The following is a 232,685-nucleotide window of genomic DNA, read 5'->3' as shown; positions in this document are numbered from 1 at the left end:
TTTAGTCAGCTGCAGCTGCCAACGTGGCCTCGCACCAAGTCTGGCAGTTGCTGGAGCGTTACAGTCCTGAGAAGAATTAATGTCACACTTTGCTGAGGTGATTGTGCTACTTTCCCATAAAAGTTATGGTGCAGTGAACAAAGAAAAGCAAAAGCAAAGGGAGCACAGGCTTTATGTCCCCATTGTATTCAGGGAGGGCCTTGCAGTGAAAAGCAGCATTTGGAGGGTGAAGGCTCAGAACATTCCTCCCTTTAAAGGAATAGGGAAATAAAGTGAACCCTCTCCGTTGAAACAAACTGCTTTATACGGCTATGCTGGGGAGAGGTGAAGGTAGGCTTGCCAACCCTCCAGGGTAGGCCTGGGATCTTCAGGAAGTGAAGATCAATCTTCAGGATACCACCGTGTGTAAAGATAAAAGCAAAATGCTGCAGGTGCTGGAAATCAGAAATCAAAACAGAAAATGCTGGAAATCTGAAATAAAAACAGAAAACGCTGGAAAAACTCAGTAGGTCTGACAGCATCTGTGGAGAGAGAAACAAAGTTAACGTTTTGAGACTGGATGATCCTTCTTCAGAGCTAAAGAGAGGTAGAAATGCGATGAAATTTATACTGTTTAAGGGGGTGGAGCGGGTGAAGCTGGATAGAAAGCTGCTAAAGAAGGATTGACAAAGATGCCAAGAGCAAAAAGACAAAGGGAGTGTTAATGCTAGTGGTAAGGGCTAAAAAAGGTGCTGATAATGGATAAAGGTAAGAAAGCAGAACGTGCTACTAGCAGGACAAGGGTAAGCACTCTGGAAGAACAACATGGAACTAGTAACAGATGGTCCTGTAGGGATATGGGGTGGGAGTGGCGGATGGAAAAAGGGATAAAAAGGGGATGAAAAAGGGGACAAAACAATGAATAAATGAATAAAAATAAAAATAAGTGGATAAAAAATAAAAATAAGTTTTAAAAAAAGGGAATTAAAAAAGGGGTGAAGATAGAGGGGAGAGTTCATGGCCTGAAGTCTTTGAACACAATATTCAGTCCGGAAGGCTGTAAAGTGCCAAGTCGGAAGATGAGGTGTTGTTCCTCTAGTTTGCGTTGGGCTTCACAGGAACATTGCAGCAGGCCAAGGATGGACATGTGGACATGAGAGCAGGGTGGCGTGTTGAAGTGGCAAGCGACAGGGAAGTCTGGGTCATGTTTGCGGACAGAACGAAGGTGTTCCGCAAAGCGGTCACCCAGGCTGCATTTAGTTTCTCCAATGTAGAGGATACTGCATTGGGAGCAGTGAATGCCTTAGACCAAATTGAAGGAGGTGCAAGTGAAATGCTGCTTCACCTAAGAGGAATGTTTGAGCCCTTGGACGGTGAGTAGAGAGGAGGTAAAGGGCAGGTGTTGCACCTTTTGCGATTGCATGGGAAGGTGCTGTGGGAAGAGGATGATTCATTGGAGGTGATGGAGGAGTTGACTGGGATGTCACAGAGGAAACGATCCCTGCGGAATGCCGACAGAGTTGGTGAGGGGAAGATGTGTTTCGTGGTGGCATCATGCTGGAGTTCATGGAAATGGCGGAGGATGATCCTTTGAATGCGGAGGTTGGTGGGGTGAAAAGTGAGGACAAGGGGACCTTATCATGACTCTGGGAGGGAGGGGAATGTGTGAGGGCGGATGCACGGGAGATGGACCGGACACGGTTGAGGGCCCTGTCAACCACAGCGGTGGGAAACCTCAGTTAAGGAAGAGGGAAGACATGTCAGAAGCACCTTTCTGGAAAGTGGCATCACTGGAACAAATTTAACGGGGGCAAAGGAACTGAGAGAATGGGATGGAGTCCTTACAGGAAGCAGGGTGTGAGGAGCTGTAGTTGAAGTAGCTGTGGGAGTTGGTGGGCTTGTAATGAATATTGGAGGACAGTCTATCACCAGAAATGGAGGCAGAGAGGTCAAGGAAGGGAAAGGAAGTGACAGAGATGGGCTATGTGAAGGTGATAGAGGGGTAGAAATTAGAAGCAAAATTGATCAATTTTTCCAGCTCCTGATGAGAGCATGAAGTGGCACCAAAACAGTCACTGATGTATTGAAAAAAAGAGTTGTAGGAGGGGGCCTGAGTAGGACTGGAACAAGGAATATTCCACATACCCTATAAAGAGACAGGCATAACTGGGGCCCACGTGGGTACCCATAACCACACCTTTTAATTGGAGGAAGTGAGAGGAGTTCAAGGAGAAATTGTTCAGTAAGAGAACAAGTTCAGCCAGACGGAGAAGAGTAGTGGTGGATGGGGATTGTTCGGGCCTCTGTTCGAGGAAGAAGCAGAGAGCCCTCAGACCACCCTGGTGGGGGATGGAGGTGTAGAGGGATTGGGTGTCCATGGTGAAGAGGAGGCAGTTAAGGCCAGGAAACTGGAACTTGTTGATACGACATAGGGCATCAGAGGAATCGCGGATGTCGGTGGGAAGAGACTGGACAAGGGGAGAGAGAATGAAGTCAAGATGGGAAGAAATGAGTTCTGTGGGGTAGGAACAGGCTGACACAATGGGTCTACCGGGGCAGTCCTGTTTGTGGGTTTTGGGAAGGAGATAGAAGCGGGCTGTCCGGGGTTGGGAGACTATGTGGTTGGAAGCTGTGGAGGGAAGATATCCAGAGGAGATGAGGTCAGTGACAGTCCTGGAAACAATGGCTGGATGTTCGGTGGTGGGGTCATGGTCCAAGGGGGGTTAGGAGGAAGTGTTTGAGAGTTGGAGCTCAGCCTCTGTGAGGTAGAGGTCAGTGCGCCAGACAACAACAGTACCGCTCTTGCCAGCAGGTTTGATAACAAAGCCAGGGTTGGACCTGAGGGGACAGAATGCGGCAAGTTCAGTAGGAGAGAGGTTAGAGTGGGTGAGAGGAGCAGAGAAATTGAAATGGCCAATATCAAGCTGACAGTTCTCAATGAAAAGATCGAGACCAGGTAAGAGGCCAGAGGGAGGGGTCCAGGTGGAGGGAGAATACTGAGGTAGGTGAAAGGATCCATTGAACAAGGGGAGGACTCCTGCCCAAAGAAGTGAGCACGGAGACAGAGGCAGCAGAAGAAGAGTTTAGCATTGTGTCAAGCCTGAAATTCATTGAGGGTGTAAGGGTATGAAACGGAGTCTCAGTACTGAACGCTCAGGATCAGAGAGGGGAAGGTCAGGGGGTATGGTGAATACACTGCAAGGGCTGGGGTTAGAAGAAGGGATGGGGTCAGAGGGATGGGAAGGGGTGGAGGGTCCTGGTGGTTGGCATTAAATGTTGAGAGAAAAATCATTGAGACATTAAAAAGGATTGGGTTTTTTTTTGCTATTTTCTTCTCTATCAGATATAAAAGAATTGAAAATGGGGGGAGAAAGATGTTTTTGGCTAAAAGCCAAGCATCATCCAACTGGGTCATGAGTCTTTTTGGTTTCCAATTGGTGTAGGAAGGCAGTGCGTCATAAGGATGGATGTGTTGGCCGACTAATGGCTAGAGCATGGTGGCTAAGTCATGTGATGAAACCTCCAGGAATACATTTAATCGCCATTGAAAACCCTAGATGGAGCCAATACGGCCATTATCAGGATTTCCGCTTTTGCCTGAACCTCCCTTCAACTGGCTTCAGTAGGCCTTACCTCAGTTCAGACAAGAAACTCCTTTTACAGCTCCAAATCCACAAACATGCTACACAGTTACATCGCACACACATGGCTAGAGGTTAATCACTGAGGAAAGTTAGAGATTGATTATAGATTCTGGCCTCCAGCTGAGAAAATGAAAGAAAGAGAGGCCTTGCGTTGATGAAACGTTTCTCAGGAATCCCAAAGCAATTTGCAGCCAAATAAGTATTTTCGTAGGAAACACAGTAGCCAATTTGCAGACAGTAAGTTCCTGAAAACAGCAGCAATTGTCTTTCTCTCTTTTTTAATAAAAAATCAATTATTTTTCAATCCTTTTTAATTTGAAATGAAGGAGTGTACTTTTTTTTTTCAATACGTGCATGGGGGTGAACATCACTGGCTAGGGCAATATTTATTGCTCATCCCTAATTGCCCTTGAAAAGGTGGCAGTGAGCCAACTTCTTGAAACATTGCAGTGGTGGTGTAGGAACATCCACAGTGCTGTTACGGAGGGAGTTCCAGGATTTTGACCCAGTTCCAAGTCAGGATGGTGTGTGGTTTGGAGGGGAACTTGCAGGTGGTGGTGTTCCCATCTATCTACTGCCCTTGTTCTTCTAGATGCTAGAGGTCACAGGTTTCGAAGGTGCTGGCAAAGGAGCCTAGGTGAGTTGCTGCAGTGAATCTTGTGGATGGCGCACACTGTTGTCAGTGATAGAGGGAGTAAATTTTTAAGGTGGAGGATGAGGTGCCAATCAAGCGGGCTGCTTTGTCCTGGATGGTGTCAAGCTTCTTGAGTGTTGTTAGAGCCGCACTTATCCCAGGGAAGTGAGAAGTATTCCATCATACCCACTACTTGTAGATGGTGGACAGGCTTTGGCGAGTCAGGAGGTATGTTTCTCACCACAGGATTTCCAGCCTCTGACCTAGATACAAGACTTTAATTTGAATAGACATATTCTGGAACTGCATAGAGATAGAACAGTGAAAGTGAGAAGCGGTTGGACATTCTGGGGAAAGGGAGCCTGTCCAACACAGGCCCTAAGCCAACAGCAAGAAACAGGGAGATCCAAAATTGATGTTGAAGACAGAATGTCGTCTCTCTTATTTCTCTCCCCCGCATTAAACAAAAGTGATTTTGTAAACCTGATAAACTGAATGATCAATAGAGCCACTTCTTTCAGTGAAACACAGGCTCCATTGTGTAACAGGATGGGATGCTCCAGCAAGTACTAACAGCCCTGGCCATGGGCCATATTGGTTATTAGAGGCACTCGAAATACACTGTGATCATTTACACTTATGAAACAATTGAATTGTACCTTATGTTGATGTTGTGATGGTAGAATCAAAGGGATGGAGGAAAGGACGATGAGGAACATAGATAGAGGGAGTGAGGAAGAGGGGAAAGAAAATAAGAGCAACAAAGCAGAAAGAGAGATAGGAAATGGATTGAAAGAGAAGGGGTCAAAAGAGTGGAAGAGAATGTGGGAAAGTAATTGAGCAAAGGAGAGGGAAAAGAGAGGGAAGAAAAGTGAGAGAGGAAGTGACGAGAAAGGAGGAGGAAAGAAAAAAAGAATGAGAAAAAGTGAGGGGGAGATAATGAGAAAGCGGGAATGAGGAACAGGAGGGTGAAATACAACTGGTTAGAAAGAGGATTGAAAAGAGATAGATAGAATGTGACAGTGAGGATGAGGTGAACAAGAGCCAGTGACAGTGAGTAGAGAGGGAGACAGAGATAAAGAGAGTGAGCACCATTGAGCAGAGAGAGAGAGAGAGAGAGAGAGAGAGAAATAGAGGATGAGTAAAGAAAGAGTGAAGAAAGACAGATAGTGATGGAGCAGAGGGAAAAACAGAATGAACAGAGGGTGAGAAAAGAGAGATAGTGAGCAGAGAGAGGGGAGAGACAGAAACAGGAGGACAGATAGACAGCAAGCAGAGAGAGAGAGAGAGAGAGATAGAAAACCAAAAAGTTAGACAGAAAAAGAGCAAGGAAAGAGGAAGGAGGCAGAAAGGGGGAGGAAGGAGAGAAGTGACAATGTTTGCAAATGGCATTGAACTTACTCTTTTGTGGCAGGATTTCAGACATTTGTCGTTTGAGTTTGTTTTTAAGTTGAAGCGTATCGAGGGAGGGATGGCCACCGTCTGTCTCTGTGTCAGCCCAATCCAGCTTTACGCTGCAGCCGTGAACATGAGAAGCAGTCTGCGATCTGCTGCCATCGAACAAGTGGTAGAAATTATTACTGCCCAAAAGCCAGCCACCCGCAGACTGCTGACCTCCCTCGGTGCTCTTTACAAAGCAGGTTTTCTTCAGGGGCAAGTTCAGACTGGACTGAAGAATGGCTGTGGAAAACAAGAGGGTTAGTGAAGTCCTCAGCACGCCCTGCTCTGAAGGAGCAAAAGTCCTATCAGTAAACACTCAAAAGAATTCCCATCAACTTTCATAGGAAACAAAATGCTGGCAACACTTGGCAGGGCAGGCAGTGTTGTGGAGAGAGAGAGCAACATCATCAACCTGAAAAGTTAACTCTGTTTTTCTTTTTCTAAGACACATTCAAAGCCATGAAGAGTTTTGATAGAGTAAATAAGGAGAAACTGTTTCCACTGGCAAGAGGGGTTATAACCAGCGGACACAATTTTATGGCATTTGGCAAAAGAACCAGAGGGGATGATAAGGAGAAAATTTGTTTGCAGTGATTCTAATTCTACTAATTCTGGCCTCTTGAGCATCTCCATTGTCGATTGTCATAAAAACCCATCCGATTCAGTAATGCCCTTTAGGGTAGGGAATCTGCTGTCCCTACCTGGTCTGGCCCACATGTGACTCCAGGCCCACAGTAATGTGATTGACTCTTAAGTGCCCTCTGAAATGGCCTAGCGAGCCACTCGGTTCTCAAGGGCAATTAGGGATGGGCAATAAAAGATGGGCCAGCCAGCGACGCCCACAGCCCATGAACGAATTTAAAAATATTTTAACTGCTCACCCAGTGGTGGCCAAGTCTTCAATTACCTAGGCCCCAAGCTCTGGAATACCCTCCCTATGCCTCTCCATCTCTCACTAGCTCTCTTTCTTCCTTTAAGACACTCCTTCAAACCAACCTTTTTGACAAAACCAGACTGATTATCTCCATTAGTATAGCCATTAGTGCACTCAGGATTGTTCAGAAAGCGCTGTCCAATTGTGGAATTATATCTAACAGTACACATTTTGTTGACTGCATTCAGCCAGACCATACTTGCAATACCTAGAAAACACTGAATATTAAAAGTGATTCCACGATTGGCCAGCACTTGCTGAACAATCCTGAATGCACTAATAGCTACACAAGCAAACAATTTATGATAATCAGTGGAGCTCATAATGTGGCTCATTTAGTCTGCTAGGAACGACATTCATTCATGCACAGGGAGCCATTCTCTGCAAACAAAAGGAATATGTTCAAGCCTTGCGCCTATTGTTCCCCACTGCTTTCTCCATGGCAATGCTTCTGCCAATCAGAGTCAACTTGCTAACCAATCATCACTTTTTTTTCCTGTTGTATAAATTGCTGTGATTATTTGAAATTTGGCATTCTGGCGTTTGTCATGATGAGTGCAAGATGAAAAATTTTGGCAACATCTCTCTTTTCAGCAATATTCAAGATCTATACTGCCAAATGATTATGGTAGAAATCTGGACCTCACTCCCTAAAAAGGCTGTGGTTACTGGACCAATGGACCTGTCAAAGATTGCAATTAATAGACTAAGGTTAAGGCATTACGCAAGGAGGAGCAAAGTATAAGGTTGAATTACTGATTAGCTACGGTCCAATTGAATGGCAGAGCAGTCTTGAGGGGCTGAATGGCCAACTCCTTTTCCAAATGTTCCTACATTCCTGGTAAAGGAGGCCTTTACCACAGGGCTGCATTAAACCCAGGTCTTAGAAGTGATGGAGAGTGTCTAACCCACAGCACTACCTAATCCCACACACATACACATTGTTACCTTTCCCTTTGGGCAGCCAGCCTCCTGTCTGCAAATGGAGATTGGAATCCACACTGTTGCTGCGAATGAGTTTGAATGCTGCTTCATTATTTCGTATCGGTCCACAGTACACAGTCATAGGCATGCCGTACTTGCCTGATTTGTGGTGAGAATATAACAGTGAAAGTTAGTCACTGCAAAATGTAAAAACAACATTTCACATACCTCTCTTATTATAGAGTCAGCTCTGTAATGTGACCAGCTTAATCTTTCCGTCAGATTTTTTTATTCATACATGCATACATAAGATATACAACGCAGAAACAGGCCATTCAGCTCAATCAGTCCATGCTGTGTTTATGCTCCACTCGAGCCTCCTCCCATCTTTCCTCATCTATATCTACCATCATAATCTTCTGTTCTCTTCTCCCTCATGTGCTTGTCTCACTTCCCCTAAATGCATCTATACTATTTGCTTCAACCACTCCCTAAAGTGGTGAGTTCCACATTCTCACCACACATTGGGTGAAGAAGTTTCTTCTGAATTCCCTATTGGATTTCTTGGTGACTATCTTAAATTGATGGCCTCTTGTTATGCTCCTCCCCACAAGAGGAAACATTCTCATAATCCACCCTATCAAAACAATTCGTAATTTTAAAGACCTGTATTAGATCACCCCTCAGCATTCATTTTCAAGAGAAAAGAAACCCAGCCTGTGAATTCTTTCCTGATACGTAACGCACACATTTCTGACATCATCCTTGTGAGTCCTCTCTACATTCTCCTCAATGTTCTTTTTGTAACCTGGTGACTAGAACTACAACACAGTGTGATCTGACTAAGCTTTGATGTAGGCTTAGCATAATTTCCCTACTTTTCAATTCTATCCCTCGAGAAATAAAGCTGAGTGCTCAGCTTATTTATTTTTTATGGCTATGCTATTTGTTCTTGGGCTATCGTTGCCACTAGCAACGCCCATCCATACCCACCCCTAAGATGATGCTGTTGGGTCTTTCCCATGCACTGCTGCAGGCCACATAGGCATTGGGTAAGGAATTCTAAGATCACTTGAAGATCAAGTGACCCAGTGACCATGAAGAATGGTGATGTACGTTCTAGTCAGGGTGGTGAGTGACTCAGAGAGGAAATTGATAGTGCTCCCATGACATTGAAAAGAGGGACAGACTCGTATTTATATAGCACTTTTAATGATCACTGTATGTCCCAAGGTATTTTATAGCCAATTAAGTATTTTTGAACTGTAGCGACTGTTGTACTGTAGGAAAGGTGGCAGCCAGCCCCCACAAACAGCATTGTGATATTGCCAGATAATCTGTTTTCATGGTGCTGGTTTACTTTAAGGGATAAATATTAGCCAAGGCACCAGGACGCTGCACTTCTTTAAAATAGTGATGAGGAATCTTTTACATCCACCTGAGGGGGCAGACAGGATTTCGGTTTAACGTCTCATCTGAAAGACAGCAGCCTCAACAGTGACGCATTCTCCCAGTACTGAACTGTAGTAGATCATTTTTGTATTCAGGTCTCTGGAATGGGACTTGAATCCACAACCTTCTGATTCAGCTACTGTTATGGTGAAGGCTGCAGGGAGCAAAGCATTATAAACATTGGGCTTTATTAATAGAGGTAGTGAGTACAAAAACAGGAAAGCTTTGCTGAAGCTTTGTAAAGCTCCAGTTAGGCCACAATTATCATGTCCAGTTTAATCACATTTTAAGGAAGATGCAAGAGTCTTTTACCAGGATATTTACCAGAATGATTCCAGGAATGGGGGATTTTAGCTGCAAGGTTAGGTTGGAAAAGCTGGGGTTGTTCTCCTTGGAGTAAGGGAGATTGAGGGGAAACTTGATAAAGTTATAAAATATCATGACAGAAAATGAAGGAAAGTTGTTCCATTAGCTGATGGTGCACAGATTTAAGGTTTTGGGCAAGAGTTTATAGGGGGGGGATGTGAGGAAGAACTATTTTACACCATGAGTAGTAGGAACTCACTACCCACGAGTGTGGTAGAAGTGAAGACAATCAATCATTTCGAAAGGAAACTGGACGAGCACTTGAGGGAAAGAAACCTGCAGGGCTATAGGGAGAAATCGTGGAAATGAAAGTGACTGAATTGTTCCAAAGACAACCTGAAAGACTTGATGGGCTGAATGGCCTACTTCTGTGCCCTTAAGACTTTCCAAGTGAAGTGCTGTTCAAGTAGTCTTCTGCAGATAGAAAACTCTCCTAAAACCTGACATCAATACTTATGTAACTAGTCCCCTGATCTATTTATCCCCTTCATTATTTCAAAGACCTCAATCAAATCTTTCCAAAGCCTGCATTTTTCTAGAGTAAAAAGACTTAACTCTCTATCTGATAAATAAGATCATTTAAGCTAGTTTTCAACTTAGGTGTTCCTCTTAACCCATATCATGATTTTATGAGTTGTAACCAAGCTTTTGTACAAGGGCACCACAGTGCTTTTTATATCATCTAGACTCATCCTAACAATACACCCTAGTACTGTAATAACGGTCACTTTAGTCTCTCAACACTGGTCTTAGAATGGGCAATCTCTACCCTCTTGGCAGGCAGATGGTGAGGAATGTGGGAAAAACAGCAACTGACAAAATAGGTTTTAACAGCCAGTCCGATGCTATGGCCACCATGTGAACCAGGCTCCTGTACTCCTGACACTTGATGACTCTTACCTTCTGTAAAGTCCCCGCTCATGCCCGTGATCTGCTTGATGCCACTTTTCTCAAAAGATTGCGGGCTGTTCTGAATCTGGCTCTGCCACTGCTCGGGGCTTGAGCTCTCCTCAATATTTTCAGAAGACTAGGGGACAACAAAAAACTGCTTTACAGACTGTAATGACTTGACAGAGCAGACAGGTTTCAACAAGAAACAGATAAACTTTATTACAGAGAGCTTTTCAGGTACTTAATGCTCAACCACGACTCTCATCAGGAAGCCCCAACCCCCAGATTACTAGCGCTTAGGGCTCATTGGTTGGAGCCTCGCAGAACATTATGTGACCCCTGATACAGCAGGAGAAGCTATAACTTGAATTACTACATTTCCTCCTCCTTTAGTTTTTTTTTTACAATTTCTATTTACAGGAAAACTTTTGAATATCCAACAACATATAAATATATACAACTTCAGGTGATTAAAGATCAAGTTTCTGAGGTGCCCTCCTTATACAACAAGAACGGCGTAGTTCTACCACTTGAGGTTCCTCAACAGGATTGACAGGGTTAGGAACTGCAGCATGAGACACATCATTAGAAGTGGCAGCTCTGGGTTTGGCAAATCTAGAGACATCGGGCATGTCTATTCTAGGTCGATCTGTCACCTCATGAATTGACAGTTCGACGTTAATAGCAGGCAGATTAGTTGATTGTTGGAATGTCTCTCTAGCATGAATATGATCTACATGCTTATGAATGATTCTATCTTCAACTTGTACTTGGAAAGATAATGGATTAGTCTCTGAGACAGTGGTTCCAGGAACCCAACATGGTCCACTTGCGAAGTTTCACATGAATACCATGTCATCTACACTGAATGTGCAAGCTTCACTGTGTATATCGTGGTTCAATTTTTGATTACATTGATTCCACTCTACCTTCCCCTCTAAATTTGGAAACACCAGGCGGCGTTTCATCAATAATTCAGACGGTGGTGAACCCGTAGTCAAATGTGGAATTGTACGGTAACTGAGAAAAAAGTGGGAAAGTCAAGATACTAGAGTACCTTCTGATAATCTTTTCATACCAGACTTTGTACATCTCTCTAGACTAAACCATTCATTGAAGATTGGTAAGGGGTTGTTTGAAAATGTCTGATTCCATTCAGAATCATGAATTTCTGAAACTCTGTGCTGGTAAAGGCTGTACCCATTATTAGAAATGACAATTTCAGGTAGGTCATGTACACTAAAACAGCTTCTCGATAATTGTGCTCGATGCTGACGATTTGACTTCGTATATATCCATTTAGAATGTGCATCTACAATAATAAAATCATGGTACCTAAGAATGGTCCTACATAATCGATATGTAATCTAACCCAGGGTCAACCAGACCACTGCCACGGATGCAGGGGAGCTGAAACAGGCAACTTCTGTTATTGCTGACAGTGGAGGCAGTGTTTGAAATGCTTTCATTGTCATCGTCAATACTTGGCCACCAGACATAGTTTTTCCCAAGCATTTTCATCTTCGATATGCCTGGATGCGCTGTGAAGCTCTGTCAAGAGTGGTTCTCTACCTTGTGATGGGTCGAAAACTTTTGATCCCAACAACAAAATTCCATCTTGACAGCTTAACTCTGTGTTCCTGGCATGGAATGGTCACAGATCTTCAGATACAGGCGAATTTGACCATCCTTGCAAAACAAAGTTTTGTTCAAAGTCAAAACAAGACTTTTGACAATATTGGATCTCTGTTCATCCAATTTCTAATTTGCTTCATACACCCAGATGAGGAATCCAAGAAATTCAGTAGGAGCACAACTTCTTGCAGAACTAGGTACAATGCTATCTGGTAATGAGAGATGACTGAGCGCATCCACATTTGCAATATGTAAGCCAGGGCAGTACATAAAAGTATACTCACACTCAGATAATATCAGAGCCCAACATTGTATTCTTGCTGATGCTATGGGTGGACTGGCCTTATCTTCACAAATAAACCACACAAATAAAATCCTCACAAATAATCCTTCATTGTCGCTGGGTCAAAATCCTGGAACTCCCTTTCCTAACAGCACTGTGGGTGTACCTACATCACATGGACTGCAGCGGTTCAAGAAGGCAGCTCACCACCACCTTCTCAAGGGCAACTAGGGATGGGCAATAAATGCTGGCCCAGCCAGCAAAGCCCACATTCCATGAATAAATTTTTTAAAAATCCACCCCCCACCCCCCCCCTCCCCAACCCACCGAATTGCCCATGCTTAGGGCTCATTGGCGGAGCCGCCCAGGACATCATGTGACCCCTGATAGGCATCAGGAGAGGCTATACCTTCAGCTACTAAACCCACATAGGGAAATGATGACAGGAAAAGATTAACCCAGAGCCATATAATCTGCTAGGAGAGGCAAATAACAGTGGAAATTAAAACATATGTGGTGGTGGAGGGGAGGGGAACTGGAATATTCCTTTCTAATTCCTTTAAATAATTAAAAGTAGCTGGAGACTACATTGACCTGCTTCACATTACAGGATTCTTGCCTCTCGCATGAGGTGATCTCTGCCCCGTCCTGACACTGGCCCAGCTCTCCCTCAGAAGCACAGTGAGGTCCCATATTCTTTCTCCTTATGCCCCTCCTCTATTGCTAGGTTACAGCTCCACAGGTTCCTAATGGCCAGTCCACTTGGTGAGAGGGGGCAGGCTAATTTCACTGCAGTGAGCAGCGAGGCTCAGCTCTATCCTGTTCTCAGCCTTTACCATCCACTTGCACTGAGCCGCTTTAGGGATAAGGAGCAGAAAATGCTCAAAGTCTCCCTCGCAGAAGAGGGTAAAGTGGTGGGGAGGTCCCTCGATAGTGATCAGCAGTGGGAATCTTTGCTCATTTTCTCTTCCGTAACCCGTATGTTCCTCGGTTAATTGCAGCACACTCTCAGCTCTGGTTCAGTGATACAGTTTCACCTCTGAGCCAGAAGGTTCAAGCCCCATTCCACAGGCTTGAGAATAATCTAGCCTGAGGCTTGGGATGTTTCCTTGGAACAGAAGGGGTCGAGGGGAGACCAAATTGAAGAGTATAAAATTATGAGGGGGCAAGGGGCAGTGGATGGGACGGCCCTATTCACTTTGGTTCGAGGGATCTAGAACCAGGAGGCATTGATTTAGGGTAGGAGATAGGAGATTTAGAGGGGATTTAAGAGGGATTTGTTTCACCCAGGGGTTGGTGAGGATCTGGAACTCACTGCCTGAGAGGGTGGTAAAGGCAGAAACCCTCATAACAGTCAAAAAGTACTTGGATATGCCCTTGAAGTTCTGAAACCTACAAGGCTACAGTCCAAGAGCCGGAAACTGGGATTGGGTTCGATGGTTACCTGTTGGCCGGCACAAACACAATGGGCTGAATGGCCTCCTTCCATGCTGTAAATTTCTATGATTCTATGCTGAGAGAGATGTTAACCCAAGGCCCTGTCTACATCCTCAGGTAAAAGAGATAAAAACAAAAAAACTGCGGATGCTGGAAATCTAAAACAAAAACAGAATTACCTGGAAAAACTCAGCAGGTCTGGCAGCACCCCACTAGAGCTATACCTTGAGTGCCCTACCATCCATTCTTAATTAGCACATTCGTTTAGATAATATCACCAACTTTAACACCCATGTGTTCTTTTGTTCTATTGTTGGTGACATCTTTTGATGATCTGCTTCTATCACTGCTTGTTTGTCCCTACAACCACACCAACCCCCTCCACTTCTCTCTCTCCGCCCTCCCCACACACCTTAAACCAGCTTATATTTCAACTCTTTCTTGGACTCGAACTCAAGTTCTGTCGAAGGGTCATGAGGACTCGAAACGTCAACTCTTTTCTTCTCCGCCGATGCTGCCAGACCTGCTGAGTTTTTCCAGGTAATTCTGTTTTTGCTCAGGTAAAACAGATTTACCTGGTTTTTATCACATTGCTAAGTGTGGGAGCTTGCTGTGCTCAAATTGGCTTCCATGTTTCCTACATTACAACAGTGGCTACACTTAAAAGGTGCTTCATTGACTGTAAGTGTCTTTTGGGCCTTCCTGAGGTTGAGGAGTTTTTTAACTGTAGCATTTAAGACTAGATAAAGTACTGGACACATCTATCCAACAGAGGGAGTGTCATAGAAATAATGTCAGCATATCCATGGGGTTAGTTCCTAGCTGTGATACATGGTCAGAAAGTAATGAGAATAAAACACCCTTTGATAAAGACAGTTCAATTTAACATTGTTTTAAAGATGTAAACAGTCCAATTGATAACCAGTTTAGGGAGGCCCCAATCTGCAAGGACATTTGAACCACCCCTGAATCAGTCAGGCATCCTTTCTTGGCTTCTCACAAGCCTCATATTATCTGATTGAGGCTCTGTGTCCGTTTCCCATCTGAATTATTAAACTCAATTAGACTGTACTTCATATGTATTGATGTGAGGACTGTTGTCTACATAAACTATACATAGGTGAACAATACAGCCTTGTCTTTCACGATCACACCATTCTCTCCCAAAGCCTTTCCACTGTCATCCAGCTGGGTGGAACTGCCCTCACCTGGTTTTATTCTTATTTACCCAATTATACCCTGAGCATCACTGTCAATGATCTCTCTTCCTGCTCCTGCACCATTGGTTTCTGGTTTCCCCGAAGGATTGATCCTTGACCCCCTCCTAATTCTCATCTACATGCTAGCTCTACCAACATCATCAAAAGGTTTGGCATTAGTTTTCACATATACACTGGTGACACCCAGCACCACCAACTCTCTTGACTGTTGTTAAATTATCAGACTGCTTATCTGACATCCAGTACTAGATGGGAAGAAATTTTCTCCAACTAGGTATTGGGGAGGCCAAAGTCATTGTCTTTGGCTCCCCACTCCAAACTTCCTCCTCTAGCTACCGACTCCATCCCTCTCCCTGGCAACAATATGAGCCTGAACCACCTGGTTTGCAACGTTAGTGTCATATTCAACTCCGAGATGAGCTTTCAACCACATATCTTCACCATCTCTAAGACTGTCAATTTCCACCTCCGTAACATCCCGACTCTGCTCCTTCTTCAGTTCATCGCTTCCTGAAACCTTCATCCATGCCTTTGTTACCCCTAGACTTCACTATTCCAATGCACTCCCGCCGACCTCCCATATTCTGCCCTCCGTCATCCCAGGACTGTGCTGTTATATTTATGATGAGAGTCCTAATAAACTGGGACATATGCAATGGTGCAGAGAAAGCTGTAATAGAAATGTTCACGGTTCTGAAAGGGTTAGTGGTGCATTATTACAGTGCCTTTAGGTGACCTCAAAGGGGATGCGCTGGCATTGTGCTATTGTCACTGGACTGACAATCCAGAGACCAAGGATGATGCTCTGGGGACTTGGGTTCAAATCCTACCATGCCAGATGGGGGAATTTGAATTCAATAAATAACCTGGAATTAAAAGTCTAATGATGACCATAAAATCATTGTCGATTGTTTTAAAAGCCCATCTGTTTCACGAATGCCCTTTAGGGAAGGAAATCTGTCATCCTCACCTGGTCTGGCCTACATGTGACTCCAGATATGCAGTAATGTTCTTGACTCTTGAATGGCTTAGCAAGCCACTCAGTTGTATCAAACCACTAACAAGTCAATAAAAAGGATTGAAACTGGACGGACCACCCGGCATCGACCAAGGCACTGGAAATGATAATGGCAAACCCAGCCCTGTCGATCCAGCAAATTCCTCCTAATTAACAACTGGGTGACTGTGCCAAAATTGGGAGAGTTGTCTCACTGACTAGTCAAGCAACATAATTATACTCATGGATTCACACCTTTCAGACAATGTCCCAGACACCACCATCACCATCCCTGCCTATGTCTTGTCCCACCGGCAGGACAGACCCAGCAGAGCGGGCGGCACTGTCGTATACAGTCAGGAGGGAATTGCCCTGGGAGCCCTTAACATTGAATCTGGCCACCATCAGGTCAAACATGGGCAAGGGAACCTCCTACTGATTATCACCTACTGCCCTCCCTCAGCTGATGAATCAGTGCTCCTCCATGTTGAACATTGCTTGGAGGAAGCACTGAGGGTGGCAAGGGCACATAATGTACTCTTGGTGGGGGACTTCAATGTCCATCACCTTGGTATCACAACTATAGACTGAGCTGGCTGAGTCCTAAAGGACGTAGCTGCTAGACTGGGTCTGCGGCAGGTAGTGAGGAAACCAACAGGAGGGAAAAATATACTTGACCTCATCCTATATCAAAAAATGGCTGTAGGCACTGGATACTGCAAAGGCTATGAGCCCTGACAACATCTCGACAATAGTATTGAAGACTTGTGCTCCAGAACTTGTTGCACCCCTAGCCAAGCTGTTCCAGTACAGCTATAACACTGGCACCTACCCGGCCATGTGGAAAATTGCCCAGGTATGTCCTGTACACAAAAAGCAGGACAAATCCAACCCAGCCAATTACGGCCCCATCAGTCTACTCTCGATCATCAGTAAAGTAATTGAAGGAGTCATCAACAGTGCTACGAAGCAGCATTTCCTTAGCAATAACTTGCTCACTGACGCTCAGTTTGGGTTCTGCCAGGGTCACTCAGTTTCTGACCTCATTACAGCCTTGGTTCAAACATGGACAAAATAGGTAAACTCCAGAGATGAGGTGAGAGTGACTGCCATTGACATCAAGGTCACATTTGACCAAGTGTGGCATCAAAGAGCCCTAGCAAAACTAAAGTCAATGGGAATCAGGGGGAAACTCTCCACTAGTTGGAGGCATACCTAGCACAAAGGAAGATGGTTGTGGTTACTGGAGCTCAATCATCTCATTTCCAGGACATCACTGCAGGAGTTCCTCAGGGTAGTATCCTAGGCCAAATCATCTTCAGCTACTTCATCAATGACCTTCCTTCCATCATAAGGTCAGAAGTGGGGATGTTTGCTGATGCACAATGTTCAGCACCATTCGTGACTCCTCAGATACCAAAGCAGTCCATGTCCAAATGCAGCAAGACCTGGACAATATCCAGGCTTGGGTGACAAGCGGCAAGTAATATTCGTGCCACCCAAGTCTCAGGAAATGACCATTGCCAACAAGAGAGAATCTAACCATAGCTCCTTGACATTAAATGGCATTACTTTACAGCACTGTCAACATCCTGAGGGTTACCATTGACCAGAAACTGAACTGGGCTGGCCATATAAATACTGTGGCTACAGGAGCAGGTCAGAGGCTAGGAATCGTGCGATGAGTAACTCACCTCCTGATTCCCCAAAGCCTGTCCACCATCTACAATACACAAGTCAGGAGTGTGATGGAATACTCCCCACTTGCCTGGATGAGTGCAGCTCCAACAACACTCAAGAAGCTTGACACCATCCAGGACAAAGCAGCCCACTTGATTGACACCCCATCCATAAACATTCACTCACTCCACCACCAATGCACAGTAGTAGCAGTGTGTACCATCTACAAGAGGCGTTACAGGAACTCACCCAGGTTCCTTAGACAGCATCTTCTAAACCCATGACCACTACCATCTAGAAAGACAAGGGCCACAGACAAATGGGAACACCACCACCTGGAAGTTCCCCTTGAAGCCACTCACCATCCTGACTTGGGAATATATCACCGTTCCTTCACTGTCGCTGGGTCAACATCCTGGAACTCCCTTCCTAACTGCACTCTGGGTGTACCTACATCACATGGACTGCAGTAGCTCAAGAAAGCAGCTCACCACCACCTTCTCAAGGGTTATTAGGGATGGGCAATAAATGCTGGCCCAGCCAGCGATGCCCACATCCCATAAATGAATAATTAGAAAAACCTTTACAGCTAATCAATTACTTTAAAGTGTAGTCACTGTAATAATATATGGGAATGTAGCCATCATTTTACACACAGCAAGTTGGTTGAGAGTGAAATATTAGTCAGAACATCAGGGAGCACTTCCCTGCTCATCTTCAAAGTGTGATGGGACAATTTACAACCATCCAAAACGGCAGACAGAACCTCAGATGTATTTCTGACAGTGCAGCACTTCCTCAGCATTGCATGGAGTACCAACCTAGCTTGAACCCGTGGTATGGGAGGGGAACTCCTGACTCCGAGATAAGAATGCAAGAGTGCCACTGAGTCACAGCGACTACCTAAATAGCGAAAGAGTTTTTCTATTGGTGGGTGAATCAGTAGCAGTGAGGCGCACATTTAGGAATGTGTGCAAAATCAGAAAGGGAGAGGTTAGAAGTTGTTGTTCTAGGTGAAGGACTTTTGGGATTTCCAGCTGCCACTGTGCCCTGGGGTTGATCCTGTCCTAACTGATAGAGACAGACTCATCTCCACAGCTCAGACGGCTAGGCCGGACCTGTAGAAACTAAATGGAGCTGCTAGAGGTCAACATGGCAACTGCCACTCCAAAAGGCAGGGGCCAGGATCCAGGAATGGTCAAAGATAAAAGACAAGCTACTTATTTACCCTGTTTTTGAGGGAACGAAGGGCTATAATTTCAAAGGTCATCAGTCCCCTCAAAAAATGAGGCCCTTATTTTGAGGCGGATTTGGAGCCTTCCTGATGTCCAGTACGGGACCCAGAATTGTTCTCCACAAGCGTGAGCTCTATTGGTTCTATCACAGAGCCTGGATGGCCAGAATTCCTAGGATAGCCAGGGACATATCAACATATCACCCTGTACCCCCTCGAATATGCCCACAAGGGTGGCTGCAGGCAACTAATTGGCATGAACACACCCACTCCCGCTACCCCTGCCCTCCTCCACAGTCAACTGAAATTTCAGGTGGAATCGGCCAGCAGATCTAGGTTCAGCTACTTGCCCTTGGGGTCTTCCACCTTCTTTGTCTATCCTCCTCTCAGGAATCTCCACTGATGAAAATTATTAAAGTTCACTTGGGAAAACTGCAAGAAAATGGGGTGAGAGTAAGTGGCTCTGATGTGGAGCTGGCAGCAAGGCAGGCACATTGTGCCAAAATGACCCTTAAATGCCCCTTGATTTTTTTTTTGCAGCTTCCTGTTATTTGCTGCTCAGTGTTACTGCTGCTGGGGATGACTCAGGTGTAGTTTATGTGAAAGTAATGCTCTATTGCTGTGCAAAGTTCTCCCCTTCCAACATGTCATTCAGCAATCGTTTCAAGGTCCATAAACATAGCCTGGTCTAGACAGTTGCCAGCTGTTCTCAAAGGGCAGAAATGGGTGTAAACATGGGCACTGTCACATGGGACGTGGTGCAGCCAAGTTTCAGGAGCTCTGAAAGAGCCACCAATCACCAGCTTAGCTGCACCCACTTTTGACCACATATGAAATAATGAATAACCGTGCAGAGCTGTGTAAAAACAGGCTTGGCAGCTCACTGATTTCCAAGGATTGAATCACCAGAGCATATTTACTTTAAACTGTGAACAGTGTCCAGTAACAATTATTGAAACTGAAATATATCCAAAGAAGAATTTATTGCTATTGTGTGAGAGAGCTTGTGTGTATAGACAGTGTGTGCACATGGGTATATATTAATGTACGTGTGTTTATCTCTCCGTGTTTGTGATTATACCTATGTATGTACATGTGCATATGGGAGTAAGATTGTGTGAGTGATTGTTGCATGAATCCATAACTATGCAGGTGCGCGCTTCTTTCTGCACAAGTGCACATGTTTGTATGAATTCAAGGGCATGCATGTCATATGCAATTCTGTGAATCTGTGTACTTACTCTAGTGTATATTTATGTATGAATGTGCACACGTGTATCTGTGCGCACAGCACATGCCTTCATAGGGCTGCTAGGGATGGGCAACAAAGACTGGCCTAATGCCCAATTCCTGTGAAAGAATACAAACGTTTTTTTTCTCTGTTTATCCACGCTTATCCAGTCTCTGTTATGTTCATCTGTGTGTGCAAATCTGTATGTGTATGCACCAGTGTGTCCTTGTGTTTGCATGTGTGTGTGTGAATGTGTATGTGTACCTCTCTGGATGTGTGTAAGTGTGTATATATGTGTGTGTGCATTGATGAAAATATAACATCTGCACATGTACATCCATGAGTTTATGTGTTTCTGTATGTGTGCCCTAGTCTTCAAAATCTTTTACCTCAACCTACCTCCCACCCTTTTCTTCAACAGCCTCAAACACCTTCTCAACTATTTGGAGTTCATCTCCTCCATTGTAACCTTTCTGCTCATCTCAGCAGAAAGTGTTCTGAAACCTTTACTGTACATGAGGTACACACCATAAATGTGAGTTATTGTAGTTTGTGTATGTGTTCATACATCATGTGCGTTTGTGGATTTATACATGTGCCAGTTGTGGCTCAGTGGGTAGTATTCTTGCCTCTGGTCAGAAAGTTGTAGGTCCAGGGACCACTGCAGAAACTGGAGCACTGAATTCTAGGCTGACGCTCCAGTACAGTGCTAAGGGAGTTGGAGATGTCATCTTCCAGATGAGACATTAAACCAAGGTCCCATCTGCTGTCTCAGGTGGATGTAAAAGATCCCATGGCACCATTTTGAAGGTCAACAAGGGAGTTACCTCCATATCCTGGCCAATATTTATCCCTCAATCAACATCACTAAAAATAAAATAGATTATCCAGTCATGGGGCCAAGAGTTCAAATCCCACCATGGCAGCTAGTGGAATTTAAATTCAATGAATAAATCTGACATAAAATTTGCCTAACAAATTTGATTGAATTTTTTGAGGAGGTGACCAGGTGTGTAGGTGAGGGTAGTGCAGTTGATGTAGTTTATATAGATTTCAGCAAAGCCTTTAACAAGGTCCCACATGGGAGACTTATAAAGAAGGGAAATGCACATGGGATACAGGGTAATTTGATAAGGTGGATTCAAAATTGGCTTAGTTGTAGGAGACAGAGGGTGATGACAGAAGGATGCTTTAGCGACTGGAAGCCAGTGTCCAGTGGCGTACCACAAGGATCTGTGCTCAGTCCCCTATTATTTGTCATTTATATAAACGACATAGAAGACTATGTGGAGGGTAGGATTTGTAAGTTTGTGGATGACACAAAGATTGGCCGGGTGGTTAATAGTGAGGCTGAGCATCTTAGGCTACAGATAGATATAGACGGGATGGTCAAATGGGCAGATAAGTGGCAGGTGGAATTTAACCCTGAAAAGTGAAGGGTGATACACTTTGGAAGGAGTAATTTGACAAGGAAGTATTCAATGATCGGCATGGCACTAGGAAGTTCTGAGGAACAAAGGGACCATGGTGTGTGTGTCCACAGATCTTTGAAGATGGAGGAGCATGTTAGTGGGGTGGTGAAAAAGGCATATGGGACACTTGCCTTTATCAATTGAGGCATAGATTACAAAAGTAGGGAGGTCATGTTGGAGTTGTATAGAACCTTGGTGAGGCCACAGCTGGAGTACTGTGTGCAGTTCTGGTCACCACATTATAGGAAGGATGTGATTTCACTGGAGGGGGTGCAGAGGAGATTCACCAGGATGCTGCCTGGATGAAACATTTAAGTTATGAAGAGAGGTTGAATTAACTTGGGTTGTTTTTGTTGGAGAAGAGAAGACTGAGGGGTGGTGTACAAGGTTATGAGGAGCATGGACAGGATGGATAGGAAGCAGCTGTTCCCCTTAGTTGAAGGGTCAGTCACAAGGAGACATAAATTCAAGATGAGGGGCAGGAGGTTTGGGGAGGATGTGAGGAAAAACTTTTTTACCCAGAGGATGGTGACAGTCTGGAATACGCTGCCTGGGCAGGTGGTGGAGGCGGGTTGCCTCACATCCTTTAAAATGTACCTGGATGAGCACTTGGTACATCATAACATTCAAGGTTATGGACCAGGTGCTGGTAAATGGGGTTAGGTAGATAGGTCAGTTGTTTCTCACGTGACGGTGCAGACTCGATGGGCCGAAGGGCCTCTTCTGCACTGAGAGATTCTGTGATAAAGCCAGCCTTAGTAATGGTGACCATGAAAACATCATCATTCACTAATGTCCTTTAGGGAAGGAAATCAGCCATCCTTATCTGGTCTGGCCTACATGTAACTCCAGATCCACAGCAATGTGGTTGACTCTTAACTGCCCTCAGTTCTAGGGCAATCAGGCTTGGGCAACAAATCCTGGCCTTGCCAGCGACACCCACATCCCATGAAAGAATGAAGAAAACATTATCACATTGTTAAAAACAAAAAAACTGCGGATGCTGGAAATCCAAAACAAAAACAGAATTATCTGGAAAAACTCAGCAGGTCTGGCAGCATCGGCGGAGAAGAAAAGAGTTGACGTTTCGAGTCCTCATGACCCTTCGACAGAACTTGAGTTCGAGTCCAAGAAAGAGTTGAAATATAAGCTGGTTTAAGGTGTGTGTGTGGGGGGCGGAGAGATAGAGAGAGAGAGAGAGGTGGAGGGGGGGGTGTGGTTGTAGGGACAAACAAGCAGTGATAGAAGCAGATCATCAAAAGATGTCAACGACAATAGTACAATAGAACACATAGGTGTTAAAGTTAAAGTTGGTGATATTATCTAAACGAATGTGCTAATTAAGAATGGATGGTAGGGCACTCAAGGTATAGCTCTAGTGGGGTTTTTTTTTAAATAATGGAAATAGGTGGGAAAAGGAAAATCTTTATAATTTATTGGAAAAAAAAGGAAGGGGGAAACAGAAAGGAGGTGGGGATGGGGGATGGAGCTCACGACCTAAAGTTGTTGAATTCAATATTCAGTCCGGAAGGCTGTAAAGTGCCTAGTCGGAAGATGAGGTGTTGTTCCTCCAGTTTGCGTTGGGCTTCACTGGAACAATGCAGCAAGCCAAGGACAGACATGTGGGCAAGAGAGCAGGGTGGAGTGTTAAAATGGCAAGCGACAGGGAGGTTTGGGTCATTCTTGCGGACAGACCGCAGGTGTTCTGCAAAGCGGTCGCCCAGTTTACGTTTGGTCTCTCCAATGTAGAGGAGACCACATTGGGAGCAACGAATGCAGTAGATTAAGTTGGGGGAAATGCAAATGAAATGCTGCTTCACTTGAAAGGAGTGCTTGGGTCCTTGGACGGTGAGGAGAGAGGAAGTGAAGGGGCAGGTGTTGCATCTTTTGCGTGGGCATGGGGTGGTGCCATAGGAGGGGGTTGAGGAGTAGGGGGTGATGGAGGAGTGGACCAGGGTGTCCCGGAGGGAGCGATCCCTACGGAATGCCGATAAGGGGGGTGAAGGGAAGATGTGTTTGGTGGTGGCATCATGCTGGAGTTGGCAGAAATGGCGGAGGATGATCCTTTGAATGCGGAGGCTGGTGGGGTGATAAGTGAGGACAAGGGGGACCCTATCATGTTTCTGGGAGGGAGGAGAAGGCGTGAGGGCGGATGCACGGGAGATGGGCCGGACACGGTTGAGGGCCCTGTCAACGACCGTGGGTGGAAAACCTCGGTTAAGGAAGAAGGAGGACATGTCAGAGGAACTGTTTTTGAATGTGGCATCATCGGAACAGATGCGACGGAGGCGAAGGAACCGAGAGAATGGGATGGAGTCCTTACAGGAAGCAGGGTGTGAGGAGCTGTAGTCGAGATAGCTGTGGGAGTCGGTGGGTTTGTAATGGATATTGGTGGACAGTCTATCACCAGAGATTGAGACAGAGAGGTCAAGGAAGGGAAGGGAAGTGTCAGAGATGGACCACGTGAAAATGATGGAGGGGTGGAGATTGGAAGCAAAATTAATAAATTTTTCCAAGTCCCGACGAGAGCATGAAGCGGCACCGAAGTAATCATCGATGTACCGGAGAAAGAGTTGTGGAAGGGGGCCGGAGTAGGACTGCAACAAGGAATGTTCCACATACCCCATAAAGAGACAGGCATAGCTGGGGCCCATGCGGGTACCCATAGCCACACCTTTTATTTGGAGGAAGTGAGAGGAGTTGAAGGAGAAATTGTTCAGCGTGAGAACAAGTTCATCACATTGTTGTTTGTGGAAATTTGCTGTGCACACATTGGCTGCTGCATTTCCTACTTTGACTACATTTCAAAAATATTTCATGGGTTGTAAAGCACTTTGGGGTGTCCTGAGTCATAAAAGGAGCTTATTAAACGCCAATCTTTCTTTCTTTCATACCGATGTATTTTTGTCATTACATGAGCATTTGTATTTTTACAGGTCTTTCATGATAGCTAAACATTGTAACTAATCTTCAGGCAGTAACATGGTAACACCTTGTATACTGAATGTGATCATTACTTTACACTGGTATTTACTTTCACTTTGTGGTGTAATCATTTCTTTAGCTACCTTAATGAGGCATAAATCTTATGGAATTGCACTTGCAGGGACGATACTGACGGAATGTTTGAATTTCCCACACGTGCATCCACAAAGGAAAACTTTGTGCCAACAGTGGGGATTGTAAAATTTACCCCATAGTACAGGAAGCCACATGGTCTCCTATCAGACAGTCAGCATGGGAACAAGCCACCTGTGGGACTTTTGTCAATCTGAGAACAAACTTTGGACATGTGGGGAAAAGGTGGCGTAGTGGTGATGTCGCTAGACTCAGACTAATGTTCTGGGAACATATGTTCAAATCCCAGCATGGCAGCTGATGGAATTTAAATTTAATTAATAAAATCTGGAATTGGAAACTAGTCTCAATCGTGATGACCATGACAACTGTTGTTGTTAAAATCCCATCTGGTTCACTAATGTCCCTATAGGGAAGAGAATCTGCAGTCCTTGCCTACATATGTGGTGGTTGACTTAACTGCCCTCTGGAATGGCCTAGCAAGTCACTCCGTTCAAGGGCAAGTGGGGGTGGGCTTGCAACACCCACATCCCATTAAAAAATTGAAGTACCAAGAGGTCTTCAGCCCAAGGAGAAAGCTCTGGATTCACATCCTCACAGAATTGTCACAGCACAGAAGGAGGCCATTCGGCCCATTGCGTCGGCACATGCACAATTTACTTAGTGCCATTCTCCCACCTTCTCCTCGTAACTCTGCAGATTGTCCCTTGTCAAATAACAGTTGAATTGTCTTTTGACTACCATGATTGGACCTGCCAGCACCACACATTTAGGCTGTGCATTCCAGACCTTAACCGCTCCCTTTGTGAAGAAGTTTCTTCTTGCACCTATTTTGCTTCTTTTGCAAATTACTTTAAATCTGTGCCCCCTCATTCTTGACCCTTTCAGGAATGGGAACAGTTTCTTCCTATCTACTTTGTCCAGACCCCTCATGACTTTGCAACGCTCCTGACAGCGAAGCTGCCATTACTCCGTTGCTTAGGCCACGGGTAAAAACGGAAGTCAGGCCCTGATCGAAGCCTGATATTTAAAGAAGGATCCTGTTGGCTTCAAACAGGTGTCCTTGCGCCTGCAGTTTTACATTGCTGAGAGATTAAGGTTGGTGGGTGACTTGTCCCTTCACTTTAACAGCCCCCCCCTGCCTATTCCTTTGCTGATGGACAATGTGGATTAATACATGCCCCTCAGTAAGATTGAAGCTAAAAGCAAATTACCGCGGATGCTGGAAATCTGAAACAAAAGAAGCAAATGCTGGAAAAACTCATCAGGTCTAACAACATCTGTGGAGAGAAAAACAGAGTTAATGTTTCGAGTCAGTATGATCCTTCTTCAGAGCTAGACCTGCTGAGTTTTTCCAGCATTTTCTGTTTTTGTTTCACTTTCCAGCATCCGCAGTATTTTGCTTTTATCTTAGTGGTAAAACAAAGACACTGACTTAAGATGGCTGCCAGAAGTCACCTGACATGACTGCAACTGTAAATTGGTCAAGTTTCTTGACGTTTCCAATGTGGATTATAACAAATTGTCCGGGCAGTCCTCCTATCAAATTTCATGTCTCCTGATGTTAATGATTACTTCCAAGATAGACTGGAACATAAAATGGCTGCCACCATTTGTATTCAGACAATTGCCACCTTGGAAGTGTTAATATTCTTCTTCCTAGCTCATCACATTGAAAAATGGGTCACTCAGAAGTGATGGCCTGGACATTAAAAATTAATCACCTGGGCCATAACAATAGCCAAGATCTGTCCAGACATCAGCTAAAACACATAACCTTCTGTGGAATACACACCATGGAGAGAGAGAGAGAGAGAGAGAGAGATCGATCATGTGATCAGGATTGCCATTTTGAAATTTCTTTTTATTCCAAAACCCTGCTTACTTTGGAGCAGCCTGAGGAAGGAATATCCACGCTGCTTGCCTCTCTCCCACAACTAAAAACTGAACGCTGTGTTTACTTATCTCAGGCTATGGGCAGCAGACAAAGAAACCCCAGAGCAAACATTAACTTCCACAGCAGCATTTCCATGAGAAAACCAAGGACTACAGCTTAAGAACTGCCTCAGCCATGGACAACAGTAAAGGACTTTACGGTGAACTCTTTATATATTTGCCTTTTCTCATTGAATCTTAATTTGATCAAACTTGTATTTCTACATGCTTGTGTGCATGTATTGTGATAGTCAGGATACGTTTTTACCTTTTTAAGCGTTTCAATATCTTTACCTGGTTGGGTTTTTAGGCACAATTAAAACTAACTCCTTGCTTGTTTAAACTCAAGAAAGCCTGTCTGACTCAGTTCTTTGCAATCAGCGTGTAAACAGTTCAATACCTACACTGAATTGGCACCATTCATCCTTATCAATTTTTTAAAACCATGTTACGATCAACCAAGGAGTGGGGAAGAAAAGAGTCTTGCATCCTTCCTCACCTGATAGTGACAGAGGAGAGGCAGCATAAAGGTTACAATTCGCAAGGGATTCTGGAAAAGCTGCAGTCCAGATGGTGAAGGTACTCCCACAGTGCTTTAGGAAGGAAGTTCCAGGATTTTGACCCAGTGACAGCAAACGAATAGCGATACAGTTCCAAGTCAGGATAACATTTGGCTTGGAGGGGGACTGGTAAGTGGTGGTATTCCCATGCACCTGCTGCCATTCTGATTAATAATGAAAAATCTGAAATTGACCATGAAATTGTCGTTTGGTATTAAAATCTATCAGGTTTACCAATATCTTTTAGGGAAGGAAATCTGCTGTCCTTACCTGGTCTGGCCTATATGTGACTCCAGGCCTACAAACAACAATGTGGATGGCTCTTAGCTGCCCTCTGAAATGGCGTAGCAAACCATTCAGTTGTACCGAACTACTACAGAATGGTCTACAATGGTTCAAGAAGGCAGCTCACCACCTCCTTCTCAAGTGCAATTAGGGATGGACAGGAAATGCTACTCCTGCTAGTGATGCCCATATCCCATGAAAAGAAAAACTCTTGCTGCATGCAGTCATGTACTACTTCAGCATCTGAGCTGTGAATGGTGCTGAGTGCTATGCAATCATCAGTAAACATCCCCATTTCTGACCTTAAGTTAGAGGGAAGGTCAGTGATGAAGCAGCCGAAGATGAGCGGGCCTAGGACACTATCCTGAGGACCCTCTGCAGTGATATCCAGGAGCTGAGCTGATTGGCTTCTAACAACCACAACTGTAGAGGCGTACTACCAAGAGGCTTCTTTAGTTGGACAACAAACCTTATTTAGAGCTGGTGGATTAGCTGCAGGCCTCTAGCAAGGCTACAATACACAATCCCAACTAGGAAAACTCCACCCCTTTGTAAGATTCACCACGCTCGGTGTTGATTGGCTGTTCTGACCATGGTACACTTACTCAGTAAGGCTGGCCTTAAAGCAACAATCACCACATCCCTCTGCCTTTAATTCCTTGTTTTACATTCCTTACACAAATGTCATGAAGCGATATTAATATCTATAATGTTATTGGAAATTATTTTTTAAATTGATTTATAGTAGGGTCTGTGTCTATGCGCTTGACTGTGTGTGCCTTAATTGGATTAAAGCCAGCTAGTCTGGGTGCTTTGATGTATAGTAGTTTTAGGTGTTAATTAGGTAAAAGTAAGGAGGAGAAGGTAAAGTGTACATTTGCATTTGTTGAATAAACCATTTAAAAGAATGGGTAAAATCTTGCACCTAGCTGGGAGACGCCAAACAATGTGTTTATGTTACTACTCAAGTTGCTGGAATGAAAGGATATTATTGTTCGGAGGGATAAAATTAAAAACAATGGAAAATTTACATTCAAAGAAAAAGCTAGGTATAAACAGAAAGGAGTTTGTGTGTGTAATGCGGAGGAATTTAAGATCTAACCAGCCTATGAGCCTGCAACTGTGTCTGCAAAGGAACCTCATTTTGAATTTGTATGGTCAAATGTGCTTTGCCTGGTGTCTGTTTAAAGTCTGTGGGTTATTGTTGTCTTGGTGGAGATTTACCTGGGAGTGATTAATTAAGGGATTTGTTTAAAAGTAATTATGGTAGTAATTTGTAGACATGTAACTGTTTATTTTGTTGTATAATTAATAAATTTTTAATTTCGTTTTAGATTTAAAAACTTTTGAGGTTTGGTGGTTTTATTCCTGACTTCAGGGCTGCATCTCAAACATGCCAATTGAACATATAGATTATGACAGTTGTTCAAGTTTCCCCTCTGGAATTTAAACAACTCAGCCTTTACCAACTGCAGTGTCATAGCACAAATTACTTTACACAGGTGAATAGAAAAGAATATCAAAAATCTTAGAAACAATCACACTTGCACTTTGTCACGAACTCAGATTCTACACTTACATACATCAGCCCAGCAATTGAAAATCAAGTCGTTGAGGGGGTTTTTTGTTTCGGGTAGAACGGCGTAACTCTATAGCCTGAGGCTCGCCTATGGGATCGACTCCAACAGGAAATGTGATAACGGATTTTGGCACAGGCAGCTCCTTACTATTTGATTCAGTAGACATATCAGTTATGTCTATAACAGGTCAATCAGGTACTTGGGTGCTTATGGGTTCGATAACATTGCTAGGTGGCAACACTGACTGTGGAAGCGTCTCCCTGCTCCTCAGGTGATCCATGTGTTTATAAATGATCCGGCCTTCCATGTGTCCTGTCTCACAGACAATAATTCCTGGGATCCAGCTTGGACAGCTACCGAGGTTTCTCACATGCACGGCTTCATCTATCATAAATTTACAGGCTCTACTATGCAAATCATGGCTTGTTTTCTGATTACCTTGGTTCTTCCCTGCCTCCCTGGTAAATTTGAAAATACAAGGCTGAGTCACGTTCTGAGACAATGCTTCCTAAGCGGTTCTGCTGGTGGAGCTCCCATTGTTGCATGTGAGAATTTGGTTTCCAAGGTTCCTCCCGACAACTTGAAAGTTTGGACGGTCCTCTCGGCTAGTCTGTTTGATGCTGGGTGGTGAGGCGCCGTTCGGATGTGTTTAATGCCGTTTAGGCTGGTGAGGTGCTGAAATCAGCACTTGCAAATACGGCTCCGTTGTCTGATACAATAACTTTGGGCAATCTGGGAGCCGAAAAGCATTGACGTGACCTTTCGATGGAAGCATGTGACGTAGGTGGTTTCACCTCAAAAATCTCCCTCCATTCTGAGTGTGTGCTGATTATGAGCAAAGACATTGTGCCGAGGAGTGGACCCACATAGTCTATATGGATCCGCACCCCATGGCCGGCCAAGCCATTCCCAAGGATGTCGGTGGGGGGCTGCAGTTAGCAACTCTTGGCAGTGCCTGACTAACTTCTCTAGATTTGCATCTATACTCCAGGCCACCACACATAACTCCTGCCGACCATTTTCATCTTAGAAGTGCCAGGATGAGTTTTGTGTAATTAGGTTAGGAGCAGTTCTCTGCCTGGTACAGGAACGACTACTCTTGCTCCCCAGAGTATGATGCCATCGTGACAACTCAATTCATATTTGCGGGTAAAAAATGGGTTCATTTCCTCGGAGGCTGGCTCGATTAACCAGCCTGTAGGTATCTGGTGTCTCACTTTGGACAGAACAGATCTCAATTGGTCCAGTTCCTGATCTGCTTCATGCAGATGGCCGATGTGTCTAAGAAATTCATTGCAAGGACAATTTCTTGGGGTACACACAATGGTTTCATGCAAGGACAGGCAGCTAAAAGCATCCACATTCGCTCTGTGTATCCCAGGTCGGTGCTTGAAAGTGTATTCATAGGCAGACAGAATTAATGCCCATAGCTGAATTCTTGCCGAGGCTATTAGTGGAATAGCCTTGTCTTCTTTGAAAAGGCCCAAAAGCTGCTTATCATCAGAGACGATAGATAAGTGCCCGCCATGTAAGTACTGGTGGAATTTTCTAACTCAGAAGACTATTGACAGTTCTTCCTTCTCAATCTGCAAACAATCTTTACCGGCCACTGAGAAGGTTCTTGATACGTAACCTATTGGCCTCTCAGAGCCGTCATCTATCGCGTGGGACAACACTGCACCAACGCCATATGGAGAGGCATGGCAGGTCAATATCATTTCTTTAAATGGGCCAAAGTGCACTAACAAGGAGTGCAGCAGTTGTTTTACTCTTTTGAAGGCTACCTCCTGTGGAACCTTCCAGGACCAACGATGGTGTTTCTTCAAAAGTATATGCAAGGGACCAGTACACTCGATAAGTTGAGTAAAAATCACCCGTTGTAGTTTACCATCCCCAAAAATGATTTGAGTTCGGTGTGATATTTGTGGGGGAAGGCGCCTCTTTTATCACCTTAACCTTTTCTTCCACAGGGTGTGAACCTTGTGCATCTACACGGTACCCCAAATAGGTAACCTCAGTGGTTTGGAAAGTGCATTTCTCCTCTTTTAGATGAGCTCCCGCTTCCAGAAATCTACCTCCTCTAAACTTGCTAAATGTTCAGCCTCTGTCAATCCAGTTGAGGACATCAAGGTTTACTACAACCCATGGTAATCCCCATAGCAAACTCTCCATCGGCCTTTGAAATATTGCACATGCCGAAGACACTTTAAAAGGGAGAGGCATATACTGGAATAGGTCTTTGTGTGTGTTTATTGTGACACATCCCCAGGGTACTTTATCTAACACGAGCTGCTGGTACATGTGGCTCATATCCAACTTAGTGTAGGATTTACCTCCTGCCAGTTTTGCGCACCAGTCTTCAATTCTTGGAATTGGATATTTATCCAACTTGGTGGCCTGATTAACTGTTCGATTATAATTGCCACAAATGTGGACAGTCTTATCAGGTTTCAGTACAGGGATGATAGGTGCTGCCCATTCCTAAAATGGAACAGGCTGTATGATAAAAACAAAAAAACTGCGGATGCTGGAAATCCAAAACAAAAACAGAATTACCTGGAAAAACTCAGCAGGTCTGGCAGCATCGGCGGAGAAGAAAAGAGTTGACGTTTCGAGTCCTCATGACCCTTCGACAGAACTTGAGTTCGAGTCCAGGAAAGAGCTGAAATATAAGCTGGTTTAAGGTGTGTGTGTGGGGGGCGGAGAGATAGAGAGACAGAGAGGTGGAGGGGGTTGGTGTGGTTGTAGCGACAAACAAGCAGTGATAGAAGCAGATCATCAAAAGATGTCAACAACAATAGTACAATAGAACACATAGGTGTTAAAGATAAAGTTGGTGATATTATCTAAACGAATGTGCTAATTAAGAATGGATGGTAGGGCACTCAAGGTATAGCTCTAGTGGGTTTTTTTTTTATTTTATATAATGGAAATAGGTGGGAAAAGGAAAATCTTTATAATTTATTGGGAAAAAAAAAAGAGAAGGGGGAAACAGAAAGGGGGTGGGGATGGGGGAGGGGACTCACGACCTAAAGTTGTTGAATTCAATATTCAGTCCGGAAGGCTGTAAAGTCCCTAGTCGGAAGATGAGGTGTTGTTCCTCCAGTTTGCGTTGGGCTTCACTGGAACAATGCAGCAAGCCAAGGACAGACATGTGGGCAAGAGAGCAGGGTGGAGTGTTAAAATGGCAAGCGACAGGGAGGTTTGGGTCATTCTTGCGGACAGACCGCAGGTGTTCTGCAAAGCGGTCGCCCAGTTTACGTTTGGTCTCTCCAATGTAGAGGAGACCACATTGGGAGCAACGAATGCAGTAGACTAAGTTGGGGGAAATGCAAGTGAAATGCTGCTTCACTTGAAAGGAGTGTTTGGGTCCTTGGACGGTGAGGAGAGAGGAAGTGAAGGGGCAGGTGTTGCATCTTTTGCGTGGGCAAGGGGTTGTGCCATAGGAGGGGGTTGAGGAGTAGGGGGTGATGGAGGAGTGGACCAGGGTGTCCCGGAGGGAGCGATCCCTACGGAATGCCGATAAGGGGGGTGAAGGGAAGATGTGTTTGGTAGTGGCATCATGCTGGAGTTGGCGGAAATGGCGGAGGATGATCCTTTGAATGCGGAGGCTGGTGGGGTGATAAGTGAGGACAAGGGGGACCCTATCATGTTTCTGGGAGGGAGGAGAAGGAGTGAGGGCGGATGCGCGGGAGATGGGCCGGACACGGTTGAGGGCCCTGTCAACGACCGTGGGTGGAAAACCTCGGTTAAGGAAGAAGGAGGACATGTCAGAGGAACTGTTTTTGAATGTAGCATCATCGGAACAGATGCGACGGAGGCGAAGGAACTGAGAGAATGGGATGGAGTCCTTACAGGAAGTGGGGTGTGAGGAGCTGTAGTCGAGATAGCTGTGGGTGTCGGTGGGTTTCTAATGGATATTGGTGGACAGTCTATCACCAGAGATTGAGACAGAGAGGTCAAGGAAGGGAAGGGAAGTGTCAGAGATGGACCACGTGAAAATGATGGAGGGGTGGAGATTGGAAGCAAAATTAATAAATTTTTCCAAGTCCTGACGAGAGCATGAAGCAGCACCGAAATAATCATCGATGTACCGGAGAAAGAGTTGTGGAAGGGGGCCGGAGTAGGACTGCAACAAGGAATGTTCCACATACCCCATAAAGAGACAGGCATAGCTGGGGCCCATGCGGGTACCCATAGCCACACCTTTTATTTGGAGGAAGTGAGAGGAGTTGAAGGAGAAATTGTTCAGCGTGAGAACAAGTTCAGCCAGACGGAGGAGAGTAGTGGTGGACGGGGATTGTTCGGGCCTCTGTTCGAGGAAGAAGCTAAGGGCCCTCAGACCATCCTGGTGGGGGATGGAGGTGTAGAGGGATTGGACGTCCATGGTGAAGAGGAAGCGGTAGGGGCCAGGGAACTGGAAATTGTTGATGTGACGTAAGGTGTCAGAGGAATCACGGATGTAGGTGGGAAGGGACTGGACAAGGGGAGAGAGAAGGGAGTCAAGATAACGAGAAATGAGTTCTGTGGGGCAGGAGCAAGCTGAGACGATCGGTCTACCGGGGCAGTTCTGTTTGTGGATTTTGGGTAGGAGATAGAAGCGGGCCGTCCGAGGTTGGGCAACTATCAGGTTGGAAGCTGTGGGAGGGAGATCCCCAGAGGAGATGAGGTCAGTGACAGTCCTGGAAACAATGGCTTGATGTTCAGTGGTGGGGTCATGGTCCAGGGAGAGGTAGGAGGAAGTGTCTGCGAGTTGACGCTCAGCCTCCGCGTGGTAGAGGTCAGTGCGCCAGACAACAACAGCACCACCCTTGTCAGCGGGTTTGATGACAATGTCAGGGTTGGACCTGAGAGAATGGAGTGCAGTAAGTTCAGAGAGAGACAGGTTAGAATGGGTGAGAGGAGCAGAGAAATTGAGACGACTAATGTCGCGCCGACAGTTCTCAATGAAAAGATCGAGAGAAGGTAAGAATCCAGAGGGAGGGGTCCAGGTGGAGGGAGAATATTGAAGATGGGTAAAAGGATCCGTTGAACTGGGAGAGGACTCCTGCCCAAAGAAGTGAGCCCGGAGACGAAGACGGCGGAAGAAGAGTTCAGTATCATGCCGAGCCCGAAATTCATTGAGGTGAGGGCGTAAGGGTATGAAACTAAGTCCTTTGCTGAGCACTGAACGTTCAGCATCGGAGAGGGGAAGGTCAGGGGGTATAGTGAATACACGGCTGGGGTTGGGATTGGAAGATGGGGTGGGGACGGAGGGACAGGCAGGGGTGGAGGGTCCTAGATGGGTGTTGGTGTCGATGAGTTGTTGGAGCTTGCGTTCCTTAGCACTTGAGAGAAAGAGAAAAAGTTTCTTGTTGAGGCGTCGGATGAGCCGAAGGATAAAATGAAACTGGGGGCACGCGCAGCTTTGAAAAAGGGTACGGCGGTGCTGCTGGAGGGAGAGGTCGAGTGTGTTCATATGGCGGCGCATGGCACTGAGAGTGGATTTCAGAATGTGACGGGAACAGCAGTCCGAGAAACGTTTTATGTCCCGGAGATACCTATAATCCTGGGTGGGTTCGAAACATGAGGGGTGGAATTTCAGTTGAAATCCATGTGGGGTAAGTCGGAGACGGAGACAGTCACTGAGAAAGGAGATATGGCTGTGAAAGCGGGTTTTAGTAAACACCTTGTCAAACACTAGGAGAGAAATGGAAAGCAATGAAGGTGAACAAGGCAACAGGGAAATCTGTATGATGCCTAGTTCCACCAACCTGTTTAACTCAGCATCCGCTTTTGCTCTTAAGGCATATGGTACAGGCCTTGCCTTAAAAAATCGGGGAGCTGCCTCTGGATCAACATAAATCTTGGCTTGCAAGCCTTTGATTTTACCTAAAAAGACGCAGTCGTATTTTTTAAAATATATCTAGCAGTCCTCCTGCCCGCACTTGAAACATCTCGGACCAGTTTAATTTGATTTCTTTTGGCCAATCACAGTCCAGAAGGTTTGATCCTTCCTCAGTCACTATTATTACTGGGAGCTGGGCTGGCTGCTGCCAATAGCTCACAGGTACCCCATCTTCTCCTGTGTAAGTCTTCAACTGTGCAGAAGTTCTCTCCAGGCTCAAGGGTTGGGCACCTTCTCTCCAGTACTGAAATGTGTGCTCACCTACACTGTGGCTGATGCCCCTGTATCCACCTCCATAACTAGAGGCTTCCCATTCACGTGCAGTGTGACAGTAATAGGGTTTGCCTTGACTGCTTTAAGATTAAAAAGAGAGTGAATCGGTTATTTCAGGCTCTTTCACGTTATGGACTTCTAATATCTATGCCGGCTGGATACTTGGCAGCCTGGACTTAGCTCTGCATTGCTGTATCAAATGTCCTCTTTTTCAATAGTAATACCACTTGGCCTCCTTAAACCTACATGTTTCAGGGGTGTGGTTACCCCACATCGGTAACAATTTGACTTCAGGATCGCTGTCTGAATGCCTCAGGTATATTTTTTTGATTTCTGGGTGATTGGGAACAATTCCCACTTCACGGCTACTTCAGCGGTTTTGGTGCCGCGCCCTGCTGCAGCTTCCCGCCCTAACTGGTTAACGGCGCCATTTTGCAAGCCCTGTAGCTCCTGGGAATCTTTTTCAGTGCCTTCCACAGCCAGCGCTATCTCCACTGCTCGATTAAAATTTATACTGACTTCTGCAAAAAATCGACGCTGAATGGTGTCATTGCGCACGCCACAAACCAACCAAACCCGTAGCTTATCCTTCAAGGTCGTTCGGAAATCACAATGCTCTGACAATTGCTTCAATTTAGCAACTTAATCTGCAATCGATTCACCTGGGCCCCTCATCCCTTAAATTTGAATCTTTACATAATGACCAATGGTTTGGGCTGAAAATTACCCTTCACTAAGTCCACGAGCTCACTGAACAATTTGGAGTCAGGCACGCTTGAGACTGAGAGACTGCGAATAAGGTTGTAGGTTTGACTCTTATAGACACTCAAGAGAATTATTTTGCACTTTGCTGCCTCCTCATTTCTGTTGGCCTAGAAATAAAAGCTAAGGCGCTCGATGTATTGACTCCAGTCCTCTGTGGAGGAGCCAAATGGGTCAATCCTACCGAAGTGTGGCATCCTGGTGAGTATATACTTTTTCTTTCTTTCCTTCTTTAAAACTAGATATGCAGTTGTAGGGCAAAAGGTAGCACCAGGATCATTTAGCCTTGTCGCCAGATGTAGAGATGTACTACCGGGAGGCTTCTTTAGTTGAACAACAAACTTTATTTACAGAGCTGTTGGATGAGCTGCCTGCTTCTACCAAGGCTACAATACGCTCCCCAGGCCAAGAAAACTCCAGCCCCTTATGAGATTTCCTGCACTCGTCGTTGATTGGCTGTTCTGACCACGTGACCCTTACTCAGCAAGGATGGCCTTAAAGCAATAATCATCACAACAACAATCTCCCTTTGTGCTCAATATGACTCCAACCAGTGGAGAGCTTTCCCCCTGATTGCCTGATTACTGTGGGTACAGAATGCATTGTGTCACTTCACAACCTACACAACCCATTACATAAGTCATCTCAATAATGATACCAAATAATGCTCCCAGCAACAGACTGGCTAATGCAGGGGGTGAACATTGTGCTTTCACATCGGGGGTGAATATGTCCTCCTTTACTGCCTCCAGTAAGGGTTGATTTTGACCATTGCCGGTGGTGAAGGGTTGGCAGTGATTTTGAGGCCACAGCCTCCTTTACAATGGGCCAATGAGCTGAGAGGTGACAAATCTTTTGAGGGATTGAATTGGTCAAAGGCGAACTCCCCATTGCGCCCCACCCATTCCTCCCCGATAGCAAGGTAAATGTGTGTGTTGGGGGGCGGAGAAGGGGCGTTGAGGCATGATGTGAGGGTGTGAGGGGGTGGGGGTGGGGGTTTGGGCGTGGGTGGAATGGGCTTGGTCACCCAGGATGGAAGCGGCCTAGATTGTTTTTATGAGGCCCTAGAAAGCTTTTGCTCCTAATGACCCTGCAAAGATAATTTCAAACCCTTGTTTCCTGAGCCTCTGTGTCTCTATCACCAATGGACTATGTCAGAGAGAAAACACACCCCAACCAGTTCTCTCTCAAAATTCCAATCCATGTTTTGTTCAAAAACAAATTGCAGCGGACGCTGGAAATCACAAACAAAAACAAAAAAGCTGAAAATACTCAGCAGGTCTGGCAGCATCTGTGGAGAGAGAAACAGAGTTAACGCTTCGATGAAAAATCATCGACCTCAAATGTTAACTCTGTTTCTCTCTCTCCACAGATGCTGCCAGACTTGCTGAGTATTTCCAGTGTTTTCTGTTTTTAATCTAGGTCCCATGACCATCGTAGAACTGATGTGAATATTAAAAGAGGCCTACCGCCTGAAGTAGGCAGACACCTGGACACCCAACACACACAACCCTTTCAAAACGACTGAACCATCATTTTAATCGTGTAATCGCCCCATTAGGTTGTTTTAATGTGCAGTGGGTAGCGTTCCTGCCTCTAAGCCAAAAGCTGCAGGTTCAAGTCCCACCCCTGGCCTTGATGGCCAAGGAAGGCATGTTCATAATACAACCAAAAAGGTTGAGTATCAATTTGCAAATCCTTCCAACACATGCCAATGGCAAGTAGAAAGAGTGGGAGAGATTCCTGGTCAGCCATGTGATGGAAAGAAAGTTGGAGCCTCCACCATCACTGCCCCTAGGTCCAGACTACCACATGTGTGTAGAAGTGCGTGTTACCACAGTAACTCAGACTCAAGTGGTCTGTAACACACCACTACCAATCGCCACATTTACACCAATCAAGAGAGGTTAAAAGACACAGGCAAGAAGCTGAAGGTGGTAATATAATCATAATAATACTTACAAAGCACAAGTCAGGAGTGTGGTGGAGTACTTCCCGCTTGCCTACATGAGGACAACACTCAAAAAGCTCAACGCCATCCAGAGAAAGCAGCCCACTTGACTGGTACCCATCCACCACCTTAAACATTCACTCCCTCCACCACCAACGCAGAGTAGCAGCAGTGTGTACCATCTACAAGATATACTGCAGTGACTCACCAAGGCTCCTTAGACAGCGCCTTCCAAACCCATGACCTCTACTACCTAGAAGGACAAGGGCAGCAGATAGATGGGAACACCACCACCTGGAAGTTCCCCTCCAAGCCACACAGCATCTTGATTTGGAAATATATCGCCATTCCTTCACTATCACTAGGTCAGCATCCTGGAATTCCCTTCCTAACAGCACTCTGGGCGTACCCACCACATGGACTGCAGCAGGTCAAGAAGGTGGCTCGCCACCACCTTCTGAAGGGCAATTAGGGATGGGCAATAAATGTTGGCCTTGTCAGCTACACTCATCCCATGAATGAATAAATAATCTTGAAGTTTAGATTTACACAGAGAACTTGTCATATGTTGGACTTGTGTCATACATTCAGGTAACCATTTACTTTGGTGTATAATACAGTTCGAATATAACTGGCAATGGATTGTGCATTGGAATGTGGACCTCCTGCTGAACAGATTAGAGTCCAGGAATTTGTCGGATTGCTCCATATATGCATGACACACAAGAGAGCAACTATTCACTAACCAACTGAAAAACTGAGGTTGAGACACATTTCGGTATTGCTTTGATCAAATACTGACAGGTCTAAAAGCAGACTCAAATACACCTCCAGTGCTGCTCTGTGCAAGGAGCCATTATATGAGTAAAATGGTGGTGCAGTCAATTTTGAAGAAAACTAGATTTCATGCTGTTAAATCTAGCAGGACCTCCGAGTTGCTCTATGCCATGGCCCCTTTGCTCAGAGATAAGGTGGATGAGCACCTTGTGACCTACCTGACCAGATCCCAGCTTGGGAAACCCTTCCACAAAATGGAGGTAGGAGCTGTCAGCTCCGGGAGACAAGTGCTTTTTACAACGCTCGAGAGTCATGCGGTGCAGGAGTCCTCTCCCAACCCAGCACCTCAAATTAACCTTCAGCCTCCACTGTCAATTGTGACTCCTCTCTTCCCATTTACTCTGATCAACAAGACTTCCCTCACCCAACCCCTAGCACCCTCAAACCCCAATCTCTCACTCCCTCCCTCTCAATTCAAGGGGTTATGACCAACAGCTCCAGCTGCCAGGTTTTCCCACCTACCGGGCAGCCGGCCTGTCCATTTGGCTGGTTCTAGGGTAGAAAAATGGAATAAAACAACTGGAATGGGTTCCTGCTGTTAAATTCAGGTATGATTTAACAAAGGAAGTAAATGATTTGGAGGCAGTTCAAAGGAGGTTTACTAGATTGATACTTGGAATGAGTGGGTTGTCTTATGAGGAAAGGTTGGACAGACTGGGCTTGTTTCCACTGGAGTTTGGAAGAGTGAGGGGTGATTTGATTGAAGTATACAAGATCCTGAACAGCCTTGACAAGGTGGACGTGGAAAGGATGTTTCCTCTTGTGGGTGAGTCCAGAACTAGGGGGCACTGTGTTAAAATTAGGGGTCATCTTTTTAGGACAGAGATAAGGAGAAATTTTTTCTCTCAGAGGGTTGTGCAGCTTTGGAACTCTCTGCCTCAGAAGGTGGTGGAGGCAGGCGGGGTCATTGAATATTTTTAAGGCAGAGGTAGATAGATTCTTCTTAGGCAAAGGAATCAAAGGATATTGGGGTTAAATGGGAACATGGAAATCGAAACACAAGATGATCAGCCATGATCTTGTCGAATGGTGGAGCAGGCTCGAGGGGCCAAATGGTCTACTCGTTTCTATTTATGTTCTTTTGATTTCCATGTCCCCACTGTGCTGGAGGTTTCCCGCTCTCCCTGTTGTAACCAGCCCTGTAGAACAATAAAAAAGTTACAGCGCAGAAAGAGTCCATTCAGCCCATCATGTCTGTGCCAGCCAGGAAAAGATGGAAAAGAAACTAGCCATTCATTTTAATCCCATTTTCCAGCACTGGTCTGTAGCCTTGCAGTTTACAGCGCTTCAGATGCAGATCCAGGTACCTTTTAAATGAGTTCACCGTTTCAACCTCAACCACCAATTTAGGCAGTGAATTCCAGACACCCGCCACCCTGTGGGTGAGAAAGTTTTTCCTCACATCCCCTCTAATCCTTCTACCAATCACCTTAAACCTATGCCCCCTGGTAACTGACCCCCCAGCTTGGGGAAACGAGTCTTTCCTGTCTATCCTATCTCGGCCTCTCAATTTTGTACACCTCAATTAGGTCACCCCTCAGCCTCCTCTGTTCTAAGGAAAACAACCCTAGACTACCAATCTTCTCATAGCTGCAATTTTCAAGCCCTGGCAGCATTCTTGTAAATCTCCTCTGCACTCTCTCCAGAGCAACTATGTCCTCCCTGTAATGTGGTGACCCAGAACTAGACACAAAATTCCAGCTGTGGCCTAACCAGTGTTTTATACAGATCCATCAATACATCCCTGCTTTTGTATTCAATACCTCGTCCAATAAAGGAAAGCATTCTATATGCTTTCTTAACCACCTTATCCACCTGTCCTGTCACCTTCAGAGTGGACATGCACTCCAAGGTGTCTCACTTCCTCAACCCCTCTCGATATCTTTCTGTTTATTGAGTATTCCCTTGCTTTTTTTGTCCTCCCCAAATGCTTTTCCTGATTGAATTCCATTTGCCACTTCTCCGCCCAGTCAACCAAACCATTGATATCATTCTGGAAACAACAGCTATTTTCTTCACTATCAACTACACGGCTAATTTTTGTGCCATCTGCAAATTTCCCAATCATACCTCCCAATTTTATGTCCAAATCATTAATATATACAATAAACAGCAAGGGCCCCAACACTGAGCCCTGTGGAAAATGAAGGGGAGAAGTTACACTCTCTGATCCTGCAATGACCACAGAGACTCAGGCTTCCCTTTAATTGGTTTTATTCAAACATATGCAAGGGAGCCACAATCATTCCGAAGAATGAAGACCCAGCTCCCTGACTGATTACATTTCACTACTTTTGTACTTCTTATCATAACACATTTGAACACATCCAATCGGTAACCGACACACCAGTTCCATACTATTCTATTCTATCCTATTGAGTGCATAAACATGTGATTTTGCTAACCAATTATTCTAAAGGTTGTATACTTAATTATATTATCCAATCAGAATTAAAACACATACACAAAGACCTTGGTTCTTACAACTCAAGACTGTTTGATTTTCATCAAAGCTCCCTCTTTGTCCATTGTTCATCTCCCCATATCTAAGCTAAAACCACCTGCCCCTTCCCTATCTGAGAGGGGAGTACACTTAATCTAATTTATGTCATACTTTTATCTCCAGTCTAACTCTCAAGGCTGTGCAATGTTCATCTGGTAATCTTCAACTCTTAATATGTTTAGCAGCCTTGCCTGCCTGCCTGGAGATTTTAAGTATGTTCAGAAAATTCTTACTGTGTTTTTTTAAAAAATATATATATTTAATTCACCCCTAACAAACACCACTGGAAATCGTTTTCCATTCGCAGAAACACCCATCAGCCATTGCCCTTTGTTTCCTGTCACTGAACCAATTTTGGATCCAACTTGCCACCTTCCCCGTATCCAGTCTTTGATAAGGGACCTTATCAAATGCCTGACTAAAATCCATGTAGACAACATCCACTACACTACTCTCATCAATCCTCCTTGTTAACTTCCTCAAAAAATTCAATTAAGTAAGACACAATCTTCCCCGAATAAAACCAGGCTAACTGTCCCTGATAAACCCATGTCTTTCTAAGTGACAGTTTATCCTGTCTCTCAGAATTGATTCCAATAATTTGCCCACCACTGGAGTCAGACTGACCAGCCTATAATTTTCTGCCTATCCTCACATCCTTTTTAAATAATGGTACAACATTCGCAGACATCCAATCCTCTGGTACCTTGCCTGTATCTAATGAGGATCCATTATTTCCTCTCTGACTTCCTTTAACAGCCTGGGATACAATCCATCTGGCCCTGGTGCTTATCCACCTTCAAGGATGCCAGTCCCTCCAGTACTTCCCCTCTCATTATGCTTATTGTATCTAATATTTCACACTCCTCCTCCTTAACTGGATGTCTGCATCATTTCTCTCTTTAGTGAAGACAGAGACAAAGTGCTCATCGAGAACCCTACCCACATCTTCAGCATCAACGCACAAGTTACCTTGTACATCACTGATAGGTCCTATTCTTTCCTTAGTTACGCTCTTGCTGTTAATGTGCTGGTAAAACACCTTTGGGTTTTTTTTGATTTTACCTGCCAATATTTTTTTGTATCCTCTCTTTGCTTTCCTTATTTCCATTTTTACTTCAGCCCTGTACTTTCTATACTTCTCTAGGCTTTCTACAGTACCAAGTCTTTTGTAAGCGTCAGAAGCTTTATTTTTCTGCTTTATCTTGGCCAGTAAGCTTCTGGATAGCCAGGGGACTCTAGATTTGGCAGTACCCCATGTCTACACTGTGCTCATAGAATCTTTCTTTTGAATGGCTCCCACTGATTTGACACAGTTTTTCCTTCTAATAGCTGCATCCAGTCCACTCTCACCAGCTCACCTCTCAGCTTCATAAAATTTGTCTTCCCCCATATTAGAACTTTCGCTCCTGTTCTATCTTTGTCCTTTTCCATAATGATGCTAAAACTAACTGTACGATGGTCACTATCTCCAAAATCATCCTGCACTGCTACTTCATCCACTTGCCCAGCTTCATTTCCTAAAACTAAATCTAGAATTGCACCCCCTCTCATTGGGCTCGTTATGTCCTAGCTAAAAAAGTTCTCTTGAATGCAGTTCAAGAATTTTACACCCACTGTGCCCTTCACACTGTTCCTATCTCAATTGATATTAGTGTAGGTGAAGTCCCGAGCTATTATTGCCCTATTGTTTATGCACTTAGATATCTGCCAAAATATTTGCCCTTCTAACTCCCTTCCACTATTTGAGTTCTCTCATGCACTCCTAGCAGTGTGGCTGCCCCTTTTTATTTCTGAGCTCAACCCATATGGCCTCATTTGATGCTTCATTTAGTCTACCATCCCTCATCACAGCTGTAATTGATTCTTTAACCAATAATGCTACACCCTCACCTTTTTTTTTGCCCCTCCCTATCCTGTCTGAAAACTCTATATCCAGACACATTGAGCTGCCATTTTTGCTGCTCCTTAAGCCACGTTTCCATTATAGCAACAATATCATGTTGCTACGTGACTGTGTGCACCCTTCGGCACATTGGTTCATTGGCTTTATTTGCTATACTCTTTGTATTTACATATATACCTTTTAACACTGCCAAATTCCTGCACTGCACACTTTTTAACCTGTGCTTCTTCTGTCTTCCAGAGTCACTCACTAATTCTCCATCTCCCATACCCTGCTCTGATGTTTTCCTCAGGTTCCCACTCTGTACGCTGGGACTCCACAGTCACTCCCCCTACTGTACCCAGCCTTGTAGTCTGGGACTCCACAGTCACTACCCCTGCTGTACCCAGCCCTGTACTCTGGGACTCCGCAGTCACCCCCCTGCTGCACCTAGTCCAGTATTCTGGGACTCTGCAATTACTCCTCCTGCTGTACCCAATCTGGTATTCTGGGACTCTGCAGTCACTCTCTCCTGCTGTACCCAGCCCTGTATTCAGTCTTTCTGCAGCTACACTAGCCTGACTGTTGAAAGTGCTGTTGAAACTCCCATTTTCCCTCTTCCGTATGGCCTACTGCTCCTGCATTCCCGAGCGGTGCCAGTTCACTCTGCTCTGTTCTCACACCCACTGCTGGGCATTGCCTGTTTGAACCTGGTGAGATCCAGAGACAAAGGGTGAACACGGTCTCAGTACTACTCCCTTACTGCTTATAGCTGCCACTATCACCAGCCTTGACTCCAGAGACAGGGTTGATAAGTAAACCATCTGTCAGTTCTGTGCTTGAAAGGTTGTGTCCCTCCTGGAGATATCAATCCTCACTGTTCTCTCTGGTGGCTGTAATGAATGGGCACTTGTGGTAAATAAACTTCCAGGGGAATGGAAGTGACAGGGTTGCTCTCCAGAGAGCCAGCTGAATGGGCTCCTTCTGTGCCCTAATGACTCACTGACTGTCAAGAACAGCAACTAGCATTTAGACACCTTGAATGTAGTAAAAATGTCCCAAGACACATCATAACAGTGCTACTGGACAAATTATCAACAAGTCACATATGGAGATTACTAGGAAAGCGGTCAAAGAGATAGTTTAAGGAGCACCAAAAAGGAGGAGAAACGTAGAGAGGTTTACACAGGCTGTGCCAGAGCTGATAGCTGAGGGAACTATCACCTGAAACAAGTGGCAACATCTTTTCTTGCCAGTGTACAGGACGAACATCTCTAAACACTGCACACAATTAATTACTATTTGAACGATATGTTCAAAATGCCATGCACTCTGAAGCCAAGGGAATCAGGTGGAGGTGCAATGGAAGAGCCATGATTGGCAGGGTTGGGTGGAGGATGGAGAAAATATACAGAGAGTTTACTTTGAACTACTTGGTGTAGAAGGTGATAAAGGTGTGGATTGTACTGGCCAAGCTGTGGGGTGGTGCTGGGGACAGTGTAAACAATTTCAAGGAGAAAGTGAATAGATGAATGGGGGAGTGGGGAATTGAGAGGTATTGTTTTTAAGGATGAACCACAGAATCTTTTCCAGCCTTGTCACACTCAATGTTCCTAAGTGAACTGACTGTTTAATGCTGTCATTCTGCAGCAGCATCATCCTACAAACAGTGATGAGACAAATGACCAATTCATCTAATGTTGACTGCACTTTTTGGGGAAAGAATGTCAAACAGGACATCAGGAGAATCCCTGCTTAACTAATTAGTACCATAGATCTTCTCTGTTCTACAAACTCACTGGGTCACCAAATAGGACTTTGGCTACAAGCCTGATCTGAAAGAAGGTACCTCCTGCAATGATGCCTTCCCCCAACTCCAGGCATGAAGTAAACTGTCAGCCTAGACTTTTACCTACAACCTTCTCATCCAGATGCAAGAGGATTGTGCTGAGATGAAAAGAGGAGAAACTTCATTTACATATTTAAAAAATTTAAACAGCAGCATGCGATAGGCAGAGCTAGACGATCCCACAACCAATGTTTTAGGTCAAAGCTCCTGCCACATCCGGTCGTGAATGGCGGTGGACAATTGAACAACTAACGGGAGGAGGAGGAGACAGCTCCACAAACATCCCCATCATCAATGATGGGGGAGCCCAGCACATCAGTTCAAAAGACAAGGCTGAAGCATTTGCAACCATCATCAGCTAGAAGTGCCAAGTGTATAATCCACCTTGCCCTCCTCCCAAGGTCCCCAGCATCACAGACACCAGTCTTCAATTCGATACACGGCATGTGACATCAAGAAACAGCTGAAGACACTGGATACAGCAAAGGCTATGGGCCCTGACAACACTGCAGTAAAAAGGAGGACTTGCACTTATAGGTGTCACTAAACAAATGGGGATATACAACCAGCTCGACAACTTGTGAATGTGGAACTGAGCCACAGACTATGCAACATCTCCTGCAATGCCTATCGCTAGAGGAACCCTGCACTGTTGCAGATCTTGCCGAATTCAACAAGGCGCAAAAGTGCGTCCAATTCTGGCTGGGCCATGTATAGACTGTCCGTGGACACGATAAGAAGACTTATATAGTGTTTCACAACGATTGGACATCTTAAAGTGCTTTACAGCAGTGAAGTACTTTTGAAATACTGTATTGCCATTCCTTCAGTGTCACTGGGTCAAAATCTTGCTCCCTAACAACACTACTGGTGTAGCTATACCGCATGGACTACAGTGGTTCAAGAAGGTGGCCCTAAACCATCTTCTCAAGGGCAATTTGGGATGGGCAACAAATGCTGGCCTAGCCAACAATACCTACACCTCAAGAATGAATAGAAGAAAGGTCTGAAGAGGTCCCAAAGTGCCTTTTAGTCGATGAAATATTTTTGAATTTTAGTCACTGTAGTAATGAAACATGGTGGCCAATTTGCTCATGGCAAGACCCCACAAACAAGACCAAATTAGCAGTTTGAGAAGATGGATGAGGAATAAATATCAGCTGGGAAACTAAGGAGAGTGTCCTGTTCCTCCTCGGAAAAATGCTGTGGGATGTTTTATGTCCACCCGAAAGGACAGACAGGGTCTCAGTTTAACGTCTTATTTGAAAGAGAAAAAAAAAGTTGCTTGTTGAGATGGTCAAGGGGGCACCTCAGACAAGTAACCAGTAAAGTTTCACAGCATGTGTGCTATAACTCACAGGCCATTAGAACCAATTATTCCCACACTCCATTAATTACTTTAAACACATCATTCACACTGACCTCTGCGACTCCCTGCTTCACAATCATTTGTTCTTGTTGTCTGCAAACTTCACTCCCCTCACTTCCCTCTTTCATCTCATTTCAGAAAGGAAGAGCTCAGCAGCTCGACACACCGAACTCAATCTCTCGCCGCATGCCACTGGTGTGTGGCTGAAAAGAACCTTTTGCAAAATGCAGCCAGATGATCAGTAAAGGTAAAGTAAACAGGAACAGGTACAGAACAAACAGCGTTGCATAGCAACGATGTTTCAAAGTAAGCTCTCAGAATGCAGCAGGGATTAGGTATGAGAGGACAACAGATCATACAATTATTAAACAACGGTAGTTAACAGTGTGTAACAGACGACTAATGGGACAGCATTTATTCTGCTATTTTCCTTTGCTATGTAGAGAATCATTGACCAGAATATTCCAAATATTTCACAAATGAAACTTTGCCCTCTGGGATTCAGGAGTCAATCCAGAGTCAAACATATCAATGGAACTGGGCTGTGTGTGAGACAGAAAGAGAGAACATTTTATTGAAAAGCCACATTACATTTAAAATTGATCAGATGTTGAGAATTAAGGGAATTAATCTCAGAATGGTTACAGCTCAGGAGGGCATTCGGTCCATTGTGTCTGTGCTGAAGGAGCAATGCACCCAGGGCCAGGGAAAGAAATCATGAGAAACAAAAACAAAAATACCTGGAAAAATTCAGCAGGTCTGACAGCATCTGCGGAGAGGAACACAGTTAACGTTTCGAGTCCGTATGACTCTTCAATCATAAGCCCTGGTGCTTCTGTTTCCAGTCCCTTATGCCCCCTCCACCCACCCTCCAACACCCTCAATCATGCATTTCTTTTTCTCCTTGCAAGATTCACCAAACAATCACAGAAAGGTCCTAATAAAATGACAATGCCCATTGTTGACATTTGGTTACAAATATCACCCGATGTATATGCAGCATGGGTCATTAATACTAAGAGCAGCAACGATATAACACAGTGTTAATTTCCTGTGCACCCTATAGGTGATCCCACCACCACTGTTAAATAAACCAGAGAATACAAATTTTATTTCAACATCGTTAATTTGACAGGAAAATATCCCATCAGTTACTTATAACATTGTGCAGATGATAACACTGATTTCGGTGACTGCCTCATTAACATGCTCTGCACATTGCTCCATATACACAGTGACAGTAAATTCGTATTTGGAGGAAAGATTCAATTAGTATAACTCAGATAGCAAGAAAACCTTTCAGGTATTATTTTAAATATTTCAACTCCCTGTGCTGCATAGAAAAGAAAGACCGTCACCTTGCTGAGCTCACATTGTTTAATTGTTGAGCGTTGTAGAAGGGAAAGAGGAAGGAGGGGAGGAGAGGGGATGGTGCCATTCACTTGCTGTTGCCTAAGCTCCCTCCTTACACACTCTGACACAGCGTTCACTGACCTCGCTCAAGATAACAGCATCACTAGAAGCGAAGTTCCAGTTGCCTGGGAGTGGCTAGTGCTGCGGGTGAGAACAGCAGCCGGATTCAGCCTGGCACAAGGCTGACTGACACCTCCCCAGGCCTTCTCCATCTTCATTACCAGCAGAGACGCCCTCCTGTTCTTTCATTTTCTTTTTCTTCTCCTTGGCCTCCTGGAAGATCATTCAGTGCACCTGAAAGAGTCCTGTGTGGTGGTGAGCGGGACCGGCCAGAATAACTGCTCCAGCTCCTCCAAGCACAGGCTCCCTCTCTCCCACCCTTGCTGCTCCTCCAATGATGACACTCCTGCAGAGACAGAGTCTAAGTTAGCATTGACTAATTTGAGTGCCAAATGCAGCCTTGTCTGAACTCATTGGTTTCCCCAATAGATTGCATTCAACAGGTCTTAGCAACTTCGTGGGAAGATAACATGAGAGCTTCAAAAGAAAGCCCTCAGCTACTGACCTTTGGGCAACATTGTGGTCTTGCAGCGGGCTCTTCAAAAAAAATATCGGAACAACAAGGCTACCCGAAGGCCAGAAGCAGCAGTTCCTACTTACAATAACTGTCAGTGCAACTGAAAGCCGGCCTTTCAGGTCTGGATGCTCAGTCTGGAGAATGACAAGAAGTCCATTTATGATCCCATGATCCCCTAGCCCTCAGGCCCCAGTGTTTTGCACCTTGTGCGCACCCTCACCTCGGCCTCGAGTTCCCCAGTGTAATTCCCCTGTTTTCTCCCCATAGCCCTACATATTCTTCCTTTTCAAATAATAATCCAATTCCCTCTTGACTACCTCGATCGAACCTGCCTCCACCACACTCGGCCAGTGCATTCCAGATCTTAACCACTTGCTATGTGAAAAATATTTACCTCATGCCACTTACCTTACATCAGTGCCTCTAGTTCTTGATCCTTTCATGAGTGAGAACAGTTTCTCCCTATCCACACTGCCCAGACCCTTCATGATTTAGATTACCTCTATAAAATCTTCCCTCAACCTTCTCTTCCCCAAGGGAAACAGTCCCAACTTCTCCAATCTATCTCAGAAACTGAAGTTCCTCATTAATGGAACCATTCTCGTGAATCATTTCTGCACTCTAATGCCTTCACATCTTCCCTAAAGTACGGTGTCCAGACTGGATGCAATGTTCCAGTTGAGGCTGAATCAGTGTTCTGCACAGGTTTAATGTAACTTCCATGCTTTTGCACTCTTACGCCCTTTATTAATAAAGCCTAGAATGCTGTATGCTTAATTAATTCACTGCTCTCTCAACTTCTCCTGTCACTTTCAATGACTTTTGCACATAGGCACCCAGGTCCTGCTGCTCTTGCACCCCATTTAGAACTGTACCTTTTATTTTATATTGTCTCTTCGTGTGCTTTCTACCAAAATGAATCACTTCACACTTCTCTGCATTAAATTTCATCTACTGATCCATCAACCTGTCTATATTCTTGTCTATACTATCCTCCTCACAGTTGACTTCCAAGTTTTGTATCGTCCGCAAATTTTGAAAATTGTGCCCTGCGCACTAAGGTCTAAGTCATTAATATATATCAGGAAAAGCAGGGGCTCTAACACTGGCCCGTGGGAAACTTGCCTCCAGTCCGAGAAACATCCATTAACCATTACTCTGTTTCGTATCATTCAGCCAATTTCATATCCATGTTGCTTTTATTCCATGAATTCTAACTTTTCTCATAAGTCTATTGTGCAACACTTTATCAAATGTCCTTTGAAAGTTCATGTATAACTTATCAACAGCATTACCCTCATCAATCCTGTCTGTCACCTCATTAGAAGGCTCAAACAAGTTGGTTAAATGCAATTTTACCTTAACAAATGCTGGGTTTTTTTGATGGTTGAGGATAGGTATTGGCCAGAACACCGGGGAAAACTCACCTGCACTTCTTTAAAAAGCGCCACGAATCTTTTACATCCACTTGAACGCACAGACAAGACTTTGGTTTGTTATGTCATCCAAAAGACAAGTGTCTCTGACAGTGCAGCACTCCCTCAGTACTGCAACGAAGTGTCAATCCTGTTTTTGTGCTCAGGTGTCTGGAGCAGGACTTGAACCCACAACCTACTGAGCTAAGACATGGCTGACACCTAAATCTTACCACATTCCCTCTTTCCGAAGAGCAGTGCTGATATTGCCTGATATATTGATGGCATTGCGTGGCCTGGTACACCATTCCCCAGTGCATGCCCACTCATATCCATTTTATGTTAATGGGGTTAAAATGCCAGGAATTGCCACCCAATCCTGATTTTCCATTTTAAAACCAACAAAGACGGGCAGTGTATGGAAAACAAAGGAACCAAATTGGAGTAAAAATTTGTAATTAAACTAATCGGAGACGTCAGTTAAAACTCACAGTTGCTTAATATTCAAAATTATTAAAAGCCTGTTTTTGTGTTGAAGGTGCTAATCCTGAATGGTAAGTCCAGCTAGGGTTAGCAAATAAATAGGAAGGCAAAAAAATTATTTGACCACTGAAGCTTGGAAACATTTCCTAAATGATTGCCTAAAAGCTGCAAGGAAACCTGTTTGACAACAATAGGCGAAAGCAGAACCTCTCCACATGTCTAATATTACAACAATTGCTAGTGAATGATGAATCCAAGTACATCACGACATAGCCCCTTATCCAGACCCATGTAAAGTCCTTTTGTCTATCTACAGAAGCTGATGAATCTCCTCTGAACCTGCCATCTTTTCTATTTTTGTTCTGTGCTTTTCAGGTCACCAGGCAAAATAAGGCAGTCACAAGCAGAATTCATTAAATGGGCGACTTCTTGGCTGAGGAGTTAAGGCTTGGAGATGTGGTGGGTCCCACCTATCCATGGTCCAGACTGTATCTCAGTCTTCACCCTACCCAAGGCAAGCTGCAGCTAGAAACATCAGGAGAGGAGTAGGCCATTTAGCACCTCAAGCCTATTCTTCCATTCATTCAATTAGATCGTGGCTAATCTGTACCTTTATTCCATCTATCTGCTTTGGTCCCATAACCTTTATGCAACAGAAATCTACTGATCTCAGATTTAGCATTTTTAATTGACCTGCCGGTCTCAACAGCTTTTGGGGAAGATTTCAAGGTTTCCATGAGCTTGTGTGTGAAGTGCTTCCTGTCATCACCCGCCAAAGACCTAGCTTTAAATATTGACGTAACTTCCCCTAATTCTGGGCTCCCCGCCAGACAAAATAGTTTCTTGAGAGGCTCTACTTCTTAGGTTGTAATTAAGCCAGCAGCTATAACAGACCTTTATAAAAAGTTGACAACTTACCTTTTATATAGAATAAAGGTTGTATTACAAAAAGTTACACAATCGAAATGGCCTAGCTAATAATCAGTGAACCTCAGGAACTGTATTTATATTTTCTTAATATTCACCTGTCCCCACAAGATGGAATTTACATGTCTGATGCATAAAAGTTACGGCCTAGAAATTGGATGTCATCATAGCCATTATTTGGGCAATAATCAGACAGCTAAGCCTCCAATATGGCGAGCAAGAAGCTCATGCTCATTACAAACTGGATACAAAAAGCCTGCCAAATTGACAAAATAGTAGACAACTGCTATTCACCACTCGATCACCCATTTTCCAGTCCTCTTTATGGACTTACTACACAGCCGTTGCTGGAATCACAGCAGCCCAATCTTCAAGGATGCAGACTGGAACAATCATAGGTGACCAGTTTGATAACAATATGGCTCACAAACTAATATTAGGGGCACTTTGGGCCTATCCAGTTAGAGGGATCAATCCCTGTTCCGAAATTTCCAGGCATTAGTATATTTGTAATACTTACGAGCTTTTATTGGTTATTTATTGAGAGACTGAACCGCAGGACTGACCCATCTCCAGAACACCAAATGCGAAGACAGGTTTATCAGGAAGCAGCTGTCAAATAAACCAGAAAGGTGAGAGGTGAGGGGACAAGACAGAGATCATATGGATTGGGGAGCAGGTAAGAATGTAAAAGGAGGAGTTGGTGGCCATACAGGTCATGCTTGTAGAACTCAGCATTGTCTATCAGCTCCAAGGGGGGCAATATCCCAAGCACTTGATTCATTCCAAGGTAAACAACTGGTTGGTGATCGCCCCAAGGGAAGAATTGTTAGCTCAAGTGACATCAGAAATCATGACAAAAAGGCAAGGAAGAGGGCCAACAATTCTTTGTTAACATTTAAGCCAATGGTATGTTGTTCTACATCCCTGCCTGCTCCACCAGCCTCAGGCAAAGTCTTACCTTATGTATAGCTCAGCCCCAAACTCATCTTCTATCCCCTTACCCAATCCATTGCTTTCAGCTTCAATATCTTGTAAATTGGTTTGATTCCAGGATATATAGAGTTCTTTACAGTATGTCAATACTAGAATAAAAACTACTCTTCAATAGAAGCTGGATTGAAATTATATCACACATATGCTAGGAAATGTTCTTGATCCAATTACTAGATATTCAAGCCCTTGGAGCCATCCCAGATAAGAGGATCTTCTTATCATTCCCATTTAGAAACTGGTTAGCTTTCCCCTTTGTGATGTCTACAGTTCTCATATTAAACAGTTAAAACATTCCTGTCCGGATCTGATTACCTGCATTATCCTAATTGAAGGAAATTCCACCTTCCAGAGACCCTGATTCTGCATATATATATTTTTTTTAAATCGCCCACTATCCTTGACAATTTAATTTGTGCAAGTCTTGTGGAGATTACTGTTCACAACAGATATATTACAAACTCCTTTTATACAGAGTTAGAGCAGAGCTGGAGTGAGACTAAAAATAAACTTTAGCTAAGCAACTAGAATATTACAGTAACATCAACTATCACTTACTGTGAAACCAGTAGACGGATCTGTATATATACACACAGTCAGTAACAAGAGAACCCCATTAGCTCCATTGACCCATTCCAGCATTTTGTTCACCATGACAGGTCTTATCTTTTAATTTCCTGTTCCATTAATGTCCTTACTTACCAAGAAAGACCAGGATTTTCAGCTTTAGCAGAATCTTGGTATATCTTGGTCAGGATAGGAGTTGTAACGACCAATCTGGACACAGCCATGGCCACCATCATTTTTTGAGAAACTCCCAGTGGGATTCCTGCCTCCATTGGGCCGCTTGTCAATGGAGTTGAGAATGCCTATGTCCTTCTGAAGTTCTACACTGTCCTCCTCAGTTTACAATGCTTCCAAGTTTCATATCATCCACAAACTTTGAAATTGTCCCCTGCACACCAAGACCTAGATCATTAACATATATCAGGAAAAGCAAGGGTCCCAACACTGACCACTGGGGAACTCCACTACAAACCTTACTCCAGCCTGAAAAATAGCCATGTTTCCTTTTACTCAGTCAATTTTGTATCTACATTACTACTGTCCCTTTTATTCCATGAACTATAACTTTCTCACAAGTCTATTTTGTGGCACTGTATTAAATGCCTTTTGAAAGTCCATGTACACCACACCAACAGCATTACCCTCATCAACACTCTCCGTTACCTCTTCAAAAACTCCACCAAGACAGATAAACAGGATTTCCCCTTTAGAAATTCATGCTGGCTCTTCCTAAGTAAGTCACATTTTTCCATGTGACTACTAATTCTATCCCGCATAATTGTTTCTAGAAGCTTCCCCACCACTGAAGTTAAACTGACTGGTCTGAGATTGTTGGGCTTATCCTCACAACCTTCTTTGAACAAGGGCGTAATGTTTGTAATTCTCCAGTCCTCTGGCACCTCCCCTGAGTCTAAGGAAGACTGGAAGATTATGATTAGGGCCCCTGAAATTTCCTCTTACTTCTTTCATTATCCTTAGGTGCATCTCATTTGGTCCTGGTACCTTGTCAACTTTAAGTACTGGAAATTTATACAGCACTTCCTCCTTATCAAGTTGAAACCCTTCCAGTGACAGCCTGGGTAGCATCTACTTCCTTGGTAAAGACAGATGCAAAGTATTCATTTAACACCTGTAGCAAGACCTGGACAATATCCAGGCTTGGAATGAAAATGGCAAGTAACATTTGCCCCACACAAGTGTCAGGCTCTAACCATCTCCAACAAGAGAGAATCCAACCATCGACCCTTGATGTTCAATGGCATTACCATCACTGAGTCCCTCATTATCAGCATCCTGGGGGTTACCATTGACCAGAAGCTGAACTGGACTAGCCATATAAATACTGTGGCTACAAGAGCAGGTCAGAGGCTAGAAATTGTGCAACGAGTAACTCACTCCTGACTCCTCAAAGCCTGTCCACCACCTACCACGCACAAGTCAGGAGTGTGATGGAATACTCCCCACTTGCCTGGGTGAGTGCAACTTCCACAACACTCAAGAAGCTTGACACTGTCCAGGACAAAGCAGCCCCCTTGATTGCACCATATCCACAAACATTTACTCCTTCCACTACTGATGCACAGTAGCAGTAGTGTGTACCGTCTACAAGATGGACTGCAGGAATTCCCAAGGCTTCCTCAATAGCACTTTCCAAACCCACTACCATCTGAAAGGGCAAGGGCAGCAGGGCCACCACCTGCAAGTTCCCCTTCAAGTCACTCACCATCTTAACTTGGAAATGTATCACCGTTCCTTCACTGTCACTGGTTCAAAATCCTGGAACTCCCTCCCTAACAGCACCGTGGGAGTACCTACACCACATGGGCTGCAGCAGCTCAAGAAGGTAGCTCACCACCTCCTTCTCAAGGGCAACTAGGGATGGGCAATAAATGCTGGCCCAGCCAGCGAAGCCCACATCCCGTGAATGAATAAAAAGACCTCTGCCATGGTCCCTGCCTCCACGTGTAAATCCCCTTTTTGGTCCCTAATCTGCTCTCTTCCTCCTTTTACCACCATCTTACTATTTATGTGCCGATAGAAGACTTTTGGATTCCCCTTTATGTTGGCTGCCAGTCTTTTCTCATAAGAGAAGCAAAGAGGGATTATTTGTTTTTTCACCTCCCCTCTGAACCTTTTGTATTCAGCTTGGTTCTCAATTGTATTTTCTACCTGACAACTGTCATAAGCAAGCTTTTACTTCTTCATCATTTCTATCGCCTTTTTCATCCAGAGAGCTCTGAATTTGTTTGCCCTACCTTTTGAGGGAATATACCTTGACTGGGCTTGAACCATTTCTGTGAAGGTAGCTCATGGTTCAGCTACAGCTTTTCTTGACAACTTTTGGTTCAAATCTATCAGGCCCAGCTCCATTCTTGCCCCATTGAAGTCGGCTCTCCCCCAGTTAATTATTCTTACTCTGGATTTCATATTGTCCTTTTATACGGCCATCCTAAACCTTATGATCCAATGATCACTGTCTCCTAAATGTTCCCTCACTGACACTTGATCTATTTGGCCAACCTCATTTCCAAGAACCAGGTCCAACAGTGCATATTTTCTTGTTGGACTGGACACATACTGCTGTAGAAAATCCTCCTTAACACAATCTACTCTGATTGGCCTCCCTCTGCCCTTTAGACTACGACTGTCCCAGTCTATATTCGGGAAATTAAAATCCCCATTACGCAATAATACCTGCAACTCTCTAATTTCCCTCTACATCCTTCTCACTAATTGGTGGTCTATAGACTAGACTAAATAATGTAATTGCACTTTTTTTTCCTCAGCTCTAGCCAAATCATTTCTGTCCTTGAACCCTCTGGGACATCCTCTTTCTCTAGCACTGCAATGCTCTCCTTAACCAATACAGTCATTCCTCCTCCTTTCCTTCCTTTCCTATCTTTTCTGAACACCTGGTACACCCAGGAATATTCAGCACCCAGTCCTGCGCTTCCTTGAGCCAGGTCTCTGTTATCGCCACATCATATTTCCACATGGCAACCTGCTCCTGTAGCACCCCAATCTTCGTGTATTCACATACATACACAATAATCCTGATTTAGAGTTCATGACTTTCTTCCTTACTCCGACTCCACCTATTAACTTACTATTCTCTATGCTAGCACTATCTGTTCCTCCCAGTATGTTGTGCTGCCTGGTATTCCTCTCTAATATTCTCTTCCCACACCGCTGCTGAGTTAGTTTAAGGCCCTTACCAACAGCACTAGCAAAATGCCCAAAAAGGAACTCAGTCCCAGCTTTGTTCAGATGTGACCCGTCCGACATGTACAGGTGCAACCTTCCCCAGAGCCAGTCCCAGTGTCCCAGCAATCTAAAGCCCTCCCTCCTACACCATCTTTCCAGCCATGTATTCATCTGCCTTATCTTCCTATTTTTGTACTTGCTTGCACATGGCACTGGGAGTAATCCGGAGATTACTTACATTTGAGGCTCTGCTTGCTAATTTTCGACCTAGCTCCCTAAATTCTGATCACAGGACCACATCCCCCTTCCTACCTAAAACATTGGTACCAATGTGGACCACGACATCTGGCTGATCACCCACCCCATAAGAACATCCTGCAGCCGCTCAGTGACATCCTTGACCCTGGCACCAGGGAGGCAACATACTATCCTGAAGTCACATCTACAGCCACAGAAACTCCTGTCTGTACCCCTAACTAATGAATCCCCTATCACTATAGCTCCTCCTTTCTGCTTCCTCCCCTCTTATACAGCCGAGCTGCCCGTGGTGCCACAAACTTGACTCTGACTGCTCTCCTCTGAGGAACCAGTGCTCTCACCAGCTTCCAAATGGAAAAGCAGTTTGTGAGCAGGACCCCAGTGGACTGCTGCACTACTTGCCTCTTTTTCTTAGACTGCCTAGCAGTCACCAATTCCCTTTCTGCCTCCAGGCTCCCAAGCTGCGGTGTGACCATCTCTCTGAATGTGCTATCCACATATCTCTCAGCCTCACGGATGTGCCATAGTGACTCCAGCCGCTGGTCAAGCCCCGAAACCCGGAGCTCAAGGGTCTGCAGCTGGCAGCACTTCCTGCACATGTGGTCATCTAGGACACCAGTAGCATCCATGACTCCTCACATATTACAGGACATGCATTCCACTCAATTGTGCTTCCCTGCCATGTTTTAAATAAACCAAAGTAAAATAAAGTTACATTACTTTATCATACTGGTCCTGACTTTCCCTTATACTTGGTGTTCCTCATTTAAATCCAAGGTAGCTACTTCTTTAAAAAAACGCGCTTTTCTAATTACAGAAATTTAAAGACAGTCCCTAACAGCAGTTTCTTACCAACTAATGAACTTATGGTTTTCCTGTGATGTCACCATGTGTTTTTTTTTTCTCACTCTCCTTTTGAACTCAGTGCAGGCCAATTCCAAACAGCTGACTGGTCTCACCGCCTCCCAGATAAGTGATGTAGGCCTGAAGCCTTGGTCCTGATTTATATTCTCCCACTCTGGGTTGCATCCTCACAGGTCCCCCACCTCTTTGACTTCCAGGTAATTATGGTGTGGCAAGCCAATCAGTTCAAGGGCAATTAGGGATGGGCAGTAAATGCTGGCCTTGCCAATGATGCCCGCATCCCAGAAAAGAATTAAAACCTGCCTCAGCTTATACAACCAAATCACCGTGGACAGCCAAAAGTGGTTCCTTGTTAAGCTCTTTACTGGGGTATGAAAGTCAAGAAATACTCATTTACGGTCTTAAGTACCCATCGTTTACAATCCATTACATAATGTCCGTTCATATCTGAGCAGACATTTAAACTTCAACATTAATTCCAAAATCATACAACCAGAAAAATGAACAAAGGCCCACCTGTAACATTCCCTGATGGCCCATCGAGGATAGGAAATCTTAGGTGACGTATCAATTTTTCCTTTTGAACACCTGGACTGATATCTTCCAGGGTAGCGCATTCTACATTCCTGCAGCTCTTCCTGCAAATCTCGTAGCTGAATCAATCCTGTAGTATTAGTTCCATTAATCGATATGCACTGAACACACAGTGGCACTACTGATATTCAGTGTCTGCTGCTTAGTGTGCAGTACCGTACAGTACAACAAATGCAAGACTTTATAAACAGCTATCTCAAGATATTATTGACACTCTAGCTAATCTTCATAGTATTGCTGAAAAAAGATTTTGTCGAAGATTTTCATCTTGCACTCATCAAGACAATCGCAAGAATACTAATGTCACGGGAAGCAACAACTCTATACTGTATGAGAAGAGAGGAGTGATTGGTTGGCAAGCGGAATCCGATTGCTAGAGGCATTGCCATGGAGAACGTACCAGCTATTGGTGACCTACAGTTAAGTGCCAAACATTGTTTGAAATTTAAACCAGGTATCTTGACTCTGATTGGTCAAGATGTAGCCCTGAGGAATGAACCAGCAAATGGGCTGTTACTTACTTTGTTTCGCTGAAACAGGCGCAACGTGTGCACATTCTTTCTGTCTGCAAAGAACAGGGCCCTGTGTATTCATACATGCAGCTTCCAGTACACGCAAATGCACCACACTGCAAACCCAACTGACAACCTTAAATTGAATGCCAGCACAATTTTTAGCACGCTGAGGATTATTAAGCAAATGTTGTCCAATCGTGGAGTCATATCGAATGTTGGGCATTGTGTTTTGAGTTTTGCAAGCGCAGGCTGGTTGGGTACGGTCCGTACCTTGCCCGTTGTGACAGTGGGACATGCCATGGTATCCATTGGAACTGTCGTTCAACAGAACAGGAGTATTGCTTGAAAATAAGCTAGGCCAGCATTTGTTGCCCATCCCTAACTGCCCTTGAGAAGGTGGTGGTGAACTCCCTTCTTGAACCACTGCAGTCCATGTGGTATAGGTACACCCACAGTGCTGTTAGGGAGGGGGTTCCAGGATTTTGACTCAGCGACAGTAAAGGAACGACAATATATTTCCAAGTCAGGGCGGTGAGTGGCTTGGAGGGGGACTTCCAGGTGGTGGTGCTCCCATCTGTCTGCTGCCCTTGTCCTTTTAGATGATAGTGGTTGTGGATTTGGAAAATGCTTCCTAAGAAGACTTGGTGGGTTTCTGCAGTGCATCTTCTAGATGGTACACACTGCTGCTACTGTGTGTCAGTGGTGGAGGGAGTGAATGTTTGTGGAAGGGGTGCCAAGTAAGTGGGCTGCTTTGTCCTAGATGGTGTCAAGCTTCTTGAGTGTTGTTGGAGCTGCAAGTGGAGAGTATTCCATCATACTCCTGACTTGTGCCTTGTAGATGGTGAACAGGCTTTGGTGAGTCAGGTGGTGAGTTACTTGCCACAGGATTCCTAGCCTCCGACCTGCTCTTGTAGCTACAGTACTTAGTGGCTAGTCCAAGTCTGTGTCTGGTCAATGGTAACCCCCAGGATGTTGATAGTGGGGAATTCAGCGATGGTAATGCCATTGAAAACGAACATACAAACATATGAACCATTATGGCACAGCTGATGGTAAATGCTGAGCTGCCCAAATCCCAAAGGGAAACTTGAAAGAACTGAAACAACTGTTTTGCAGTTTGTATAAGTTCCGAGATGCATTCAGTAGTAATAAGATCACTGAGTCTTATTGGTTTCTTACAAAACTAAATTAAACCTTTATTAATAGAAGAAATTATTTTAAGTACCCACATAGATCTACAAATTACTATGATAACTTCCAAATCCCTAGTTAATCTAACTCCTAGTTACACTTTTGTTAAGGCAACAGTAAGACACAGATTTTAAAAGACCCAGGCAAAGAAACACGGTGCCCTGAATAATCCAATTCAAAAGTGAGTTTTCTTAACTTCAGTTCTTTGTAGTCAGCAGCTTGAGGCATAGATGCTGGAGGCTTTTTCACACTTGTGTTACATCTTAGAACGCCTTGCCTTATACACAACCGTCACTCCTTTATACATATTTTCCCCCTTTGAATGCAAATTCCCATTGTTTCAGTATGTCTTTGGAATTTATCTTTTTAATAATAAAAATCTCTCGTGGTCCACATTGGTACCAATTATACCAGTAATCATTGGGAAAAATAAATACTGTTTCTCAAGTGGCAGAAGGCCAAGCGGGGGGGACATGAGGAAAAACTTTTTTTACGCAGAGCGTAGTGAGTGTCTGGAATTCGCTGCCCAAGTTGGTGGTAGAGGTAGAAACTCTAAACTCTTTTAAAATGTACCTGGATCTGCACCTTAAGTGCTGTAAGATGCAGGGCTATGGGCCGGCTGCAGGAAGGTGGGATTAGAAAGGGCACCTGGGTGTCCTCGGCTGGCATGGGCAAGATGGGCCGAATGGACTCCTTCTGTGCTGTAACTTTTCTATGGTTCCCCTGGCTAGGTGTAATATTTCACTCCCTCTTTTGAAATCAACCTAGCTTAGCTTATTTAAAAATGCAAATGTTACCTTTACACCTATGTTTACCTACTTAACATTTTAAACCTAGCTTATCTTCTGTTACATCAAAGCCTTCAGATCAGCTGCCTTTAATTCATATAAGTCACACACAGACATAGACCCAAAGACACAGGCTCCACAATTACTCTACTTTATAATAAATTCCAATAACATTATGAAAATTATTATATCTTCCCAACATGAACAAAGAGCAACAGAAGGCCATTCAGCCCTTCGCGCCTGCTCTGCCATTTAATAAGATCTGATAGTAACCTTGAATCTGCATCAGCCCTACCCCCGATAACCCATCACCCCCTTGCTTACCAAGAGTCTACCCACCACTGCCTTAAAAATATTCAAAGACTCTGCTTCCACCATCTTTTCAGGAAGATAGTCCCTAAGACTCATGGCCCTCAGAGAAAAAAATTTGCCACATCTCTGTTTTAAATGAGCAACCCTTATTTTTAAGCGGTAACCCCTATTTCTAGATTCTCCCACAAGAGGAAACATCCTCTCCACATGCACCCTGTCAAGACCCCTCAGGATCTTATATGTTTCAATCACGTTGCCTCTTACTCTTCTAAACTCAAACAGATATAAGCATAGTCTGTCCAACCCCTCCTCAAAAGACAACTCATTCCAGGTATTAGTTTGGTAAGTCTTCTCTGAACTGCTTCCAACACTTTTGCATTCTTCCTTCTTTAAATAAGGTGACAAATACTGTACACAGATTCCAGATATGGTCTCACTACTGCTCTGTATAACTGAAGCATAACCTCCCTACTGTTGTATTCAATTCCCTTCACAATAAAATGATAACATTCTATTAGCTTTCCTAATTACTTGCTGTACCTGCATACCAGCCTTTTGTGATTCATGCACAAGGACACCAAGATCCTTCTGCGTTTGAGCTCTGCAATCTGTCACAATTTAGATAATATGCTTCTCTTTTATTCTTCCTACCAAAATGGACAATTTCACATTTTCCCACATTATACTCCATTTGCCAGAACTTTGCGCACTCACTTATCTATATCTTTTTGTAGCCTTCTTAGGTCTCCTTCACAACTTACTTTCCTACCTATCTTTGTGTCATCAGCAAATTTGGCAACCATACCTTTGGTCCCTTCATCCAAGTCATTTATATAAATTGTAAACAGTTGAGGTCCCAGCACTGATCCCTGTGGCACACCACTCATTACATCTTGCCAACCTGTAAAAGACATTTATGCCTACTCTCAGCTTCCTGTTAGCCAGCCAATCATCTACCCATGCCAATGTTACCCCCTATACCTAAAGCTTTTATTTTCCGCAATAACCTTTGATGTGGCACTTTATCAAATGCCTTCTGGAAATCTATGTACATTCACTGGTCCCCCTTTATTCTCAACACATTACTTCCTCAAAGAATTCCAATAAGTTGGTTAAACATGATTTCCCTTTCACGAAGACATGTTGACTCTGCCTGATTACCTTGAACTTATCCAAGTGCCCTGCTATAGCTTCTTTAATAATAGTTTAACATTTTCCCTATGACAGATGTTAAGCTAATTGATCTATATCAACTTGCCTTCTGTTTCCCTCCTTTTTTGAATAATAAAATTACATTTACTATCTTCCCCGACCTTCCCTGAATCTAGGGAGTTTCTGGAAATTAAAACCAATGCATCGACTATCTCACAAAACACTTCTTTCAAGACCCTAGGATGATGTCCATCAGGACCCAGGCACTTATCAGCCTGCAGCTCCAACAATTTAGTCAGTACCACATCTCTGGTGATTGTAATTTCCCCCCCTTACATTTTCTGATTTATAGCTGCTTGAGATGATACTTGTATCCCCTATAGTGAATGTCAAGGGGCGATGGTTAGACTCTTTCTTGTTGGAGATGGTCGTTGCCTGGCACTTGTGTGGCACTAATGTTACTTGTCACTCGTCAGCCCAAGCCTGGATATCATCCAGGTCTTGCTGCATTTGGACATGGACGGTTTCGGTATCTGAGGAGTCGCAAATACTGCTAAGCATAGTGCAATCATCAGCGAACATCCCCACTTCTGACCTTATGATGGAAGAAAGGTCATTGATAAAGAAGCTCAAGATGGTTGAACCGGGGACACTACCCTAAGGAACTCCTACAGTGATGTCCTGGAACTGAGATGATTGACCTCCAACAACCACACCCATCTCCCTTTGTTCTAGGTATGACTCCAACCAGCGGAGTTTCCCCGCCCCCCCCCCCCACCGATTCCCATTAACTCCAGTTTTGTTGGGGCTCCTTGATGCCACACTCAGTCAAATACTCCCTTCATGTCAAGGGCAGTCACTCTCACCTCAACTCAGGAGTTCAGCATTTTTGTCCATGTTTGAACCATGGCTATAATGAGGTCTGAAGCTGAGTGACCCTGGCAGAATCCAAACTGAGCGTTAACGAGCAGGTTATTGCTAAGCAAGTGTCGCTTGACAGCACTGTTGATGACCCTTTCCATTACTTTACTGATGATCGAGAGTAGACTGATGGGGCAGAAGTTGGCTGAGTTGAATTTGTCCTGCTTTTTGTATACAGGACATATCTGGGCAATTTTCCGCATTGCTGGATAGATGCCAGTGTTACAGCTGTACTGGAATAGCTTGGCTAGGGCGCGGCAAGTTCTGGAGCATACGTCTTCTGTGTTATTACCGGAATATTGTCAGGGCTCATAGCCTTTGCAGTATCCAGTGCCTTCAACCATTTCTTGATATTGCATGGGGTGAATCAAATTGGCTGAAGACTGGCATCTGTGATGCTGGGGCCCTCTGGAGGGGGCCGAGATGGATCATCTACTCAGCACTTCTGGCTGAAGATTGTAGCAAATGCTTCAGCCTTATCTTTTGCACTGATGGTGCAGGACTCCTCCATCATTGATGGGGAGCCACCTCCTCCAGTGAGTTGCTTAATTGCCCACCACCATTCACAGCTGGATGTGGCAGGAATGGAAAGCATAGATTTGAACCATTGGTTGTGGGATCACTTAGCTCCAACACTTGCTGCTTATGCTGTTTGGCACGCAAGTAGTCCTGTGTTATCCTGGTTGAAACTTCATTTTTAGGAATGCCTGGTGCTGCTTCTGGCATGCCCTCCTGCACTCTTCATTGAACCAGGGTTGATCCCCTGGCTTAACGGTAATGATAGAGTGGGGGTTACAGATTGTGGTTGAATACAATCCTGCTGCTGCTGCTGATGGCTCACAGTCGTTCATGGATGCCCAGTCTTGAGTTGCTAGATCTGTTCAAAATCTATTCCATTTAGCATGGTGGTGGTGCCACAGAGCATGATAGAAAGAATCCTCAATGCAAAGTCAGGACTTCATCTCTACAAGGACTGTGTGGTGGTCACTGCTACGAATACTGTCATGAATAGATGCATCTACGGCAGGCAGGTTGGTGAGGTCAAGTATGTTTGTCCCTCTTGCTGGTTCCCTCACCACCTGCTGCAGACCCAGCCTAGCAGCTATGTCCTTTAGGACTCGGCCAGCTGCTACCAAACCACTGTGATGGACATTGAAGTCCCGCATCCAGGGTACATTCTGCACCTTGCCACTCTCAGTGCTTCTTCCAAGTAATGCTCAACATGAAGGAGTACTTATTCATCAGCTCAGGGGGTGTGGTATGTAGTAATAAGCAGGTTTCTTTGCCTATATTTGACCTGATGCCATGAGACTTCATGGCCAGAGTTGATTTGAGGACTCCCAGGTCAACTCCTTCCTGACTGTGCCACCACCTCTGCTGCATGCGGCCTGCCGGTGGGACAAGACATACCCAGGGATGGTGATGATGGTGGTGGTGTCTAGGACATTATCTGTAAGGTACGATTCCACGAAAATGGCTATGTCAGGCTGCTGCTTGATTAGTCTGAGAGACAGTTCTCCCAATTTTGGCACTAGCCTCCAGATGTTAGGAAGGAGGACTTTGCAGGGTCGCCAGGGCTGAGATTGCCGTTGTCATTTCCAATGCCAAGTCGATGCCGGGTGCCCCCTGGTTTCATTGCTTTTCAGTGACCTTTTAGCAGTGTGATACAACCCAGTGGCTTGCTAGGCCACTTAAGAATCAACCACATTACTGCTGATCTGGAGTCACATGTAGGCCAGACCAGGTGAGGATGGCAGATTTCCTTCCCTAAAGGGCATTAGTGAACCACATGAGTTTTTACAACAATCGAGAATGGTATCTTGGTCATTAGACTTTTAATTCCAGATTTTTATTGAATTCAAATTCGACTATCTGCTGTGGTGGGATTCGAACCTGGCTCCCTAGAGCATTACCCTGGGTCTCTGGATTACCTGTCCAGTGATAATACCACTACGCCCTATCGTACCTATGATCGGTTCTGCACAGCATGATTTGGCCAAATGGTTGGGCGAATTATTATAACTAGCTTTGAAAACGTTTGAGATACACGGAGAAGAATTTCTTCACATTTGCAAAGGCCTTACAGGACTTGCATATCAATAGCAAAGCTGTGTCCATATGCTCATTTGATATTGCTAGTCTATTCACCAATGCTCCACATAAGGAAGCCATAGATATTTGTGCTGTAGCATTATATCATGGCTATCTAGACCCACCACCATTGCATGAATCAGTATTTATTGAGCTTATAAGCTCGGCAAGTAGCGCAGTTCCTTTCAGTTTTAATGACACTATGTATGCCCAAATGGACAGTGTTGCCACGGGTTGCCCTCTAGGCCTTGTAAACATCTTTGTTGGGTTCCATGACAAATGTTCCTTCAATGGAATGACACCTAAACTCCTAAAACTTGCACATTTCTGTTATGTGGACGATACGCTTGCTGTAATTAAGTCCATAGCAGCATGCAATAATTTCCTTGCATGTCTTAATGGACTCCATCCTGCACTCAAATTCATCTTTGAAATGGAGCAGTCAAACGAACTCCCTTCGCTTTATGTACTAGTTGAGAAATCTGCCAAGTTCTCAACCACAGTCTACCGAAAGCCTACCTTCACTGGTCAATACACAGTGGCATTCTTACAGTTCCACGTGTTATAAAATTGGCCTTATCAGCAACCTTATAAATAGGGCCTGAGCCATTTGCTCATCATGCAAGCTTGCTGCTGAAATATGGCACATCAGAGACATCCTGCAGGACAATGGCTACCCAGATCAGATCATTTTGCGCTGTATATCATGCAAACTCATGCACGGGCCTAAGGTCATCACTTACGGCTATGAAAAGTGCCTAATCTACATCAGATTACCCTGGAAGGGCAAGGCATCTCAAAAATTTGAGCAACAGGTGAAGCTACTGTTTCATGCTGCTACTATGCAGTAGCAACATGAGTGGTATTTGCCACTAACAAGATACTGCTGTCAAGCCAAAAAGATGTTCTGCCTTTCACACAAATGAGTAATGTGGTATATGAATTTCAATGCCAGTGTGATGCTAGGTATGTAGACCATACGTCCCAAAGACTGGCAGATCGTATGAAACAGCATGCCCCTTCTGCTGTTTGCAAGGTGCAGACCGTGCTTGCAAAACTCAAAACAGAGTGCCCAACATTAGATGTGATTGCACGATTGGACAGCATTCCATTGAAGGAACATTTGTCATGGAACCCACCCAAGATGTTTGCTAAATACTCCCTTGTGCTAACAATTATGTCAACAACCAATTTAAGATAATCAGTCGAGCTTGCAGTGTGGCACATTTGCGTGTACTGGAAGCTGCATAAATTAACACAGAGCCCAGTTCTTTGCAAAGAAGATGTACACACATTGTGCCTGTTTCAGCTAAACGAAATGAGTGATAGCCACTCGCTGGTTCATTCCTCAGGGTAATGCCTTGACTAGAGTCAAGCTGCCTGTTTTAAATTTCAAACAATGTTTTGGCAGTTAACTGGTGACTCCTCTACTACAGTCCACTTGCCAACTAATCAGCATTCTCTTCTCATACAAAATTGTTGCTTCCCCTGACATTGGTATTTGTGCGATTGTCCTGATGAGTGCAAGATAAGAAGCTTTGAAAAAAATCTTTTTTCAGTAATTCTCAAGTTCTGTACTACCAAACGATTATTTGTATAGCTAATACTTATAGTTGCAGCAACTTTAAAAACTCTTGGTAATTAAACCTCCATACCCTCACCAGATTCCACCCTCCTCCCTGCACACTATCCAAGGCTGAACCAGGCTGCTTGCAATCTCATCACCCAATTTGGCCCTAAACTGACTCTTCATTCATCACAAACACGACTTACTTCCATTTCTGCAAAACACAAATCTCTCTGTCCCAGCTTCAGCCCTTCACTGCTGCTGAAACTCTCAATTGTTTTCTCCAGATTCAAATTCTCTCCAGGTCAGCCTCCCATCTTCCAACCTCCGTAGAGTTAAGGTTGTCCAAATCTCTGCTGCCTGTATCCTAACACGCACCAAGTAACATTCAACAATCAACCCCTTGCTCGCTGATCTATACTGACACCAGTCCAGCAATGCCTTTATTTTAAAATTCTTATCCCAGTTTTCAAATTATTCTATGGTCACATCGTTCCCATCTTCAGCCCTCCAACACTGAAAATTTTGTGTTCCTCCAATTCTAGACTCTCGTGCATCCCCAACTTTCATCGCCTCACTATCTATGGGCATGCCTTCTGTTGATTAGGTGCCCAACTCTGTAATTTCTTCCCTAAATCTTTCCACCTCTCTGCCCTCCTTTAAGATGCTCCTTAAACTTACGCCTTTGATTAAGCTTTTGGCACTCATTTTATGCTACAGAAGCCCATGACACCCCCATTTTCTTCCATAACTCTATATGGAAATATCTCAATCATCTTTCAAGGTTGAAAATCCTAATTTTCCCCAGTCAGTCCTCTAGGAACCACCAACAAACTCAAAGCAACAGAAATCTATCAGAACATATCCCAATAAATCAAGTCCAAAAAACATAACTTCTCTTTACACTGCATGTATAACTTCATAAACTGTCCCAAACTCAAAGCACTTCACAGGATGTTATCAAACAAAATCTGACACTATGTCAGGTCAAGACATGATAGGACAGGTGATCAAAAACTTGGTCAAACGGAGGTTTTGGGGAGCAAAAGGAGAGAGAGAAGTAAAGATTTAGGGAGAAAATTCTAGACCTTAGAGCCTGGCATCTTAAAAAAAGGGAGGGGTGGAGAAGTTTAAGGAGATAATTCCAGGGTTTGGGTGGCTAATGAGCCAGCAAACAGAAATATGTAGAACTTGCATTTATTTAACACCTTTAATGTAGTAAAACAATGCCAACTTCTACTCAAAGGCAAACTTAAATTACACGAGGAAACCAGCCAGCAGCCACAGCACAAGATGCCAACAAAACACTTGTACCACATTTAAACTATCATTTTTCTACTAATGGCAGTTTTATCAGAAGGCAGGCATGTAAAATGTAACAATACCATGCTGAGTAACTACAGTGACTGTGCCCCCTCAGTTTAAAACAGTAACAAACACCACTTTCAGACAGTTGCTCCAGTTTTACAATGGTGACATTCTGCTGCCCTCCTACTGCCCTTCTTTCCATTGTCTTTCTGTCTGGCCAGAAGTGGAGGCAATGAATCTAGCTGCAGCTCTCAGCGCACTTTTAAATTTGGTCTGTGCTGCCACACAAACAAATGGGACTGCTTATATTTCCTAAGGACAGGGTCAAGTGCAAGCACCTGGTGCTTGCTTTCAGCTGTGCCCTGACAAGGTACATAAGGTAACAGAGGAGGTTTGCTACTGGACAGTCCTATTCTGACAGTAGGCACTTGTAGTGAAGCAGAATAAACCTTTGCACTTTCCCTGATCCAATTCTGCTAAAAAGGTTCTTTTTAAAACAAAGAAAAAACTTGGAAGAGTTTCTAAACAACAGAAAATGTTAAATATGCCAGAAAGGAAAATGAGAGGTGTATCCAAGTAAACAGAAGCTGTGGTCCCCCTGTAGAAGAGAAATTGAAGTGAAGGATTAATGTGCACAGTAACCAGAGGAGAAAGTATTACCTGTGCTTTGAGATGTGGATGACAGATATAGAACACTCACTACGGACCAAAGCGCAGGTCCAGCCCTCCAGTTGTGAGTCCTGTTCACACTGGTACCTGGGTCAGGCCACGCCGCGTAGACTTGAAATGCAAAAAGCCAAGTTCTCAATGTCTGTTCAGCTGGGAAGATAGCTCAGAGGAGATTTACTGCACCACGTCAACACAAATTTGGCACACTCCAGGTGGCTGGCCTGGCACCAACTGGGCAAGATTAGAAGTTGTGAACGTCACTCTATTAGCATCTGCACTGTCTGGAAGGTGCCAAGATATTTAATATTGTGTCGCGTTGGGTTACATTCTACACTTCTGCCATTTCCATACTAAACAAGCTACCCTGTCTATATTTTCTTTTTAAATTGAGAAAAATAGTGAAGGACCAAGATCAAGACAATAAGGTTCAAAAGATCAAAATGTGGATGCCGGGATTAAGATTTCAAAGTCTGCCGATTATAGTAGGAAAGCAGACACCAATTTGCACAGGCAGGAAAGTGAGACTATGAGAGTTGCTCTTGCAGAGAGCTGGCACAGACATGACAGGTTGAATAGCCACGTCCTGTACTGTAACCATTCCACAATTCGATGAAAATACTGATATTTATGTTTAACAGGCAAGAACTCCATACAGGATAATGCCATACTGTGTATCAGAAATACCAACATATGGCAACATAGTCACTGGACAGAGGATGAGCCCACCCATGATTTTCTGGCACTGTTGACTAGATTTAGGGTGCATCATTTCTCATTGAAGATTTGGGGATACTTCACAAAAGGTGACAAAAAGTCAAGGAGCAGAGGCAACAATACACCACTTGCACATGCCACCTAGGGATTGGCTCAAAGCAGCATTTGCAGAGGGTTGGGAGCAGAACAATTAACTGCCCTTGTAACTGAAGTAGATGCCCAGTCTTGGAAATGGGTGAAGGATTAAGGGGAGGTGGGGAGAAGAGGAAGCAGGCACAGACAGGTGGCATTAATACAACGTCAGGCAAACGTGGGGAGCCCAAGGACAGCAGCTTCCACAGAAGCCTTATTCACTGAAGTATCTGGTCTCAGATGCAATTCATTCTGGATGATGAAGCCGTGTCACAGAATCACAAAGTGCAGAAGAGGTCCTTCAGCCCATCGAGTCTGCACCGACACGTGAGAAACACCTGACCTACCTAATCCCATTTACCAGCACTTGGCCCATAGTCTTGAATGTTATAACGTGCCAAGTGCTCATCCAGGTACTTTTTAAAGGATGCGAGGCAACCCGCCTCCACCACCCTCCCAGGCAGTGCATTCCAAACCGTTAGCACCCTCTGGGTAAAAATGTTTTTCCTCACATCCTCTCTAAACCTCCTGCCCCTCATCTTGAACTTATGTCCCCTCGTGACTGACCCTTCAACTAAGGGGAACAGCTGCTCCCTATCCACCCTGTCCATGCCCCTCAAACTTGTACACCTCGATCAGGTCACCCCTCAGCCTTCTCTGCTCCAACGAAAACAACCCAAGTCTATCCAACCTCTCTTCGTAACTTCAATGCTTCATCCCAGGCAACATCCTGGTGAATCTCCTCTGCACCCCCTCCACATCTTTCCTATAATGTGGCGATCAGAACTGCACACTACTCCAGCTGTGGCCTCACCAAGGTTCTATACAACTCCAACGTGACCTCCCTACTTTTGTAATCTATGCTTCGATTGATAAAGGCAAATGTCCCATATGCCTTTTTCACCACCCCACTAACATGCCCCTCCGCCTTCAGAGATCTATGGACACACACGCCAAGGTCCTTGTTCCTCAGAACTTCCTAGTCCCATGCTGTTCATTGAATACTTCCTTGTCAAATTACTCCTTCCAAAATGTATCACCTCACACTTTTCAGGGTTAAATTCCATCTGCTCTTAAACTTCTTTAATGATCTAGTTGATAAAATCATCTCTAGTTGTAGCACTGAGCTATAGGAGACATTAAGGCTTCAGAATGGATTCCTGGCCAGTGTTGAGCTACCTGGTCGGAGCAGGGCACTAACTGGGATGCTAGAACTAAAGTCAACATCTATGCTTAGGGAAAGCAGTAAGCCAGGGCCCTGCTCTGATCACTATCTAATAGGCTGAGCTGGAGAGACAAGGATCAGACTTGGCTGAGCACAGAGGCCTCCATGGTAACAACAGCCTGCTGGCACTTATGGCCTATGTTCATGCATGAAGGATCACTTGGTTTTTATACCAGGAGAGTGGGCGCTAATGAAATTATACCCCAACTGGAGGGCAAAGGAAAAAGACTTGGGGTGGTGAAGAAAAATCAGCATTATATACCAAGGTCCGAAGACGTTTGCACGTCTTTCTAAAGTATAAAAGGGAACTCAAAATAAGAATGGGAAAGAGTGTGCCAGAATAAGAGAATGTGAGCTAAGTCCTGATTTCACAGTGAAAAAAATGGTGGCTGAAAAGCACACGTAAATAATTGGAGCTCAGGGCGAATTTCTGAGGCCTACAGCAGTAAAAAGAACATACTGGTCCATACTATTTAGTTCCCAAAAGTCAACAAAATGCAAATAGAGGAAAACTCATATACCCTTAAATCTGATCCCACCCCCAACCGGATTTCCCCTCCACCAAACCCTGAATTGATTATCCATTCTGTCCTCGCAAATCCCTAGATTGCCTTCCTATATCTCAGGACTAACCCATTTAAGAAAAAAATTCTTTAGTCAAGGACTCTTCTCCCACTGATGCCAGATTCAGAGACCTGCCTCTATACTCCCTACCCCTCTCCAGTGCTCCTACGCCCCACGAGACCAGGATGCTGTGGAGTCCCGTCAAAATACCGCACCCAGTACTGTCCAAGCAAAGGCCACATTTCTAATGCACTAAAATGTCTGAAATTATCTCCAAATAAATATCACCAATTTTTGGCATAGCCCCTTACGCCCATAGGAAACCTCTGACTCCATATGCACCATCACAGAACATCAGCTATATACAATATATAATCTCCAATTACATTTCACAATGTGCTTACATTCCTACTTGTATGCCTACCTGTTATTTTGGACATGGAAAGAGAGTAGGGAAGGACAACATGAAAACATTTGGCAGCTCTAAAATATACAATCCTCTCTGCGATCGAATCAAATTAATAATTTAACAGACTAAAATTAGCCACATCCCCATTAGTGTTGAAACTCAGTACACAGAGAGGGTTATTGAAAGACTACCTTCTGATCAGCACTCCGATGTTGTATATACTGCTGTGCATCCAGGGTCATTAAAACAATGTTGAATAGGTTCTATTTTACCCAAGCTTCTGTGGCAACAATTGCCATGGCAATAAATCATTTCTTGCCTCTCACTAATCAGAAGCAAATTATAATGAAAATAGATTTTCAACAGCTGAACTTCCATTATCCAAACCTTCAAGAGAGACTGTATGAGTGTGAAAGAATGATTGTATGCTTGACAAAATAATTCATCATGTTCATTCACAGAATCAGCAGCAACTCTAAAGCATTTGTGGTGAAAGCAAGCATGGGAATTTTAACCAGGCAGTTGTGTGAACTATAGGGGAAAAAGCAAACATTGCTCCCTAATTGCTCAGTTGCTTTTACAGATCAGCAAGGTTTGATTCCATACTCGGCTCAGCAATCAGCCAGTACCTTTGCTTCCCACAGCTCTCATGCACCAAATGCACTACTAAGCAGGGGGAATTATCTGTATATGTTAGAAGTACATTGCAGGAACATCAGCACTAGTGAAAAGACAGGTGGAGATCCGTCAACTGAACTGGAAAGGAACTGTTTATGAACCAAAAAAAGGGAAGAATATAGAGTATGAGGAGAAATGGAGAGAGAGAGAATTGGCAGAATGTCCAAACAGGTTTTATCAAATGATGAAAACTGCTGATTAAGTGAGGCAATTAAAAAAACCAAAGCAGCAAGATATGCACAGATAATACTGGCAACATCAACTAGATTCCCCAGTACCCAAAGACAGAATCTCTCAGTGCAGAAGAGGCCCTTTGGCCCATCGAGTCTGCACCGACACATGAGAAACACCTAATCTACCTACCTAACCCCATTTACCAGCACTTGGCCCATAGCCTTGAATGTTATGACGTGCCAAGTGCTCACAGGTCACCACCCAGGGTATAGGCTCTAAAACTGTATTTTAATGAAGGGTAGCCTTTGGGTGATTACAACAAAACGAATGCCTTTTCCAATGCTGTGTGTTCTTACTGAATACTATCAATGGCCTTAAAAACTATGAACACATTATTGTAAAGGAGGATCAGATTTATTCACTTTACAAAGGAGAACACAGCCTTTATTGCTGTAAACCACTGATTTATAGACAAATATACATAATTCTGTCAACTAGCTAATGACTACATGCTGTAACATACTAACCTGAAAGCATGGGAACTAGCTGGCCAACTGCCAAAACCAAAATATCCTGGAAAAACCCCATGACATTGCATATTCCACATCCAAACTGTGTCCCTAGATCAGGTTAAAATGCAACGAGAGTAGCCATGAATTAGATGACTGGGTATCTGTCCACCTTCCAAGTGATCACGAGTTACTACCACATTTCTGCCCTGTGGTATATCACTCCACATATAAATGTGGTCCAAAAACGACCTGCATTAGAAACATGGTTGCAGAAATATATATTTGTGAAATGTGCACCATCAATACAGTCAAATATCTCTTGGAATCCAAAGTGCACCAACAGTTCTTAACACACTCTTCACTGCCAGTCTGTCATCTGCTTTCCAAACTTAAAAATAAAGGAAGCTTCTGGGTAGAAAAAAACAAAATTCAGATGCCCAGTTCAGATTCATTGGCCCAAATGTGCTGAGAATGCAGTCATTTTTTTTTAAATGGTTTTATTCCTCTTCACTTTCATTCCCTGTGTGCATGTCTTCTCCAGAGTCTTCACTGAGTTCTTTGTCAATGTGCATTTTTGGGTCGTCTGCTCTCTCCTCTTCCTCGTCCTCCTCCCAATTCTCCTAGTTTTAAAATATTGGATATGTATTACAATATTTCCCATGACTTAGTTGCTGTATACATAAACAAGGGGATGCAAGGATGTAAGAAACAGGAGTACACATTTTCTTGCAACTGCCCAACAAAACTCTAATGTACTTTGGAAATGAAAGTCCAGGCTTAATGGTTCAATGTTTCTGAATATCTGATGTCCACCAAATGTTGACAAAAGAATGTTTTAAGATCAAAAAAATTAATTGAAAATGTTCATCCATGGATTGATGCCAGCCTATTTGATGTTAAGACCTACGGTGCACCTTGGCCTGAGCTTCAGCTCAAACCCAGATTCGTGGTATGAGACTGAATCACGTTCCGTTGCGCTTCAGAATGTTCAATGCACTAAAAACTGTATACTGAAAATTTTAAAATCGTTCTTAAAACAGGTTGGCTTTCTATGAGCTGCATAAGTGGATCACACAAAGTGCAAATTCCACGCACTACAGCTGAGATAGCTCACAAGACCTGAATGAGCAACTCTTGACACAAAGTCTTCTCTCCCAGTGTGCTTGGTAAAATTAAAGAAAATAAACCATTAGTCCTGGATGGGCATCTTGTTTACAGGGCCTTGAAAACATTCTCTTCAGAGTTCACTGGAAGGGATGTGTGTGGAGAAATCCATGTAACCAACTATGTACAGGATACCAGCTTGCTCACCTCTAGCCATTGGACACAAAGTAGTCTACTGGTTTTCTCCCAACTACTGACTTTAAGATGTGGGCAACAAGACAAAAAAACAGTGGCAGTGATCCTACAGACTGCTACGTGTACCTGCCATGTTTACTCTGCATTATTCAACTCAGTCGTTGTGTATTCCTCTATTCAATCTGCATTGCTACTAATTAGTCAAACAGAAAGCGCGAGGAATTTAATCTTGCATCTAACTGGAAAAGAACCTAGAAAGCCACGGTGATGTGCTTTAGGTCTGTCAATAGATGCAAACTCATTCTTTGTTCATCTTAACCTCCAAAGGCTATACTCATCTTAATGAATCAGGAGCCTTAAATAAAATTCAAAGGTTTCCCACTTCAAAGAATAACTTGGTCAGATTGCCTCCCCCTTTGACCTCAAATCCCTTTTCCTAGGCAAATTCACCCAACATTCGTATTTTCAAAAACAAACAAATCCGAATGCTTGGCCGCTCAAGATAGAGAACAACCTCTTAAGTCTGATACTGATAACTTCTAGTCAGGGGCCCGAAAACACACAGAATAAGGCAAAAAAAACAACCAAGGGTGAGGCCAAGGCAAATCTTGATGATTTAGTTAATGTAGTTACTTTGCCCTCCAAATAAAACAGACTACAAAATCAAAAGAAAATCTGAAAATAACAGAAAATGATGGTGCTGCATATCAGCTTTTTGGCTTGTGAAATGGTTTACATTCTAGGAGACCAAGTGATGCAGTGAGGTAGAATCGTCTTTTCATTGTAAGATGCAAGTTTGAACTTGGGCTAACTTGTCTGTAATGCTCCTGTGTGAAATGAGCTGGGCAGGCTGAGTCAAGTTCCTTGTAGAGGTAGTGCAAAAGCACAAGTAGTTGCTCCCAACTCATGCCAAGTTGGTATTACATTGGCATTCTCCCTAAGGCTAAAGAACAAAGCTAGAAATTGAAAGAAATTGCACTTGCACAGCACAGAGTGTTCCAAGAGTGAAAATGAGGAGTACAATGGGAGTTTTTTTTATGGCATTGGCAGCAAAATGATAAACAAGTTCTTTGTATCCAAGTTTATAACTTTGCTACAAAATGGGAAATGACTCCACCTTCAATACTAAGTTCCTTCATCTCGGCAAGGACACAAACTCATTTCAAAGGATGGAATAAAGGAAACTTTCACTCCAATTCAATTTTAGAGTTTGGACTAGTTGTGCTAGTTTGGCAATTGTAGTCAAAGGCAATCTAATTCTAATTACTGAAATCTATTCATATTAACTCGATACAACAGGTTTGTGTTGCATACAGGTATCAAGAAATATTGTTGTAATGTAGTCCAGTGCTGTTTCCCATCATGTGATTAAGGTTGTACATTTCCCTCCCTCTTATTGCACAGGCACAGGAAAACAGCAAGGATATTTCACTGAAATTAGAGTGAGGGATAAATAAAACCAGTTTGCCTCTCAAACTTGTCAGAACAGATATTGAAGCAAAGATGAAAGGCACAAAGTGACAATAAATGAAGAGGAATCTGAATAGACAGAAGACAAATACTTATTTATTTTTAGGTCAAATTGGTCTACGACATTAGAAGGACACTTTTGGGGGCAGTGAGAATTCAGCATTCCAGGGTCACTTTGCTATACTTACATCAGATTCCTGATCTGCCATCAGGTCGTCTTCGGAGTTTTCTTCTTCCGATGATTCTAGAAGGGACAGAAATAAAATAACCTCAGTTGATACAAGCGAACTGCAATATAACATGCATTTTTCACAGCACCTTATGTCGTACAACAAAAGAACCAGAAAGGTGATGCAGCCTGCTCTGATTGGGAATGCACCGGAAACGAAAGAGTGGTTGGAGCAGATTCAATAGCATACACTATAGTGTTTGTCTGTATACATGTATTCCCTAATCAATCTGAGCTGCCACAAATGGAGCAGGCAGAAAGTGCTTGGAAATTTGATCTTGCCTCTCAATGAATAAACCCAAAAAGTTTAAGTGTTGAACTTCAGGTCTGTCAATAGATGCATACTATGGTTTTTTTTTCAGACTTCCTCTCATTCCAATAAACTAGTTTCAACCCACCACTAACTCTAGTATGAATAATAGAATTCTATTAATCATCCAAGTACCCCAAATTGCTTTAACATATGACAAAAGCTTCTTGCTCATTGCTTGCAATGAGTATATACAGCAATGGCTTCCTCTTCCCACTGTTATCTCTAGTGAATCAAAGATCTACCCTCAACTACCTTTTCACATAGTCCCAAGGAGGCCATCATTAACAACTCTGCACCTGTGCCACCAATTACATCCTCCTCTCCCCACAATCACTGCCTCAATTTGAACCAGACCGTTAGCAACCTTGGCTTTCTATGCAATCCCGAACCAAGTTCCAACCTCAGTCCATCCATCATGAAGATCACCTAACGTATACCTCTATAAGATCACCCATTTCTGCTTCTGCCTCAGTGAAATGTTGCTGAAATTCAAATCCATGAGCTTTTCAGCACCAGATATGCCCATTTAGATGTTCTTCTGACCGGCCTCCCAACAGCTATATTCTTGTAATCATCACTCGTTCAGTCCTGATTACCTACATGCCTGTCCCTGTTATACTGATGACTGATGCCGCAACACATTTAAAATTCTCAACCTTGCATTCAAATCCCTTCATGACCTTGCTCCTTTATATCTCTGCACCTCCGTCAGCCATTCTACTCCCATCCTAAAGTCCTGGTTCCTGGATTCTGCATCCTCCCTTTCAAACACTACTGGAAGCCATGCCTTCAGTCATCTGGGCCCCAAACCTGGACTCCCTTCCTACACCTGGCTGCCTCTTTGCCCATCATTGCTTTAGGTACACTCCCCACAGCACCCCCCCCCCACCCCCACAGCACCCCCCCAGCCACCAAACAGAAAACTCAGGCTTTTGGTTCTCTCTCCTATTGCCCCCTTTTGACTCTGTGTTTATTTTTAGATAAGACCTCCAAAGCGCTTCAGGGGCGTGCATATGTTAAAACTGGTATATAAATTTAATCTGTTGTTCAGACACTTATCATTTTGTCATGTTTATCTACAAGATATACAGTACCATGGAGAACACTTGCATAGAAACACAGTAACAATTGCCTTGTGATTAGCTCTTACCTTCCTCGTAAACCAGCTTCGCTGTTTGGCTCACAGTGCTTACGTCCTGCGCTTTTTCTGATGCTGCAACCTGAGGGATGTCAAACACAGCTACTAAATTTCACATGTACACTCATAACACAGGCAAACTGCAGCAATTGCTGGGAAACGTTGTGTTTACATAAAAACTTGAGATGAACAAAGAAGGCATTGCAAATCTAGGCCCATTTAAGAAAGGGCACCCCGATCAAGCAATAATGAAGGAAGCAATTCTAGTTTCTAACATTTTACTCAAGATTCCATATGCATTTAGTTTCCTGATGGGGCAGCATGTTGCGCTAATAGATTAGCAACACAGTTCCTACTAGTGCTATTTGCTAGAGTATCCCCATATACAACTCTGCAGGCGCTAAGTGAAAAATCTGAAGCCTAAGCCTGCACCTCAGAAGTAAAGCAGTGCTTGATGAAACAAGTAAAACAGTTAGGGAAATGTATGTTAAGGGGCTTTCGACAATCACAGGCAGTTGTGAAATATGCATACCATCTTTGGAATATCCCCTCATTCCCTCCATAACTAGTGCTCAGTAACTGTTACCAGCAGCAGGCATCCACCCCCTTACCTGTGTAACCAGAAGGAAAAGCTTGCCATTCAGCCGAGAGAGCTTCTGTAGAGTTTTCACCCTGCTCTCCATTAGCTGGTACAAGACTCCCAGCTGTGGTACAAGGTCAGGCAGCTGCAGAGAGTGAAATCAACCATTTTAGTGAAATTAAGCAGCAGCCGGAAGTCTGGAATGCAAGCTAAAGTTAAAAACCACACTAATTGGTGAAATTCTAATTTTACGTACACAATATTTAAATTCAATAAATGGTAAATTCTAGAGATTATTAAACCAAACTTGAAGAACCAGAAAGCAATCCCATAATTTCTACAGTGCCATCCTCCCAAGATTCTCTTAAAAGCACATTCTAAATAGTTAAACTGTATAAACCCAACTTTTTTCAAAGAAAAGATGGTTTACCTTTGCTCCAAGTATCACTTCTTTACCAGAATCAGAAAAGCTAAAGCTTCACGGAACATCTATTCCAACAAACATATACCTATGACAGCCAAGACATTTCAGATGGTAGATACAACCTATTAACAGCTTTATGATACAAGGTCATGTATGTTTTCCTCTATTCAATCCAAACTGCCACCAGAAGAGCAGACAGAAAGCGCGAAGAAATTGATCTTGCATCTTAACAATAAGAAACCAGAAAGCCATAGTAATGTGCTTCAGGTCTGTCAATAGATGCAACCTTCTTTGTTTCTCCATCCCTGACCATTAACAGGCTATAAACCAAAGAAGACTTCCCGAATTTAACAAAGTCTGAAGGTCCCAGAGATACCAAAGCTAATATTCAACATGTATTTTGTTATACTGCTGGGACTGAGTAAAGCAAAATAATATTACTTACTGTAGACAGATAGGAGGCATGTAGAGTGAAGACTGCCTTTAGCCACTTGACCATTAGCGCAGCACTACATGTAGACAAACAAAGTCAATAAATGTGTGCCAAGTGTATACAAAACCTTAATTCCAATTTACGACTACAAGAGTCAGTGCAGATCAATTTTCATTGCCTCAAGGTACACTGGTCTCAAAAGCCTTCACCACAATTAAATTACAGGAAATACTGGGGCAGGTGCAATAGTTCTCTCTATGTAGGGAATAGGAAATTCTCAGGACAGCCCGATATATAGCAGAAAAAACCATCCCACTGCTATTTTAGCACCATAATCTGATTTTAAAAGAATTAAGTGTTATTCCACCATTTAAAACATCACAGATTAGACACTTCACCCACAGCCATTCCATGTCAGTGCAGAGATCTTGCAGTGTGTTGGAAGCTGATGATTTCAACCTTCATTCAGATTTGGGTAAGTAATATTTGTGTCATACAAGTGCTAGGCAATGACCATCTCCAACAGGAGAAAATCTAACCATCGATCCTTGACATTCAATGTCATTACCACTGCTAAATTTCCCACAAACATCCTGGAGGTTACCAGTGATCAGAAACTAGGCCAACCACATAAATACTGTGACTACAATTCTGTAGCAATTAACTCACCTCCTGACTCCCTAAGGCCTGTCCACTATTTACAGCAGTGAGATGGAATACCACAGAATTGCCTGGATGAGTGCAATTCCAACAACAGAAGCTTGACAAAGCAGTTGCGTGACTGGTATCCCATCTACCACCACCGGCACACCATGCTTGTAGTGTGACCATTTACAAGATGCACTGCAGCAGCTCACCAAGGCTCCTTCGACATCACCTCCCAAATTTACAACCTTAACCACTTGAAAGAATAAGGGCAGCAGGCGCAAGGGAACAATATCACCTGCAAATTTTACAAGCCACACACCATTCTGACTTGGAACTACATCGCTATTCCTTCACTGTCGCTGGATCAAAAATGAAGCCCTATTCCTAAAGCACTGTGGATGTACCTAGATCCTGCAATGGTTCCAGGAGGGAGCACACTGCCATCTTAAGGGCAATAAGGGATGGGCAATACTGTGCCAGCAATGCTCACATCCGTGAACGAACAATAACATTTAGATTACCAAAGATTCCGAGTCTTTTTGAATTCTGCCTTGTACATTAAATCACAACTCGCTGAATAGCAATCACAACATCTGCTGACCAAGATCTGTTCCGCAGTTTTTTTGTTTTTATCTCTGTTAACTCCACATAACAGCGATTGAGGGACTTTCCTACCATCTATGATTTAGCACTATATTAGGTGGTGCCTTGATGAATCAAGGGTATCTTTGTTTTATAGATGTGCAATTAAAACATCAGAAGCCGGTATAAAGTTTAAATCAGTTCCCATTAATCCAAGTATATTTTCTGGTGCCGGTGTCAACAGATCCTGGTGTTCCAACAGAGGAAATAAGCAATGAAGCATTGGCGCCAAGAACAGCCTTTTCCAATGTCAGAAATTCAAATTGGTCAAAATCCACAAAATAGAACTGCTATTTTATCAAGGCTGTCCCTTATCAAGGGACCATGGGCTGTGCTTGGACAGTGGGTGGGTAGTTTGGTCATCACCCTTAAGGCAGGGGAGCTCAGTGCAGTATTTGCTTAGCAACTTACAGTGTGGTACAAGGCGGGGGGGGGGGGGGGGGGGGGGGGGGGTACTGGTAGTAGTAATTTACAAGAATAACATTAAAAGACTTCCAGATCACACCTTGCAGCATTTGAAAAGAAATCACTGCTAAATTTAAACCTCACCTGTAGGGGTGACCTTGTAATCGTTTTGTGATCTGGAGAGAAAAGAAAAATAATACTTAATAAAGCTACTGAAGGATATATGATATCCAGAATTAACTACAACTCCACTGGAGACTTAATCCGACCATATGACGTGTGTTCACAAACTTTCAAATTCAATTTGTAGGCCTGAGCTGTGCAGGCATGAGAGTGAAACTCATACCTCAAGGTGGGTTTTAATTTTTTTTTCAAAATGGAATTCCCTTCCTCAGAGCAGTAGTGGTTCAGTTAACTAATCCGTTCTCAGTCTGGTTAGTTAAGGGTATCTTACGCAGTCTGAAAAGCCACTTTAACTGACAGCTTTCCTTTCAATTGGCAGGAGGCAAAATTTAAATAGAATTTGATTTTTGGGAATGATGGAATTAAAGGGGAAAAAGGATCAACAAAATAAAATCTGTAGACTCTAGAATCCATAAATAATAAAATTACAAACAATTTCTCCCTGTTATTTGTTGAAGCACCATTTTCCAGTAGGACTCAAGAATAAAATCAACCACTATGCCAATGACACTGCAGCATCAACTCAGTAAAGACTATTTATTGTGGACATGGGCAAACCAAACTGGGAACTAATCATATTTGGTGCAGGAGCTATTACTTGCAATGATAAAAAATCCTGAACCGTCACCATCTGAATCATATATAACCTGTGAAGCTTCCCATGCAACTCAGCTGTCCCAGCTGAGACTCCACGGAAAATAAAGTCAATGTGACCGGGAACTTACAGCATAAAATCAAATGGAAGCCACCTGCATTTCATCAAGAGTTACTACCCAGGAGTTTTAAAGTTTCAGCTCTTCTGATCCCATTGCCTGCAGAAAGCTGTCAAACAATGACATTTAAAGTAAAGCCTACTTCTTTGGCCAAGCTTTTGGACACCTGTCCTAATATTTCTCCGCATGACTCAGTCACCAATTGACGCATTTTTCCAAACTTAACCACACCACATAAACCTTACCTCTTGAAGCAGTGGAACTACTGCAGGAACAGGTAACCTGGCAATGGTGGCCTTTATCAAGGAATCCTTCTTTGTCTGTAGTACTTTCTGGAGGGGCAAAGTGAAAGGAAAAGTTATGTTAAAATTGCCAATATTGTTGGCTGTTTATGGTGCCTCAAATTCAGGAAAGCTATTCACATACTACTAATTACTTTGAAATGTAGTCAGTTGACAGTGACACGTTCAGACCAATTGATCCCCAGCTGATGTTTTGGTTGACTGAAAATCCATAGCTAGGATGCCAACACACTTCTTCAGCTATCATGTAAACTGAAATGTCACCTGAACCATCAAAATAGGCAGGCAAGCCCTTGGATTACTGAAGGGTAAACATCCCAGAAAATTCATCCCTTCACCATTCCACAGGAGTTCAAAACTGCTCAAAGGAAACCAAAACTGTACCCAGTGCTCCAGATTTGGTCTTACTCATCCACTTGCCTGGATGAGTGCTGTTCCCACAACACTCAAGAAGCTTGACACCATCCACGACAAAGCAACCCATTTGAATGGCACCACATCCAAACATTCACTCCCTCCACCATCAACAGAGTAGCAGCAGTGTGCACCATCTACAAGATGCACTGCAGGAATTTACCAAGGCTTCTTCGACAGCACCTTCCAAACCCACGATCACTACCACCTAGAAGGACAAAGGCAGCAGATAGATGGGAACACCGCCACCTGGAAGTTCCCCTCCAAGCCAATCACCACCCTGACTTGGAAATATATTGCCGTTACTTCATTGTCGCTGGGTCAAAATCCTGAGCTCCCTTCCAAATAGCACTGCGGGTGTACCTGCACCACATGGACTGCAGCAGTTCAAGAAGGCAGCTCACCACTACCTTCTCAAGGGCAACAAGGAATGGGCAATAAATGCAGGCCCAGCCAGCGAAGCCCACATCCCGTGAATGTATTCTTAAAAAGCCCTGCTCAACTGTAGCAAAACTTTAATTTTATACTCTGCTCCCCTTGCAATAAATGCCAAAATTCCATTTGCCTTCCTAATTACTTGCTACACCTGTATACTAACTTGTGATTCATGTACCAGAACATCCAGAACCCTCTGCACCACCGAATTCAGCAACCTTTCTCATTTAAATATGCTGCTATTCCATTCTTCCTGCCAAAGGGAACCAAGTTCACATTTTCCCATATTATATGCAATCTGTCAAATTTTTGCCCACTTGACCTATCTGCATCCCTTTGCGGATTCCCTATGTCCTCTTCACATCTGTGGCATCAGCAAATTTAGCAACCCTTTTACTGTTTAAAACATTTGAATTCCCTTTTGTAAGCTGCCAGTCTCTTCTTGTATTTCTTTGCTTCATTTATTGATTTTTTCACTTCACCTCTGAACAGTCTATATTCAGCCTTGTTCTCCATGTCAGTATCCACCTGATATCTGTCTTATGCATCTTTTGGTTTCAGCTTACGCTCTTTCTCTCATATTTCAGGGGCATCTGGACTTGTTTTCCCAACCTTTCCACTTCACGGGAATATACCTTGATTGTGCCCAAACTATCTCTTATTTAAAGACAGTGCACTGTTCAGTTATTCTTGCTAATCAATTCCAATTTACCTGGCCCAGATCTGTTCTCATCCCACTGAAGTTAATTATTTTTCTCTGGATTGCTCCTTGTCCTTTTCTATAGATGACCTAAAACTTAATATGTTATCTGTGGTCACTATCCCCGAAATGCTCCCATACTGACACTTGATCAACCTCATTTTGCAGAACTAGATCCAGCAATGCTTCCTTCCCCTTTGAACTGGAAACACTGATGTAGAAAATTATCCCGAATACACTCTAGAAACTCTTGTCCCCTTCTTCCCTTTACATTATTACTATCCCAGTCTATAGCAGGACAGTCACTTCAAAGTTATTCATCGAATCCTCCTCTTCTGATGAAAGGATGTGGACCTGCAAAAGATTACTATTTCTCTCTGCATAAATGCTGCCTGACGTGAACATTTTCCAGCACGTTCAGTTTTTAATTAAAAGATAATATACCTCTAAGCATGGTGCCTCAGTGCAACCTAAAGGGATTCTGCTAGGGTCAATTCTCCATTTAAAACCTTGCTCTCTAGCATTACGAAATTGCCTTTAATTAAATACTGCTATACCCTCCCTGCCACCACCGAAAATTATAAAACCCAGGTTATTAGCAAATCCAAACCAGCTGCATTCACATTTCATCCAGTATGTAATGATTTTCTACTTTAATCAATGATAGTCCCATTAATCTATTTTTAATGCCATGTGTTCAAGTTTATTTGGAATTCACTTGATCTGACACTTTAGTGATTTCTCCCGTACTATCTTAACCATTAACACATTACAAGAACAGTAATGACGCCATCTAGTGCTACAACTTGGTCTAAGACAGGGGCACTTTAAAAAAATTTCAATTGCAGTTTTTTTTAACATGGGCTGTATCATCCGCACAGGCACTACAACTGTGCATGGGCAGGAATTACGCCCTCTGCAGTTGCAGCAACACTAAATGCAGCACACTCATTTATATACTTTCCACCATATCATTATATAGCCAACCAACGAGAAAAGCCTGGAAGCGTGGAATGTGATGCGAGTGTGTAACTGGCAAAGACACCTCCAAGGGGATAGCGAACTAATAAGCACAGTCACCAGTCTTGAAATTGATAGACAATTTAAAATTGGAGGAAATAGTTGATGTTAGGACTAAAACATCAGTACTGCAGCAATTTTTTAAAAAGGCATTAAAAAAAATCTCAGATTGAATGGCAGTGGCATTCTCATTTTCCCTTTTGTTGTAAGTTTGTTTTTGCCCAGTGAGGCTGCTTCTCAAAGTCAAGGAAACAACTGGGAAACTAATGAGAACAAACAGCTGGCAGGTGTTTAGACACCTCAAGGTAAAACTCATGAAATAATACATTCTAGAAACTGCATGCAAAAGGCAGACTTCAGAGAACTCTGCACAGTTCTGGCTTGCACATGAACAGGGGAGAGAGCTCATCTCGAGTGAAACACAGCCAGAGTGAGTGCGGGTATTGGCAATTTGGTGCAGTGGGAAAAAGGCGCTCTTTGCATTTTTTTCTTTGCTATCCAACTTCTTAAATCTTCAGAGAGTGGTCTTGCCCTGCTGCAGCAGTAGAGGCTACACAGGAAAGGAATGACTGGTAAGTAGTGGGTAAGATCATAAGACATAGGAACAGAAATTAGGCCATTCAGCCCATCGAGTCTGCTTCACCATTCAATCATGGCTGATAAGTTTCTCCACCCCATTCTCCAGCCTTCTCCCCGTAACCTTTGATCCCCTTACCAATCAAGAACCTATCTCCGTCTTAAATACACTCAATGACCTGGCCTCCACAGCCTTCTGTGGCAATGAATTCCATAGACTCACCACTCTCTGGCTAAAGAAGTTTCTCCTCATCTCTGTTCTAAAAGGTATTCCCTTTACTCTGAGGCTGTGCCCTCGGGTCCTAGTCTCTCCTACTAATGGAAACATCTTCCCCATGTCCAGTCTAACCAGACCTTTCAGTATTCTGTAATTTTCAATCAGATTCCCCCCCTCATCCTTCTAAACTCCATCGAGTATAGACCCAGAGTCCTTAAACGTTCCTCATATGTTAAGCCTTTCATACCTGGGATCATTCTCGTGAACCTCCTCTGGACCCCCTCCAGGGCCAGCACAGCCTTCCTGAGATACGGGGCCCAAAATTGCTCACAATATTCTAAATGTGGTCTGACCACAGCCTTATAAAGCCTCAGCAGCACATCCCTGCTTTTATATTCTAGTCCTCTCGAAATAAATGCCAACATTACATTTGCCTTCCTAACTACTGACTCAACCTCCAAGTTAACCTTAAGAGAATCCTGGACTAAGACTCCCAATTGCCTTTGCACTGCAGATATCTGAATTCTCTCCCCATTTAGAAAATAGTCTATTCCTCTATTCTTCCTACCAAAGTGCATGACCTCACACCTGCCCGCTAAGGTCGGATAAGTATTTACTGCGTCCATCGCTTCGAGTTTAAGGTCTTTTCAGGGTTTATAGTTTGAATGTTCTGTAGTAACAAGGATCAGGAAAGAAGGACCCTAGAGTTATTGATTTAAAAGGTTTAATTTAAAGGGATAAGTCATGGCAGGAGAGCTCAAAGCCGTGTGTGCTCCTCGTGCTCCATGTGGGAAGCCGGGAACATTTCCAGTGCCCAGGACCAGCATGAGTGCAAGAAATGCATCTAGCTGCAGCTCCTGGAAGCTCGGGTTTCAGAGCTGGAACGGCAGCTGGGGACACAGTGGAGCATCCGCGAGTCTGAGAGCATCGTGCATAGCACGTTTAGGGAGGTGGTCACACCACAGATGAAGGGACTTGAGGAAGGAAAGGAATGGGTGATCGCCAGGCAGTCCAAGAGAAACAGGCAGGTTGTTCAAGAGTCCCCTGGGGTCCCGTTCGCAAATCGGTATTCCATTTTAGAGGCTGATGAGGGCGCTGGTTCCTCCAGGGAGTGCAGATAGAGGCAAGCTTCTGGCACCACAAGCAACCTGTCTGTACAGGAGGGGAGGAAGAGCAATAGTAATAGGGGATTCTATAGTCAGGGGAACAGATAGGTGCTACTGTGGCCCTCAACGTGACTCCAGGATGGTGTGTTGCCTCCCTGGTGCCAGGGTCCAGGATGTCACTGAACGGCTGCAGGGCATTCTGAAGGGGGAGGGTGATAAGGCAGAGGTCATGGTACATGTTGGTACCAATGACATAGGTAGGAAGAGGGATGAGGTCTTGCATCAAGAATTCAGGGAGTTAAGCAGTAGACTAAAAAGCAAGACCTCTCGGGTTATAATCTCTGGATTACTCCCAGTGCCATGTGCTAACGAGCATAGAAATAGGAGAATAGCGCAAATGAATACGTGGCTTAAAAGTTGGTGCAGGAGGGAGGGTTTTAGATTCCTGGATCACCGGGACCGTTTCTGGGGAAGGTGGGACCTGTACAAGCAGGACGGTCTACATGTGAACCAGAGCGGGTTTAACATTCTTGCTGTTGGGTGGAGTTTAAACTAATTCGGCAGGGGGAGTGGACACAGAATGTTAGCAGAATAGGGACACATCATAATACAGTAAAACAATCAAGTCAGAGGGAGTACAGCTCCATTAAATTTCAAGGGTGTAAGGCAAGGCTGGATGGCCTCTACTTTGATGCCAGGAGTATTACAGGTAAAACGGATGAGTCAAGGGTGAGGATTGAGCCATCACTGATACGTGGTTAAGGGAGGGGCAAGATTGGCAGCTCAACATTCTGGGATATAGAATCTTCAGGGGAGGGGGTAAAAGAGGAGGCAGAATTGAATTATTAGTTAAGGAGTCAGTTACTGCAGGAAGGAGAGATGATATCTTGGAGGGGGCATCGAATGAAGCTTTGTGGGTAGAACTTAGGAATAAAAAAGGGACAGCCTTTTTATGAGGTACATGGACAGGGTGGATAGGGAGCAGCTATTCCCTTTAGTTGAAGGGTCAGTCACAAGGGGACATAAGTTCAAGTTGACGGGCAGGAGGTTTAGGGGGATGTGAGGAAAAACTTTTTTTACCCAGAGGGTGGTGACAGTCTGGAATGTGCTGCCTGGAAGGTGGTGTAGGTGGGTTGCCTCACATCCTTCACCTGGATGAGCACTTGGCACGTCATAACATTCAAGGCAATGGGCCAAGTGCTGGTAAATGGGATTAGGTAGGTAGGTCAAGTGTTATTCACGTGTCGGTGGACTCGATGTGCCGAAGGGCCTCTTCTGCACAGAGAGATTCTGTGATTCTGCCACATTGTTAGGTGTTTATTATAGACCCCCAGATAGTCAGCGGGAAATTGAGGAGCAAATACATGCACAATTTGCGGAGGTGTGTAAAAATAACAATAGGGTAATTATATTAGAGGATTTCAATTTTCCCAACATTAATTGGGATAGACATAGTGTTAAGGGCTTAGATGGAGTGGATTTCTTGAAATGTGTACAGGAAAACTTTTTAGGTCAATATGTAGAGGGTCCAACAAAGAACGGTGCAGTGCTGGACCTAATTCTGGGGACTGAAGCCGGACAGGAGGCTGAGTAGGTAGTGGGGGACCATTTTAGTGATAACGACCACAACATGGTACAATTTAAGCTTATTATGAACAAAGAAATAGACAAGCTGCAAAAAAAATGTTTTGGATTGGGGGAGAGTGAATTTAGTAAAATGAGGCAGGATCTGGCCAAGGTAGACTGGGAACAGCTACTTGTGGGGAAATCTACAGAAGAGCAGTGGGGGGCATTCAAAAAGGAAATGGTGAGGGTACAGGCTCAACATGTCCCCTCTAGGGTGATAGGGAGGCTTTTAGCAGGTACTAGGTGAGCAATTCAGTGGTGACATTAGTGGAGTACAGAAAGTGCAGGGTGGAGCTTAAGAAAGCAATTAGGAGAGCAAAGAGGAGATATGAGAAAGCTCTGGCTGGTAGAAGTTGGGAAAATCCCAAGATATTCCATAAGTATATCAATGGAAAAAGGGTAACCAGGGAGTAGGGACCAAGGGGGCAATCTATGGGTAGAGCCAGAGGACATCGGTAGAATGTTGAGCGAAAACTTCACATCCATCTTCACCCAAGAGAATGAGGATGAAGATATCGAACTTGGGAAGAGAGACTGCGAGGTTCTTGAGCAAATTGATATAGGGAGGGACAAGGTATTGGAGATGTTGGCAGGCTTAAAAGTGAACAAACCTCCAGGTCCGGATGATTTGTGTCCCAGATTGCCGAGGGAGGCAAGGGAGGAGACCGCAGGGGCTCTGACCCAAATTTTTAATTCCTCTCTGGCCACGGGGGAGGTGCCAGAGGACTGAAGAACAGTTCCGCTATTTAAGAAGGGTTGTAGAGATAAGCCAGGGAAATACAGGCCAATGAGTCTCACGTCAGTGGTAGGGAAACTATTGGAGAAATTTCTGAAGCAGAGTATCTCCACTTGGAGAGGCAAGGTTTGATAAGGGATAGTCAGCACGGCTTTGTCAGAGGGAGGTCATGCCTAACAAATTTGATTGAATTTTTTGAGGAGGTGAGCAGGTGTGTAGATGAGGTAGTGTAGTTGATGTAGTTTATATGGATTTCAGCAAAGCCATTGACAAGGTCCCACATGGGAGACTTATAAAGAAGGCAAATGCACATAGGATACAGGGTAATTTGATAAGATGCATTCAAAATTGGCTTAGTTGTAGGAGACAGAGGGTGATGACAGAAGGATGCTTTAGTAATCGGAAGCCAGTGTCCAGTGGCGTACCACAGGAATCTGTGCTGGGTCTCCTATTATTTGTCAATTATACAAATGACATAGATGCCTATGTGGGGGGGTAGGATTAGTAAGTTTGTGGATGACACAATGACTGGCTGGGTGGTTAACAGTGAGGTTGTGTGTCTTGGACTACAGGAAGATATGGACGGGATGGCCAAATGGGCAGATAAGTGGCAAATGGAATTTAATCCTGGAAAGTGTGAGGTGATACACTTTGGAAACAGTAATTTGACAAGGAAGTATTCAATGAATGGCATGACACTAGGAAGTTCTGAAGAACAAAGGGACCTTGGCGTGTGTGTTCATCAATCTCTGAAGGCGGAGGGGCATCTTAGTGGGGTGGTGAAAAGGCATATGGGACACTTGTCTTTATCAATCAAGGCATAGATTACAAAAGTAGGGAGGACATGTTGGAGTTGTATAGAACCTTGGTGAGGCCACAGCTGGAGTACTGTGTGCAATTCTGGTTGCCACATTATAGGAAGGATGTGATTGCACTGGAGGAGGTGCAGAGGAAATTCACCAGGATATTGCCTGGGATGAAACATTTAAGTTATGAAGAGAGGTTGGATAGACTTGGGTTGTTTTCATTGGAGCAGAGAAGACTGAGGGGCGACCTGATCAATGGGTACAAGATTATATGGGGCATGGACAGGATGGATAGGGAGCAGCTGTTCCCCTTAATTGAAGGGTCAGTCACGAGGGGACATAAGTTCAAGATGAGGGGCAGGAGGTTTAGGGAGGATGCGACGAAAATCTTTTTTATCCAGAGGGTGACGGCAGTTTGGAATGCGCTGCCTGGGAGGGTGGTAGAGGTGTGTTGCCTCACATCCTTTAAAAAGTACCTGGATGAGCACTTGGCAAGTCACAACATTCAAGGCTATGGGCCAAGTGCTGGTAAATGGTGTTAGGTAGGTAGGTCAGGTTCTCACATGTTGGTGTAGACTCGATGGGCCAAAGGGCCTCTTCTGCACTGTGGTTCTGATTCTGTGATATAAAAAGGGTATGGGGCACTGGAGATGGTACGAAAAGGAAAATACCAAAACATGAGGTTATACTAATCTAGAAATATTGAACAGGCTGGTGCTCTTTTCTCTATAGAAGGTTGAGAGGTGACCTGATCAAAGGTATTTAAGTATAAGTAGTTGAAGCAAATAGCATAGACACATTTAAAGGTAAGTTAGATAAACACAGAGGGCAAAGAAATAGAATGTCATGCTTTTAAATTTAAATGCAGCAGGGTTGGAGGAGGTTCACCTGGAGCAAAATGTCAACCTGGAATCAGTTGTGTCAAATGTCCTGTTTTGCTGTACGTTCTATGTAATTCTATGTAAAACCTTCAATTGATAAGACTGCATGGGTTTTGGTGTTCAGAAAAAACTCTACATCTGTATAGAAAGCTGACAGTACATATAATTTAAAAAGTCTTACGTTTAGAATAGATGAATCACTGCTTTCTAACCCTTGTACAAGAAGCACTGCAAAACTGTCAGTCTGTGGAAGGCCAGATTTACTTTTCATTTTCATCACATCAATATCCATGGTACAAAGGCGCTCCTCAATACTCCGCTGAAAAAAAGTACAAAAAATTTAAACACAGAACACAAATGGTCACTCTCACAGTGTCACAAATTGCTTTCCCCGCTAGCATCTTCAGGTTACTGCTGACCAGAAACTGAACTGGACCAGCCATATAAATACTGTGGCTACAAGAGCAGGTCAGAGGGCGGGAATTCTGCGTTGAGTAACTCACCTCCAGACGCCCCAAGTCTGGCCACCATCTACAAGGCACAAGTCAGGAGTGTCATGGAATACTCTCCATAGGAGACAGTGGCGTAATGGTAATGTCACTGTGCTAGTAATCCAGAGGCCCAGGCCAAAGCCCGAAGGGACATGGTGGCAGCTGGTGGAATTTAAATTTAGTTATTAAAACCTGGAATTGAAAGCTAGTCCATGAAACCATTGTCGACTGTCATAAAAATCCATCTGTTTCACTGATGTCCTTTGGGGAAGGAAATCGGCCATCCTTGCCTGGTCTGGCCTACATGTGACTCCAGACCCACAGCAATGTGGTTGACTCTTAACTGCCCTCTTAAATTGCCCTGCAAGCCAATCAGTTCAAGGGCAATTAAGGATGGGCAACAAATGCTGGCCTTGCCAGCGACACCCATGTTCCGTGGAAGAATAAAGAAAAAAAATTAGCTTAGATGAGTGTAACTCCAACAACAGTCAAGATGATCAACACCATCCAGGACAAAGTAGCCCGTCTGAGTGATACTTATCCATCACCTTAAACATTCACTCCCTCAACCCACCAATGCACAGAGGCAGCAATGTGTCCTACTGACAAGATGCACTGCAGCAACTCACCCAAGGTTCCTTTGACAACACCTTCCAAACCGGTGATCTCTACCACTAAGAATGACAAGGGCAGCAGGTGTATGGGAACACCACCAGCTGAAGTTCCCTTCCAAGCCACACCCCATCCTGACTTGGAACTATATCACATTTCCTTCACTGTCACGGAATCAATAACCAGGAACTCCCATCCTAACAGCACTTACACCAGATGGACTGTAGTGGTTCAAGGCGGCAGCTCACCACCACATTCTCAAGGGCAATTTGGGACGGGCAATAAATGCTGGCCTGGCCAGCAACACCCAAATCCTGTGAACAAATACAAAAAAAACCGTGTCCAGCTACAATTCATAGTTAACAGTGATAACCTGTAATACTGCAGTGCTTTTTGAGCCACTGAATCTACTGTCTACTCCAGATAATTTAACCATTTCTTAGCAACAAGATATTTTGAATTAACAATGCAAGTAATGCAAAGTAGTTAATTTGTACTCTCAAAAAAATGAATTCAGATAATTCGAATTAAGCCACTTAGAATTTACATTGCCCACTAAAGTTCCAGAGAATGCAATCGACTTTACAGATGGGTTAAAATGCTGCTGTAGCTTTAACTTGGTTAGAGAGAAAGGGATAGCTTTAGGATTTGTTTAGAATTTCAGACTGAACCAAGAATTTACACAAGATTTGCATGGAATTAATCCCTACAATGTCGATTTAGGCATATCTGTATGCTTTTGACAGTCTGTCCACTTCTTTAAGATTCAGAGTTCCTTGAAGAAGTGATATAGTAAAAAGAAATCAGAACTGTGCCCATCCCTCAACACCAAGCTGAGCTCTCACTACATTACCTCATTTTCTGTGTCCTTCCTCCTTTTAGCTTCAGTCTTTCTTGATTCCATCAATGTGGGCTTCATGCTTGTATTATGTCCAGGGATACCAGGCACCAACACTTTAACTCCAGATGTTACAACTGGAGTTTTTACCTACAATATAAGATAGGCCAACTGAGAACCAGTCAGATAGTTTCTGCACATCTAATGATCTTACAACCTTGCGAATAACTATGAAAACTCTATACCGTTTCAGGTAACTGGTCAGAAATTTGTATTTCCTATATACAAAATATGCTAGTTTCCCTGAATATGCAGGAAATGATTTTCCTTCAATATTAAAACCAGGACTAGATAGAACAGGTTTTGAAATCAAAAACCATGAATTGTAAGCTTTTGTCAACTTTCATACTTAATAACAACTAAGCAGTTTAATATCCTGGAGATCACAACATCAACACCTCAGCCACATGGTTTTATTTTTGGAGTGCTGCTCAGTGGAGTTTCTTCCTTATCAATTTGAAAAACCACAATTAATCGGCCAAAGCACAAGTGATGAGGTAATGCTAAGGCTGAGAGAAGAGTGAAACAAGTACACATTCGGGGGAGACAAAGCTTGGGTTCTAAAAGCCTGAAAAAGGCAAGGGGAGAGTGAATGAGGTAGATTTCCACATTTTTGAAGGACCTGAGAAAAGATGAGCAACACTTCTTGCAATGAATCCTGATTTCAGCATAGTAAGAATATAGGAATGGAAGAAATGCTTTTCACCGTAGGAAAAGTAGAAAGACTTTAGATGAAAAGGAATATAAAAATTAGCAACAGCAACAATAATGACATTCCACTTGAAGAATTAAATTGACATTTCATATGGCACCCTTTTGCTTACCTTTGTTGCAGCCATCTCAGTTGTGAGCGCCACAGTCGCCTGTGTATCTCTCACTAGACAAATGTGGGATTCGGAGGTGTTCAACATCTGAAATGAGAACCACTATTTATTATTGATTCCATTACACCCATAGCTTTGGAACAGAGACCTCATTGAAATAAAAATTATCACAGACTATTTTAAATATTAGACCAAGCTATCAGCCAAGGTATTAAGATACAAACGACCAACAGCAAGCTTAGGACTTAAGTCAGGAGACGCATCTTCATCCATAAAGAGGTTTAAAGTCTGGAATGGTCTTCCAGATACAGCAGTTGAGGCAAGCACTGGAATCATTCAAGAGGCCATAAAAAGTTTCTATAAACAAATAGACCTCCTACACCCATCTTTTCTTTGAGGTTTATTTAAGTGACAGCTACATACAAAGCAGCACTACACTATTATACTCAGGCACTGTTTATAATCTCAATTCACTCCATAGCAGCTCAAGCATCTTATAAACTTTGGGACAAAGACAGCTCAAGTCAACCAAGGCCAGGAGAAGGGGATAGAGGCAAATAAAAAGAAAACACACCGATAATTGGATAATTGAACAAAGCTCAATTTCCCAGCCACTAAGTACCAGAAGTGTTGGTTTCATTTCAGTCTTCAGACACATTTCAAGATTCCAGAGCCAGCTAAACATGGTAAAAAAATATATATTTTCGTCTGCATGAAAATTTCCACAGGTCTGACAACCTTTTGAGTTCTTGAACATACCAGTATACTCTAACATGGCTGCCCTAAAACCAAATCCAAACACAAATAGAAACTGTTTGCTTCAACTTCCATTCACTTCTAATATTTGACATGACTACCTGAGCTGCTGTGTGCAATGTCACATTTTCACCTTATTTGTATCAACATTTACTACACATTCATACTGATAGAACTACACATCATGCAGGTAGCTGTTTAGGCTTTCCTCTCCCTTCCGTTAACAAGCATTCAGTGGAAAACAGAATAGGAAAAAGATAATGTAACTTTGCATGATTTTATCACTTACCACTCTCTCTATAATTGGATGCAGCATACTGTTATATGCTATCAATATTGACTGCCTATCAGAACAGAATGTGGCTGCTAGGATAGGAATGGGTCTTGCATCAGTGCCTCTTCCTGACGTTGCTATTTGTACAGTGCATGTCGGCAAGAGGGGCTTTTTGCAGTAACTGTTTAAAGCAAACACACAACTATTAGATGAATCAGGAAATTTTACATAAAGTGCTTTAAAAACAATGATCTGCCTGTCATTATGGTAGGTAGGCACTTCGTGTATACACACAATACTACACTGGTGTAGTATCGCTACTTGTCTAGGATTTTTAAATCCCCCTCTCTTTTCCTGTCTCCCCCGGACAGCTTTTATTATGTGAATTCTCAAAAACTCTTGAAGACATTGTCCAAGTCAGACAAGCGGGAGACTCACCCACAGAAAGCTCACATTCAGCAATAAATCGCCATCCATGAAAGCTGTTCCACCATCATTGGAAGCAGAGAGAAAAAGATTTCCCTCCCTTTTGTCACCCAAATCAAAATATGCACATTGCAGTTTTCACCATAATGTGCAACTAGTTTTCTATTCAAAAGTGCAGCAGAATACATTATTAGAGATTTTCTGCCTTTTCGCATTTAAGGGGAAGCTAGACAAGCATGAGGAAGAAGGGAACAGAGGGTTACGGTGGTAGATTTAAATAAAGAAAGGTGGGAGGGGGCTAGTGTGCAGCATAAACACTGGCTCACACTGGCTGGGCTAAATAGCCTGTTTTTGGGCCATATATCCTATGTAACCATATCTGACTATCAAGAAAAAGGTGACAATAAGCTGTTTAGGAACAAATCTAACTCATACCCATTTAAGATGTGTTCAAACAGATGCATCTGCCCGTCCCGGCAGACAACCGCCAACTTCACTGGCTGAAAAACAAGTTAAAATTATCCTCCAATTTACACAATCGGCAATTAAAATGTACAATCACGTAGAAAATCAACACGTAGCAAAAAAAGTACAACAGTATCATAAATAAGAAACAGGGATAAAAATTTAAACTCATTTCTTCATCTAGAGGCAAGTCAAAGATTGTACAGTACTTTCTCTGATACAGTACTGGGGCATAGTGGTAATGTCTACAGTACTTTCTCTGATACAGTACTGGGGCACAGTGGTAATGTCTTTACACTAGTCATCTAGCGATCCAGGCTAATGCTCTGGGGACATAGGTTCTCCACCACGGCAGACGGTGGAATTTGAATTTAGTTAATCAATCTAGAACTTAAAAGCTAGTCTCAGTGATAATGACCATGGAACTATCATCGATTGTTGCAAAAACACATCTAGTTCCTTAATGTCCTTTGGGGATGAAATCTGCTATCCTTACCTGGTCTGGCCTACATGCTACTCTAGACCCACAGCAATGTGATTTGACTCTCAAATGCCCTTTGAAATGACCTAGCGAGGTTAGTTCAAGGGTAATCAGGGATGGGCAACAAACACTGGTCTTGCCAGCGACACCCACATCTCACGAAAAAATAAAGAAAAAATTTACTGGCGGAGATACTGAATTTTCTCAAACTTAAGATCACTCAGAAAAAGTCAGTGTAGCAAACCCCGAAGTATTTTTCTGCTCTTTCTTGCATCTACCACCCACTCCTAACTACACCCCCCGCCCTGCCCCACCAACATCAGTTATTTCTTCAATTTAAAAGCCCTTTGCTCTCCTATGGTATCTTATCTGCTTTAGAGTGGGCAAACGTCATACCATAGCATCAAGTGCAATGCAAGAGTCAGATGTAAGTGTCAGTAGCATTATAAAGGTCCATTTCGAAGATTAGCATAATTGACCCAGTAGTGCTGCAGTCCAGGTGGTGAAAGTATTCCGACTGTGCTGTTAGGTAGGGAGTTCTAAGATTCTGATGCAGCAAAGAATGGCAACATACTTCCAAGTCAGGGTGGTGCGTGACCAGTAGTGGAGCTAGCACGTATCAGTGGTGGAGGGGGTGAATGTTTAAGGTGGTGGGTGGAGTGCTAATCAATCAGGCTGCTTTGTCCTTGATGATGCCAAGCTTTTGAGTGTTGTTGCAGTTACACTCATTCACGAATCTGGCAAGTAACCCATTAGACTCCTGACTTGTGCCTTATAGGCAGTGGAAAGGCCTTTGAAAGTCAGGGATGGCAACTGCAGCAAACAATTGGCCTCAGCATAATTAGAGTAGGAAGAGGAAGGGTCAGAAAAGAAAATGAACCAGGCTTCCTGCTTCTGACTGTTACTGCCCTACAGTCAAATTGCCAATAGCCTACTAACACCACTATTTAGTCTTGCATATAACGGCACTTGAGCAAGGTATTAATGCCAGGAACTGTACTCCTACAATGTCAATTCCTTCAGAAGAGGAAGACTGGTAGAGGAACATTCTTTTAATAAAGTGAGCTACGTGCATACCATCTTAGCTTGGCAAGCTGCTCACATAAAACTCATTCTCTATTCTCAAAGGTTAAGCATCCTACAAAATCAAGGAGTCTTTACAAAGCTAATTTTTCTGCAGATTAACTAGTGTGTGATTTTCCTCCAAAATTACAAATTAAAACCAATACAAGAACAAAAATCAGGTTCTCCACTTACATCTTCTCGGTCTCCTGAAGTGGTCAGGTCCACATATATGGGCTCATCTGTCAGCGTAAAGGAGAGCACAGCATTTTTATCCCTCCCATCTGGTCGCACTTGCCTGTTCAGAGCAACAGTAAATTACCAATTGCCCACCTCATGCAAAGTTTCGGGGAGGGAGGTCGTAGGACAAAGCCAGAAGTTTCACATAGAACTGACTTTGCCAGTAATATAAAATTACAGCAACATGTTACTGCCTTAGATCAGAAGCCTAATTAATGATGCCCCGCAGAGTACCATTTTGAAAGAGAAAACAAAAATCATGATTTTCTTAAAGATAAGCAAGGGGAGAAATCTGGAGATTTAGTGGAATATCCTTGTCGACAAACAGGGGCTGGAAGTTAAAGATTTATCCTCAGGAGCTTGATAATACTGGCAAGGCCAAATTTATCAGCCAACCAAATGGCTTCCTACATAGTGATACCCTCAAGAGGCCAACTACATGGAATGGAACTGGACATATGTTTAGGTTAAACCTGTTAGTGGGGGCAGGCTGGTGCTCTGAAGGGCATTAGTAAAGGAGCTGAGTTCCATCTAAAATCCAGACACTTGCGCACTTTTCTTGTGCGAGCCCAGACATTACCACATTTACAGAATTAAATTTCACAACTTGTCACAATCTCTGGGCTGTTTGCACCACTCAAGAAACAGGATGCACATTCACAGGCCCAATCAATTTTTGTTGCCCTTCTGTTCATACAATAGTCAACTAATTTGCAATGTAAGGCCAGCAAGTGTACATCAACATCTGGATCACGAGACTGAGTATTCACAATAGAGTCCACAAGTTTCTGTCAAGTAGTAAGGGCACTAATCTGCAGCTAAGACACTTAAATTTAATCTGTCAAAGGGTAAATTTTCCAGTACCGCCCCATAGCTGAGAAGTGTGGATCTTTGAAAGAGGAAAACAATTAACATCTCAAGTAAGCTCTGCAGAACAATCATTTGCCCCATTTGCAGCAGTATCTTTTTTCATTATCACAATGGACTTGGTACACTTTGAAGAAATTTGTGGTACCAGATCACAGATTGAAGCAAATACATCACAGTGTGATACTAAAGCAGAGAGTGGGAATGGATCAGATGTTGGAAACAGACTTATTAGGATTTGATGGTAGTCAGGGAACCTTGTGCTTGACTATAACTAACAGAATCTAGTTTGGAGCCAGGCTTCTGAGCAACCATAGCCAAGTGAATGGCTGGCTGAATTCTATCTACAGTATTTAAGGGGTACATCAGTTCACATCCAATGTTTCCAAAAGAATATCTAGTCAAGCCACGAAGTCAAATATATAAAATGCAGGCACACATACATCTCACAAAGTATTAAGGAATGGGTCATGCACAGTTCTAAACTTCCTTGTTCTTTCCAGTCCAGAAACTGTTCCTCACTGAATGCTGTAGAATTTGTCCGAAGTAATGTGAAATGAGTACTGGAAATGATCGAGCTTGTCCAAGTTTGGTACTAAAGCATTTTGACTGGCAGAGGGGTGCTAATCCAAGGCAACAATTTCTTGCTCAAGTTTAAGCAGTTGATCTGTCATTCGTCAGTTTAACTAATGAGAGGTAGTGCTGACCGTTGGTAACTGAGTACCTTGGATCATAATAAACAATCAATGCTAACTTTAAGTTAAACAAGGCTCTAAGTTGAAAGAAAATTAATTGGGCAAGACCTCAAGCAACTCTGAACACAACAGGAACAAAATGGACCTGCTTTCAGCCAAATCCTCAACAAATGACCAAGAAAATGGTCATTTATATCTGTAGTATGCAATGGGTCTTACTACGTTTTCAGAATATTAAATAAGCATATTGAATGAATTGAAGGATATAAAAACAGATTGACAAATGTCTCACCAAACATTAAGGAGTCGGTCATGCAGGGCTCCAGACAGGAAGTATAGACCAGTCATTCCATCAAATGGCTGACTCTCGCTAGGCGGTCGTATTGTGGCAAATGTAAGTGATGATATTGTTGTTGCATGGCCTGTGAATTTCTGCAGAGGAGAGAACATTGGAAGAAATTTAACTACACCTTAACTGAGCTTCATTAAAGGTGGACCACATCTGTTTGTTTTAATAGAAGACCCATGTAATGGCTGACAATGGCAGGAACTGCATTACAGCTAGGAGCACAGGAAATCTGAAAGTGTGGTTTGTCTTTACTCAGTGCTGAACTGTCATGACTCAACCTCCAACCTAAAATTATATTAGCAATGTGCAGCTTCAACCAGGTGGCCAATGATCTTATAACCAGGCTCAATTGCATTTATTTTTAAATGTACGAGACCATCTAACAAGACAAGTGAACCATTCCCTGCAATATTCCTTTTAAAGCTGTAATCAAAAGTGTAAAAATCTAGTGTGAAAGAACATTTGGCCCAAGGTCACTATACCAAGGACCTGTATCACTATCATGAACTTCACCACAAGCAACCAAATACCTGTTGATCTATTCTAAGGGACACTAATTCCACTGTGCAATCCTAGCTCCACAAAAAATAAAAACAAATTCAAGCAGCATTTTCATCTCCATAATTTTCAAGCCAACCTGTCTGCAGATATTGATCCAGTTCCTCCACAAACTTATCAACACACTTCAGGCAATGATCTCAGGAGTCTGTTTTAAATGTCTATTAGCTATTGGGAGAATTAAAACTTAACCTATCACTCAATATGTGAATTTTAGAGTAAAGAAGCAATAATAAATTCAAAGCCAGCAATGGTTGGAGCAGGGTTAGACTACTGCATGCAATTTGAGCATATTATACAAATCACAAAACCATTAGTCACAAAGATGCTACCAGAGTTGGAAGCTATAGCTATGAGGAGATTTAATAATGGAATTTGTTGCACAGGAGCACAGGAAGCAAAGGAGAATTAAAAGTTTTTGGAACTAGGAAGAGTTTTGACAGGGTCAGTGGAATAAGATTGTTTTCCTTAGCTGGCAAGGACAAGGGGTCATCAATTTAAAGCCAAAAAGAGCAAAAACATTTCTTTCCAATAGGGTTAGAAGACGGAATGCTTCAACACAGCTTCCCTCAACACTGGTGGAGGGAAGGATCTTTTTACAGAATTGGACTAATATTTGAAGCAGAGGAAAATGAAAGGCCCTGTGGAAAGAAAGCAGGAGTCTGGCCATTCTACCACTATACAAAATTTGTTTCCAAAATAGAAACCACCTGTGGCATAAGTAAAATACAACTCAATGCAAACTGCACAGTATGTTCTCCCAAGAGCAGAGTACTCACCCTGTATACTTCTTTGGTCTCCAGATCCCATAGTTTGATGCCACAGCCCGCTGATAGCAACATCTTTCCATCGGGGCTGAGACAAAGACAACTGACGCTGCCTTTCTCGGCTTTCCATTTGCTGTGTGGGGGGTGGGGGAGTAAAACACATGTACGACATAAAAACTAAATCACATGTGGATAATGTCACAACACTATAAAAACTATCAACGTTCCAGAGTTTAATTTTCAGCTGGGGTTGCTGGGGCGGCGTGGGGGAGACAGGAGGCAGTAGGCCACTTAGCCCTTCAAGTATGTTCAAGTATTTAAATGAGTCATAACTGATTTAAAAAACTATTAACTTCAGTTTTAAAATTAACAATTGATCTAACATTGCCATTTGCAGATTTCCAAACACATATCACCCATTATATGAAGAAATATTTCCTAATTTAATTCCTAAAAGGTCTGGCTCTAATTTTTAAGACTATGCCCCACAGTCCTTCACTTTCCAGTCAACAGAATTGGTATTATCTGCCCCCGCTAATACCTTGAAAGCTTCAACTTAATCATCCCATGACCGTCTAAATTCATAAGAGTACAACCCTAGTTTGCGCAATCACTCCTCATAGCTTAATCCTCGGAGGCCAAATCTACATTGTGCTTCCTCCAAGATCAATAAACAATTCTTTAGGTGTGGTGACCAGAACTGTTCATAGTATTCTTTAAGTGTTGTGCACCCAGAGCTTTTCCAAATGGGGTTTTGTTTCAACTATGCTTACAAATATATGGATTTGATGTTCTAGATTTTTCAATGGCACATTTAATGCATAACACTCTTCCTCTCCCTCTGGACATATAAGCACTATTTTTTTAAAATCATTTCATACCATAAGTATTTTAGTTTGAATTTTTCTCTTCTCTTGCTTAGACCAAACACCTCCAGCAATATAACTGTTCAAAAGTCTCAAACACCATTATGAAACCAGCAAGCCCTCCAGCTCAAATTGGAGCGAGGGTCCATATTTAGATTAAGCAGGGGCCCCTATGTGTCACTTCACATTTTACAGAATTCCTATATAATTATTTTCCTGGAACCCATTCTAATTATGTTGATTTCTTCCCCTCCATGACTACCGTCAGATTTAAGTTTTATAGATGGAAGCAGCCTGTTTGAATCTCAAACAAGGGAACATCTTTCACCTAAGAGCTTGTGTGAGCGTGTTGTATGAGCCACAGAGCTGTCACAGCTGTGCCCAAACAGTGTAAGAGCATTCAGTTCCGAAGAAGCATCATATTGGACTTGAAACTTTAACTCTGTTTTTCTCTCCACAGATGCTGAGTTTTCCAGCATTTTCCATTTTCAGATTTCCAGCATCTGCAGCATTTTGCTTTTATTTCGTTTAAGAGTTTTGCTAGGTTTAGAGTCTTCCGCACTACGGAGGTTGAATCCAATTAAAATTATACCACCAATACAACACAAAATTTGTAAATTTATTTTCTGCATATTAAGGTGAGGGAGTAACCATAATGGGCAAGAGAAAGGCTGCTCGATATTTTGGCTACAGCTGGAAAGGCATATTTTGGAAGGGAGACAAGTCATCACTTCAGTTGCAAGGTTATCTTTTTAAATTAAACCTGAATGGTAACTCATCACCAAAGCAAATCTAGGGATTAGCCAGCATGCTCAGACAGCCAAGGATGTGTCGTCATGTTTCTCAGCAATACAGCGAAACCTTAACAAATCATCACAGCAAGACTTACGGAAACCCTGCTTTGGTGTAGAGCACATTTTGTTTAAGTAAAAAGTCCAGCTATTCATTTCCATGTCAAGTTTGAGAACTTCCTCTAACCTCCCCCCGCACTACCTCAACAGAAACTTCACCCAACTGCAAATGCTTATTCCATCTTAATATCAAACTGGATTCTGCTATTATTCAAAACAAATCTAATCAATATTGATAAGAGGCTGCACTGGTGGGGCATGCACTCTAAAATGTCACAGGGATCCAGCTCAAAATCTCAGTCAAACATTGCACTTCTTTAACAAATGATCCTTTCATCACAACCAACTGCCTTCTAGCCATTGTCACCCATACTTCCCCACTCCAAAATATAAATCAGCCAAGTTCCTTAAATCTGATTATAGGACTTAAAGAGAGCCCTGGAAGAAAATATCTGACTTTTCATAGAACCTAGCAACCCCAATACCTTTTTTCAGTTTTGCAAACACCTAAGCAATGAACTGCCATATATGTAAATAGCATTCCCTAGGGATCTGTACTTGGGCTTCAGCTTTTCACCAAGTATATTACTGACATAGATAAAGGAACTCAGCGGATAACACGAAGAGCCATCAGCGGGTAACACTAAGAGCCATAAGTTGCAAGGGTGGGGGCACAAAAGACTGGCTGTGTGAATGGGAAAAGCTATGAGACAAAATTTAATGTGGGCAAGTGTAAGGTCACCCATTTTGATCTGCGATAGACAAAAAGGAATATTCTTATTCATGACGAGCGCTGGGAAAGGGAGCAAAGGGAATCAGGTACCCATGTACACAAATCACATAACTGGTGCACAGGTACTAATGCAATGTTGGAAAAGTGTTGAAGTATGAGTGGCTCTGTTCTAACTGAATAGTGGAACATGTTCAATTGGCTGAATTGTGTACTCATGTTCCAATGTTCTTTTAAATCAGTCCCACTAAATGTACCCTGACTAATTTGCGATCCTTTCCTACGACAGTGCAAGGGTTAATTTTCTACAACTATTGTAAGATACCTTCAAATTACACAAAAGTTCTTTTGAGGATCTGCGTTAGGGTTGATATCCAAGCTATTCTTGTAAAACACAAGCCTTTGCTCAGAACTTTTATGTAAACACCCAGGTCAAAGGAAATTTGCTGAACAGTTTATTAGCCCCCATGCTCCCCCCAACCCCCTCCGTTGTTCAGCAGGCATCTTTAATTAAAGCAACCATCTCTGCACTGATTCACTGCACCAAGTAAACATCCGAATGATCAGCTCTATCCACTTCCAACTAACACAGCTCCATGATTTGGCACAGTTTCACTAGTTCAGACACTTGATTACTTTGTGACGTGGTGTCAGCACTTATACTGTTGGTAACAAATTCAAGGTTTTCTTACCAAAAAGGACAGATCCATTGGAGCCATAAGTGTTTTAAATTTTCTTTTGAATTTTAGGGCTTAAAAGTTTCCATGGAAACCTCAGAATTCAGAGAATCTAAGAGCCTGGAATCATCCAGGTAGGGACGGCAAATTCCCTTTCTTAAAGGATATTAGTGAACTAGACGTTTATTTTTTTAAAATAACAATGTGGTAGTTAAATGGTCCCATTATTGATACCAGCATTTATTTCAGACTTATTAACCGAGTTTAAAATTGCCCAGCTGCCCTGGTGGGATTTGGGCTCATCTCAAGATCATCCCGGATTAATAATCCAGTAATATAACCATTATACTACCATTCCCTTTAAGTACATTAGTACATACTTGGGAAGTTCCTTCAGTGACACAATCTAAATGCTAGTCTGAAAAAAGCCCTTTGAGAAAACTTCTAGCTCTGTCACAAGTTGATTTCTTCTACCCAATCCGAAAACCTCAGAAGCAGGAGAGCAATCACAATGGTGTAGGCCCAGCATGTAGCGAAGAGAACCAGGGAAGTTGCAAGATTGATTTTTTTACTCTGTGCTGAGTCAGTTGATGTTAGCCATGTTGCTGCAGTATCACAACTTGTCCAGCAGCCCTCAGTTTACAGGGGCATTGGGAAGAGTTCACAGAAGGTGCAGAAAAATGACCAGAATTCTGGTTCTTAATCACAATTGAAAAACTCTGGTTTCATAAACCACCAAATTCCACACATGAATTACCAACAGCATTTATGAACAATAGCCCAATAAGGAGTCAATGCCTTCAGCAGAGATGGTGCAAACAATTTCAATAATTGTCTACAATTCTGGCTGAGAACATGAAGTAAAATATTTGTGCTGGTAGCTTAATACTTCAGGTTCAATCATTTTTGACGGTTAAAATGTAAATTATAATACAGCCTCACATTGGTCATAAATATTTACTATTCTCCACAATGTTAAAATATCAGTTTATTAATGCACTTCATTCACAAAATGGCAGACAATGTAAGACTAAAGACAAGGATTGCTTCTTGAAGTTTACATATGCATTCCCTTATAGTTTGAGTTAGTCAAGGCAATTCAAGAAGATGGCCCAACAGACTTTGAAAATATGGCACTAGCTTTCTATATAGAATATTCACTGATGAGTGTTCTGGCATTGCATAGCACAAGAACTGCATCCATCTCAGCTGAGGCTAAGCTGCCAAATGAGCATCTTGTGGCAGCAGAGCATTGCAGCATTGTGGGAACAATAGGTACAGCGTAGCTATTAAGTGGCAGAAACCATGGAATGTCAACCAACTGACCTGCTGGTCTTGTTCATTTGAATGTAAAGAGGCAAAAGGTAATTTATGCTTTTCTTTGGGAGGAAAAAGGGGGGCGTGGGGGCAAAGAAGAAAAAGAGGAGAAAACTTGACAGCCTGTGAAACAGACTTCTGTACTGACCATTTTACTTTCCCTGTTGGCAGACTCCATTCCACTATGTGCTTGTCATCTGAGCAGCTATAGAGGCAAGAGTTTTCTTGATGCCACCGCACACAATTTACTTTATTGTCATGTCCACCACCCTGAAAAGCATAAAAGTGCCAAAGTTAAGAAAAAGAAGTTCAATGGTGATTTTTATAAATACAAGATAACCAACTGAGAATTACACCTGAACTCTATCCAAAGCAAACAAGGCTTGGGAGTAACCACAATTTACCGTGTTCCTTGAACAAAGGGACCAGCAATCAAAAAATATAATTTTTCTCAAATTTCAAAGTACGTCTTACTGATCTCTACTATCCCATCCGCCACCAGTGAGTCTGCAAAAACAACCATCAACACACTCTAGATGCCAAGGTATCTGCTTGTAATAATTACAGGACAGAACTGATTTAGATTGCTGAATATCAAGAGCCAAAACGCCTCAATTCTGATCATTCAACAGCATTACTTAGTCCAAATGATATAACATCCTATTGGAGTCACCAAGTTTGGTCCGGGGAAAATAAACCTATCACAGCATGTTTACTGATACTTGTCCCTGGAACTTGCATTACGTATCCTTTAACAAAATTTCAAGGTCATCAAATAGAATAACCTCCATGGCTGGTTTTACGTACAGCGTTTTTCTTGATGCTGCAGATTAATCTTCTGGGCAAGATAGATAGAACTGGATAGTAAATGCTAACCCCACCACGGAAATAAAATTCTAAACATATTTATATTGTGGCACACTTTTTGACAGCATCTGAAAATATGCCTGCTGAAAATAAATGAATGCTTCAGCTATGTAATAACACACATTCATAACTGCCCTAAACTGAGAAAATGTAGTTCCAAACTTGTCATTTATAAAATGCCATTAATTCAACACAAAAACCGATTTGTATAAGGGTAAAATTATACCTACAATTAAGTCTAAGCAGTTCAGTTAACTAGTCAACTCAACATGTTCTGCTAAATGACATTTTATGGAATTAAATTGAAGCCAAATAAGAGTTTTAACACACACACATCCCACTGTTCCCATTAATCTTCACCAAAGAAATATTCTTGGTGACAAATATACCCATCTAATTCAAAAATTCCAACCATTTCACCCAATGCAACATTAAAAACCAATATCTTACCAGCTTCTTCTGTAGCTCTCCCTTTACTATGCTGTATAACAAGATGCTACCAACCGCTGTACCAATAGCCAGTAGATCTAATTCTTCTTCATCTGTCACATCTTCTGATCTCCTCTTTTTCTTCTGAGGAACTTCCTGAAAAAGGAAAACAATTTTGATACTCCTCCACCAGATCATTTTGTGCACTGCTCAAAAGGTCTATTTAATGGTGCGATTATGGCTCTTGTTCCCAACCAGAGTCCAAGTTTAGGTTGAAGGCAAGAAGGCTTTTGGTGATTGTAATCCTACAGTTATTTTGGAAAGAGTTTCTAGCACTCAGATGAAAACGTGAAAACTGTGTCCTGTCAGCCAAAGAAGAATCTATAATAACTCCTGCACATGCCAACTTCTGGTTGAGGGAGAGAGTCAGAAAGGACCAAGACGGGGAGAGTGATATTTCTTTGATTTAATCATACAAATATTGGATATTTCCATTTGTTTTACCCGTTTTCTCCTACTTCCTGTCCAGGCATATTCAAGTCCTATCGGGGTATACATCCATCAGTACAAAATGCAGCAACCCTACTGCGCCAGTTTGACTCAGTTGGTGCCACCTACACCTAAGTGAGACAAGGGTGTACTGAAGTCACACTATAGACTAAACCTGCAGGAACAAACTCATTCTTGCATCTAGGAATACTCAGGATGCCCACAGCCCACTGGTAATTCGTACCCTACTCCTTCATTTGTAACTTCTGCTCCATGCCTCCACAGGGAGATAGTGCCTCTCCATCGACTGATGTTTTTTGCCCAAGGAGCAAAGCCACCTTTCCATATTTTTTCAACATGGCTTTTTTAAAAATTGAACAATCTAGGAATGATAATAAAAAGCTAAATGTAAAGATTTTAAATGGAAAATTTTGAAAGAACATTGAAGCTTGGCAGATGTTTTAAAATAAAAATATTCTCAGATTCTAGACCAAATACTCTAGAAGCTTAATACCTTCCATTTCTTGTTCTTGAATCATTAGGAAAGATCCTAATGGGGTGTGTGAATGCACCCGTTGAGTGCACAGCTGTTAAAGTCAGAGAATTAATTAGAAAAACAATGCGGGAAAAAAAGAGAATGACACGATACAGAATATGATTCTTCTGTAAATCAAGTTGTAATTGCTTTCTGGTAAAACATGCATTTCCTATCAGCTGTTATTTTAAAACCACCAAATTAAAATCCAAAAATTTATCAGCTCTTGGTCACCAGGATATAACTAATGCCAAGAAATGATGCAGAAAGTAGAAAACAAGAGCAAAGGGTCAAATCAAACAAAATCTAAACACCGAAGCTCACTGCATGCACACAACTACTTGAAAAGACTCAGTTCTACTTTTTAAGACCATAACCACATAACACTCTCAGCTTTTAAAACACTTCATATAAAGCATGGATCCCATCAATAGGAAGTCCTCAGATGAACATTGTACGGAGAGAAGTTAACAGTAAAACTTGACAAATGGATGCTAAATTTATGTCACTGGAATGTTCATCAGGACACTGAACATGCCAGATCATATCAGAATAACCTGAAATGTTAACTGTTTCTCTCTCCTGAACCGTTGAGTATTTCCAGCTGAGTTTTGTTTTTATATCAGATTTCCAGCATCCACAGTATTTTGCTTTTGGATCAATAATATTGTAACAAAAGCAAAATACTATGGATGCTGGAAATCTGAAGTAAAAACAACGTGCAGGAAAAACTCAGCAGATCTGGCAGCATCTGTGGAGAAAGAAACAGGAGAGGCAATGGTGTAGTGGTATTGTCGCTGAATTAGTAATCCAGAGACCCAGGGTAATGGTCTGGGGATGCAGGTTCAAATCCCGCCACGGCAGATGGTGGAATTTGAGTTCAATGAAAAAAAATCTGGAATTAAAAGTCTAATGATGACCATCAACCCACAACAATGTGATTGACTCTTAAATGCCCTTTGAACAAGGGGAATTCAGGATAGGCAATAAATGCTTGTCTAGCCAGCAACGCCCACATTAATACAAAATTAACCTTGAGTCCAATATGACCCTTGTTTGGAACTGGGCATATCGGACCTGAAACTTTAACTCTTTCTCCTGCAGCATTTTCTGTTTTCATAACTGCTTCAAACTGGCATCCATCCATGAAGAGGTCCCCAAGGTATTATAATGAATGCAATAATTTGATTTTTTAGCATATTATTTGTTATTCCTATTGAGGAGTGGACTGATGTCAATTTGGTATACATAAGTTAAGCTTATTTTCCATCACAATAGAGCTTTTTGTTTAGGGTAGCGGCACTGCCTCTTTTGAAAGCTAGGATGGAGTCACTCAAAATGTGTTTATTTGCAGAGTCCTCCAACAGAGGTTTGAAAGTCACTGCTTTATTCTAACAGGCAAAGGGGCAAGAAACAACAAGTATGGTTGAGTTTCTCCAAGTCAGGAAATGGAAAAGAATGGATTACATCAGGCATACAGAAAAAATAGCTGACGTTAATGAAATACATATGTCCCCTGTAGTTTTAACTATACTGGAATATTTGGATTGCAACTCTAAAGTCAACCCAGTCTTCCCCAGCCGTAAACCAACCCATCCCCAACCTGAATTATCGATGAGGCTAAAGAGACAAGACAGCATCGCTGATTCGGTTGTTAGTTACTTAATACTCCATTTTCCAGGTAAAATACCAGTCTTAATATCAGAATATAATTTCCACAGACACAGAATTCTACCCATAAAATTCTAAACAAAACCCTTGGGATTTATTCAAACTGCTCGCCAAAAAAAAACTGCTGTATAAACAAGTCTTTGGCAAATTACCAAAGACCTAAATTGTAAAGCTAACCCTTTGAGGGAGCCACAAGTAACTTCTCTCCCCTCTCCAAAGCCCAAAGAACTCAACGTTTTTTTAAAACACATATCCAGTTCAGCCTAATGAGAGGTCAATCCTCAGTCCCTCCTATTCCTTTACCGCCCCTTGATGTCATCATCCAGACATGTCAGGTTCCACATGTGCAGTCGATGATGCTCAGCTCTACCTCACAGCTTCCAACAAACCTTCCATAATTTTAGGCTAAGGGGTGGTAGATTTAAATCAGAGATGTAGAGGAGTTACTTTTCTCAAAGGGTCTTGAATCTGTGGAATTCACGATCCTCAGAGTGCAGTAGATGCTGGGATGCTGAATAAATTTGAGGAGATAGACAAATTTTTAATTAATAGATTGAAAGGTTATGGGGAGAGGGCAGGAAATTCAAGTTGAGGCCGAAATGAGATCAGCTATGATCGTAATGAATGGCGAGGCAGGCTCAAGACGCTGAATTGCCTACTCCTGCTCCTCGTTCTTATGTGGGTTATCAAATTGCTCTTCTGTCATCCAGTCCTGGACGAGTTGTACATTTTATGAATTACACATTGGGAAGCTCTTGGTTTTGGTCTTTGCCATAAAATCCATTCCCTAGCCACCAATTCCAGTCCCTTACCTGGTCTCTTATGAACCTTGGCATCATACCTGATGACCAGGGACTGAGTTTCTCCTCTTGTATCGTCTCCATCAAAGAATGCCTAAACCCACCTCTGCAATATTATCCATCTCAGCCTTTCTGCTCCTGAAACTGTCATCCATGCTTGTTACTTGTCAACTATTCCAATGCTCTCATGGACATCCTCCCATCTCTTACCAGCCATAAACTTGGTTATTTACATAATGCCTTTATTGTAGTAAAATATCCCAAGACGCTTCACAGTAGCTTCATCAGAAAATGACATCAAGCCACTTTGCTGCCTGTATCCTAACCCACACCAAATCCCATTCATCTTTCTGTTCAATGGCCTACTCACCAGCTCACCAATGCCATGATTTTAATTTTCAAGTTCAAATCCCTCGGTGGCCTTGCCCCACTCCCTTTGCCTAAACTGTCCTAAAGGTGCTTCACAGGAGCACAATCAGACAAAGAAAAATACTAACACTGAGACAAAGATGGCATTAAGGTAGATGACCAAACAGCTTAATCAGAGGTAGTTTTTAAGTAGCATCTTAAAAGGTGTATGGAGATAGTGAAGTTTAGGAGGGAATTCTGCTAGCAGCTAGACAGCTGAAGATAATGCTGCTAATGAAGAAGCCAGACTTATCCTCCGAACACCGCACAGTCCACCAGCTGGGTCGGACTGAACTTGCCTGGTTCCAGACCTATTAATGCAGTTGCAGAGAATCACTTACAATAGATACCCTTCTGACTCCTGCACTGTTATCTCTAGTGTCTCCCAAGGATCTCTCCTTGGTCCTCGGCAACATCACCTCAAAGACAGTGTCAGTTTCACATGTATGCTGACTACCTCACCACCAGCTCTCTCCACAGTCTATAAATTGAGACTGTCTATTTCCACCTCCAGGACATCACCCGACCCACCTCTGCCTCAGCTCATATGCTGCTGAAACCCTCCTGTCTTTTTCACCTCTAGACTTGACTATTCCAACACATTTCTGGCCTGTCTCCCATTTTTACCTTCTGTAAAGTTGAGGTCACTCAAAACACTTGCTGCCCATATCCTAACTTTCACTAGATCTCATTTATCCATCGCCCTTCTGTTCGCTGACCTAATTAGTCATGCCTCGATTTTAAAATTCTCATACTTTTTTTCAAATCCCTCAAGGGCCTTAGCTCTTCCTATCTCTAATTTCCTCCTACACTACAACCTTTGGAGATACCTGTGATTTTCCAATTCTGGCTACTTCAACATCTCCAATTTTAATCCCCATCACTGACTACCCTCAGCTCAAACTTCCTCGCTAAACCTCTCCACCTCTCTCCCTCTTAAAGACACAACTTAAAAAAGCTAGCTCTTTGATTAAGCTTTAAGACACCTGCCCCAATATCTGACTAAGATAAAAGCAAATACTACGGGTGCTGGAAATCAAATAAAAACAGAAAATGCTGAAGGAACTCGGGTTTGACAGCATCCGTGGAGAGAGAAACAGTTAACGTTTCAAGTCCATACGGCCCTTCTTCAGAGCTAAACAGATGTAGAAATGTGATGAAATTTATACTGTTTAGGGGGTGGATTAGGTGAAGTCAGGATAGAAAGATCAGCAATAGGTGGGGGGCTAAGGAGAGATTGACAAAGATGTCATGGACAAAAAGACAGTGTAAATGGTAGTGATAAGGGCTAAAGGAGGTTCTGATAGTGGCATAAAGGTAAGAAAGCAGAATGTGTTAATAGCAGAACAAGGGTAAGCACTCTGTGAAAGAACAACATGGAACAAAGTAACAAATGGCCCTTTTGGGGGCAGGGAGGGGGTGGTGGTTGGGGAAAAGGGAATAAAAAGGAGGATAAAACAATGAATAAATATGAAAATAAGTGGATAAGAAATAAATGTTTTAAAAACAGGATAAAAAAGGGATGAAGATAAAGGACAGAGTTCATTGTCTGAAGTTGTTGAATTCAATGTTAAGTCCGGAAGGCTGTAAAGTGCCTAATCGGAAAATGAGATGCTGTTCTTCCAGTTTGTTGGGCTTCACTGGAACACCGCAGTAGGCCAAGGACGGACATGTGGGCATGATAGCAGGATGGTGTGTTGAAATGGCAAGTGACAGGAAGGTCTGGGTCACGCTTACGGGCAGGCCAAAGGTGTTCCGCAAAGCGGTCACCCAGTCTGTATTTGGTCTCCTCACCGTCCAAGGGCCCAAACACTCCTTTCAGATGAAGCAATGCTTCACTTGCACCGCCTTCAATTTGGTCTACTGCATTCGCTGCTCCCAATGCAGTCTCCTCTACATTGGGGAGGCCAGATGCAGACTGGGTGACTGCTTTGCAGAACACCTTCGGTCTGTCTGCAAGCATGACCCAGAACTTCCTGTCACTTGCCATTTCAACACACCATCCTGCTCTCATGCCCACATGTGCGTGCTTGGCCTGTTGCAATGTTCCAGTGAAGCCCAACGCAGACTGACAGAATAGCACCTCATCTTCCAATTAGTCAATTTACAGCCTTTCGGACTTAACATCGAGTTCAACAACTTCAGACCATTATCTCTCTCCTCTATCTCCATCCACTTTTTAAATTTATATTTATTTTTATCCACTTATTTTCATTCATTTAATCATTGTTTTATTCCCTTTTCCCCCAACCACTGCCCCCTCCCCCCACCACACCCCCAAAAGGGCCATCTGTTACTCGTTCCATGTTCTTCTTTCAGAGTGCTTACCCTTGTTCTGCTATTAACACATTCTGCTTTCTTACCTTTATGCCGTTGTCAGCACCCCCTTTAGTCCTTACCACTACCATTAGCATTCCTTTTGTCTTTTCGTCCGGGACATCTTTGTTAATCTCTCCTTAGCCCCCACCTATCCAGCTGGCCTATCCAGCTTCACCTGCTCCACCCCCTTAAACAGTATGTCACCACATTTCTACCTCTCTTTAGCTCTGAAGAATCATACAGACTCGAAATGTTAACATTGTTTCTCTCCACAGATGCTGTCAGACCTGCTGAGTTTTTCCAGCATTTTCTGTTTTTATGCCCCAATATCTTGTGAATTAGTACCAAATTTTGTTTAATACTCCTGTGAAACACCCTGGGATATTTTAATATGTTAATGATACTATATAATCTTGTAGGGCTAGAGAAGTTAACAAGCTAAGCGATAGAAAGGCTAGGGGAGATTTGAATGCAGACATGGGAATTTTTAATTTGAATTGTTGGCAGAGCAGGAGCCAATGAGAAAGCAAACAGAGGGGTAACAGGTGAACAGTACCTGTCTGGCACAAGATTGGATACAAGTAGCAATGTTTTCCATAGGCCCAAGTTTACAGAGGGTGGAAGATGAGAGAACAGAAATGAGCAGACTGGAAAAAGTCTAGTCTGAAGATGACAAAGTATGGATGTGGGTTTCTGCATTTACTAATGTGTAATTTGACAGTATTAGTGATGAAGAGTATATGCAGTTGGAAGCTCAGCTCAAATATACTTTTGAGTTCTGAGAAATGGTCATTAACTTGAAACATTAAATATTTCTAGCTCCACAGGTGTTGCCAGGCTTGCTGAGTATTTCCAGCATTTTTTGTTTTTATTTGATTTCCAACATCTGTAGCATTTGCTTTCCTATACTTTTATTAGTATTGTATCAGCTTTAAGGCTTTTGAACCACTTAATATTAGCAGCTCATAGCAATAAACAAAAAGTCCAGGCTCAGGGTTTCCTTTCGGATGCATGTTAAACTGGAGTTCACGACTATAGGTGCAAAGAGACATTAAAGTCATTAGAAAAGAAATGTAAAACCAAATGTAACCACCCTAAAAGCACTATTTTTCCCACATTCCTTCTATCCTGATTCTGACGATTGTCCCAAGCATTTTCTCTCCCAAGTAAAGTCAGTTTGTTAAACACATGAGCTGACACAAACGTGGAGCTTGAGGATGCGAACTTTTCCTAACTGTTCTCAGCCCGTTTTAAGACAAACCTCAAAGACAGTTCTTGGCTTCGCCCTGCAAGCAGCGTACTTGCTGCGGGCCATGCGAGTGAAAGGGACCCTCGGATGGTTCACACCCGCGTTGCTCAATTATAAAACATCAAGAAGGGCAATCGGAAACAAAAACAGAATTACCTGGGAAAACTCAGCAGGTCTGGCAGCATCGGCGGAGAAGAAAAGAGTTGACGTTTCCAATCCTCATGACCCTTCGGCAGAACTGATTGAATGTTAGAAGAGGGGTGAATTACATATGCTGGTTTAAGGTTTGGGGGGGGGAGGGAGGGCAATCGGGCCCTTTCTCCCTCGTCCCAAAAACTCAACAGGTTGTAGGCGCCTTTTCATTTCGATTTTTTTTTTGTAAAAAAAAAAAACCCCTTCGACATGAGTCAACGTGGAGAGAATCGGAGCTGGGTTTCACATTAACAGCGGAAAGGGGAGATTTTAAAAAACTTCGGCAGGATTTTTAAAAATTATTTTTTTATGAGGGGCGGTAGGTTTTCTTGTCGAGGAGAAGTGGTGGGGGGCGGGGGGGGGATGGTAAATAAAGCAGTACGTTTTACCCAATCGTTTGAGGAAAAAAATCCCGGAGTAAAAACGCGGCTGCGGCCTCCCCCTGGACTCGGGGCCCCTCGTGTGGGTTAAAGAGGCCGGTCCGGGCTTGGGGAAGACACATGTGGCCGGAGGGCCGCTCAACGCCCTCCGAGGCCTCCCCACCCCGCCGGCCTGCATCGCCTCCCCGCTGCCCCCCTCTCCAACCCATCCCATCCCACCCCACCCCCCACTCAGCCTCTCTCCCCAACCCCCACCCTGCTGCTGACTAGGCCGCAGCCGGAGCCTGGCACTCACCTGACGGAGGCGCCGCGGGGGAGCCCACGACAAGCAGCTGCAAGTGGCGCTGAGGTGCGACGAAGGCACGTACTCCTGCCTCAGGCCTCCGCTTTGAGTGTTCCACACCCGGATCCGGCCGTCCACCCCGGCCACCGCCAGACATTGGGCTGGCCCCGGGGAGAAGGCGCAGCCACCGCTCTCAGCACCGCCGCCAACCGCCGCCATGCTACCCCTGGACACGTGGTAGCGAGTACGCAAGCGCGGGGCTGCTGGGGAGGGGGGAGGGGGCGGGGCCTCACCTGTCAATCAACAGTGAAGGTGGGGCAACGCTGGGTGATTGACAGACACACAGCATATACTGCTCGCCAGTCATGTATTGCAATTAATATCTCTAGTGTTAGTTTGCTTCCACAACATCTCAAGGCACTTTACTGCCAATTAAATACTTTTTGAATTGAGATCACTGTTGTATTGTAGGAAATGCAGCAGCCAATTTGATCACAGCAAGCTCCCACAAACATCAATGTGATAATGACCAGATAATCTGTTTTTATGATATGAACATACGAATTAGGAACAGGAGTAGGCTATCGGCCCTTCGTGCCTGCTCCGCCATTCAATAGGTTATGGCTGATTGTAGCCTTAACTCCACTTTCCTGCATGTCCCCCATAAAACTTCACTCCCTTGTCGATCAAACATCCGTCAAGCTCAGCCTTGAATATATTCAATGACCCACCCTATACTGCTTTCTGGGGAAGAGAACTCCAGAGATAAAACAGCCTCTGAGAGAAGAAATTCCTCCTAATCTCTTTCTTTAAGGGGAGGCCTTTATTTTGAAACTATAACCCCAAGTTCTAGATTTCCCCCACAAGGGGAAACATTCACTCTGCCTTAACTCTGTCAAGCCCCCTCAAAATGTTATATGTTTCAATAAAGTCACTTCGCATTCTTCTAAACTAAAATGAGTATAGGCCTAACCTGCTCAAACTTTCCTCTTAAGACAACCCTTTCATCCCGGGAATAAGCCTAGTGAACCTTCTTTGAACTTCTTCAAATGAAAGTATATACCTACTTAAGTGAGGAGACCAAAACTGTTCACAGCACTTTAGGTGCAGTCTCACCAGTGCCCTGTGTAGTTGTAGTAAGATTTCCCTATTTTTGTACCCCATCCCCTTTGCAATAAAGACCAATTCTTACACACATTATTGCTGCTATACTACTTTAACATACTATATTTATAAATTGTTGTTATTAAGTATAGCAGTGGCTCCCAAACTGTGGATCGTGGACCACCAACAGGGTCGCCGAGGTCACATTTTGGGTCATGAGTTGTCTCTCGACCGAGCAGCAATGGCAACTGTGGACAGGAAATGACCCAGTCCACAGGCTCTGCTGTGACAACCCAGCACCCACTGGATCAATTCCGCTAAACAGCACAGGACGGAGAGTGAGTCCAAAGTGCTCTTTAACATCGGAAAACATTTCTAATGGTGAGCTTGTATGGGTCCAGGATGTTTGTATGCTGACTTGGGGCAGCTAACGCTCATCCAAAACTTTGCTGACCATGTCTTAGCTTGCAGCAAATTCCGTTCTCCTAGCACTCATGTGCTGGCTGACCTACATTGGCTCCCAGGCAAGCAACGTATTGATTTTAACATTATCGTTCTTGTTTCAAATTTTTCCATGGTCTCGCCCCTCTCTATCTCAGTAATCTTCTCCAGCCCCACAACAATCTAAAACATCTGCGTTCTTCTAATTCTGGTCTCTTGTGCATTCCCAATTATAATTCTTTCACCATTGGTGGAGCTGCCTTCAGTTGCCTCGGTCCCAAGCGCTGGAATTCCCTCCCTACATGTTTCCACCTCTTTATCTCACATTCCTCCTTTAAGACACCTCTTAAATCTACCTCTTTGACCAAGCTTTTGGTCATCTGACCTAATACCAACTTAAGTGGCTCAGTGTCATTCTTTGTTTCATAATACTCTTGTGAAGTGTCTTGGGATGTTTTATTACATTAAAGGCACAATATAAATATAAGTTGTTGCTGTTGTAAGTAAAAGAAAAGGCCATAAAATAGTAAATGGAAGGCTGAGGAACAACAAATCTAAATTTGTACAAGTTATTGCTTAGTGTCAGTATTTAAGAAAGAAGAATGTGAAAGGGCAGGGAATGGGATTAACTAGCTCTAACTGAAGAGCTAGCTATCCCTTAATCAAAAGCGCTACATTCTTCCAGACACGAAAATGCCCATCCACCATAATTATCCATTGCATCCTGCCACTGGGTCAATTTTAGATCTAACATGCCATTTCCAATGCATCCTATGAGCTTTTAATTTACTGATCAACCTGCCTGTCATTTGGGAACTTGCCAAAAGCCTTGGTAAAATCTATGTAGATGTCATCTAAAATGCTAACTATATTGACATTCCTTCTTACTTCCTAAAAAGGCAATGAATTCCAGAATGTTAGTTCAGCCACAGTGAAGCAGGGGAACATGGAGAGGACAGTATTACCACAATAATGCTCCATTACTATAATGGAAGTTGTTATGAGTGCAAGATGTTTATGTTGTAAACTTTACAGGCTAAAATGATAGGAAAAATGCCCAGCAAGATAAAGGAGGGCTTAATTCAAGGTAAAATGAAGCATGTAACCTCTTACTAGTTCTACCCAGTGATAAGCTGATGTTACCTGGTTGCCATGGGGACCTGGGGCCCAGGCCAAGTCCTATTGAAACCTGAGAGAAAGAGAATCCTGAAGAGTAAGACAGAAAAATAGAAGCTGTTGTAAACAGCAGGGGAAAAGGCTGTTCTCTCTTACCTATCAGGCAGAGTGCTGGTGAGAGCTCATCCTCTGGTTGAAGAGATGGAAACTGCAAAGATTTAAGCATAGTGAAAGATTTGTGGAACTTGGATTACTTTCAAGAAAGAAAGCATTATAAAGAACTTTTATGTCCTCATGTACTTCCAAAGCACTTAAAATCTGATTAATTAATTTAAAGCATGACTTTACAGGCTAAAATGATAGGAAAATTGCCCAGCGAGATAAAGGAGGGCTTAATCTGTTTTAGTAGCGTTGGTTTTGGGATGTGCATTGGGCAAGAAACTGGGGAACTCTTCTTCAAAAATGACTTAAGATCTTTTACATCCACCTAATCAGGCAGACAGGATCCTGGTTTAACAGCTGAAATACTTGAGCTATACAAGACACTCCCAATTCTACATTGCCCCAAGTGCTCAAGTCCTGGAATTCATTACATCACAGAGCTCAGAAGAGGGTCCTTCGACCCCTTGTGCCCATGTCAGCTCTTTGAAAGAGCTATCCAGTTAGTCCCACCCCCCATCCATGTTACCCATAGCCCTGAAAATCCTTTTCAAGTGAATAGCCAAATTGGGCTTGAGCACACAACCTTCTGAGTTTAGAAGAATGAGGGGTGATCTTATTGAAACGTACAAGATTCTGAGAGGGCTTGACGGGATAAATGTTGAGATGTTTCCACTAGTGGGGAATCTCAAACTAGGGGGCATAGTTACAGAATAAGGAAACACTCATTTAAAACTGAGATGTGAAGGAATTTCGTCTCTCTATGTAGTGAATGTCTGGAATTCTCTACCCCAGAGAGTTGTGGAGGCTAGATCACTGAGAGTATTTAAAGGGGAGGTAGATAGATCTTTGAAATATTGAGGAGTTGAGGGCTATGAGGAGCTGGCACGAAAGAAGAGTTGTGGCCTGGGGCAGAGCAGCCATAATCTTATTGAATGGAGGTCAGGCTTGAGGGGCAGAATGGCCTATTCCTGCTCCTATTTTTTATGTTCTTATTCTCTGAGTCAGAAGTGAAAGCACTACCAACAGAGCATTGATAGAGCGCCTTTCCTGACCCCAGAATGTCCCAAAGCACCCTAGAGCTAATGAATTCTTCTGAAGTGCAGTCACTGGGCAATGTAGGAAACATGAAAGCCAATTTGAGCATAGCAAGCTCTCACAATTAGACAGCAATGTAATAATCTATTTTTCTGATGTTGACTAACGGATAAATCGTGGTCAGGACACCAGGGATAAATCCCCTACTCTTCTTTGAGACAGTGCCATGGGATTGTTTACGTCCATCTGAGAGCGCAGCCTTTGGCTAAACATCTCGTCCAAAAGACCGCACCTCGAACTTTTCAGCACTGGAGTATCAGCCTAAATATTTGTGCTTAAGGGCTGAATATTACTGGGGTGGGGGGGGGGGGGAAGAGGGAGTGCATACTGATGACACCCCCCAGAAGAAAAGTCAGTCTGACCGACTTTAAAAAAAAGGCCATCCCACGAGTGTTGGACTTCTACCCATCTGTGGAAAAGAAGTCCCGCCCTGAAGAGCTCTTGCAGTCTCGGCAGTGCTGGAACTCAGCAGCTGGGACTGCTGGAGGTGTAGCAGAGACAGATACTCTGTCCGCACTGCATTCAGTGAACTCCACGTGTCTGCCTCTGGACACAAGAGGATGAAGCTGGTCGCTTTTTTATGATGCCCTGGTGTCGAGGAGGAGCTTTGCAAGCGTCTGCTTCCTGCTTGTAAAAGCAGAAACAGGTGGGACTGCGGGTTTTTGGCAGGCGATGTGCAGAGGCTCTCCTGCTGCAATGTAACAGAAAGTGACTGAACTTCAGCGCGGAGAGAGGCTGGTTCGAAAGCAAAGAAGGGGGAGGCTGCTGGAAAATGCTGCGTCCTTTGCGTGCAATGTGCAAAGCAGACAAGTGCTTGAAGTTGCAGAATCCGGCACTGGCTATACGCTCTCACCCCTCTCACTGCCCCCGTGCCGGGCTAACCTTCAGGCGCCTGCTGTCGCTCGGGTCCATCCCTCCCAGCCCAGGGGCTGGAGATGATGAGGAAAGGGAAAGATCCCAGCCGGGACAGGAGGCCGGAGCTGGCCAGGGTTGCCCAGGGTGGGCACGGACTCCCCCCCGGCCGGGCAGAGTAGCTCTGCCCCCTAGGAGACGCCCCCTGTCTCCGCTGGAAAGGGTCAGCCGCCTGATCCCCCATGAGATGTTGGCCCAGGAGGTGATGGAGCTGAGGGAGCAGCACCTGAACCAGGAACCGGGTGGAAGCAGCGGACCAAGAGGTGACAATGCAGCACCTGTGCCAACTGCGCCTACAGGATCGCCCACAGCTCCTGGGGGGAGCTGGCACCTGGCCCAGGAGGAGGCCCTTGGCCAGGAGGGAACCACTTGCCACCTGAGCCCCCCAGCCAAAGAAGTGCCCTTTAAAATTGGGGACGTGGTCCTTGTAGAGTTTCGCAGGCGACGCCGCTTAGAGCTTCAAAAGATGTTCAATTTGATGACAGGTGGGAAGTTGCACAGCAAGTGGGGCACACTTGCCCACCAGGAAATCCTGGGAAATCTCCCTGGCCAGGTATTCAGGACTTCCACTGGCTTTGAGTTTATCATGAGGAGACCATCCTTGGAGGAGTTTGTACTGCTGATGAAGAGAGGACCAGCCATTTCTTACCCAAAAGTATGGAGTGTTTTTTTTTCTAAAACAAAAAGCTTGGTTGTTCATTTAGTAAAGATTTAATTTTAAAAGAACAAATCAGGTCACTTTAACGTAAATTCTCAATTGCAACTTTTAAAGTTTTGAGAATGAACAGAACTAACTCACCACCCCCTGCCCCAACCATAAAATGTGATCTCTAAGAAAGTGTCAGGTATACTCTTGGAGAACGAGGATTGCATTCTCTATAATTTAGGAGATTTGTCAAAGTTTTGATATTAAGGGGAACAAATAAGGTTGATAGAGAGAAACTATTTTCTTTGGCTGGGGAGTCTAGGATTGGGGGCAGAGTCTAAAAATTAGAGGTGGATGTTTCAGGTATGAAATTAGGAAATGCTTCTTCACACAAAGGGTGCTAGAAGTTTGGAACTCTCTTCTTCAAACAGCAATTGATGCCAGATCAATTGTTAAATACAAAACTGAGATTGAAAGATTATTGTTAACTAAAAATATTGAGGGCTATGGTGTTAGATTGCAGATAAGACATGATCTCACTGAATCGTGGAGCAGGCTCGAGGGGCTAAATGGTTTTTTCCTGTTCCTGTGTTCCAATTGCAGCACAGCCAAACTGCTTTCAGACTTCTGCCCATGATCCATCTGTGAAATATGTGTGTGATAGAGCTCCACAAGGTTTCACTTTAGGCACTTTTATATCATCATGAGGTCCTTGAAGGGAACAATGCTGAAATGGAGACCCATGACCTCATTGTGCTGTTCTCCAAATGTTTCCACACAGAACCATAGAATAGTTACAACACAGGAGGAGGCCTTTCGGCACACCAAGTCCATGCTGGCCCTCTTAAGAGCTACTCAGCTGGTCACAGTCCTCTATCTTTTCCCCGTAGCCCTGTAAAATTCAGCACTTAATCAATTCCTTTAGAAAGCCACAATGGAACCTGCTTCTACCACACCCTCAGGCAGTGCATTCCAGATCCTAAACACTCTGCATAAAAAGGTCCTGGGGCTGAGATGATTGACCTCCAACAACCACAACCGTCTTCCTTTATGCTAGGTATGACTCCAGCCAGTGGAGAGTTTTCTTATTGATTCAGTTTTGCTAGGACTACTTGATGCCACACTCGGTCAAATGCTGCCTTGACGTCAAGGGCTATCACTCTCATCTCACCTCCTGAGTTCAACTCTTTTGTCCATGTTTGGATCAAGGCTGTAATGAGGTCAGGAGCTGAGTGGCTCTGGCAGAACCCAAGATGAGTGTCAGTGAGCAGGTTATTGCTAAGTAAGTGACATTTGATAGCGCTGCTAATGATCCCTTCCATCATTTTAATGATGATCAAGTGTAGACTGGGACGGTATTTGGCCAGATTGGATCTGTTCTGTTTTTTGTGGACCGAACATAACTGGGCAATTTTCCACATTGCCGGGCAGATGCTAGTGTTGTGGTTTCATTGGAACATGATCAGATAATCTCTTTCTTGGTAGCATTAGTTGAGGGATAAATATTGGTCAGGTGACTGGAGATTCTCCCAGGCTCTCCTTCCAGCGCAGGGCCACATCCGCTTGAGAGAGCAGACAGTGCTGTGGTTTAATGTCTCACACAGATGATGGCACCTTCAACAGTGCAGTGCTATCAAAGAGAGAGATCTTCGTGCATACAGCTTGTCCTGTCTGAGCAAGAGAGAAGCTTGGACTTTACATCCTAACTGATTGTTCAGAGAAAGGGAATGTCTCAACTGCCAAAAGCCCATCAGCTTTACTGATCAGAACAAATACAATCAATGGATGGATCAGTAACAATTCTTTTAGTACGGAGCAGCAGGGTACTCACTTAATCACAAAAAATTAGCATGCAGGTACAGCAAGTGACTAGGAAGGCAAATGAAACATTGGCATTTATTGCAAGGGGAATTGAGTATAAAAGTAAGGAAGTTTTGCTGTGATTGTACAGGGTGTTGGTGAGTCCAAATCTGGAGTAGTGTGTGCAGTTTTGGTCTCCTTACTTAAGAAAGGATATAATTGCATTAGAAGCAGTTCAAAGAAGGTTCACTCAACTGATTCCTAGAATGAATGGGTTATCCTATGAGGAAAGGTTGGACAGGTTGGGCCTGTATCCAATGGAGTTTAGGAGAGTGAGAGGTGATCTTATTGAAACATATCAGATCCTGTGGGGACTTGCCAGGGTGGATGCTGAAAAGATGTTTCCTCTGATGGGAGAGACTAGAACTAGGGGACACAGTTTAAAAATAAGCAGTCTCTCATTTAAGACAGAGATGAGGAGAAATGTTTTCTCTCAGAGGGTTGTTAATCTGTGGAATTCTCTTCCCCAGAGACCAGTGGAGACTGGTGAGACAGGTAAGTAGAGTTGCAGCCACAATTAGATCAGCCATGATCTTATCAAATGACAGAGCAGGCTCAAGATGCCAAATGGCCAAATCCTGTTCCCAATTCATATTTTTTTTGGTACAGAGAATGAGCAGAAAATGTCCTCGACCTTGATATTGTTATCATAAGCTTTGGAAAAGAAAGAGAAACAAATCTAAAGATAAAAATCCAATAGAAAAGCAAGAAACACTGAAATCAAGTGAATAGTTCCAAAGAACAAAATTACAGAAATAAGTAATAAGTAACTTTAGTCATGGGAAATCATGTTTAACAAACTTTCTGGAGTTTTTTGAAGATGTAACAGAAAAGTTCGATGAGGGTAATGCTGTTGATATGGTGTACATGGACTTTCAAAAGGTATTTTATACAGTACCACACAACAGACTTGTGAGAATAGTTATTGCTCATGGAATAAAAGGGACAGTAGCAATGTATATACAAAATTGGCTGAAAAATAGGAAACAGAGTAATGTTTAATGGATATTTTTTGGGCTGGAGGAAGGTTTGCAGTGGAGTTCCCCAGTGATCAGTATTGGGACCCTTGCTTTTCCTGATATATATTAATGATCTAGATCTTGGTGTGCATGGGACAATTTCAAAGTTTGTGAATGATACGAAGCTTAGGAGTGTTGTAAACTGCAAGGAGAATATTGTGGCGCTTCAGAAGGACATAGACAAGTTGGTGGAGTGGACAGATAGGTCGCAGATGAATTCAATATGGAGAAGTGTCAGGTGATGCATTTTGGTAGGAAGAACATGGACAGACAATATAAAATAAAGGGTGAAATTTTGAAGGGGGTGTAGGAGCAGAAATACCTGGGTGTATATGTGCATAGATCATTGAAGGTGGCAGGACAGGTGAAGAGAGCAGCTAATAAAGCATATAATATCCTGGGCTTTACAAGAGCAAGGAGGTTATGCTGAATTTATATAAGACACTCATTAGACTTCAGCTGGAGTATTGTATACAGTTCTGGGCGCCACATTATAGGAAGGATGTGAACAGATTGGAGAGGGTGCAGAAGAGGTTTACAAGAATGGTTCCAGGGATGAAAAACTTTAGTTACGACGATAGATTGGAGAGGTTGATCTCATCGGAGAGAAGAAGGCTAAGAAGAGATTTGATAGGCATGTTCAAAATCATGAGGGGGCTGGACAGAGTAGATAGGGAGAAACTGCTCCCACTCGTAAAATAATCAAGAACGGGAGGGCACAGATTTAAAGTGATTTACAAAAGAAGCAAATGTGACGTGTGAAAAAACCTTTTCACTCGTGGAATCGTGGAATTTCACAGTGGATCAGGTCTGGAATGCACTGCCTGGAAGTGTGTTGAAGGGAGGTTTAATCAAGGCATTCAACAGGGCATTAGATGGTTATTTTTCAAATAATATGCAGGGGTACGGGGAAAAGGCAGGCAATGGCACTAGGTCATAATGCTCATTTGGAGAGCCGGTGCGTAATGGGCTGAATGGCTTCCTTCTGTGCCATTAAAATTCTGTGATTCATGAGAAATGAATCCCTGTTCTCATCTATTTTTAAGATATTAGCTGCATAATGCCAATAAAATAAAACAAATATAGAAAACCAGAAACGCGAAATAGAATTTTGAAGAGAATAAGTAGACAAAACAAATTTTAGAACATAATAGGAACAGGAATAGACCTTATCGTCCCTCGAGCCTGCTCCACCATTCAATACGACCATGGCTATTCTTCTGCCCCAACTCCACTTTCCCACTCACTCCAAATATCTCGTGATTCCCTGAGAAACCAAAAACCTATCTATCTCAGCTTTCAATATATTCGACATTGGAGTATCCACAACTCACTGGGGTAGAAAATCCTGTGTAGTTATTTTGAACATGTCACACTTTGAAATGTCAAATGTTATCACAGAGACAAAGAGAGACAGTCATTTTGAGCAGGAAATTTACATGTCTTCCAAAATTCCTACCCTAAATAGCAAATGAACTCTAATTGCCTTCAGGCCATGTTTACTCAAAGGAAAGTGAATTTGTGGCTTAAAAGGACAGACAAGCTTCAGCTTGGCACCAGAATGCTGTGGATGATTATTTGTTCTTCCATGGGATGCAGATATCACTGGCAAGGCCTGCATTTATTATCCATCCCTATTTTTTCCCTTCAACTATGTGGCCTGCCAGGTCATTTAGAGAGCAGTTAAGAGTCAACCACATTGCTGTGGGTCTGGAATCATATATAGGTCAGACCAGACCAGATAAGGATGGCAGATTTCCTTCCCTAAAGGACTAGGTCATTAATAAACCTGGTGGGTTTTTACAACAATCAATGGTAGCTTCATGGTCACCATTACTAAGACTAGCTTTCAGTTCCAGATTTATTATTCAAATTCTGTGGTGGGATTTGAACCCATGTCCTCAGGTTATTAGCCTGGGCCATTACCATTACACCACTGTCTCCCTCTAATGATAAGAGTGTAATAATCTGCCCATTGTATACTGAGAAACACCACAGGACGTACATTAAATCATTCTAAACATTCTGTGACCTCCTCTCTGGAATAAGTGTTCCATCAGCCAATTCAGTTTGAAAACTCCAGTACTCCTAAGTCATTCTCAATCTTTTTTTCTTTATGTTTTTTCTAGGACATCAGTGCCATGTTGATGATGATGGATGTTAGTAGTGGGGACTGTGTTTTGGAGTCTGGTTCAGGATCTGGAGCAATGACACTGTTTTTGTCCCGAACAGGTAATATCTGTATTGGCTTCCTGACGATAAAAACTGAATGACTTTGAATATCCTATACAACTCTGTGTTGCCAAAAACTATTTATTAGAATGCTCGAATGAAATATTCACTGCATTGTTGGCGCTGGACTTATTTACTGTATTAATACTGTAAAAATAACCACTTAAACTAATATGCTTAATGTTATTACAAAAGCAAAATACTGCAGATGCTGAAAATATGAAACAATCAGCCTGAAATGTTAACTTTGTTTCTCTCTCCACAGATGCTGCTCAACTGCTGAGCATTTTCAGCATTTTCTGTTTTTATTGCTTAATATTATTCTTTTAATTCATCAATCAGCTTGCTCTCACCGCCAGTCACAGATTTGTATATGCTATTACCTTTGCCGTAATGTTTTGAAACTCAAGTGTTCCCTTCAGACACAAACTCAAGATTGGAAGGATAAATTTTATAGTTGTACAGTTTAGCAAAATGAAATGCAGAAATGCTCGCAATCCATATAATGTTTTATTATGTCGTTATAATGTGTCAAAGCAGTAGTTGTGTGAATTGCTTTTCAAGTGGATTCATTGCTATTATGTGGGTAAAAATAGATATAATGCAAAATGTTGCATTCTCACTGAGGGGCTTACAGAACTCTCAATGATAATGCTACACTGGCTATAAAAGCTTTAATTAAATTACTGCAAACTATTTTTTCATAAACTACAAAAATTACCTGCAATGTCAGAAAAAAATAATATTGAGATGCATTTTGGAAGGAAAGTTAAGGTGAGGAACCTTTACATAAAATGGCAAAACTCCTAGAAAATGTTAAACAGAGATGTTAAATTTATTTTGCACCTTCCATGATCTCTGGATATCCCAAAACTCTTTGTGAAATACTTTTGAAGTATAATCACTGTTGTACTCTAGGGAATGCAGCATATAATTTGTTCACAAAAAGCTCCCATAAACAACAATCAGATGACGAGCGGATTTTCTGTTTCTTTTACTAGTTTAAGAATATATATTGGCCAGGACAACAGGAGGCCTCCCTTTCTCTTCTTTAGTGCTCCCTCAGTACTGCACTGGAGTTGCAGCCTCAATCGAGTTTCTGAAGTGGGTCTTGAACCCACAACCTTCTGATTGGCATGGGAAAAAGTAAAATGGCACAGTGATGCAGTGGTGATGACTATTTGATATTAGAACTAAGGCACATTATTGGATCACAGTAGAGGGAATTTCTCTGTACTTAACCTGTGAATAATTGATACTATACTGACATTGGGTGCCCAACATTCCAAGTTTTCCATTCTCGCACACGAACATCCCTCATCTTTAACTTAAAAAAACGTTTATAATCATAAAATGAAGATATCCAGTGTTAAGCCAGATGAATAACTTCTGATCTGTTTCCAACTTTGATGATCCAAATTCACAAAAGACTCGTCAGAAAATTGCTAACAACCAAACATGCCCACGGAAAATAATTAGAATTAATTACATTTCTATCTCCATACTGATAGCTGGTGCAAAGATTCTGTTTAACTATATAACAGCAGGTTACCATGCGTCAAACTAATTCATTGTGCGATTTTAAAATTCTCATCCTTGTTTTCGAATCCCTCCAGGGCCTCGTTCCCCCCTATCTCTGTAATCTCCACCAGCCCCACAATCCTCCAAGATATCTACAGACCATCTAATTCTGTCCTCTTGAGCATCCCCAATCGCTCCACTGTTGGTGGCCATGCCTGCAGTTGCTCGGGCCTCAAGTTCTGAAATATCCTTACTGCATCTCTTTACCTCATTTTCCTCCTTTAAGACACTCCTTAAAACCCACCTCTTGCACCAAGCTTTTGGTCATCTGATCTAATATCATATTTTATTCCTGTGAAGCACTTTGGGAAGTTTTATTGTCTTAAAGGAGCTACATAAATATAAGTTGTAGTTGTGTGTTGAAGCACATTGAGTTCTCTGTGAGATACAACACTTTCTCTTACAGGAGCTCAGTCATCAGTTGCGGCTTTTTGCACCTCCACGTTGGTTGTTCTTTTTGAAACACAAATCAAAGTAAAATACATTTTTAAAATTAATATAAATAGGGATTTTTGATTATGTTTACAGAATTACAGAATAAAAAGAGGACTTTTAAAACTGCATATCTCTCTTTGCTGGTGCTTCCTGAAGGCTGAGTGAGAAGATGCTACAGCTGATGTGGCACTAAGTCTTAAAACCAGAAAAAAGGATTCATTTAAGGAATATCTGTTGAACTTTTTAATCTAATTTTTAAAAACTTTAATCATTCACTGGATGTGGGCTTTGCTGGCTAAGCCAACATTTATTGCCCATTCCTAATTGCCCTTGAGAAGGTGATGTTGAGCTGCCTTCTTGAACTGCTGCAGTGCATATGGTGTAGGTACATCCACTGTGCTGTTAGGAAGGGAGTTCCAGGATTTTAACCCAGTGACAGCAAAGGAACGGCGATTTATTTCCAAGTCAGGATGTTGTGAGGCTTGGAGGGGAACTTGCAGGTTCCCATGCATCTGCTGCCCTTGTCCTTCTAGGTGGTAGAGGTTGCGGGTTTGGAAGGTGCTGTTGAAGGAGCACTGGTGAGTTGCTGCAGAGCAACTTGTAGATGGTACACACTGCTGCCACGGTGTATCAGTTGTGGAGGGAGTGAAAGTGCTGGATGGATGCCAGTCAAGTGGACCACTTTGTCCTGGATGGTGTCGAGTTTCTTGAGTGTTGTTAGAGTGTTGTATTCATGCAGGCAAGTGGAGAGAATTCCATCACACTCCTGACTTGTGCCTTTTAGATGGCGGACCGGCTTCGGAGGTTCAGTAAGTGAGTTACTGCTGGATTCCTAGCCTCTGATCTGCTCTTGTAGCCACTATATTTATATGGCTGGTCCAGTTCATTTTCTGGTCAATGCTAACTTCCAAATGTGACCATCAACTGCACTTATTGTGCACCTCCTGTGAATAGTCCCTGGTGGAAGACTACGGAGGGAAATCTTACCAAGCATCAGTTTGAAGTAGGTCTGTTCTGAGTTAACTGGGGCAGCAGATGTGATATGGCAATGTGCTTCAGTTCCCTTAGGTGAGACCAGGGGGAAAGTCTGCTGGGGTTCCCATTTTTAGCTGTCTTCTGGTGACCCTGCAAAACATTGCACAATGGTTAAGGAGAGGACTGAGATGAACTGACTTCTAGGGCCACACCTCCTGCTGAAACTGTTTGCGCTAATACATGAAGGATGACCAATTGGGTCAGGTGCCAGTGGCTGCCAAACTCCTTGTAACCATATCCAGCACTTTCACTGGAGGGAGGTGGAGAATTGGGAAGAAAATTAAGTGAGTAAGAGTGCATTTGTATGTGTGTGTTCACCAATAACTCAATTTTGCTTTTCTTCCCCCACTCCCCACCCCCCCCTCCCCACCCACCCCCAACACAGTGGGATCTTCTGGGCATGTGTATAGTTTTGAGGTGAGACCAGATCACCACTGCAATGCTAAAAGAAATTACCAGCGCTGGCGGAATGCCTGGGAAGTGGCCCGTGAAAAAGAATGGCCAAATAACGTTGACTTCATTCAGAAAGATATTGTATCTGCCGCTGACGATATCCAAGGAAAGATGTTTGATGCTGTAAGTATCCTGTTGTTTTTACCATTACTGCACCTATAATGTAGAGGATCTGAATGCAGCCCTTTACTCTGCCTTCATTCCAAGTGCTTTGGATCTGCTAACATAGAGAACAAGAGCCTTCCTACATTCCCATAGCTTTATTTAATCAGAGATTAGTGTAGTTCTGCAGGAGGCTATCCGGCCCATCAAATCCAGTGAGTCCTACTCCATGCCTCTTTCCCCCAAATCCCTTGCAATATTTCTCCATCAATTTATTTTTCTCCATTAAGTATTTAGCTCCTTTAGCTCGGTTGTTGCACTGGTTTAATGCTTCAACACCTTATTCTACAATCGGCAGTTGTTTTCAACTGCCTAAGCCCTAAGCACTGAAATTCCCTCCCCGATCCTTACTACCTGTCTACCTCTTTCTCCTTTACAATACCCTTATAACTTGCCTCTTTGATGATGTTCTTGGTTACCGCTTCTATTATCTCATGTGTTTTGGTGTCAAATTTGGTAAGTTGTTTTAGCACCTCCTCTATGAAGCACCTTGGGACATTTTATTATATTAATGGCAGTATACAAATGTAAGTTGTTGTTGCAGTGGGTGACATAGTGGTAGTGTCCCTGGGCTAGTAATTCAGAGGCCCAGGCTAATGTTCTGGGGACAAGAGTTCAAATCCAACCACAGCAGCTGGTGGAATTTAAATTCAATTAATAAATCTGCAATATAAAGTTAGTCTTTGTGATGGTGACCATGAAACTATCACCGATTGTCGTAAAAACCCACCTGATTCATTAAGTCCCTTTAAGGAGGGAAATCTATCATCCTTACATGGTCTGGCCTACATTTGACTCCAGACCCACAACACTAGGGGATAGTGAGTAGCCTGCTGGGAAATGAATTCATGGAGAAAGAGAACATTTTAAAGGAAATAAAAAATAAAGACATAATAACAAGCATAATTATCCACAATTCCAATCAAACTGACTTAGTTCATCATAAAATTCACAAGTGCTGCCCAAAATGCATTTAGGTGCTGTTTCATTTTGGATTGTACACACAATGGAATTTTAGGACCTGGTCAATTTAGATGTTCAAATGTGCAAATTCTAGGTTCCTAATCCTCTCAGATTCCAAAAGATAAACCAACTGAGAAAATAAAAAGTTCAGGTTAGAATTTGGGCTTCTTGCTATTTGAACTGCAGTTCAGAACTTTCACTGGTACTTCTGGCTCTTTACCTAGTGTAACCTCTTCAACTACATGGCATCACGAGTCACTGCTTCGATTTTCAGTATGAAGTGAGCAAGTTGTAAACTCCGCAATAATAGCCCTATAAATATGAATACTTAAAAATAAATGACAGTGAAAGTAGAAGCAAAGATTTATAGCTAACTATTGACTATACTGCGACAATATCCAGACAAGTAAACACATCATGTCATTAACATGAAACCATTATGGGTAGAGTTAACTATCATTAATAGTAAATCATATACAGATCACTTCTTTTCTATTTTTTCTAGTAATATGTAAAGAAATTGTATTTCCATTATCATAGTAAAATAGCATATTGTAACCTTGAAAAAAACTAACTTGACTATGTACTTTAAAGGATCACATCTATTTAAAGGTATACCCAATGATTTAGTTGGTAAGTGCCCTGCCTAGTATGGTACTGAGTCAGAATAGTTCAAGGTTCGATTAGTAGTCTGTGCTGAATTAACTGATCTCAGCTGGGACAGCAGTAAGAGTACACTCATTGGCTGAGAAGAGAAAATATCAGCCACTCCTAACTGGTGTCTACTGACTTACTGGAAAGTGTGCCAGTGTGGCACATCAATTGAGGGCAGCATCAGGCTTTATTACAGTGGCCTTGATGGGTGGCTGAATGCCATGGAGAATGAGATTGGTAGTTAACTGTCAGTCACCATCACTGGTGCATTCTCCTTGGCAACGCCTCTACCAATCAGATTCCACTTGCCAACCAATCAGCTTTCTATTCACATACAGTATAAATTGTTGTTTTCCCCTTAGATTGGTATTCTTGCAAAGTGTCCTGATGAGTGTAAGACGAAAAGCTTCGACATGTCTCTTTTTTCAGCAATACCTATTTATATGCTATTTCTGTGTGCAAGTTACACAAGGATGAGCAATGTTAAGGATTTGACATTATACTACAGGAACTTTTGTGTGCTCTTTTTCTTCACCTTTAATCCAAAATTTTGTATTAAACTATGGAAAAAAACACCTTGTGCCTTTGGAATCAAAGAAGTTCACAATGTGGGAGGAGGCCATTTGACTTATAGGGCCAAGAACATAAGAAATAGGAGTAGGCCATTTGGCCCCTCAAGTCTGCCCTGCCATTCAATAAGACTGTGGCTGATCTGCCCCAGGCTTCAACTCCTCTTTCGTGCCAGCTCCTCATAGCCCTCAACTCTCCAATATTTCAAAAACCTATCTACCTCCTCACTAATCTAGCCTCCACAACACTCTGGGGTAGAGAATTCCAGACGTTCACCAGGGAGGAGGTGGAGTAGTGGTATTGTCACTGGACTGATATTCCAGAGACCCAGGGTAATGCTGTTGGGATCCAGGTGTGAATTCCACCATGGCAAATGGTGTATTCAATAAAAATCTGGAATTAAAAGTCTGATGATGACCATGAAACCATTGTCGATTGTTGTAAAAACCCATCTGGTTCACTAATGTCCTTTAGGGAAAGAAATCTGCCGTCCTTACCTGGTCTGGCCTACATGTGACTCCAGACCCACAGCAATGTGGTTGACTCTTAAAATGCCCTCTGAACAAGAGCAATTAGGGATGGACAATAAATGCTGCCTAGCCAGCGATGCTCACATCCCATGAATGAACAAATTCAAAAAAAACTATCCTCTGAGAGAAGAAATTCCTTCATATCTCAGTTTTAAATGAGTGTCACTTTATTCTGTACCTATGTCCCCTAGTTTGAGATTCTTCCTAGTGGAAATATCTTCTCAACATCTACCCTGTCAAGTCCCCTCAGAATCCTATATGTTTTAATAAGATCACCCCTCAGTCTTCTAAATTCTAATGAATAAATGCCTAACCTGTTTAGCCGTTCTTGATAAGTCAACCCCTTCATCCCAGGAATCAGCCTAGTGAATCTCTTTTGAACTCCAATGCCTGTATATCCTTTTTTAAATCCGGGGACCGAAACTGTACACAGTACCCCAGGTGCGGCCTCACCAACACCCTGTACAGTTGCAACAAGACTTCCCTATTTTTAAACTCCAACCCCCTAGCAATACAGACTAAAATTACATTGTCTTCTTAATTACTTGCTGCACCCGCATGATAACTTATTGTGTTTCATGTACAAGAACACCCAGATCCCTCTGTGCTGCACTTTTTTGGAGTCTCTCTTCATTTAAATAATAATCTTCCTTTTGGTTCTTCCTACCAAAGTGCATGACCTCACACTTTCCTACATTAAACTCCACCTGGCAATTTTTTGCCCACTCACTCAACCTATCTATATCCCCTTGCAGATCCCTTATTTCCTCATCAGAATATGCCCTCGCACCTTTTTTTGTATCACCAGCAAATTTGGATACATTACACTCTGCCCCCTCTTCCAAGTCATTAATATAGATGGTAAATAATTGAGGCCTAGGACTGATCCTTGTGGCACTCCACTAGTTACATCTTTCCAACCTGAAAAAGACCCATTAATCCCAACTCTCTGTCTTCTGTGTGTTAACCAATCCTCAATCCATGCTAATACATTACCCCCCAATACCATGAGCTCCTAGCTTGAGCAATAACCTTCTATGTGGCACCTTATCTAATGCCTTCTGGAAATCTAAATACACTACATCTACAAGTTCCCCTTTATCAATTCTGCTTGTTATACCCTCTAAGAACTCTAGCAAATTTATCAAACATGATGTCCCAGATTTTCGCTAATGAGGCAGGCAGCTCGAGTTGGGAAATTTCCCAACTTGGCAGATCTGCCTCTGTGGAAAGTGTCCAGTCAGACCCAGTTTTCAGTTCAGGGAGTGCAGGTGTGAGATAGAGTCTGGCCAACTGCCCTCAGAAGCAGGTTGGAGGCAGCCGAGTGCCAGGGTGGACTATTTAAAAGATCTGGCTTAGTTTTTTGGGATTTGTCCCAATTATTTGCTTATATTTTAGGCACTCTAGCACTCACCTATCACATCCCCCACCCACTCCGCATGCCACCTGCATGTCAACTCATGCCTCCACCCACTCCCATAGCCTCTCATACCTTCCATGCCAACTCATGGCACTTCCATGCAGAATCACCCACTGAATCATACACTGTACAGAACCAATGAGCCCTATCATAACAATGGTATGTATGGAACTGCTTAAGAAATACCCATTCATAATTTTCTTTTAAAAAAAACTGCTGTTGTTACAACCATATACAAGTGTCAACCTACCAGACCTTAAAAGTATCAATAACAGAAGCTGTAAGCACATGATACCGCTTTATCATGTGCAAATAAACATTGAGCCATTGACAAAAGATCTCACAGGAAAAATAGCTTTTTATAACATCATAAGGCTGTCAATTCGGCAATGTTTTCCCTTCTCCCATTTGAATCAACACAGATAATCCTTTGATGGGAGTCTGGGCTCTCAGCCAAGTGAGGGTGTGGCATGGAGGGAGCAAGGGTAAGGCCTTTTGACCTTACCTTTCAAAACGTTCCTGAATCCAGACTATGGTTCACGACGACTCTGAGGGACTGCGACCCACAAGTCATGGAGAAGCTTCATGAAAATTGAGGGGGCTAGGTCATGCCTACCCTGGCAATGAAGGCAGCCAGGCTGGGAGTGCAGGGTGTGGGCTCACCTTAAACCACACCACCAAAAATTGGGGGTGGCGGGAATCTTGGAATCAGGTCCCACCTGTCATTTTTGAATGGCTCCAGAGACCTTGCAACTCCATGAAAATCCAGCCCAGCATGTCTCTTCTGACTCTTTATGAGAGCAGCTTGGAACTAATCCCATTCCCCTGTTCACTTCCCCACAGTCTCTGCTTCAAATGTTTGTCCAATATTTTCCTTTAAAAGAAGCAATGGTCTCTACCTCAGCAAACCCCTGTGGCAAAACATTCCATTTTCCAATTACCCCCGGCATAAAGGAATTTCTCCTAAAATCTCTCCTCACTCTTTTACTGGCATTTTTAAACTGATGATCCCCTCAATCAGAGCAAGTAGTCTTTCCCTATTTATGTTATCAAAATTCTTCGTACTTTTAAAACCTCTTTTAAATCTCTTCAATCGTCTCTTCTCCACTACAACTGGCTCTCACCTCAAGTCTTTCCTTACACCTATGGTTACCCCAACTGCCCTTCAGACTCTTTCTGTTGAGCATGTAGTCCACTGGTGGGCAACCTGCTGCCCATGGACCGCATGCATCCCATCAGGGTTCCGAGGGCGGCCTGCGTGACGTTTTGTCGGCTGTTACGTGCGCCGGGCCGCGCTGCCATGGTTCAATCAGCACGCCCTGCGAATTATAGGTACGCAAGTGCCGTTGGCAAAATTACCCTATCCCGGGAGACCCTCGTGGTTATGACACCGGTGGACGTGGGAGGTTGCACTTTTTAATGTTACTTTTTGACGGTAACCCAGAGTTAGAAAGTGAAAACTAGAGATTGGATGTGGCTTTTCTCGCCGACATCACTGGTCACCTGAATGTGTTGAACGAGTCGTTGCAGGGGGAGAAAAAAAATTACCTCTCTCACACCAGTTGCTCGTGTCAGAACATTTATGCAACCAAAGTTCTTGTATACCTTTCCTCTTCAGCTGGTTAATTTTGTCTTCATCCAGGGCACGAGCATGAATTAATTACTCCTCAAAGTAATGCATTTTATATTAATTTCTCCATCCTCTTGCATCCATTGCAGATTTCTCTGGATATGCTTAACCCACAACTTGCTTTACCTGTGATCTACACACACCTCAAGCAAGGTGGGGTCTGTGCAGTATATTTAGCAAAGTAAGTATAAAGTAGGTTTGCTTGATTGGTGCAGTTATCCTTGCGGTAAAGAAAGCACTTGTTTTTATGTAGTACCTTTCATGACCTCAGGATATCCCAAAGCACTTTACAGCCAATGAAGTGCTTTTGAAGTATAGTGTGGTGGGTTCATACTTTTAATATATTTGCATCCCTGAATATTCATTAGCATGGGGGAGTGGGGACATTTATTTTTGTAATGTAGGAAACACAGCAACCAATTTACCTATAGCTCCCACAAACAGCAATGTGACTGGAGTCGTAGTGATGGATTTTATGCTCCCCGACTAGTGGGTTAGAAAGGGGGCCAAGTAAAACTCAGTGGATGGCCTTCTCATCATCTACTCGCACACCCTATACCTGTCTGAAATTTTACAGAGGGGCAGGGGAGGCCTGGGGTGGGGGCTTGGGGTGGGGGGGGGGGCGTGCATCCGAAGGCCTCATAAGGACTCTGCCAGCCAACGCCCTGAGATGGACACACATTTGGACAGTACTGATTTTTTTTAACTTGACTGACTGTCCCTTTCCCTCCCCCACACCACATCTAGAACATCAGGCCCTTCCTACTTCACTCCTCCATGCCCCTGACCCCACCCTGTCATCCCATCTTCCACTCCACCATGTTGACCAACACCCCCTCACCACTGACTCACCCTTGCTGGTCCCAAGCTTTCATGCAAAATGCTTGCTCCCCTAAGTTGTGTTGTGGAGTTAAACAAGGACATTATACACACAACTACAGAAAGCCGACTGGGGCATGTTATCTTTAATCGATAGTGAACCAGGTTCCATGAGATTCTCATGTACCACTGACTTTATCCTGAGGGTAGGAGTTTCACACTAATGTATATTCATGGCTTGCAAATATATTACCAAGTACAAACCCACCACAGGCCAGCATAAGCCTCAACATGCTGCAAACAAGCTGCTGACTTTGGGCGGAATTTTACACCAGCAGGATTTTACAGTTCTGCCGAAGTCAATGGACTGTTGAACGGCTCTCTGCATTTTAATGCCCCACCCTTCGCTGTCATGGGGCCGTAGAATTCCACCCTTTTTCTCTGCATCTCAACCTGCCATTGGGAAATCAAAATTTCGCATCCCACCTCATTAAGTCATTCCATATGCCATGTTTCTGCTCTTACAGGCTTCGCAAAATTGCACCTTCCAACGCCCCCCCCAACCATTAACTCTGTTTCTCTTCACAGGCCTGCTGAGCCTTTTCAACACTTTTTGTCTTTATTTCAGATTTCCAGTATCTGCACTATTTTGTTTCTCTAACTCTTTGCTTCTCTTTTTTCACCCTTTTTAAAACCTGTGTTTTGAACAGGCTGTTGGTCACTTCTACCACCGACCCCCCCCCCCAACTCATGGCTAGGAGCCTGGTGTTTATTCCTTTTATCCATTTCTCTTTCTTATTCTTCCCCCACCTGTGCCACCCATGCAATACGTCGTTGGGTGTTTTCTACGTTAAAAGTGCAGTATAAATGTACATTGTTGTTGTAATAGTGTGACAAATTCTATTGAGGTCCTAGAGTACTGAGTTCTTCTGCCAACTTATGTTACTTGCAGTATTACCCAGGTTGTCGATCTATTGGAAGGGATACGCAGCTCCCGGTTACCCCTCTCTTGTGAGAAGATCCTTGAGGTCATTCAAAGGAAGTGGCTCGTTGCACCAGCTCTACGCAAGGACGGTAGCGTAGCACCCCGAGTGGAACCACAAAGGAACGTGTATGATGAGCTTGGAGATGAAGAAGGAAGAGATGCAACCATGCTGGAGGATGACGGTAAAGCATTTACCCTGCCTCCGGCTTTCTCAAATTTACTGAGTGTTTCCTCCAATGTAAACATTAAAATAGATGACTTGAGTTGCCAGCCGATCTGTGCAAATTAGCACGACTTCTGCCTTCACTCCAGACCCCAGAACTATGGCATCCCAGAGAGTACAAAGCAAAGTACAAGCACATATTACTGATGGAATGTTTGTTGCACCATCCTCAGAACTATTTTATTCATTAAAAACTAAATTTAAAGTATAAAGCCACCCTCACAACAAATGGAATTAGAACTTTAAAAAGAATATTGATATAACATAAAGCCATACAGACAAGAAAATATGGGATTCAAATCCCGACCTTTACTAAGTTAGCTGATCTCAGGTGAACAGTAATCAGAGTGTTATAATTGGGCTCAGTATCCCTAACCTAAGAAGTGGGATAAAAAAAATCAGTTCGTGTTCCTGATTGCTACCTTGTGAATTCTGCTGTAAATTGCATGTGTGGAGGCATCAGATGCGATTAAAATGGGAACACACATTTGAGGAATGACCTGCTGAATATTTCCAGTAGTTTGTTATTTCTTGAACATTGATCACTGGGTGAGGTACGAAAGAGCCATTGACTGTGGAATCATTCCCCATTGGGAACTGAATATACACTTGAAAACTAAAATAATTCCGAGCTATGAGGAAAGAGCAGGGGAGTGGGACTAATTAGATAGCTCTGAGAACCAGCACAGGGACAAATACCCTCCCTCTGTGCTCTGCGATTCTAAGGCCTGGATTTTCGCAACAAAGAAGAGCTTCTCCGCCGTTGCAAAAATGGCAGAAGGGACCGAAATCTGTCAGTCCCGTCCCCAAACATGGTACCTACCATTTTCGTAGGGCGGGAATGGGCCTGGGTCAGGATTTGTATATGTACATTTTACGGAGGCAGCTGATCATATACATCAACAACTGCCTCCACTCATGTCTAATTTTGATGACCCAGATGTGTGAAACATGACTTGCAAAGATCAGACTTGGTAGGAGCAAGTCTAAACTTTGTGGAGTTCTTTGGAGAGGTGGGGTACTCTATTAGAGACATAGGGTACCTCTTTGGATATTATCTTTGGGACATCTTTAAGGGTGTCAGGTGCCCTTTGGGGAGGTCAGATGCCATTTGGGATTGTTAAAATTAGACATTAGGCAGAAAAAGTGCACTAACTCATTAAGTGTAAAGCTCTTTGGAACCATCAAAAGTGTCAATAATCGACTGTCAAAGATGTCAAAAATGAACTGTAAAAGGCAACTGTTAAAAGCAACTGCTAAGTTGTTAAGGCATTTATAATTCCTGCCCTTTAAATCTTTGAAAAAAATGCCTGGAGTGTTTTAAAAAGAAATCCTTGCTTGATATTTCACTCTCTGTTGACGTAAGCCTGAAGGTTACCACTATGAGATTACTGCTGTCTGACCGATTTCACAACCTTCTATTGTCACAGTAGGGTGCCTGCCATTTCAGTTTGATTGACAGGTGCAAGTGGTTATAGACTTTTTGAAATGGGACTATGAATTCCAGTGCTTGTTTTTAGAAGAGATTATGCACTTGAATGAAATGTTTGTTCTTATAAGGGATCATGTAGTTGAAGGAATGTAAATGTAAGTGGGTTTTTATGAATGAGACCTTTTTTTTAAATAAAGTCTATAGTAGTCCATTTAGAACTTTATTTTATTTCATCTCAGCATGGCTCTTGAGGTCTGCCCATGGTGGGTACTAGGTGAGTTGGTATTGCAGGTATGAGGGCATAGGGTGATAGATGGGGATATGGGTTGGCATGAATTGGCGTAGGGACTATAAAGGGCCATGGGGGTGAGTAGAGAGGCAGAGGTGGGTGATGGGCTATAGGTAGTGGGTAGAGGGACAGAGATTGGAATGGAGGGTGTGAGGAGCCATAGGGTACGGGCGGGGGAATGAGGTGGCATGAAGGATTTGGTGGGTGGCTAGGGGGCATGGGTTGGCATGGATAGAGCATGGGGATTGTGTGAGGAGTGAAGGCTGGAGGGCTGTTTTATGTTCTAGTATTTTTTTTAAACTTAAACACAGTGCTTCAGCACAGAAGCAGGCCTTCCACCCAGCCTGCCTCCACACCTGGCAGCCTCCTCACTTATGCAGGGGTCGTCTGGCCAGACTCCCAGAGAACTGCCACCCCAGAATGAAAATTCTAACTTCTGGGCCGCTTTCTCCTGAGTCAGGTTTGTGGAGCTGGTAGATGTCCTGACTTTGCGCTCCTGATCGAGGAGCAAAAATCATCTAAGAGTTTGCAATTTTAGGTAAGAAGGCGGGGGGAATAGTGAAACATTGCAAAAAATATTAGAAGGAGTTGTTCTATTGTATGTTTTAATAGTTCAGGAAAAAACTGTCTTTTAAGTTAACATCGAACCTGGAATCATATTTCAAAAAGTTTTACATTAAATGCAGGTGAAGAGGAAGATACCAAACCTTTTTGCACAATACCTTATATTGCCAGACCCCATCATGAGCAAGTTTCTCACACAGGTAATTCCAGCTCATTTTTCTTTTTTACTTGTATTTCATTTGTTCTTAAAAACTCTGACCTTGATGTTGCCTGTTTGATGCAAGTGTAACTGAGTCATTCTTTATTGAGTTGTTAGAGACAAATTGTGTTCTATACTTCTCACCTCTCACTTAAAATTGTTGTTCTCTACTGGCCATCCAAGTACCATAAAAATTTCTCCACCAAGGTTTATATCTCCACCGTGTTACTCCCTCAGACTGTACCGAGTGATTTGTCATCCTTGGTGATTTCATCCACCATGTCAACTCAGCATGCTCTTTCTCTTTCTCTGTCTTCTTCTGTGAGTTCACTGCCCTCCTATACTCCCTTAATCTCTCCCTGCGTAGAAACCCCCCCAACTCATATTCATGACTACCACCTTGACCTTGCAATCTCACCTGGCCTTGCTACTCCTATCATGTTAATCATAGATAAGGCAATGTCATTTTCAATAATTGCTTTCCACCCACAATCCTCTTTAACACGCACCCCCCCAAACACCATCAACTCTTTCGACACTGGAAAAAAACTCTTTCCCAATTCACTTACAATTGCCCTTTCAAAATCGGAATTGTCTAGCCTTTGGCCCTATGTTCGTCACAACATTTCAGCAGCTTTTGATTTTGTTCACTCACATCCTCATTTTCACCTTTGATGCCCTGGTCCCCAATAAAACCATTACCCTTTCTCAACCCTGGCTATTCCTCCTGCTATAGCACACCCCTCTGGTCCCTTAATTCCAAGGGACACAGAATTGAATGAATACGACAGAGTATGGTTTCGCCATTTACTGCCATATCTGGCTGGTCTACATCAAACACTCTTGGGTCCTACGTTCATTTGCCAAGAGTGCTCACTATTCCAGGACTGTCCTGGAACACAAAGATAACCTCTGGTTTCTTTTCTCTACTACAAATCGTCTCCTTATACCCCTCTCTCCTCCATCCTCACCTCCAACAATATATGAGTTCATGGATTTGTTATTAAGATTGAGATCATCTGATCAGCTGCCACTGCCACGTCCCTCCCCCATAAAGCCCATCTTCCTTTAAGACCCCCCCCCACCACTACCGTAGACCTAATTTCACATCTTTCTCTCCTATTTCCCAACATGTTGTCTCCAAGGTCATCTTGTCCATCCTAGTCCCGCTAAACTGCTGATCACCCTGCTTCACTTCCTGGCTCCCACGTTGATAATGTTAACAGTTCTCTGTTCTCAGGTACTGTCCTATTGCCCTTTAAATCTGCCATCAACACTCCTCCGCTCATAAAACTTTGATCTCCCTGTTTGTATAAACTATAGCCCAGGCTCCAAAAGCTTCTCAAAACAAAACCCGTCCTCTCAGGTTTTTTAGTGTGCTGTCGCCTCCCAATTCCATGCCCATCTTTCCTGGAGCTCCATGTTTGTATTTCTCCAGTCAGGCTTCTCTGCCTTAGTCACAGAACCAAAATGACTTTATTCAAAGTCACAAATGAGAGTCTCTGACTGTGACAAAGATACACTATCCCTCCTTTTCCTTTTTGAGCTGTTTGTAACCTTTGATACGGTTGACTACACCATCCTTCTCCAATGTCTCTCCACCCACTTCCTGCTTCCCCCCATCAACCTTACTACCTCCGTCCCTGGAAGAACTCTTTCCTAATTCGCTTAGTTTCATTTTCAATTTCTGAATTGTCTACCTTTTGGCCCTAGGGTTAGACCAGAGTCGCCTGGTTCCATTCTTATTTATTCTATCATAGTCAGAGAATCACCTGCGATTGTGTCTGTTTCTCTTTCTGCCCCATTACCTCTGGTATCCCCCAAAGCTCAGCCCCTTACTATTTCTCATCTACATGCTGCCTCTTTGTGACATCATCTGAAAACACAGCACCAATTTCCATTTGTACACAGACAACTGACTCACTACCAGCTCTCCTGACCACTTCACTGTCTCAAAACTGTTACCTGGCTACTGATTTCATTCCTCTCCCTGGCAATTGTCTGAGGCTAAATCAGACTGTTTGCAACTTTGGTGTCAAATTTGACCTCGAGATGAACCTTTGGCCACACATCCATGCCATCATAAAAACAGCCCATTTCTACTTGCATAAAGTCGTCCGACTGCCCTGGCCTCATCTCATCTGCTAAAGAAACCTTCACCTGCATCTTTGTTACCTCTAGACGTGACTATTCCAATGCACTTTTGGCTGGCTTCCTATGTTTCCATGTTCTACTGGAGGTCATCCAAAACTTTGCTGACCAAACCAAGTCCCATTCATCCTTTACCCCTAACCTTACTAACCTACCTTAGTCCCGGTTAAGCAATCCTTGATTTTAAAATTCTCATCATTGTGTTCAAATCCTTCCATGATGTTGCCCCCTACCTGTCTCTGTAATCTCCTCCTACTCTAAAACAGTCTGAAATATCTGCACTCCTCCAACTCTGACCTGTTGAGCAGCCCCGATTTTAATCACTCCACTCATACCGGTCATACCTTCAGTTGCCAAGGCCCTAAGCTCTAATTTATCCCTTTGCCCCTCTGCCTCTCTTTCCTCCTTTAAGACACTCTATAAAATATATCACTAGGGCCAGACTTTTGATCCTCTGATCTAATACCTCCTGATGTGACCGGTGTCATACTTTGTTTTATAATGCTTCAGTGAAGTGCCTTAGGATGATTTATTACATTAAAGGTGCTATATAAATATATGTTGTTGTTGTTAGAAGCCTTTGACATAAATTTTACATAGTTCAGAAATCCTTAGTATAGGCTTAGGAATATCATGGTATTCTTTAAAATGAATCCATAAGAAATTATACCTATGTTGTCAGCTTATTCAGTTGGTAGCACTACTGCCTCTGACACTTAAGGTTATTAAATTCAAGCCCCGCTGTAGACCATGCTCTCCAATATAGTTGTGAAGAAATGCTGCATTGCCTGATGTGTTGGGAATGAGGTGAAAAACAGAAGTTGGTGCCACTGATCTGGCGGATGTAAACAGTTCCATGGCACTATCCATGGAAGGGCAGGGAACCCTCCTGGTGTCCTGACCAATCTTCCTCCCTCCAACAACAGCATTAAAAACAGATTCTCTGATCATTCATTCACTTGCCGTTTGGGGGAGCTTGCTATGTGCATATTTGCTGTCACCATTTGACTGCTTAACAGTATTTGCACTTCTAAAGCACTTTGGAACATACTGAGGATGTGAAAGGTATATAAATGCAGGCTATTTTTAAATCAATCTCTTAACCAGTAGAAATAATATATTACTGTTTATCTTTTAAAAATCTGGAAACTTGGAATAGATCTGTTTCATTCCCTCAACTCTAGTAAACACAGTCCTAGACTTTTCCAATCTTACATTGTAATTATATGCCCTGTCCCATTTAATATCGCACCAAGAGTAACATCCACCATTTCCATGCTTCTAATATCCTTTCTTTAGCACACAGTTCTCCTGCTGTAGCCCAATCAACACATCTCGCTCATATTCATAATTGCCTCCTTGGTTTTATATTTCGTACCTCTAAAAATAAAACCCAGTATTTACCTGAGCTACTGCTTTTTCAGGTAGGTACTTATATTTTTCTATTCATATTGAATATTTAAGGTTTGGTTCCCTATCAAGCTCAACTTCACGTTTATCTAGATTAATCTATATTTACTATATTTCTACCCACTCTGACTTGTTTAAGTTATTCTTCATTCTCCAAATTCTTCATTGCAGTTTTCTGTGTCCCTAACTTGGTGTCATTAAAAAAGATAATATTCCTCTAATGCTCTTTTGAGGTTCCTTCAGCATTTTCTTTTGGTAAAAAAAGGATGAGAGGCATGAGCACTACTTGAACATATCAGGAATTTCCTCGGGGCAGTTCCTGCTCTGCTGCAGTAACGGTGGAGGAAGTTCATGGAAACCCCTATTTATGCTCAAAAACAGAATTTCCACCGAAGTTGCCAAAGATGAGGAAAAATTCGAGGAAATTCCTGGCCTTCGCTTTTATCGAATAACACCATAAGACATTGGAGCAGAAATTAGTCCATTCGGCCCATCGAGTCTGCTCCGCCGTTCAATCATGGCTGATAAGTTTCTCAACCCCATTCTCTTGCCTTCTCCCTTCTATAAATGTTTATATGAAGTGGGTTTAACTTCCCTGCACAGTCCCCTGCTCAGTAGTAGATTGATAATTACAATGCAAGATGGGAAGTTGTTATGCAGAGACCAAAATGGTGAACAATTCACTAGCTGTGTCGGGCTAATCACACCCTGCTGCTGGAATGCTTGATTTCTTTGGGTGGGGGAGGTCAGAGAGGCTTCTAAAGTTTAGGACACAGGGTCATCAAGGAATTTCAGCACAGACGGCTACAAAGGAACTGAAACACTTATTCCTGAATGATTGGCTGGAGCACAGATTTTGTGCTGTGAAGCTGGCTGACCCATTTGAGGTCAACATTTTCATAAACGTTTGCCGTTGGAAGTTATTGTTGTAACAAGAGATTCTCATCAATCTCACTGTTCTGTTTTTTTTTCCCCCATCAGCTTTCCTTGTAAAATTAAGAAAATTTAGACCTGCTTCTTTACATTCTACTCCACAACAGGGAAAACAATAACTTGGATCTGTGGAATAGTGAAGATTGAACGTGTTGTATGTACTGTAAAGTTCTATTCTGTGCTAAATCACTATGATAAATAAAATGAAGTGTATTTTCACCTTTATTCATACAGCTTATATTGTAGTACTTTTATATTTTTAAATATATACAGTTGTGGCAGGATAAAAGATAACAAAAAACAATATCAAAGAATCATTTGAACATAAAAGGCAAGCAAAATAGTTTCATGTTCAAAAAGAACTGTATGTTTGTCAGTAAACAGGTAGCAAAGGACTTTGAAATGGCAACTATTCAACATAAAAAGGATTTAAAAAGCTATTAAAAGTGTTGAGATCAAAATTCAGCTCTCCCGTTTCAACTTAATGGTCACCCACAGAATATTTTGACCACTTGTTTACAATGGTAGAGTGTGTATGGTCATGAAAATTCCTGATGTAAGTTGCTTTAACAACCTATTTAATTTTTTGTAGGGATATTGTTCAGGCTCAGGTCTTCATTTATACCAGTGTCACTTGTTAATAGCCTTATTTTTTCTTGAATTTCATATTAGAAGAACAATATCAGTGCTGTAAATCACTGTGGGTTCAGTGAAAAATGGTCTTCAGTTGATTACTGACCATGTGTATATGTCTTCTATAATTACATGGACAAGGTAGTGAATTTTACAGTAACTGATTTGAAAAATGTGCTATTTGTGTTTTTTTTTTAAAAGTCACTACCTTGAATATGTGTATGCATTCTAAATAGCATTGCTTGATGAATTTAAGGCAATAATTAAAACTGGATGCCGACAACAACTTTAAAGTGACAGACCTTCACTTTCATGGTTATGTTGTCACCTGAACCCCTTTTAATTAAGAGAATTGTCAGTTATCTTCTATTTGACATTTCCATTACACTTGCAGTAGAAGGGACTTGATTATTATTTTATCAAATGTAGGATGTTGTTCTCTCTTGCTTGCATGAATCTAGCATGAATCCAGATATTTGCAAGGTATCCTCACTCCTCATTTCCAGTAAACCAGTCCATGGATCTGTCCTTTACAGCAAGGTCGTATTTTCTTCCCCCGTTTTGTATGGTCTGATAGCCTAAAAGAAAACGGAATGATAGAGGGGAAAATTTGAAAATGTTGCTGGCCTATGGTCATATAAAAGAATGAAGTGTGAACCTGACATCACACACAAAATTAGGCATTGTTATGGGCATCATGGCTAGAGTTAAGTCGAGATCATCACCAAAATATATTATTGAGTCATAACAACGTAGAAGGAGGCCATTCGGCTCATCAGGTCCATGCTGGCTCTTTGTAGAGCAATCCAGTCCCATTCCCTCACTCTATCTCTGTAATCCTGCAAGTTTATTTCCGTCAAGTGCCTATCCAATTTCCTTTTGAAATCATTGATCATCTCCACTTCAACCATCCTCGTAGGTAGAGTTCCAGAACGTTATCTTCTGCAAAAAAAAGTGCTTCCTTGAATCCCCTCTGTATCCCAAAACCTTAAAATCTGTGTCCCCTTGTACCAACAGCTAAAGGGAACAAGAAAAAGGAACTTTTCTTTATCCACCTTATCCAAACCTGTCATAATCTTGTACACATCTATCAGATCTCCCCTCAACTACCTTTCCTCTAAGGAAAACTGTCCTAGCTTCTTCAATCTACAAGATGCACTGCAGGAACTCATCAAGGCTCCTTAGACAGCACCTTCCAAACCCATGACCACTACCATCCAGAAAGACAAGGGCAGCAGGCACATGGAGAGGAACTTCCAGGTGGTGGTGTTCCCAAGTCACTCATCATCCTGACTTGGAAATCCTTCACTGTGGCTGGGTCAAAACCTTGGAACTCCCTCCCTAACACACTGTGGGTGTACCTACACCAGATGGACTGCAGCGGTTCAAGAAGGCAGCTCACCACAACTTTCTCAAGTGCAATAAAAATAATTGCTCACTAACTTCCAGTTTGGGTTCCACCAGGGTCACCCAGCTCCTGACCACATTACAGCCTTGGTTCAAATATGGACAAAAGAGCCGAACTCCCGAGGTGAGGTGACAGTGACTGCCCTTGACATCAAGGCCGTATTTGACCGAGTGTGGCATCAAGGAGCCCCAAGCAAAACTAAAGTCAATGGGAATCAGGGGGAAAACTCTCTGCTGGTTGGAGTCATAGCTAGCACAAAGCAAGATAGTTGTGGTTGTTGGAGGTCAGTCATCTCAGCTCCAGGACATCAGTGCAGGAGTTCCTCAGGGTAGTGTCCTCAGCCCAACCATTTCAGTTGCTTCATCAATGACCTTCCTTCGATCGTAAGGTCAGAAGTGACAATGTTCGCTGTTGATTGCACAATGTTCAGCACCATTTGTGACTCCTCAGATACTGAAGCAGTCCATGCCCAAATACAGCAAGACCTGTACAATATCCAGGCTTGGGCTGACAAGTGGCAATAACATTCACGCCACACAAATGTCAGGCAATGACCATCTCCAACAAGAGAGAATCCAACCATCGCTCCTTGATGTTCAATGGCATTACCATCACTGAATCCCCCAACATCAACATCCTGGGCGTTACCATTGACCAAAAATTGAACTGAACTAGCCACATAAATACAGTGGCTATAAGGGCAGGTCAGAGTCTAGGAATTCTGCAACGAGTAACTCACCTCCTCACTCCCCAAAGCCTGTCCACCATCTACAAGGCACAAGTCAAGAGTGAGATGGAATGCTTTCGCACTCATCTGGACGAGTGCAGCTCCCACAACACTCAAGAAGCTTGACACCGCCCAGGATGTAATTGGCTGAACCAATGGTCAAAGTTAGGCTCCCATCTACATCATTAACATTTATATGAACTTAGTCCTGTCCTTTATGCAAAGCTAACGTTTTATTTATGTAAGTGAATTCTGTTAGGTAATTATGGGGTCACAAACTATCAATGAGCAGAGTAAAGATATAATAAGAACAAAAAATGCTGGAAAAACTCAGCAGTTCAGGCAGCATCTGTGGCGAGAAACAAAGTTAAGGTTTCAGGTTGATGACTTTTCATCAGATGAAAAAACTGCAACAGGTCACAAAGGCTAAAAGAATGAGCAGCCAAGTGGCAGATAGACTTTAATATAGCGAAGTGTGAGGTAATGCATTTTGGTAGAAGGAATAGAGAGAGTCAATAAATACTGTTACAATCCCAGCAGATGTTAATACTGGATCCCAGAGTGAAACCTGGCTTGATTGATCCTAACCTTAATTTTTTAAAGAAATTGTGGAGGTAAGTTACTTAACCCCAGTCTATCCAATCTCTCCTCATAACTAAAACTCTCCACTCCAGGGAACATCCTGGTTAATCTCCTCTGCACTCTCTCTAGCACATCCTTCCTATAATGCGGATTCCAGAACTGCACACAATACATTTGTGCAATACAATGCATTTGTGTTCCAGCTACAGATTTGCACGTAGCCTCTGTGCCTGTTAGACCTGTATCGAATCTTTAACTAATAGTATGTGCAAAGGAATGAATTTATATAACCATTTTGAAATTTAATCTCATCTTTGAGAAGCCAAGTTCCAAAAAAAGACAATAAATTCCATTACACATAGCCAAAAACATGCTGATGGCCACCTCTGAAGTTTAGCAAGTGCTGTCTGCCTTTGGACTACTCTAATTACACTATAATGTTAGTTCTTAGCTTGGTGATGTACACATAATTGTTTCTTGCATATAGGTGTGCTTGTTGGTGGTTCACTTAGATGTACACATTGTTGATAATCAACTATGTTGTCTGTCGGGTTTTCTTTTCCACTTGGTGCAGAGCCAAAAGGATTGAAGCCGTGCTTTCAGCATTCAGTTGAAGAAACACTTTTGACATGATACTGATTTTTACCTCAGCTCATCTGCAGATAAAACTCTCAAACATGCCTTTGTTGCCACTGGATTTGACCATTCCAACGGTCTCCTGGCAGGCTTCCCACCTTGCACTCTCCATAAATTTGAGCTCATCCAAAACTCTGCTGTATCTTAATTTACACCAAGTCCTGTTCACCCATCGTCCCTGTGCTCCCTGAGCTTCATTGGCACCCAGTTTGGCAACACCTCAATTTTAAAATTCTTGTCCTTTTTTTGAAATCCCTACATGGCATCACTCCTATCTCTGTAACCTCTTTCAGCCCTACAACCCTCCCTAGGTATCTCCGCTCCTTCAATTCTGGCCTCTTGAACATCCTCAATTTTAGTTACTGATAAAAACAAAGTGCTGGAAATGCTCAGCAGGTCGGTAGCATCCGTGGAGAGAGAAACAGAATTAACATTTCAAGTAGAATATGACCCTTCTGCAGATCTGGACTTTAATTGCTCCACCACTGACAGCTGTGTCTTCAGATGCCAAGATCCTAAGCACTGGAATTCCCTCCCTAACCTACATTTCCTCTCTCTCCTCTTCCAAACCTATCACTATGAGCAACCTGTCCTAATATCTCCCTATGTGGCTCAAGGTCGAGTTTTGATTGATAATGCTCCTGTAAAACACCTTGGGACATTTTACTACATTAGATGCACTACATAAATGCAAGTTGTTGTTGTTGATGTACAGCTAGCACTGGCGGAAATGCTATAGGCTCCTGGTCTCATTTTGATGAGTACACGAAAAAATTCCCATGACAGAGGGTTCTTACCAGCTGTGGAATAGTAGGTATGATGTTCCATGTCACCTGAATTCTGTTCAGGATTACCCCGATACAAGTCTTTCTTGGTTATTATCAGACTTTCACAAGATGAGGAAGATGATACACGCATGCTGAGGAAACCTTCCTTTTGGCCACAGAGCGAACAATGAACTGGTGTGACGCATGGACCCCGAGGTATTTTGACTTCATTTCGTGTGTACCTTCTGATGGCACCGCTGTGATGCAGAGGCCTTCCCCGTTGCCAGATGTAATGGGATGGAGCAATTGCCATAACCTATCAAAAGAAAATTGGTTTGCATGCAGCTTTACAGACTTGGTTGTCCTTCAGAAATCAGTGAGCTACACCATGGAGATCTAAAATTTCTCCCCCTATTTTGTTGTGCAATAAAATGATACCGATTTGATCCTAATTGAGCTACCAAGTGAGGTGAAAGGGTGAATAAGACTTGTTGGTAATTGCAGATTACTCTTGCTCTTTCTCCTTATGAAATCATTACATATAAATACTATAATCCCTAAATCACCTAGGGACACTGTCATTTTAAGAACTTCTTGCACACCTCTCTTTATCATTTGTACGTATTGCCTTATTCTAAGTAGTTCCAAAGTTCCTTCAATTAAAGAAGGCAGCAACTAGACCACAACTGCACTTCATTAGCAACCCAGCTGGAACGCAACATAAGAAATAAGAGTTGTGTAGGCCATTTAGATCTTTTTGAGGTAAGAGGCCAAAACTGCACATTGTACTCTAGGTGTGGCCTCAGCAATGCCCTGTATAATTTTAATAACACTTCTTTATTCTTATATTTCATTCCCTTTGTAACAAAATTTAATATACCATTAGCCTTCCTAATTGCTTACTGTACATGCATATTCATTCTATTTGATTCATGACAGCAGGTCTCTGAATGCAAACATTTCTCAGTCTCAACCATTCAAAACTATGGTTTTTTTCATACCCAAGTGGGTAACTTCACATTGTACCACATTTTATTACATCTGCTATGTTCTTGCCCACTCACCCAACCTATCTATATCCCTCTGCAGCCTCTTTGCATCTTCCTCACCGCTTACTTTCCCACCTAACTTTGAATTGTCAGCAAACTCGGATACGTTACACTCAGCTCCCTCGCCTAAGTCATTAATGATTGGTTAATTCCTCTTTTGGCTTAAATTAACCCTTGTCTTGTTTAAGACTGAAGCTTTGCTGCTGGTTATTTATTAATTCAATCACAAATTTAAGAGAGAGCTACATACACACACATACAAATTCTTAGCTCACAGACGACATTGAGGAAACACCTTTTTGGTAGTCATAATAGTATTCCTTACATTAGGCTAACTGGCCTATAGTTCCCATAAAACCGTAAGAGGTAGGAGCAGAAGTAGGCCAATCGGCCTATCGAGTCTGCTCCACCATTTAATGAGATCATGGCTGATCTGATAATCCTCAATTCCACTTTCCTGCCTTTTCCCCATAACCCTTGATTCCCTTCCTGATTAAAAATCTGTCTATCTAAGCTTTGAATATACTTAACGACCCAGCCTCAACAGCCCTCTGTGGTAAAGAATTCACAGATTCACTACCCTCTGAGAGAAGAAATTCCTCCTCATGTCTTAAATGGGCAGCCCCTTACTCTGAGATTATGCCCTGTGGTCCTAGACTCTCCCACAGGGGGAAACAACCTCTCAGCATCTACCCTGTCAAGTCCCCTAAGAATCTTATATGTTTCGAGAAGGTCACCTCTCATTCTTCTAAACTCCACGAATACAGGCTCAACCTACTCTACCTCTCCTCATAAGAAAATCCCTCCATACCCAGGATCAACCTCAGGAACCTTCTCTGGACTGCCTCCAATGCCAGAATATCTTTCCTTAGATAAGGGGACCAAAACTGTTCACAGTACTCTAGGTCTCTTCTAACTAGTGCCTTATACAGTTTTAGCAAGACTTCCCTATTTTTATATTGTATTCCCTTTGAAATAAAGGCCAACATTCCATTTGCCTTCCCTATTGCCTGCTGAACTTGTATGCTAGCTTTTTGGGATTCATGCACAAGGACTCCCAAATCCCTTCGTTGTTTTCTGCAGTCTTTCTCCATTTAAATAATATTCTTCCTGTCAAAATGCATAACCTCATATTATCCCACATTATATTCCATTGGCCAAGTTTTTGCCCACTATATCCCTCTGTAGACTCTTTTGTGTCATCCTCACCACTTGTCTTCCCACCTATTTTTGTGTCATCTGTAAAAAGCAATAGTACATTCACTTCCCTCATTTAAGTCATTAATATATATTGTAAATAATTGTGGCCCCAGCGCTGATCCCTGTGGCACTCTACTAGTTACAGGTTGCCATGTTGAAAATGTCCCCTTTATCCCAACTCTGTCTTTTATTAGTTAGCCAATCTTCTATCCATGCTAATAAACTACCCCCAACACCATGGGCTCTTATCTTATTAAGTAGCCTATGTGTGGTACCTTATCAAACACCTTTTGGAAATCCAAATATATTACATCTACCCGTTCACCTTTATCTTGTTACCTCCTCAAAGAATTCTAATAAATTTGTCAGGCATGATTTCCCCTTCATGAAGCCACGCTGACTCTGCTTGATTATATTATGCATTTCTAAATGCTCTATTATTACATCTTTTATAATAGGCTCTAACATTTTCCAAATGATGGATGTTAAGCTAACTGGCATATTGTTACCTGTTTTTTGTCTATTTGAATAAGGAAGTTACATTGGTAGTTTCCCAATCTTCTTGGACTTTTCCAGAATCTAAGGATTCTTGGAAGATTACTGCCAGTGCATTCACTATCTCTGTAGCTACTTCCTTCAATATCCTAGGATATAACCCATAAGGACCAGGGGACTTATCGGCCTTTAGCCCCATTAGTTTCCCTAGTACATTGTCTCTAGTGATAATTATTATATTTATTTCCTCTCCACCTTTTGCCCCTTGATTATTTAGTATTTTTGGAATGTTATTAGTGTCTTCTACTGTGAAGACTGATGCAAAGTATTTATTCAACTCCTCTGCCATTTTCTGGTTCCCCATTATTAATTTTCCCAGCCTCATTCTCTAAGGGGCCTAGGCTCACTTTGGCCTCTCTCTTCCTTTTTATATATTTAAAGAAGCTCTTACTGACCGTTTTTATATTACTTGCTAGTTTACTCTCAAAGTTTATTTTCTCCTTCTTTATTTTTTTGGTCATCTTTTGTTGGTTTTTTAAAACTTTCCCAATCCTCTGGCTTACCACTAACCTTTGCCATATTGTATGTTTTCTCTTTCAATTTAATACTATCCTTAACTTCTCTTCCTCCTTTGTATCATAACAAGGTTCTGTTGCACCCTTCCAATCTTTGGGCATTGCTCTAGAATCTAAGGAATTCTAGAAAATCAAAATCAATGGATCCACTATCTCTGTTGCTACCTCTTTTGAAACTCTAGGATGCAGGTCATCAGATCCAGGAGATAGTTATTGCTTAGCCCTATTGATTTTTCCAGCACTACTTCTCCATTTAAACTAATTTCTTTAAACTGAACTTTTAAATCCTCGTAATTCCTCAATAGGTTGGCTGAAAAATAGGGGAAAAGCTTAGAGGAAGCTTATGTATAAATGAATAAATGAAAAATTCCTCATTAAAGAGGATTCTTGCCAGCTGTGGAATAGTAGGTATTAGGCTCCATGTCATCTGAATGCTGCTGATGATTACCCCATTACAAGCCCTTTTTAGTTATCAGACTTTCACAAAACGAGGAAGACGATATATGCATGCCAAAGAAACCCTCTTTCTGGACACAGAGCAAACAATGAACTGGGGTGCCACACAGACCCTGAGATATTTTGACTTTATTTCATGTAGAGCAAAAATCAATCAGCAACTAACCTGTCGATGGAACGAAATTCCTGGAGCTCCCTACCTAACAGCACTGTGTCTGTACCTACACAACATGGACTGCAGCAGTTCAAGAAGGCAGCTCAGTACCACAATTAGGCGACACTCACATCCCACGGACAAATTTAAAGAAGTCCTAGCAGCAGTCACAATGCCTTCATTCTGCAGCAATCTGCTGTAACATCAGTATTTCAGCCACCACAAGAAATCAGAGGGTGGCTATTGGGCAACAAGAGCTAACCACTGACCACCTGGTACATGACTCCAGTGTACAACGCAGATCCAAATGAAGAGCATGCACATAGCGAGGACCATGCTGCCACACAAAATCTGATGAAGCAGAGCACTGGGGTGCTTACGCAATGCTTCTGCCTGGAGAACTCTGGAGGGGCTTGCAATACTCTCCATACCACGTGTCACGATTCATGGTGGTCTGCTATGTTTTGCACAACCTCTTCATCGTGAGGTTATAGCCTTTACCACCAGATACAAGAACACAAGAAATAGGAGCAGGGGGAGACCATATGACTCGTTGAGCCTGATCTGCCATTCAATATGATCACGGTTGATCTTGGGCTTCAACTCCTTTTTTCCGCCTGCTCCCCATATCCCTTAATTCTCTGAGAGACCAAAAATCTGAATATCCCAGCCTTATATGTATTCAATGATGGAGCATCCACAACCTCTTGGGGTAGAGAATTCCAAAGATTCACAACCCTTTGAGTGAAGTGATTTCTCCTCATCTCAGTCCTAAATGATCGGCTGCTTATCCTGAGACTGTGCCTGTGTTTTAGACACCCTGATCGGTGGAAACGATCTCTTAATGTCTACCCTATCAAGCCCCTTCAGAATTTTGTAGGTTTCAATGAAATCGCCTCTCATTCTTCTAAATTCCAGAGAATATAAGTCCAATTTACTTAGCCTCTCAGCATAACACCGCCCCCTCATCCCAGGGACCAATTTAGTGAATCTTCACTGTACTGCCTCCAATGCAAGTATTTCATTGCTTAAATGTGGAGACCAAAACCGCACTTAGTATTCCAGATGTGGTCTCATCAAAACCCTTTATACTTGTTGTAAGATTTCTTTATTCTGGTACTCCATTCCCCTTGCAATAAAGGCCAGCATGCCATTTGCCTTCCTAATTGCTTGCTGCACCTGAGTGCTAACCTGAGTATTCCTTGTACAAGCACACCCAAGTCTTTTTGAACATCAACACTTACAAGTTTCACATCTTTCAAAAAATATTCTGCGTTTCTATTCCTATGACCAGAGTGAATAACTTCACACTTCCCTACATTATACTCCATCTGCCAGCTAGTTGCTCATTCACTTAACAAGTCTATATCTCTTTGCATCCTCTCTGTGTCCTCCCCACAGCTTACTTTCCCACTTAGCTTGGTATCATCAGCAAACTTTGACACATCACTCTCCGTCTCTTCATCAATGTCATTGATATAGTTTGTAAATAGCTGAGACCCCAGCACTCCACTATTTCACTGCCTGCCAATTTTGCAAAGCCCCTTTTATGCCCGCTCTCTGCATTCTATCCATTAAACAATCCTCTATCCATGTAAAAATATTGCCCTCAACTCCATGAGCCTTTATCATGTCAATTAACCTTTTGTGTGGCACCTTATCAAATGCCTTTTGGAAATCCACGTATACTACATCTACTGGTTCCCCTTTACCTCCCCTACTAGTTACATTCTCAACAAACGATAATAACTTTGTCAAGCAGGATCTCCCTTTAGTAAAAGCATGTTGACTTGTTCTAATCATACTATGCTTTTTTTGGATTTCCAGCATCCGCAGTTTTTTTTGTTTTTATCTCTATGCTTTTCTAAGTGCATTGTTAATTCTGCTTTAATAGCAGATTCCAGCTTTTTCCCAACAACTGATGTTAGGCTAACTGGCCTATAGTTCACTGGTTTCTCTCTCCCTCCTTGAAAAGCGGTGGAATATTTTCCAATTTCCAATTTAATGGGCCCATTCCTGAATCTAAGGAATTTTGGAAAATCATAGCCAACACATTCACTATCTCTGCACGTATCTCTTTTAGATCGCTAGGGTATGGGCCATCAGGTACCAGGGATTTGTCAGATTTTAGTCCCTTAAGTTTACAAAATATTTGTTCAATGCCTCTACCATTTCTTCATTCCCCATGATAATTTCTCCTGTCTCTGTTTCTAAGGGACCAACATTTACTTTAACTACGCTTTTCCTTTTCATTTACTTATAAAAGCTTACAATCTGTTTTTATATTTCTGGCTAGTTTACTCTCATTCTATTTTTTTCCCTTTTTAAATCACAGAATTGTTACAGCGCTGAAGGAGGCCATTCGGCCCATTATGTCGGCACTGGCTCTACAAATGAGCACTTCATCTATTGTCATTCTCCTGTCTTCTCCCTATAACCCTGCAGATTGTCCCTTTTTAAATAATCATCTAATTCCTTCTTGAATGTCTCGATTTAATCTGCCTCCACCACACTCTCAGGCAGTGCATTCCAACCTTAACCTCTCACTACTTGAAAAAGCTTTTTTCTCATATCACTTTTGCTTCTGTTGCCAATTGTGTTAAATCTGTGCCCTCTCTTTCTCGATCCTTTCATGACTGGGAACAGTTTCTCCCTGTCTACTCTGAGGCAGGTTAAATCGAGGCATTCAAGAGGAAATTAGATGATTATTTGAAAAGAAACAATCTGCAGGGTTATGGGGAGAAGACAGAAGAATGACAATAGATTAAATGCTCATTTGTAGAGCCTGTGCCGACATAATGGGCCAAATGGCCTCCTTCAGCGCTGTCCAGGCCCTTTATTATTTTGAATACTGCTATCAAATCTCCTCCCACCCTTCATTCCTCCAAGGAAAAGAGTCTCAACTTCTCCAATCTATCTTCTTAACTGAAGTTGCTCATCCCTGGAACCATTCTCATAAATCTCTTTTGCACTCTCTCCAGTGCCTTCACATCCTTCTTAAAAGGTGGCACCCAGAACTTTACACGATACTCCAGCTGAGGTCTAACTAGTGTCTTATACAAGTTCAACATAACCTCCTTGCTCTTGTACTCTATGCCCCTATTAATAAGGCCTAGGATACTTATGCTTTACTAGCTGCTCGCTCAACCTGTCCTGCCATCTTTTGTTGACCCTCTGCGGGTTTCTAATACACTCCTAATCCTCAGACTTGCTGTTTTTTTTTTTGCAACATTTTAAGAAGATCTACACCGAGCAAAAGAAGAGGAGGAAGAGAAAGGGAAGAGGCAACCAACACATCCCCATTCTGACCGGGCTGCCCATGATTGGCTCAGCTGACTGTGTTACCCATCAATTCACAATTCACCAACTGTCCCACACCTTACCTTAGCTCTTGTTACTGACCACCACAGCATGCTATTGGCTATAATGCTGAAATAAAACAAACACAAAACAAAGATTCCAATCCACTTTTTCAAACCATCTAATATTTCATACAAAAGTCAACTAATTATCCTTGTGAATTCTCTTAGTGCCTGTCTTACAAGTGTCTTTTGTCTGTCCTCGTGCTCCTATGCAGTGCTATCCAAGTGGTTGCAGAATGGCTGGTGGAAGACTATTGACTTTCAGTGGAGGAGACAATAGCTGACATTGAAGGATGTCCTTGAACTGTTCTGGCCCTAGAAAACCAAGCTACAGACTGCACCATCTCAGTACCTGTAGTGGCAATCTAGGCTGGATAACTGTAAAGCAACAATAAGGGTACTGGTGGAGTGGATGTGTTGGGAGGACAGAGGACAGCAGGTTGATCTCCAAAGAGTCACTTCCAATTTCTTTAGGAAAGAACTTCCCTAGCAGTCTGTCAGAGGACAGATTGCTGGACTGCTATGTGAGCCCCGTTGAACAGTGCTGTCCACAGCCATGATGGCAGCAGTCTGAGCTTGGATGGCCACAAGCTGAGTTTGCATGACTTCAGTCAGAGCTTCCACTGCAGCACCCAAACACTGAGTGGCGTCCTAAGCTGCAATGGAAGTTGAAAAATTTGATGTCAGTTGCTGCATCATGATTGAATCCACAATGATGGAGTTGGCCATCATTTCCACTCAGGAAAGGAGGGTCTCCAAGCTCTGCACAAAGCTCCCTGACAGTAACTGCAGACTTTCTGGTAGGTCTGCTAGTACACCTATTTCATTCTGCATTCTCCTAAGTTTGTTTCTGTACACCACCCCATCAAATCACTTTTGCTTCTGTTGCCAATCACCTCATCTGATTCCTCTGCATCAGAACTCATGTACGACCTTGTCCTCCAGCAAGCTGGCACCTGTGCTACCCTTTCCCTCTGTGTTGGCTGCAGTCCACTCATCCCTAGTGTCTCACATGCTGATTTCGCCTCTGAGCTACCCTTTATAGTAGGTGCAGTGTCAGTAGCTGAGCTGGTAGTTGAGAAGTGTAAGATCCACTAAAGGTATTGCTCACTAATGGTTTATTCTCATTCAAGTAGTATATCCAAATACAGCAGTTGCATTTCTATATCACTTCTCTGGCCCAGATAAATGTGTCAACCACCATTACCTTAAGGGGGAAAAAAAGTGGAAGACAAACAAGAGGGAAAGATTAAAATGCAGAGTTAGGGTGTGGTACAGGAAAGGTACAGTCAAAGAGAAGTGTTTTGAAGAAACTTTTGAATGTAAAAAGAAAAAGAACTAGAGCACAAAATTGGATAGTTCCTGAAAATGGACACGAGGATTATGATAAGTCATTTACCCTTCCTTCCGATGCAGGCAGCAAGCAGACTTTGTTTCATGCTCATTAGCATAATTATAGCATTAAACTAATGCGAAATGTGTTAAAAAAACAAAAACAGAATTACCTGGAAAAACTCAGCAGGTCTGGCAGCATCTTCTCCGCCGAAGCTGCCAGACCTGCTGAGTTTTTCCAAGTAATTCTGTTTTTGTTTTGGATTTCCAGCATCCGCAATTTTTTTGTTTTTATCTCTGTGTGAAATGTGTTGTTGATTGGCTGCACACCTCAGCAGGGAGCCCAAGTTCATGGGAGGCTAACACCACAAAGCCAGCCTTCAAGGTGAGGTGCACTGTGGCTGTAACAGATGCTGGGAGTGGTTGGAAATTGTGTCCAGGCAAGATGAACAGTAATGGAGCAACAGGGCAGAGAGACTATTCTGAAGTTCTCTCACGCAACACTGGGGGCCCTGGTGCTGGAGGTGTAGAGAAAGAGGGAAGTCCTTTATCTGCAGGGATAAAGTAGGCCATCATGGCAGACACTGCAAGGTAATGGAAGCAGACAGTTGTCAAAGTCAATTCAGCAGTATCACAAGAAGTTTAGTGACTCGGCAGGTTGCACTCCCTGAGTTGCTGAAAGGAGCCAGTATAGGGTAGTGCTGAGAGAAGGGGAGGGAAACAAAGGTGTGCATGCTGAGACCATTTGCATCTTGTAAATCAAAAGAGATTGTGGGATAAAGGGGAATACGATGTGAGAAGGAGGTTTGAGCATACCATCATCTTCCATGGTTTAATCATTGCTACTAACCATAACCCCAGTCATGGCTGTTCCAACGATGGCTAGCACAGCCTTCTCCCTGGGGTGAGAACATGCATCCGTATCTGTCCCCTACCAGTCAGGTGCTGCTGACTGCGGTTGTTCACCACTGTGTCCTGCAAGAGAGAGGAAAGTGTGTCAAGGAGTCTGGTGCACTGGGTGATGTGCTGATCATGGTTGAATAGCTGTCAATTTGTGCAAGTTGTGAGATGTGGATGTATGCTTTCCAGTAATACAAAGCTTTAGTGTGACGCAAAGCTATGAATGAGAGGTATGAGCTGTGGTTGATAATAGACTGTTGGGAGGTGAGTAGAGGAGTTGTGGTGAATGGAGTAGTGTGTAAGACTGGCGGTTAATTTGTAAGGATGTGAAGATACATTCACTGACTTGACAGTCCATGTGAAGTCTATATTCATTTTTTTTCTCTTGTTTGACAGCTGCTTTTTTATATCTGGGTCAGAGTAGTGGTATGGAAATGCAAGCTGCAGTATTTGAAGGAACTACTTAAATGTGAATAAATAAAAATGCATGCACAGTGGGTGATATATTATACTTTTAAAAATGCTAATCTGAATTCAAAAACATCAAAATAACAAAAATATTGGAAGTGGTACTCTCATTACTTGGAACACACAAGTCCCAGGTAAATGTATCTAGTTTTCTATTTCATTGAAGACACCTGACTTTAGTAACTTATGTAAGAAAAACATCCTGATTTTCTCATTTTGCTACAGAAAAACAATTCTCTTCTTTCTTAAAAGGCAACTCGACAAAATATTTCCCCTTCCTCAGTTAAATGAAGTGTGGTAACACACCAGATTGTGTGGTATTCTTTATTTTAATTGCTCTTGCTATAACATTGCATGTTGGGATGTTCAACATGCTCTTCCAGGAACATAAGTTTCTGTCCACAGCTCTTGATATCAAATTTCTATCCTCAGCCATACTTTTGTGGGAGAGTAAGAGGCACTACTTTACAGAGGTTTATCACAGGGAGGTATCTCTTGACAACCTTGGCATTCCAACACTGTCTGAGGTCTTCAAGCAGGTCACCACCCTATTTAAAACTCTAATTAGACCACATCTGCAGTATTGTGTTTAGTTCTGGACATCATCGCACCTCAGCAAGGAAAGATTGGCCCTGGAGGGAGCGCAAATACAGCATAGATCACCTGAATGATACCATGGTTAAAACGGTTAGATTATGAGGACAAACTGAATAGATTAGGTTTGCATTCCGTTGAGTCAAGAATATTGTAAGATGATCTAACTGGGGTATTAAGATGATGAAATGATTTGAGACCGTAGGTAGAGAGAAATATTCCCTCTATTAGGCGAGTCCAAAATAAGTGGACATAACCTTAAGAGCTGGACCCTTCAGAGATGATGTCAGGAAGCACCTTCACACCAAGCTTGGGGGAAATCTGAAAGTCTCTCCCACAAAAAATAATTAAGGCTAGATCAAATGAAAAATTCAGAAATGATGATGATAAGATTTTTACTAGGAAAGGTATTAATGAACACTGAACCAAGGTGGTTAAGTAGAGTTGAGATGTAGATCATCCATGATCTAACTGAATGGCCAAACAAGCTTGACAAGACTGAATGCCCTATTGTTCTTAGGTTTTCAACTGAGATATGGAGCATTTTCTGGGCAAGCATATTAACTCAGGTTAGATTATATGTGTGGCTATGCAAAAGGCCAATGATTACACTGAAGTGATTAATATTAATATGTGGTAATTCTTACCTCCTCACAACAGCGTTTGCTCACAGCTGCCCTATAACTGATTTTTGCCCAAAGCTGATCTCTTTGCTTTAAGAAATCTGGAAATAATTTCTTCCATTTCTTTCCAAGAGCCCATGGAAAAATTTCATACTTGTATTCCTCTTCATCCTCTTCCATGGTATTAGCTAAGTATCTAACAAACAAGGGCAGAAACATTTTCAAATATGCGTTTCAGTGTATGTACATTTAATTGCTTCTTCCCCTTCCTTCCAGTTAAGTATTTGCCTTATATCATACCCTTTCTCTGTCACTGGAATCATAGAAGAAGGCAGAACATGTTAATTACTCCACCACTAAAATTAATTTCACAGCATGATATGTTTGATGCAAAGCAGAGTTGTTTGTTATGACGTGGCAAATGATGTGTGCCAGGCAGACCAAATCCAAAAGGGAAACTTGGTCGCACTATCACAATGGTTTTGCAATTTGTATTTATTATGAGAAGATGCGTGCACTGAATTCAGAAGTAAAGTCCACCTAGACCTTTAGAGATTTTTAAGAAATTAAATTAAAATAAAAGATATCAAATATCAAGATATATCAAAATAAAAGATTTCAAGTTCATACATACATACAATTACTTACTACTATAACAACTCTTAAAATTCCTAATTAACCTGACTCCCAGTTAAACCTCCTTTAAGGCAATAGTCCAAAATAGATTTTGAACAAAACTAGCAAGTTAACACAATACCCACTTGACAGTGGGATTCCAAATGGCTTCCCCACCTTCAGTTATTTTACATAGCAGACTTATGTACAAATGGCTACAAGCTTCTTGAAGGCTGTTTCACACACTCCTGTTAGATCTTACATGGCCTTCACTCACACAGCCTTTCATTCTTCTTTATATATGTTTCTTTCTTTTTAATATGTAAATTCTATTGTTCCGTATGTCTTTGAAACTGTACTTTCCTCATAATATAAAAACTTTCACATTGCCAATATTGTCAGTAACCTTTGGGAAAAATTCCTTAGCCTTGCTTATCTGGCTAGTTGTAAACAGACATGATCCCTTTGAAATCCAACAATCCCTTCAATTATCTAAAAATGCAAATTCCCTTCACACCTAGTTTCTTTTGATGATTCCAAGCTTGCGGTCTACTTGACTCCAAATGTAATTAAATCACACAGATAGACCTAATTATAATCACACCCATAAACCTACTTCATAATAAACCAGAAAAATATTATGCAAGTTATCACACTTTCATCCAAGCTTGCAGTCTACTTGACTCCAAATGTAATTAACTCATAGACTGACCCAACTATAATCACACCAATAAACCTACTTCATAATAAATCAAAAAAAATTATGAAAGTTATTATAATTTTATCACACATTACATATCAAATATAAAGCAAAACTGAAATGATCCCAACTATCATTGATTAAGGTTAGGTTTTGCTTAGAAAGCCCCATTAGTGTTCTCACTAGAGACACTGAATAATAAATTCTATGTTCATAACACAGTAAAAATACTTAACTGAAATTTGTCTTAAAAGACAATGATAATTTTACTGTTTTTATGATGTCACTTTTCCTGCACTATGAGCTCAATTACACAGGTACACTGTGAAACCTATAAATTAGTGTTGAAGGCTTTACATTTCTCCAACTTTGCTGCTGAATTCTTCTATTCTCACTCTGTCTTCCTTTTCATTTTGGAGCTATTAAGATCAACCTTTGGGCAAAATTTATTTGAGCCCTCCAGAGCAGACATGATGGTGCAGGGGAGAATCAGGTGGGAGTAGCCCCATCAGATTCCCGGCTTTTGGAAAACTGTCCCCAATTAAGTTGGGCACGGGAAGAGCCCAAAGTCAGAAGGGCTTCAGCAGCAGGATGTAAATTAGGCTCATCAAGAGCCACTTGACACCAATTATCCCTCAACTCACCAGAATTTAGTAATGACTCAGGGATTTAAAGGGACTCACAGGGCTCGAGTGTGCCTCCTGAATGTCACCTAGTTGGTATGTCTGCGGCCTCGAGTGCCCAATTAAGGGGTCGGATAATGGGAAAGGGGTGGGGTGCCGAAAACCATCCCCCTGCCCTTGCCTTCTTGACCCCCTTCCCCCCATCTGGTGACCTGCTTCCCACAACCCATATCTGATCCCAAACAAAAACAGAAATACCTGGAAAAACTCAGCAGGTCTGACAGCATCTGCGGAGAGGAATACAGTTAACGTTTCAAGTCCGAATGACTCTTCATCAGAACTAAGGAAAAATAGAAAAGAGGTAACAAGGCAAAAGAGACAGGTGGAAATCCTGTCAGAGAGAAGAGCAATACTGTATTCCTTCTCCCTTTAGATTTCCAGCGTCCCTAGGGCCCTAAATCCAGCGGAAAGCCTGATGCTGGCCAAGTTTTGCATCGGGCCTCCATCGTGGAGGAGGCATGGGGTTCCCACCGGGTCTGCAACCAGTTGGGGAGAGGATCCCCATTGTGGGAACAAAATCCCGGCCTTTATCTTTCCAATGCCTTTTCACATGCCAAGATGACTGTTACATAACATAACGCTCTTTACATCTCTCCTGCATTTTAAAAATCATTAGCTGCCTCTTTCTGAAAATTGTAAGTATGGGCAGAATTTTGCCCTTGGATGGCGTGCAGGCCCCACTGGCTCGGTGGCGGGCAGACAGCCGACACCCGCTACCGAAATGGGGCCCGCTGCCATTTTGAGCGGGCGGGCCAATTAAGGCCCTCCCAGCAGCCTGCCCGACAGGAAGTGCGCTTCCTGTGTGGGGGGTGGAGAGGGATTCCCTATCTGTCAAAGTGCGCTCTTTCGCGCATGCGCACAAAAGAGTGCACTGCTCCCTGAGGCAAAATCCTGACCCAGGGAAATTCGTGACAGGTAAGTCGAAAAATAGAAAAATATTAAAATTATTAACATGTCCCCCTCATGTGACAATGTCACACAAGATGGGACATGTTAATAATAAACACTTAAAATTTATTACATTTTTAAAAAACAGACATGAAACTCCAACCCACCAGTGGATGAAGTTTCATGAAAAATCTGGAGCCCGCTGGGGCTCCTGGCCTGCTCGCCAGCCTTAAGCTTGGACGGGCAGGTCTTCAATTGTCTGAACTAGCCTGTCAATGGCCTCAACTGGCCATTGACAGGTCGGCGGGCGGACAGCTGATTTCGCTGTCCGCCCGCCTTCCTAAAATTTTAAAGGGACCGGGATGACGTCGGGGATTCCTCGCAACGTCATCCTGTGTCATTTTCCCCTCGGCGAACGGACCCCGCCCCCAAATCGCCAAGGGGAAAATCCTGGCCTATATCTGTACTCCTGACTTTCACTTTGCTCGGTCAGTACTGTAAAGGGGCTCTTCTTTCATTTAAGGTTTTTTTTCCATTTTTGCCTCATATCATACCTATTCTCCTTCACTAGAGCACAGGATAAGATAGTGCAGTTGACATTTCCATGGCCAAATTTAATTTCACATTATCATTAATTGGCAGAAGAGTGTTTATCCGAGAACCAGAACAATTCTGATAAAGGCGCCCACTCAAACATTAACCCGTCTCATTCCTTAACTATGTACTTGCAATATTTTCTGTTTTCCCAGGTTTCTATTTAGTGCTCTTCTTTTAATCTGAGTTAACTTTGGCAGTTGTTGAATTTATTTATGACCTATCAGATGGTGTGTTACCCAAGGGATGCCCTACTTACCAGTTTCAGAGCCTTCTTTACAGAGCTCATGATCAGCAATAGTGCTTGGCATGAGGAGACCCAGGAAAATTCTTTCCTTAATTTAAACTACTTTACTCAAGAGTAGCTAGAACGTAGAACTTGCTATCAAATAGAGTAATTGAATAGTAAAGATGCATTTTAATGGTGCTCTTCTTTATTAATTTATGGGATTGCTGGCTAGGCCAGCATTTATTGCCATTCTCTAATTGCCCTTGAGAAGGTGGTGGTGAGCTGCCTTCTTGAACTGCTGCAGTGCATGTGGCGTAGGTATACCCACAGTGCTGTTAGGGAAGGAGTTCCAGGATTTTGACCTAGTGATAGTGAAGGAACGGCGATATATTTCCAAGTCAGGATGGTGAGTGGCTTGACGGGGAACTTCCAGGTTCCCATGTATCTGCTGCCCTTATCCTAGGTGGTAGTGGTCTTGGGTTTGGAAGGTGCTTAAGGAGCTTTGGTGAGGTCCTACAATGCATTTTGTAGATGCTACACACTACTGCCACTGTGCATCAGTGATGGAGGAAGTGAATGTTTGTGGAAGGGGTGCCAATCAAGCTGGCTGCTTTGTCCTGGATGGTGTCAAGCTTCGAGTGTTATTGGAGCTGCATTCATCCAGGCAAGTGGGGAGTATTCCATTACACTCCTGACTGTGCCTTTTAGATGGTGAACAGGAGTCAGATGAGTTGCTCACCCCAGGATTCCTAGCCTCTGACCTGCTCTTATAGCCACAGTATTTATATGGCTAGTCCAATTCAGTTTCTGGTCAATGATAACCCCCAGTGACGGTAATGCCATTGAATGTCGAGGCGATGGTTAGATTCTCTCTTGTTGGAGAGAATGCCTGGCCTTCCTGTGGCACGAATTTTACTTGCCACTTGTCAACCCAAGCCTAGATATTGTCCAAGTTTTGCTGCATTTGGACATATGACTGCTTCATTATCTGAGGAGTCATGAATGGTACTGAACATTGTGCAATCATCAGCGAACATCCTCATTTCTGAACTTATGATGAGAAGGTCATTGATGAAGCAGCTTAAGATGGTTGGGCCTAGGACACGAACCTGAGGAACTCCTGCAGTGATGTCCTCGAACTGAGATGATTGACCTCCAACAACCACAACCATCTTCCCTTGTGCTAGGTATGATTCCAACCAGCGGAGACTTTTCCCCCAATTCCCATTGCCTCCAATTTTCCTAGGGATCCTTGATGGCACACTCGGTCAAATGTCAAGGGCAGTCACTCTCAATCTCACCTTCGCTCCAGTCTGTTGACTGTCTCTCGTAACTCTGCCTGATGTTCTGCCGCTGCATGTGTTGCACCGCTGTTTCCAGTGGCTCATCATCTGACTCTGACTCAGCAGGTGCCTGTTCGCCAACAGTCTATGAGTGCCAGAGACCTGGGCTGTCACTGCCTCGCACTGCTGTGGAGACGTGTGAGTGAGGTGTTCTCCAAATAGTGACCACGAGCTTAATCTAGATCAACTCATGGAAGGCTCATCTGTGCTGGGTTGATGAGGGAGACCGATCTCAGCTTCACCAGGGAGCGATCCCTGTCCTCCCTGCCAACTTGGCTACCTCCTCCTCAAAGATAGTGAACTCCTGTATGTCCATCATCCCTCCTCCAGTCTGGGATCTCTCCCTCCTGTTGTGGGCCAGCTTGGCCTACTTGAAGACAAATGGGTGGAATGTGATAAGAAAGGATGTACCAGAGGTTTGGAGCCATGCATGCCTGCTATGTGTGTTGGGCCCTCCCCAGTTAGGGCTGAAGATGCTGTTTGCGCAGGATGATAGATGAGATGGTGGTGATGTTAATGTGTGCGTGAGATGTCTCCTCCAATATTAGTGTGTGAGATCCCTGAGGAGTGTAACCCTTTAAGTGCCTGATGCCATTATGAGAGTGTGAGTTTAGAATGAGCTGAAGGTTGACAAAGCAGGTTAGATCATTCATCCTTTTCTTGCACCGCAGGGCATTTATTTTATGGTTCCCAATGGCACTGACTTCCACTGTGACTTCCTTCCAGACTAGAGATGAGGTTGGTGGACCTCCTGATTCCATCCCTCATCATGTTGTTTGTGGACGGCCATGAGTGGAGCCACCAGGGAGTTGTGGCTGAACCTCGAGGTGCATGGCTTCTTTCTCTTGGGGGCCATCTCAGGAAATCCAGGCCACACAGCTGGGCCGCATAGAGTGAATATGAGTGTTCAGGTGGTGTTTAAATATGGCGCCAGGATCTTCGATCCCATAACGTGATGGAAGGGGCGGATGAATTTGTGCCCGCCACGCCATGTAATTCGGAGAGCATCGGACGATGCATAATTAATGATATTCCAAGCGTACAATCAGGCGCAAGAACCCACCCTGCCATCCAGCAGGAAATATGCCATTTATCCCTCCCGCCAGCCACTCAGTTAGTCAGGATGATCTTGCAGGGTTGATAGGGCTGGGTGTGTTGTAGTTTTGGTACCTAGATTGATGCCTGGCGTTCCATCCGTTTTCAATCCTTTCAGACTTCCTATCAGTTTGGTACAGCTGAGTGGCTTGCTAGGCCATTTCAAAGGGCATTTCAGAGTCAACCAAGTTATGTGGGTCTGGAGTCAAATGGCAATGCCACATCAGGAGTACTACAGCCACCTTTGAGACTGAGAGAAGACATGAAAGAGAAAAGGAGGCAAAGAATAGATCCAATTGCCCAGCAGCAACCAAACCTTCGTCTGCATCTGCTGTGGGACAATCTGCCAGTCACGGATAGGCTTGACTAGGCACCAACAGGTCTGCAACTGATGAGAAGAAAAATACAATCCTCCTAAAAATCTTCATCTGCATAGAAATGGTAAGAAGAAGGAGTCACATGTAAGCTAGACCGGGTAAGATTGTCAGATTTCCTTCTCTAAAGGAAGGGTTCTTACCGACAATTGACTCATGGTCACTTTGCTGTTACAAGTTCAAAAACTACAGTCTTTCTAATGTAATGCATTTATTGAATTGAATGTGTTGTGGCTGCTCCCAGACATTCCCTCATGGCAGAGGTCACATGACTATGGCAAGCCAGGTGGGACATATAGTAATGATTGCATTTCAAACCCCAAAAAACTGCTGAGACTAGTTTTTAATTTTGGATTTATTAACTGAATTTAATTAAATTTGAACCCATATCCCCACAGCATTAGCCTAGGCTTCTGGATTGCTAGCCCAATGACATTACCACTACGCCACCACCTCCCATATAACTTAATAACTGAAACTCCAATGACCAACATTGCTTCGAAATGAAGCAATGAACTGCATGAACTGTGGATGTGCAAAAAATGTTTTGCCCGTCTCCCCTCCATCCCCAGCAAAATTGGTGGATGCCGGGTTCAGGGGCGGGACTTCCGGATTCCAGGCACCGGAGCCATTTTTGCTCAGGTGCAGAGCCCTTCCAGCTTTGCAAGAATTCAGGCCTGCTTTTTTTTGCACAATGAATAAGGGTCAGTACACAGCAATGCAGAGACAGTGGGCAGAATTTTGCCATCGGTGAGCAGGGGGCAGGGCCCGCTCGCCAACACGTAAAGTGACGCAGGATGACGTCAGGCGGAACCCCTGACGTCATCCTGCCCTATTTAAATTTTCAGGAAGGCGGGGGCGCAGCAAAATCAGCTGCGGGCCCACCGAAATGTCAATGGCCAATTGAGGCTATTAACAGAATCATTTAAACAATTAAAGGACCTGCCCGTCCAACCTTAAGGTTGGCGGGCAGGCCAGCAGCCCCGGCGGCGAATAGAGAAAACATCGAGCGGCGGGATGAGGTTTCATGCAGGGTTTTAAAAATTGTAATAAAGTTGTTCTGTAAATTATGAACATGTCCCAACTCATGTCATGAGGGGGGCATGTAAGGGAATTTTTTTTCTATTTTTAAATATTTTTCAAAGTCCAGGCGATCTCCCTGAGGCTGCACGTAGCCTCAGGGAGATGTGTGCTCTTTCACGCGCATGCGCGAAAGAGCACACTCTCGATTTCAGGGATTTCCCCCCCCTCCCCTCCCCACCTGCAGAGGGAGCGCATAGCCTCAATTGGCCCCCCATGTAAAATGGCGGCACGGCCTGCTTCTCCAGCAGGGATCGGCTCCCCAGCCGCCGCGATTGGGTCGGGCCTGCCCGCCTGACAGGCAGAAAATTCTGCCCAGTGGGTAAAAAGAACAAAAGAATGACAAATTAGCAGACAATTACTGAAAAGGTGTTAATTTTTCAGTGTGTCATGCTGTGCATATTTTGATTTAGTGGGCACCATTATAAAATTGGAGGGCAATATAACATTGTTCAATGTGAAGCAGAGTTCATTACTCTCCATAAAATTTCATCTGTCATATTGAGAATCCTATTACCAATGAATATAATTTTAAAACTCTGATCATGTACACACTTAACAAGTAATTACTTGAATAATTTGTCACAGAACTAGCTTAGAATTCTGCCTCCTTGACATCTTTTCATACCCAACATTATAAGAGCATCAATACCTTTTATCAGTACTTGAAAGTGGCCTTATTGCTAATACAAGCTCTCATTTCAATTCAGATTCTTCCAAGGTTGAAAATTTTAGAATTACATCTACAGTGTCAAGGAGTCAAAAGTGATAGAAATTTAAGTAGCACTGAGGCAAGTGCATCAGAATATTCAGTTTTGGGAGTAAATAGGTTTAAAAAAAGTCACAGCTGAATACATTATGCTAATAAAAACCATTGAAGTTGAAATATTTATTCAGTGGTCTTTAAAAAATCTATACTTAGGTGTAAGGAGCATTCAGGAGCATTTTATATGCACTGCAGATTTCACTTTCATTGATGCAAAAAGCTCTCTTTTCTGTCAAAAACTTACATAAGCTCTTTCATGGCAGATAACCAAACAGATGTTAACTATAACAATATGAAAATTTTGGAATCTTTTATCAGCATCAACATAACTCTAGCATCTTTACAACACGCATTTGTGGTAAAAATACAAACTCAAAATCTTACAAAGAAACTCTGAAATAAACTAAGTTTTTGTTACAACTTATTATTCGCTTGGAAGCATTACTTACTATTGGAAAACAAAAGCTGCTCCTTTCTCTGCAAGATCATCAGACAAGATGTTAAACCTAAATCCATTCTACCTATTTAAATATTAAAGGTACCAAGGGGAGGATTTTTCCCTCGTTGGGCGGGCTCAGTGGGGGCGGGTGGGAAGCCAACCACCTACCGCGATTGGGGCCGGACCACGATTTCACGCTGGTGGGCCAATTAAGGCCTGCCCAGCATGAATCGCACGTGGCAGCGCTCAGCACTACCTGTATTTTTTGGGGGGTGGCAACAGCACAAGTTCATGGGTGTGCACTGGACATGAAGAGTTTAAAACACCAAAAATAAAGATTTTTAGAATGTTATTAAACACGTCCCCTCATATAACTCTGTCACATGAGCAGGGACATGTTATTAATGATATGTTAAAATTTCATCACAGCAAGGCAATGGTGTAGTGGTATTGGCGCTGGACTAGTAATCCAGAGACTCTGGGGACCTGGGTTCAAATCCTACCATGACAGGTGGTGGAATTTGAATTCAATAAAAATCTGGACCTGAAAGTCTAATGATGACCATGAAATCACTATCGATTGTTGTAAAAAGCTATCTGGTTCACTAATGTCCCTTAGGGAAGGAAATCTGCTGGTCTGGCTTCCAAACGAATAATAACCGTTAAGGTTGGATGGGCAGTGAAAAATTTCTTTCAATTATAACTTTAATGGCCTTAATGGGCTTTTTAATTGTCAGCGGGCATACTGGCCCACCCGCCAACCGAAATATCGCGCATCATTTCACAGTCTGTCAGATCGGGAGCGCGCCTATTATATACAGGGAAAAAAATACAAAAGCAGCTATACTTACAAAGCAACAAAGAAATTCATTCTTGTTTGTTCGCTTATTTCAAAACCAGCTCTCTTGAAATAAACAAAGGTCATCGCTAAAAGATACTGAGAAAATGAAAAGAAATGCATTACAATCCACAAAATTAAACAAAATTTTGAAATAAATATGGCTGCAGTTATACTATGGATACCCTGGTATCTGTAGAGTCAAGGCTCACCAAATGTAAACCAAAATGTAGTTTCAGAGGCTCCTTGCTGGAGTTGCATTGAGAGCAATGACAAATGCAGCAATATATAGATAGTTGCAGTGTTTCACTCCCTGGATGGTTATTGTTTTTGTGCAATAGCCCACGTGTTTTTAAGAAAAATTGAGAATTAAATCTTACAAAATTCCAGGGAGGTCTGCTGCCTGGGCACTCAGCACCGGTTGCAAAGTCCTAGAGATAGTCTCGCCTCTCCCAGCTTCAAAGCATTCAGGAGTCTGGGAAGTACTGAGGATCAGAGGGACCTTGGTGTGCATGTCCACTGGTCCCTTAAGGTAGTGGGACAGGTAGATAAGGTGGTTAAGAAGGCATATGGGATACTTGCCTTTATTAGCCGAGGCATAGAATATAAGAGCGGGGTGTTATGCTGGAACTGTATAAAACGCTGGTACGGCCAGAGCTAGAGTATTGCGTGCAGTTCTCGAATCTGCATTATAGGAAGGATGTGATTGCACTAGAGAGAGTGCAGAGGAGATTTACCAGGATGTTGCCTGGGCTGGAGAGTTTTAGTTATGAAGAGAGATTGGATAGACTGGGGCTATTTTCCCTGGAGCAGAGGAGATTGAGGGGGGACATGATTGAGGTGTATAAAATTATGAGGGGCATAGATAGGGTAGACAGGAAGGAACTTTTCCCCTTGGTGGAGGGATCAATAGCCAGGAAGCATAGATTTAAGGAGAAGGAGGTTTAGAGAGGATGTGAGAAAGAATTTTTTTCACCCAGAGGGTGGTGGGAATCTGAACTCACTGCCTGAAAGGGTGGTCGAGGCAGAAACCCTCATAACATTTAAGAAGTATTTGGATGTGCACTTGCAATGCCATAGCATACAAGGCTATGGGCCTAGTGCTAGAAAATGGGATTAGAATAGTTAGGTACTTGTTTGACTGGTGCAGACTCAATGGGCTGAAGGGCCTTTTTTGTGCTGTAGACCTCTATGACTTATGAGTCTTATTTCAATTTTGAGATAGGACTGATCAGGATATGTAAATGATGTACCTTGTCAGAGACCTTACAGCAACAGTCCATCCACAGGAAGTCTTGTATTAAGTCATCATCTGTAAAGCACCAAAAGCAAAAAAAAATCTTATAAGTGAAAAACAGAATTTTCATGTAACAGTATATATTAAAGAGTAAAGGATTTATTAATTGTTGCATATATATTTAAAAGGGAATCAATCTGTCAAACCAGTTGGTCTTGATACCCTCCAGCTGCCTCCCCAATAAGTTAATAGACAGTGTGATGCATAACTTGTCATGTCCATTATTGTAACATTTGCTGGCTGGAAAATTTTGTAGGGCAGATCTATAGTTTTAATTCTTAGTCCACCCACGTTTTGTTTCATAACAAATAAAATATATGTTGCGGATGTATTTAATCCTATTCATTTTTAGGTGAACTGCTCAAAGTTATTGGAAACTGGTGTCAATCTCCACTGCAAAGCGATGAGCTCCAGTTCTCATAATGTAACAATTGTTATGTGCCCATGTCACAATTAGGCAAGAGGACAAACACCTTGGGGGGAATGGCTTCTTTCTCCTGGGGGCCATCCCAGGAAATCCAGACCAGACAGCTGGACTGCACAGAGTGAATATGTGTGTTCAGGTGACGTTTCCTATGCTAGCTTGCATCAGTTTTTCTCAGTGCCAAAACTCAGACAAACCAGTGTAAAAGATCATTAAATTTCAAGTTACATCTATCACAGATTGAGTTTCTGTGATCTTGTGCAATAGTTTAAAAAGCATCATGCAGGAACCAGCCCCGCCCATAAAATTACCCTAGCCCCAAGTCGAATTAATCAGCATGGCGAGTTTCCACTAATTGTACCTGTTTGCAAGCTTGCGAAGAGATTTTTAAAATTAAGCTTTTCATTTCGGTGCAAGGACATTAAAAGGAACCTTTTAAAGTATATAAAATATTAAACAAAATACTTAATTTAGTAAGAAACTGATGACTGTGCACTAATGAAAGTTCTGTGTCAGCCTGGCTCAGTTCATAGTATGCTCACCTCTGAGTCAGAAGGTCACGAACCACTACAAGACTTGAGCAAGAAAAACAAAACAATCAAGGCTGACACTGCAATGCAGTACTGATTGAGTCTGCACTGTCAGAAGTGCCATCTTTCAGATGGGACTTTAAAACAAGGCCTCATTTGCCCTCTCAGGCGGTGTAAAAGACCCTAATCTGTGATACTATCTCGAAGAACAGAAAGGGCGTTATCTCCGGTATCCTGGACAATACTTACCCTCAAATAATATCACAAAAGCAGGTTATCTAGTCATTATCAAACTGCTGTTTATGAGACCTCAGTGCGCCCAAATTGGCTTCCATATTTCCTAAATTACAACTGTGACTACACTTCACAAAAGTACATTTTAGGCTGTAAAATGTTTTGAGATGTCCAGTGGTCGTGAAAATTGTTATACAATTACAACTCTTTTTTTACTAAATGGTTCTGCATTGTCTTTTAAAGGTATTTTAAGAACGAAAGCAACAGTAGGCTGTATGGCCCGGTGAGCCTTATCTGCTATTCAATAAGATCACAATTGAACTTCCACCTCAACTCCACTCTCCTGCACTCTCCCCATATCCCTTAATCCACAAATCTGTTGCTTTCAGTCTTGAATGTGCACAATGACTGAGCATCCAAACCTCGGCGGGGCAGGGTGGGGGGGTGGGGTGGGGTAGAGAGTTCCAAAGCATTCACAATTTTCTCCTCATTTCAGTCCTAAATAGCCAATCCCTTATCCTAAGACTATAACCCTCTTGTTCCAGACTCTCCAGCCTCTCAGCATCTATTCTGCCAAGCTCCTTAAGAATTTTATGTGCTTCAATGAGATCCCCTTGCATTCTTCTAAAGGCCAAGGAATATCAGCCCCTTCTACTGAATCTCTCCACAAGGGGCAGCCCTCTCATCCAGGATCCAACATTTGTTGCACCCCCTCTAAGGAAAGTATAACCTTCCTTAGGTAAGGAGATCAAATCTGTGCACAGTACTCCAGGTGTGGTCGAATTAAAGCCCTTACACCTACTTATAATCATGTCACTCATAGGTGATATACTATATAATCACAATAAAAATTCTTATTTCTTTTGTGATCAACCCATTTTCAGTCGTATTAATAAAACTGCACCAGGCTTCCACATGTAAGTATATTAAAGATTTTTTAATGCAAGAAATGATAATTACATTCAAAATCACTGCCTGATTGCAGTGGTTCATGGTAGACTTTAGATTCTGTAATATGCAGATAAGTTTGGGTGGAAATGGAGAACAAAGTTTAATTCAGAAAACCAGCACAATTTTGAGTGCAACTTGCACCTGGATTGCCAATTGTGCCAAAGCAGAAATTCTATCCCAAATTGTTTAATTTTTTTCCTTTATTCTTTCATGGGATGTGGGCATCGCCAGTATTTGTCACCTATCCCCCACTGCCCTTGAACTGAGTGGCTTGCTAGGCCATTTCAGAGGGCAGTTAAGATTCAACCACATTGCTGTCTGGAGTCACATATAGGCCAGATCAGGTAAGGAATCCTTCCCTAAAGGGCATTAGTGAACCAGATAGGTTTTTACAACAATTGATGATAGTTGTCATGGTCACCATTACTGAGACTACTTTCAATTCCAGATTTGTTAACTAGATATAAATTCTACCAAATGTGGTGGTGGAATGTGAACCTGTACTTCTTTGGCAATAGCATTACTGGTCCATTGACATTACCACTACACCACCAACTCCCATAAGAAAGTGAATGGAAATATTTTTTCTAATACATCCTTTACTTAGTACATACCAAATAGTTTGAAGAAAGCTGCCATTTCTTGCCGCTGAATAATGAGACAAGGTCCCCTCATATGTTTGGGCTTTGAAATGATATTAGTATTCTTTCCATACATCTTCTGGGCTTTCTGTACACATGGTTGCTTTAACTTTGCCCCTTTCCTTTGCTGGTTTGATCTTGATCCCACGGGTTTCATCCGGACAGTAATTGAAGGTGGAGTTTGGCAGCAGAGTTTGCTGTTCCTCATAATCTTCTAAAAACTAGACCATAAGACAATATTAGGGACAATTACAGTCTCTTAAGGATCAATTAGCTGGCCCGCATGATGCCAATTAATTGCTTGAGAATTTATGTTCCGATGCTACATTCTCAATCAGATTGCCAAATGTAGTAGCGCAGGACAATGTCTATTTGTATTACACCACCTGCTGACCAACCATGAATAGTGTGGATAATAATCATTGAAGTGTCTGCATGTAAACCCCAACTATATTGGTGCTCTCATGTATTGTGTCACCAATCCTCCATGTGGTGAATTCCAGATCTCAACTGCACCACTGGGGAAAGCAATAAATTGAGACTAAGCACTAAAATCATTGGGCGAGGGTAAGTCATCTGACAAGTGATCCCAGCCTGGGATCGTGCATGTTCTCGAGAACGTGCCAATAGCAACATCACCAGAAGACAGGCAATTTATGTAGAGCAAAGAGATAGTAAGCTGTTGCTTGATGTATAGAAAATGAAGTGGTACAAGTTTGACTCCAATTGTACTCAGTTCCTGACCTGAGTCAGACCAAGCAGTGAGGAACTGTGAGGCATCTACCAATAGCAAAGGGCAAAATCAGAGCAGAAAATCATGCCTTACAGTCATTACCACCCTTATAGTGGCTACTCTGAGCTCTAGCAGCCGCAGCTGAGGTGGATGAAGAAAAGGGAATAAAAATTTAAAAGGGGACATGTTTATCCAATATCCTATATTATTAAAATAATTTAAATATGCTACTGGGGAATATTCCCAAGTCCCAAAGACTTGAAAGTACCAAGAGGAAAACTTACAATCTTAACAACAACAACTTACATTTATATAGCACCTTTAACATAGTAAAATATCCCAAGGCACTTCATGGGACTATTATCAAACAATATTTGATGATGAGCGACAACAGCAGACACTAGTGCAGATGGCCAAAAGTCTGGTCAAAGAACTAAGTTTTAAGGATGTCTTAAAGGAGGAAAGGGTGGTAGAAAGGCGGTGAGCTTTAGGGAGAGAATTCAAGTGCTTAAGTCCATGGCAGCTGAAATCAGAGTCAATAACAGTAGAGCAATTAAAATCAGGGATGTGAAGAGGCCAGAGCTGTGGGAGCAAGATATCTTGGAGGATGATCTAAGAATGATGCAAACCTATTTAGCACCTCCCTTCTATCTATTTTTATCCTACCCAATATCTTTACTGCCCCTTCTCTGCTGCAACAGTTCTGTTGAAGAGTCATATGGACTCGAAACGTTAACTGTATTCCTCTCCGCAGATGCTGTCAGACCTGCTGAGTTTTTCCAGGTATTTTTATTTTTGTTTTGGATTTCCAGCATCCGCAGATTTTTGCTTTTATTATAGTAACTTCATCTTCTTCTTTTGTGAAGACAGATACAAAGTATTCAATCAGTACCTCAGGCAAGATTTCCTTTCTTTGTCCTTATTCGCCTCACCATTTCTTTAACTATTGTTTATATGCTTATAAAATATTTTTGGTCGCCTTTAATATTACTTGCTAATCTTTGCACATTCTCTCTCTTTGCACTGCTCATATCCTTTATCAATTTCCACTTGCACACTCTCTGTATTTTGTCTACTTTTCTTAAGATGTGGTGAATCAACCGAGCTCATATTTATTGCCCACCCAATAGTTACCCTGAGAGGGTGATAATGGCCTTCTTATTGAATCACAGCAAATATTTTACTGACGGTGCTCCCAAAATGATATTAGGTAAGGAATTCTCGGATATTGACACAGTGATTGTGAAAGAATGGCAGTATAAGTCTAAATCAGGATTGTGCATGTCTTGGAGGGAAATGTGGATGTGAGGGTGTTCCCACAGCATTGCTGATCTTGTCCAACTCAGTAGTAAGGGTCACAGGGGAGGGAGATGCTATTCAAGTAACCTTGATGAATTGCTGCAGCGTATCCTGCAGAATGTACATACTGAAGCTACAGTGCACCAATGATGGAGACACAGGATATTTAGTCCTACAGCAGGAACACCAATTAAGTCTGGTGTTCTGTCCTGGGTGATATTGAGCTCCTCGACTATTGATGCTGTTGTTCCTATCTAGAAAGGCAACTATTTCACCACACTCCTTGAGCCTTGTAGGTGACAGAGAGGCTGTGAGGGATCGGAAATGAAATGTTAGCCATGGTCGTTGTCTTGTTCTTGTAACCAGTGTGTTGATAAGGCTGTCAAGTTCAACTACTTATCAATTGTGATGCTGGGGAACTAAACAGTGATGGTACTGGGATAGAGTTCCTTGAGCATGATTCCATAAGAAACTACATTTAATGAAAGGTATTGGCTTGGATTTTCCTCTGAGGATCATGCCAAAAAGTATCCTGAGGGCCTATAAAAAGAGAGACACAAAAAGAAAAGAAGCACAATCTGTACCAGAGATCTTTAATTGCCACCTTTATTGAGATGCACAGTCAGAACAGGTTCCAACACTCTACACATTAGAAAAAGCTTATGAACAGTACAAAGCTACTTCTGTGTCCACTGTGTGAACGTTTGGTGTCATCTAGACCCTTGTTTCCCTTTACTGTTGACCATCTTCTTGGCCACTTTGCTGCCCTACAAAATTACAGTGGGTTTTTTATTCTTTCACAGGGTGTGAGTGTTGCTGGCTAGACCATCAATTATTGTCCACCCCTAATTGTCCTTTAGGTGGTGGTGAGCTGCCTTCTTGAACCGCTGCAGTCCATATAGTGTACACAGCGCTGTTAGGAAGGGAGTTCCAGTATTTTGACCCAGTGACAATGGTGATTTATTTCCAAGTCAGGATGGTGTGTGGAATGAAAGGGAACTTGCATGTGGTGGTGTTCTCATGCAGTTGCTACCCTCGTCCTTTAGGTGGCATAGGTTGTAGGTTTGGAAGGTGCTGTTGAAGGAGCCTCGGTGAGTTCCTGCGGTGCATCTTGTAGATGGTACGCATTGCTGCCATTGTGCACCGGTAATGGAGGGAGTGAATGTTTAAGGTAGTGGATGGGGTGCCAATTAAACGGATTGCTTTGTCCTGGATGGTGTCGAGCTTCTTGAGTGTTGTTTGAGCTGCACTAATCCTGGCAAGTGGAGAATATTCCATCACACTCCTGACTTGTGCCTTGTATATAGTGGATAGGCTCTGGAGAGTCAGGAGATGAGTTACTCGGCACAGAATTACCAGCTTCTGACCTGTCCTTGTAGCCACGGTACTTATATGGATGGTCCAGTTCAGATTCTGGTCAATGGTGACTCCCTCCCCCAAGATATTGATAGTGGGGGATTCAGTGATGGTAATGCCATTGAATGACAAGGGGAGATGGTTGATTCTCTCTTGGAGATGGTCATTGCCTGGCACCTGTGTGGCGTGAATGTTACTTGCCACTTATCAGCCCAAACCTGAACATTGTCCAGGTCTTGCTGCATTTGGGCACAAACTGCGTCAGTATTTGAGGAGTCTCAAACTGATCCATTGGTTGTGGGATTGCTTAGCTCTGTCTATCGCATGCTGCTTCTGCTCTCTGGCATGCAAATAGTCCTGTGTTTCAGCTTCGCCAGGTTGACACCTCATTTTTAGGTATGCTTGGTGCTGATCCTGGCATTCCCTCATGCACTCTTCATTGAACCAAGAAGGGAGCTCACCACCTCAATTCAAGGGCAATTAGGGATAGGCAACAAATGCTGGCCTTGCCAGCACTCACATTCCATGAAAGAATAAAAATAAACTCCTCGCTCTTGTCCTCATCAACATACCCTGACCCACTTGCCACTCCTCTTGTATGGGTCTCCTTTCTTGCCAGAACGCTAGTACTGAGTTCTTCCTTTGAAGGCCATCTGCTTGACCTTAGTTCTCCATTGCACCCACTGCATCACCGGTCATTAGCTCTCCCAAAGCATCAATTTGCACCACTTAATTCCCCTTTCACATCACAAATCCTAGTCAATTCCCACTCTAGGAACAAACCGTCCAATCTGTCCTTTTTAACAATGCCCTCATCTCCCCACACAGGAGTCTCTTATTATACAGCCATTGTCCTTCAAAATATCCACTGCATTGCAAATAAGGAGTATGTTATCCATAACTTCATACTAAATGAGTCTTGGGTTTGAGTGATTATCATATCACAAGGTTTAGATTAGTAATGGAGAAAGGCAAGGAACGACATAAAGTAGAACATTTGGATTGGTAAAGGGCTAATTTCAATGTGATGAGAAGGGATCTAGTCTGAGTAAAATAGAACCAAAGACTGACAGGAAAAATTGTAACAGAACAATGGGTGATCTTTAAGGAGGAGATGCTTCAGGTGCAAACTAGGTACATTCTAAAAAGGGCAAAAGGTAGGGGAGCCACAAGCAGGATGACAACGGAGATAGTTATGATGAAACAAGAAAAGAGGATGTACAATACATCAGGTGAATTCTTCAAGTTAGAACCAGGTCAAATATAATGGGCAGAATTTTCCAGTCCAGAAAGTAAGTGCAGTGGCAGCCATGATTCCCACTGGGCGGAGGGGCAGGTTGCCGTACCAGATCATCCACTTTTCAGCTCATTGCTTCTGCATAAACGACCAGCTCAAATCTTGTTGAATCTCGTGGTGGGACAGGCTGGGATTCGTCTGCCTCACTGTCACCTCATCGGGGTGAAGGTCCAGCCGTTATATTTAAGCAGCCTCCACACACACATTCACTCTCTGCAGACCAGGAATTGTTATGGCGAGTGAAGCAATGGGCCTAAGAAGATCCAAATCATCTGCCCCCAAGTTTAGTGAAAAATACCTGGAGAGACTGCTACAGGCGGTGTAGGACCAGTGGGAAACCCTCTAATCCCAAGATGGCAGCAGGAGGTCCACTAACCTCACCATACTGGCTCGGGAGGAGGTCACCAGGGAAGTCAGCACCTGTGGACCTCAGAAGAGGACCATCCTCCAGCGCAGGAAGAGTATGAATGATCTCATCCGATCCGCCAGGGAAAGTCAACCTTCTCATCACTCTCAACTTACACTCTCAAAAGGCCATCAGGCATTCGCTGGGTTACACAATGCATAGGGATCTCACACACTTATAGCAGAAGGGACATCACCACTGATTCTGCTTCACACACTTTAACATCATCTCTTGTGACATCCTGCACTATGAATGCTCTTTAATGTAAGCGACTCTAGTGAATGGGTCTTCCATCTGATGCAATGCTCTGAGGTCATCCAAATGTAGGGGATGCCCTCCCATGTCCCTCCTCCCCCCAACCCCCATCCCCACTTATCTCCCATCATGTCCCTCAGGTCTATGGTGTCTCGCTCAATCTCAGTTCAGTTTCAGTAAGTCACCTTTATAACCACAGAAGTGACATGAACAAAGCCAGTTTCTCTATCAACAAGGTGGTTGGATACGTAAGACTTGCATCAGAGGATCATATCATATGGTCTCATGAGTATAGATTTTGAAGTTTTGTTTATTATCCTGATGCTGCTACACTGAAGTCCGTTCTCTGTGGACGTTATAGGTTTTAAAGGCGACCTGCATTGGAGTCAGCCAACTTGATGCACTTTTCAATGGTCTCCATGTAATGACTGTCAGGTTTGGTTGTGGGTTACAGTTTAAGTAATAGTCGAGGACCTTAGTCTTTCATGGTGGCCTGCAGCTTTACATCATGACCACATTTATGGCTAAACATTATCCCTATAACAGCATGATGCAGAGCAATGGACCCAGGTTAGCATTCTCTTGAAATGTCTGCTAGACGGCCACAATTACGCTCTGTTATAGGTGTGTGCCTAGTCTCATGATGCCGGCCTATTACATATGAGGATGCTGAAGGTCTGACTAGTGTGACTTGACATAATCCCTGTGCCAGCTCTCAGAAGGGCAATCAACATGGTTCATCACAATGCGATCAGTGTCCTAGGCTTCCTCGTGCATATCTTAATCCGCTAAAATGAAAATGTGGAGGCCTCTAATGGGATGATTTGAAGATTCAGTACATTTGCTGTGTGGTCTTTAGAATCAACAAAGTTACTAAGTAATGCTTAAATGCGGTGTTGAGACTGAAGAGGCCACCTCAATCCCAGATGCCATGGACATGAATTTGGGAAGTTCCGGGGGAAGACTGGGTCATGAGTGCTTGTCAATGATCAGACAATGGTGCTGCTGAAGCTCTCTCTGTGCACACAAAGGTGACCTGACTCGCAGGCTTGCATCCATGATTGAGAGTGACAGATCACAGCATTCTAAAGAGCAATCTTATCCTGGGAATTCAATATCCCAATGAGGCCAGGTCAGGATTCAAATCAGTCCTGACGGTCAAGCAATAACCAGTGACTGATGATCACCCGCCTTGAGGCGCCTTGCAATGTCCCAGGCATACTGCCACGAGTACACTGATGTTTGCAGTGCTGTTTCTGCCTCTTGAAGGCTGCCATAGGCAGTGAAATGCTGGCTCGATAATTGAAAAGACTGCATCATGTCTACTTGCCTCACAGTTAATGCTAGTGAAGTTCTTATCCCATTACAGAATGGCCACATGCTCCACCACATGCTCCATTGCTGCCTAGCCTTACAAGGATGAGGCCATCGTCAAGCAAGATTGTGACTACCTTTTCTGAGATTGATGTCCTTCTTTGAGATGTTTAGGATAGCAAAGAAGGTGTTAATGTCTAGCCTGTATCGAGGTGACAGGTGAAATGGATTCACATGAGCTAATCGTCTTCATCACCCTGGAACCTTGTCGCTATAAATGTCTCATGGGCACATCTGCCGCAAAAGCCTCTTCCTTTGGGGCATCAATATCATAGCCCTCTTTGAGGTCATCCCTTTTGGCATCCTCCTCATCGGAGGAGACGTGCAGCTCTTCCATCTCTCTATGTGGCAGTTCGGCTCCCCTTTGGAGCACCAGGTTGTGTAAAGCACTGCAAACCACGATGATTCAGGACACCCTCTGGGGAGAGTATTGGAGAGCATCGCCTGACCAGTCTAGACATCTGAAATGCATCTTCAACATGCCAACAGTCTGCTCAGTCAAGGAGCATGTTGCAGAATGAGCCGCACTGTACTTTTCCTCTGAAGCACTCTGTGGCCATCTATTGGGTGTCATTAGCCACGTCTTTTGGGGGGTAGCCTCTAGCACCATTGAGCCAAACCTGACTGCGCTGAGGGCCCTCGAAGATCTGTAGCACCAAAAGTGACTCAAGATGTAAGAGTAGTGTGACCTCTCAGGATCCCTCGCAGAACTGCATACTCTGCTTTCTGTGTTTTGGCGATCACAGATTAGATGCACATTGAGAGAGTGGAAGCCTTTTCAATTGATAAATCATAGTGGCTGCTGACAGAGAGTTCTTAATGCCACATGTGTGCAGTCAATGACACTCTGCCCCAGTGAAAAGCCAGAGATTGCTGCAGATCCCACTGCCCTGACAGCATGGCTGGCTTCATCCAGGGAGAACTGGACGCAATTGTGTGCCTTACTGAACAGGATGACCTCTCAAAAGTATTTACCAGTGGAGCATTCTGCAGAGGTCCCCAGTGCAGCCGTGGAACGAGCCACTCACAAAAACGCTGAGTGCGGAGGTTACCTTTACAGCCACGGGCAATGAATGGCCTCTCAGTCCCTGCAGCGTCAGATCCTCCCGAAGAATGTGGCAGATGTAAGACACCACATCCCTTGACAAGCGAGTATGACAGATGTCTTCGGTACACCCTGCGTCGCATCAAACGCCTCCGTGGAATTGGTCTCTCCTCCTCAGCTTCTAGGTCTTTATGGGGCCCCACTGGCCCATGTTCCTCGGGGCGAGGCCTTTCTCCTTCTCCTCAGTTGCATCAAAATTATGAAGAGGCAGCATTGCCTGATGCTTGCATTCTGCACTCCTCCTTGTGGAAAAATAGTTGAGACACATAATTGAAGCCTACCTTGCAATGATCACCTTCCATCGCCAAGTGAGGGATTCATTTTGAAGCCTTTGGGTTGCCCTTCTTCCAGACATTTCAATCCCAGGTCCTCCCTTGCAGCTGTAGCACAGACTTAAGGATGACTAGTAGCTGAATTTCTACCTCCACCCATCCCACTACGCCCCAGGCATGACAGTGCATTCACACAGCGGGTTGGATCTGGTTGAGTACAGCCCAGTGCTATCAATCTCAGTCAGGGCACTGTCAAGCTGTCTTCTTTGGAGTAGACTAGAGTCCAGCCTCGCACTAATGTAATGACTGCAATTGTTGAACTGTGTAAAGCCTGACCTTCCCAACTACAATGTGCAGGGTTGTCTAGAGCATATTGCATATGTGCTGTAGCTGTGACACCTAATTACATGCCCTACCCAGTGCAGCTGGGCTCTCAGGAACATTGCCTCAATAATTGTTGTCTATGCTCGATACGGTTGCTCGCTTTGAGTTTTTGATCAAGTGTGCTCTGAAAACTGGTTGTAGCAAGTGATGTTACTCAGTTTAGCCGTATTGAAAGAAGCTCTGACGACTTTTGTTTGCTTGCACAGAGTTGGAGCAATTCAAAAGTTACAATGCGTGCTAGTTCTTTGGATATAAGAGCTGTTCTCCTTTCAGGTCGTGTTGTGTCATTTCTGTCCAGTAGAGTCCGGGCATTTTAAGTTCCAATGATAAATTATTTTTATTTCTTTGATTTTCATGCTATTCGACCACATTAATGGGTGATCTCCCAGACGCAGTAAACCAGCTAGACATTTGCAGGACAGGCAATGTTTGGGGTACTTTTTCTAACCCCTTCCCTCACAAAGGGTGGGTAGTGCTGAACTAAAAGTGGCTGCCCGGTCGCCCTGGATGCTGCCAAACTCCTCTGCTGCCCCAGGTACAGAGTCAAGTGGCCACTAGTCCAAGGACTGCCTACATGCAACCGCTGGCGGTCACCTCCACCTATTGCTTTGCCATACCTCCATCGCCACAGGACTTTAGAAGAAAGAAACAAAGATGAACTTGTATAAAACCTTGTGCAAGAATGCTTTTAAAGTGGGAGAACAATTGCACAGGAGCAATCCCACTGTCTGGGCCACAGAAGCCTGGGTTCAGTGGCACAGAGAGCCATTATGACTGAAGACTTCTTTGGATGCAATGGATGACCATGATGTCTTTTGCGCTTTGTCATGCTCTTCACGCTCCACTGCACTATGCTGGACCGCCTTCTTAACCACTGAATCAATCAAGTAATTTCTTCTACCTAGTCTGCTAGAAATAGGCATAGATATAAATAGTAAGCAGGTAGTAAGAGGTGGAGTAGATCCTATTAGGGAAAAAAGTGATACATGCTTGGACGTGCAGGACAAGGCTAGAATACTTAATGATTACTTTCTATCACTGTTTACTAAGGAAGAAGAATCTGACAAAATATCGGTAGAAGTAGTGATAGTAGAAGCAATGGATAAGGTGAAAACTGAGGTGCTGGTGGAACTGGAAAGGCTGGCTAAGCGTGGGTTGATAAGTAGACGTAGATCAGATGGTAGTCCATCCATGGTCCAGATGGTTTGCATCTCAGGTTGCTATAGGAAGTGGGGTTGGCAAAAGCAGAAGAGCTTGCCACAAACTCCCAATATTCCCTAGATACGGGGATGGTGCCAGAGATTGGACAGTGGCAAATGTGATATCCTTATTCAAGAAAGCATTTAAGGACAGTCCTACAGGCCAGTTAGTTTTAGAAACAATAATCAGGGAAAAAAATTGACAGGCACCTGGAGAAATTTGGGGAAAAAGTGTGCGCAACAATCTCACAACAGCCTTCTAGTGGCATTTATTTCTGTTTACAAAGAGAAGGGTTCAAAATTGATAAGGAGGAAGTTGACAAGACACCAGGACCGGATGAGATGCACCCAAGGATATCAAAGGAAGTAAGAGTGGAAATTGCAGGGGCACTGGCCATAATCTTTCAGTCTTTCCTAGACTCAGGGGAGGTGCCAAAGGACTGGGGAACTGCAAACATTTCACCTTTGTTCAAAAAAGTTATAAGGATAAGCCCAGCAATTACAGACCAATCAGTTTAACATCAATGGTGGGAAAGCTTCCAGAAACAATTATGCGGGATAGAATTAGTAGTCACATGGAAAAATGTGCATTGATTAGGAAGACCCAGAATGGATTTCTAAAGGGGAAATCATGTTTAACTAACTTGTTGAAGTTTTTTAAAGAGGTAACAGAGAGGGTTGATGAGGGTAATGCCGTTGATGTGGTATACATGGACTTTTGATACAGTGCCACACGACAGGTTTGTGAGACAAGTTATAGCTCATGGAGTTAAAGGGACAGTAACAACATGGATACAAAATTGGCTGAGTAATAGCAAACAGAGGGTAATGCTCAATGGATTTTTTTTGGGCTGGAGGAAGATTTGTGGTGGAGTTCCCCACGGATGGGTATTGGGACTTTTGCTTTGCCTGATATATGTTAAAGATCTAGATCTTAATGTGCAGGGGACAACTTCAAAGTTTGCAGATGATATGAAATTTGGAAGTGTTGTACATTGTGAGGAGGCCAGTGTATAACTTCAAAAGGACATAGACTAGTTGGTGGAATGGGCAGATAAGTGGCAGATGAAATTCAATGCAGAGAAGTGTGAGGTGATGCATTTTGGTAGGAAGAACATGGACAGGCAATATAAAATAAGGGGTACAATTCCTTAAGGTAGTGCAGATGAGTACGGTGTACAGTTTGATTTGGAAGGGCAGCCAGGTTGGTATTTTGGGAGTAGGTACAGAGCAAAGTTGGGAACAACACCCCCCTCTCCCTCCCTTTCTCACTAATTGTGACCGTCCCCTGCAAAGTCTTGTCATGCCCAATAAAGGCATGTCATATTCATAATTTTTAAAGCATAAAGTACTTAATCTTCTGGAACTGACATCTCTTTTAAAAATGGACAATAAAATACTGCATAAGATGGTGCCAAGGGTCATCTGACTTGGTCTCTGGATTCATAATTGCCATACTGTTTCAAAACGAGACATTCCAGACTATAGGTGTCACAGCCCATCTCCTGAAACCATCCAGGTGTTTTCTGACTTGACTGGGTCATTCTGAAATCAAAACAGTGATTGTCTCAAACTGCGAAATTGAATGTCTGAAAACAATAATCCAGGTTGTGACTAATTAACTTCAGCCCAACACCATATCTGGAAAAGGGGACTGTGAGAAACCACGTCGTAAAGCACCCATGTTTGTCTCTCTATTTAATCAAGTGCTGCACATAACAAAAACAGCAGCAGTAGAAAGCCTTAAGGACTGGAGACTGTGACATTGGAAGGTCTCCAAGCCGTCTTCCTGGCAATGAGACTACAAGTAACTGACTTTGTGACCTGCAGAAAGTCCATGTCTTTGAGAGAATCCTGAAACAACTTTGGTTTATAACTTTGGCTACTGAATTTACCTAAACAACACTTCAGGAGTGAAAACGTCTTCTTAACAGGCTTGCAGCTGTGTTTTCCAAGACAAGCCAATCACGTGAATTACAAACTGTTCTTTTGTTTATAACTTATAAAAGTACACAATTCTCTTTAACTGTACTTTCCTCATGCGTGTGTGTGTGTGACACTGGGTGAGTGAGTGATGTAGCATTAGATTTTCGAGGTTTTCGTGAATAAATAATCCTCTTTATTTAAACCCACAAAAAGTTTGCTGTTGGTCATACAAAACGTCCCTCAGGGGTTAAGAAACACATACACCCTCCTTTTTCAAAAAACACAGTGATAAAGGACATTGGGGATGGGAATAGGAGTTTCAGTAGTTCTTTCTCACCCTGTCCATAACAGTATGCACAGCTAACCCTATACCTGAGCTGTAATTGCCACATATAACAGAAAACACATCCCGCTCAGCAGCCTCGCAGCCTTTAACAGATAACTCACCGGTGGCTTAATACATATTATTAGAAGCGAAGGGGACCAAATGAATGCTCTCCAGTTCCCAGGGAGCAGCTCGAGCTGCAAATGCAGATGGCAGCCCAGTCCGGGTGGCACGAGGCTGAGTGACTGCTCCCCCAGACCTGCTCCTGGCCTCTTTACTGACACAGATTTTCTGGGCTTTCTTGGGCTCCCCCCTCTTTTTCTGCTTCTTCTCCTCAGCCATGTTGTCCAGCAGTTGGTCAAAAAGTGATTGATGACAGCATAGCTGAAAGTCTCCTGAAGCAGGATTGGCCAGAATAATAGTTCCTCAACCTCCAATCACAGGTTTCCTCCTTCCCCCTCATTGCTGCTCCTCCAATCATAGATTCTGTCCCCGGAGGTGCAGCAAGAATGGGAGGGAGGGAACCTGCGAGTGAAGGAGCCAATGTAGCAAGCGTAGCAGAGATGGAAGTTGTGATTGGAGAAGCAGCTGTCTCTCCCACACTCCCTGCTTCTCCAGTCGCAACTCTGCAGTCAGTTCCCGCCATATTTCTGAGGCACCAATGTCAGAAAGCCGCCACAGACTGGAAGTTTTTCATCCCTGAACCAGACTGGCTCTCATATGCATGGCACATATCATCATAAAAATGAGCAACCCCAAAGTAGTTTTATAAGCAATATCAGATATTGAAACAGTACATGTCCACATGCAGCAACAACTGGACAATATTCAGGCTTAGGTTGATAAGCGGCATCAACTGCAAGTTCCTCTCCAAGCCGCACACCATCCGGACTTGGAACCATATTGCTGTTCCTTTACTGCTGCTAAGTCAAAATTCTGGAACCCTTTCCTAATAGCACTGTGGATGTTCGTGCACCAGATGGACCCCAGCAGTTCAAGAAAGCAGCTCAATGCCACATTCTCATGGACAATTAGGAATGGGCAACAAATGCTGGGCTTGCCAGCAACGCACATGTTCCATGAATATATTTTTTAAAAATTCACAATACTGGTGATATCATTTGATTAATATACTCTTTACGTAAGGTATGTTAATATACTATATATGTAGGGTATGTATTTGTTTCTCAGAAGATTAGTGTGATGATCTTATAGCACATATTAGTGTTTAAGGGGGTCAAAGGTTATTGGGGTAGGTGGGAATGTTGAGTTGAGGCCACGATCAGATTGGCCATGATCTTATTGAATGGCAGAGCAGGCTTGAGGGGCTGAATGGCCTACTCCCGCCCCTAATTCGTATGTTCTTCTGTATTAACGTTTATATTTTGAAAAAGTCTATATTTTTGTTTCTGGCATGAATTAATAATTTACATATGATATTTAATAAAAGATGCATATACCTTTATTAGCAAAGGAGCAGTGAAATATTTATCATTTCCATAAGTTCCCTTTAATTCCGATGATTTTTTTTTTGCAGTAACAAGCAAAAGCAGATGGTGTATGGTCAAGTAGGTGGGCGGAAGGGTCTTTTGCACCCCCTTAATTGGTCTACAGGCATAAAAGTTTGAGAACCACTAGTCTACCTCGATCCCTGGAAACTAGCTGAAGATAATGAGCTGGGTTGTGTGGAGATCGCACGACTATATAGAAAGAACACGATACAGTAAAAACAAGAGGCAGTTGTTGGTTATTATATCAAACATCCTTATAATGAATGTAATGCAGAATTTCCAGGAGCTGCCACCCAGTCGGTTAGTGCCTTCCAAAGTACCTGGATAAAGGAACCTTGGGGCAAAACTTCACAATAGCATAACAGTTAAGTTTGAGAATCCTAATATTAGACTTCACAAAAGCAACGTCTGCCCACAGAAAACCTTATGCTTCCACAGCTTCACAGTGGATGACTGATTGAAAATACTGAAGCAAGTGACCATGGATAATCTCTTACCTAGTGATATAGCCCGAAGGATGAGCACCTGCTTGGATCACGAATGTCACAGCATATTCTTACAGATCCAAAGAAAAACAAATGAAAGCTTTGCAAAGAACAAACAAGAAAGATAGACCTGGACACTGACCTGGCCACTGATGTAATACAGATACCGACAGTCTTAATATCCCTTATCCTTCGAGGGAAGAACCACTCATCAAATCCTGAATTGAAAAAAAAATCCATGAAAGAATAATTAATTCCTGTAGCAAAAAATCCAGCATTCTGATTATAGGTGAAAGCAGTGTGATTCACCACATCACATATACCAACCTGGAGCATGATAGAAATAAGACCTCCAAATTCACCTTAAAGCAAAACATCTCAAACATTGACTTGGAGGTATCACTCTTAAATTGAATGAACAGAAGATGGAGCTGAAAATTAACTGTGAAATGCTGCAGCATTTATCTGCGCAAAGCTGCTACATTTTGCAACTACTGCACCATGCTTTGCCACATGGAGAAATTGAGGGAAAGATTATTCACCTAGATTTTAACTCCACCTAGCAAAAACCAGGCCAGCAGGGATGGGATGGAGGTTGGGGGCAGTTGGCAGGAGGAAGGTGCGTGGGGGACTTATCCACACCTTTCCAGCCTCAATCTTATCAACTAGAATTTAAATTGCAGGTGGCAAGGCCACCTTCCCCGAGCCATCAGAATCCTGTGAAAAATGCAAATCGTTCTCCAATGACATCGTCAGGACCTAATCTGCAATATGAACCAGAGGCCTGACAGGCCAATAGTAGTTTCCCCTCCAAGTCAAACCTGCCAGAAGCTGGATCGAGGGCAAGGAAAATCTTTTTTGGAAGTTTCCTTCTGAGCCAGAAGCAAAATGACTCTTTTATGCCCCACAAAGAAATTTTGGATCACTCCACTGATCTGGGCATGTCCCCATCCCCCAGCACCCTCATCCTGCCTCTCCCAATAATGAACATCTCTGGACCCACCCTTCCTCCTCACCACCTAGCCTGGCTGTATGGCCCTCTGCCTGCTGGTTCCCAGCGGGGCCTCCTACTGTCGCAATTTGCCATTCCCGCCTGCTTGCTAGTCAGGCAGTAATTCTCATCACATTTGGATCTGGATTTTTAAATATTGTAATAATTAAATGAGGCACAGGAGTTAAAACCTCTCTGGGCCTTGGCATGTGAATTTATTACTTGGTCAGGCCCAACAATCTGCTTGCATATCCCACTCAACATAAAACTGAGGTCAGTTATCTTTTAAGAGAAGGGAAAGAGGTTTATACTGGGAAAAAGAACCTCACCAAACGGGCAGTCACATCTACTTGGCTTGGAATAAGCCAATAAGATTGGTTAGAAAGAGATTAAAGATTGAGATAAGTGACACCTAATTATCTTGATGAAAGCCATGAAAACAGGAAACACTCAGCTCAAATCTCCATCTTAACAGTCTACCATATCAAAAAGGGCAGGCACATTGCCCAACATTAGCCTGGTCACAGTCCTCCAGGACCAAGCTGAGAAAGGGAAAGGATGCTTTGCTTTTTCTCCATTGATAGCAAAGTCTCAATGGAGGGAAAACTTATGAAGTATAAAACATTGTTCAACAGTTCTATGGATTAGTTTTGAACTCCTAGGTATGTAACGAAAGGCTTCTCTGACTCTTGCATAATATCCAGGACCAAGCTGCAAGATGAGGGAGCGGTTCCTATATGGATTCCAGGTGATACCCAACTGACACTGAATAAACCGGAAGAGACAAGCTCATTTTACAAGACACTCTCACATAGCTGAAGATGGTATCATTGATGTTTTTCAGGTGAAGTTTGATGCATATAGACCCATTCTATCCATTAGGCTTTGACATGAATAATATGAATTCCAGCTTCCAGAGATACCTCTTTTCCTCCAAATTCTAGTTAGTAAATCACTCTTAACTGGTAAATTCATAGTTCCATGGTGTGTTTCAACTGACTCCCATCAGCCATGAAACTTCAGACTGACCAGAGGCAACACAACGGTCTTTGCAACTCCTGTATATTCTTATATTCCAATGTTGGTTCTGAAATGCTATCAATACACATCATCTTGCAACCACCTCAATCCCAAAGAGCCCCTATGTACAATTCCCCAAGAAGAATAATCCCTAACTGGCTGTTAAGACAACTGGCAAGCATGAGTGAGGGACCTTTTTAGGTTTACTGGGAGCATTTGGAACTCAAATGGATGGTAAGTGTAACAGCATGGAACTTCAGCAGCAGCTCCCTGTATGTCTGCAACCCAGTGCATATTTCAGATGTAGAGTTCATACCAGAACCCATCTCCAGAATAAAGGAGCACAAGCTCGAAATGAGAGCTAGCAATTTAGAAGTGAAAACAAAAAACAGCTTTTCACATAACGGGCTGTGGACGTATGGAACCTCCAACAGTCCTCCAAAAGACTGTGAATGCTGAGCCGATTGAAAATTTCAAGACAGAGATTGATCAGTTTTCTTTTGTTAGGTAAAGTTATTAAGCAATATGGAACAAAGACAGATAAATGTAGCTGAGATACAGATCAGGTATCTTACAGAATGGTGGAATAGGCTCAAAAGGGCTGAATGGCCTACTCCTATTCCTAAATCAGTTTTATAATCCAGTATCATCTGTAATGTGTAATCTCTATCTTTGTGTGCTTGTATAGATTTGGACTATCGATCAGATCTGGAGATTGACTCTTGGTGAAGAAATTGTGAATGCCAAAAGCCCTCCACCATGCCTAAAACCTGAATGCTGGTCCAGGCAAGTAACATGAGGCACTCAATTTAGGTGTAGATCACAGAATTGTTACGGTGCCGAAGGAGGCCATTCAGCCCGTCGTGTCTGCACCAGCTCATAAATGAGCATTATGACTCAGTGCTGTTCTCTTGCCTTTTCCCATAATCCTGCACATTGCTTCCATTCAAATAATCAAATAATTCAAATAGCCCTCTTGAATGCCTCAACTGAACCTGCTTCCACACACTACCAGGCAGTTCATTCCAGACTCTTGTGTGCTTGAGTGCCAAACAGCATAAGCAGCAAGTGATAGACAGGGCTAAGTGAACCATCTTCAGCAGCTTCATTAATGACTTTCCTTCCATCATAAGGTCAGAAATGGGGATGTTCACTGATGATTGCACAATGTTCAGCAACATTTGTGACTCCTCAGATACTGAAGCAGTCTGTCCACATGCAGCAAGGCCTGGACAATATCCAGGCTTGGGCTGACAAGTGGCAAGTAACATTTGCGCCACACAAGTGTCTCTCCAACAAGAGAGAATCCAACCATTGCCCCTCAGTGTTCAATGGCATTACCATCACTGAATCCACCACTATCAACATCCTGGGGGTTACCATTGACCAGAAACTGAACTGGACTAGCCATGTAAGTACTGTAGCTACAAGAGCAGGTCCGAGTTTAGGAATCATGTGACCAGTAACCCACCTCCTGACTCCCCAAAGCCTGTCCACCATCTACAACGCACAAGTCAGGAGTGTGATGGAATACTCCCCACTTGCCTGGATGGGTGCAGCTCCCACAACATTCAAGAAGCTTGACACCATCTAGAACAAAGCAGCCAGCTTGATTGGCACCACATCCACAAACATTCACTCCCTCCACCACTGATGCAGAGTAGAAGCAGTGTGTACCATTTCAAGATGCACTGCAAGAATTCACCAAAACTCCTTCAACAGCACCTTCCAAACCCACGACCACTACTATCTAGACAGACAAGGGCAGCAGATAGATGCGAACACCACCTCCTGGAAGTTCCCCTTCAAGTCACTCACCATCCCGACTTGGAAGTATATCGCCGTTCCTTCATTGTCGCTGAATCAAAATCCTGGGACTCCCTTCCTAACAGCACTGTGGGTGTACCTACACCACATGGACTGCCACGGTTTAAGAAGGCAGCTCACCACCACCTTCTCAGGGGCAACTAGGAATGCGCAATACATGCTGGTGCAGCCAGTGAAGTCCACATCCCACGAATGAATAAAAAGACTCAAACCACTCGATGTGAAAAGGTTTTTTCTTACATCACATTTGCTTCTTTTGAAAATGACTTTAAATCTGCGCCCTCTCATTCTCAATCCTTTTACAAGTGGGAACAGTTTCTCCCTTTCTCTCTTGAACAATGACTCTGTGGGCTGGGTTGTGGCCTAGGGGGCTTTACGTTGGACAAGCCTGTTCTAACTTGTAAAGGTCATAGGTTTGGAAGGTGCTCTTGAAATTGGCTTGGCAAGTGCCAATTTGCATCTTTTATCAGGTATGCACTGCTGCCATTGTGAGCTGGCGGTGGTTGGTCTGAATGTTTGGTGGGTGGGGTGTCAATCAAGCGGACTGCTTTGTCCTAGATGATGTTTTTGGAGCTACACTCAGGAAGACAAATTTATTCCACCACACTCCTGACTTGTGTCTTGTAGATGGTTTACTTAAGGTTCAGCAAATTTCCCTACTTTTCAATTCTATTGCTCTAGAAATAAAGCTTTGTGCTTGGTTTGCATTCTTTATGGCCTTGCTAATTTGTGGCAAAGTTTTTAGTGATTGGTGTAGTTGTAGTCCGAGATCCCTTTGTTCCTGTACCCCACATAGACATGCACCTTCCAGGTAATAAGTGACCACCCTATTCTACCAAACTGTACTACAGTACTCACATTTATCTGTGCTGAACTTCATTTGTCAATTATTTACCCATTCTGCAAGTTTATTGATGTCCTCCAGTAATTTACTGTAGCGATCCTCAATATTGACTATACCACCCAATTTGGTGTCATCCGCAATTTAGAAGTATTTTCTGTTTTTGAAACTAAGTGCTGTGGCAGCCAGGTTCCACGGAATGTTTCCCGCTAGTCAAACTGGTGGGAAATTGTGTCCCATTACGCGCTAAGAAGCTCATTAATTATGCATTGGCATAATTCTCCCCGAATCACCTGGCAGGTCAGGAACTGATGCATCTGCTCCGCCATTACCTAATGGGGTTGAAGGTCTGGGCACCATATTTAAATGCCACTCAAACCATACACATCTCACTCTCTCCAGTCCATCTGTCTCCAGGAGACCCTCAGAGATTTCTGCAAAGCAGAAGAAGGCGGTTGCCTGAGGTTTAGCCCCAACCTCCTAGATCCATTAAAACGAGAGTGCACCAATACTGGGAAGTGCTGTACCTCACGGTTGTTTCCAAGACGCACACCAGCCTCACCTCTCCAGTCTGGGAGGCCATAGCAAGTCAGGTCAGCATGGCTAACAACCACTCCCGCAACACCATCCAGTGCAGGAAGAGGATAAATGATCTCATTCACTCCACCAGGGTAAGTCACACTCAATATCACACTCTCATCATGGCACCATGCACTCAGAGTTATACACTTCAGGGTTCGCTCACAACCTTAGCGGGGACACATATCACCACTGATTGTCTCACAGATACTTTTACATCACCAAGCTGAGAAAGCGGTGGTGTAGGGGTATTGTCACTGGACTAGTAAGCCAGAGACCAAGGGTAATGCTCTGGGGACCCAGGTTCGAATGCCACCATGGCAGTTAGTGAATCTGGAGTTAAGTCTGATGATAACCCAGCTGCACAAGGGAAGGAGAGGGAGAGCAATAGTGGTAGGAGACTCAATAGTGAGGGGTAAAGACAGGAGTTTCTGCAGCCGCAGACATGACTCCAAGACGGTGTGTTACCTCCCTGGGGATGCCATTGAATGGCTGCAGGGCACTCTGAAGGGGAAGGGTGTACAGTCAGAGATTGTGGTTCACATTGGTGCCAACGACATAGGTAGAAAGAGGGATGAGGTCCTATAAAAAGAATTTAGGGAGCTGGGTAACAGATTGAAAATCAGGGCCTCAAAGGTTGTAATCTCTGGATTACTCCTGGTGCCACGTGCTAGTGAGCATAGGAATAAGTGGATAGAGCAGTTGAATACATGGCTGAAGAGTTGTGCAGGAGGAGGGCTTTAGATTCCTGGATCCGGGACCTGTACAACTCTGACGGGTTGCACCTGAACCACAATGGGACCAACATCCTTGCAGGGTGGGGTGAGGGGGTTTGCTAGTGCTGTCGGTGGGCGTTTAAACTAATTTGGCAGGGGGAATATGATACAGAGTGGAGGTATAGCGGGGGATGATGTACAGACAAGTATAGAAGAAAAATCAAGTCAGCCTGGAAGACAGAGCGCATATAGTCAAGTTAAGGCGCAAGGGTGGATGGCATTTATTTTAATGCAAGGAGTCTTGTGAGTAAGGCAGATGATTTGAGGGTTTGATAACACATGGGGACATGATATCATTGCTATTACAGAGACATGGTGGAGGGAGGAGCAGGGCTGGCAGCTCAGTATTCCAGGGTATAGAACCTTAAAGCAAAACCGGTTGGGGGTTGGGGGTTGTGTAAAAGAGGAGTTGGTGTTGCAATAATGATCAAGGAGTCAATTACTGCAATAAGAAAGGATGATATCTTAGAAGGTTCCTCTAATGAGGCCATATGGGTAGAACTTAAAAACAAATCACATTGGAGTGGGCTGGGAGTGTACTATAGACCTCCAAACAGTCAGGAAGAGATAGAAGGGCAGATATGTTGGCAAATCTCAGAGAAATGTAAAAAATAATAGGGTAATGATAGTAGGGGATTTCAAATTCCCCAATATTAACTGGGTTAGACAAAGTGTGATAGGCTTAGAGAGAGTGGAATTCATAAAATGTATCCAGGAGAGCTTTTTAAGCCAGCACATAGAAAGTCCTACAAGAGAGGAGGCGATGCTGGACATAGTTTTAGGCAACGAAGCTGGGCAAGTGATAGAAGTGTCAATGGGGAAGCATTTTGCTAATAGTGACCATAACTCAGTAAGATTTAAGGTAGTTATGGAAAAGGACTTAAGTGGACAGGAAATAAAGGTTCTGAATTGGGGCAAGGTCAATTTTAATATGATAAGACATGATCTGGCCAAAGTGGACTGGGAGCAACTATTTGTAGGAAAATCTACATCAGAGCAGTGGGAGTCATTCAAAAAGGAAATAGAGAGAGTGCAGGGCCAACATGTTCCCGTAAAGGTGAAGGATGGGACCAACAAGTCCAGAGAATCCTGCATGTCAAGGAACATACAGGATTGGATAAGGAAAACCAAGGAAGCTTATGGTGGATACCGAGGGCTCAAAACAGCAGGAGCCCTAGAGGAGTAGAGAAAGTGCAAGGACTTACTTAAAAAATAAATTAGGAGAGCGAAGAGGGGGCATTAAAAAAAACACTGGCGGGTAAAATAAAGGAAAATCCAAAGGCGTTTTATAAGTATATTAGGGGCAACAGGATAACCAGGGAAAGTGTAGGGCCCAATAGGGACCAAAGTGGCAATCTGTGTGAGGAGCCGGAAGACGTAGGTGAGGTTTTAAATGAGTACTTTGCATCTGTATTCACTATAGAGGACTTTATAGGTATAGAAATCAGGGAGGAGGACTGTGATATACTTGAACAAATTAGCATTGAGAGGGAGGAGGTATTAGTGGTTTTAGTGGGCTTAAAAGTGGATAAATCCCCAGGCCCAGATGGGATGTATCTCAGACTGCTGTGGGAGGCTAGAAAGATTGCAGGGGTCTTGGCATTAATTTTCAACTCCTCTCTGGCCACAGGAGAGGTGCCAGAGGACTCGAGGACAGCTAATGTGATACCATTATTCAAGAAGGGTGGTCGGGATATACCAGGGAACTATAGGCCAGTGAGTCTAAGATCAGTGGTCGGGAAACTTTTGGAAAAAATTCTGAGGGACAGAATTAATCTCCATTTGGAGAGGCAAGGATTAATCAAGGATAATCAGCATGGCTTTGTCTGGGGGAGACCATGTCTAATAAATTTGATTGAATTTTTCGAGCAGCTGACTAGGGTAGTGCAGTTGAGGTAGTCTACATGGACTTCAGTAAGGCTTTTGACAAGGTCTCACATGGGAGATTGGTCAAGAAGGTAAGAGCCCATGGGATCCAGAGCAATTTGGCAAATTGGATCCAAAATTGGCTTACTGGCAGGAGGCAGAGGGTGATGGTCGAAGGTTGTTTTTGTGACTGGAAGCCTGTGTCCAGTGGCAGGGTTCAATGCTGGGTCCCTTGCCGTTTTGTAGTGTACATTAATGATCTAGACATGAATGTAGGAGGTACGATCAGTAAGTTTGCAGAGGGCACAAAAATTGGTGGTGTGTTAAGTAGCGAGGAGGAAAGTCTAGGTTGATACAGATGGGCAGAACAGTGGAAAATGGAATTTAATCCTGAAAAGTGTGATATGATGCACTTTGGAGGAACTAACAAGGCAAAGGAGTACATGATGAATGGTAGGACCCTAGGAAGTAGAGAGGATCAGAGGGACCTTGGTGTGCATGTCCATAGATCCTTGAAGGCAGCAGCACAGGTAGATAGAGTGGTTAAGAAGGCATATGGGATACTTGCCTTTATTAGACAAGGCATTGAATGCAAGAACAGGGAGGCTATGATGGAGCTGTATAAAGTGTTAGTTAGACCACATCTGGAGTACTGTGTGCAGTTCTGGCCGCCACACTATAGGAAGGTTGTGATTGCACTGGAGAGGGTGCAGAGGAGCTTCACCAGGATGTTGCCTGGGCTGAAGCGTTTCAGCTATGAAGGGAGACTAGATAGGCTGGGGTTATTTTCCTTAGAGTAGAGAAGGGTGAGGGGGCACCTGATTGAGGTGTACAAAATTATGAGGGGCATAGATAGGGTAGGCAGGGAGAAACTTTTCCCCTTAGTGGAGAGGTCAGTAACCAGGGGGCATAGATTTAAGGTAAAGGGCAGGAGGTTTAGAGGAGATTTGAGGAAAACCTTTCTCACCCAGGGGGTGGGGTATCTGGAACTCACTGCCTGAAAGGGTGGTAGAGGTGGGAACTTTCACAACATTTAAGAAGTATTCAGGTGAATGCTTGAAATGCCACAGCGTTGCAAGGCTATGGGCCAAGTGCTGGAAAATGGGATTAGAATAGATAGGGGCATGGACATGATGGGCCGAAGGCCTCTTTCTATGCCATAGAACGCTATGACTGTATGACTATGACTATAACCATTGTTGTAAAACCAAGTTGTAAATACCCACCTGGTTATCTAATGTCCTTTGGAGAAGGAAATTGCCATCCAGCAATGTGGTTGACTCTGAAATGGCCTAGCAAGACACTCAGTTGTATCAAACCGCAATGAAGTCTAAAAAAAAGGAATGATACCATGTGGAAGACCCGACATTGACCTAGGCATTGGAAATGACAACGGCAAAGACGGCCCTGTCGATCCTGCAAAGTCCTCCTTACTAACATCTGGGGGCTAGTGCCAAAATTGGGAGAGCTGTCTCACAGGCTAGTCAAGAACCAGCCTGACACAGTCATACTCACGGAATCATACCATACAGATAATATCCCAGGCACCACCATCACCATCCCTGGGTATGCCTTGTCCCAGACCCAGCAGAGATGGCATCACAGTGGTATACAATCGGGTGGGAGTTGTCCTGGGAGTTCTCAACATCAACCCTGGACCACATGAAGTCCCATGGCATCAAGTCAAACATGGGCAAGGAAACTTCCTGCTGATTACCATGTACCACACCTGCTCAGCTGATGAATCAGTGCTCCTCCATGTTGAACATCACTTGAAAGAAGTACTGAGGGTGGAAAGGGCACAAAATGTTCTCTGGGTGGAGGCATCAATGTCCAAAAGTGGCTCAGTAGCACCACCACAGACCGAGCTGGCCGAGTCCTAAGGGGCATAGCAGCTAGACTGGGTCCGTGGCAGGCGGTGAGGAAAACAACAAGAAGGAAAAACATAGTTGACCTCAAAACAAAAACAGAAATACCTGGAAAAACTCAGCAGGTCTGGCAGGATCAGCGGAGAAGAACAAAGTTGACGTTTTGAGAACTCATGACCCTTCAACAGAACTAAGTAGAAATAGGAAAGGGGTGAAATATAAGTTGGTTTATGGGGGAGGGGGTGGGGGGGGAGAAGGCAGGGGGGTTGTTGGGACAAGCAAGCAGTGATAGGAACAGATAACCAAAAGATGTCACAGACAAAAGAACAAAGAGGTGTTGAAGGTGGTGAAATTATCTAAAAGAATGTGCTAATTTAGATTGGAGAGCAGGACGAGCAAGGTAGCTCTAGTGGGGGTGGGGTGAAATAAACCATGAGTGGAATACATTTAAAAATAATGGAAATAGGTGGGAAAAGAAAAATCTATATAAATTATTAGAAAAAACAAAAGGGAGGGGCAAGAAACGGAAAGGGGGTGGGGATGGAGGAGGGAGTTCAGGATCTAAAGTTGTTGAACTCAATATTCAGTCCGGAAGGCTGTAAAGTGCCTAGTCGGAAGATGAGGTGCTGTTCCTCCAGTTTGCGTTGGGCTTCACTGGAACGATGCAGCAAGCCAAGGACAGACATGTGGGCAAGAGAGCAGGGTGGAGTGTTAAAATAGCAAGCGACAGGGAGGTCTGGGTCATTCTTGCGGACAGACCGAAGGTGTTCTGCAAAGCAGTCGCCCAGTCTGCGTTTGGTCTGTCCAATGTAGAGGAAACCGCATTGGGAGCAACGAATGCAGTAGACTAAATTGGGGGAAATGCAAGTGAAATGCTGCTTCACTTGAAAGGAGTGTTTGGGCTCTTGGACGGTGCGGAGAGAGGAAGTGAAGGGGCAGGTGTTGCATATTTTGCGTTTGCATGGGGAGGTGCCGTAGGTGGGGGTTGAGGAGTAGGGGGTGATAGAGGAGTGGACCAGGGTGTTACAGAGGGAACAATCCCTATGGAATGCCGCCAAGCGGGGTGAAGGGAAGATGTGTTTGGTGGTGGCATGGAGTTGGCGGAAATGGCGGATGATGATCCTTTGAATGTGGAGGCTGGTGGGGTGATAAGTGAGGACAAGGGGGACCCTATCATGTTTCTGGGAGGGAGGAGAAGGCATGAGGGCGGATGCGCGGGAGATGGGCCGGACATGGTTGAGGGACCTGTCAACTATCGTGGGTGGAAAACCTCGGTTAAGGAAGGAGGAGGACATGTCAGAGGAACTGTTTTTGAAGGTAGCATCATCGGAACAGATGCGATGGAGGCGAAGGAACTGAGAGAATGGGATGGAGTCCTTACAGGAGGCGAGGTGTGAGGAGCTGCAGTCGAGGTAGCTGTGGGAGTCGGTAGGCTTGTAATGGATATTGGTGGACAGTCTATCACCAGAAATTGAGACAGAGAGGTCAAGGAAGGAAAGCGAAGTGTCAGAGATGGACCATGTGAAAATGATGGAGGGGTGGAGATTGGAAGTAAAATTAATACATTTTTCCAGGTCCCGACGAGAGCGTGAAGCAGCACCGAAGTAATCATCGATGTACTGGAGAAAGAGTTGTGGAAGGGGGCCGGAGTAGGACTGGAACAAGGAATGTTCCACATACCCCATAAAGAGACAGGCATAGCTGGGGCCCATGCAGGTACCCATAGCCACACCTTTTATTTGGAGGAATGAGAGGAGTTAACGGAGAAATTGTTCAGTGTGAGAACAAGTTCAGCCAGACGGAGGAGAGTAGTGGTGGATGGGGATTGTTCGGGCTTCTGTTCGAGGAAGAAGCTGAGAGCCCTCAGACCATCCTGGTGGGGGATGGAGGTGTAGAGGGATTGGACATCCATTGTGAAGAGGAGGCAGTTGGGGCCAGGGAACTGGAAATTGTTGATATGACATAAGGTGTCAGAGGAATCACGGATGTAGGTGGGAAGGGACTGGACAACGGGAGAGAGAAGGGAGTCAAGATAGCGAGAAATGAGTTCCATGGGGCAGGAACAGGCTGACACAATTGGTCTGCCAGGACAGTCCTGTTTGTGGATTTTGGGTAGGAGGTAGAAGCAGGCTGTCCAAGGTTGGGCGACTATCAGGTAGGTTGGAAGCTGTGGGAGGAAGATCTCCAGAGGAGATGAGGTCAGTGACAGTCCTGGAAACAATGGCTTGATGTTCAGTGGTGGCGTCATGGCCCAGGGAGAGGTAGGAGGAAGTGTCTGCGAGTTGATGCTCAGCCTCCGTGAGGTAGAGGTCAGTGCGTCAGACAACAACAGCACCACCCTTGTCAGCGGGTTTGTTAGGGTTGGACCTGAGAGAACGGAATGCAGTAAGTTCAGATAAGACAGGTTAGGATGGGTGAGAGGAGCAGAGAAATTGAGACAACTAATGTCACGCCGAGAGTTCTCAATGAACAGATCAAGATAAGGTAAGAATCCAGAGGGAGGGGACCAGGTGGAGGGAGAATATTGGAGGTGGGTAAAAGATCCGCTGAACGGGGAGAGGACTCCTGCCCAAAGAAGTGAGCACGGAGACGAAGGCGGCAGAAGAAGAGTTCAGCATGTGCCAAGCCCGAAATTCATTGAGATGAGGGCATAAGGGTATGAAACGAAGTCCTTTGCTGAGCACTGAACGTTCAGCGTCGGAGAGGAGAAAGAGAAAAAGTTTCTTGTTGAGGCATCAGAGAGACCAAACAGACTGGGCAACCGCTTTGCAGAACACCTTCGGTCTGTCCGCAAGAATGACCCAGACCTCCCTGTTGCTTGCTATTTTAACACTCCACCCTGCTCTCTTGCCCACATGTCTGTCCTTGGCTTGCTGCATTGCTCCAGTGAAGCTCAATGCAAACTGGAGGAACAGCACCTCATCTTCCGACTAGGCACTTTACAGCCTTCCGGACTGAATATTGAGTTCAACAACTTTAGATCCTGAACTCCTCCTCCATCCCCACCCCCTTTCCGTTTCTTGCCCCTCCCTTTTGTTTTTTCTAATAATTTATATAAATTTTTCTTTTCCCACCTATTTCCATTATTTTTAAATGTATTCTACCCATGGTTTATTTCACCCCACCCCCACTAGAGCTACCTTGCTCATCCTGCTCTCCAATCTTAATTAGCACATTCTTTTAGATAATATCACCTCCTTCAACACCTCTTTGTTCTTTTGTCTGTGACATCTTTTGGTTATCTGTTCCTATCACTGCTTGCTTGTCCCAACAACCGCGTCCCCCCTTCTTCTCACCGCCACCTCCCCCCCCCCCCACCCCCTCCCCCGTAAACCAGCTTATATTTCACCCCTTTCCTATTTCTACTTAGTTCTGTTGAAGGGTCATGAGTTCTCGAAACGTCAACTTTGTTCTTCTTAGCCGATGCTGCCAGACCTGCTGAGTTTTTCCAGGTATTTCTGTTTTTGTTTTGGATTTCCAGCATCCACAGTTTTTTGTTTTTATCTCTATGTTTAATTGACTGCCACTTCTCTTCAAGAAATGCCTACCTTGAAGAAGTTTTGTTTTACTCTCTGTCAGGATTTTCAACTCTCTTGCCTTGTTCACCTTCATTGCTTTCCATTTCTCTCCTGGTGTTTGACAAGGTGTTTACTAAAACCCGCTTTCACAGCAATATTTCCTTTCTGAGTGATTGTCTCCGTCTCCGGCTTATCCCACGTGGATTTCAATTGAAATTCCATCTCTCATGTTTCGAACCCACCCAGGATTACAGGTATCTCCGGGACATAAAACGTTTCTCGGACTGCTGTTCCCGTCGCATTCTGAGATCCACACTCAGTGCCATGCGCCGCCATATGAACACACTCGACCTCTCCCTCCAGCAGCACCGCCGCACCCTTTTTCAAAGCTGCGCGTGCCCCCAGTTTCCTTTTATTCTTCGTCTCATCCGAAGCTTCAACAAGAAACTTTTTCTTTCTCTCAAGTGCTAAGGAACGCAAGCTCCAACAACTCATCGACACCAACACCCAATCTAGGACCCTCCACCCCTGCTTGTCCCTCCGTCCCCACCCCGTCTTCCAATCCCAACCCCGGCCATGTATTCACTATACTCCCTGACCTCCCCTCTTCGACGCTGAATGTTCAGTGCTCAGCAAAGGACTTAGTTTCATACCCTTACGCCCTCATCTTAATGAATTTCGGGCTCGGCACGATGCTGAACTCTTCTTCTGCCGCCTTCGTCTCCGTGCTCACTTCTTTGGGCAGGAGTCCTTTCCCCGTTCAATGGATCCTTTTACCCACCTCGAATATTCTCCCTCCACCTGGACCCCTCCCTCTGGATTCCTACCTTCTCTTGATCTTTTCATTGAGAACTCTCGGCGTGACATTAGTCATCTCAATTTCTCTGCTCCTCTCACCCGTTCTAACCTGTCTCAATGTGAACTTGCTGCACTCCGTTCTCTCAGGTCCAACCCTAACATTGTCATCAAACCCGCTGACAAGGGTGGTGCTGTTGTTGTCTGGCGCACTGACCTCTACCTCACGGAGGCTGAGCGTCAACTCACAGACACTTCCTCCTACCTCTCCCTGGACCATGACGCCACCACTGAACATCAAGCCATTGTTTCCAGGACTGTCACTGACCTCATATCCTCTGGAGATCTTCCTCCCACAGCCTGCAACCTGATAGTCGCCCAACCTTTGACGGCCCGCTTCTACCTCCTACCCAAAATCCACAAACAGGACTGTCCCGACAGACCGATCGTGTCAGCCTGTTCCTGCCCCACGGAACTCATTTCTCGCTATCTTGACTCCCTTCTCTCTCCCATTGTCCAGTCCCTTCCCACCTACATCCATGATTCCTCTGACACCTTACGTCACATCAACAATTTCCAGTTCTGTGGCCCCAACCGCCCCCTCTTCACCATGAACGTCCAATCCCTCTACACCTCCATCCCCCACCAGGATGGTCTGAGGGCTCTCAGCTTCTTCCTCGAACAGAGGCCCGAACAATCCCCATCCACCACTACTCTCCTCCATCTGGCTGAACTTGTTCTCACACTGAACAATTTCTCCGTTAACTCCTCTCACTTCCTCCAAATAAAAGGTGTGGCTATGGGTACCTGCATGGGCCCCAGCTATGCCTGTATCTTTATGGGGTATGTGGAACATTCCTTGTTCCAGTCCTACTCCGGCCCCCTTCCACAACTCTTTCTCCAGTACATCGATGATTACTTCGGTGCTGCTTCATGCTCTCGTCGGGACCTGGGAATATTTATTAATTTTGCTTCCAATCTCCACCCCTCCATCATTTTCACATGGTCCATCTCTGATATTTTCCTTCCCTTCCTTGACCTCTCTGTCTCAATTTCTGGTGATAGACTGTCCACCAATATCCATTACAAACCTACCGACTCCCACAGCTACCTCGACTACAGCTCCTCACAGCCCGCTTCCTATAAGGACTCCATCCCATTCTTTCAGTTCCTTCGCCTCCGTTGCATCTGTTCTGATGATGTTACCTTCAAAAACAGTTCCTCTGACATGTCTTCCTTCTTCCGTAACTGAGGTTTTCCACCCACGATAGTTGACAGGTCCCTCAACCATGTCCGGCCCATCTCCCGCGCATCCGCCCTCACGCCTTCTCCTCCCTCCCAGAAACATGATAGGGTCCCCTTTGTCCTCACTTACCACCCCACCAGCCTCCACATTCAAAGGATCATCCTCTGCCATTTCCGCCAACTCCAGCATGATGCCATCATCAAACACATCTACCCTTCACCCCCCCCCCTGTCGGCATTCCGTAGGGATCAATCCCTCCATGACACCCTGGTCCACTCCTCCATCACCCCCTACTCCTCAACCCCCACCTACGGCACCTCCCCATGCAAACGCAAAATATGCAACTCCTGCCCCTTCACTTCCTCTCTCCACACCGTCCAAGAGCCCAAACACTCCTTTCAAGTGAAGCAGCATTTCACTTGCATTTCCCCCAACTTAGTCTGCTGCATTCGTTGCTCCCAATGTGGTTTCCTCTACATTGGACAGACCAAACGCAGACTGGGCGAATGCTTTGCAAAATACATTTGGTCTGTTCGCAAGAATGACCAAACTTCCCTGTCGCTTGCTATTTTAACAGTCCACCCTGCTCTCTTGCCCACATGTCTGTCCTTGGCTTGCTGCATTGTTCCAGTGAAGCTCAACGCAAGTGAGGAACAGCAACTCACTTCTGACTAGGCACTTTACAACCTTCCAGACTGAATATTGAGTTCAACAACTTTAGATCCTGAACTCCCTCCTCCATCCCCACCCCCTTTCCGTTTCTTGCCCCTCCCTTTTGTTTTTTCTAATAATTTATATAGATTTTTCTTTTCCCACCTACTTCCATTATTTTTAAACGTATTCCACTCATGGTTTATTTCACCCCACCCCCACTAGAGCTACCTTGCTCGTCCTGCTCTCCAATCTTAATTAGCACATTCTTTTAGATAATATCACCACCTTCAACACCTCTTTGTTCTTTTGTCTGTGACATCTTTTGGTTATCTCCTCCTATCACTGCTTGCTTGTGCCAACAACCCCCCTGTCTTCTTCCCACCCCCCCCCCCCCCCGTAAACCAGCTTATATTTCACCCCTTTCCTATTTCTACTTAGTTCTGTTGAAGGGTCATGAGGACTTGAAACGTCAACTTTGTTCTTCTCCGCCAATGCTGCCAGACCTGCTGAGTTTTTCCAGGTATTTCTGTTTTTGTTTTGGATTTCCAGCATCCACAGTTTTTTGTTTTTATATTTGACCTCATCCTCACCAACCTGCCTGCCACAGATGCATCTGTCCATGACAGTATCAGTTGGAGTGTCCACCGCACAGTCCTTGTAACAAGATACACTGATCATGATGACCAAATGGACTGAAATGTCGCTTCAGGCATCATAAGTTACAGATCAAAACTACGGTCAATTCTAATCAGTCCCACGTGAGAACTGTCAAAGCCTGATTTATATCACATCCTTCTGGAATACAAAACAATTTGGGACAGCCTTCTGGAGGGCAGTGTCAAATCGCAGGGTTACAGTGCACTTGGTATACCTATAAATTATACTGCTTCTTGTGCACATATAGTGTAATACCAAAATAATTTCACAATATTGATGCTTAATTGTCCAGGGATAAGGCTCTTTCCGTATCAGTGAAGAAATGCTTTGTTAGGCATACTAGGAAAAGGATTGAGCCCCATGAGCCTCTTTTCACCATTCAACGAGCACGGCTTATCTGCCACCTAACTGCAGATAACTCTTTGCCTCATATCCTACAAAAAAATCTATCAGTCTCAGGCTTAAAATTAATTGATCAAGCATCAATTGCTGTTTTCAGAAGCGAGGTCCAAACTTCTACCATCCTTTGTGTAGAAATGGTTCCTAACATCGCTCCTGAAAGGCCTGACTCTATTTTTTAAAATATGCCCCCTAGACTTGCCAACTAGCAGGAATAGTTTCTATCTATCCTATGTGTTCCCCTTATTACTTTGAAAACTTCAATCAAATCACCCTTAACCTCCTAATCCAGGGAACATAATCCCTATTTGTGCAATTTCTCCATGTAATTTAACTGTTAGAGTCAGGGGCCAGGATTTCCAGTCCTCAAAGTCGACAGACTTCCAGCCGCTCTTCAAATTTTCTGGTCCCACCCGCAATGATTCCTGCCACTGGCGGGACTGTAAAATCCAAGCCAAGTTGTCATTTTGGCAAACCTACGCCACACTCCCTCTTAGGCCAATATATCCTTAAGGTGCGGTGTCCCTTATTCAATATCAGTTTCCTTATCTTCTAGCCATCTGGGACCCAAAACACAGGTTTTTTTTTTAAAAAGTTCGTTCATGGAATTTGAGCGTTACTGGCTAGGCCAGCTTTTATTGCCCATCCCTAATCGCCCTTGAGGTGCTGTTCAGCTGCTTTCTTGAACCGCTGCAGCCCATGTGGTGTGGATACACCCAGTGCTGTTAGGAAGGGGTTTCCAGGATTTTGACCCAGCCACAGTGAAGGAACGGTGATATGTTTCCAAGTCGGGATAGTGTATGGCTTGGAGGGGAACTTGCAGATGGTGGGGTTCCCTTGCATCTGCTTCCCTTCTTGGTGGTAGAGGTTGTGAGTTTGGAAGATGCTGTCGAAGGAGGCTTAGAGACTTGAAGTGCATCTTGTATATGTGCCGCAAGTGGTGGATGTGGTTTTGATCAGGTGGGCTGCTTTGTCTTGGATGGTGTTGAGCTTCTTGAGTAGCGTTGGAGCTGCACTCCAAGCAATTGAAGAGTATTCCAACACATTCCTGACTTGTGCCTTGTAGATGATATGCAGGCTTTGGGCAGTCAGGAGAAAGTTACTTGCTGAAAAATTCCCAGCCTTTGATTTTGCTCTTGTAGCCACAGTATTTATATAACTCTTCCAGAAGTTTCCGGTGACTGGTAATCCCCAGGATGATGATAATGGGGATACAGCAATGGTAATGCCATTGAATGTCAAGGGGAGATGGTTAGATACCCTCTGGTTGGAGAGAGTCATTGGCTGACACTGGTGTGGCACCTATCAGTCCAAGCCAGAATGTTGCCAGATCTTGTTGTATATAGTCCTTCATTATCTGAGGAATTAGAAATGGTACTGAATGCTGTGTAATCATCAGCGAACATCCCCACTTTTGGCCTTTTGATAGAGGGAAGGTTATTGGTGAAGCAGCTGAAGATGGTTGGGTTGAGGACACTACCCAGAGGAACTCCTGCAATGATATCCTGGGACAGAGATGACTGACCTCAAACAACTACAATGACTTTCCTTTCTGCTAGGTATGATTCAAAGAGTGTAGAGTTTTCCCCCTGATTCCCACTGACTCCAGTTTTGCTTGGGCTCCTTGATGTCACACGCAGTCAAATGCTGCCTTGATGTCAAGGGCAATCACTCTCACCTCACTTTGAGTTCAGCTCTTTTTACTTGTTTGGACATGATTATAATAAGGTTAGGAGCCGAGTGGCCCTGCAAGAACCCAAGCTGAGCATTGGTGAGCATGTGTTTTTTTTGTTCATTTACAGAATGTGGGCTTTGTTGGCTAGGCCAGCTTTTATTCCCCATCCCTAATTGCCCTTGAGAAGATGGTGGTGAGCTGCCTTCTTGAACTACTGCAGTACTTGTGGTGTAGGTACACCCACAGTGCTGCTAGGGAGGGAGTTTCAGGATTTTGACCCAGCAACAGTGAAGGAACGGTGATATATTCCAAGTCAGGATGGTGAGTGACTTGGAGGGAAACTTCAGTTGGTGGTGTTCCCATGTATCTGCTGCCCTTGCCCTTCTAGATGCTGTTTAACGAGTCTTGGTGAGTGTCTGCAGTGCATTTTGAAGATGATACGCACTGCTGCCACTGTCGGTCTGTGGTGGAGGAAGTGAATGTTTGTGGAAGGGGTACCAATCAGTGGGCTGCTTTGACCTAGGTGGTATCAACCTTCTTGAGTGTTGTTGGAGCTGCACTCATCCAGGCAAGTGGAGAGTATTCCATCACACTCCTGACTTATGCCTTGTAGACGGTGGACTGGCCTTGGGGAGTCAGGAAGTGAGTTTCTCGCTGTGGGATTCCTAGCCTCTGACCTGCTCTTGAAGCCACAGTACTTATATGGTTAATCCACCTCAGTTTCTGGTCCATGGCAACCCCCAATATTGATAGTGGGGAATTCAGTGATGGTAATGCCATTGAATGTCAAAGGGCGTGGTTATATTCTCTTTTGTTAGAGATGGTCATTGCCTGGTACTTGTGTGGCGCAAATGCTACTTGCCATTTGTCAGCCCAAGCTTGGATATTGTCCAGGTCTTGCTGCATTTGGACTTGGACTGCTTCAGCATCTGAGTTATTTACAAATGGTGCTGAACATTGTGCAATCATCAGTGAACATCCCCACTTCTGACCTTATGACGGAGAGAAGGTCATTGATAAAGCAGCTGAAAATGGTTGGGCTGAGGGCACTACCCTGAGGAACTCCTGCATTGATGTCCTGGAGCTGAGATGATTAACCTCCAACAACCACAACCATCTTCCTTTGTGCTAGGTATGACTCCAACCTGTGAAGAGTTTTCCCCGATTCCCAATGACTCCAGTTTTGTTAGGGCTCCTTGATGCCACACTCAGTCAAATGGTGCCTGATGCTGAGGGCAGTCACTCTCACCTCATCTCTGGAGATCTTTTGTCCATGTTTGAACCAAGGCTGTAATTAGGTCAGGAGCTGAGTGGCCCTGGCGGAACCCAAACTGGGTGTCAGTGAGCAGGTTATTGCTGAGTAAGTGCAACTTGATAGCACTGTCGATGACCCCATCCATCACTTTACTGATGATTGAGAGTAGGCTGGTGGGGTGGTAATTGGCTGGGTTGGATTTATGCTGCTTTTTGTGTACAGGGCATGCCTTGGCAATTTTCCACATAGCCGGGTAGATGCCAGTGTTGTAGCTGTACTCGAAGATCTTGGCTAGAGGCATGGCAAGTCAGTACTATTGCCAAAATATTGTCAGGGCCCATAGCCTTTGCAGTATCCAGTGCCTTCAGCCATTTATTGATATTACGTGGAGTGAATCGAATTGGCTGAAGACTGGCATCTGTGATGCTGGGGACCTCAGGAGAAAGCTGAGATGGATCATCCACTCGGCACTTCTAGCTGAAGATTGTTGCCAAAGCTTCAGCCTTATCTTTTGGACTGATATGTTGGGCTCCTCCATCATTGAGGATGGGGACATTAGTGAAGCTACCTCCTCCAGTTAGTTGTTTAATTGTCCACCACCATTCCCAACTGGATGTGGCAGGACTGCAGAGCTTAGTTCTGATCTGTTGGTTGTGGAATTGCATAGCTCTGCCTATCACTTGCTTGGCATGCAATTAGTCCTGTGTTATAACTTCACCAGGTTGACACCTCATTTTTAGGTATGCCTGGTGCTGCTCCTGGCATGACCTGCTGCATTCTTTATTGAACCAGGGTTGATCCCTTGGCTTGGCAGTAATAGTAGAGTGGGGGACATGCCAAGCCATGAGTTTACGGATTGTAATTATTCTGCTGCTGATGGCCTACAGCACCTCATGGATGTCGAGTCTTGAGTTGCTAGATCCATTCAAAATCTATCCCATTTAGCACAGCGGTAGTGCCACACAACATGATGAAGTGTATCCTCAATGTGGGACTTCATCTCCACAACAACTGCGCAGTGGTCACTCCTAGGGATACTGTCATGAACAGATGCATTTGCAGCAGGCAGGTTAGGTTGGTAAGGATGAGATCAAGTATGTTTTTTTCCTCTTGTTGGTTCCTTCACTATAACAACTATGCCCTTTAGGATTTGGCCAGTTCAGTCTGTGGCAGTGCTTCTGAGCCATGCTTGGTGATGGAATTGAAGAGCTCTTGCCACTCAGTGCTTCCTCCAAATGGTGTTCAACCTTAAAGAGTACTGACTGATCAGCTGAGGGAGGGCCGTACGTGGTAATCAGCAGGTGGTTTCCTTGCCCATGTTTGACCTGATGACATGAAACTTCATGGGGGCCAGAGTCAATGTTGACTCCCAACAATTCCCTATGTATACCATAGTGCCACCACCTCTGCTGGGTCTGTCCTGCCTGTGGGGCCAGGCATGATTCCGTGATTATGACTATGTCAGGTTTGACTAGTCTGTGAGATAGTTCTCCCAATTTTGGCACAAGCCCACCAAATGTTAGTAAGGAGGACCTTGCAGGGTTGTCCAGACTGGGCCTGCCTAGGTCAATAGGCCCTTGGTCCTAGGTCCGCAATATCTGCCCTGCCCAGCTGGCTTTTTAGTGGTTTGATACAACCAAGTGCCTTACTAGGCAGGGCAGATATTGCGGATCTGGAGTCATATGTAGGCCAGACTGGCAGATTTCCTTCTCTAAAGGACATTAGTGAACCAAAACAAAAATAGCTGGAAAAACTCAGCAGGTCCGACAGCATCTGCGGAGAGGAATACAGTTAACGTTTCAAGACTGTATGACTCTTCATCAGAACTAAGGAAATATAGAAATGAGGTGAAATATAAGCTAGATGAGGAGGGTGAACCAGATGGGTTTTTAATGACAATCGAGAACGGTTTCACGGTCATCATTAGACTTTTAATTGAATCAAATTCCACTGCTCACCGTGGTGGGATTCAAACCCGGGTCCCCAGAGCATTTCTCTAACTCTGGATTACCAGTCCAGTGACAATACCACTACGCCACCACCTCTGCTTATGTGAGTGCCGCTTGATAGTACTTTTAACAAAATCTGCCATCGCTTTGCTGATAACTGAGAGCAGACTGATGGGGCAGTAACTTGGCCAAATTGGATTTACTCCCCTAGGGTATTAACTTTGGCCTCTGCTTTATTAGTCAAATAACATTACCACTGTATTACAGCCCCTTTATTCTTTAACACATAGCATGGGAATGGACCACCAATACAATTTCTCAAGAGGACAATTCTCAACCCCTCCACTCAACTATAAACCATCATCCACTCAACTACACCAGGTGTTTACAAACCACTCTGGAAAGAGTATCAGTTCATAGCTGTTCAACAAGATGGGAAAGGATGTGCATGACATATTTTTCTCCAACCTTATCCACTTTTGCAATACTGAGTGCCCCATTAGCTTACCTACAATTGAACTCCCCAACCCAACAAATAATAAAACACCCAACACTGCAAGGGAAAAAAAATCGATTTTGTAAAGACGGTTCCATTAGTAGTTCATTTCTCTACCACATCAAACCCAAACCCGCACAACTACACCAAAGCTCTTCTCGCCACCGCCACTAAATGGCGCCTCCTCCTTTTTAAGAGCCCAATTCGCCACCATTTTGAAGTTAAACACGAAGCATTGGGAAATTTAACTAAGCGGTCGGATATAATGAAGGAACACACCATGTTGCTATAACGGTTCCTCTTGTCTCGCAATGTTTGGTGTAGTGTGGCAGGAGATGGGAGTAAACTTACCGAACATTAGACTACATTTCACCACCAACCCCTCTCCCATCGGCGGCTCTCAGCAGCCAGACACTGAACCCAAGGCGGGGAGGGGAGGGGCTGGAAACCACGCGCCAGCTCCGCGCAAACGCAGCTCGCCCCCCCAACCCCGCCCCGCCCCTCGCGCGCGCTTGGGTTTTTTTTCACCCTCCCAACAAGCCCGTCGCCGCGGATTGGCCCGGACCCGGGGAAGGCACACCCAATCCCCTCGCCGGCCGCCCTGTGCATCGGCAGCGCGCAGGAAAGGAGGGGTGGGGGTAAGCCGCGGGCTGGGGGGGGGGGGGGGGGGGTTGCAGGCGGGCGGGCCGCGCCTGCGCGCCACGTTACCGCGTGCCGAGCATCAAACCGGTGGTTTTGGACGCAGTGGCGCGCGGCTTTGAAGTGGTGAAGGAGGGGAGGGGGAAGGATGGGAATGAGGGGGTGGGTGGTGGGAAAGGAGGGGTGACAGGAACGAGAGGAATGGGGAGAGGGGCAAGAGGATTAGGTGAAGGAGGGGGGAATGGGGCAGCAAGGTTAGGTGATGGAGGAGGAGGGGAATGGGGAGAGGGATGGGGAGGGGAAGGAGTATGATTGTGGAGGGGAAGGAGCGGGAGTGAAATGAGGGGGAGGGGAATGGGGAGGGCAATGAGAATGAGGGAAGGACTGGGAGGAAGGAGGGGAAAGGCAGTTAAAGGCAAAGTGTGCACCTGGTCTGTCAATCATCTGGGGCTCTATAGAAATGTTTGCAGATTGAACATAGTGTTCAGGATCAAGTTCATGTGACCATAAACAGCAAAACTGATCACGAGGCATTGACATATATTGAGGGGAGTGTGTTTAAAAGTGATTTGCATCAGTAGGCCAACAGTTTCAGTTTAAGTGGTGGAAAATTTGCAGGTCTCAATTAAATGCCCATTTGCAGCAAAACCTGCTGCATTTAAGCTTGTGCCAATATTTAGGAAGCAATTCACCACGCCACACAGGTGGAGGGGGGGGAAGTGAATGTTGAAGGTGTTGGATGTAGTTCCAATTAAGCAGGCTGCTTTATCCTGGATGGTATTGAGCTTCTTGAGTGTTGTTTGAGCTGCACTCATCCAGACAAGTAAAGAGTATTCCATCAGACTCCTGACTAGTACCTTGTAGGTGGTGGACAGGCTTTGGGAGTCAAAAATTGAGTTACTTTGACCTGCTCTGGTAGCAGTGTCATTCGCATGACTGGTTCAGTTCAGTTTGTGGTCAGTGGTGATTTCCAGGATGTTCATGGAGATGGTAATGCAGAAATGGTTAGACTTTCTTGTTGGAGATGGTCGTTGCCTGACCCACTTAAATGGGAAATGACATTCATGCCACACAAGCCTGGACAATGCTCCCCAGATCTGGTTCAATGCAGGTGGGTACATACTGCTTTGTTACCTGTGAAATTGTGAGTGGAACTGAACACTCTTCAATCGTCCGCAAATTAGCTGAAGATGGTTCATTCCAGATTGCTGCCCTTAAGAACATGTGTAGCACATGTCCTGGGGCTGAGGTGATGATTCCAGTCACTGGCTGCTCTAAAACAGTGAGTTTAAAATGATTTTTAGTGGACCAGTTGGAGCAGGAATGCTGCCACCCCAGATCGCAAAGCTCTTCCACCTGGAGGAATTACCCTGCTGATGGCTGGGCTCACTCCTTCCCCCAACATCGTGCTAGACCCATTCAGACAGACTGCATCATGATACTACTGAGTGAGGCCCCAGTCCCAAAATGGTTCCAAGTCTCTTTGCTCCCAGTATGGGCGGACGGTTGATATTCTCCACCAGTTGGTTGCCAACGGTTAAAATCTACTCCAATCCTACTACCAAGATCCAACAAGTACACTCAGAGTTTAAGCAGAGTTTTGAGGTACTTTAAATACAAAGAAATTCAGGATTGAAGTAAGCAATTCCAGAGAAACGCCTTTAAACTCGCTACCACATGGAGTGGTTAAAGCAAATAGTATAGATATATTTAAAGGGAAGTAGACAGGCACATGAGGGAGAAAAATAGGATATGGTGAAAGCTTTAGATGAAGCAGGGGGTGGGAGGAGACTCGGGAACCAGTTAGACCATAAGGCCTGTTTCTCTTCTTAAAGTTTATGAAATTCTATATTTAGATTAAAGGCTTTTGCCCTCTTTAAAATTCAGAAAACACAAATTAAAGACAGGGAGCATAATTATGGATATGTGTGGCTTAATAGTTCTCTGCCAAAAGGTTAATAGTATGAAGTATTTTTCAGATGCATTAAGTGCCGCATGACTGCTGGCACATGGAACAAGAAGCTAACCATGGTTTTTGCAAAAAGACAAAGGTGACACTCAGTATTATTGTTTACCATGAGAATCTCTTCACTAATGAGAAAATGAAGGAGAATGTAAAATGTATTTGAGGATTTGAAAATTGTTTCAAGCTGTCTGATGCAGCAAGGGCTGACAAGATTCTGTGACACACACCAGTCATCTTTGAGAGCACATGCATGGTCCAACTGGTGGCCTTGGCATCCATTGTTCAGAGTAGCAATTCCAGGAAGCATGACAAAGGCTATGTTTTCCTTATTTGCTTGTACTTCACATATACTTTCCCACATGTGGGCCAGAACCAGCCCCTGGAGAATGGTGCAGTCATTCTAGCTGAAGCCCTGAAGAGCGTTCTGCCTCTAGCTGTTCCAGTTTCACTGAAAAATCAGCAGGTGTGGGGAAGCCTAGACCATAAAATGTAAACCATTTCCTCATTAATTTGCATATATATCAAACTGATGACATTAACAGATTTAAGTGTCTAGATTTGGGATTTATCTATCAATAACAGCCAACAAGAAATAAATATCAACATAAATTTACAGGATTACTGTATTGGGCAAGAGCAAGTGAATGGGATTAATTGGATAGGTCTACGAAAGAGCCAGCACATGAATGATGGACCAAATGGCCCCTTGCACTTTTTGGCTCCATAAAAAGGACTGGGACACGTGTGCTTTGAAGGATGAATTGCCATCGCTAAGGAGTTGCAGGATGGACAACTCTCCTTTAGATTATACTACTCAAATGCTTGCATCGTTTAAGTTGAAATCTGTAAACTGTGATCTGATTAGATTAGATGTATCAATCCACTTCTAATAGTTTCAGTTGTCCATTTGGAATGGAAACAGGAATAGTTTTCTTTATGGATCCCTCATCAGTTTATTTTGATCAGATCTACACACAATACTCCACAATAACATAGCCAGCAAAATTATCAATAATGCACATCCACAAATAGTCATGCTCTGGAAAATTGACACCTTAAACTTCCTTCCATTAAAAGTTGTCTATTTTGCTTAAAGTAGGGTTTAACTCCCTCTACCATAATGTGTAGGTGAATGTTCAATTTACAACCTGTATCACTACCTCATTTTTCTTTCTCCCATGTGAATGCCCATTTTCTTGAACCAGAAACTCCATCTATTTTACCATAAGTTGCATCTCAACTTCCTTTGGATGGAAAAGCGTGGGCTTAGTTGTTTCCTCCCTATCTCTGCAACTCCTCCAGCACAACAACATAATCAAATTTTGGCCACTTGAGGATTCCCAATTTATTTGTGCAACCATTGGTGGCAGTGCCTTCAGCTGCCTAGGCCTTAAGTTCTGGAATCCTTTCCCTAAATATCTCTGCCTCTCTGCATCTCTTTCCTCCTCTAGGGCACCCCTTGAAACCTATCTCTTTAAATCAAGCTTTTAGTCATTTGTCCTAATTTCTCATATGGGTTTGATGTCAAATTTTGCTTTATTATCCACTCCTATGAAGAACTTTGGGATGTTTTATAACTTTAGAGGTATTATATAAGTACAAGTTGTTGTTCTTGCTGCTGCTGCCTAAAAATAGGCAGTGGGATGTTTGGAGATACTAGAAAATTGCATGATTTGTAGAAAGAACCTATTTATATAGGTTTCACATCCTCATGGTGTGTCACTTTGCTTTACAACCAATCAATTACTTTTGAAAAACAGTCACTTCTACCTAGGCAAGCAGAGCAGCCAATTTGTACATAGCAGGGTTTTCACAAATTGCAAATGAGTGACAGAGGAGATCATTTTTTTGGAGGGGCCTTGATTGAAGGAGAACTGTTAGCATTATACCATGCAATGGCCACCAGATGGTGTGTATGCTAACAAAAATATTAAATTCAATTTATTTTTTATTTGTAGATTATCGAACAATCACATGCTGCTAACAGGCTGTGCAGAGAAGTGACAAGTTAACGCATGACAAGAATCGTCTATTTCCACCTCTGTAACATCACCTGACTCCACACTTGCCTTGGCTCATCTCTTGCTAAAACCCTCATCCATGCCTTTGTTACCTCCCAGACTTGACTCTTCCAATGGACTCCTGGCCAGTGCCCCACCCTCCATCCTCCGTGATCTTGAATCCATCCAAAACTCTGCTGTTCGCATGAATTCTGTTCACCCATTGCTCCTGAGCTCACTAACCTGCATTAGCGACTGATTGATTTTAAAATTATCATCCTTGCTTTGAAATCCCTCCTTAGCTTTTCCCCTCCCGATTACTAATCTCCTCTAGCAGGACAACCCTCTGAGATCTCTGCATTGCTCCAACTCAGGCCTCTTGCACACCCTTCAATTTCAAAATCACTCTACCATTGGCAGGTGTGCCTTCACCTGTTTTAGGCTCTAAGATCTCAAATTTTCTCTCTAAGCCTCTCCATCCTTATCTGTCTCACCGCTCACCTGTCCTAATATCTCTTTATGTGGCTTGGTGTCAAATTTTGTTTGATAAAGCTCCTGTGAAGTGCTTTGGGATAGACCATAGACCATAAGATATAGGAGCAGAAATTAGGCCATTCGGCCCATCGAGTCTGCTCCGCCATTCAATCATGGCTGATAAGTTTCTCAACCCCATTCTCCCGCCTTCTCCCTGTAACCTTTGATCCCCTTACCAATCAAGAACCTACCTATCTCAGTCTTAAATACACTTAATGACCTGGCCTCCACAGCCTTCTGTGGCTATGAATTCCATAGATTGACCATTATCTGACTAAAGAAGTTTCTCCTCATCTCTGTTCTAAAAGGTCTTCCCTTTACTCTGAGGCTGTGCCCTCGGGTCCTAGTCTCTCCTACTAATGGAAACATCTTCCCCACGTCCACTCTATCCAGGCCTTTCAGTATTCTGTAAGTTTCAATCAGATCCCCCCTTCATCCTTTATCATTTGCATACTGAAGCTCAATGACTGAGGTTGGACCGACCTTGGTTTTGGAGTGGAAGGCATTGAAGGTTCATTAATTTCCCATTCATCCTGTAGGTTATCTCCACTCCTATGGGGAGCTTGCTGGGGGTGATTGCAGAATTACAGTGAGGAAGGTGGAGAAGAATGAACATGTAATTATGATATTACAGATTTTAAGGACAGCTATTTTAAAAGTACATTTCTGCTTTCAAACCTTTACATTGAGTTTAGAAGCCTTTTTCAAAATGGATGTATGGACAGACATCTTTCTGTGTTTATTCAAACTTTGTGAAACTCATATCTCTAAAGCTGGCTATAAAGAGTTATTAAAAATGTAGTCTCTTCCATGGATGTCCATTGAATCTTCTAAAAGTGTGTGAAAAACCCTTTTACTTCTGAGAGAACAGGAGACAGGAGAGGACATCAAAGGACCACAACATAATTGACTTCTTTGCCTGATGAAACAATGACTCCATGAAAATTAATATAGCAGCTATTTTTATATTTTTTGAACTGTATAAAGGAGGCTGTAAGAAGCCATCTTGTAAGGCAGGGTGCAGAACCCCAGGAAGAACTTTGAGAAACAAGATCAAAGGGGAGGCGGTGTTGCAATGGTATTGTCACTGGACTAGTAATCCAGAGGCTCAGGCTAACACAATGGGGACATGGGTTCAAATTTCACCATGGCAGCTGGTGGAATGTAAACTCAATTAATAAATCTGGAATTAAAAGCTAGTCTCAAATTATATGACCATGAAACCATTGTCAATTGTCATAAAAACCCATCTGGTTCACTAATGTCCCTTTAGAGAAGGAAATCAACTGTCCTTGCCTAGTCTGGCCTGCATGTGACTCCAGACCCATAGCAATGTGGCTGACTCTTTACTGCTCTCTGAGATGGTCTAGCAAGCCACTCAACTGTAGCGAGTCTAAAAAAACAGAATGAAACCTAACGGACCACCCAGCATTGACCTAAGCCCTGGAAACAATAACGGTACACCTGGCCCTGTCGACCCTGTATAGTCTTCCTTACCATCATTGTGCCAAAATTGAGAGAGCTGTCTCACAGTCTAGTCAAGCAACAGCCTTACGTAGTCATACTCGTGGAATCATACCCTTACAATGTCCCACACACCACCGTCACTATCCCTGATTATGTCCTGTTTCACTGACAGGACTGACCCAGTAGAGGTGGCAGCACAGTGGTATACAGCCAGGAGAGACTAAACCTGGGAGTCCTCAACATTGACTCTGAACTCCTTGAAGTTTCATGGCAACAGGTCAAACATGGGCAATGAAATCTCCTGCTGATTACCACCAATGCCCCCCCACCCCCCCGCCAGCAGATGAATCAGTAAACCTTCATGTTGAACATCACTTGCAGGAAACTCTGAGGTTGATAAGGTCACAGAATTTGCTCTATGTGGGTGATTTCAATGCCCATCACCAGGAATGGTTGGGCAGCACCACTATGACCAAGCTGGCCAAGTCCTAAAGGATGTAACTGCTAAACTGAGTCTGTAGCAGGTGGTGAGGGAGTCAACAAGAGGAAGAAACTCCTACTTAACCTTGTCCTGATCAATTTACCTGTCACAGATGCATCTGTCCATGACAGTATTTGTAGGAGTGACCACTGCACAGTCCACGTGGAGAAAATTCCCACCTTCACATTTTTTTATTCATTTACAGGATGTGGGCGTCACTGGCTAGGCTAGTATTTATTGCCCATCCCTAATTGCCCTTGAGAAGGTGATGGTGAGCTGCCACTGCAATCCACGTCATTTAGGTATACTCACAGTGCTGTTAGGGAGGGAGTTCCAGGATTTTGACCCAGTGACAGTGAAGGAATGGCGATAGATTTCCAAGTCAGAATGGTGTCAAGAAACTATCATATTTTTCCTAATATTACTGTAGGGTACTTTAAAGCAGGCTTATGTGTATGGTTCTGTGTTTGTGGCTAATTTAATTAAACTAAAGACGATTAGACTACAAGGTTTAAATTATCAAAGTAGTTAGATGTAAAATAGACATTTGAAATAGAAATGAGTAAAGTTAGGGTGAGGTCAGTAGATATGGTGTGAATGGAAATTGCATTTTTAGATAAGTGGAAAAGGAGTTTAATTCTTAAAGGAACACGGAAATTGTTTCCAACTGGCAAGATAAAAAAGGCAAGCTTATTATGTTGATGTTTCTCAAAACTGTTGGCTATAACATGAAAGATTTTTATATTCTGTGGCCAAATTTCCCTTGTAGATTTGGTCAGCCTGGCAAATACCACCTGCCATATCATAACAATGGTGAATGACTTTGAGGGGAACTTCCAGGTGGTGGTGTTTCCATGTATCTGTTGCCCTTGTCCTTCTAGATGATAGTGGTCGTGGTTTTGGAAGGTGCTGCCTAAGGAGCCTTGGTGAGTTTCTTCAGTGTATCTTGTAGATGGTACACACTGCTGTCACTGTTCATTAGTGGTGAAGGGGATGTGAAACCTATGGGAATAGTTTCTTTCTACAAATCATGTAGAAGGAGTGCCAATCAAGTGGACTGCTTTGTCCTGGATGGTGTCGAGCTTCTTGAGTGTTGTTGGAGCTGCACTCATCCAGGTTAGTGGGACGTATACAACCATACTCCTGACTGTGCCTTGTAAATGGTGGACAGGCTTTGGGGAGTTAGGAGGTGAATTACTCGTCACAGGATTCCGAGCCTCTGACCTGCTCCTATAGCCACAGTATTTAAATGGCTAGTCCAGTTCAGTTTCTGGTCAATGTTAACCCCCAGGATGTTAATTGAAGATGACCTTCATAGTGTTGTGTGGCATAACCACTGTGCTAAATGGGCTAGATTTCGATCAGATCTAACAACTCAAAGCTGGTTATCCATGAGGCGTTGTGGGCCATCAGCAGCAGAATTGTGTACAGTCACAATCTGTAACCTCATGGCCCAGCATATACTCCACTCTACCATTATCAAGCCAGGGGATCAATCCTGGTTCAATGTAGTGAAGGAGTGCATGCCAGGAGCAGCACCAAGCATACCTAAAAATGAGGTATCAACCTGGCGAAGCTACAACACAGGACTACTTCCATGCCAAATAGCAGAAACAACATGCAATCGGCAGCACTAAGTGATCCAACAACCAATGGATCTGATCTAATCTCTAGTCCTGCCATGTCCAGCCGTGAATAGCAGGCTCCACAAATATCTTCATCTTCAATGATGGGATAGCCCAACACATCAGTAACAAAGATAAGGGTGAAGCATTTACAGCAATCTTCAACCAGAACTGCCGAGTGGATGACCCATCTCGTCCTCCTCCGGAGGACCCCAGCATTGTAGATGCCAGACTTCAGCCAATTTGATTCACTCCACATCATAGTAAGAAATGGCTGAAGGCACTGGATACTGCAAAGACAACATTCCAGCAGTTGTTCTGGAGCACAAATCTTCATTGTTCCAGTAAAGCTACAACACTGCCATCTACCTGGCAATGTGGAAACTTGCCCAAGTATATCCTGTACACAAAAAGCAGGACAAATCCAACCCCATTAGTCTGCTCTCGATCATCATCAAAGTGATGGAAGAGGTCGCCGACAGTGCTATCAAGTGGCACTTACTCAGAAATAACCTGCTCACTGATGCTCAGTTTGGGTTCCACCAGGACCCTTGCCTCATTATAGTCTTTGTCCAAACATAGACAAAAAGAACTGAACTCAAGAGGTAAGGTGAGAATGACTGCCCTTGATATCAAGGCAGCATTTGACTGAGTGCAGTATCAAGCAGCCCTAGCTAAACTGGAGTCAATGGTAATCGGGGAAAACTGTCCACTGGTTAGAGTCATACCTAGCATATAGGAAGATGATTATGATTGTTGGAAGTCAACCATCTCAGTCCCAGAATATCACTGCAGGAATTCCTCAGGGTAATGTCCTAGGCCCAACCATCTTCAGCTGCTTCATCACCTTCCCTCCATCATATGGTCAGAAGTGGGGATGTTCGCTGAAGATTACACAATCTCCAGCACCATTTACAATTCCTTAGATATTGAAACAGTCTGTGTCCATATGCAGCAAGATCTGGACAACATTCAGGCTTGGGCTGTTCAGTGGAAAATAACATTCACACTACACAACTGCCAGGCAGTGACCATATCCAACAAAAGAGAATTCAACTATCTTCCCTTGACATTCAATGGCATTACCATGGCTGAATCACTCACTGTCAACTTCATGGGGGTTACCATTGACCAGAAACTGAACTGAACCAGCCATTTAAATACGTGATTACAGAGCAGGTCAGATGAAGGGAATCCTGTGACGAGTAACTCACCTCCTGACTCCCCAAAGCCTGTCCACCATCCACAAGGCACAAGTCAGGAGTGTGATGGGAGACTTTCCACTTGCCTGATTGAATGCTGCTCCAATTACACTCAAGAAATTCAACATCATTTTGAACAAAGCAGCCTTCTTGACTGGCACCCCAATACCAACTTCAATATTCACTCCCTCTATCACTGACTAACAGTGGCAGCAGTGTGAGCCAACTACAAGATGCACTGCAGCAACTCACCAAGGCTCTTTCGACAGCACCTTCCAAACCCACGACCACTACCACCCAGGAGGACAGGGGCAACAGATACATGGGAACACCACCACTTACAAGTTCCCCTCCAAGCCACACACCATCCTGATTTGGAAATATATTGGCATGTCTTCGCTGTTGCTGGATCAAAATCCTGTAACTCCCTCCCTAACAGCACTGTGGGTATACGTACACCAAATGGACTGCAGCGTTTCAAGAAGGCAGCTCACTACCAACTTCTCAAGGGTAGTTAGGGATGGGCAATAAATCCTGGCCTAGCCAGCGACACCCACATCCTGTGAAAGAATTTTTAAAAATCAGAGAGGGTTCTTAGCCAAGGGAGGACAAAGGGGAAGGTATGAAGAAATCAACTGCTGTTCCACCAAAAGAATCCAGGCAATCTCTGGTGCTGTAACTGTGGAATTAGTGAGGAATAGGTGACATCTCTCTCCTAACAACCTGCTGACCTGCTGAGTCCACCTCAAAGGCAAACTTCCAAATAGTCAACTGCAGAAGCCATTATAGCTGCTAAATTCAACCTCAAGTTTCAACCCCTTCACTTTGGAAAGGAGGAATTCAAGAAACTGGCCTGCAACGCTATCTCCCAGAGACCGATTTGAACTCTCATCTTTAAGTATCTTTTTCCTTTATCTGCATTTTAAATTTTTGTGTCTATATTTTCGTTACTAACTTTATCACTTTTACTTAAGTACCCTTTAGCAGTAGTTCTCTAATAAACTAACCTTTACCTTGTTTGAGGCTAAAGCTTGGCTCCTGGGTTATTTTTAAGTTAAAAGGGGGCTACATACACACATTCTTAGCTCATGGACCACCTTAAGGAAACACCTTTTACATGGTCATGACAGTTTTAGTAATGACACAGCCTTATTTGACCCCAGTCTTCACTGAGTTAGGGTTTGTAGTGGTTCCATTAGTAAGGGTCATGGCATGGATGTCATCCTATAGTAGTAGGCAAAGGATGCTGACAAAGTTCTGTGGACAGTTAAATTTGATGAGCACCCTTCATAAGCCCTTATGATTGATCGAGTCAAAGGCTTTTTTGAAGTCGGCCACGTATAGAGGTTGGTTCTATTCTATGCATTTTACCTGGATTTACGGTTCAGTGAAGATCATATCTGTGGTGCTTGTCAGTTGGGCAAAATCCACATTGTGACTCTGGGAGGAGCTCCAGCCACAGGGAGGAGGTGGTTGGGGGGAATCCTTCCCAAGGCTGACAGCACCAAGGCTTCACTGTTATTATCACTATCAGACTTATCGCCATGAAGGTGATCATGATTACAGCATCCCTGAGATCCCTGGCATGTGCTCCTCCTCCTAGATAAGGGATATGAGATTGTACAATTATGCAAGGTTTGGACCTCTGCCATGTTTTTGGATTTCAGCAGGGATTCTGTCTGCTCGAGAGACGTTGTTATTTTTCAGCTGATGAATGGCTTTTTAACTTCATTCTGGGCCAGGGTAGCGCTGAGACTGGGATGGAGTTGAGGACACTCGAGTCAAAGACAGAGGCCTCGATTTTCTGGCCCCGCCACAACGGATGTGGCAAGACAGCCAAAAGCCTATTGACTTGGGCAGGACTGGAAAATCCCGCTGGTGGTTAGGACTGAAAAATGCCAGCCAGAGGCTTGGTTGAGAAGGTCTTGGAAATGTTCCCTCCAATGGTCACTGACTGCATCACTGTGCTTGATGAGCTCTCTTTCATTCTTGGCTCTCAGTGGGTTATGCCACTTGAACATTTCAGCCATAGATGATCTTCACAGTAAGTTGTTGGATTTCCCACGCTCTTTCCGTTGCTCTTCATGTCTCCAGTTTTTTGTTGTAATGCTGCTTTCGGGTGCCTATAGTGCTGCTGCATTTCCCTTAAAATCTATGAATGCTTTGCATTTACTTGATTAGCTCTGGTGTCTCTTTGGTCATTCTCACCAAACCAGTGTCTGTGGGCAGAATTTTGCTGTCGGCGAGCAGGGGGTGGGGCCTACTCGCCGACGCGTAAAATGACGCGGGATGACATCGGGCAGAACCCTTGACGGCACCGCACCCCATTTAAATTTTCAGGAAGGCGGGGGGGGCGGGGCAGCAAATTCAGCTGCGGGCCCGCCGACCTTTTGATGGGATCATTTAACCAATTGAAGGACCTGCCCGTCCAACCTTAAGGTTGGTGGGCAGGCCAGGAGCCCCAGCGGCAAATAGAGAAAACATCCAGCGGCAGGATGAGGTTTCATATAAGGTTTTAACAATTGTAATAAAGTTATTCTGTAAATTATGAACATGTCCCAACTCATGTGACAACATGAGGGGGACATGTAAAGGATTTTTTTTCCCCTATTTTTAACATTTTTCAAAGTCCAGGCGATCTCCCTGATGCTGCACTTAGCCTCAGGGAGATGTGCGCTCTTTCATGCGCATGCACGAAAGAGCATACTTTCGCTTTTAGGGAATACCCCCCACCCGCACAGGGAGTGCACAGCGCTTCCTGCCGGACTTTCAAGCTGGGCGGACCTTAATTGGCCCACCCATGTAAAATGGCGGTGCAGCCCGCTTCTCCGGCGGGGATCGGAAAATTTTGCCCAGTGTTTCCTGTTGAGAAGCCGAGAAAGCCTTTACAGGTGCTGTACTTCAGAGGAGACCAGACAGTGTGGACACACTGCGGCTCCTGTTGGGTGGGAGTAGAGAGATCCGCTGTGAGGCACTGGCTGAGAAGATTTGTCTTTGCAGGATCTTTGAGACACTCAGTGTTAATTTTCTTGTAGCAGTGTTTCTGTTGCTGTTTAGGAGCCAAGTTGATGGAAATAATAGGCAGGATTAGGCGGTGATCCAGCAGTCATCGTTGGCACTTGACATGGTGAGAGTGACACAGACATCCCGGCAACCTCTCGCTTGGACAATGATGTAATCAAGCCGGTGCTACTGCTTGGATCATGGGTGTTTGACATGAGGCCTTTTACTTGTCACTCCAATGAACAGGGTGTTGGTTATGACAAGGCCATGTTCTAAACACTTCATCAGGAAAAAGGTTGCATTGGAGTTTGCTTTTCCTACTCCTTCCTTGCCAATCACATCCTTCCAGAGTTTGATGTTCTTCTTGACTCTGGGCATTGAAGTCACCAAGGAGAATCAACCTGTCCCCCACTGAGATTCAGGCCAGGGATTGCTCAAGATCAAAATAGAACTCCACTTTGGCCTTGCCTATTGCATCGAGGGGGGAGAAGGGGCAACAGCCATAGCTGGGAAGTGAGTGCGGGGACAGCAGAGGATTGAACTGCAGTTTGGGTTCTGTGATTCTGTAGGGGGAGGTCGGGGGAAGAATGACCCTCAGATCAAACTATTTATGTAAGGAGATGGCCCAGCTGCCAGAAGCTGTTTGCACCCTGGCTTTAGGTTTTTAGAACTTAGTTATTAATGTTTCTCAGGGTCATTTTTTTAAAGGGCATCTTAAGACTTTCAAGGTTTAAGTTTTAAAGTTGACTAAGGGCTTAGGGGTGGTTAGGTGTGTAGTTAACGTTTTTAGAGTTCAGTTTTTGTTTGCCTCAGGTGCCCCGTCTCAACGGCCAGTCTGTGACCCCATGGGGCCTAGCCTCAGGGGCGAGTTTGCTGCCAGTGCACCAGCGGTGGAGGCAGTGAATGTTTACTGTTGTTTATAGCACCCATTCTTTCCACATATTTGAAGTGTTTCATCCGTAGTAAATCCCCTCTGCATTCTCTTTGAGGCCTTGACATCCTTTCTAAAATGTTCTTTTCCAAATCGGTCACAATACGCCAGCCCTGGCCTAACCTAACCTGTGTTTCATAAACTCGGCAAATCTTTATGCTGCAAGTATTTATCCAATTCCCTTGTGAAAGCTGTGTCAATTCTTCAAAAATGTTGAGAGTAACAGCCCATTGGCAACTATGCCTGCAATTCACAACATATCTGGTGAAAGATGGCAGCACTTGGAATTCTTTCCAATTTCAATGATGTGGGACTGAGTTTTGCTGTTCCTCATCCTGTAGATTTAGGAGTGCCTAAGGTCAGCCATGCTGTTATTTTGTATGTTCTTGTGAGTGGAATTTCTACCCTCATAGGTCAGGCCACCCTGACTCCGTCTGCAATTCCTAGATCAGGGGATCAGTAAGTGCAGGCCCATTAACAGCCAACAGGAGTAACTGGGTAGTACAGCACCAGAAAAGGTGGGAGGCAAGCTGAAGGGGCTGATGATCCCCATTGATTCAAAACAACTCCCACTGAGACCCTCAAGAGGGCAAGATTGGATAAATAAAAGTAAGTATGATAACATATAAAATGATGACTCTGCATAAATCTCAAAATTACTTGCTGGTCTAATCTCCCATTAGGCAATGCAGAAACAGACAATCCCAAATTGGTCAATTACGAAGGGGGAACATTTTTCATTGGATTCCAAGTATATGGCCCAACATATCCAGGAAAGGCTTATGTAATATTTTTAAAAGGTGAAAATATTTTCCTAGCCCAATCATGAGGGAAGGGGAAAATCTTAATTCCTGAAAGTTAAGTTACAAACGTCCTCAGAATAATTCAGTCACTCTCACACTGCACCATCTTCTTAAATTAATCTCTACTCTTGGTCTGGGGTCACACATTAGTCAACATCCAATATTGGCTTTCACACACTTTGAAGTATCTATCATTAAAGATACAGAATGCTAATTATTGCCTTCTCTTTCGAGTGATGTTAAAATAGAAACGATGTGTTGGTGATGGGTACAAAATGGCTAATAAAATAGGTACTGCAAGCTTTATGTACAGATGAGTCATTTTTATTATTCCCATTTGACTCAATCACGCGTTTGTTGACAACTTGATTAAATGCCAAATTACTGAGTTGAAATGTTAATGGCACTTTTCTAATAGGCTTTTAGCAGGGCTTGCTGAAAAATTGGTCAGCCTTTAAAAGATGTTTACAGATGAATGGGAAACATGAAAAGTTTCCAGGACATTCATTTCATAAACCCTGTTGGATGAGAGTAATGAGGAAATTACCCCTCTGTTTTTCGCCAACTGAAGAATTGGAACTAGTTACAAGGCTGTAAACTGATCAAGGATTCAGACACAAGAGCAAAGCTCTAAAGCTCTAAAGATGACAATTTATTAAAGCATTTAAGTACTTTCCAATTTTTTGTTTATTTGTATAAGGCAGCTCCACTCACCCATTAAGCTTTGGATGAGTTTGTGTGGTTTATTCCAGAGACATAACAGCGATTCCCTCTGCAGTTTTTATTCTTTCATGGGATGTGAGCATTGCTGGCGAGCCCAGCATTTGTTGTCTATTGCATTTGAACAAAGTGGCCATTTCAGAGTGCGAGAAGAGAACCCTTGGACAGGCAGTCTGCAGCACCAAGAGGAGAGTGCGAGAGGAGGACCCTGGGCCAGACAGTCATCAGCACCTAGAGGACAGTGCGAGAGGAGGACCCTGGGCCAGGCAGTCAGCAGCACCTAGAGGAGAGAGCGAGAGGAGGACTCTGGGACAGGCAGTCAGCAGCACATAGAGGAGAGTGTGAGAGGAGGACCCTGGGACAGGCAGTCATCAGCACCTAGAGGAGAGTGCAAGAGGAGGACCCCGAGCTAGATAGTCAGCAGCATAATGCTGTTAGGGAGTGTCATATGTAGCTGAGAATTGGAAAAACATATTCTTTTTAAAAAAGAGGCTACTTGCATATAAGTAAGAAATACAGGCAATAGGGAAAAAAAGTTAAGTCGACACCAGGCAAAATAAAGTTGCATAAGTAACCCAAAATAAAATAAAGTTAATGCAAGGCAAGTGAATTGAAGCCATGGTAGGACATCTCAGTTGTGTGGAATGCGTGTCTTTTAATCTGTGGGAAATTGTGGATGCCAGAAGCGTCCTAGATGACCACACGTGCAGGAACCTTGAGCTCTGGGTTTTGGAGCTTGAGCAGCGGCTGGAGTCACTATGGCACATCCGCAAGGCTGAGAACTATGTGGATAGCACGTTCATACCACAGCTTAGGAGCCCGGAGGCAGAAAGGGAATGGGTGACTACCAGGCAGTCCAAGAAAAAATTAGGCAGGTAGCACAGGAGTCCCCTGGGGTTTCACTCACCAGTCGGTTTTCTATTTGGATACTGGTGAGGGCGTTGCTTCCTCAGAGGAGTGCAGTCAGAGCCAGCTTTGTGGCACCACAGACAGCTCTGCTGTACAGCAGGGGAAAAGAAGAGGGAAAGAGCAGTAGTAATAGGGGATCTGTTAGTTAGGGAAAAGACAGGCATTTCTGTGGCCGTAGACGTGACTCCAGGATGGTATGTTACCTCCCTGTTGCCAGGGTCAAGGATGTCACGGAGCAGCTGCAGGACATTCTTCTGAAGGAGGGTGATCAGCTAGGGGGCATGGTCCATTTGGTATCAATGACTTAGGTAGGAAAGGGGATGGGGTCCTGAAAGCAGACTTTAGGGAGCTTGGAAGGAGGTTGAGAAGCAGGACCTCTAAAGCATCAATCTCAGGATTACTCTCAGTCCCATGTACAAGCGAGTATACAAATAGGAGAATTGAGAATGGGAGAACAGTTGGCTGGAAAGCTGGTGTAGGAGGGAGGGCATCAGATTTCTGAGGCATTGGGACCAGTTCTGGGGAAGGCAGGAACTGTACAATCCAGATGGTCTGCACCTGAATAGGACTGCGATGAATATCCTCGCAGGGAGATTTGCTAGTGCTGTTGGGTGGGGGGGGGAGGGGTTTAAGCTAATTTGGCTGGGGGATGGGAACCTAAGGGCAAATTCAGAGCAGGGAATGGGAGATGGAGAATTAGTGAGTGACTCTAAAAGACAGAAGCAGCACACGTAGTAACAGGATGCTTGGAATGCATTAATGGGATTAGGCAAAGTCAGCATGGGTTTATAGTCATAGAGGACTACAGCACAGAAAATGGTCCTTCAGCCCATCGAGTCTGCACCCGTCAAACAAGAACCTAACTATTCTAATCCCATTTTCCTGCACAAGGCCCATAGCCTTGTATGCTGTGGCATCGCAAGTGCACATCCAAATACTTCTTAAATGTTGAGGGTTTCTGCCTCCACCACCCTTTCAGGCAGTGAGTTCCAGATTCCCACCACCCTCTGGGTGAAAAAATTCTTCCTCACATCCCCTCTAAACCTCCTGCCCCTTACCTTAAATCTATGCCCCCTGGTTATTGATCCCTTCACCAAGGGGAAAAGTTCCTTCCTGTCTACCCTATCTATGACCCTTATAATTTTATACACCTTAATCATATCCACCACCCGCCCCCCGCCCAATCTCCTCTGATCCGGGGAAAATAACCCCTGTCTATCCAATTTCTCCTCATAACTAAAATTCTCCAACCCTGGCAACATCCTGGTAAATCTCCTCTGCACTCTCTCTAGTGCAATCCTATAATGCGGTTTCCAGAACTGAACGCAATGCTCTAGCTGTGGCCTAACCAGTGTTTTATGAAAGGGAAATCATGCTTAACTAATCTACTGGAGTTTTTTGAGGATGTAACAAGTAAAATCGACAAGGAAGAACCAGTGGATGTGGTGTATTTGGATTTCAAGAAGGTTTTTGATAAGGACCCACATAAGTGGCTAATGGGCAAAATTAAAGCACATGGGATTGGAGATAATATATTGGCATGGATTGAGAATTGGTTGAAAGATCAGAAACAGAGAGTGGGAATAAATTAGTCTTTTTCTGGGTGGCAGGTGGTGACTAGTGGGATACCGCAGGGATCAGTGCTTGGGCCCCAGCTATTAACAATGCATATAAGTGACTTGGATGAGGGAACCAAATGCAATATTTCCAAGTTTACTGACAACACAAAACTGAGCAGGGTTGCAAGTTGTGAGGAGGATGCAAGAGGCTTCAGGGTGATTTACACAAGTTGTGTGTGAGGGCAAACACATGGCAGATGCAGTATAACATGGATAAATGTGAAGTTATTTGCCTCGGTGTGAAGAACAGAAAGACGGAGTATTATTTAAATGGTGATATACTGGGAAATGTGGATGCACAAAGGCATCTGGGTGTCCTTGTACACCAGTCAATGAAAGTAAATAGGCAGGTGCAGCAAGCAATTAGGAAGGCAAATGGCATGTTGACCTTCATTGCAAAAGGATTTGAGTTCAGAAGTAGGGATGTCTTACTGTATGTCTCACTGTGAGGTGAGAGTGACTGCACTTGACATCAAGGCAACATTTGACCTAGTGTGGCATCAAGGAGCCCTAGCAAAACTGGAGTCAATGGGAATCGGGGGAAAACTCTCCGCTGGTTGGAGTCATACCTAGCACAAAGGAAGATGGTTGTGGTTGTTGAAGGTCAATCATCTCAGCTCCAGGACATCACTGCAAGAGTTTCTCAGAGTAGTGTCCTAGGCCCAACCATCTTCAGCTGCTTCGTCAATGACCTTCCTTCCATCATAAGATCAGAAGTGGGGATGTTCGCTGACAATTGCACAATGTTCAGCACCATTCACAGCTCCTCAGAGACTGAAACAGTCCCAATGTCCAAATGCAGGAAGACCTGGACAATATCCAGGCTTGGGCTGCCAATTGGCAAGTAATATTCGTGTAACAAATGTGCCAGGCAATGACCATCTCCAACAAGAGGGGATCCAACCATCGCCCCTTGCTGTACAAGGGCATTACCATCACTAAATCCCCCATTATCAACATCCTGGGTGTTACCATTGACCAGAAATTTAACCGGACTAGCCATATAAGTATTGAGGCTACAAGAGCAGGTCAGAGGCCAGGAATTGTGCAACGAGTAACTCACTTCCTGCCTCTCCAAAGCCTGAACACCATCTACAAGGCACAAGTCAGGAGTGTGATGGAATACTCCCCACTTGCCTGGATGAGTGCAACTCTCACAACACTCAAGAAGCTTGACACCATCCAGGACAAAGCAGCCCACTTGATTGGCACCACATCCACAAACATTCACTCCCTCCACCACTGACACACAGTAGCAGCAGTGTGTACCATCTACTAGATGCACTTCAGGATTTCACCAAGGCTCCTTAGACAGCACCTTCCAAACCCACGATCACTACCACCTAGAAGGACAATGGCAGCAGATAGATGGGAACACCTGCCTCTGGAGGTTCCCTTCCAAGTAACTCACCATCCTGACTTGGAAATATATTGCTGTTCCTTCACTGTCACTAGATCAAAATCCTGGAACCCTCTTCCTAACAGCACTGTGGGTGTACCTACACCATGTGGACTGCAGAGGTTCAAGAAGGCAGCTGACCACCACCTTCTCAAGGGCAACTAGGGATGGGCAATAAATGCTGGCCCAGCCAGCGAAGCCCAACATCCCATGAATGAATAAAAAAACTTTATACAGGGCCTTGGTGAGGTCACACCTGGAGTATTGTGTGCAGTTTTGGTCTCCCTACCTAAGAAAGGATATACTTGCCAAAGAGGGAGTGCAGTGTTGTTGTCAAGTACCCTCAAAAAGCGTGGGCATTAAAGAAATGGATTAGGGACCCTCCTTCAGTTGGGTCCTTTGGAAAGTCAACTGCCACCTTGGCCGTGAGACCGCACTTTGGCAGTTCCTGGAACTAATTCTCAACCTACAGCAAATTACCTACCTCACTGTGGTAGTTGAGTGGGCAGCACTTTTGTCTCTGCGTCAGTAGGTTTTGAGTTCAAGCCCTGTTGCAGGCACCTGAAAATAAATCTAGGCTAACTCTCCAGTATAGTACAGAGGGAGTGCTGCAATGCAAAGATGCTGTCTTTCAAATGTAATGTGTAGCTGAGTCTTGAACTGTCCCCGCAGGGTGATGTTCTTTTTTATTTTTTTTATGGGACATGGGAAAGGCCAGCATTTGTCACCCATCCCTAACTGCTCTTGAACTGAATGGCTTGCTTGGCTATTTCAGTGGGCAGATAAGCGTCAACCACATTGCTGTAAGTCTGGAGTCACATGTAGACTAGACCAGGTAAGGATGGCAGATTTCCTTCCTTAAAGTGCGAGTGAACCAGATAGGCTTGCATAACAATCGATGATGGTTTCATGGTCACGTTTACTGACTAGTTTTTAATTCCAGATTTTTATGGATTGAATTTAAATTCTACAAGGCACTGTGGTGGGAATTTGAACCCGTGTCTCCAGAGTATTTGCCTGACATTACCAATACAGCACCAGTTCCTGTAAATGACACTTTTATTTTTTTATTGGGATATGGGCAATGCTAACAGGCCACACTTATTGCTCAAGCCTGGCTGGTAGAATCAATTTAATTAACTTATTTTTACATAAGTTGTATATTTGTGTACCGTATAGAGTATTGTTGCTGATTCAGTTAAGCCAAAAGTTCACAGCATCCGTCATTTTGTGGTCTGTAATAGCTTTGATTTGATATTTTTCATTGTAAAAACATTAAACCAGGGCAGAGTGAAGAGTGAACGGCTTCCCATTTATATAGCACTTTTATTGCAACAAAACGAATCAAGGAAATTCACAGGACCGATATCAGCCAAAAATTTGAGAGTGAGCCACATTACAAGATATTAGGTCAGATGATCAAATGCTTGGTTAAAGCGGTAGGTTATAAGGGGCATTATAAAGGAAGAAAAAGAAGCAGAGAAGTGGAGAGGTTTAAGGAGGGAATTACAGAGTTTAGCACTTTGGCAGCTGAAGGCACAGCCCCCAATCGTGGAGCGATTAAAATATCAAATGTTCAAGAGACCAGAATTGGCAGAACACAGAGATCCTGGTGGGCTATAAGCAATATTCTCTTTAATGTGCACAGCCAGATTTTTCAGTGGACAGTCTCTTTAAATTTTTTTGCATGGCCACCCATGTACTGTATTTATCATGGAGCAGGGCTGGTGCAGTACCTTCTAGCTTGCTGCACACTACGTGGTTCAGTGGGGACAAAGGCTGTAAGGCTGGAGGAGCAGCACACACTTATTCAGTGAAGACTGGAGGAACACTCTTGCTCCATACAAACATAATTCTAAATATACCCTTTTTGGTGCCTCTTCTGCTGCATCAGCCAATCAAACTGGGCACGGTGCCCAATCCGGAGTTGACGGTCAAAATTGCAATCTGACGTACATCAGTAGTCACTGATTTACATATTAAAATGGGCCCATCGCCCGAACACTGATCCAGCTGTCCTTTTGAAGATGACAGAGAGACTGAATCTTCAGTGTAAGTGGAGGGGATGTCATTTTCTGGAGGCCCAAGTTACTCCAAATAATCCACCACACTTATTAAGATATATTTTAAAAAATGGCGTGTGTGTAAGGTTGTTGGAATACTGGGGCAGCGACCATTTATTGATTTACCTGTTTTGCAAATTAAGGCTCAAAGTGAGGAATTAGTCATTATGATTGGATATTTTTGTACCTCACATCAGCATTAAGCGCTCCTTGGTCAGATCCATAAGACCACCAAAATTCTCCATAGTTCAGGGATTCTCCATCTTTTTGCTTTTGAGCTCCCCACCCACCCCTTTATAATAAAAATTCCACAGACTCTTGTGTGTCTCTGTAAGTTTTTATGTACAGGCATATTTGTTCAAAAATAAATATATTTATTATTTTTGCTTTGCTTCCTAATGTTGGATGGTTCAATTAAAGTGGGCTGCATGTGCCACCTCATTTGTGATTATCAAGGTCTTGTGGAAAGGCCCAAAGATTGTGTTCGGGGCAAACTAGCTTTGGCAATCTTGTAAGTGGTGGTCCTGTGGTATTCAACTCACCAGCTGCAAAGAAATTCTGGTACACCAGGATTGGGAAATTTCTGAGCTTCGGCAGTGTGAGAAAATGTGGAGGATTTTGCCCAAGCTTTCATCAAGTAATCTATCCCACAAAGAATTGTGGGGAGGTGGTGGTGTAGTGGTATTGTCACTGAACTAGTAATCCAGAGACCCAGGGTAAAGCTCTGGGGACCTGGGTTTGAATCCCACCACAGCAGATGGTGGAATTTGAATTCAATAAATAACTGGAATTAAAAGTCTAATGATGGCCATAAAATCATTGTTGATTGACATCTGGTTCACTAATGCCCTTTAGGGAAGGAAATATGCTATCTTGGTCTAGCCTACATGTGACTCCAGACCCACAACAAAAAGTTGATTCTTTAAAAAAAAGCCCCCTGAACAAGGGTAATAAATGCTGACTGAGCTAGTGATGCCCACATCCCATGAATGAATAATACAAAAATAATTGTGTGTTTCTAAACCTAGCAGATCTGGACATAAGGGAGGATGTTGGAAAAAAAAATAAATACTGAATTTTCAAAGTGGTTTGCTAATTTTTTTGGAACTTTTGCAACCAATAGTCAAACAGGATCATCCTACAAGATGACAGCCAGATTTGTAGGAGCAAAATAAACATATTTCATTAATTGACTGCAGTAGAAACTATTTTAGTATTTGGATATTGCTAAAGAGATATAGCCAAAGCTTTTCATCTTGCACTCATCAGGACAAATGTTTTCTCCATGGCAACATCTTGGCCAGTCATAGTCGATTTGCCAACCAATCAGTACTTCTTTTCTCTGGTAGTATAAATTGTTGTGGGTAGTTTGAAATTTGGTGTTCTTGTGTTTGTCCTCATCAGTGCAAGATGAAAAATTTCAGCAACATATTTCTCTTTTCAACAATATTCAAGTTCTGCATTGCAAGTGACTATTTCAGTATTTATTCAGTGTGCTTTCCAATAGTTATCAAGTTGAAATCCGATTTTAATACAAAAGTCAAACGTAGTACAGCTGCACACATGTAGTCTGGTTTTCAAGCCAGCCTGACCTGGCCTCTGTCTCCCCACCACCAATAACAAACAGTATTCATTTCCAGCAGCTGAATTGATTCCCACATGTCAGGGCACACAGATTAATTCATCTTTTTTGTTCCTAGTTGCAAGCTCCAGAATCTAATGATTTTGGTGCGTTTGGCTCTCAGCTGCAGCCAGTACCTGGATTGCATCAGCACTTTACCCAGCATGTCTATGTCCGTGTCATCATATTTGACATGAAGGGGCTGCACTGGTTTCTCATCAACCTCAGTCACTATGAAAGATTCCGACTGCTTGGGAACGTTGATGGACATGTTGCAGCTCCATTGCTGCAGGTGATTGAAGGTGGCAGGACAGGTGGAGAGAGCGGTTAATAAAGCATACAGTGTCCTGGGCTTTACTAATAGGGGCATAGAGTACAAGAGCAGGGAGATTATGCTGAGCTTATATAAGACCTCAGCTGGAGTATTGTATACAGTTCTGGGTGCCACATTATAGGAAGGATGTGAACACATTGTAGAGAGTGCAGAAGACGTTTACAAGAATGGTTCCAGGGATGAGAAACTTCAGTTTTGAGGATAGATTGGAGAGGTTGGGACTGTTCTTCTTGGAGCGAAGAAGGCTAAGAGGAGATTTGATAGAGATGTTCAAAATCATGAAGGGGCTGGACAAAGTAGATAGGAAGAAGCTGTTCCCCCTGGTAAAAAGATCAAGAATGAGAGGGCACAGATTTAAAGTGATTTGCAAAAGAAGCAAATGTGACATGTGCATTGGTTCAAGTCTGGAATGCACTGCTTGGAAGTGTGGCGGAGGCAGGTTCAATCGAGGCATTCAGGAGGGCATGAGATGATCATTTGAATAGAAACAATGTGCAGGGATATGGGAACAAAGCAGGGCAATGGCACTAGGACATAACGTTCATTTGGAGAGCTGGTGCAGGCACGATGGGCCGAATGGCCTCCTTATGTGCCGTTAAAATTCTGTTATTCTGTGATTGCAGACAACCCAGGCTCAGTCTGTATGAACCAGCATAGGAGCCATGGAGGGAGTTGAAAACAAGGATGAGAATTTTAAAATGAGGAATTGCTTGACTGGAATCCAATAGTGGTCAGCAAGCACAGCGTTTTTATTCATCCTTGGAGTGGGAGTTTC

General features: G+C 43.5%; 3 protein-coding genes and 4 non-coding genes across 8 annotated transcripts; 1 reads left to right on the top strand and 6 right to left on the bottom strand.

Annotated features, from left to right (window-relative positions):
- Window positions 1-72,310: 72,310 nt before the first annotated feature.
- On the bottom strand, window positions 72,311-113,785 carry wdr43 (WD repeat domain 43). The gene is made up of 18 exons (XM_041188609.1): window positions 113,561-113,785; window positions 105,244-105,378; window positions 104,075-104,196; window positions 99,498-99,618; window positions 98,104-98,243; window positions 96,205-96,307; window positions 94,437-94,501; window positions 93,591-93,756; window positions 92,546-92,632; window positions 91,677-91,811; window positions 89,902-90,039; window positions 81,147-81,233; window positions 80,150-80,181; window positions 78,323-78,386; window positions 77,485-77,598; window positions 76,886-76,955; window positions 75,382-75,437; window positions 72,311-73,044 (listed from the first exon to the last, which is right to left on the bottom strand). The coding sequence occupies exons 1-18, from the start codon at window positions 113,765-113,767 to the stop codon at window positions 72,922-72,924; spliced, it is 1,965 nt and encodes a 654-aa protein (XP_041044543.1). The 5' UTR covers window positions 113,768-113,785; the 3' UTR covers window positions 72,311-72,921.
- LOC121278534 lies at window positions 73,885-74,019 on the bottom strand. Its single transcript, XR_005943194.1, has one exon. It is a non-coding gene; the product is annotated as a small nucleolar RNA SNORA31 (small nucleolar RNA).
- On the bottom strand, window positions 75,633-75,765 carry LOC121278532. The gene has a single exon (XR_005943192.1). It is a non-coding gene; the product is annotated as a small nucleolar RNA SNORA31 (small nucleolar RNA).
- On the bottom strand, window positions 78,029-78,162 carry LOC121278533. Its single transcript, XR_005943193.1, has one exon. It is a non-coding gene; the product is annotated as a small nucleolar RNA SNORA31 (small nucleolar RNA).
- On the bottom strand, window positions 101,160-101,233 carry LOC121278535. Its single transcript, XR_005943195.1, has one exon. It is a non-coding gene; the product is annotated as a small nucleolar RNA SNORD53/SNORD92 (small nucleolar RNA).
- A 4,163-nt stretch (window positions 113,786-117,948) lies between the features above and the next one.
- On the top strand, window positions 117,949-187,951 carry trmt61b (tRNA methyltransferase 61B). Of its 2 annotated transcripts, none has more exons than XM_041187250.1 (7): window positions 117,949-119,033; window positions 124,033-124,135; window positions 127,572-127,762; window positions 133,658-133,749; window positions 135,340-135,554; window positions 138,003-138,080; window positions 187,878-187,951. In XM_041187250.1, the coding sequence occupies exons 1-7, from the start codon at window positions 118,239-118,241 to the stop codon at window positions 187,934-187,936; spliced, it is 1,533 nt and encodes a 510-aa protein (XP_041043184.1). In that variant the 5' UTR covers window positions 117,949-118,238; the 3' UTR covers window positions 187,937-187,951. The 2 variants fall into 2 exon arrangements, with proteins under 2 accessions (XP_041043184.1, XP_041043183.1); XM_041187249.1 differs by lacking the exon at window positions 187,878-187,951 and adding an exon at window positions 142,622-142,811 and having other exon boundaries at window positions 117,952-119,033.
- On the bottom strand, window positions 143,234-209,017 carry spdya (speedy/RINGO cell cycle regulator family member A). The gene is made up of 8 exons (XM_041187252.1): window positions 208,946-209,017; window positions 186,325-186,400; window positions 172,229-172,476; window positions 169,432-169,490; window positions 168,192-168,277; window positions 158,559-158,730; window positions 147,357-147,642; window positions 143,234-143,784 (listed from the first exon to the last, which is right to left on the bottom strand). The coding sequence occupies exons 3-8, from the start codon at window positions 172,461-172,463 to the stop codon at window positions 143,696-143,698; spliced, it is 927 nt and encodes a 308-aa protein (XP_041043186.1). The 5' UTR covers window positions 172,464-172,476; window positions 186,325-186,400; window positions 208,946-209,017; the 3' UTR covers window positions 143,234-143,695.
- Window positions 209,018-232,685: the final 23,668 nt, after the last annotated feature.

The sequence above is a fragment of the Carcharodon carcharias genome, chromosome 5 (genome assembly GCF_017639515.1).
Source record: "Carcharodon carcharias isolate sCarCar2 chromosome 5, sCarCar2.pri, whole genome shotgun sequence".
Taxonomy (NCBI): Eukaryota; Metazoa; Chordata; class Chondrichthyes; order Lamniformes; family Lamnidae; genus Carcharodon; species Carcharodon carcharias.
The sequence above is the reverse complement of the archived record's forward strand: the minus strand, read 5'-3'. Positions and strand labels throughout refer to the sequence as shown.

Bases quoted from the DNA above. Each gene is read 5' to 3' on its own strand.
- wdr43 (XM_041188609.1), bottom strand. From the start codon at position 113,767: ATGGCGGCGGTTGGCGGCGGTGCTGAGAGCGGTGGCTGCGCCTTCTCC. The intron at 90,040-91,676 runs GTAATGTAGTGA...ACTTTTTTTCAG, and splicing joins GGAAGGACACAGAAAATGAG to CGGAGTATTGAGGAGCGCCT. The intron at 81,234-89,901 runs GTAAGACTTTTT...TTGCCCCTCCAG, and splicing joins GTGATTCATCTATTCTAAAC to AAAGTACTACAGACAAAGAA.
- trmt61b (XM_041187249.1), top strand. From the start codon at position 118,239: ATGCTGCGTCCTTTGCGTGCAATGTGCAAAGCAGACAAGTGCTTGAAG. The intron at 119,034-124,032 runs GTATGGAGTGTT...TGTTTTTTCTAG, and splicing joins CAGCCATTTCTTACCCAAAA to GACATCAGTGCCATGTTGAT. The intron at 124,136-127,571 runs GTAATATCTGTA...CCCCCAACACAG, and splicing joins ACTGTTTTTGTCCCGAACAG to TGGGATCTTCTGGGCATGTG.
- spdya (XM_041187252.1), bottom strand. From the start codon at position 172,463: ATGAGGAACAGCAAACTCTGCTGCCAAACTCCACCTTCAATTACTGTC. The intron at 158,731-168,191 runs GTAAGTATAGCT...CTTGTTTGTTAG, and splicing joins ATGAATTTCTTTGTTGCTTT to ATACTTAGCTAATACCATGG. The intron at 147,643-158,558 runs GTAAGAATTACC...TTCTTTTGATAG, and splicing joins GCAAACGCTGTTGTGAGGAG to GTTATGGCAATTGCTCCATC.